The sequence below is a fragment of the Macaca fascicularis genome, chromosome 2 (genome assembly GCF_037993035.2).
Source record: "Macaca fascicularis isolate 582-1 chromosome 2, T2T-MFA8v1.1".
NCBI classification, from domain to species: Eukaryota; Metazoa; Chordata; class Mammalia; order Primates; family Cercopithecidae; genus Macaca; species Macaca fascicularis.
In genome coordinates, this window is record NC_088376.1 from 134642490 (window position 1) to 134930847 (window position 288358).

The 288358-nt window shown below is 41.8% G+C and overlaps 3 protein-coding genes and 1 long non-coding RNA gene across 23 annotated transcripts; 2 read left to right on the top strand and 2 right to left on the bottom strand.

The window, feature by feature from the left end:
* Positions 1–13415: 13415 nt before the first annotated feature.
* EIF4E3 (eukaryotic translation initiation factor 4E family member 3) lies at positions 13416–146796 on the bottom strand. 16 transcript variants are annotated; one of them, XM_074032724.1, is made up of 8 exons: positions 121491–121693; positions 104804–104925; positions 103367–103439; positions 92614–92708; positions 89741–89801; positions 87176–87242; positions 83314–83469; positions 13416–14026 (listed from the first exon to the last, which is right to left on the bottom strand). In XM_074032724.1, exons 4-8 carry the CDS (start codon positions 92637–92639, stop codon positions 13938–13940), a joined length of 399 nt encoding a protein of 132 aa, XP_073888825.1. In that variant the 5' UTR covers positions 92640–92708; positions 103367–103439; positions 104804–104925; positions 121491–121693; the 3' UTR covers positions 13416–13937. The 16 variants fall into 16 exon arrangements, 15 of the variants coding, with proteins under 15 accessions (XP_073888825.1, XP_073888826.1, XP_073888824.1 ...); XM_074032728.1 differs by lacking the exon at positions 13416–14026 and adding an exon at positions 75173–78057; XM_074032725.1 differs by lacking the exons at positions 104804–104925; positions 121491–121693 and adding an exon at positions 146394–146561.
* LOC141409699 (uncharacterized) lies at positions 45883–50066 on the top strand. The gene is made up of 2 exons (XR_012431357.1): positions 45883–46023; positions 48175–50066. It is a non-coding gene; the product is annotated as an uncharacterized lncRNA (long non-coding RNA).
* Positions 146797–146956: 160 nt separating the features above from the next.
* Positions 146957–149434, top strand: GPR27 (G protein-coupled receptor 27). Its single transcript, XM_045384803.3, has one exon. It carries the CDS (start codon positions 146978–146980, stop codon positions 148106–148108), a length of 1131 nt encoding a protein of 376 aa, XP_045240738.1. The 5' UTR covers positions 146957–146977; the 3' UTR covers positions 148109–149434.
* Positions 149435–155340: 5906 nt separating this feature from the next.
* Positions 155341–177802, bottom strand: PROK2 (prokineticin 2). Of its 5 annotated transcripts, none has more exons than XM_005547618.5 (4): positions 177611–177802; positions 174078–174203; positions 167078–167140; positions 164282–165455 (listed from the first exon to the last, which is right to left on the bottom strand). In XM_005547618.5, exons 1-4 carry the CDS (start codon positions 177704–177706, stop codon positions 165351–165353), a joined length of 390 nt encoding a protein of 129 aa, XP_005547675.1. In that variant the 5' UTR covers positions 177707–177802; the 3' UTR covers positions 164282–165350. The 5 variants fall into 5 exon arrangements, with proteins under 5 accessions (XP_073888835.1, XP_005547675.1, XP_073888834.1 ...); XM_074032733.1 differs by having other exon boundaries at positions 164282–166296; XM_074032734.1 differs by lacking the exons at positions 164282–165455; positions 167078–167140 and adding an exon at positions 155341–157910.
* Between the last annotated feature and the right edge of the window lie 110556 nt (positions 177803–288358).

A 288358-nucleotide genomic window follows, 5' to 3' on the forward strand; every position in this document is an offset into this window, starting at 1 on the left:
CCAGAGACACACCATTCCCCTGTCCCTGCATTCTGTAATGATTAATGGAGGCCACGTTGATAGCCACCTCTTAGTCCTCATTCTTCCCTACCATTTTGGCTTAAGTGCATCAGGTTCTGTTGATAGTAGCATCTGAAATGTCTCTTGAGTGCGTTCTCTCCTTGCTAATCCTAACATGACTTCTCCAGTTCTATACTCTAAGAGTTCTGGTTTGGATTATTTTTGTAGCCTCCAAAATGGTTTCCCCAATCTGTTTCAATTCGTCCTTTGAATTTTCACCAGATCTCTACATGACCATCTTTTGCTTAAAACAAAAAGAAATCCTCCAACGATCTGCCATCATCTCCAAGATAAAGTGTAAACTTTACCTCCATTTTTCTCCACATCGATCTTTTTATACCTCCTGAAGTAGGCTGCCCTTTCTCACGTCCCTGCCTTTAATTAAGTTGTTCCCTCCTCTTAGCTTTCCTTTTTCATTTGAAAACATCCTTTGAAGCCTCATCCAAATATTCCTAGGCAGCATTTTTCACACCCCTCAACTCCTCTCCCTTTAGTCCCCTAGCGCTTTTTCCATTCTTCTGGTGGAGAACTCAGCAGGTTTGGGGGCTGCAATGTTCCAGTCCATTTCCCCACAAAATGGTCAGCTGCTCGAGGACAGGGACTGTGTCTCATCTATTTCCAATGCCAAACACAGTGCCTGGCACTGAGTGGGAGTGCTCAGATCACATTTGTTGAAATAAGATTAGAATAACTGCTATCAACTTAATAAAACATCACCTGGACTTTCAATTTTTCACTCCACAGTCCTGGTGTCCTGGAGAAACAGCTTCAGTCATTAGTGCATTTTTACTCATTTGTTAAGAAGTTCTTACTGGTAGTTTACTCTGTGCAGGGCACCAAAGGCTGGGAATGGGAGTGGGGGCGGGTATAGAAGAGTGGGAAAGGACAGATGCATATACACTGAAGGAACCTAATGATGTTCAGACAAGATTAATGCCCCAGATCTGGACTCCTTTTAATATTTATTCTAATACCATTTTTCCTCTTTAATAGAATATGAGAGTCATTCCGATTTCAATAATTCAGAATATATCCCTGACTTGAATATGGGTTAGTCCTCTAACTACATTTACTGTCCTTCTGGAATAATTTCTTGCTTTCTGATTTGGGCCTTCATTAGTTGTCTTTTTTTTTCTTTTTAATCAGTTCTTCTCCTCACCCACAATTTTTCTTTCACTACATTATTATATCTGTCTTCTTTAAAAATATTTTTGGATTTCAAGTATGAGATATAAGGTTTAATCTTGAAAGATTTTGTTTTTAATGCTGTCATTCAACTTTTTAGAAAAATCAAAAAAGAAAGAGTATTATCCCTGAAAGCCTAAATGATAGAATCTACCTATGCTCTCTACACCTGCTGTCAGGGGTTCAAGCAACATATTACTGCAGGGCTTGGCAACTTTATAAGTATTTGGAGATAAAACTGCCTGATCACTTTTGTAAAAGGAGCTTTTAATTTGTAAAAGCAGTAATAAACTCTCATTTTAAGAAAGAGACTATGATCTTAGGCTTTGTTTTAAAAATGTATTATATTGAACGGTGGCCTAAGCTTTTATGATCCTGTACACCTAACAGTAAAATGTTTTGAGCCTGCACAAATAAATGTATTTTTACTCATTTATAAATTATATATGTATATGTAAACAACTATACTAATGTACTGATATGTATATGTATAACTGTGCTGATGTAAGCATTACAATGCATGCATTTAACATTAAATTTTAAAGAATGAGATTAAAGGTCAGGTATAGTGGCTTATGCCTGTAATCCCAACAATTTGGAAGGCCAAGGCGTGAGGATCACTTGAGGCTAGGAGTTCAAGACCAGCCCAGGCAACATAGTGAGACCCCCCCATCTCTATTAAAAAATAAAAACTTAGCCAGACTATTTAGAGGACTATGGTGAGAGGATCACTTGAACCGAGGAGTTGTTTTTTGGAGGGTTTGGTTTTGTTTTCTTTTGAGATGGAGTCTCATTCCGTCACACAGGCTGGAGTGCAATGGTGCCATCTCGGCTCACCATAACCTCTGCCTCCTGGGTTCAAGTGATTCTCCTGCCTCAGTCTCCTGAGTAGATGGGATTGCAGGCTTGTGCCACCATGCCCAGCTAATTTTTGTATTTTTAGTAGAGAAAAGGCTTCACTATGTTGGCCAGGCTGGTCTTGAACTCTTGACCTCAGGTGATCCACCCGCCTCGGCCTCCCAAAGTGCTGGGATTACAGGCGTGAGCCACCGCGTCCAGCCAAGCCCAGGAGTTTGAGGTGACAGTGAAGTATGATAGCACCACTGCACTCCAGCCTAGGCAACAGAGTGAGACTCTGTCTCAATCAATCAATCAGTATTTTTTAAAAAGAATGAAATTAAATATATATGTTAAAGAAGTTCTAATATTCTCTTTCTATATGCCAATAGATTATACCAGATACCCTGTGTGTGTACTCACCATGTTTTGGAGACCATACATACAGAGAATGTATCCTTCAGCCTGTTGCTGGAAGGCTTTGTGGGGTTGTTTTAGGAGGAACATGGACAAATTAGAACAAGTGTGAAGAGAGTGACTGTGATCACAGGAGAAGTAACCAGCTTACAATTCCCCAGTGACCACATCTAGGCCACCTTTTCTTCTATTCTTCTGTTATCCAGGTCTAGCCTCCACACTTCTGTCTAGAGCTGGTCCTGGTCATAACACTTCAAGGTCAAATCGCCTAGTTGTCTACATCTTCCAATAGAAGTTATGCCAGATGCAAATTATCCTTCACTGTCTGATAATGGGCAAGTTGTTGTACTTAAAAATCAAGCATAATTTCTGGCCCAATTTTACCATTGTACCTTTACTTTCCAAGGACTATTTATGAAAAGATCTTTTTACTATCAATCAAATGTCTTTTCTTATCTTTTTCCATTGTGGCAGTGGTTGAAAATGCAAGTGTCCACAGCAACCAGGCCAAGGAGAGCAATGAGAAAATAGGATCATGTTAAAGATGATCAAAGGAACCAATAGAGAAGGGTAAGGACTGTGGTAGGCTGGACAAACCATGACCACATCAAGGAAGAGCTGCCCAGCTCCTTCCCATCATGAGATCCAAGGGCTTAAATACCAGACCTTCCAACTTTCCAGTGGAACTGGAAACACCTTGCTCCTTGTATAAACTATCTTGATTTTTAAATGTTAATATTTAACTTTTTAAATAGCTGAATGTTGTACAAGGTGATCACATACATCTTCAGCCAAGTTTTGCCTATTGGCTGCCACATTGTTTTCTCTGCTTTAGGGCAGGGGCTGGCAAACTACAGTTTCCAGGTCAAATCCAGCCCACTGTCTGTTTTTGTAAATAAAGTTTTACTGGAACACAGCCACCCTCATTCATTTATGTACTGTCTTCTGTTGCTTTCGTGCAACAATAGCACAGTTGAATAACTGTGATAGAGACCATACGGCCCACAAAATCTAAAATATTTGCTGTCTGGTCCTTTACAGAAAAGGTTTGCTGATCCCTTGCTCTGGGGTCTTGAAATGATAAACTCTCCTGGGTTCTCTGTTTTTTCCAGCAGAAACTTTGGCTATAGTTTCCAAATGAGTGAAAAATGAAGAACCTGAAACAACCTTTATTGATCTGCTAGTGGTCATTTGGTACCATATACACACTGCTGAAAAATTTTAAATTGGTTGTTTTGTCATCACAAAATGGAATAATCGATTTGAATACTAAACAAGCCCTGGAATAACAGAATCATGGTTTTGTAAAAAGACTGGGCACCAGAAGCAGACACGCCTTTGTTAGAATCCCACTTCTGCCACCATTAGCTGTGAGGCCTTAGACTAAGTACTTGACAGTTCTGAGTTGCAGTTGTATCATCTGTAAAATGGTAACATTATTAAATGAATAATAATACCTACCTTACAGGCTTGGAGGTGAGGCTCAGAGGTAATATGTCAAGCATCTGGTACTTAGAAGCTCAGTAAAGATGAAGCCCATCTTAAGGGTGGCAGTAGTAACAGTATCATGTAGATTCAAACTTTTCTGCCCAATACACTTTCTTATACCTTCTTTGATAAGAAAAATGAGTCTAGGGCTCTTGATATTTCAAAGGAAGTTTCAGGAGAAACAATGAAAAGTCCTTCCTTTAAGACCCAGTTACAGTGGCTGGAGAGTGAATCTCTCCAGTGTAGGTGCTCAGGAAATATGCAGAATAAGTGTTCAATCAATGTTGGTTGATTTGTTTGGATGAATGGATGTGTGACTGAAAGGATTAAAGACAGTATAAAGTCTAAAAGAGAAAAAGCTAAAGCACAATAGTCTTCCTTTGCACTGTTTCTAAAGAAATTGTCACCAAGTAGAATTACATAAATCCTGACTGTAAGACCATCTACAAAAAGATTAACCCTCTCTCTTCAACAGCCAATGCCATGAAATAAAGCAGCAGGATAGGGTGTGGTGGAGTGGAATGTTCTTGATTAAAAGAGGCTCAGGAGGCCGGGCGCAGTGGCTCACACCTGTAATCCCAGCACTTTGGGAGGCTGAGGTGGGTGGATCACGAGGTCAGGAGTTCAAGACCAGCCTGGCCAAGATGGTGAAACTCCGTCTCTACTAAAAAACACAAAACTTAGCCAGGCGCAGCGGCAAGCGCCTGCAATCCCAGCTACTCGGGAGGCTGAGGCAGGAGAATCGCTTGAATCTGGGGGACAGAGGATGCCGTGAGTCGAGATCACGCCACTGCACTCAAGTCCCTGGGTGACAGAGTGAGACACCGTCTCAAAAAAACAAAACAAAACAAAAGCCTCAGGAGACACCATGACCCTAATGCAATGCACAGTCCTTGACTGGATTCTGACTTGAACAAGTCAGCTATAAAAAAACTTTTGGCGGCATTTAAGAAATTTAAATATGAATTGGGTATTAGATAATATCAGGGAATCAATAGTAATTCTATTAGTCTTGATAATAATATTGTGGTTATGTCATTTTATGGACACATAATCAAGTATTTATGGTTAAGATGTAATAGTGACTACAATTTATCTTAAAACACTTCAACCAAAAATAAACAAAGAAACAATGAGAAAGAAAAAGGAAGTAACAAATATGGGAGAAAGTTAATTGTTAAATCCAGGTGATGAATATTCTAGTCTTTCTACATTTCTGATGAGTATAACTTTGTAATTTTACATGATAAAGTAAAAAAAAATAAAAATTATTTCTTTCTGAAGTTTTTAAGGATGCTGAATTATATTTATTATATGTAAAATCATTTATAATACTAGGTTGCCCTTTCAAGAATACTAAAGTCACCTTTTCCATTGAACTCTAGGCATTTTAGTAATGAATAAGCCGAAAAAGCTGGGCATGGTTGCTCACGCCTGTAATCCCAGCACTTTGGGAGGCCAAGACAGGCAGATCACCTGATGTCAGGAGTTCAAGACCAGCCTGGCCAACGTCGCAAAACCAGGTCTCTACTAAAAATACAAAAATTAGCCAGGCATGGTGGTGTGTGCCTGTAGTCCCAGCTACTCAGGAGGCTGAGGCACGAGAATTGCTTGAACCCGGCAGGCAGAGGTTGTAGTGAGCCAAGATCACGCCACTTCATTCCAGCCTGGGTAAAAGAGTGAGACTGTTTCAAAAAAATAAAATAAAATAAAGCCAAAAAAAGTAATATTACTAATAGTATTAGTTTCAGTGTACTGGTTTGTTATCACAGCTGTAACAAATTACCACAAATTTAAAACAACACAAAATTATTGTCTTATCGTTCTCCAGGTTAGAAGTCCAACGCAGGTTTTACTGGGCCAAAATCATGCTGTTGGCACCTGGAGGCTCTCAGGGAGAACACTTTTCCTTGATTCTAGAGGCTGTCTGCATTATCTGGCTCATGGCCACCTTCCTCAATCTCCAAAACTAACAACCTCGAGTCTATGTCTTCGCATGCTTTTCTCTGTCCTTACATCTTTCTCTGACCACAGCTAGGAACATGTTCCTGGTTCTTGAGGAGCCATGTGATTAGATCAGGCCTGCCTGGATAATCTAGAACACTCTCCCCACCTCAAGGCTCATAGCCTTAATTGCATCTGCAAGGTCCTTCTTGTAGGGTAAAGTAGAATATTCACAGGTTCTGGGGTTAGGGTGTGGGCATTTTGGTCGGGGAGGAGACATTCTGCCTGTAACAGATAGTATTAAATATAGTAACACATGATATCACAAGTAGCAGAATTGTATATTTCTTTTCTTATCTTTTTTTTGAGACAGAGTTTCATTCTTTTTGCCCAGGCTGGAGTGCAATGGCGCGATCTCAGCTCACTGCAACCTCTGCCTCCTGGGTTCAAGCGATTCTCCTGCCTCAGCCTCCCGAGCAGCTGGGATTACAGGCATGTGCCACCACGTCCAGCTAATTTTGTATTTTTAGTAGAGACGGGGTTTCTCCATGTTGGTCAGGCTGGTCTTGAACCCCCGACCTCACGTGATCTGCTCGCCTCGGCCTCCCAAAGTGCTGGGAGTACACGCATGAGCCACCGCACCTGGCCCAGAATTGTATATTTCAAATCACTGTAACAGCAGCAGTAGCAGCAGCAGCAGCTCCCATTCCTTGAGTATCTACAATATGCCAAGCACCTGCTACAGGGTTTCACATGCATGTTCCCATTTAACCCACACACCACCATGAGGTTCATTCTATTATCATCCCTATTCTGCAGATGAGGAAACTATGTTCTGAGAGGCTGTGAGACTGTAAGTAAAGGCCAATCTAATTATGAGGGTCACAAGATGACTTCCATGCCTCCCAACTCTTTTCCTGTTTCTAATTTCCTAAGCACCTTCCTAACCCTATAATATACACGGCACTTAAACTGATGGGTGCTGCTCACTCGCTAACTGGCCAAATTTCAGTTACTCATCTTATTTCATCTCTGTCAATTCTTTTATTTTTTTCTCACTTCTTTTTAAAAGAAAAATCTGTACTTTCTATTATATTTCTTCAGGAGAAAGCGTCCCAAATACTTAAGCAAATGTAGTCACCAGCCTGGACAAGTCGTTTGCTTGTGCAAACTGATCAGGACAGATGTCACTTACAAAAATATTTGACTTGGAACTCATTTGCTTGTTGGCCCAGACACCTTCAAAACTGGGGTTTTATTAGGAAATGCTGGTCAAAAGAACTCATAGAAAGAAAACGTTAAAAAAAAAAAGAAGAAGAAGAAGAGCCAGTGCTGGCCGGGCACAGTGGCTTACGCCTGTAATCCCAGCACTTTGGGAGGCCAAGGCGGGTGGATCACAAGGTCAAGAGATCGAGACCATTCTGGCCAACATGGTGAAACCCTGTCCCTACTAAAACTACAAAAATTAGCTAGGCATGGTGGCATGTGTCTGTAGTCCCAGCTACTCGGGAGACTGATGCAGGAGAATTGCTTAAACATGGGAGGTGGAGGTTGTAGTGAGCTGAGATCATGCCACTGCACTCCAGCCTGGCAACAGAATAAGACTCGGTCTAGGAAAAAAAAAAAAAAAAACCCCAGTGCCTCCTGAAATGGGCTGATGGAGCTTGGTGCCATTATGGTTTGTCAGGGAGGAGAGCAAGAGCATAGGAATCTTAACGTGCTTGGTTGCTCTAGGTAAATGGATAAGTTAGGATTACCGCTCATTCATCTTGAATAATCTTAGCATCTAGGGGCTTTGGTGTCTCTAGGCAAACTCCTTCTTTCCCTCCTCCATGAAGGCGAAGCAAAGTTACTCTAAGATGTCTTTTGACACACCTTCAGTGATTGTACTAGACCCCAAAACCCATAAAACCGTTTCTCACTCATATACCTTGATTTCAAAATGGTTTATAGCAATTATATTCCTTCCAGCGTTCTTCAGATTTTTTATAATTATTTTATCTAACAAGCTCTCCATAGATAAACTTGATTTAGCATACTACTTCTTGTTAGAAAAGCTTACAAAATTTTTTTGAATAGTCACAAAGAGGCTAAAATTCCAACATGCTTCTATTTGTCCATTAAAGAAAACGCCTTTACTTCATATACTCTCTCCAAAGCACATGTAAACAAAATTGCAATATCATTGTCTCTTTTACAGATACAATTCTGTAAAGTCACAGACTGAGAGATGAAGCATTCACAGATCCAGCCCTCTGTATCATCCTATGATTGATTTTCCCCTTCCTCCCTTTTCCAGCCACACACAGACCTTGTCAAACCAAACTCCAGTTAAGTGATACATTAACATTTCATCATCTGGGAAAAACTTCAACGGAACACATAGTTTGGTAATTCAAGCACCCTCCTTCCACATGTACTTTGTGTTCATCTCATAAATGCCTCAACCCTCCAGTTGGCCAATTGGCTCTGAAAAATTACATTTAAATCTCCAACTCCCAAATGCTGCTAAGCACCTCTTAATTTAATTTTTCTCCCTTTATGAAATAGGAATAGTATAAACACAAGATGCGAGCACTTAATGCTTCTTTTAGCATCATCGTTCTGGAGCTGAGAGGACTGCCCAGGGCCCTCACACACCACCGCCTCTTTGGTCTCCAACTCAGTTCCTCTCAAGACATTTTTAGGGCCTCCTCCAGAGGCTCAGGCCCAAACAGATGTCCCTCTCGCCCCCACTTTGAAATGGTGTGGCGTGAGGGAACACAAGAGAGAAGAAGGGGGAAAAAAAGCTTTGGTAACCATGTGTCACAGTAGAGAAAGTGGTTCATACATTAAGGGAAAGTGAAAATGAAAAACCAGAAAATATACAGAGAGTTCATGGGCATTCTGGAAAACAACTTCTAGCAGATCCCCAGCTGAACCAAGCAGGTGCAAGCTTTAGATGATTAAAGTGGTGATAATGTGTCAAACCAGCCGGGGTTTTGATAGGGGAGGTCAAACCTGAACACCCAGAGGCAAGGTTTCTCAGCCTCTGCACTAATGACATTTCGAGCTGGATAATTCTTGGTTTAGGGGGCTGTACCATGCATCCTAGGATACTTGGCCACATCTCTGGCCTCTAACAATTAGACACCAACAGCAGAGTATTTGCAATAATCAAAAAAGTCTCTAGATATTGTCAAGTGTCACCTGGGGGTAAAAGCACTCCCAAGTGAGAACTATAGACCTAAATGCATGAGTTTGGAGTCTATATTATGATCAAGTGATGGTTTCATTAGTTCAAACAAACTGGCTTCTTGGGATCCTGCAAATGGTTTGGCTACATTTTAGAAATTCAGTTTTCAAGAAGCTTACACCTAGAGAGGACCAAGCAGAATTATAGAGTGTAGGCCCATCAATTTTGCAGGTCAGGAAACTGAGGCTCAGGACTGTTTGAGGGACTGCCTAACCAAAGCACTTAATTTAATGATAGCCAAAGAAAGAATGACGTGTGAGGGAAAGAGACAAAAAGGTAGGGACAGAAGAAAAGAGGGAACAAGCGAGTAATTTGTGTTGAGATACGGTTCAGGGGAACAAACACACAAACTCTGAGTTCTTTTCTATTTTTGAGATGGAGTCTCACTCTGTCGCCCAGACTGGAGTGCAGTGGTGCGATCTCAGCTCACTGCAACCTCCGCCTCCCTGGTCCAAACAAGTCTCCTACCTCAGCCTCCCAAGTAGCTGGGATTACAGGCTCCTGCCACCACACCCAGCTAATTTTTATATTTTTAATAGAGATGTTGCCCAGGCTGGTCTCAAACTTCTGACTTCAAGTAATTCACCAGCCTGGGCCTCCCAAAGTGCTGGGATTGCAGGTATGAGCCACTGCGCCTGGCCTGTGTTCTAATGAGAACGGTAGTAGTTCTCAAGCCTACAGAACTAGAACCACTTAAGAAGCTTTTAAAAAGAAAACAAAACTGAAGCCCGGGCTCCACCTAATACTAACAGAATCAGAACCTCTGGAGGGGAGGTCTAGGCTTTGGCACTTAAAACAAACAAACAAACAAAAAACAAAGTCTTGCTCTGTCACCCAGGCTGCAGTGAACCAGTGCGATCAGAGCTCACTGCAGCCTCGAGCTCCTGGGCTCAAGCAATTCTCCCATCTCAGCCTCCCAGAGTAGCTGGGACTACGGGTGCACCACATCCACTACACCTGGCTAATTAAAAACTTTTTATAGAGACAGCCTCCCTATGATGCCCAGGCTGGCCTCAAACTCCTGGGCTCAAGCAATCCTCCTACCTCCTGAGTAGTTTTGGCATTTGACAACAGCAACAACAACCAACTCTCCAGATGTATCTATAAGCAGCCAGAGTTGGCCTAGAGATGGATCTCAAGGAAGGCACTCCAGACTAGAGTGCTCTGAAGACCTGCTGGTGGTTCCAAACCTGTGTGGATGGCTTGTAGAAGTCAACCTTTGGGAACCACTGCTTGCCACGATCCATCTGTGACTAGAGGGCCACTTCCTTTCCCTCAAAGGTAAAAGTGGAGATCATTATCACAAAGCAGGTTCCTGGCTCTCAAAGATACCTTGGATCAAGCAAGGAAGCCTGATCCTTCCCTCATCAACGCACCCTTTAGAAGGACTGGCTGTTACTTGACACCCAAGAACAGCAGACCAGCTAAAATATGGGACTTATTCATAAGTTGGGCAGATGTGTGTTTGCAGCAACTCTATCTGCATGAGAACATTTTGCATGGAAAACTGGGCATGCAAATTTAACCCTGATTTGGCAACTGCAGGCCTAATGCAGCAGAAATGAATACATCAGCTGCTTCCTCTGGCTTTCAGCTCCTAAACCCAGAGAGAAACCAGAACTCCTACTTCCTGCAATACGCTTTGCACTACCCCAGCCCACTCAGCGACCTGCGTTCTCTCTTTCCGAAGACTCCTCTTAGCAACCGCAAAACCCACCGCCCGCATTGCCACTTTACAGAAAGCAGACATTAGGGACCAGGGAGGCCGCCTCTGATCCTTGCGTCTTGGAGAGCTTACCACCATCACCATGCATCCCCAATCGTCCTTCTGCCGTTTTCTCAAAGGTGTTGCAGTGGACATCTGTTGTTTTTGCCCACCAGGCCCACATTCCTCCTCCTTCTGATAACAACACCCTAGTTTTTTGTTTTGTTTTTCTCTCTAAGGAATCACTGCTTGCCACTCTCAATCCTCAAGGCCAGTTGGCGCCCCCCACCCCAACCTCAGGTGTGGAACTGGAGCTCAGGCATAGCTCAGCAGGGCCCGGTATCCTTCTGGTCATGGTGACTGGTTCAAAGATGTATGAATGAGCTAATGAGGGCCAAAGAAGCTGGATTCTGGGGGGATTGGCATATTTGTTGAAAGTGATGGACTCCCACATGGATGTTGCTGAGAGGATGGCACCCAGACTGGGGAACACCTGAGAAAGAAGCCTGCAGAGGGAGGGAGAGGCCCGGAGATGGAAAGAGAAGGACCAAGATCCCACAGCCTGGCTCAACCTTCAAGATCCAGCCCTGTCTTAACCCACCACCCCTACTCAGGACTCTTGACTTATTGTAACCAGCTAATCCCTTTGTACTTAAGCCAACGTGGGGTAAGCTTTTGTCACTGGCAATTGAAGCAGTTCCAAGAAGTATAGGAGATAGGGAACTTCCTCTGATAATCATTTGCAGTGCACCAAATTTGCTGCACATTTCCAGACACCCTTTCCTTTGTATTCCTAAAAATATGGCTGCAGAGTTCCATAGCTTCACACTGCCTATTAAGTTCAATCTCCTTAGACTGGCTTTTTTTTTTTTTTTTTTTTTTTTTTTGAGGCAGGGTCTCACTCTGTCACCCAGGCTGGAGTGCAGTGGCACAATCTTGGCTCACTGCAGCCTCCACCTCCCAGGTTCAGGTGATTCTCCCCCTCAGCCTCCTGAATAGCTGAGACTACAGGTGCACATCATCACACCTGGCTAATTTTTCATAGAGATGGGTTTTCACCACATTGCCTAGGCTGGTCTTGAACTCCTGGTTAGCCTGGCATTTCAAGCTGGCTGCAATCTAACTTGAGTCACCTTGGCCAAACTTTCCCCTAATGCTTCCTTTCTGGTGTCATAATCTCATCTACAAATGCCTCCAAATCCCCTCACCCCTCCCCGCAGTGGCCTTGTCCATCCTCTCCTCCATCCTTGGGCCTCGCCAGCCTTCCATCAAGTCTTCCGTGCTTCCACTGGCTAAAAGCCATGGTTCCCTCATCTGAACTCCCGCAGCTCGTTGCCTAGAGACCTCTCTGCATAGGAAAGCATGACAAACCAGGGAGGCACCCAGCAGGCGTCCAGGAACATATACCTGTTATTACCGGTACAGTGACACATGACTTTGTTGTTTATGCCTGGCTCCGCCTGCTTAGGCCAGCTACTAAACTGTAACTCTCTTGAGGGTCCATGTCCCATTCATCCTTATGTACTAAAAAGATGCATTGTTGAGTGAATAAGTACACATATGGATATTTTGGTATTACCTTGATAATAGGATCCATTTTTATGTTGCCATTAGGAAAGTCATGAGACAGAGGCCCAGTGTCAGTTATAAGGAACCACCTTGCCTGTATCTGAGATTAAATGGGATACCAATATAATGTGGAGATTAGGGCACAGGCTTTGAGGATTACCTGGTCTGGGTTCAGATCCTGTCTTTGCCACTGTTATGTTGATCTTGGGCCAGTTTCTCAGCCTCCCAAATCTTTGTTTCCTCATTGGTGAAATGGGGTTTGCAGAACCCATCCCCCAGGGTGCTCAGGACACATCTGCATCCTAACATAGCGAAGTATTTCACTCATTCCCTGACATGGGGCATGTGTCTGGGAAGCAGTGGCCAAAGGAGAGTCTCTGAGCCCCCACGGCCTGTTTACAATGATTCCTTCTTGCCCGTCCCACTTTCTCGGTCCTCCCAGTCTGGAGGATTATATGACCAGGTGCTTAATTGTTTTTTCCCTTTCCTAGATCCTGCAATTACAGTTTCCCATCTCAGGCGAGCTATATTGTTCCCTTGTTTCTCTCTGAAAATTAATATTGAAAAAACGTCTCTACCATCCTTTTACCTCCTTCTCCCCATAAGGCTCCCCCTAAGCATGCTATCCTGGGGCACCCAACTCTCCTCTTTTTATTATTTCCCTCTTGCCAACCTTGGTCATTTTTTAAATGTATCCGACTCTGCAGGGTTTTGACGAAAGTTCAAGAGGACAATATTTGTGATAACCCTTTCCATGGTGCTTAGAGGGAAGACGATCTCTGTCCTTCCCTCTCCTGCTGTCCATCAGTCAACAAATATTTATCAAGTGTCCTCTAAGTACCAGGGGCCATACTGAGCATGGGGTACCAAAGAGAACCAAAGAGGCACATGTTTCTGTTCTCATCCTCTTCAAGTATGCAAGAGTTCCTCTTGTGCAAATGGAAGGGAAAATAAAGACGAACTTAACTAGCACTCTACTTACTCCGCTGTCTCCTCCTTTATTAAAACTGCAACACAAAGGAAAAAGAAAACAACAACTCTTCCTTCAAGAAAGATCTCTTAATTACCTGCCCCATTCTCTGGGAGGTGAATATGTCCGCTGCTTTTTAATTATATTGGCCTTATTGTTTCATAAGAAAATAAAAAACAGTCTCAACCGGGAGACTGCATGGAGCGGAGGAAGCCAAACATAACTTATGCACCTTATTAAAAACAATTAGGGATTGTTTGATGAGGCAGATTCGGCTCCAGATGGCCAGCCTCCATATAGCCATGGTTCAGATTTCTTCTCACCTTCCCCCAGCTTCTTCCCAAGTTTTGCATCATCAGTTTTCTTAAAATACAAGGATGGGATTGTAAGGGATGCTGTTCCCACGTTTGTTACTTTTCTCTTCTCGGTGGCAACCAAGTCGTTGCTGCACTAACATTTGTTGGCTCTGGGTCCTCAGGGCTTCTCCTCTGTCACCATCTTGATCCCAGCGTCAGGCTGCCAAGCGCCTACACCGGGCTGTGCTGATAGCTCCTCGTGTTGATTGATATTGCAACACTCTGTTCAAGAGTGTTTTTCCCCAAGAGACCACAGGCTCCTGAAGGGCAAGGATTGAACATTATTCATCTCCATATTCCCGACACTTAGCACAGTAAAAGGCACACATTCTGGTGGCACTCAATCCTAGTTATCTCTGAAGTTTATTTAAAATATATCTCCCAGGACCACACCTCCTTGAGAAATGGTTTGGGGTGGGCCCCAAATCTGTATTTTCAAGTAGCTCCTCAAGTGGTGCTGATGTACAGCAAAGGTTGAAACTATTACAGTCATGACTCAGTAAATGTTTGTGAAGCTAGACTCATCCATCCTGGGAAACAAAAGATATTTCTGGATGATCTAGAAAAGGTGCTCACAGATCATTCCTGACTCTAAGGAATCTAGTCATATGAATATATGGGGAGCGATTTCTTTTCCCATGTTGTTTGATTATTCTGTAAAAATGAAAAAAAGAGAACAACTCAAAATCCATATGAAATCACAGAAAGTTGGTAAAGCCTCAATATCCATCAACAGAGAGAGGCTGGTTAAATAATTATAGGAAGTCTATACACTGGACCCTTACACAGTCACTGAAAGGACAGTTCTCTATGTATAAATGTGGACTAGTACCCAAGACATATTGATAGGTGAAAAAATACAAAGCAACGTTTGGTGGCTGTCATGGGTTGAATTGTGTAACACAAAAAGATACATTGGAGTCCTTACCCCGGTACCTTGGAATGTGACCTTATTTGGAAATAACGTCTCCGCAGAAGTAGCCAAGCTATGAGGTCAGGCCCTCATCCACTGACTGGTGTCTTTATAAGATGAGGGCAAGGTGGACACTGACACACAGGGAGAAGGCCACGTCAGGACGGAGGCAGAGATGGAGCCATGCGGCCATAAGCCAAGGCGCTCCAAGGACTGCTGGCAATCCCTGGAAGCTGGAAGAGGAGGGACCAGGTTTCCCCTGAAAGCCTCCAGAAGAAACCAATCCTGCCAACGACTGGATTTTGAATTCTAGCCTCCAGAACTGAGAGAGAACCTGCTTCTGTTATTTTAAAGCCACCCAGTTTGGGGTAATTTGTTTTGACAGCCACAAGAAACTAACAGAGTAGCCTATCCTTCTGTGGAAATATCTATCTTTTAATACAGAGACTCTTCTGAAAGGATATCCAAGAAACTGAGAACAAGCATGGCCCCTGGGAAAAAGAGGGCGCTGGCTGGGAGTGAGGCGAGGAACAGAGATTTATTCTTCACTGCATACTCTTTTGTACTTTTTGACTTTTGTATACATTCGCATACTATCTATTTTAAAAGCCAAACAGTATTGCAATTATGGTGATTTTCTTTCCAGGTGCAGAAATGACCTAAGAGCTTAATCTCTCCGAGCCTCAGACTTCACATCCAGAAAACAGGGGTAACTGACAGTAACTACCTCACACACAGTGCATCATACACCCGGAACAGTACCTGACACAGAAAAGGTCTTGATGAGTGATCACATTGGCTACTGTTTTTATGGCTAATATGAAATGAAGCTGCTTCAACAACAGCCAAAACCCTAACAAGGAGTCATGAGCAGAACCCTGGGGAGACTAGACTGTGGTGGCAGCTAAGAAAGCTTGTGCCTCATCAATTGTATCACGTGCTGCCCAAATTAGGTGCTACACAAGGGAGATATCTGTCAGCAGGGTTTCTGAACAGCAGCAGTGTTGACTGACATTTTGGGCTGGAAAATTCTATGTTGTGGGGGGCGGTCTACTGTACACAGTAGGATGTTTAGCAGCACTCTTGGCCTCTACCTACTAGTTGCCAGTCATACCTATTCTCCAGGTGTGATCATAAAAAAAAGTCTCCAGACATTGCCATATGTCCCCTAGAAGGGCGAAACTGACCCCAACAACCACTGGTCTGCAGGTCAGTGGTTCCTAATGTGTTTTCCCCAGAGCAGCAGCAGCAACATCACCCAGGAGCTTGTTAGAAAGAATCTGTGGCCGGGTGTGGTGGCTTCACACCTGTAATCCCAGCACTTTGAAAGGCCGAGGCGGCAGATCACTTGAGATCAGGAGTTTGCGACCAGCCTGGCCAAATGATGAAACCCCATCTCTACTAAAAATACAAAAATTAGCCAGGTGTGCTGGTGCGTGACTGTAGTCCCAGATACTTGGGAGGCTGAGGCATGAGAATTGCTGACATTCAGGCGGCAGAGGTTGCAGTGAGCTGAGATCGCACCACTGCACTCCACCTTGGGTGACAGAGTGAGACGCCATCTCAATAAAAAAGAAGGAAGGAAGGACGGACGGACAGACGGAAGGAAGGAAAGAAGGAAGGAAGGAAGGAAAGAAGGATCTGATCCCCGCCTCAGACCTACTGAATCAGAGCCTGCACTTTAACAAGATCCGCAAATTATTTGTATGCACGCTAAAATCTGAGAAGTGCTGGTTTGAATCAATGTCTCTTCCCCTCCTCTCCTAAACATAAGAATGCCCAGGGCCAGATGTATTAATCTGTAATCCCTACACTTTGGGAGGCTGAGGCGGGAGGATCACCTGAGATCAGATGTTTGAGACCAGCTTGACCAACATGGAGAAACCCTGACTCTATTAAAAATACAAAATTAGCCGGGCATGGTGGCCTCTGCCTATAATCCCTGCTACTCGGGAGGCTGAGGTAGGAGAATCGCTTGAACCCAGGAGGCAGAGGCTGCAGTGAGTCGAGATGGTGCCATTGCACTCCAGCCTGGGCAACAAGAGCGAAACTCTATCTCAAAAAAAAAAAAAAAAAAAAAGAACACCCAGAGGCGGGTGTGGTGGCTCACGTGTGTAATCCCAGCACTTTAGAAGGCTGAGATGGACAGATCACGTAAGCCCAGAAGTTCAAGACCAGTCTGGGCAACATGCCAAAACCCTGTCTCTACTAAAAATACAAAAATTAGCCTGGCATGGTGGTGCATGCCTGTAGCCTGTAGTCTCAACCACCCAGGAGCCTGAGGTGGGAGGATCGCTTGAGCCCGGGAGGGGGAGGCTGCAGTGAGCCAAGATTGTGCCACTGCACTCTAGCCTGGGCAACAGAGCGAGACCCTGTCTCAAAAAAAGAATGACTAGACATTTGGTTAAAAACACGGAATTCTGGGTCCCACCAAACCTGCTACAGCGATTCTCCAGGAAAGAGAGCTAGAAATTGATATTTGAAAGTGATTCTTATGATCAGGAAGATTTGGGACTCTTTTTAGAGCTTCTTCAGGGGGATAAAATGTAGCAGTTACTTTTTAGCACTGACTGGAGAAAGAATGTCTTGGCTTAAGAACTTGCTTTCTAAACTATTCTACAAATCCTCCTTGAGCAATGACTTAGGAACAAGGGGCCATAGAGACAAATTCCTTACCAGCATAGAGCATCCATCCGTCAATGGACTGAATGGTAGAGAAGCAAAGTCTAGGTGATATTGTTTGAACTCCTGAGTCCAACTTTGCCAGAACCCATTTCTTCCCAGTCAAATGAGTAAATAATTTCTTTCTTTACTTAAATTTCAGTTTGATTTCTAATCATTTATCTCTGAGAGAGTCTCAATTAACACACTACCTTTTAAGGTCACTAGACTGATTTCCTTCCTACGACTATACTTACAAAGCAACTTCTAATCATAATGTGGCTTCCCATGAAGCTCTGTCCCTAGGCAGACAATGTAGAGTCCAGTGAGAATGAGAATATGGTGCCTTTTGTAGCTGCAGATAGCATTATAAATGAATTGCAGTCTGGCTTCATACATCAGTTTCTTGTGAGTTTGGTTCCCATGAGTCAGTGCCCAGATTTTAGTACCTCTGGGTATATTTAGCAACTGAAGTATCCAAACCAGCCCCTAGAAGGAAGTAATGCTACACCCCACACCCCACTGTTTTCAGGCAGGACTTTTTTAATACCAAAATTGTGAAACCCAGCTGGTCTGAAGGTATCCTTCCAACATATGCAATAGAAAACTAGTCCTCTCTTTTTTTCTCTTATTTATAATTTCATTTGTTTATATCAGGCTTACCTTTTCTTGTTCATTTTCCTCTATCTCATATGACCTATAAAATATCTACAATGTTTCATTTTCACAGTCTCTTTCCTAAACCTGTGTTTCTTTGTAAGATTTCACTTTAGGTTTCTTCCACAGGTCCCAAGTGCTCACACAAAAGTATGCTTTGAGTCCCTTATCTTCTCCTCTAGTGCTGTATTAGTTTGTCCTCATGCTGTTAATAAAGACATAGTCAAGACTGAGTAATGTATAAAGGAAAGAGGTTTAATTCACTCACAGTTCCACATGGCCAGGGAGGCCTTACAATCATGGTGGAAGGCAAGGAGGAGTAAAGCCACGTCTTACATGGCAGCAGGCAAGAGAGAATGAGAGCCAAAGAAAGGGGAAACACCTTATAAAATCATCAGATCTCGTGAGACTTATTCACTAACACGAGAACAGTATGAGGGAAACCATACCCAAGATTCAATTATCTCCCACTAGTCCCTCCCACAACACATGGGAATTATGGGAGCTACAATTCAAGATGAGATTTGGGTGGGGACACACCCAAGCCATATCAATTGCGCTTTTTTCTACATACAACTTACTGAACTAATACCATTTCTTTCCAAAATTTTCTGTTTTGCCAAATTAATTGCTGTCATTGACAACCCATAGTCTAAACACACTTATCTTGGTGTTTATTCCTGAATTTATGCACTCAACAGCCTGCTTGCTTCTCTCCAGCTTTGCATTCATTACACAGAACAACAATAGGAGTAGCACTCACATTCCATGATGGCTGGAATGTAAACAGGTTCAAACTTTTTGGAGGAGCAAACACAATGTGTATGAAGAGCCTTAACCCAACAATGTCACATCTGGGGATTTGTCCTAAAAGAGCAGTAAGAAAGGTATGCAAAGCTGTCCAGTCAAAGATGCTTGCAATGTTACGTTGGCGAATTGCAAATAATATCAAGGACCAACTATAGAGGATTAATTTTTAAAATTATAGCACAGTAAATATCTATAATAATGCAAAGTCCTATATAATGCCATTGGTGATTGAACTCCTGTCCACAATCTTCCTTTTTCTTTTTCTTTTTGTTTGTTTGTTGGTTTTTTGTTTTTGTTTTTGTTTTTTCAAGACAGAGTCTCACTCTGTCACCCAGGCTGGAGTGCAATGGCAAGATCTCCACTCATTGTAAGCTCCGCCTCCTGGGTTCACACCATTCTCCTGCCTCAGCCTCCTAAGTAGCTACACGTGCCTGCTACCACACCCAGCTAATTTTTTTTTTTTTTTTTTTGTATTTTTAGTAGAGACGGGGTTTCACCATGTTAGCCAGGAAGGTCTCGATCTCCTGACCTCGTGATCTGCCTGCCTCCCCAGCCTCCCGAAGTGCTGAGATTACAGGCATGAGCCCCCGCGCCTGGCCCATTTTTGTTTTTGAGACAGAGTCTCTCTCTGTCACCCAGGCTTGAGTGCAGTGGGGCAATCTTGGCTCACTGCAACCTCCGCCTCCTGGATTCAGGCTATTCTCCTGCCTCAACCTCCCGAGTAACTAGAATTACAGGCATGCACCACCACACCCAACTAATTTTTTGGATTTTCAGTAGAAACAGGGTTTCACCGTGTTGGCCAGAATGGTCATGAACTCCAGACCTCAGGCGATTTGCCTGCCTTGGCCTTCCAAAGTGCTGGGATTACATGCGTGAGCCACCATGCCCAGCCTCCTGTCCACAATCTAACTGTCAGACAAAGGTGAGCTAAAGTTCTTTCCCTGTATATTGAGGTGGAGGTTGGGGGGAGAAGGAAAGGTGAGGTCAGGTGGCAATATCCAACGATCCTGTTTTGGGAAAGAGGGTGGTGGGTGCCCACGTCATCAGAACTCTCCTGACTCATCTTCCTAGATGGGCTAATTAAATGGATGCCAACTAATTGGAAAACTTCTGGAACTGCCATCCCTGGAAATCCTGGCAAGACACAAGGCCCAGCATCCTCCCCATTAATATTGACACTGTAGTGGCCAGTTACCATTAAGAGGTGCCAGATAGCAACTGGAACTGGCAAGTAGTCAGGTCTTTCAGCGGCACCCCCAGAAATCCTGTCCTACAAATGGTACTTCACTCTAATGCAAACTTTGCTAAATGTTTTAACCTTGTTGTGTAACGTGGGCGTAAAAAGAGTACTGACTTCATAGGGTTAACACATATAATGCATTTAGAAGAGCAATTCGCAGGTGGTTAACATCTGTAGCATTTGCTATTATTATTATTGCTAGTAAAAGTTATCTAGCATCTGTAAACATTTGCTACTACTATTATTGATACTAAAGGTTATCTATGAGCTTTTTTTCTTCTTACTATGCAAAGTTGGGATTCTGAAGTGAACAGCTGCACGGTGTTATCAGCTTTCTACACATTCACACATAACAATCTTAATGATATATCACAATGAATAATTTGATGTTATTTAACTCTCCTTACTCTGAGCCATGGACTGCATGAAACCCAACTCGAATAGCGTTCTTGCTCTTCAAATTTCGGCGGTGAAGCCGTTCATAAATAAAAAACAGCTTCTTGTTTTGTATGAATCAATTCACAAGATAAATATTTAAGTAAAATGTGGTTTCAATTGTGCTCTCTGATGATAATTGCTGGCTCACACTCTGCTTCTATATCAATGTGTTTTCTTTTATTTTTTTTCCCCCAAGCTGACTAATGAACAGAGCTGTCAGAAGCCCATTGCTCATGTTCTAGCGAGCAACACATTAGCAGTTTCACATAAATATAAAAACCACATTCACTGCAGCTAGGGAAATATACACGTAGCACACAAAAACTCCAATATACTCCAGTGCTATCAACAAATAAAGAATCCTGGGTGATAAATACGATTAGCTAAGTAACTGACACTCTCTTAACATAGGAAACAGCCTTGCATCACCCCAGCTGTCAATAAATAAAAGATAATTCAAAGAACAAACTCCTTTGTGTATAGAGCATCCTCTGCTTTGAAGAGCCCACAAAATTCTATATCTGACATTGTAAAGAAAAAAAGGCATACTTATGTAATTTGGGGATATTTACAATCCCTACGCTGCACAAAATCACATGCTCTTAAATTTATACTCTGCTCAAAGTGGGGAGAATCCAGGATGCTCTCTACCTTTAAGACTCAAAATTGTTTTAAATGTCATTTCATTCATATCCTTCATCTCTCCATGGGCTGTTCTGTTCCAATTTTACAGTTTATTCATTTCATAAAAACGTATCGAGTCATTACCATGCGACAGGCACTGCTGGGGAGGATGGAGTCCAGGAAGAAAACTTCCAGGCTCCTACAGTCATCAAAAGAGCCAGAAATGAGAGGTCACTGGCTCCCAAACCGCTGCACTCGCTAGAAGCACTGTAAACTCTCAAACAGCAGTTCTCTAAGATAAATATTTAAATAAAATGTGTTTTCAATTGTACTCTTCGATGATAATTACTGGCTCACCCCCTGTGATTGCATCAATGTGTTTTTATCTCCTTGTCTCGTGCTGATTAAGGAACTTAAGATTCAGAAGATACAAAATTGTGAACCTCAGTGATAAAAGGGGAGATACAACTGTTCAAAGTCATTGATTCTCCATATTTCTCTACCTTCCGATAACTTCTCTCTCAACTCTTCAGCCATGCCGAGCAGGGGACAATAAGCAGAAATGGCAAGGCCTCCTCACATCACGTGATGCTGGCAGAAGGCTCAGTGCTCAAAGCAAATGTCCTCTCAGGGGTGGGTCCCTTGGCAATTTCTGAAGTTCCCTATCTGGATTCTGCTGAAGAGGAAGCAGCCAGCCCCTGTTACTAGTTCTTTCTATTCTGCTGACACCAGTGACCTCAACCAAGTCAACAGCACCCTTGCTAGGGCTTGGAAATTTCAAGAATAGGAAAACAATAATGCAATAACTCAAGAAGGAAGTTAGACAGGGTCTCCCTAATTTCTTTTCTCTCTGAAACCTGGATTCTAATCTACTCCTATGATAGATTAGATTATGGTTTAGATCACTCCCTACTCCCATTACCTCCATGATAGGAATGCACTTTCCCTTCTCTTGACTTTGAGTTTGGCCACATGACTTGCTTTGACCAATGGAATGTTAACCTTTGTTTGGTCTTTGGGATGATAGGACCAAAGGCTGAAAAAGCATTTATGAGATTGGGTGTGCTCTCTTGTGTTTCTGGCACTGACCTGAGAAAAAATTGCCTTGGCTAGCCCACTAGTCCCAGGAGAAGGATGAGGGACAAGTTGGGCAGAGTCACCTGGCCAAACCATCCAAACCAGTCCTGGCCTTGGTCATCTAACCCCTAGCCATCCTGCAGTTGTGTGAGCTAAATAGATGCTTTTAAAATATGCCACTGAAACGCTGTTGCTGGTTGTCCTGTGGCAATGGCTTATGACAACTTATTTTGGACTAACCAATCCTGCTTTTCTTTGCTCCTTTTTTTCTGTTTGTTTGTTTCTTTGATACAGGGTCTTGCTCTGTTGCCTGGGCTAGTGTGCAGTGGTACAATCACGGCTCACTGCAGCCTCTTTTCTGGGCCTAAGCAATCCTAGCTCAGCCTCCCCAGTAGCTGGAACAACAGGTGTGCACCACCATGCCCAGCTAATTTTTAAAAATTTTTTTGTAATTGCGGAGTTTTGCTATGTTGCCCAGACTAGTGTCAAACTCCTAGGCTCAAGCAATCCTCCTGCCTTGGCCTCCCAAAGTGCTGGGATTACAGGCACGAGGCACTTTGCTCCTTTCTTAAAGGAAGATATATTCCTGTTACTTTTCAGGGCATTTTAGGTACTTTGAAACATAGTAAAAAATACTTGCTTACTGGCTGAAGAGAAACCTCTGAACCCAAATTCTTGAATTTTCCCCAGCACTTTGGCCTGTCATTTCCCTCTTGTGATTTGTCGCTCCAAGATTAGCTTCCTCCACTCTCATCTATATCCCTAATCACTTCCCCTCAGCCTCTGGCACAGGCTCTTTGACCTGCCCTTCCTCATCCCTCTTCCCATTAATTCCATAAATACTACCAATTGCTGGAAAGATGAGAGGAAAATTAGAATGTGGCAGGGTCATGGAGAACACATAAAAAGGCTGCTTCAAGACACGAAATGCCCAACTGTGGCACACACTGCCACATGGCTCGGCAAACAAGGACAATCTCATCCAACCCCATGGCTACAGCGCACCTGCATCTGCCGGTGATTGTCAAATACACCTCCTCTCTACTCCTTTGCAGTCACCTCCTCTCTCCTAAGCTCTGTACCCATATTTGCAACTGCCTGTTGGACATCTTCACCTGGATATCCTGCAGGTGAGCCTGCAGGGGATACTCAAGTTCCCCAAGCCTGATTCATTCATCCCCAACCTGCCATCTGGATGCCCCCTTTCTGTGGGCCTTGCTTTGGTTATGGACATGGGCAGTTGCTGCTGGTGGTGTCTTGTCCATATTTCCTTGGGCCTTACCATTATAGCATTCTGCAGACTTCCAGCTGCCTGCAGCCTTACTGTGAGAGTTGAATCCAGCCTACCCCATGGGCCAGAAGCACAGGAGAATTAACTCCCCTCAAGTCACAACCCTTAACCAATGACTATAAAAGATTTGGTAGGCTGGGTGTGGTGGCTCCCACCTATAATCCCAATGCTTTGGGAGGCTGAAGTGGGAAGACTGCTTCAGCCCAGGAGTTCGAGACCAGCCTGGGCCACATGGCAATAACCCATTTCTACAAAAAAATAAATAATCGGCTAGGCATGGTAGTGCATGCCTGTAGTCCCAGCTACTCAGGAGGCTTAGGTGGGAGGATCACTTGAGCCTGGGAGGTTGAGCTGCAGTGAGCCATGGTTGTGCCATTGCACTCCAGCCTGGGCAACAGAGCGAGACTCCATCTGAACAACAACAACAACAAAAAGATTTGGTAGATATGTACTCCAGCTCCCCCGGCCCCCAGGGTACAGGGGAATCACAAGGGTTGGGGGAGTCACTCTGAAGCACACATTCTATTCTGCTTCTCAGGGTTCCTAAGTGGTCTTCCCAGTTGTCCACAAGGTAGCGAGCTTGATAACTCATTGACCTCCTTAGCCTGACTCACTTTTCCACTACCCTACCAGTGTTTCCTGGTGTCACCTCCCAAATGCAGGAATCCTTCTACCAAGGTCTGCTTATGTGGGACAAAATGACGAAATTAGAAATCCCTGACTCACTCTCTTTCACCATCCATGTCTAATTGATCTCACACACACACACACACACACGTACCTTATTCATTCATTCACCAATATTACCAAGAACCTAGATATTTTAGATACAAGGGATGCAGAAGTGAACAAGATAGGCATGGTTGCAACCCTCAAGAAGTTTATACTCTAAAGGGGAAAGGTAGGCAAATACATCAACAGTATCATAACCTGTAGAGATGAATTTTATGAGAGAAATAAACAGGGTGATGAGATAAAGAAATTGAGAAAGGCCATTTTAGGTAAAGTGGTCAGGAAGGGACTCTGAGGAGGTGACATCTGAGCTGGAAACTGGAAAATAAGTCAAACATATGAGGATTTGAGGGTGGAGGAAAAGTGTTCCAGGCAGAGGGAACAGCATAGGCAAAGGCTTGCTTGTACATCCAAGGATGGGAAAGGAGATCAGAGTGGGTGAAGCAGAGAGGACAATGAAGACAGTGGTATAAGATAAAGGAGAAAGATGTGCAAAGGCCAGGCCATGGAAAGCTGTCTAGGCTAGGATCAGGGGCTTGGATTTTATTCTAAGAACCATGAGAAGCCACTGAAAGTATCTAAATAAGGATGTAACATGACATGCTTCGGATTTGTTAAAATCACTCTGACTATGGTATGAAGTCAATTTTGGAGGCTGCAAGAGTAGAAGCCTACAGGTTCCTGTAATCCGTCCCACTGTCCACTCAGTGATGGTTCTGACTCTCATCATGGCCTAACCATACAGGAGGGTATCCAGTTCTGCCTTTGAAGGTATGCACACTGCAGGCATAACACAAGAAATAGAACCTGTGCCCTTACTGAGCTTTTGAACGAATCCCAGATACAGCAGAGTACTGATACTTTAGGTAATGATAAAACGGTGCATTGATGGTGGAGGGTGATAGACGCAGAGTGGAGACATAGGGAACTCAGACTCAGTGAGCCTCAGGGAGGACTCTCTAAGGCAGAAACATCTAAGCTGAGGCCTGAGGCGGGAGGAGGGATTAGCCAGGGTTTTGTTTTTTGAGTTTTGTTTTGTTTTGTTTGAGACAGAGTCTTGTTCCCTCCCCCAGGCTGGAGTGCAGTAGCGCAATCTTGGTTCATTGTAACCTCCTCCATCTCCAGGATTCTCCCACCTCAGCCTCCCAAGTAGCTGGGATCACAGGCGCTCACCACCACGCCCAGCTAATTAGTGTATTTTTAGAAGAGATGAGATTTCGCCATGTTGGACAGGCTGGTCTCAAACTCCTGACCCTCCTCGGCCTCTCAAAGTGTAGGCATTATGGGCATGAGCCACCACGCCAGTCTAGCCAGGTTTATAAGTTCATATGCAAAGCGCATGGTGTGCGTGATGGGGAGGGGGGCGTGGGGACTGAAATGCTGCATCTCTCCAAAGTATAGAGGATGAGAAGGGAGGTGATGACCAATGACCCTGAAGTCATCTATTCATTCTTGGTGAATGGAATAAGTGAGTGGCAAGACACACGAGCTAAGATCAAGAGAATTTCATTCTAACTTTTCTAGTTCTTTAATTGCCATTCAAGAGTTTAAACCATACGGCAGATGACAACCTGATACATGAGTCAAAGTCAGCTCAGGAAACATTTAGCAGGGGTCCTGACATAAAATGCCTAAAATATACAGAATTTTGAAAGTTATGACAACTGAGGCAATAATGAAGTCATGTTAAGGGCTGAGTATATTAATTTTAAATAAGAAAAAAGGGTGTTATGGGCCTGGTCTGGTATGTTAAGTTTGTTGTTGACTTTTCTTTTTTTAAGAATAAGGATCTGGCTTGCTCTGTTGCCCAGGCAGGAGGGCAGTGGCACAGTGATAGCTCACTGCAGTCTCAAATTCCCAGGCTCAAGCAATTGTCTTGCCTCAGCCTCCCAAGTAGTTGAGATTACAGGCATGGGCCATCATGCCCAACTAATTAAAAAAAATTTTTTTTTAGAGACAGGGTCTTGTTATGTTGCCAAGGCTGGACTTGAACTCCTGGACTCAAGTAATCCTCCCGCTCCACCCTCCCAAAGCATTACCATTACAGGCATGAGCCACCATTCCCAGCCTCTTTTTTTTTTTTCTTTTTGGCTTGGTGATGAGACTTTGGTCAATTTATTGAGTACCTACTGCATGCCAAGCATGTATTAATTAAACATCATGGGTGAAGAGATCTGTAGACATAGTTCTTGCCCTGGAGAAATTCACGAAGTTGACTGACATTTGTATGACCAGCAAACACTGTGCTTTCACACTTGAATTACTATGATAAAAAATGAGGTATAAACGAAGTGGATTTGTTTTGTGGATTAAGCATAGGAATCTGTTTTCTGAACATAGTCTCAGTCTCTCTCTCTCTAATATATAAATATATAGATATATGGATGGATCTGGAGTATAGACCTAATTGCTATCTTTCGGCAACAGAAGGAGGGAGATCCTGCACCCTACAGTGAATTTCCACTTTCCACTGCTGATTTATTTATTTATTTTTATTTTTTTGAGACGGAGTCTCGCGCTGTCGCCTGGGCTGGAGTGCAGTGGCCGGATCTCAGCTCATTGCAAGCTCCACCTCCCGGGTTTGCGCCATTCTCCTGCCTCAGCCTCCTGAGTAGCTGGGACTACAGGCGCCCGCCACCTCGCCCGGCTAGTTTTTTGTATTTTTTAGTAGAGACGGGGTTTCACTGTGTTAGCCAAGATGGTCTCGATCTCCTGACCTCATGATCCGCCCGTCTCGGCCTCCCAAAGTGCTGGGATTACAGGCTTGAGCCACCGCGCCCGGCCTTCACTGCTGATTTATATTTTGTATCTGTAACCTCCCTGTCCAAAGTACAGAGATTCTTACTCTCTGTACCTTTGCTGTCAGTACATGAGGCTATGTGGTCACAGAGCCCTTAAAATGTGACTAGTCTGAATTGAGATACACTGTAAGTACAAAATACATACACAGTTTCAAAGACCTAGTATAGAAAAACATTTCATTAATTTTTTTAATATTGATTGCATGTTGAAATGACACCATGTTGAATACATTGGGGTAAATGAAATGTATTATTAAAATTAATTTCATCTGTTTCTTTTTACTTTTTAAAATATGGCTATTAAAAAAATGTAAAATTAATATGGGGTTTCATTGATGGCTTGTATGATACAGTCAGCTCTACTACAATGCTTATTTTGAAAATGGAAATTTGTTCCAACACGACTGACATATTGAGAATATGATTTGAATATAACACAAATACTGTGTTTGCTTACATCTGCAAGAAACGCTAGGTGAACACTTCAGAAAACTACACCCGCCTGAACTGAGCTGTGTGGAAATATACAAAATGCTCACACACCTCGAAATCCAAACCTCAGTTTACTATACATGTTCAATAGCACACCTGCCTACATCTGGGGCTGCAACTTTTCACCCAGTTTAGGACAGCCCTCCTCCCACTGCTTCCCAATCACTAGTAAGCAGCAACCCTTCCAAGGCCACTTCCACAGGCAAAGCCAAGGTCTTTCACAAGGTAAACTGCCATATTTATTGTAGTATTTATGTATTTCTTAGCCATTTAAAATATGTAAAACCAGGCTACTGTTTTTACTAGGTTCCTGTCTTTTTTATTAAGGGTCGCTGACAAAGTTTTTGAATATTATGTCCCTAACCCCACTCCCTTCATAAGCCCTGTAGTTTTGTTGTGAGATTTTGCATATCATGGTATTTTTCCGAAATGCCTCTGGCTGTATTTCTACTAGACAGGGCCGAGCTACAGAACCTCAGTTCCCAAAGCACATTCTGGCATCTCAATAATATTTTTCAGCCACCTGCTTAACAGAAGCCTAGACCTCTCTTTAAAATAATTTTTAAAGCTATATTTCTAAGGAACTGTAGGGCCACATGCCATATAATCTATATTTATATGGCTAATGATGACTTTGATTTAATAACGTTCCTGCTAACATAGCTGTAAACCTGAAAACAACTGTTATGCGTTTATGAGCAATGCTGGGGGGAGTGAAATAAATAAGCGGTCTTGCTGCTTTGAGGAAAACATGCTTCGTTTCTGAATAAGATGGACAGCATGACTATTTAGGAGGGGTCTTCCTTCAAATCCCAGGAGCCACAATTACTATGACATCACTGGAGAAGTACTGGAGCCTGGGATTCCTGCTTCTGAGATGATGATGCTTTATTATTATTATTATTATTTTTCTGAAGCCAGGCTTCATCCCAGCACTGTCAGAGTGGACCCTGGAGGCTTGATTGGAAAACCCATGTAGAATATGGACTCACTTAAACATAGACACTTCCTTAAAAGCTTTCGGTTCGATGTGAATGTAAGTCATTTTGATTACTCAATTTCTATATTTATTAGGAATGATAAACCAAAGTACTTGAAAATAATTTCAGTGGCGATGAACCGTGGCGCTCGATCGATGGGGGACACGGCAGTCAATTACCCTTTCACTTTATTTTGGTCCTCGGCAATCAGCTGGGATCAATACTCTCAATCTCGATTGATAGCAGAGTGCAAATCACAAATAATTTTTGTAAGTGGCCTGTCACAGTGTGTGCAGGCAGCTCCAACAGGTCCTGAGCCGTCCCCTGCACTTGCACGTGGGCAATCAGGACCAGGTATGTGCTGTTGCGGTAAAAGCACCTGTCATTTCAGCTTGAGTGGCTGCTGACGGCCTCTTCAGCCTGAGCGGATGTTTAGCATCATAGCTGCATCTCCCTACAGCCTAGTCTGTCATATTCAAATTTTAGCTGCCTGAAATCATCTCAAGTCGGAAACTTGGTAAAATCAATCAATTGAGCAAAAGGAAGGAACTGGAAGGCAAATCATGCAAAACTCAACAAGGAAAAAGAAGGGAAGAATTATAACCTGGGGATTAATACGCATACATTCTAAATATGCTTTTTTTTTTTTTTTTTTAGACGGAATCTCGCTCTGTCGCCCAGGCTGGAATGCAGTGGCGCAATCACCAAATCCTCTGCCTCCCAGGTTCAAGTGATTCTCCTGCCTCAGCCTCCCGAGTAGCTGGGATTACAGGCACCCGCCAACATGCCTGGCTAATTTTTGTATTTTTAGTAGAGACGGGGTTTCACCATGTTGGCCAGGCTGGTCTTGAACTCTTGAACTCCTGACTTCAAATGATCCGCCCACCTCAGCCTCCCAAACTGCTGGGATTACAGGCGTGAGCCACCGCACCCAGCCCTAAATGTGCTTTAAAAAGGGAAAGGAGGAGCACTTTTCCTAAATGGGCAGCCCCTGGAGGAGGACTTATCTAACTCATCCCCTCACATCTTCTCTGGGGTAGCAGAAAGACCCTTGAGTTGCAGGTAAGATCCCTTCAGCTCTGCCATGCAGAAGCTGAGTGACCCAGGATAAAAACATGCCACCATTTCCCCTCTAGAAGGTAACGTAAACTTTCATGAAATGATCAGGTTGGATTAGGTTGATGGTTTGCAAACTGTGTTCCCTGGGGTACTCTGCACTTTACAGAAAGGAGAAAGAGGGAGAGGAGGGGTAAGAGGGAGAAGGAAGGAAGGAAGGAAGGAAGGAAGGAAGGAAGGAAGGAAGGAAGGAAGGAAGGAAGGAAGGAAGGAAGGAAGGGAGGGAGGGAGGGAGGGAGGGAGGGAGGGAGGGAGGGAAGAGTTGAGAGGAAAGCCAAAATACGCCTCACTCCATATAAACAAGAGCTGCTCTGTTTATTTTTGTTTGGTCATATGGCTTTATGTAAGATTTTGTTAGAAGGGGCAGCCTAATTAGCGTCTAAGATCCTGAAGACTGGAAACAGTTTGCTTGTGTATATATCCTGGCTTCCCCTTTCTAGCTGGGTGACCCTGGACAAGTGACCTAACCTCTCTGTGCCTCAGTTTCCACACATGAGATATTGCCATAACCTATTCTAGTGAGGTGGTTATGACGACTAAATACATTCATATTTGCAGTGTACCTGGAGCAGTGCCTGGAATGCAGCAAGCACTATAGAAAAGTTTATTAAGTAAATAGAGCTGTGTGCTGCCTTTTTAAAAGTTTTATAACTACAGCTCTAAAATAGGAGTCCCTAAACTATTTTGACCTCATATTTTTGTTGGAAAAGAAATTCTGAACATACAATTCCCATGTGTGTACACTTGTATACATACACGTCCTATTGTTCTCCTGTATTGTGCATTTGAAGGCATGCAAACAATTCTGGGGTGGGCATAAGGTGGGGACGTGAATAGAGAGTGAAATTAGACCTATTGCCTTGATTCTCCTGTAGTGTTCTGGGTTCCGAATGCTTTGCACCTGAATCTCGTCTCAGGCCTTCAGAGAAAAGAGTTGTGAGTTCTGATTGAGCATACTTTGCAAAGTCACGGCAAAAAGCCACTTGCTTGTCTTCGTTTCCATTCAAGATGGGATGCTCTGAGCATCACCAAGCATGAAGTGAGCACCTTCTGAGTGCCTTGGAGGCAGAAACACACACACACACACACACACACACACACACACACACACACGCTGAGTTATCTGGTCCTACACAACAGGTGAGCAATGTTATGAACCACAAATACTAAAAAACCTGGCCAGAGACCTTACACTTCAGGATCTCTCACAGAAGGTCCATTCTAGCGTGTAAATGTCACAAGGGAAAGAAAAGACTCTCATGAAGACAGAAATTGTCTTTTACATTGGTATTCTAAGATTCAAAGCAATCTCTGAAATGTCCAGGTTGGGAGTCCAGGTCCTTGTAGTCTGTGTCCAAGAGCATTTCCAAAAAGACCATGCTCAGTTGTAAAGAGCCATGGAGGTGCCATGGGACTCCCATATTTGGACTTTCTTGTTCTGGGCAGGTTTACCACTCAATCCTGTGGCCAGCTTGGGGTGCATGAATTTTCCAGACTTAATGTTTGATCAGAGAAAGCCTATTAGAAGTCTGCCACCTGCTATACGGTAGGAAAGAGAGAATCCAGGAACTATGAAGAAAGCATCACATAGATATGAAACATTTCATTTATACCATGATAAATGTCCAAGTCACTCTCCTCTATGGATGTTCTTAAGAGCTACTGTTTCTCTCCAGAAGTAGCCTCTAGAGCTGAGCATATGTGTGTTACTGCAGTAGAACCATTCGGAGATATCTGCTCAGCTGCCATCAACCTGTAAGTGCCCACCTCATACACAGAGTGGCGGTCGGGCAGCTCTGTTGTTTCCACAGCTCTAACGTGCATACTCATGACCTGGGGATCTTGTGAAAATTGATATTCTGATTCAGTAGCTTGAGGGGCGGCCTGAGAAGTCAGTATTTCCAACAAGCTCCCAGATGAGGTCGCTGTCACTGGTCCAGGGACCAGTTTGAGTGACCCAGTTGTTTGTAACTCTACACCCTGGCCCCAGTTGATTCGACTTGGAATAAATACCTGCAAACTGAGCCAATCAGCCTCACTCCCTGAATTTAGAATTGGGTCAAAGAGGTTCTTTTCCTGCCAGGATGGTCTCCCAAATGTAGAGAGATGTAAAAACTCAGGAGCTGTGGGGGTGACCATGTTCTGCTCTGTGGATTGAGAAAACGGGAAACCAGGAAGCAGAGAGGAAAAGCCGGGAAGGCGTGTGAGATAAATGACACAAGGGAACTGCTTGGGCCCCAGCTTTTAATTCCTGGATCCAGATCTTGCAATTCTGTCCTCTGGGCTCCACAGGACACCATTTCATCATTATAATAATTTTCTCTTTTTTATTTTATTTTATTTTATTTTAGAGACAGTCTCACTTTGTGGCCCAGGCTGAAGTGCAGTCGGGTGATCACTGCTCAGTGCAGTCTTGAACTCCTGGGCTCAAAGGAGATCCTCCTGCCTCAGCTGAGTAGCTGGGAATTAGTGCATGCCGCCATGCCCAGTTAATGTTTTTAAAAATTGCTGTAGAGTTGGGGTCTTGCTATGTTGCCCAGGCTGGTCTTGAACTCCTGGCTTCCAGCCTTCACCCTCCTCGGCTTCCCAAAGTCCTGTGAGAACAGGAATGAGCCACTGTGCCCAGGCTTTTTCTCTTTTTTACTTAAGCTTGTTGTAAACTGCCTTCTGTTACTTGCAACCACAGGGTCTTAACTATACAATTTTATAGACTATAAACTGTTACTGAGGATAAACCCTGATTCTTTTCATCTCAGACTTCAGCAAGAGCACATCAGAGTTGCTTGTTAGATAATTGATGATTGAATGAATGAACGTGATGCCGCAGGCGTGATGTTCTCTACAGCTTCTCTGTGCCCAGATTTAGAGAAACTCTTTTAATTCCTGTCTCACTGTCAATCCTAGAAATCCAATCGTGAACACAACACATTGACTGCTGATTTTTCTATTTATGCCTTCTATCCCCTCGACACTCTAATTTCATTCTTCATATCTGGCAAGGGAAAAAGGGACTTGGGGAAGGTGTATTTCCCCTTTAAATACCATGAAAGTTATGAATATATCTTTCCCAAACTGCCAAAATAATTGTTTCATTTACAGAACTGAAATTCTCCAGGGAGCGTCCCAGCGATGTTCGAAACTGCTAACATCAGATATGCAGAAAACAAATATGGAGTGAACCATATGCTCCCAATCCTGAATTTAGCATCTCAGTGCAACAAAAACTTACATTTCAATCACTTTCCATCAGTTTTGTGTTATGAGTATGCACAGGGTTAAGGCTGGATGGAAGCCACCGGCCTGGAACCTTCTGTAGAGAAGGGCTCTGTCTGCACAGCCTGGGGCTCCAGCACAAGTTGCCATTTGGAGAGTTCACTTTAAATTAACACGTATAGGCTGCAGATCCCCAGTCAAAGGGGAAACCTGAGAAGGCACGGCTATGTGATTGCAGAAGGGGAAGTTGCCAAATTTCTCCCTCTTCTTTTTTATTACTACTCAAAAAGTCCTGTTGCTTGGGGGGGATTGGGGCATGGCCAGGAGTTTCCATTATGAAAACAATATGTAAGAAGGAACCATAGATCCGCAGCTTGGCATGATGATGATGACGATAGCGAATATTTACAGATTCTAGGCACTATTCTCAGCACCTTACATGTGTTAACTCATTTAATCTTCAAAATAATCCTATCATTCATGTATCATTATTATCCCCACTTTACAGATGAGGAAGCTAAGGCTCAGAAAGATGGCGTAACATACTAATTAGGTGTGGTGGAACAGCTATTGCTTTTTCCTGCCAGCAGCCATTGCTCCTCTTCTGCTAATAGTGACTCAATTTTCCTTTGGAGAACCAACCCCACCCTTACCCTTTACACATTGTTCACATTGTATTTTGATTGTTTGTTTTGTTTTTTGAGACACAGTCTCACTGTCGCCCAGGCAGGAGGGCAGTAGTGCTATCTCGGCTCACTGCAACTTCTGCCTCTTGGGTTCAAGCAATTCTCCCGCCTCAGTCTCCCAAGTAGCTGGGATTACAGGCATGCAACACTACGCCCGGCTAATTTTTGTATTTTTAGTAGAGACAGGGGTTTCACCATGTTGGCCAGGCTGGTCTCAAACTCCTGACCTCAAGTGATGTCACCCGCCTTGGCCTCCCAAAGTGCTGGGATTACAGGAGTGAGCCACTGCGCCCAGCCTCTGCACCTTGTTTTGATGAGACAACGGTCCCAATTTATACTCTAGGGCCAAAAGATCCTATCTAATTCAGTCATGGTTGGACTGTTAGGTACCAAGAATAGGCACTGGTCTTTTTCACCTCAGACCCTAGCACAGGGCACAATTTAGGTACCCAGTAAATATCTGAAGGGCAAACAAATGAAGGTACCATACCAGGTGTAATATACTGGTGTGATATTTTCTGCAATGGCTGTGTGCTTGAGGTGTCCTGATTGGTTGATTCTGGGTCACATGTTTACCCTAGACCAATCAGGAGCTGCCCTAGGATGTGACTGGAAATGGCACACGGATAGAAGTTTTCTTGAGCTGATTCATCCTGACCCTTGTGCCCTAGAGGGGTTGTCATATCTATCGTGGACCTCACTCTGGCTGCTGTGCTTTCCGGGCCCAATGTTCGGCTTTTCCTTCTGTTCTCTGAAATATCCCTTAGCTCACACAAAATTCCCTTTTTGCTTAACTAAGTCAGAGTTGGTTTCTATTACTTGCAACTGAATCGCCCTGCATTCTGGCTGGAATATTTGTACCGTTCACGACATGACTAGACCCAGAAAATTTAACTACAGGGGCACATGGCAGGGCTGAAGGCCAAGGCCCAGGACCTAAAATTAGGTAAAGCCACTGGCATAGTTTACTCATTTATTCAACAAACATCATTCACTGAGTGCCTCCATGAGCCTGGAACTGAATTAGGCCTCTTCTCTAGCTTTTGCCTCTCAATCATCACAATACAATGACGTAGATATTACCATGCCCACTTTTCAGTGAGGAAACTGAGGCTTGAACACAAACATAGTGACATAGCCAGGACTGGAATCATGTCTTCTTGAGACCAAAGCAAGTGCTCATACCATGATACTGCACAGTCTTTGAGGGACTGGGAGCTGGGCTCACTGGCAGGGCTGAGAAATCCAGTTCCTAGGTCTTGGGCAAAAGGGCAGAGAAGAAGTGAATGGAGGCTGAATTCTGTGCAGGTTAACCTAGTTCGAAGGATGGGGACCTTAGACCAAGTAAGTTACTATACACTCAATTATTCAATGACATTTCCTTTCCCTCCTTCCTTCCTTCCTTCCCTCCCTCCCTCCCTCCCTTCCTTCCTTCCCTTCTGAGACAAGGTCTCTCTCTGTCACCCAGGCTGGAGTGCAGTGGCACAATCATGGCTCACTGCAGCTTCAACCCCCCAGGCTCAGGTTCCACCTGAGGTTCCCTTCCACCTCAGCCTCCTGGGTAGCTGGGATTACAGGCACGTGCCACCAGGCCAGGCTAATATTTTTGTATTTTTTTGTAGAGATGGGGCTTGGCCATGTTGCCCAGGCAGGTCTCAAACTCCTAGGCTCAAGGGATCTGCCGGCCTTGGCCTCCCGAAGTTTTGGGATTACAAGTGTGAGCCACCATACCCAGCCTCAATGACTTTTTCACTTAAATATAATACTGTCTCATTTAAGTAGAAATCTTGTCGGAGCCAATAAGGGCCCTAGGAATTTGCTAAATGTCCCAAATCTCCCTTACCTCCATGCTCCAAGTACTCCAAATCTCCTACCATCATGGTCTAACATGCATATACAATCTCTTCTGTAAGACTCTGCTCACAATCGACTTAAAACTCATTACAACTCATTAAGCATAGTTGAAAAAATTTAAGCTGAAGAGCAAGAAATGACATCACACAGCCAAGTAGAATCTTATTTCCTTGAAAGAGTGAACAGTGGATGTTTTTGCCCTCACCGCATCCATTTCACCTTCTTTTGATTTCCCTTTGAGTAAACCTGGCATTTGCTCCACAGGGCTTAGTGGGGCTGACCTTAATTCCTCCTCTCTCCTTAGGTGCAGGATGGGCATGTGATTTAGATCTGCCAAACAAATGCCTTCTATGCCCCGAGCTACAACATTTGGTTCATCTGCTGGTCTTATGTGACTCAGTCCTGGAAATTTTGCTGGGCTACTGACAAAAAGAAACTCTCTTTTCCCTGAGATTATCAGTTATAACAGCTATATGGAAGGCACAATCCTAGAGCTGCCCAGGAACAAAGCCAACACAGGAGGTGGCAGAGTTGCTGAGAAGTGGAGAGGAGAATAAAAACTCTTTGCATCTTTTGAGTGACTGAATACGGTCATACCTAAAGTCCATGCCTTGAACATGGTAGTTTCAAAGAAAGCCAGAAGTTTCCTTCTATTCTTATGTAAGCTGAGTTGGGTCTCCGAATCTCATTCTCAAAAGAGCTCATAGTAATACCATAAATTCAACCACATGTTTTGGAATTGCATTGACCTAGCCTGACTTGCTCCTATATTTTCCCAAATCTTACTCAAGTTGCCTAAGATTTACTAATTTGAATGGATAGAACTGGAGATCATTATGTTAAGTGAAATAAGTCAGGCACAGAAAGACAAACATCGCATGTTCTCACTTATTTGTGGGATCTGAAAATGAAAACAATCGAATTCGTGGACACAGAGAATAGAAGTATGGTTACTGGAGGCGGGGAAGGATAGTGGGGCATGGGAGGGTAGGGAAGATAGGGATGGTTAATGGGTACAGAAAAATAGAATGAATAAAACCTACTATTTGACAGCAAAATAGGTGACTATAGTCAAAAATAACTATACATTTAAAAATAAAGGGTGTTATTGAATTGTTTGTAACTCAGAGGATAAATGCTTGAGGTGACAGATATCCCATTCTCCATGATGTGCTTATTTCACATTGCATGCCTATATAAAAACATCTCATTTACCCCATAAATTCTATATATCTACTATGTACCCCCCAAGAAAATTTCAAAAATTAAAAAAATAGGTTGGGCATGGTAGCTCATGTCTATAATCCCAGCACTTTGGAAGGCTGAGGTGGGCAGATCACTTGAGGTCAGGAGTTCGAGACCAGCCTGGACAACATGGTGAAACCCAGTCTCTACTAAAAAATACAAAAATTAGACAGGCACGGTGGTGCACACCTTTAGTCCCAGCTACTTGGGAGGCTGAGGCACAAGAATCACTTGAACCTCAAGTTGCAGGGAGCCAAGATCGCATCACTGTACTTCAGCCTGGGTGACAAAGCAAGACTCCCATTAAAACTAATAATAATAATAATAATTTAAAAAGTAAAAAACCCAAGGTTCACTAATTTGCTAATCTTGCTTGTTTTTACTTCATGTGCTTAACTTCATGTGCCTGGGAGTTAAATGTTTCAACATAAGAAAGGGAAAAACACAATTCATTCCAAATGGGAATTCATTAGATAACTCGATTCTCTGTAGTAAGCCCAATTAATGATGTTTAGAAAAAAATAATTATGTGCCTTGCACATTATGCAATATTTGCTAAAAACCTACTAAGCTCCAGGCTGCTGCAAATAAGGCAGTGAATAAAGCCAGGAAAATAATTCCTGCTGTCATGGAACTCAGATCCTAGTAGAGGAGAAACTGATGATAAACAAACATATAAATAAGCAAAGAAGGGCAAAGTGAGAGAAAATGGTGCAGGAGGTGATGTGATTTTAGACAGATGGCCAGGCTCTCAGATAAGGTGACATTTTTGCAGACACTGACGCGGACTGGAGAAGAGCATCCTAGGCAAAGAGAATAGAAACTTTAGAAGCCAGAGCAGGAGTGTGCTTGGCATGGAGGAGGCCAGTGTGGCTGGAATAAAGGAAGTGAGGAGAACAGTGAGCTCAGCAAGTTAGCCAGGAGCCAGATCATCTGCGGCTTTCTGGTCCTGGAAGGACTTTGGGTTTCATTTTGCTGTGATGGGAAATCATTGGTGGGTGGGGCAGAAGAATGGCCTGTGTTTATATGACAAAAGGATCACTCTAGTACCATGTGGAGAAGGAACCACAGAAGTGCAAGAGTGAAAGCAGAGAGACCAGTTAGGAGGTCTCTGTGGTCCAGGCAAGAGAGAAATGGGCCTGGGAGGTTGAGGTGGAGGTGATGAGAAGGAGCTGGATTGCAAATTTTTTTATTTTTTATTTTTTGAGATGGAGCCTCACTCTGTCGCCTAGGCTGGAGTGCAGTGGCATGATCTCAGATCACTGCAACCTCCGCCTTTCGGGTTCCAGCAATTCTCCTACCTCAGCCTCCTGAGTAGCTGGGATTACAGGCTTGCACTACTACGCCCAGCTAATTTTTGTATTTTTGGTAGAGACAGGGTTTCACTCTGTTGGTCAGGCTGGTCTTGAACTCCTGACCTCAGGTGATCTACCCGCCTTGGCCTCCCAAAGTGCTGGGATTACAAGCATGAGCTACTGCACCTGGCTGTGAATATATTTTGAACGTGGAGCTACCTAGGTTGAGGGATGGATTGGATGTTCCATGTGAGCAAAGACAAGAATCAAGTGTGAGACTCCAAGTTTTTAACATGTGTCTAAAGGTGAATGGAGGTGCCATTTCCTAAGATAAGGAAGATGGCAGGAAGAACCAGTTTGGGGGTGAGACTTAAGAATTTCATTTTGGACATTTTTTTTTTATTGTGGTAAAATGTATACTACATAAAATTACCATATTTACCATCTTCAAGTGGACCGTTCAGTAACATTATATACATTGACAGTGTTGTCACCATGGACCGTTCAGTAGCATTATATACATTGACAGTGTTGGCACCATCGCCATCATCCATCTCCAGAACTCTTTCATCATTCCAAGCAGAAATTCTGTACTTAAACTCTAACTCCCCCTCCTCCACTCCCTGCAGACCCTGGTAACCTCTATTTCACCTCCATCTTTATTGCACGTAGAAGTTCAAGATGCCTGCTGGACATCCAAGTGAAGATGTTGAAAGGCAGTTGGTATACTGATTCCAGGGCTGAAGGGAGAGATGAGAGCTAGAGACATCGATCTGGGAATCATGAGCAGATGGAACAGTGTGCATACAATTCCCATTGATTCCATCGGATGTTTGACTTAGCTCCTCTCACTCCAGTGCAGCCCAGAAAATGAACATGGTGCAAGACACAGTACCCAGCATAGAGTAATGCTTCAGTCAATATTTATTAGGCTGAGCAACGAAACCTTTTGCCCTATAGTTTGTAGGAACCTTCACTCATCGAACACGAATTTTTAAAACTACAAGCCTTTAAAATAAATAATTTTCTTTCTTGAAAATAAAAAGTCTCAATGAATTTTAAATACACTGGCACTTCTTTTGCAATTTTCAGAAATAATGTTTGATTTGTGATCTCTTTGGCTGATGGTTGCGCCAAAATCCAGCACCACCTGATACCATGCTGTGCTACATAAACAGAATGGGAGTGACACGACCAGATGTGTTGTGTCAAGATGAGGACCAATCAGCTTGAGAAACAAGAGAAGAGCTTCTGTCTAAACCCAGGCATACAAAGTGTGTTTCAAAATTGCCAACCTAGATTCAAATTACCCTGGCGGCATTTAAAGAAAAATGTGGTCATGCAAAGAGGTAAAATTATGGCTACCAAGATGAGACTCAGACAGCAATTTATCTTCAGTCGACAAATGTTTTCTACACAGAATAATCTTCAAGTGCCAGATCCTGATCATCTCAGTTACATGCAAGTATTTAGGAACTGCTGAGCCTAAGTGGGCAGCAGCCCTTTGGCATGTCTACGTGTGTAATGCATAACTGGGGTGTGGGAGATATTGGAATTTATCTTTGGGTGATAACACTGGAATCAGCTTCTCCAGCCATGCAGCCACAAGTATGGAAATGCGGGGATATGTACTTGGTATGGGAAGATTTCAAAAGCCTCAGCTGTGTATTGCATTCCCTTGGCATCTGTCTCCTGTCACCTCTATAATTAACCATAGGTTATTAATCCACTAGTGCCATGGCTACAGACTTGAAGTTGAATGGAAACAGTCTCTTCGCCGTAAGTAGAGGCTGTGAAATTCAAAGTCGAGAGGTACAAGATGGGCAAGACTTCATATACTCCAGCTTCGGTGTTTCATTGAAAAGTGAAACCTGTTCACACTAAAATCATTAAATGTTTTCTCTCAGTCCTCATACCTTCTCAATTCACACTGGCTGTGTTGGTGGATGCAAAAGTATCTGAATTTGGCATTAATAATACTTCAAGAAACCAAACGGTTTCTGGAAGGCATATAAGAATCTTCAATTACTTGAGTTGGAATTTGAACTTTGAAAGCTAGGATGTATTTGCCTACTTTGAAAAAAGATAACCTATCAGCTTAAAAGGCTGGTACTCCAACTCAAATTGTGAGGGAAACATTTAATTTCCCTCCTCCCCTAATTGTCATCACTGAGTTTGTTCATTTCTCATTCAGTCAGAGGAGGAAGGAACCAGTATTTCCCCATATTCTTTTTTTTTAACAGTGGAAAAATATATTCAGGATGGATTCCACAAAATACTTCCTTAACCTGGTACTATGCTGACTCACCACCCACCTCCAGATGTGAATTTCCTTGTGGTATGTGGGCCTCCACCTATCTTCAATGATGATAGGAAAAAATTATTTTAATTGCTATTGTATCATGAAAGGACTTACGAACCAAAATAAATGCGAAAATTTCTGCTTCTGAATGTTGGCAAAACACAAACTAGTCAATGAAGGAAACTAGCATGTCCTTAGTGATGCACCAACAGCATTTTCTAACAAATTCCACTGCAAAACTGAAAGCCAGAAATCTTTTCCAACACACAGAATAATTTCAATTGCCCTAGGGTTTTTGAATGAACCATATATTTGATGTAAAACCATAGTTCAGTGATGTGTTCCATTCTTTAAACTATTTTTAAGTTCTCATAGTTCCATTAGACAATGCTGATGACCACTATTAGAAGAAAATTTAACCTTGACTTTCCTGCTACCTTGGCGTGGTATATGTCATAATCCATTATCAGTTGGTGGCTCTCACCTACAGGCTTATTTAGCCAAATGCACAGCTTTTTAGCATTTGCTCAGGAAATAATTAATGCAATAAAAAGGCTTTATATCTATTTAAAGGCCATGAACTCCTCCTCTTCCATTTTATCATTGGGAATGCATTATAAGACACAACATATTCTAGGAAGTCCAAGTGGAGATTTAAAAAATCTACATGGCATAACGCTATCCATAAATTGGTCAAACTACAGCAACCGCATCTTAGCCTCTGAGTATTTAAGCAAGCCTTCAATTCAGTTAAGAAGGAATAACCTTTGGCCGGGTGCGGTGGCTCAAGCCTGTAATCCCAGCACTTTGGGAGGCCGAGACGGGCGGATCACGAGGTCACGAGATCGAGACCATCCTAGCTAACACTGTGAAACCCCGTCTCTACTAAAAAATACAAAAACTAGCCGGGCGAGGTGGCGGGCGCCTGTAGTCCCAGCTACTCCGGAGGCTGAGGCAGGAGAATGGCGTAAACCCGGGAGGCGGAGCTTGCAGTGAGCTGAGATCGCGCCACTGCACTTCAGCCTGGGCAACAGAGCGAGACTCCGTCTCAAAAAAAAAAAAAAAAAGAAGGAATAACCTATTTCCTGCCAGAAGATATGAAGTGGTCTCAACACATAGTCTAGGTTTATTAAACCTATAGTGTACACAAATATTTAAGAATCATGGTGGCTAAGATTGAAAATATGGTAGGTTAAGGTTCTTGATAGCTTTAAAGCTGGGTAAGGAGAATATGGAAGGCAGTGAGAAGTCATGGGACAACCTGGCACCAGCACGGTTGTTGCTGGGTTTTAGAAACTATACGTTCTTGTTGGATAGACTTGAGGGAACAGCAGTGGTAAGAGTGGGGGAGGTGCTGTCAGCAGGGGTGAAAAGGAACCATAAGTGAGATGGACCCTCATGTGCTGAGTCACGAACAACTGGTTTCAATTCACTTATCTGAAAAAGGAGGCTGGGAAAAGGAGCTGGCATTGATTAGAGAAGGGTGTAGCGGGTTGTATTTTGAAGAGCTTTAGTTTGAGGGGCCTGTGGAATATCCGGCTGGAGGCTCGGTCTAGATTGTGAAAGGGCTGCGATAGAGGCGCTAATTAGGCTCTGCGAGAGAATTAAGAAGTTGAGTCTAGAGAAAAAGAAAGCTGGGCTGGGCGCGGTGGCTCACGCCTTTAATCCCAGCACTTTGGGAGGCCGAGGCGGGCGGATCACGAGATCAGGAGATCGAGACCACCCTGGCTAACACAGTGAACCCCCGTCTCTACTAAAAATACAAAAAAATTAGCCGGGCGTGGTGGCGGGCGCCTGTAGTCCCAGCTACTCGGGAGGCTGAGGCAGGAGAATGGCGTGAACCCGGGAGGCAGAGCTTGCAGTGAGCCGAGATCGCCCCACTGCACTCTAGCCTGGGCGGCAGAGTGAGACTCCGTCTCAAAAAAAAAAAAAAAAAAAAAAAAAAAAAGAAAGAAAGCCGAGGCCAGAATCCAGCAGGAGGCAAATGGAGTGGGAAGGGGAAACATGGAGGGACCCCAGCACATGTTGGGGCGTGGACACCAGGGAGGAGGGCATTTCAAAAGCTCCAAATGATTTGGGTTAGTTCATGAAGAAGAACCCGGAAAGGGCGCATAGGATTTGTTAGTTAGGGGATTGGTTTATTCTGTTGAGTCAAATTAAAAGTGAATAAGGAGAGGGGTCAATATCCGGAGGCATGATTAGTTGTGGCTCTTCAGAAAGACGGGCAGGTGAAAGAAAGGAGAAGATAGGAAGACAGCATGAAGGCTTCCTGGGACTGGAGACTTCAACAGCTAAGAAGACCTATTTCTTGCCAGAAGAGGGTCTCACTCTGTTGCCTAAGCTGGAGTACAGTGGCATGATCTCAGCTCACTGCAACCTCTGCCTCTCAAGCAATCCTCTCCACAGTAGCTTGGACCACAGGCAGGCACCACCACACCCAGCTAAGTTTTTTGTATTTTTGGTAAAATACATGTTGCTCAGGCTGGTCTTGAACTCCTGGGCTCAGGCAATCTGCCTGCCTCAGCCTCCCAAGGCGCTGGGATTACAGGCGTGACCCATGGCACCTGGCCTAGTTGCTAACATTTAAAAATTGGGAATACTTCCTGTAAAAGATATTTTTTTTCTGACTTATCTTGATAAATGAAATGACCTGGGGTACTTTCCTCCTTGGCAGCCCTCGTCAGGAGCTGCTGGTGGTGGCACCTGCCTTGGATGGTGCAGGTGCTCTCCTCTGCCCTGGTCCTCACAAGTCCCTGTCGTCTACCCCAACCCACTCCATTCACATGATCTTCTCGGTCCCTTTTAACACATGAGTTTGCAACCCGTGGGCTGGAAGTTCTAGTCAGTGAGAAGAAAAAAGTCAAATGCTAATGAGCCATGGAAGGGGTTACGATTAGACTCAAGTTTAGAGCCAAATCTCAAAGGCTATTTTCAGTAATCCATAGATTTTGAATGTAACTTCTTTATTGCATTTCTTCAAAAATATAAACCTATGTATACAATATAAATACAGATTCACAGTCCCTTATTCACAATTTTGAAATTCACAGGTTCCAAGGCACAAAGTTTTATTTTTAAAAACTAACTCAACGTTGGCAAGACCTGAGCTGATGTGGGGCTCTTTATAGAGTTTAGTTAGCCCACTTAGTGTGAATATTCACACATTTAGCTGCAGAAATATTAACGCATAGGTTATGGCATACATAATACACAGTCTATGCACCAAAGTACCTTTAGAAAATTCTAAATTCTGGCCCCAAGGCTTTCAGGTAAGAGTCTGGGGCTCTTAAACAGCAACTTTCACATACTTATAAACGCAGAGATGACTTTCGCCAATTGAGGGGGGAGAAAAAGGACCCTCTTGGGAAACAAAGGAGAAGTCCAAAACAGTATTTTCAAAACAACATCTATGAAGACAATAAGCAATACTTGGTGGGGGGTGTAATTCAGTATTCTCAAACCACTAGCTGGAGGAACAAAGCATGCATGTGATTTCACAAGGGTTTTTTTTTTTTTTTTTTTTTTCCAACAGAAAGCAGAGAACACAAACAAGTTTATTAAGAAGCAAGTCACTTCTCTTTTCCCTGTCCCCAGACAAACCTCCTCTTAATGTTCCTTACATACCAAGAAACAGACATCTCTACACCACAGTGATCTCACAAGGGGAGGTGAGAAGCTGCAACCATCCTCAAGTCTACTTGCTACAGTAAGACTGTTAAGAGACTCTGGCCTGTGGCTTGCCCAAAACACTAACCAAGCCCGCAAATTGAGGCTTAACCCACTCTGGAGATAACCTGCCTGTGTTTGTGTCAACTAGAAGTCAGGCTCTGCAGGCTTCCAACACCACGTTACCCTTGCATGGGCCTTCCAGACTACCACACCTCCAGGCCCATTTCTGATTGGACTTTGACCAGTATTCTCAGTTGCCTGATGTTCTATTTTCTTTACTATGGTGATGGCGAGAAACATCATCCAGAAAAGGAGGCTGATGTTACTGCAGAAAGGCAGGCTCCCCAGCGTCCTCCTCTTAGCCAAGGGTAGTCATTCCGTTTGCAGGGATGCTAAGCATTTCAGAAAACCATCTCATGGATGTGCCAGCAGCATCCTCTACCTCTCCCCTGAGTGTACGCTACTGAACAGGGCCTGGATACCTGCTTGCTAAGCAGAGAAAAGCATGTATCTGGTTCTATGCCAAGCCCAAGAGAGGACCCACTTGGTATGACAATAACCTAAGATCTCCGAGAAACTGTGATATTTTAAAACGCTTTTCTATAAAGCCAGAGAATATGCTGGCGAGTTAGCTGTTTTCAACTGCACCTGAAGGTATGGAGCCCCTACAAAGGAATTTGGATGACTTTCCTCTTTAATCTCTAAGGAATTGCCACTAAACCAAGGCCACGTCGGCAGAGGCAGCACCAACTGAGACTTTCTCAAAGACGGTGTAGAAACAAACAAACAAAAAATGCCCTGGTGCCTCAATATCCTAGAATACATTTTTCCCCCAATGCCCCTCTGTAAAAGGCAATGCTCACTTTGTGACAAACAAGGAGATAGATGTGCTGGCACTGAAATTCAGACTCCACAGCCAGGCCCTGTGGGGTTGGCCACTTTACTGAGAATATCTACAGCCCCCCTCCTGTAATAACGGGAAAGCAGGGAAGGAGAGGAGAATGGGTCCACAAGGTTTTCATTTTGTCTGTAGTTATTCTACACCTGAAACAGAACCAAGAGTGGCAAACACCTTTCCATGTTTTGCACTTGCGGTTTTGGTCTGATCTCTCTTTCCCTTAGTATTTTTTTAAACCTTTTCTTTCAGGTTAGATTTGAGTTTGTTTTCTCTGAAAATGCAAAAGGGCCTGTCCACATTGAACTCCTGGATCACCTCTCACGCATGAAAGTCCAGTGAGAATGTAACAGGCAAGTAACATGTTTCCTAGTGAATGTATCTCTCTGGGAATCATTCCTGTGTGCTCAGCCTGCAAGCCTGGCAACCTACTGGCAACGTACTGAATCTGTTCAGTCCTTATACTGGATAGCTGACTCTTTCCATAATTTATGTTACAGTGCCATCTTATGGTAGTTTATCACCACCATTTTTTAAAAACTGGGCTGTCTCTTCCGCCTTTTAAAGAAATACATGGGTTTAAAAATCGTCTTTAATTAATCACACCAGATAATGTGTCAATAAGGTGGTCTGTAAATAAGAAGGCTGTTTCCACGTGGGGTCTGCTAAGATGAGATACTACAGAGAGAATTTTGAGCAGCCCTACACACCTTAAAGACAGCTGATTAATTTTTTAAAGACATTTATGTTCTCATTCAGTGACTATTACTGCATAATCCGACATTTCAGAAGCAGTGTTCTTTGTGAATGCCATGACATATTTGGGAAGAATATCAGAGGGAAAGTCTGTTCTAAGTAAATGATGTGTGGTCCAGAATTTTCGGCTCTGCATTCTCATTGTGCATCATCTCTCCCTCCTCACCTCCAAAAAAACCCACAAACCTCTCTGGGCCCATACCGGCGTGACACAAGGAAACCCAACCCCACTTTTAAGCCCAATCATTTGCAAATGTATTTCAGTCCTAGGTTTAATTCTAGGAGAAGATTCCTTGGAGAAGCCTCGTTCCGGAAGTCTGCCTGCCAATTTTTGGAGGCTTTAAGGCTTGTTTCCTCTCTCTCCTCCAGGTTTCTTTCCACCCACAAAGTTAACGTGCATCGTGAATGGGCCTGAATATAATTCCTCCAACAGAACTTGCCAGTTCTGTGGCTGCACTGCCAGTCACTCTCAGGAACACACAAGGAAAAAGATGATTTCAAGTCCAGGTTTGTTTGGGGGGTTCTGGGGAAATCAAATGAGTTTATGAGATAGAGATCTAGGAAGACCTGGGGTGTCAGGGAAGGTTTTTTTATTTTAGTTTTTTATTTTTTTACTGAAGTAAATGCTCTAGCCTCCTCTTCAAAGATGAAACAGTCTAATAGCTAGCAGAGTGATTGACTTCTAACTCCTACACTCAAAAGTCTTCAGTTCACATTCCATCCCCTTTTCCAGATTACCCCATTTAATGTCTCATCACTCCTATAGGATCCAGATGAAAAGTTTGAGCTGAAGGAGCAAGGCAGGGAAGACACCCCTTTCCCTCTTCATAAAGAAGACACAGAACACACAGTGATTCATTAGGAAGGAAGAGAAATTAATATGCATTTAACCAGATGCAAAATAGGAACTTTGGAACAAAGGCGGTTTAAAAAAAGGCATTTGAATGTCAGATATTTCTCAGGTTCTTCCTGCCCTGTCACAATCGAAATGCCTTCCTTTCTAACTGCTCCATTTTCAATAATTGTAGGGATCACAATTTCAAATTAAACACTGCTGATAAGTCATAGTGGGTTTTGTTTACTTGGTTTTGCTTCTTTTATTCTCTCCTGTACTCCCCCCCACCTCCCCGCCCCTTTGTTTTGCTTATAAACTTACCTTTGCTGACCCTTCTTTCCTGTTTTGGGGGGCTATTCTTGCTTCCTTCCCTGCACTTAAAATGTTCTTGTCTCTTCAACTGTCATCCCCAAATCAGCAGGAGCGTGCCTGGTGCTCACATTTCCCCCATCTTTGGTTGAGTGTGTGTTTTTGTGTGTCTGTTATTGTTCCCTCCCCACCCCCCTTTAACTAGAAGAACATTATCAGAGACTCCAACACATTCAGCTGGGTCTGAACTGACTGTACCCATTAGGAATTCTTAAAGTGCAAATCGACTCTCCAAAATGACTCTTTACAGATGCAAAACTGACTTCATGGGTTGCCTCACCCCCACTCCATCTCCCGACGTGTATGGTTTTTCATCGCTGTTCCAATTTAAATTTCTCAGTCTACCACTCAAAAGAGATGATTTTTTTTCTAATATCCATCCTGCAAACTCCATCTGGGATCCCCCAAACAAGCTGTGTTCTTCTGTTTCTCTCACAGGCAGGAATTATAAAAAGTCTGCAATAGGAGCAGGAAGGAGGTCAGACCTTCTTGGTCCTGAACCACAAGCGTTTTAATGCCTGGAAATACACAGGGTAATTGAACAGGGAAGATAAAATAAATGTCCACTTAGAGGCGATTGCCCCACCCCCTCAATCCAGCCTGCGGATCTGGTGCACATCACCTTGGGAAAGCCCTAGTTACAGTCCTCAAAAAACCAGAAGCAAGGAGCATCTACTATAATCACAATTATCCTACGATCTTCATGCCTCGCAGGATTACTATCCTTCCAAGCTTTGGGCCTAGTGTCTTGTGTGAACAGAGAACCAGATGGGAGTTTTGGGGGCTAAAATGGATCCACCAATTATTTATAGATTCGGACTAAAAATCATGTGAACCGCCTTCTGTGGAGTTCCATCTTCCGAGAACAGACTTGAAATAGACATAGTTGTGGAAAGTCTCGGAATCATTTAGAATAATCCTGAACGTGGTATTGCAAGTAGGGAATGGTGGAGTTAAGCCTAAAGAATGTTAGAAGCCCCTTCAAAAAGAAGGGCAGAGTTTTAGAACAATCTTTTGGAGATCTCTAGAATCAGACCATGTGGTTCAATTTTATATCCTGTTGGTTTTAGTAGCATTGACCCTAGACATTTTTTTTCCCCTGCTGAAAAAACCTTTAAAGTTTGACATGACTGCTTTGCATAGCTAAGTGTGACCAGCTTTGGAGAAGAAGAAAATTGTTCTTAGTGCCTTGCATACGATAGAAAACCAACATTTATTGAAAGGATGAAACTAAAAACAGACCTTTTATCGTGCTAAGTATATGACCACGTATTGTATGAGGAAGTTTCCTTAAGCTATTTTATTTTTTTAACTTTGAGATATATATATATAAAATTCTTTTTTTTCTGGAGAGGTGGGAGTGGGGAGGCAACATTTCTTAAATAATTCCTTTGTGCTAGCTACCATACTAAATACTTTTTGTTTTTGTTTTTTGTTTTGTTTTTTTGAGACAGGGTCTCGATCTGTTGCCCAGGATGGAGTGCAGTAGCATGATCACAGCTCACTGCAGCCGCAGCCTCAACCTTCCAGGCTCAAGCAAGCGATCCTCCCAGCTCAGCCCCCCAAGCACCTGGGATTCCAGGCACGCACCAGCAAGCCCGACTAATTTTTGTATTTTTAGTAGAGAAGGGGTTTCACCATATTGCCCAGGCTGGTCTCTTACTCCTTGGCCTCCCAAAGTGCTGGGATTACAGGTGTGAGCCACCACACCCGGCCTAAATATTTTAACCTATGTTGCTTCATTTCAACCTCACGACAACCAAAAATCTTTTACATTTTACTGTGGAATAATCATCTGGTTATTATTGGTTGAAAAAGGTTAACCAGCTTGTCCAGGGTCACCCAGCCAAGTAGAGCCCAAGCCCCAAATGCCCTATAGATGCTGCTGGGTCTGCTGTGATTCCGATTAAGAAATGCTGCCTTCCTTATTACTCATTTATCTCAATACCAAGATGGAGGGAATGTTTTGAGAACGGCTAAGGCCATAAGCATTTTTCAGGGATGGTTACATTTTCATAGCCAAAATACCATTTAAAGGAATCAGAAAAAAAGCTTTTGCCTTCACATTTAAAAATATTTCTTTTCTTTTTTCTTTTTCTTGTTTGAGGCAGAGTCTTGCTCTGTCACCCAGGCTGGAGGGCAGTGGTGCAATCTCAGCTCACTGTAGCCTCGACCTCTCGGGCTCAGGTGATCTTCCCACCTCAGCCTCGTGGGTAGCTGGGACTACCCAGTTATAGGCGCACACCATCACACTTGGCTAATTTTTGTAGTTTTTATAGAGACAAGGTCTCCCCATGTTGCCTAAACTGTTCTTGAACTCCTGGGCTCAAGTCATCCTCCCACCTCGGCCTCCCAAAGTGCTGGGATTATAGGCATGAGCCACTGCACTCAACCTTAAATTTCTTAAATAACTCTCTTCAGTCTCCTGGAAGGCATGGCCAAGGGTCAGATGCTTAGTTCCAAGCTGCTCTCCACAGGCTCTCCTGTTAACAGACTCATTTGGTCTACACGCTACCTAAAATGCTTACAAGGAAAATTTAGAAATGAACTTAGTATTTGGTGACATCCATACCTGAGTTATAATACTAATTTTAAAATAAGCTATTTATACTGATTTACTTTTCATTGATATCCATTTAAATATACATAATATCCCTAAACATACAGGAAATTAGTAACTTTAATTAGCACGTATTCTCTACTTGGAAGAAATCTTCATTCATCAGTGAGTGAGTATTTTGCCACTCTTGAACTTGCTTGGAATCAAAACAAACTTTTGCATTTTCCTGATTACCTTTAATTCTCAGGAAATTCAGACTTTCCCAGCTAAAAGAAAACCCTGGTATTCCAGGGTACTCCCCACCACATACACACACACAGAGGTGTTAACTGGGCCTGGCATAAAGATCTTGAAAACTGATACAATTCCAGGCTCTCTGCTCCATGTGGTTTGAATGTCAGTTGAAAGAAATCAGTTTTCTAAAAGTTACGACAAAGCATGCATTGAGTTATCAATATTCACTTTCTATGGGGTCATTTTCAAGTTAATCACCTAACATTTTTAAAGCCCCCACTTTATGATGCTCAGAAAGCTGCAAAGGTAGAAACATGTCTTTCCCCTTAGTTTCACATCCTTTTGTGCCATTTTTTTCCCCACTGTCATGCCATGGAGTGTCGTGGGAGTGTGAGTGTGTATGTGTGTTCTCCGCTTATTCTTTGTACTTCAATTGAACACCACCTTAGATCATCCTTGACAAGAGAGTAAAGGTTATCATTAGCATGTTGAATAATGGATGGGGTCCATTGTATTTTCTTGTTTAGGAAAATAAATCATCCTGAAAACGTGTATTATGTTCTATGTGAAATGGAAGCACATCAGCACTTGTTATGTTTTCCTCTCCTGAGTCGGTTTGGCAGGGCGCCTGAGGCTGGAAAGAACAGCCAGGGGTTGCCAAGCAAGGGCTGGCTTGATTCCGTGCCCGTTCCTCTAGGGGATGTAAACATCCTGCCCTGGAATACTTCACCAACCTGTAGCTAGAAAACTCCCGTGTACAACGGGGCAGCTGGGAGAACTGGAAACTGTGAGTCACAGCACCCACGAGGCCCTGCTGGGTAACGAGGAGGTCAGGCGTTGAAGCTCCATCCGCCCCACCCCAGCCCCCAGCATGAGGATGGCACTCAACTCAGTGGAGAAACATACAGGCATCAAGTGTAAGGGAAGGGCAGAGGAGTCTAGGATTTCCTGAAGACCTACCGTCCACATGCCGGATACTGTGCTGGGCAGCTTCATGCACACTCACTCGTGTCAAATGGAGCAGGGCTGCCCAGCAGTTAAGGCCACATGTGTCTAGAGTGGGACACACCTGGGCCCCACCACTCACTGATTGGGCCGTGTTGGGCAATTTGCTTAATCTGTCTAATCCTCAATATATGATCAGCCAAATGGAGATGGACCAGTTAAAATACTGAAATCCTTTCACACCACAAGGGCAGGAGCAGTTGCACCGAGTCCTGAGAGCACACACACTCTCAGTGCCCCGGCAGAACCAGCCCGTTCCTGGAAACCCCCCAATCATGCAGGAGAGTAAGGGAGACTCAAGCCCAAAAGAGGCTTGAAGGCCTGTCTAGAGGCAGGGGCTAGTTCGCTGTCATTGACTGGTACCCATGTCATACCAGTCGCTAGCCAGCTTTACAGGGCTGTCACAGTCACAGAGGTGGAGTCTACAAAGACTATCATGTGACAGGCCTGAAATACATGATAATCATAGTCATGCCCATTATATAGACAGAGAAAGCTAGGCTAAACGAGGTTAAACAACAGGGTTAAAACCATGTATGGAATGAAGATATGAATCTAGGTGAGTTGGACTCGCCACCTTGCGCCTCTCAACCCTGATGTATGATTGGAAAATGGTCAGTGCCCATGTAATGACAGCGTAAAAGAGCTTCCCTCCTGGAAAGAGCCATTGCATCAAGTGGATTTCAGAGGTCCATGCTCATCTAAATGTCGCCCTTGAGGATTCGTGTAAAAGGCAAGCATGGACCCATTTGCTAAATGTTTTAATTATGGCATCAGACTTATTACATGGAAACTGCTTTTCTCAAATCTGCATAGAACATACTGGTCTCAGCCATGGCATCAACTGTGACAGGGGCACAGATCGTCTTCTTGACAGGATGTGATTCTTATGTTTGGGCACTCTGAATGGGCCATGAGTTGAGCCTCTGTGGTTCTGCATGAACTCTGAGGATAGGGGTGGAAGAAGAAAGTGTGTCAAGATCTAATTCCATAGTGAGAATAACATATTACTTTAAAACTTTTATCAGGGTAGAATACTGCCAGGATATGTTAAAAACAATAAAGGTTCACCGATTAGAAATGCAGTTCTCACATTGTGGTCACAACACAGTTCCTATACCCACAGTCTTCTGATTCTACATCCTGCTTCTCCGTCAGGTATTAATATTTGAGTACGAAATAGTCACCTGGGGGCAGGAGAATGCTTTCATGAGAACAGAACATAAGGCAGTTAAGTTTTGTTAAGAAAGTGAGAAAGAGGCAAGTATATCATTGGGAGGAGGCCCAAGTGTAGATTATTCTAGAAGTAATCTAGAACTTTGCTATTCAGCCTGTGGTTCACAGACCAACGGCATCGGTGTTGCCTGGGAGCCTGACAGATGTCAGAATCTGAGGCCCACTCCTGGCCTAAGGATCAGAGTCTGTATTTTAATCAAATGCCCAGGTAGTATGTATGCTCACTGCTGCTGGAGAAGCTCTGCTCTAAGGGGCCCAGCCTCTGCTCACACTCAGTGGGTAGGAGTTGGTGGGGGTGGTGTGAGCAGAAAATGAAGCTGTAAGAGATGGGAAGGTACCCAAGTGTTTGCCTAAGAGGTTATCCTGTCTGAATCGGCTGGAGGGGAAAAAAAATCTGTTCTCCAATGATGAGCAGGCTGCGGCTGCAGTTGCACACAGCGTGATGACCATCTGTGTATAAAAAGTGAAGTTGAAAAAAAAAAAGAAAGAAAGAAAGCCAAGAAAAGAAACACTGTGCAGGAGTGCAGAATTGCTACAGAGGCTGAGCGTGGCCAGGTGTTTAAGCGGGAAAGCCAGTCTTGAAGATCAAAGGCAAGTCGATTGTAAAAGAGAACATCTTGCCTACCAAACCTGGGCCCTCTGAATGGAGAGAGGGCGACATCTGAATAGACCAGATGTTAACAGCCGAGGGATCCTTAGAGCCTAGAATAAACTCACCTAAATAGCTCTGTGGCATCAAAACCTCATTATCTGCCAGGCCCACCGCTAAATACAAACACAGGTTCTATCAGCAGATGTGAAAGAAATCCTTCCAGGCACCCAGCTGAGGCAGTAGGAATTTTCAGTCTCTGTGGTAAATGGGCAGTAATTAATTACAGGAGAGACGCTGAAGCCCCAAAAAATAAGTTCTGCTTTGCAGATGACAAGGAGATGTCATTTTTGGAAAGAGCTGTGTGAGCACTTCGTGGTAACCAGTCTGGGGCCATCACAGGTGCTATCTCCTACAGGCCTGACATGGGGCAGGCTGGTTATTTTTGTGAAGGATGAGGGGCTGGGGCTCTGAAGCTTCCATCCCCTCATGCCTGCACTTCAGTTCCAGTACCCCAACACCATCCTTCCACCAGCAGCCCAGCAGAATCGGGGGGCACTGGCAGGGATACGAGTGTTTCATCAACTTGTGAATTTTCCACAAGTACAAGCTGGTCTCCTTTTAATTGCCCCCACAGAGATTCTCATAAATACGTTTAAATATAATAATTATTATTGTTATTTTACTTTGTTCTTCTAGATGGCATTTTTCCTTCAAGCAACTCAAAAGAACGATTCTGAAGTTATCCAATTAATCTTTGCAACATTCCTGTGAGGAAGAGGGTTGGGAGGGCGGCAGTTTCTCTACGTTTCTGGAGGAGAGGGAAGGCACGGCAAGTTAAAGGGACAGAGTGAAATAAAGATGACCCTGAAATGGAAACTGGGAAGCCCCGTGCTCCCAAAGGGTCCTCAATTTCCAAGTTTATCATCATCCAAAGTGTGCAACTGCTTAGGCCAATACCCTAAGTGAAAAGCATTAGTATTCAGATCTTGCTGTCACCTCTCAGGAAGTCATGACTTTGTGCAAGTCATTTAGCCTCCTTGAGCGTCCGTTTCCCATCCGTCAAATAAAGAGGATACCTGAATGGAATGTGGCATAGAAAAGATCCAAGCCCTCTCCTTCAGGGTAGCAAACCCTCTGGAATCCAACTCCAATGGGCTCCTTTGCAGTTTTTTTTTTTTTTTTTTTTTTTTTTTTTGAGACAGAGTCTCGCTCTGCCGCCCAGGCTGGAGTGCAGTGGCGTGATCTTGGCTCACTGCAAGCTCCGCCTCCCGGGTTCACGCCATTCTCCGGCCTCAGCCTCCCGAGTAGCTGGGACTACAGGCGCCCGCCACCTCGCCTGGCTAGTTTTTTTGTATTTTTTAGTAGAGACGGGGTTTCACTGTGTCAGCCAGGATGGTCTCGATCTCCTGACCTCGTGATCCGCCCGTCTCGGCCTCCCAAAGTGCTGGGATTACAGGCTTGAGCCACCGCGCCCGGCAGTGTCCTTTGCAGTTTTATGCATGAGGCTGTTTTAGGCTTCACAGTAGAAATGGCACATTTTGGCAGGACATGGAGCAAGAGAGTCCAAGGACAGGCGTGATAGCCTGATTCAGATCTTAGCTCCAGCACTTTTTAAGTCCTATCACTTTCAACAGGTCACTTAACCACCCTGAGCCTCTGTTTCCTCATCTGTCAAATGGGGGATGGTGAGATAATGCTTAACACGAGTCTGGCAATGAGTAGGTCCTCAGTAAGTATATAGAAAGTGGTTAAGAGGAGGAGCCTGGGGTCAAAGTGTCCGTATTTGAATCCTGGCTCACCACTTTCCAGCTAAGTCACCTTGGACAGTCACTTTGCCTCGGTGGATAACAAAAGTTCCTAGAGGATTAAGCAAGTGAGTACATGTAATTTGTAACAGAGTCTGGCACAGGGTCTATGCTTGATAAATGTTATCATTAATCATATTATAATTATTGCTTAATTTCTTGTTTCCATTTTGTCTTAAGAAACCACAGACACTGGCCTCCACCTCCAAGGAAGGAGATTACTCCATAGTGTAAGGGCAAGGTGGAGGGGCGAGTGTCCCAGTATAGAACCACTTTCCATCAGTAAATTGAAAGAAGCATCTCTTAGCTGGAAGTATTCCCTCTGGAATCACACAGGGCTGTGGTCTGCCACTCACCAGCTAAGCGAGTGCTGGGCAAGTCCCTGCACCTTTCTCTCGGCCAACTCATATGCAAACCAGTGGTAACCAGCTCACTGCCTTGATTTGTTAGAAAGATTACATGAGCTAATGCACACAAACACACTTTGTAAACTCTTAAATGCCTCATATATTCGAAGTGCTATAAATTCTGAAAGACACACTTACACTCGAAAAGCATATAAAGCTCTGAATTTTCATTAGAACGTGGGGAAAACTCAACATGTGTGCTTCTGTGTTGCATTCTCTCGAATTACAAAATGCAATGTTAAAAATCTCTTGTCTCAGGTATGAGAAGAAAGAAGGCACTTTAATTTCCGGTGGTGCCAGCACATGGGGTTTGGGCTTCACCACCAGCTGCTGTAAAACCAAACCAAACAAACAATATATCCACCCACGAAAAGTAACTCAAAGTAACTGGATTTCTCTTTGCTGAGTTTCCTGTGAATACTTCAAAGCCTGGAGACTTTGCAGATGTCTTGGTGGTGATTTCCCTTTAGCAAACACGTGGGAAATACTCCAATAAGAGAGAAGCCAGTTCCATGAAAGAAGACTTGGGGGCAGAAACCGAGGGAAGACGGTTTGCAAGCTGAGCATGATGAGTGCAGTAGCCTGAGCTTCATTTCTCACATGCTTAGCACACATTTGCAGCTGGGGCTAATTCTTCAGCTTACCTCCAGTGTTTACAGCAAGGAAGCATTTCTTGGGTTCTAGCCCGTGAAGAGTCAAAACTGAACTTGATTAGAAAGCATTATATTAAATACTTCACTATTGCCAAGCCTCTCCTTGCAAGCCACCATCCCCATCAGAAGAGAAGAACAGGTGGCCTCCTGCTCCTGCTTGGAGGTGCAGGAGGGGATTGGGACACTGGGCAAAGGATGGGTCTCCTCGCCTGTTGTGTTATTTTCAAATTTGTGTTTCCTTTACATTTTTGATTCTCCTTCCAAAGCAAATTTCCCTAAACATGTAGTTGGGGAAATTTTTTACCTTGAGCATCTCTAAAGCTGTAACACAGAAAGTAAATATTTGCTTTCAGGAAAGTTTGTTTGTGGATTAAAATCTGCTTCTTTGAATCAAGAATCAGCTTATCCTTTCAAAATAAGAATTTATTACAAAACTACAACGCTGTCTACAAACCTACAAAGAGTGGTAACAGTCCATGCCGTCGGCAAAATGACTGCTCCCAGGCCCTAAGGCAGGGCCCTCGGGCTTTTCCCAGGGGTGAAGACGGTGCCCAGCATGGTCTCCACAGGCATCAGCAGGATGCTTTGCAAGGCAGTGGCCTAGATATTGGGGTGAGGACCCCCAGCTGCAGAACAGAGTGAAGTTTCTTCCTCCACTGGATCACCACACTCTCATGGCCAACCAGGCCTTTACCAGGAGACGTCTCGCCTGCCTGACTGTGGTTCACCGCTCATACCTCACTGTTTTATGCAACAAAGGTCCTCGGAACACTTACTAGGAGCCAGCCATGGACGCCACCTGAGTGAACATCATGGTCTCCGCCATCATCTAGTCTAGTGTGAGGGACAGGCAAACAGCGTGCCACCTGCTATACCTGAAGTGGTGCAGGGCTGCAAGTGACAAAGGAGGGGTAGCCCCTGAGGTAGGGAGGGGCTTTCCTGAGGAAGATTGGGCAGGTAACTGGGCAGGGAGAGGAAGAGAGAAGGAGAGTGCTACAGCAGACAGGGCAGCCTGTTTGACAGCACCTGGAAAGGCCCCTCCCCTGCAGGGAGGAGCGGCAGGAGGGGTAATGGGAGTGGATCCAGAAAAGGTTGCCGACTCAGCTCCTTGTGGGCTAATGGAAGATCAGGACTTTAGCTACAGGGCAGTGGGGAGCCACTGCATCACCAAGTCCCAGTCCACTGGCTTCTTGTTTTATGTTAATTACTCAACTTGATAGAGCCTGACTGCATACAAAACTTAGGATACTACACAAAACCAGGGCAGAATCATCATCTTTACTCTCCAGTTAAAAAAAATGGAGGCTTTGGATTTAGGCAGCATGACTAAGGTCACCTAGCTATTGGAACCTGATGCTATAGTGGATTTTTTTGGGTTTTGTCACCCAGAATCAGTGCCCTTTTTTTTTTTTTTTGGTGGTGGGGGAATCATCTTCATGATTTCACCCCAGCTGTAGGGATGGGTGACTTAATCCTGGCCTGGCACAGCATTTCCATCCTTTGGCCACAGTGACTGGCTCAAACAAACAAACTAGAGGTAGAACCAATGGTACACAACCTTGGGGCTTATTGGGACTGTTGAGAGAGAGAGAGAGGCCCACTCTGTCTCTTTTGGAGTTAAAACTGCGGGCTCATGCCTGTAATCCCAGCACTCTGAGAGGCCAAGGCGGATCACTTGAGGTCAGGAGTCCGAGACCAGCCTGGCCAACATGGTGAAATCCCATCTCTATTAAAAATACAAAAAAGTAGCTGGGTGTGGTGGTGCATGCCTGTAATCCCAGCTACTCGGGAGGCTGAGGCACGAGAATTGCTTGAGCCTGGGAGGCAGAGGTTGCAGCGAGCCAAGATCACACCACTGCACTCCAGCCTGGGCGACAGAACGAGACTCCATCTCAAAAAAACAAACAAAAAAAAAAACTAGAGGATGTACATCTATAGCTGGAGCATGAAGATGACACAAAAAAGAACTAAGAGGTTGTCTCCTGGATCAAGCTGTGCCTGAAGCCACTACTCTACAACTTTTCAATTACATCAGACATAATTTTATTTTTCCTTTTAAGAATCTTAGCTGGTTTCTCTCACTTGCAATGAGGGAGCCCTGATGCATGGTGGCCCTGATGCAATGGTGCTCATGGTGACCCTCTCCCACTTTACCTCTCATGTTATAAGCTACTAAAATTGATTTGGCGTTTTGCTATATTCTTATTTTAAAAACTTATCCCAGTGAAAATTCAAACATGGAATAAATTGGGCTCTGAAAATAAAAGCAGAGTACAAAATATAGGAAAGTGTGATTTAAACACTGATAAAATTTTAGCTGTGTAGGAAGAAGGAAAGTGGATGTAGAGTGAGGGGACTGGAGTGCAGCTCTTGCTCTGGGGCTCACCTGCTCTGTGACCTTGTGCAAGGGGCCTTTCCTCTCTAAGCCACAGCACCCTCAACTGTAAAACAAGGGAGTGTCGCTTGATGGGACCCTGACTCAGGCTCCATGACCTTTTTCTAGGCTGCTTTAGAATCAAAAGTTGGCTAATACAGCTGGGCACGGGGTAACAGTCCCAGTTACTTGGGAGGCTGAGGCAGGAGGAATGCTTGGCCCCATGAGTTCAAGGCTGCAGTGACCTATGATTGAGCCACTGTACTCCAGCCTGGGCAAAAGAGCAAGACTCTCTCTCTAAAAACAAACAAACAAATAAAACCCCAATTTTGGCTAATACAGATTTAGAAAGCCCTTTCATATTCAAACATAAATGGGGGTGTATCTCCCGTCTAAGAAAGTCCACACCTAATTGTATGTGGCAGGTGCTGCTGAAAAAGGCTCATCAGTGGGCTTGTGTTCAGTGAAGTGGAATTATGTAACTGACAAACTCCAGAGGACCCAACTTGTACTGGGTCTTGAAATCTCAATGGCAGCCCTGTGAGTGGGTGGCAGAGGGGCCCATGGGTCTCCAGCCTGGCTTGAGCCCTAGTATGCTCAAGCTAACACTTTACGACCAAGTCAACAGAGAGAGAGGACATTCCCCAGGTGCACTCTTTGTTTTTTTTTTTTGTTTGTTTTGTTTTTTTGTTGTTGTTGTTTTGAGATGGAGTCTCGCTCTGTCGCCCAGGCTGGAGAGCAGTGGCCCGATCTCGGCTCACTGTAAGCTCCGCCTTCCCGGTTCACACCATTCTCCTGCCTCAGCCTCCCAAGTAGCTGGGACTACAGGCACCTGCCACCACGCCTGGCTAATTTTGTTTTTGTATTTTTAGTAGAGACGGGGGTGTCTCCATGTTAGCCAGGATGGTCTCGATCTCCTGACCTCATGATCTGCCTGACTCAGCCTCCCAAAGTGCTGGGATTACTGGCGTGAGCCACTGCACCCAGCCCCCCAGGTGCACTCTTAACCACCACAGAACAGCTCTATAGCAAACCTTTAGTACAAGTTTCCAAGGCTCAGCTGGTCTTGGTTTTCTCTTGATGACTCCAGCCAGTGAGCTGGATGGCAGTCCACAGTGATCCCATGAAAGCCACGCTGGTTAGTTTACAAATGTTGACACTGACAGGTTGCAGATGGGTAGTGACTTTAAAAGAATCTAATGGGCTGAGTGCTTTATTTAATTATTCTACTAAAAATTAGAGAATTTCTACAACCAACTTTTAAAAAGAGATACTTTTCCCCTATTTTGAATGTCTTGCAATGAAGACACCTTAAGAATCAGAGACATGAAAGTCTGTCACTGTAACATACTTTCAACGGGAGCTGCCTTCTGGACCAAGCAGACCTAGTAGACAACTACAGAACTCTCCACCCAAAATCAACAGAATATACATTCTTCTCAGCACCACATAACACTTATTCTAAAATTGACCACATAATTGGAAGTAAAACACTCCTCAGCAAATGTAAAGGAACGGAAATCATAACAGTCTCTTGGACCACAGTGCTATCAAATTAGATCTCAGGATTAAGAAACTCACTGAAAACCACACAACTACATGGAAACTGAACAACCTGCTCCTGAATGACTACTGGGTAAACAACGAAATGAAGGCAGAAATAAGTAAGCTCTTTGAAACCAATGAGAACAAAGACACAATGTACCAGAATCTCTGGGACACAGCTAAAGCAGTGTTTAGAGGGAAATTTATAGCACTAAATGCCCACAGGAGAAAGTGGGAAAGATCTAAAATCGACACGCTAACATCACAAAAGAACTAGAGAAGCAAGAGCAAACAAATTCAAAAGCTAGCAGAAGACAAGAAATAACTAATATCAGACCTGAACTGAAGGAGATAGAGACGGGAAAAACGCTTTAAAAAATTCAATGACTCCAGAAGCTGGTTTTTTGAAAAGATTAACAAAATAGATAGTCCACTAGCCAGACTAATAAAGAAGAAAAGAGAGAAGAATCAAATAGACATAATAAAAAATGGTAAAGGGGATATCAGCACTGATCCCACACAAATACAAACTACCATCAGAGAATACTATAAACACCTCTATGCAAATAAACTAGAAAATCTAGAAGAAATGGCTAAAGTCCTGGATACATACACCCTCCCAAGACTAAATCAGGAAGAAGTCAAATATCTGAATACACCAATAATAAGTTCTGAAATCAAGGCAGTAATTAATAGCCTACCACCCAAAAAAAGCCCAGGACCAGACGATTCACAGTCGAATTCTACCAGCTACAAAGAGGAGATGGTACCATTCCTTCTGAATCTATTACAAACAATAGAAAAAGAGGGACTCCTCCCTAACTCATTTTATGAGGCCAGTATCATCCTGATACCAAAACTTGGCAGAGACACAACAAAAAAAGAAAATTTCAGCCCGCATGGTGGCTCACGCCTATAATCCCAGCACTTTGGGAGGCCGAGGTGGGCGGATTGCCTGAGGTCAGAAATTCAACACCAGCCTGGCTAACATGGTGAAACCCTGTCTCTACTAAAAATACAAAAAAATTAGCTGGGCATGGTGGTGCACACCTGTAGTCCCAACTGCTCAGGAGGCTGAGGCAGGAGAACAGCATCAACTTGGGAGGTGGAGGTTGCAGTGAGCCGAGGACACACCACTGCACTCCAGCCTGCATGACAGAGTGAGACTTGGTCTCAAAAAAAAAAAAAGAAAGAAAGAAAGAAAAAGAAAATTTCAGGCCAATATCCCTGATGAACATCAATGTGAAAATCCTCAATAAAATACTGGCAAACCAAATCCAGCAGCACATTTAAAAGCTTACCCAACACAATCAAGTAGGCTTCATTTCTGGGATGCAAGGCTGGTTCAACATACACAAATCAATAAATGTAATCCATCACATAAACAGAACCAATGACAAAAACCACATGATTATCTCAATAGACGCAGAAAAGGCCTTCGATAAAATTCAACGCCCCTTCCTGCTAAAAACACTCAATAAACTAGGTATTGATGGAACATATCTCAAAATAATAAGAGCTATTTATGACAGACCCATAGCCAATATCATACTGAAGGGGCAAAAGCTGGAAGCATTCCCATTAAAAACTGGCACAAGACAAGGATGCCCTCTCTCACCACTCCTATTCAGCACAGTATTGGAAGCTCTGGCCAGGGCAATTAGGCAAGAGAAGGAAATAAAGGTATTTAAACAGGAAAAGAAGAAATCAAATTATCTCTGTTTGCAGATGGCATGATTGTATAGTTAGAAAACCCATCGTCTCAGCCAAAAAAAATCCTTTAGCTGATAAGCAACTTCAGCAAAGTCTCAGGATAGAAAATCAATGTGCAAAAACCACAAGCATTCCTGTACACCAATAATAGACAAACAGAGAGCCAATCCCATTCACAACTGCCACAAAGAGAATAAAATACCTAGAAATCCAACTTACAAGGGATGTGAAGGGCCTCTTCAAGGAGAACTACAAACCACTGCTCAAGGAAATAAGAGAGGACACGAACAAATGGAAAAACATTCCATGCTCATGAATAGGAAGAATCAATATAGTGAAAATGGCTATACTGCCCAATGTAATTTATAGATTCAATGCTATTCCCATCAAGCTACCATTGACTTTCTTCACAGAATTAGAAAAAACTACTTCCTATTTCATATGGAACCAAAAAAGAGCCTGTATAGCCAAGACAATCCTAAACAAAAAGAACAAAGCTGGAGGCATCATGCTACCTGACTTCAAACTATACTACAAGTCTACAGCAACCAAAACAGCATGGTACTAGTACCAAAACAGATATATAGACCAATGGAACAGAACAGAGGCCTCAGAAATAACACCACACATCTACAGCTATCTGATCTTTGACAAACCTGACAAAAACAAGCAATGGGGAAATGATTCTTTACTTAATAAATGGTGTTGCGAAAACTGGCTAGCCATATGCAGAAAACTGAAACTGGACCCCTTCCTTATACCTTATACAGAAATTAACTCAAGATGGATTAAAGATTTACATGTAAGACCTAAAACCACAAAAACCCTAGAAGAAAATCTAGGCAATACCATTCAGGACATAAGCATGGGCAAAGACTTCATGACTAAAACACCAAAAGCAATTGCAATAAAAGCCAAAATGGGATCTAATCAAACTAAAGAGCTTCTGCATAGCAAAAGAAACTATCATCAGAGTGAACAGGCAACCTACAGAATGGGAGGACATTTTAAAATCTATCCATCTGACAAAGGGCTGATATCCAGAATCTAAAAGGAACTTAAACAAATTTACAAGAAAAAAAAAATCTCATCAAAAAATGGGCAAAGGATATGAACAGGCACTTCTCAAAAGAAGACTTTTATGCAGCCAACAAACATATGAAAAAAAGCTCATCATCACCGGTCATTAGAGAAATGCAAATCAAAACCATAATGAGATACCATCTCATGCCAGTTAGAATGGTGATCATTAAAAGGTCAGGAAACAACAGATGCTGGAGAGGGTGTGGAGAAATAGAAATGCTTTTACACTGTTGGTGGGAGTGTAAATTAGTTCAACCATTGTGGAAGACAGTGTGGCGATTCCTCAAGGATCTAGAACTAGAAATACCATTTGACCCAGCAATCCCATTACTGGGTATATACCCAAAGGATTATAAATCACTCTGCTATAAAGACACATGCACATGTATGTTTATTGCAGCACTGTTCACAATAGCAAAGACTTGGTACCAACCCAAATGCCCATCAGTGATAGACTGGATTAAGAAAATGTGGCACATATGCACCATGGAATACTATGCAGCCATAAAAAAAAGAATTAGTTCATGTCCTTTGCAGGGACATGGATGAAGCTGGAAACCATCATTCTCAGCAAACTAACACAGGAACAGAAAACCAAACACCACATGTTCTCACTTATAAGTGGGAGTTGAACAATGAGAACATATGGGCACAGGGAGGGACTATCACACAATGGGGCCTGTTGGGGGCTGGAGGGCAAGGAGAGGGATAGCATTAGGAGAAATACCTAATGTGGATGACGGGTTGATGGGTGTAGCAAACCACCATGGCACATATATACGTATGTAACAAACCTGCATGTTCTGCACATGTATCCCAGAACTTGAAGTATAATATTAATAATAATAAGAGCAGGAGCTGCTTTTAAAACCTGTATTGTTATGGATAAATAAATACATTTTGTCCCCCAACAACTGAATTTTTGAACTAAGTATTTTTGTCTGCAACATATGAGATTTTAAAATTGTGTTTAGAATGAAATATACAAATGGATATGTTAAATGGCTATTGAGATTTGTTAGAAGTGGGGGCATGTTATAATCACAAGTCACTGATGCGTTTTTACGGGCAGAAGTCTTCTTCCCAGCCTCTGGTAACACAAGGGAACACTCTCAACTACTCGACATCCCGATGAAGGCCTAAACATGACTTCAACCTTTGCTGTTTTATTTTGAATGACATTCTAGGGCTGCTCTGTCTGAAGTCTCCACATGGGCAAAGAGACATAGATTATTTAGCAGAACAAAAAAAGGGGAAGATCAAAGTAATCAACTTTCATGTTTGAACTCTTAGAATCTGACACATACATTGTAGCAAAATGTCCAGTAGAAACTATTCATAGTGCACAGCTCCTGTCCTGGAGACTGTAATTCTGCTACATAAACACAAGAGGTATAAACCATCCTTGAGGACAAGACACAACACTGACAAGAACAACTGGATTTAAAACCACAAACCTTCAGTGAAGTTTCTACAGGCCCACCTGTTTCTGCTTTATTGTGTGAAGATAAGGAGTCTATCAGCGTGACTAGTGACTTACTTAACTACCTATAGGTGGGTTTCTAAACTGTAGAACATCAGGGGGCTCTTGAAGATTTTACCTGTCCTCAAACCTCACCTCCTGGTACAGTCTTCCAGGTGTTGGAGATACACGAATGAAACATGGTGGCTACATTTCCTTCAGACAATTTCCTAAACATGGGAAGGAGACAGCTTTTGCAAGTAAGTATCTGTTGTACCACTTGAGGTAAGACAGGTGCCTCTTCACAAGGTTCCCTGCATTTCTTTTGCCCCTCCTTTTCCTATTTAGTATCCTTCCTTCCTAAATCTCGTCCATTGCACCCCCCCCAGCCCCCGTGGCCCCAGCCACGGCCCTGGGCTCAGCCCCAAGCAGCCCAACTTTCTTCCATGTCTTTAGATATCTGTAAGCACTGTATTTCCTGCAAGTATGACTTAGGAACAAAAAAAAAAGTTTTTGGTGGGGAGAGGAAGTTTGCTATTGGTATTGTTTTTGTTAAAATGAGCAGGTATTACTTTTGTCCTTAACAATGGGGGGCTCTGTGGAAATTGAAAGGTTTCCGGATTCTACTGTAGAATGTAATTTTAAAACAACTGGCCATGTATCTGAAGAACAGGCCCACCTTGGTCAGATCACTGTGGTACCATGAAGCATCAATATCAAGATCTACCCATGAGAAACACTGAATAGCATGGAAAGAGGCTTCGCGTGCATTTTCCCATTTAATCTTCACACTCTGTGATGGGAGAATTCATTATTCCTGTGACTCAGATGAAGAAACTGAGACTCAGAAGTCAGGTGGCTCACTTAAGGTCACAAGACTAGCAAGTTGGGGTGTAAGGCCGAGGAAGCCAGTCTTCTTACTTAGCAAAGCAAAACAGCAATCCCCCAAGAGTGGAGAATGGGTTTCCTAAGATGGGATCGTGGATGAGCTGGTGGAGATGTTTCTCCTTCATGTCATCCAACAGCTGAGCCTCTGTGTGCAGAGCTCTGTATGACGTAGAGGTGGGAGAAGGCCTGGGAACCCTCAACCTAGTGTCACACTTACAATGGCCACACACAGTATATGTGGAATGAGTCGAAGGCCACAGAGGAGCCTAAAAGAAAACTCATGTGCCCTCTATGTTGCAGGAAAGGAGGCTCTTCTCTGCTGGAGAGCTGAGAACAGGCTTTGTGGAGGAGCGGGCCTTGGCTCATCCTCAGAGCATCCCTAAGGGGTGAGCAGGAGGGGGCCCAGCAGAGGGCTGCAGAGAGACAAGGGGCTTGGCTGGCCGCGGCTTGGTGCACACGTGTTGGAGAAGAGTGAGACAGCATGGCAGCATCTGGAGCCGCTCGTGGGGGTATTGTGCTCATTGCTGGAATCTAAAATACAGCTTTAAATTATTAAGCGTCCTGGAATGCCACAAACATTTAAAAATCTGCCTGTCAGGATCAGAAAGACACTTGAAGGAAGGATCTTCAAACTGAGTGTCAGAAATGAGAGATGGGCCCGTGTGACCCAACTTCACTCCGCATACTTAACCATCCGTCGCCTCACTCCCTACTCTCCGGGTGGCGGGGTGGCTGCGTGGAAGCAGATCCCACAAACTTACAAAATAAGATCCCACGGTATATAGATTTGTGCATTCTGCCCACATATTAAAGGAAACACTCATCAGGGCCTTCTTTTAAAAATTGTGCTATAAAGGTATAAACCCTCCATTTTTTTTTTGGAAGCCTTTTTGGGAAGGGCATGAAGCACCCCCAGAACAGTCAGGGGACCATATTTTGTGCAACAGTAATTCTTCTAAATATAGACCGTAGAGCAATCACAAGAAGGATGCAAGCGATGTCCTTGGATGCTCCGCAGAACAGGAGGATGACAAAGCTGCTAAGAGGGTTTTGCATTGAAATCCTGCGCTCCCCGATTTAGCAGAAGGCTTATTTCCCTCTCTCACACGAGTGGGCTGCGGGAGTGGCCCCACAGCAGTTGCACTTTGAAGTCATTCCTTTACCTTGTCCTAGTCCTGCCTTAACAGGTACATAAATTCCCTGGACTCGGGGAGTTTCATTTTTAACCCAGCAGAAGTAAATTTACTTAACCAAACGTGGGCTCTCTCTAACATTTGCCAGATATCACCGGGCGATTTCTTTTTTTTAACCTCATCTTCACAGCAGAAACATAAAAGGGGAGATCTATAAACATTTCAGATTCATAATATACTACTTCCTCTAGGTCTTTCTAAGTGGAAACTTTGCTCTCGAGAGAAGGTGAGCATCTACTAAAAAGTAATTTTCTCTTGTCAGGAGGGCTCGCCGTGCACTTGGTTGCAGCTGAAATGTGTTTTAATAAGGCCTTTCTCCTTTACAAGCCCGGCTTGCTTTTAGTTCCATCCCACAGCCTGAGCAGGGAGGAAGATGGCTCTCAGATATCCTTTTGTTACCCTAATCAGAGCCAGAAGGACTGTATTGACTTTCGGGCCTTGGGGAGTTGTAGTTCTTTTGTATCCATTTCATCCAAGAAATCAAGTTTGATTAATTTGTCATCAAGGAAAACGTGTGATCCACTCAGAGCCCGGCCTTTGAAGTGGAAGGATGAACTTGGGCTGCAAAGTCCAGGTCAGCGGGCGAAACAGCAGTGGTGCCGAATCGAACAAGTTCTTCTCCGCAGAGCTGCCTGTTCTCATTTAAAACACTTTTTTTTTTTCTTTTTTTTTTTTTTTAAACCTTTTCCACACATGTCTTCTGGGTTGGACTGCTCCCTGGCTAGGGCCCTCTTTTGTTTACTTTAATTTAAAAAATAGAGTTATCAGGGCTACAAAGCAAGTAAGACCCAGAAAACATTTAGCCACTCCGCGAGGCATGGGGGTGGGAGGATTTGACCTCTCTACAATCTTAAAAGACCACTGTGAGTGAGAGAGCCACGAGGGCTGAACCTGGTGTCAGCACGTGCTTCTGGAATGAATAATCGGAAGGGGTCTCCAGCTGGGTCATGGGACAGATGCTCATTTATGATGCTCTGCGCTTGTTGACCTGCACTTAGTGGAGTTCCCAAACTGCTGAAAATGCATAAGGTAGTGGCCCCAAGATATTATTTAATCCTAGACTTAGTGTCATATTTCTTGTTCAGATGCTATATATGCTTTATAGTTACGGGGCTTTTAAAAATTACAGAGTAAGCAATCTTTATACATTCCACAGTGTAAGGATCCCCATATTTCACATGCTGGTGCATAGGCCTTTTGATGACTGCTACCCCTCAAGTATATACATAAAGACGCAGTGAATTATTGGCCAGAAGTCAAGGGCTTGTTTGGCTTTCAAAGATGTTTAAAAAGCACCAACAAATTATAAACAGCCTCTGTGGTTACTAAATTCAGTGTCTAGGCTATTATTATTAGAGAATTTGAAAACAATAATGAGATTAGCAAAAACACTCAGCTTTAGAAATCTAAGGGGTTTTTGACTTTTAAAAAAACACTGCTTATGACAACATTCAAACATGTCTTCATTCAAACATGCATTGCATTCATACTTATAATGCAGGTATGTGCAACTCAAAAATGTCTAAGATATACTTCCTGCATTTCTTATGGTCTAGTAGTTCAGTTTTAATATTTAGCAATCCACTAAATTGTCAGCTCCATGAAATAGGAATGATGTCATATCTTGTTTTTGTATTCCTAGTGCTTAACACATCAGTTCTTCAAGAAATATTTGCTGAATGAATAAGTCAATATTGTATATGGTCTATATCTCAGCTATACTAAGGCCTATTAACTTTCCTTTAAGGTAGGCAGGATTAAAATAATAATATATAATTATAATACATACATAAAACATAATATACACATCATACAGGGAACTCTCGGGAGCTTCTAATTGTCCCCTCAGTGACAAGTTTGAGTGTCTGCAAGTTTGAGATGGACAATAGATTTATGCTTCAGTGAGAATTTGTTCAGCCTCTAAAACATTTTCATCAACTGCACTTTTTTTTTTTTTTGGAGGCAGGGCCTCACTGTGTCGCCCAGGCTGGAGTGCAGTGGCATAATCCCGACTCACTGCAACCTCTGCCTCCTAGGTTCAAGTGATTCTTATGCCTCAGCCTCCTGAGTAGCTGGAATTACAGGCATGCACCACCATGCCCAACTAATTTTTGTATTTTTAGTATTGATGGGGTTTCACCATGTTGGCCAGGCTGGTCTTGAACTTCTGGCCTCAGGTGATCCACCCACCTCAGCCTCCCAAAGTACTGAGATTATAGGCGTAAGCCACCGTGTCCGATCCTGAACTTCCTTCTTATGTTATGATGGCAATAATGCTCTTAGAAAATAATTGGAAAGTTCATTTAGGTTTTAAGTTGGTTTGTGGCAAATTAACTCAGAAGTCAAGTGCACAGAACTCAAGTAAATGGGGAAGATTTGTTTTTACCCAATATGGTACAATGAGGTAGAAAGATCATAAACAAGCAGTTAGAAGACGAATGGGTTTGGCCATAGTGTTGCCACCAAAGACTTGTAGGACCTCAAACAAGTTAAGCTGGGCCAACACCTGAAGAGGAAAGCGGGAAAGTTTCCTTGAAGCAGTTCATTCCCTTCACTGTATGGATAAATTGATACAGCCAACCAACGGAAATACCATTTACTAACTCTTTACCGCATCCAAAGGGCTGAGCTGGGTGCTTCATATGTTACTGGCTTTGAAGAAGCTCTACCTTGCCCTTCTAAAAAGGAGGAAACTGGGGCTCAGATAAGTTGAGGGACTTACTCAAGGCACAAGTGAATAGAATTTCAACCCAATAAAGCAAATTCCAAACTAAGCTCTTTCCATTGCATTAGTTTGCTTTCTTTCTGATTGTTCATATTTCAAGGCTAAATTGGGCATCCCAGACAAGTTCAAATCCCGAGAGAATCCTACGGTCTCCCTGTTCTCTTAAGTGGCAAAACCACCAAACCTTTTACCAGGACACCTAACATTCTGGTCAAGAAACCAAATTCCATCTTCTCCGCTCTTCTCCTTTCCAATCCCTGGTAGAAGCATTTGCAAACACAAATAGTTAAAGGTCACCAGTAAGAAGTAGAAGAGGGATTTTGCATGATCCATCTGTGCTAGGATAATCCGGAATTGGCCGTGAATATGTTGAAGGGCCTACACACTACATCAGTAATTCTTTTTCACCTGCCATCCACACCAGCAAATGTGTTATTCTTGTACATTCTTTGGAGAAGAGTGTTAGGCATGTGTGTCTGCAGATTGGGCACTCAATAAGTGAGACAGAAAAGCAAGCTTCAGATAGAAATTTTTTAATTCCCAGTTAAAACCTTGAGAAAATAAACAAGTAGATGGTGTGTTCTAGCTACAAACTGGTTTCAAGACAAATCTGCTTACATGGAGTTGATGCAAAGAAGCAGGTTAGAAAACATGCATATTTTTCTGCATAATGTATGGAATGAAGAAAAGATCATTGATTTTAACAGCCAGCAGATGTGGGATACAGCTGCAACTTTGCCACCAACTGCTTGTATGACCTTGAACAAATTCTTTATACTTTCTGGGTCATTTCTTCATCTGTAAAATGAAAAGTCTGAACTAGGCCAATGATTTTTCCATCTTTTTCTTAAAGCCGTAAAGCCTTTTCTTTGTAAATGAACTCTCATAAGGAATCTCAAAATTCTTGCACAACATAGCTTCAACTTCCATCAAGGCAGCCTCATCATAGAACAGGCTGGAGCCACAGTACCTTAGATGTATCGTGGTTCTGCAACCGACTACTGGTATGACCTTCGGCAAGTTATTTCACCTCTCTGAACCTCATGCATATGTTTCCACATACACAAACTGGGGACAACAATGACAGCATCTACGTCATAGGGTGTTGGGGAAAACTAATCTCTATGTTTAGATGACATGGAACTCCATACATGCTATTGTTATTGTGGACATTATAGCTATGGACAGAGTCACACACTACAGCAAAAGCACATTAAATTCTGCCCAGTCACTAACTTACAGGGGTGTCAATTGCTTATAGTGTGTCACTTTGCACTTATCATTTAAAAGACTCACAAATAAGTTTTCTGAACCAACATTCATAGAGAAGATTCTATATGTAAAATGATGTTTATCACCTGTGATAAAACCAGAGAAAAATGCAAGTGCCTCCTGTAGGTCAGGATAATGGTTATTTTAGTGGAGAGGGCAGGGACATATGAAGAGCCCCTGGGGTGACTGGTAAAGTTCTATTTCTTGGCCTGCTGTTATAGGGTGTTCTCCTTGTAACAATTCAGTAAGTTACACATTGGTTTTGTGTGGTTTTCTGTACCTTTCTTTTATTTTACAATAAAAAGGTTTATTAAACCTTTGTTTTGTTTCATAAAACAAAATCAATGAGTACATAAGTTACGCTTACTGGTTTCCAAAATGTTAAAATTTGGCCATGTGATGCATGTCAGTGTTGTGTTATTGCTTTATTACACTTTTAAAAATACTTCTTAAAACATATTTTACAATGAAAACTTTGTTTGCCATATCCGAAAGTGTTTCTGTAGAACCACTCTTCTAGGGAACACTCTTTGAAAGCTGATGGACCTCTGTTAAAATGTGGATTCCAAGATGTTTGTTTAAAAAAAAAAAAAAATTCTGAAAAACAGTTTTGTCCTTTATAACTTGACTATCTTCATGAAACACGAATTATTTTCCCCTTAAAAAGGGGACACGGCTTTAGTATTTAACCTTCACTTCCATCATTCTTTCCCAGTAAGAGTGAAATCACAAAACTCAAATGTTTCCTAAGATCTGAAACCTTTCTCTAGGTCTATACTTTATAGAATCCTCTATGTGCAAAAAACAAATGATTTAAGTTTCCTGAATTAAAGAGGAAGTTGGGCAGTAAGAGCCTGTCCACATCTTTAATGCTTAGAGGAGCACACACATTTAGCCCTGCCATCTGTACAAATGATACCAGAGTTCAAAATGCTTATGATTATAAAGAATTTATGATTTATGCTTGCTAGTTAAATATGCTTATGATTTAAACTTATTTTCTCTGGCAAGAAATAAGTTAGTCAGCACCACAGCCTAGCCAGATGATGGGAAATAGAAACATATTTTAATGACATATATTTTAACTTGCTGGCCCTTGTAAATGCTACTGTTTTTTCTTTTCTTTATATAACAAAAGACCATCGTCCTGTAGGATTCCAGAGATTGTTTTATACATTCATTAATGAAAAGCAGTTAAAAGTTATTTAACAGCAGTTACTGCAGTAAAAGGATCACTGAGGAAGAAAAGGCATGCATGGTCATGGCTTCCAGGAAAACGACGTTAGGTGACAATGCAGAGGAACCTATGCTAATAGAACAACCAAGAACACATTCCAAAAAGTGCATCAATAATGACTAGATGATGAAGTACACACAGAATGCATGGTGGCAGTAATCAGATGCAAATATGAGCGGGAAATATTATGAAATTGTAAAGCCTTCCCAGTGTTATGCCCTGCTCTTCAGCGATTTCATTAAATTCGCTGTGTTAAAATTAACTAGGCATCACACACGAAATCCTGAATTGCTTGTTTCTGCAGGGAGAGATAGGAAAGTCTGCAGATGAAAGGAAGAAGAGTTTGTTGGTACGCGTTGTTTGTTTTTAAAGGAATATATGAGACAGCCAGAAAGGAGGAGTAAACTCACTTTACTTGCCGAAACAGGGGACAACTGAATCTCACGGGCAAATTGCAGCACAAAAGAGCAACGAGTGTAATTGACTTATTCTAAAACAAAACCATTCTTAGTAGAGGGTAAAGAAAAAGAATTAAAATAAGCAGGATGTGTTTTCTGAGAGACCCAGATGAGCCCTATTATCAATGTGTTCAACAAGGAAGTGTAAAAATAAAAATAGTTACTCCCCATCAGAATACCAGATAACCTACTAAGCGCCAGACTCCATGCTAGCAGCATCATACATATCAGAGTTGTTGGACAGAAACTTTTAATATGTGTTGGAATAAACAGGGTTATCCTAATCACCACACACACACACTGGGGATCTAATAATGATTAAGTGATGTGGTGGATTAAACTGCATGAAATTTTTAAACTGGAGGATGAAAATGACATTTCTATACTATAAGAACCTCAATACAGAACAAGAATTAGTAGCAACAGATTACAAAAGATCTCAAAATAAAGTTCTACAGACTAACACTTAAACAAACCCTGTGAACTACTACCTTGAAAAATGAAGCAGCACAAATTCATAGCAATATAGTCCCAAATTAGAAAATTCCAACAGTCTAAACATTTGCACTAAACACATAAATCACTACCTTTTCAAGTAAGAAAAGTATAGTCTAGTCTTACCTTATTGCTGCAAAAGGCTGGAATAAAAAATACTGACTTATAGAAGCAACTTTCACATGTATCTGAATATCAAACACAACACACAATATAAAATCAAAAATAACTAGAACAGAAAAGTTTTCAGTCTGACCTTAAAAATACTGAGCAAATCACTAGATGAAGCCAGATCAAAAGGAAGGGCATTACACCAGCTTGTAGCCAGATGTGAAAGGGTCCCCAACTGCACAGGGCACAGATGGTATAAAATAGGGGGGTGGGGGCACAAGCAGATCCAAAACATAATGAAACAAACCTGGTTCAACTTACACAGGTAAGACTATTCTAAAGAATTAATAACTTTCAATGCAACTGATAAGATTTTAAATTTGGGACAAATAATGTTAGCTGTCTAAAGCTAAAGTATGCTCACTAGTTTAAATTCTGAAATTCTTTTGTATAATCATTGAAATAAATTCTCCATGAGAATATATTCAAAGTCATGGTGACTTGTTTTAAATGAATACTGAAAAGATAATGTTAAAACTTAAAAACAAAAACGATGGTTGTAAGCCACATTATCTGATTCAAGTCTGAGAATTTTGGGGAGAATTTAATGTATACCCACAAAATTAATACCTCTATTTGAAAACAGAAACACTGTAAGTTTATTAAAATGTTCAAAGTCCTTTAATATTCTCCATTCATCATGTAATGCAAAATGCTAAAATTAAAATTTTCACCTCAAGTCTTCATTAAAAGTTGCTTCTTTGTATGTGAAGAGATGAGAGGTAGCATAAATTTTCTATAGAAAACTCAGAAACTCTCAATTTACGTCATGTTCAATTCTATAATGCAAAGTTGACACTTTAATAAATCCGAAATAAACATCTGTTCCAAAATAAAAGTTCAAGAAAAATTATCTGACTTCGATATTAGAAATTGAAATTTTTATAAAGAAATCTTACATTTTACTAAATGAGTTGGTAACTTTTTTCAGGCAGCAACCAAAACAAAAACATTTAACACAGATTCCTTCAATCTCATGATTTCTGAAGGACACAAAAGCATAGAATATCCAAAAGCTATTGTATTGGATATTCTAATAAGGTACACTCAAGACACACATACACAATGGAACTCTAAATTTCAGTAGCAATGATGAACAAAAAAATACTGACTTCGCAATGACTTTTGCTTATCACTCACATCGTTTAGGGAATACTTATTTGATTTTTTTTGACATTTCTATGTATTAACGGATCTCTCCCGTTTAGTAACAGCTTTGCTAAGCTACGTTTTGAAAGTGACAATTAATTTTAGTGGAAATTCATTCCCAGGCTACTTTGATAGTCATTTGAACAGTTTTGCGTTATTTTACATGCAATTTTATAGCTCTATAACGTTCATTTAATCTTGTTCAATGATGCTGAACCCCAGATGCCATAAGACATTATAGAAAAGTAGTTACTGCACATATGGAGTAACTACTTTTCTGAACATTAATTTCTTTTCTCTTAACAGGCTGAAATGGTATTTAGAAAAGAGAAAAACCACCACTCTGTATTAAAGGCTTTATATTATGGACTGCCAGGGATGGGCTCCTATGACTGCTGTGGTCCCAGCCATAAAGTTCTTATTTACGAGCATCATCTACTCAAGTCTCAGTATTAATGGCTTTCTCCAGCCTTCATAAGATTGTTGGTATCATATATTGGAATCAGGCCACCTGACAGAGCTTAGGGTTGGGAGGCTTTCCTCATTTGTCATATGTGGGAGTTGGATAAAATCAGAGGTTCTCCAAGAGTGATCTGAGCACCATCAGCATTAGAATCACTAGGGTACTTGTTAAATATGCAGATATCCTCCCAGATTTCTAGTGCTGGGGTCAAGAATTGTGCACAATAAGTAAGTATCTGAGTGATTTTGCTGAATGCTAAGGGGTGAGAAGCACTGGTAGATGATCTCAAAGGTCCCTTCCACTCTAAAATTCTAAGAGTCCCTGAGTTTTCTTTTAAAAATGGATTCATGTCAGCAACATGAAAGAATTTCTAGAATACAAGACAGTGACTTTTGGTCTCAGTGGGTCAATCTGAATAAGTATTATTAGATTTGGATGTATATGTAAAAATAATAGAAAATAAAATCAGAACAGTATAATCTGACATGAAAGGAATCTATATGGGATTTCTTCTTGGGAGAAGTAGAAGGGCAACCCACTCTAATTGCTATACATGACCACAGGTTCAAAGGGACTTTTCATTGCCCCTCAGTCCCTATTTTTTTTCCACGTCACCCTCTGACTCCTCCCAGCTGTTGAGATCCAGGCTTTTTACAATCCTGAGTCACCAAACTCTTGAGTAATTTTAACTGATCTCAATATATTCTTTTCAGAAATAAACAATTCACAGGCAGTCCTCTACTTTCATTTGTAATGAGTAAAATCTTACAGAAACATACAATGTGGGGAAGGTGAAGGGTAGAATTACATTTTTAAAGGGAACTTCCATGTTCAGAGAGCTAAAAAAAAAAAAAAAAAAAAAATCAACTCCTAATTTTCTCTCTTTGGGCATAATATTTGATGAAATATTTTCCATATCTCCTATATGTAAGTTTATTTTATTCTTTTTCTTCCCAACCACTTATAAGCCCAATGAGAGCCTAGGATTTGAGATATTTTAAGCACATCTGGAGCGATCTAGCTTTGACACATTTTTATTAGGTGCATGAAAGCTAAATGTCTTATTGCCAAGTATCATTTTTACATTTTCTCGTCAAATTTTTATAAAAGCATAGGAGCAAAATGCAGTAGGATCGTAAAAGAATTCCACAAACATAGCTGGATAAATTCTGCAGCTGAGCCAGAACTGTTGGCTGGAAGGCAGCGCCACCATGTGATCGTTCCAAGGGCTGTCAGTTTTGTCTAAAGACACAAGTTGGGATCCTCTAAGAGTTGGGCAACTAACAGCAAAAGCCCACTTCCTGTCATAGGAGGGTTATTTTCAAACTCCAAACCCCAGCACTACTTCTGTCTCTGAGAGGGAGAGGGAGAGGAGGAGGAGCTGTTTACAAAGAAGATGTCTGATTACGGAGTCACATCAGTGGCCAGATTGGATCAGATATTTAGTGCTTGATTAGGGTGGCCAGTGGGCAGGTTAAGGCTGGCAGATCCTGAGTACTCTCCATTTAAGGGTGCTTGCACCAGGATACACTTTGCCGACTTCAATGCCCAGCTCTATGGCTGGCTAGCCCTACGTCTTTAACAGGGGACAAGTTCAGCCAAGGCTCAGTTGGTGGATTGCATGTTATGTCTATAGGACCCAATTATATCTAAAGTTTCTAAGCCATAAAGTCCTGTGCCTGTGTACATGGTGTAGACGTGGGCTAAATTCAAGAAGAGGGGTGAGAGAGAGTCAATCTGTAATTTAAAGTTTATTAGAGTTGTGTTTTCCTTTTCATGTTTTTGCTTCATAAAGTGTACCATGAATCTAACAGCAATATTATATTAAATGTACATGTTTGCAGTAAATTGTACCCTCATTTAAGAAATGTGGAAAAGCTGGGGGGAAAGAGGAAATCTTAAAACTGAGTTAAGTCAGCAGTTCAGCAAGTGCTTACAAAAGACAGTCAAAATACAGGCAAGTTACATTAAATGGGCATTATTTGTTCTTACTTTCCCAGTGTAGGCAAGTGCCTGTGATATAACAATTTAGGCAATAATGGGAGAATAAAAAGCATATTAGTTTCAATCAGATTTCCTGGCATATATCACAGACCCTAAGGAATTACAAAGACAAAAAAGCGAGCTCTTTGGTTTCTGTATGGTTCCTTGCAGAGCACAACGCTGCACCTGCAAGCACTTGGATGAAAAGACCGGGATTCTACTGAAGTTTGCACTTTCTCCACATCGGCCAAGATGGGTAAACTGCCTTAACACAAAAGTCACATGTCCCACAAAATATTTCCTTCTATCTCAAAAGAGTATTAGCTTCTTTAATCTAAGAAGGTAATGAGAGGTTTTTAAACTGATTAAATCAGCTTAGTTCATAAAGTCTATTATGACTAAATATTCAATTAAAACGATTTCCAAACCAAAATCTGACAAAATCCTCCCTGAAAGTAATTTAGATGATAGGTTTTTAACATTAGGCAAATTAAATCCTTCTCACAGTTGGTATTTTCTAAAGGGTCAGAAACAGTTGCAGAAGTTCACTGGGGCAAAAATCTACTTTGTGTGCTAGTCATGTTCCATGATCATAAACAGAAACTAGAAATATTAACGTGAGCCTGACATTCCTATTTATTTTATTTTTACTTCAAAGGCTACATACATGCAAAAGTTGAACATGTCATCACACATGCTTTAAATAAAGTTCAAAAAATAAAAATACTTCAAAATCCATTTACTTATGGAAATATATACGACAATTATAGTGAAGTCAATTATATCCTTTTTTCTAATCTATCAGAAAAATACTTATATTATAAAAAAGAGTTTTAATTCGTGTCCAGAATAATTTTTTAAAATTCTTGAGTCACAATTTTAAAACAAGTTGAATGTTAGTACAATGTCTGGAGAAACAAGTCCCAGGCTTTTGCTAATGGGATCTGATATTCTCATACTTCATTTTGAAATCACTAAGGAAACTCAAGTTTAGGGGAAAAAAAAAAAGCATTTTAAAAAACCTATGATGATAAGTATTACGGCTGAGGTGGTTACTAACCAAGTGAAGGGCACGACTTCTATAAACAGATAATGTTCAAAGTCCTTTAAAATGTTTGAATGGAGATTTTTATCTACAAACACATAGTGGAGGCTTAAAGTAGCCTCGAGTCTCTCTGCTGGTCAACACTGCAAGAGGAATTAAAAATCCCAGGTACAGTGAAGTTCTGAGTATACTGCCCTGTTGAAAAATGTGTGAGCAGACACTACCTCCTGTGACTCCACAAACAAGCCGACTGGGGGAAGTGTCTTTGAATGGCCCTGCCTTTTATCAGGCAAAAGCAGCCCAAGGCTTGGCAAAGTCAGGAGAGGGAAATCGGCATATTCTGAGCACGTCTCCATGGTCCAGAGGATGACCATTTCCTTCTAATAAAACCAATATTTCTTTGGTAGCATAATACAATATATATCAACAATCCCAATAACTAATATGAGCTGAATGCACTCAAAGTTCAACTTTGTAAATGTTCACATGCATCCTGGAAATGAGATGTAACTTCCTGCACCTACATGAGAAAGGGTGGGGACAGCTGCCCAGGCTGGAGGACTACTGATGATGAGAAATGACACACAACGTGAGCAGGGAAAGGGATCATTTAACAAAATGTGTTAGCGTTCACTGGGAAAGCCCTAAGTGGGTAAACACATCCGAACTTTGCAAGGAGCTTAATCCAAACAATTAAAATATCACCTTCTCTTTAAATCAGAAACATCAGGTTTCCTAGTGGGAGAAATCCCTTGCTACCACTCTAAGCCTTTGGTTGAAAAGGCCAAATTAAAATTCGGGTTAGAAATGTTTCTACGAAGGGTCCAAAGACTTAGAGCTTGATTTATATCCTGATACTGAATTGTGATTATAGTTTTCATGTTAGGCAATCCAACTATTATTTTCCTTTTATCACTAAAAAAAAGTTTTAAAAAGGAAAATTAAAGATTTGAGTGCAGTCAGTGCAAAATCAGATTAAGTATGGTTTTTCTTTTCCCTGGGACAGAAAAAAACAATGCCCAGCTCACAGCACATAGGAATGTGTCACAACACATAATCAGAAGACAGGTTTCTCCAAGCTAGTATTCCTCCTTGTACAGTGTGGTATTCAAAAGCAGTATTGTCACGATTATGCATATTCTCATTAACTAGGTACAGCAGAGCTACTTAAAGGGAAACCAATTTCTTGTGCCTCAATGAAAGGGGAGTGTAGAAAACAATAATTAGGCTGAACAAGGAATTTTAAAGGGCACAAAAAAAAAATTCAGAGTGAAAAGAACAGAGAATTTAGAAAGCCAAAAAAAATGGTTTTTTTGTTGTTTTTTTGTTTTTAAAAAAGCAAGTAACGTGACGGTAGAAACCCACACAATCTCCCCCCACCCCACCTGCCACTTTGAGTCCTAATTGCCCATCTGCAAGGACAGAAACCCACTCTAAATTGACCAGCATCGGCTTCGGCAAGTCTTCTCTTCACTCTCCCTCCTGTTAAGACCGTTTCCAAAACCAATCAGCAAAGGACAAAGAATTCTTTACAGAGTGCAATTAGTGTTTTCCACGTCCACCTTCAAAAGCATGATGCTCTTCATGGGCTAAAGGACAGAAAAAAAACAAAAAAGAAAAAAAGGAAAGAAAACTTTAAGCAAAGGATGGGCCAACCCTCCTCTAGGCATCTCATTCAGCTTCCCCAAATGTTGGCAAGAACTCAAACACCTTATTTTTTATTTATTTATTTTTTTGCCAGTAACTGTTAGCTAAGGCGTGCATTTCCTGAGAAACGTAATAATGAAAATTAAAACAAGGAATAAACAAGCAATGGGCATGCAGCCTGTTTCTTCTTGCTGTGCCCGGGAGGATGAGTCATCTCGACAAGCCGATGAAGAGAGTATGTTGGGCTGCAAGCAAATGCCGCAGGGGAAAATGTGCCCCACAAAATGCATTGCGGGGGGTGGCGGGGAGTGCCTGACACAACCTGAGACAGAGCCACTCACAAGCCTATCTTGAACAATAAACTAAAAATAAAACAAAACAAAGAACCACACCAGGGTGACAGCAATTATACCTAGGTGCCCCTGCTCCCTACCTCTCAGCACTCTCCATGGGAAATGAAGTTTCACAAAATTGTTAAGTCTTATTTTTCCAAATCATGTTTCCCCCTGCCAATAGATATTCAGCCCTATCATCTGGTTCGCAAAATTACTAATTTTAAATAGGAACTCTAGAATTTTTTTTTTTTTTTTTTTTTTTTTTTTTTGAGATGGAGTTCTGCTCTGTAGCCCAGGCTGGAATGCAGTGGTGCAATCTCGGCTCACTGCAACCTCCTCTGCCTCCCGGGGTTCAAGCAATTCTCCTGCCTCAGCCTCCCGAGTAGCTGGCATACAGGTGCATGCCACCATGCCCAGCTAATTTTTGTATTTTTTGTAGAAACGGGGTCTCACCATGTTGGACAGGCTGGTCTCGAACTCCTGACCTCAAGTGAACCACCTGCCTCGGCCTCCCAAAGTACTGGGATTACAGGCGTGAGCCACCAGGCCCAGTCGGAATTCAGGAATTGAAAAAAATTATGCTACCAAAAATACTTTCAAACACTTAACGTTGTTTAAAGTAGAAGATGGCACAGGGAAACCTACAAAATACATAACATTTTCTCTAAGGCAAAAGACCGAGTGTAACAATCTACCTCCTGGATCTGGCTAACCATTACCAGGAAGCAAGGTCTGATAAAGGTGGGGTAATTCAGGACTCTGGGTGCTTTGATCCCCAACACGCTACCCACACTAGCAGTGAATGGGGTTCCAGGGAGGCAGATGGGCTGCCCCATTTCACCTTTTAAGCCCCTTCCAATTCTGTTTTTCTTTTTCTTTTCTCTTTTTTTTTTTAAGACAAGGTCTTGCTGCTCTGTCACCCAGGCTGGAGTACAGTAGCATCACGCTACTCGGCTCACTGCAGCCTCGACTTCCCGGGCTCAAGCAATCCTCCCACCTCAGCCTCCTGAGTAGCTGGGATTACAGGTGTATGCCACCATGCCCAGCTAAATTTTGTCTTTTTGACAGAGACGGGGTTTTGCCATGTTGCCCAGGCAGGTCTTGAACTCCTGAGCTCAAGTGATCCACCCACCTTAGCCGCCCAAAGTGCTGGGATTACAGTCATGAACCACTGTACCTGGCCTCTGTGTTTTTCATAAGGACTAAATTCTTCAGACTATTGCTGAAGAGGTGGGTGGAACGGGTCTATTTTCCCTGCAACATCATCTTGGACATTCACCCCAACCTACTCCGCACTTGGAAAAAACTTTGGGAGAGACGCACTTTATACTTCCCAGGTCACCTCAGGTTGGCCATACTCCTAAGGGCAGCCTGAAATCTGAACTAATTTAATAGAACATTTCTCACAGCTTTAACTTTACAAATATTTCACATTGTGTGAGTGTGTTTTCTTTTTAAGAAAGATATTTAAGGAAGACACCAAAGAAAACATGGTTTGATCTGCAAAGAAATTATACTATACTTCAGGGTCAAACAGAGGTACTATAGAACTATAGTGACCTGGTTTCCAAACAATAAATCCAGATATACAGGCTATCCAAAGATCCGTGTTACTTCCAGGTGTGAGGGGCAGTCTGGGGTGGTCATAGTTGCATACTAAAATGTTGATGGGTTACGGAGACAGTAAAACAGAACATTCAGAACTGGGAGTGCCTAGTGAACAGGAGTTCTGTCAGCCTTAGGTTACTTTGGGTAGAAAGGGATTATAGAATTGCTCTAAGCCTGGAGTTGGCAAACTTTTTCAGGAAAAGGAAGAGAATAAATGTTTGTCTTTATGGGCCATACAGTCTCTGTCCCAATTATTATTATTTATTGTTGTTGTTTTTGAGATGGAGTTTCTCTCTTGTCACCCAGGGTAGAGTGCAATGGTGTGATCTTGGTTCACTGTAACCTTCACCTCCTGGGTTCAAGCAATTCTCCTGCCTCAGCCTCCTAAGTAGCTGGGATTACAGGCGCGTACCACCACGCCCGGCTAACTTTTTATATTTTTAGTAGAGATGGGGTTTCGCCATGTTGGCCAGCCTGGTCTTGAACTCCTGACCTCACATGATCTGCCTGCCTTGGCCTCCCAAAGTGCTGCAATTACAGGCGTGAGCCACCAGGTCTGACCTCTGTCTCAATTATTAACTCTGCCACTGTAGCACTAAAGCAGCTATAGGTAACACGGAAACAAATGGGTATTGCTCTATGCTGATAAAACTTTATTTATGAACACTAAAATTTGTATTCATATAATTTTCATGTGTCACAAAATATACTTTTTCTTTTGATTTTTCCCAACCACTGAAGAATGTAAAAAGCATTCTCAGCTACACCTATACAGAAACAGGAGAGGGGAGGGGAAGACGGGGGCAGATTTGGGCTCCAGCTTCCTGCTCTAAACAATTCTCACAGCAGAAAAGACCTTTGTTACTCAGCTGCTCTGAAGAACTTAGCAGAATTGGCCAGGGTGGGGCTAGTCAGGGAGTGGAGTCTGTGCATTGTGAATTTCTCAGTCAAATAATGTGTATCCATATCAAATGTAAGTTATCAATGGCCCAATGCCCATCTACCCACTAGAGGCCATGACTGAATATGCTTGGGTTCTTTCTACATGGAAAATTTACAGTCACCTGGCTTCTGTAAACTTGGGAATACTTACACTAGGATCCTATTAACTAAACCAGAGTAAACGCATAAATTGGCCATTTCTAACTTAGCTCACCCTGCTGTGAAAAAGATTTCAGCCCAAACCTCATTTTTCCAAATCACTTCTGCAGCAAGTGGTATATACCCTGCTGAGTAAAGGACTGCCTGCTTTGTTTACAATAAAGAAAACTGCTTGTTTTTTCAAATTCACACTTTTATTTGAACGATCTTTGAGTTTTTAAATGTTAATTTATGACCTTAAAATATGGATTTCTGCTGAGACCCTTCCTCAGTCGTGTATCACACACTTTGCAATGGCCTCTACCTTTAGGTATCTATTCGATTTAACTGGCCAAGTCGCAGTTTTCTTTCCCCTTGTTTGGCTTTTTTCTTTCCCAGAGCCATCACAACAGCTAACCAGTGAATCATCCTGCCCTTTGTCAATCTTACTTGATTATTGCCATGGCCCTAAAAAGTGACCTGACCACTCTGTGGCCTTATTATCTGACAAAACAGGTATCTTATTATCTGTGTTGAGCCTGCTGCTAACCAATGTGTTACCTGGAAACTTAAATCATAGAACTTTGAAGTAGAAGGAACCTTGGAGATCATCTAAGACCAACCTCCTCGATACTCAGATGAGAAAGTAAAAGAATGAGAAGTTGTGACTTGCTCAAGGTCACACTGGTGAAGCTGGACAAAAATCCAAAGTGCCTGACTTAATGACCCCAAATTGGTGTTCTCCTCTTTAGAGTCAAGTGTGGAGCTGGTTCATGGGAAAAAATGTTTTAGCCCCATACGTAAATGCCAATGAAATACACTTCCATCTACAGAGTTTCTGCTGGTCTTGTGAAATAAAAAAAAAGAAAAAACTCTTGATGACCTTTCAATTAATATCTGGGGTGAAAATACAATTGAAGTATCCTTAAAGAATAAAAATAGCATCGGCAAATTTGCAACTTCTACACTGCACAGCCAATAAGCAACTTCTGCAGTGACATTTTTCTGTCTCTTTTAAACTTCCATTTAAAATTCAGAATATCTGTAGTGCCAGATCAGCCCCACTGCTTAACATCTAAGTCATTTGGCCTGTAATTATATGATTCCTTACAGGGAGGCCTTAGTGTTAATATCCCCAGTTATACTAGGATACTCACAAAACAAAATTTGATTTTTTTATCCTTTTTGGCAAAGAGTTGGAAAAAGTGAAGCACTAATGAACTGTATTTCAGCAATTCTAAGATGCACTCCTCACAACTACCACACATATATTTGAAGACTTCTTGTACCAATAATGTGTTACAGTTTAATTAGGAGCCTTTTATTTTTCTTTTTTAGTAATACTAAAAATAATGGAGCATTTTATCTTCAAGAGCATCTTAGATTCAATGAAATACAGTAGTTAAAAAATGGGTTATTGACTCTAGGAAGAGTTTTGGATATAGGAAATTTATCATACATGTGTAGGGCTGTCGTCCTTTTCTCTCTTTGTTAAATGTGTGACCTGCAGTTTGATCTACCAAACATTGGTTTAATAGCACTAAGATGTTTCATTATGAAAAAGAAGACTTTTTCAAAAGAGCACACAAAAGCAATGAACATGAATCATGATGGAAACAATGGGTCCACACACCTATTCATACCGTTAACATTTCACTACTAGGCGTGAATTCTCTCTCGGTTCTGTGTCACAGTCATTCATAATGAGGAAGTATTAGCATTTCAGTAGAACATTCAATCATGCCTGTGCTCAGAATGCATTTCTTCCACAAATACAGATGTTATACATTATAAATTCCTATTTATGAAGGGATGATTGAATATCTACCTGCCAGTTCATATAATGACATTTTTGTTACTGTTGTTTCCAATAGAATGTAAATTTTTTTCTGAGAATTAAAAATTTGAGTTCAGGTAAAAATTTTTGAAATAACAAACACGGTATTTGTTATTTCCTTTTCTGATCCACACAGTTAGGCAAAAATAAAATATCATTTTAATTTCTGAGACTATGTTTGGTGTTTTTTTTAAACACTTAAATGTATTTTGTTGAATTCTTTTCTGAATTATCAAATTTCAAGTGAGTCTGCCTTCATCGCATTTGCAAAACAGTTTTTATCTTTAAAAGTATGATAGAGTAAGCTACAAAGTAATAACTGGAAATGAGGCACTTACGTTTATAAAATACTGCTTTAAAAGTTATGTGGGGCAGAAGTTCATAGATCTTTTCTAAAACAGTCGCTTCACCCACTAAAGAGGCATTTACATTCCAGACTTGGACGACGTCTTCTCGGTCCCGAACACTGACACTAACTCCTATTACTTCATCATCTGAGGGGAAGACAGGAAAAAAAAAAAAAATGAGTGATACTTTCAAGTCAGTCTGTTTCTAAGAACTTAGTCTTTTTATCTGAAAATTAAGGATAAGATGGAAAAAAGGTGGCACAAGACAACTTGTAAGAAATAATTGTTTCTACGGGGAATCACTGGAGGAAAGCAAGTCAGTGCACAAAAGGTGTAGCAGTCACATCACATTTATCCAGGGACTCAGATAAAGTGTTCCAGCCGAATGCATTTTCCAGATAAGTAATTTACCCTTTTTAACTTTAGGAAAGCTTTGTGACTATTTCTTACTCTGTTTTGATGAGACTTTTTCTAAAATGGGTTGCATAATTCCTTGCCCTCTGAAAGCCAAGTGAACTGAAATGAACTTTTCCTTGATGCCTTGCTGTCTTTGGTAAGGAGAGCAAGAATTTCTCCTGACTTCCTGCCAAGCTTTCAGGCACCTTGGAGTGGTCAGTGCTATCTGCCCCAACACTAACTGGACCCAGATTGTGCATTCGCTGCTGCTCATCTGCTTTCTGCGGTTTGCTTGTCTGCTTCTTTCCTACGAATTCTTCCTGCTTCCTGATGCCTCCCTCTAGAAATCCCTTTTCTGGTTTTGGGCATTATATACTGTGGGCTAGTGAGCCAATGACCATCTGTTAGCCCTGTGTATAGAGTGAGAGTAAATCTTCTGAGTACAGCTCTGCTATTACAGGATTGTCCTTCAATGAATGAACGTTAAGGCATTTATCTACATTGATTAAGGTGGACTTTTTCAAAAAAACAAAATTCCAGATTAGGGCTGTCTTGTACACAGTTGAGAACAGCGGATGGATAGTAGGGGGTTATACTGTTTTATCCTCCCTTGCAGCCACTTTGTTTACACAAATTTGCAGCAAAATGAAAAGAATACAAACTTTTGATTCTTGGTTTTCCTTGTTCATGACACAGAAATGCAATACGGTCAGCTCTCTGCACTTTCATAAACAGCATCAATATGTAATAGGTGAGAGATAAGCATTATCAATATAAGAAAACTTTGCTTTAGTTAGTATGCTTTACCTAATTTGCTGGCCTCTGTAAATCTAAATATTCATGCCATCAGTTTTTCCAATTGTCTTCTGGAAGTTAAAACGTTTTAGTATTAGGATATAATTTAAATAAAAACATATCCAATTTACTAAAAGAAATAATTGGCAGTAAAGTAATTCCTTTCTTTTCTCCATTCTTCCCTTCTCTTTCTCCCCCTCTTCCTTCTTTTCTTTTTTAAAATGAATTTGATCCTGGCTAAATGTGTATGACTTGACACTAAATGAGTCCATTTATATAAATACTCAAAACCAGCGAAAATTGGCCTATGATGTTAGAAGTTAGACTGCAGGTTACCTTTGAAGGAAGGAAAGAGAGCAGAGAGGGATCCTGGAGGGCTGGTAATATCCTGCTTATATATCTGGATGCTAGTTACAGTTATATGCTTACTTTGTGAATATTTATCAAACTGTACACATATGACATGTGCACTCTTCTGTATATATGCCACATTTAAACAAAAGAGTCAAAAAACATAGTACCTTATCATGGCCATTCACAGAAACTTATTATTCCATCAAGAAAATATTCTTAGATACAGATTCTTTACTTTTTAATTTACACTTTAAAAATAGTCTTGCCAGAGCTCAATGTTATATTTTATATGAAAATAAAAATCATCAACTACAAAGGGGAGCTTTGCAGTTTACCAGTTTCAAGAGTGGCCATGAAGTCACAAGGTCACCCTTTTGAGGAAATGTTCATGTTTCCTGTCTTTTGGTGTTGCCAATTTCTACCCTATTGGTCAAAGTGTGACGTAACGGACGGATGCCGAACTGTCAATATTTCAGTTTGGTTTTGCTCTTGGTAACCAGGCATAGTTACTAGCACAGCACTTTCACAAATGGTTTGGTAAAAAAAGGCTGCAACTCTTATCCAAAGGCAGATCCATCAGCAAACATGTAATATTCATAAGTAGAATCAACCAGCAAAACCTTGATTATTTTAGGGTACTGGCAGCATAAGACATTAGAGCTGGGAGGAGCCACTGCTTAAAGATGAGGGGAGTGAGGCCCAGAGAGATTAGTTGACTTGCTAAAAGTGGCATAGCTGGTTAATGGAAGAGCTAATGGTTAATAGCTAATGGTGCTCTCATGTCTCAAGTCAACCACAAAACAATTGGTCTTCTTTATTCAATCCTGGCTATTACTACTTAGACTATTTTTCCCTGGTTCTGGAAACAGGAATAATTCATGCAGAAAACTTCCTCTCCCAGGGATTTATGTGTTTATAATTATACACAGGATACATTTTTGGCTGTATATTATCAAGTTGCTAAATACTCCCTATTAAAACAGAAGGAATCTGTACTTACAGACAATTTTATCTTAACCGGGGTCTCTGTTTTTTCTTTTTTTGAAAGAGGGTCTCACTCTGTTACCCAGGCTGCAGTGCAGTAGTGATCACAGCTCATTGCAGCCTCTACCTCCTGGGCTCAAGTGATCCTCCCACTGCAGCCTCCAAAGATGCTGGGGCTATGGGTGTATGCCACTATGCCCGGCTAATTTTTGCATTTTTTGTAGAAAGGGTCTCTCTATGTTACATAGGGTGGTTTCGAACTTCTGGCCTCGAGTGATCCTTCCATCTTGGCCTCCCAAAGTGCTGGGATTACAGTCATGGGCCACCATGCCCAGCGCAGGTTTTGTCTTACGTGAATAAAAAGTGGTGTAAGAAGTAAGCAAAACAAAAGTGGAATGATAGGAACTGCTCATGAGATGAATCCGAAACATGCCCCGGGACTGGCAAGGCCTACAGGGCTCTCAAACACGGCTCCATCTAAGACATCGGAGCGACAACTCATCATTGTCATTAGCTAAAAAGAAAATCTTAACTGAAAGCTGGGTAGGAAAAATAGTATTCTAAATGTTACTTCAGGAGCATTCAGAAGGAACTACCCCCAAAAGAAAACAAAACTTTAAACAAGCAATTAAATTCTGCTCTCTGAGTGGGTTCATGATAAACACAAAGCAAAACAAAAGCTTTTTGTTTTGCTCTCAGAAATACCCTGAGTATCTGAAAATGGTCTCCAAAGAAAAGCCCCGAAGAACTTCTGTCTTATCCTCCACCGTGTGATCCCGGGACATAACAGTGAGCATGTCCCCACCTACTACTCTAGTCCTCTTTGAGCAGGGGACAGAGAGAACAAGAGGAAGGGGCTAGGGGTTGAGAGGGACAGAGAGGATTGTGCCTGCCCACCTACAAACTTCACTAGACACCGAAAGCACTTTCCCCTTCTGGAAAAACTGGAAGAGATAAAGGGAACCTACTACCAACTGCATTAAGGGCCCAGTTAATGTCAGATTTTTCTTTTCTGCCTATTTATTTTGGACAGATGATTACAGATACTATTAAGTTAAGCTAAGAGGGAAACACATACATGAATATATACATACATATATAAATATAATATGCACATATGTAAATACACGTATGGACATAGACACACATATCTAACACTAAACACCAAAATCACATGAAAAAAAACTGAGTAACTTTGTAGTTCCAAAATAAACAACTTCAAAACATGTAAAAAGTCAAACACGTGATAACAAACTGCTGCAAGAAACAAGCACAAGCCAGGAGCACAAGAGGCAGGGCCGGCCAGAGCCGTGGGCTGCTTTACCTGCTGCAGCACAGTCTGTGAACTGTTCCCCGATGGTTGCTAACAGCAACTCTTTCCAAACTGTGGACTGATATGGGAAAATAATAAAAAACAAAACAAAATACACATATTTTTAGAACATTATCCTCAGGAGCTAAACAAATTATGTTTTCTTCAACTTCACATGTACTTTCTGTGCCCATATTTGGAGTCCACAGACACCTCCAAAGCCTAGGTGCAAACATTTATCACCGTGGCATATTTTTCAGTGGTTTACAAATAACTTTACACAGATACAAGTGAGCCAAAGTCTAGTAAAAGCTAATCTCTAGTGAAACTCCTGGTGAAATTCAGAAGAACTTCTAGGCAAAACGCATTCAAACGACTAAAAAATTTCCAATTTCTTTACCTCTCACTGATTCAAAACACAGAAGCTAATTATATGTGGATGCTATTAGTAAAATCTTTCTCTTCAAAATCCTTTCTCTGTTTTTCTTACTACTTATAAGGTACTTCAAAGGTTACACAAGTAAAGAACACTTAAGGACATTTCTTGTTTATTTAATACTAGAGTCTTGGGAAATTCCATTCACTTGAGGCAGACTGTTTATGGCAGGCGATAGAACTTTATGTAAGAATGTATGTAATTTCCCTGGAAGATTCAGTGCCTGCTGTGGTCTGCCTCCTACCAATGAGAAACACTGGAGTTTCTTTCTCCTCATAATCTACTAGTGGCATCCAATAGACAGCCAGATTATTTCCACTCACATTACTTCCTTTGAAAAGTTCTTGGTCCTATTTATCCTCCTTCCTGTGATTCACAGGCTCCAAATTGCCCCCAAACTAGGTTTGAATCCTGAGAGGCTGCTTGCTATCTGCAAACCAGGTGGGTTAACAACCTCTCTGATCATCAGTTTCTTTAGGTGAACAAGGAAATAATAATAGGTCTGACCTTCCAGGGCTGTTGTGGGTATGAAATTAGTCAACAAATGTGCTCAGAGGGCTTAGTACAATGACTGCAATAAAAGGGCTTAACATTTAAGATCCATGCCATAAACAGCTGTGTGTTTGCTATATTCCAAGTGCTCAATGCATATTAACTATAATAATAGTGTTTATTATTATGTCCTCACAAGCTTAAAGCAGTCTCGCTGAATCTTTAACCAAGGCCATGGCAGTTAGCCAGGGAACTGAGAAGTGACCTTTCATCCTTTTCTTTTGTCTTTCCTAGCCAGTCCCTTCTGGTCTATGAGTCTCCCACCTAGGAATCATTGCTTCCATTTTCTCTGTCCAGCTACAGTCCTTCAAGCTGTTAGTGATGAAGTTGAGAGCTGGGAGATGCCATTAGGGGAAGGGAGACTTCACCCTTCTGCTTTGAATTCAGACAAGGTTGGCCCACAAGACTCCCACTGGCTGATGACGAAAAGTAGGCTAAACTGCCTGGGATGAAGGCATTTGCACGGATATGAAAGAGTTATTATTTGTAACCCAACGCAGCCAAGTGAGCTAACAAGGAGAGGACAAAACTGCCTTTCAGCTGCTTTTCAAGGAATGTTGACATCATGATTACTTCTACTAGAGTTCAAAGTCTAGTGCGAGTAAATAACACGGAAAGGCAAAAAGTGTTCATAATGAAATTTTAAAAACACCTTATATTCCCTCATTCTCTTATATTCTCTGCTCCCCTGATAGTTTTCATTATGTACACCAAATAACAGGAAAACGCTGGAGCTTCACATCTTGACGAATAGTTTGCACCTTTGACAAATAAATCTGGTCATATCTTTGGGTATGTGCTTATAGGAAAATGACTCCAGCTCAAGCATATGGGTCCCTGGAGACATTTCAGTTCTTTGAGCTTATCCACATGAAAGAAATCATGAAAAGGTGAAACTGGGTAGCATTTCCCCTTTTGTCCATTTTCAAAGAAGTTTTTGGTTTCCCAGGGCTTAAGATAACCGATTTTAATGTTCACGTTCATTTCCAGTCAATATGATTAATTAGAGCTCGCTCTGGGAAATCTGGGTTTCTGAGACTTGATCACTGCAAACCAGCATCCCACTAGGTCGTCACATCATCCAGGTTCTCATCAGCCCCAGAGGGGGATGGAGCATACTCTCTCATGAAACCCCAAAGGATGGTGAAATGCCAAGCCTCCCTATTCTCTGTGCCATGGACATTCTCAGAACTGCTTTTGTTCCCCCTGTAGAGGAGGGATGAGCCTTTGGAAACAAAGATCCTACTTCCAACTTTGTAAAACCATATGCCACATGTTAGTCATGGCTGTCAAAGGAATGACTACCATAAAGACATTCACCCAGCTTTTCTGTGAAGTTCACAGGCATTTACTCCTGCAGACTGCATCATACAGTCACATATTACACCATGTCTATGGAGAAGCACAATTATACACTTTCAAGGTGACAGTGTAAGGCAGAAAATCAAGGTCAGAACAGAATTTCGCACCCCTAGCCTGTTTGGGGACTGCCAGGTAAACAGGCTGTCTGCAAAGCACAACATGTTGATGACAGGCAGTCAACAACCCCAAGCCTTGTCGGTTCTAGAAGAGGATCAGAAGGAACCTACCGTGCTGTCCTTGGGGACTTTCATCTTCCATACGCCGCCCTTTGCATTACTCTCCTCTTCCCTGGGCCAAAGACCAACGTTTAAAGTTACACTCAGGACTAAGTGATTCTACATACATTTAGATTAAATATCTCTACATACATTTAGTTTAACAATAGACGACCTTAAAAACAAAATAGTTGGGCATTTTTCTTGTTTTTGTTTTTTATTTTTTATTATGGATACATAATAGTTGCACCTATTTATGGGGTATATCTGAATTTTTTTTTTTAAAGACTAGGTCTCACTCTGTCACCCAGGCTGGAGTGCAGTGGCATGATCATAGTTCACTGTAGCCTTGAACTCCTGGGCTCAAGCAATCCTCCCCACTCAGCCTCCCAAGCAACTGGGATTACAGGCATGTGCCATCACACCTGGCTAATTTTTAAATTTTTTTTTAGAGACAGGGTCTCCCTCACTTTGCTGCTCAGGCTCGTCTTGAACTCCTGGCCTCAAGCAATCCTCCCACCTTTGTCTCCCAAAGTGCTGGGATTACAGGCATGAGCCACCACATCTGGCCTACATGTGATATTTGGATACATGCATACAAGGTATAATGACTGAATCAGGGTATTTAGGATATCTATCCAACACCTCAAGTCTTTATCATTTCCTTGTGTTAGGAACATTCCAATTCCACTCTTAGTTATTTTGAAATACATAACAAATTATTGTTAACTATAGTTACCCTGTTGTGCTCCAAGACCTCATTTATTCTAACTGTATTTTTGTACCCATTAACGATCCTCTCTTTATCACCCCCGCAACTTCCCAGCCTCTGGTAACCATCATTCTACTCTCTTTCTCCATCAGTTCAGCTGTTTTTTTTTGTTTTGTTTTGTTTTGTTCTTTTAGCTCCGACATATGAATGAGAGCATGAGATATTTGTCTTTCCATGCCTGGTTTATCTCACTTAATATAATGTTCTCCAATTCCATCCATGTTGTTGCAAATGGCGGAATTTCATTTTTTTGATGGTTGAATACTGTTCCATGGTATACATGTACCATATTTTCTTTAGTCATTCATCTGTTGATGGACACTTGGGCTGATTCCATATCTTGGCTCTTGTGAATGGCACTGCAATAAACATGGAAGTGTAGATATCTCTTCGACATACTGATTTCCTTTCTTTGGGGTATATATCTGGCAGTGGGACTGCTGGATCATGTGACAATTCTACGTTTAGTCTTTTGAGGAACCTCCATACTGTTCTCCATAGTTGACTGTGCTAATCAACAGTGTACGAGGGCTCCCCTTTCTCCACATCCTCACCAGCATTGCTGTCTTTTGGATAAAAGCCATTTTAACAGGGGTAAGATTGGGCATTTTTCAATAAACTCTTCCTCAGTCCTTTTGTTGGAAACAGAAGCAGATGAATGCAAAAGGAAGGAGCTAGGGATGGAGAGGCAAGAAAGTGGCATTCAGTGGCTCCATGGGCAGGGAAGGTGATAGGACTTGAGATCCTCATCCTCAAAGGGCTGGTGCAGACAGGCCTGCTTGACTCTGGGGATGGACAACGAATACAACCGCTTCATACAAGGGAAGGCCCTGACACTTCAAAGTCATAGTCATGACATTGTCTCATGTGATTCTCCTATCAACCATGTATCAAGGCCTCATAGGTATCCCTGTAAAGGACACCTGCTGTGTGTCACTGTTTAGTATCTGCTCCCTTTCTGGTAAGAGCATCCCAGTTTCCCCCTAAAGAGCCACCTGCCCCCTACTCTTCTGTGAGATCCACTCAGGCAGGGTTGACTCCACGTCCTAGCTTCAAAGATGGGCTTCTGACTCAGGCTAGCCTATGAGAGTACTGCCTCTTCCTAGTCTTTGTGATTGGCCAGAAATTGAAAGGGGAATCCAAAGTGAGACAATGAGAGCCAGCCCTGAGATTTTATCTGGGCTGCTGAGTACTGACATTAGTAAACTTGCAGGGTGTAAGACCACAGCATACGAAGGCCACTTTGCCACCTCAGATGGGAGAAAATAAAACCGAAAATTAAACCAATGTAGAATAAAGCAGAATAATTCTGGTGGGGACCATCAGATTCCTGATAACACTGGAGCCGGATCTGCCAGAAATTACCCCTACCAGTGAACTTCCTAGTCACAGGTTAAAAACATATTCAATTTTTTTTTGCTCAAATTAGGTTTCTGGTGGCTGGGCCTGGCGGCTCATGCCTGTAATCCCAGCACTTTGGAAAGCTGAGACGCACAGATCGCTTGAGCCCAGGAGTTCAAGACCAGCCTGGGCAACAAGGTGAAACCCCATCTCGACCCAAAATAAAAAATTAGTTGGGGGTGGTGGCATGCACCTGTAGTCTCAGCTACTTGGGAGGCTGAGGCGGGAGGTTCACCTGAGCCTGGGAGGTCAAGGCTGTGGTGAGCTGTGATGGTGCCACTGTGCTCCAGCCTGGGTGATAGAGTAAAACCCGGTCTCAAAAAAAAAAAAAAAAAAGAAACCAACCGAACAACAACAGTAACAAAAAACCCACACAAAAAAATTAGGTTTCTGTCATTTGCCACTACTCAAGATGAGACACATTTACATTTTATTAATGAGTAAATAATGCAGAAAGACTGAATGACAGGACATAAGGATTTATTACTAATTGGGACTCCAGCTTGGGCAAACTAACTTACTGTCCATCTTCATCACTACATCAAGCTATTAAAGAAGGAGGACACTTAGCCCCAGACCCTGGGTCATGATTGGTATCATAGACTTTCTATGTTGTCCATGTGAGACACACATCTCAGGTGATATGATATTTTATGAGGTTCACAAACATTTCCCTCCCACCTTGACCTTAAATTACACGTTAGACACTTACCAAAGTGGTCGCCTCTCTCCTCTCATTAAATGATAACTGCATCTCAAAGGCAGGCTAGTCACAGGAGGGATATTATTGTATACACTCCAGAATATCTTTAAAAGAAAAACAAACACTTTGTTTAATATACCCAGTATCGATTTATTATGCTGCTAGATTATCAAATTAGTGCATTAAAGAAAAATTTTGATTCTCATTGTTTTATCCATTCAGAATAGGTTTTTCTCAGTATCCCTTCTAATTCTCTGCTAGAAAATGTAATATAACATTAAAGAATGCTAGGTTTGGTGGCTCACACTTGTAATCCCAGCACTTTGGGAGGCCGAGGCAGGTGGATCACTTGAGCCCAGGAGTTCGAGACCAGCCTGGGCAATGTGGCGAGATCCCATCTCTACAAAAAATACAAAAAATTAGCTTGGCATGGTGGCACACGCCTGTAGTCCCAGCTACCCAGGAGGTTGAGGTGGGAGGATAGCTTGAGCCTGGGAAGTCAAGGCTGCAGGTGAGCTAAGATGGCACCACTGCATTCCAACTTGGGCAACAGGAGTGAGACTCTGCCTCAAAAAAACAAAAACAAAAACACAACAAGAAGCAGAAAAGATGTTCCTTGCTGATGCTGTGCCAAGTTCTATGTTTCAAGAAGCTATGGTTATTAAGCAAACATTCCTAAGCAACATGTCTACACATAAAACTGGAAAGCACTTTGCTAATGATTTTTCTGACAGCTAGGTAGTATCTACTAAAGTCTTTAGTACTGAATATATGTACTGAACATATTTGTAACTATCTTGTTAACAGACCCTGTCTTCAACATGGTGAAACCCCATCTCTACTAAAAATACAAAAAAGTAGCCAGGCGTGGTGGCAGACGCCTGTAATCCCAGCTACTCGGGAGGCTGAGGCAGGAGAATCACTTGAACCCGGGACGCGGAGGTTGCAGTGAGCCGAGGTCACACTATTGTACTCCAGCCTGGCCAACAGGGCAAGACTCCGTTTTAAAAAAAAAAAAAGACCCTGTCTTCTCTCTAAGTCTGTGATGCTACGGCTTGGGAGTTGAGGGATAAAGGAGATGGCAAAGAGAAACCACCTTAGACACTCTGTTTGCCCCTTATCTCTCCCCTGCTAAAGGAACAGGGAACAGCTCAGATGCTGAAGCAACAAGCTGCGCAAGATACACAGTGTTATGGACTGCACGTCTGTGTCTTCCCCAAATTCATATGCTGAAACTCTAACTACCAATAGGATGGTGTTAGCAGATGGAGCCTCTGGGAGGTAATCAGGTCATGAGGGTATAGCCACCATGACAGGCTTGGGTTCCCTGTGAGAAGATGAAGAGAGCCGGCCCTCCCTCTGCCGTGTGAAGACACAAGGAAAGGATGGCCATGCACAAACCAGGAAGAGGGCCCTCACCTTGGTGTGCCCATGCTCACACCCTAATTTCAGACTTCCAGACTCTAGAACTGTGAGAAAAAAGGGTTTGTTGTATAAATTTAAAAAACTGCCCAGTCTATGGTATTTGGTTATAGTAGCCTGAACTAAGACACAGGGCAACTGGTAAACAGAAATAGATTATACAAAAATAATAAAGTAATAGAAAAACAGGAAGTCTTGGCAAAGACTGGAGCTGTTCTCTGTGCCAGGCTTTGTTCTATGAACATTTACATGTTTATGCAATTTATCCTAATGACAGTCTTAGGAGGAGGTATGATTATTATCCTTTTTTTTAAAGATAAGGACATCAGGCAGAGATGAACCTGCCCAAGAGTCACTGTTTGGTATGACCATTAGGATTAGGACAAGGATTGAGGCTATGAAGAAGAAAATGCTTCCCCATTTGTTTGGAGTAGGTCATAGAATTACTATGCTATGAATGCTATGCACCGAATTACTGTGCAAATAAGAAATATTGTTCTGTGTGGTGAGGTAAGCATAGGGTGATCATCTGGGTCTCCCAGTAGGTCTGAGGAAAGCAGCACAAGTAAAAGAGCAATTAGAAAAATCAATCCTAGGGCTCATGAATTGAGTCACATGGGTGGAATGGAATTTTATCTATGTTGAATGATAATCCTGCTGGGTTGTTCAAGCCTGTTTTGCGTTAAAAAAATAATAACACTGAATTAACTGCAAAGGTGGCAATGATGAACTCTAAGATCAAACTGAAGACAAAAAACTACAGGATGATAGATGTATTAACTGAGAATCCACCTTGGCTCCCTCCTACTAAAACGGTGCTAGTGTAGGGAGGAGCTAAAAGCTACTGTAATAACAGTAGCTCCTCAAACACACATCTCTCTTTATGGAGGTACCTATCCCATAAATGCTTTGCTATTTGTACAAATAAGACTATTCCAATATTTCAGACTGTCTGCGGTATGAGGGTGGGTAGGTAGGGCTGGAATCTGAATCCAGACAATTTGATTCCCAAACCTCTGTTCCTAACTACTCAGCTATTTTCTTTTAAGATATTACTATATGTTTTTGACACATCTTTCTCCAATCTTAGCAGCCAGGAATGAGGTCATGAAGCCACAGAAAGAGGGACACATGTTGAAGATGTTTTCCCATCAGTAAGATGCCCATAATTCCCAAGAGGCTGGTGGTTGTCAACTCCAGCCTGAGAACCCAGTTATGATGTGGCAATGTCCTCTGTAGAATTTATGCACAAAATAACATTAAGATGAAAACTCCTGCCTAAGGTAAAAACCAAGAGGACTTTGGTGCTGGCAAACTTCAAGTCTCCTCAAAGGCATCACAAACCAAAGTTCCTGCCGTCAAGCCCCTGTCAAAAGTTGTCAAAGCTTGACTTTTTAACCTAGTACTTGAAGCGCATTGAAAAAATACAACAAAACACCTCTTCCATTTCAAAGATCAGAAAAACACTAAAGATCGTGCTAAGGATTGGAGCTTTAGAAGCTTCTCTTGAAAATAAAAACAGACAACTGATTCTGCTCGGCTTGGCAAATTTGACAGGAAGAGATTACAGCCCAAGAAGATCAGTGATAGACTTAACATATTCATTAAAGCACGTATTTGTACATTTGTGCTGAGCGTAAAATAGGAGCAAAATATCCGGTCACACCATAAAAAAAAAAAAAAAAAAAAAAAAGCCCTTTTTAAAAAACATGTGTCATTGAACTGGTCTGTTTCCCTGTTGCAAACCTCATCCGATGTGTAGAATATTTGTGAAGTATGTCTGCTGGTGAAATACCTACAGGAAGGAATCTACCATTATTCAGCTGCTGAAAATCTCTTCCACCCTTGCAGAAGTGAAAGGTCTGCTACAGTGGAAGCCTGGTAATTCGAGATTATACTCTCTGTAACACATCTTGAAAATGGAAACACTTAAATTTGACTATACATAAAATCTTGCAAATAGATTTCAAAAGCCATTAGGCTTATAATTAATTTTGTTGGACTTCCAAATCGAAGATTGCAGTAAAAGTAAAACTAAGCACAATGTTTATTAATGATGGTTAAATGCTTTTTTTCCCCAAAAGCCTTGAGAATCACCCTAGGACTAGGAGAGGTATAAAAGTTGAACATCTTTCATTCAGTCAACATCTGTGACCATCAGTTGTGAACAGGGCACAGTGAAGAGTCCTTGGGGAACTGAGCTGAATGCAGGAGGGTCAGCTTTTGACCACAGCAATCCACTCCTTGGGAGGTATGTTCTAGAACACCAATCTGGCACCTCTCCTTGAGAAACTGAGGCAAGGAAGACACCTGTCCAATGGAGTCTAATACCTGGATTTAAGACCTAGGTTCTCAGGATAACCTTCACAGGTCATGTAGCCCTTGAAACCCAAGTTGCCTCCTCTGTATAAGGATACAGCTACTTCATTGGAAAACGTAATGACGAAATACAAAGTGAAAGCACCTTGCAAGGCCTAAGGAAGGAAGCAAAGTATGGTTAGACCCATTAATATGCTGACCACTTGATAAATCCCCAATCTATTAGTACTGGATTGGAGCAACTATGTCCCACCTGACAGTCTTCTGCCAAATAGATAATCATTCATTACCAAGAAAACTGGCGAATTTCCTCCTCAATTTCCTACTGGAATGTTCTGAAGAAAAATAATGCACTTGGAAATTCCTCAGAAGAAAAAATGTCATGTGTTGACAGACAACAAAGTGGTATGTCTGTTTTGTAAAACAAACCAGAAACAAAACCACCCAGCCAACACACCTCAAAAAAAAAAAAAAAAAAAAAAAAAAAAATACAGGATTTATTCCAGGTTGTGGCATGTGTAGCAGGAGAGTATTTTCAAAAAAATAAAACAAATATTTTTGCTCATTAGGTATTACTAGTTGCCTGGGGTTTCCCACCAACTGAATCAGTGGTATTTATGGGCAGGGCCAATAGGCATCTGAACCAAATAGGCAACTGAAGAGTTTAATGAATATTTTTAACTCACAGCAGACACAAAGGCTCAAAGCAGAGTGCTTCTGATTTACAAGAGCTAGGTACCTGAGAGAGAAATGGGTTTTCCTTTGAATTCCAAAAAGGACTTGATTTAAAGAGATAGCCCAAGTGTGGAGTTGTGATCATAGAGTAAACGAGAAGTGATAGGATGTGAGGGTAATTTCCCACCACATAGAAAGTCAGTTAGTAAAAAACCAACTCTGAGTTGGGGAGTTAAAAGCTTGGAGTGAGAGGAGAGTGAGGTTAAAACCCTGAAAGGATGGGAGAGAGCCCCACGCAAAGTTTGGGGATGCCTAGAGCAGAGCAGTGTGGAACCCGCTTTCTGGTACAGCCCAAGAGGCTCCAAGACTCCCAGAAAAGGCCCTCATTCCTACAGTGCTGAGCAACATGGCGGTCAGGTCTGAGAACAGCTGTGAAGGCAGGAGGGGTTATTTTTGCCGGGAGGGCCTGCCACAACCTTATAGGTTCCCCTCATTCTGGTGGGGTAGGGGGAAGGCAGACAACATTTCCTAAATCTCCAATCTGGAGCTTGAAATTGCTACAAAGCCTACAGACAGCAGGGCCTGGGGTCTGGACGTGCGTGTACATAGCAGGGGTCTTCATGACATGAGGTTACAGCAGGGCCAGAGGCGGTGGGCATGGCCCAAGGTCAGGAGGGGTCAGGGATATTTCTGCCTATGCCTGTTCATTTGGAGAAGGAGAAGAGGGTGGTCATTTTCCCCAAAAGAGACTTAAATTGGAAGAGACCCAGTTTCACAGTTGAAGTGACTAAATTACTTTTAATTAACAAGGTCAAATCTCGCCCCACCCCAATACACAGACACAATGGCCTCCACTGAGAATGTGGAGGAACACGAGCAATTTAACTTCAGTTATATTTCTTCATAACTGGATTGTAGCTATAGATGTTGATCCTATTATGCATATAATGAATAAACTAAATGATGGATAAAGAATCTTGTTATACTTGATTCGAAGTCTGCGCTAGACAGAACTATGAAGTGGACCTGGCTGCAGGTCCTTCTCTTTCTCTCTTTTCAGTGTTGGCTTTCTTCCTCTCTCCCCTCAGGCCCCTCCCTTCTCCCAAGGGGTTCACTCCAGGTCAATTCTATTGCAAGACACCACCCACCATGGGCTGTCCTGCTGTGTCCAGGGCAGTAAGTACTGGGAATCAATCTTTCCATCATCCTCCATGATCAATACTGACCTAGAAAACCTCTTCTTCTGAACGAAGAGCCCTCATTTCCCAAGGGTTTGGAAAGCAAGCTGCAGCCCTAACTTAATGATCCATAACTGCACAACTCCACAGTCAGGAGGCTTGAAATGAAACGAAGTCTTGATATTATCGACAGTACACAGGATAAGTTTGGCACATGCAGGGGAAACATTTTCTTAATTTCAATAGGTTATATATACCCTTTATGAAGACTTTGTTGATGATAAACGATGCTGAATTTCCACTTATAGAGGAAATATGGTTTCTGTTTTATGCAAATTTAAATGAGAAGTCAATTTATAAGAAATACCGGGTAGAATATACAAGTGAGATTAAGTGTGGCAAAATCTTGAAGGTGATAACTTCAGATAACTGAGGTTCGAGACAGAGTGCTGTACAGGAATGAGTTTTCAGGGCTGGGATTTTTAGTCTTATAGCAGGTAAGGCCGAAATAAACTGGACACGGGAGACTTCTCTTGCAAATCACACCTGGCAGGTAGCTCTTCATTCTCCAACAGGTAAAATAAGGCTTGTTCAAAAGCCGTGTTCTATTCTTTTTTCCCTCTAGAGGTGTGGGTCTTGTCATGTTGCCCAGGCTGAACTCGAACTCCTAGGCTCACGCAATCCTCCCACCTCAGCTTCCTGAGTAGCTGGGATCACAGGCATGAGCCAATGCACCTGGCTAAAAGCCATTTTCTATTCTGCACTGCAACCCCTGAGGATGCAAAACCACATGAGAACTGTGGAAAATTTGGACAGGTTCACAAAAGAGTAAGAGAATCAATAAGCATCTGGAAAACATGCCTAGATGTAAAATGGAATTTTCCAAGAAAGGCAGGAAAGTAGAAATGAATTTAACTCCAGGCAGAATTATTGTTGGGTATGATCAAAGTGTCCTCAGCAGGGGTTCCCAGGTCCTTTGGAGGCTGAGCCTCCCCGACTCCTCAATCAGGGGGAGTAAAAGAAAGAGAACTGAACTGGAAGTGGAGGGAGTTCCAGTCCTAGAGACATGGCATGATTGGCTCTTTCCACTGAATATTTGGGCCACTTATCTCCAGCCTCAGGCTCCTCAGCTAATAGATGGGGTGACAATTCCTCTCCCAAACCCATCTACTTTGATTTGCTAAAGGGCCTCAAAGTGTAAAAAGACACATATGTCTTTAATAAGGCAATCATTAATATCACATGATTTTTACCATCTAAACACATGTGGGAGGAAAATATAGACATAATTGGAGAAGCGGTTTTTTTAGTGCTAATGGAGTGAGAATAATCTCAGCACTTTGAGAGGTCAAGGAAGGAACACAGCTTGAGGTCAGAAATTCGAGACTAGACTGAGCAACATAGCAAGACCCCATCTCTACAAAAAAATAACATAATTTAGCTGGGTGTGGTAGCACATGGCTGTAGTCCTAGATACTTGGGAGGAAGATGGGGTGGGAGGATCTCTTGAGAGCAGGAGTTTGAGGCTGCAGTGAGCTATGATTGCACCACTGCACTCCTGCCTGGGTGACAGAGTGAGACTCTGCTTCTGAAGAAAAAATAATTAATATACAATCCTAGAATAAATTAAAAAAACAGTGGGACAAAAGCATATCCTCAAATGACTTGCAAGATAATATCCTGGCCAGCTCTTAAATACTAAGGACAATTGATTAGATGTTAAGGACACTCGCAGGCTGAAATCTCAAAAGTTATTGATAAGTTAAGTATCTTCACATACACCTGTTAGTGGTGGTGCAATCCAGAGTATAATCACTTGAAATAAATAATCTAGAAGCAGTGGTGTATAGTTTTCTGATATAAAATATGACTGAAGAAAGCATAAAAAGATATCTCAGTAGAAGTAGACAAATTATGGCAGATGATTGGGTACTTAACTATGGCTTTTTACGTCATTGTGTCATTTAAGTCTCATGACAGCATGATAAAATTACCATCACAATTATTCCCATCTTACAGATGAGTAAAATGAGATTCAGACAGGTTATATAACTTGTCCAAGCTAGAAAGTGTCACATATGAGATATCAACCAAGGCACTGTGACTACCCTAACCAGATAACTGATAGAGCTGAGGGACAGAATCCAGTAACACTTAAGTAAAAGCCGGCCACATCTGAGGACTAAGTGCCAAGCATCACTAAGAACTATATACCTATCTTATCTAACTTTCACTCAACCTTAGGGAGTAGGCACTAACATTACCTCAGTTTTACAGATGAGAAACCGAGGGAGCACAGACAGCTGAGAGAGAAAGGACTTTCCTGATCCTTAAGGCAGTGTTTATCAGCCATTTTTTCACTGTTGCTCCCTTAGGCCCTAAAAGAGCCCTTTATCCTAATCACCTATGACAAAATTTTAATATCACAGAGATACCATATATGTTTATGGACTGCACGGACATCTATGCTTTGCACATAAAAAGAGCGAGATTTGTTCACTGATGTACTTCCTCTGCAAGAATCAACTTTGGCCCCCGCTGAGAATGTGCAGCCTACAGAATCCTTACAGGAAAGTGGTTCATTTATTAACTTCTAATTCATTCTTTTTTTTTTTTTTTGAGAGTGTGTACATGTAAGAGACAGAGTCTCACTCTGTCACCCAGGCTGGAGGGCAGCACAATCTCAGCTCACTGCAACCTCCACCTCCCGGGTTAAAGCGATTCTCCTGTCTCGGCCTCCCCAGTAGCTGGGACTACGGGCGTGTGTCACCACTCCAGGCTAATTTTTGTATTTTTAGTAGAGACAGGGTTTCACCATGTTGCTCAGGCTGGTCTTGAACTCCTGAACTCAAGTGATCCGCCCGCCTCGGCCTCCCAAAGTGTGGGGATTACAGGCGTAAGCCACCATGCTCAGCCTCATTCATTCATTCAATTCTTCAATATTCATTGAGTGCAAAGGACCAGACACAATAATATGGTACTGCATGATTCCATTCACATAAAGTTCAATAACAGAATGAATGTAATGTGGTAGAAATGAGAACAGTGGTTGCTTTGGGGGATGGAGGCTGGAAAGGGCACAAAGAGACTTTCTGGTGTATGGGAAAGATTTTTTTTTGTCTTGATCTGCATGATGGTTGTACATACGTACCCTTGTCAAAAGTTATACTTAAGAAATCTACATTTACTGTATACAAATTATATCCCAATAAAGTAGTTTTAAAGAAAGTATTTCCTAGTATGTGCCTGCCCGGGTGCTTTAAATTGCTCCCTGAAGACCCTAAAATGCTGTGGATTCAAGGGCTCTACCAAATACTCTGGGTTATCTCGCAGGGTCAGGAAAACCAAGCCAATCCCCTCATCTGACTAGTGTCAGCCCTGGAATCTCTTACATAGCCCTGATGATCTAATGTCATGTGGATTGGGAAAAGTCTAATGAGACTCTGAGAGCCTTTACATGAGGACAGGCCTTCAAATCAAGCGCTCTGAGGATTATAAAATAGCTGCTGGGAAAAGGTCACAGAAGTCCCTAAATCCACAGAAGAGGAGACGTGCAGGGAGGCCTCCCAGATTCTGAACACGTTGATGTCTCTGGACAGTGGTCCTCGCGCTGCCTTGCGGTGCCGTCTGTACTTGGCACTGCACAGCAGCACTGCTGCTCTGCTTCCCACACGTTTATGTCACTTCCCCAACTACACCAGAAATGGCCCACAGTCAGGACAGTGTCTTCACACCCGGCTCACTGCCCTTGGTAGCCACACACAGCACCTTACAATCAGATTTCTGGGACTTCGTAATTATGCATGCCAACTTTTTTGAACCAGTTTGAACCAGATACTGGGACCACAGCCTGAAAAAAAATGGATCTCTGTGCTACTTCTGCATGTAAGAGGCTGCCTAAGAGACACAATTTAGATGCTGATCTATTGGAATTTCTAAGACATTAAAAGATTTAGGGATACAACAGGAAAGCTATTTAAAATCTGTCCCTTCTAGAAAATTCATGGACATACGGTCAATGCAACTCTGAAGCAGCCTCAAAAGCCTTATTCTACCTGCACCAACCCATTAAACTAGAAGATAGGAGAAACTGGATAGAATCTGCTATTGAAGAAAATAGAAATGGGATCAATTAAATCAATCAGGTTTTGTCTTTTTTGAGACAAGGTCTTGCTCTGTTGCCCAGGCTGGAGTGCAGTGGTGTGAATATAGCTCACTGCAGTGTTGAAATCCTGGGCTCAAGTGATCACTGTGCCTCAGCCTCCCAAGCAGCTGGGACCACAGGTGTGTGCCACCACGCCCAGTTAATTCTGAAGGAAATTATTTGTAGAGATGGGGGTCTATGTTGCCCAGGCTGCTCTGGAACTCCTAGGCTCAAGCAATCCTCCCACCTCAGCCTCCCAAACTCCTGGGATTTCAGGCGTGAGCCACTGTGCCTGGCCAGTTGTGTTTTTTCAGTTGTGTTTTTCCAACTCCACCATCAGAGTTAGATAGAGAAAGAACTAATAGAACTAAGAGCTTGCACTCATTAAGAATCTGCTACGTATTAGGTATTCCACTAAGCATGGCATAAACATAATCTTATTCAATCTTCACAGTAACCCATGGAGGTAGGTGCTACCATTAGACCAATTTTACAGAGATGAAAGGGGTTGATCCATGCCTAATTTAGGATGATGGAACTGTGAAGTGAAGTAGGAAACCAAGCAGAGACTCTCCATCTTCATGCTCCACACTATCCTGCTCTCCCTATGTGACCTCTAAACCTTTAATAGCCCTGCAGGGAAGGCGCCACTGCCTCTCACTGATGGGGAACAGAGGCACAGCAAGGCAGTGGCAGAACTGGAGTTTGAACAGGAACACAGATAAAGATCTTAAAAACCTTTCCTCTTAACCACACTGCAGTCTGCCTTTTGTGTGGGTCTATGAAAGGTTTAGGTAGTAAAGGTTCAGCAGGTGGCCAAGAGAAGAGCAGGCCACCTGACTGTGTGCTCAGCTGGCCCTGGGGTGGACTTGGTCAAGGGCAGTTGTGCCAACCTGGACCCGAGAGTCAACTCCAGAGCAGAACCCTGGACAGGGGCTGCCAGCACAGCAACAGATTTCAAGGTGGGTGATTAGGTGTCCGATGTGTGCCGTGTTAATCCAGTTAGTCCCTCTCTTGCTCTTACCTGTACTGTCTGTACTGTGTAGATTTTCTTCAGATTTGATGCGCACTCAGCTGCTGTGGCACCAGGGAGGGATCTAGGCAAGCAGGAGCAGGACAAAGACAAAACAAGCAGTCAGTGCTCACAAAACAGCCCACAGTAGAATCTTTCAGGTCTTCCTAAAAATCAGGTCTCAAACCACAGGACTGGACATTTTGGGGATGCTAGTTAGAATTTAAAATGTGAAATCCCTACTTTGTGAAGTCATGTGTTTGCTTCTCCTAAAAATCAGCAGATTTATTCTTGGAAATTTAATAGAAAAAAAGGATAAGTATGTATTAATAAGAAAGGGAATGGACATCTTAAAATCACATTTTAAAACATACCAAAATAACCTACTGATAACCAAGCATTTTCTCCAGGACTTTAGAAGAGAAACTGTATATTGTACAGATGACAATGAAAATGCAGTGTCCTGGCCTGGTGATATGTTTGAAAACTTGTTAGTAACTGGGTGGTATGCAAGCACTCTTGAGAAACAGAGTGACCATTTGCCTACTTTAAGAAAAGTCAACTCTGGTTTCATATGAATTTGCATGTTACCAAAACACTTGCCTTTAGAAAATACTTTCAGTTCTTTTCTCTGGCTGATTTAATTAGCTCAGGGGAACTTTATGGTCAGACTGCATTAATCTTTAGTTTGCTGTATGTTCCACTAGATGGCAACATACTACAGGTTTAGTCACCAGAAACACTGCAATTTAACTGGTTTTATCAAGCACCGTTGCCTGGGATGGTAAAATGACCGGTCCCATCAAACCTTAGGAGTTCAAGACTCTCAATTCTTGCCACCTTTTCTTTCTCTCTACATTGAATTAGCAGTTCAGGCTAAAAAATGTTGGGGTACAATTATATCAGCCTAAGATTATGTTTCATCACACAAATAATGCATGAAAGCCCACATCTGGTTGTTGGTGAGAAGTAAGAAGCTTGCTGAGAGGATAAAGTACCTCAAAATCACAGCTGACCCACTGGGATCTGGAATCTATAAAAGCAATGCTCTTTACCAGACATTGACCCCAGAGACACTGTCCCCAAGGACCCTCAGTATGTTGTACTTCCTGGACAGTTGCTAAACCGCTGCACACTAGAGACAAAACTCACATGTGCTCAGAGGTGGAGGCAAAGCCAAAGGCCCATGCCTGGGTTGGGATAAGCACAGCAAGGACTACAGTCCTTGAACTATGAACCAGTGAATGCTCCCTAAGAGTCGAACCTCAATATCAAAAATGCATTTATGGCCAGCCGCAGTGGCTCATGACTATAATCCAAGTACTTTCGGAGGCTGAGGCAGGTAAATCACTTGAGGACAGGAGTTGAGACCAGCAAGGCCAACATGGTAAAAGTCCACCTCTACTAACAATATTAATACAAAAATTAGCCGGGAGTGGTGATGCTCACCTGCAGTCCCAGCTACTTGGGAGGCTGAGACACGAGAATCGCTTGAACCCAGGAGGTGGAGGTCGCAGTGCACCGAGGTTGGGCCACTGCACTCCAGCCTGGGTGACAGAGTGAGGCTCTGTCTGAAAAAAACAAAAAATGCAATTCTGAATACCGCTTCCTTATCAGAAGGTCACTAAGGACGCACAATCACGGACTAGTTTAGGGGAAAACAAGGGACTTCCACCAAAAACAAAAAATGCAATTCTGAATACCGCTTCCTTATCAGAAGGTCACTAAGGACGCACAATCACGGACTAGTTTAGGGGAAAACAAGGGACTTCCACTGTGCAGGTGTGGTCCCATAAAGAAATCTACCGTAAAGCACTGAATTTACAACTCAATTTGTTGGACATTGTTTTAGAAAAGCAAATCCACATTAAACACCATGACTGCATTTTGTTGTTGTCAGACTTTAAGCCTAAAATAACTATGTCTAAGAGTGTGGCAAAGAATGAAGTACTCAATCAATACCTTGCTAATGACAGTTCATGCCTGGGACCCTGATGAAATACATCAGTCCACATGGATTGACTGGGCTGTAGTTACTGAAGTATCAACTTGGATAGATATTAAGTTGGCTATTTAACATAGATTTTATGTCTTTTTCAGCTTTATTTTTTAAATGAGGGGAAAAAATTTTTAAACTCTTAACTTTTTCTGAATAGACTGTTAGCATGAAAAATCTATCATTTTAACATTAAAATACAACTTTTCTTCCTTTAACTGACTGCTCTGCTACATATGCTCAGTAAACACATTCCTGGATCCCCCAAAGCACACAGGAGAGTATACACAAGGCTTCTTCCCTGTGTGTGTGTTGGGGGGTGGGATTCTAGCGCCCAAAGGGAGGAAATATACTTTGTATTTTTTTTTTCATTCAAAAAACTGTATATTCAAAAAAAAAATTTTTTAACTAATTTTTAAAGTTCACTTCAATTTGAAACGGTTTAGAATGAGTATAATTTGAATGTTGCTTCATATAGTATGATGTCAATTTTAACCAAATAAAATGTGAGGATAATACCATTTAACCTAGACAAAAAAATAAAAATCACAGATGAAAATTTACTATATATGGTTCTTTTTAAATGCCTCTGTCTCCACAGTCTGGTCTTTTACTCGTATTCCAGTGCAGGAGATAATTGTAACAAGTTACATAGGTCCCCTCAGTTTCATTATCCAGGTTTTTTGAAGAAATCATGTTTCCAGAGGCCCTAAAAGGACTCTAGAATAAAATAACAACTAGGAAGTGCTTCTTAGTGTAACACAACAGTGTCAATGACTAACATGTAAGTGCCGAATTTTTGCTAGTGTGCTGAGCCTCTGACCTCCGTTGAAGCACTGAATCCCTGCAATCCTATTTATGAAGCTGTCGATATTATTCATCACCATTACAGGTGAGCAGGCTGGTGCTTAGAGAGGTTTGGGAATTTGTCTGTGGCCACTAACATGTGATTTGAAGACAGGTGCCCCATCTGTGATTTCCTGCTCTTCACCCATCACTGCTGAGCTGCCCATTCAAGCCATATATACACTTGCCTTTTTAAATGGAGTTTTACAGTTGACTCTTTTGGTATGTTTTCATCAAGGCCATCATTTTTGCTGAATCCCCCTTTTTTTTTTTTTTTTTTTGTTTATGGGACAAGGTCTCACTCTGTTGCCCAAGCTGGAGTGCAGTGGCACAATCATAGTTCACTGCATTCTTGACCTCCTGGGCTCAAGCGATCCTTCTGCCTCAGCCTCTCAAGTAGCTGGGACTACAGGTGCATGTCACCTGTGGTCAGCTAATTTTTGTATTTTTTTTGTAGAGGGAGGGTCTCACTATGTTGCCCAGGCTGGTCTCAAACTCTTGGCCTTAAGTGATCCCACTGCTTTAGCCTCCCAAAGTACTGGGATTACAGGAGTGACCCATCACCTCTAGGCCTGAACACCATTTTTAATACAAGATTGTATCCAGGTAATATTCTGAGAAGAAACAATATTAAAATAGTCTTTCCAATGGAGCAGGGTAGGGAAGATCTTCACAAAAACCAAAAGGATTATACTCAACAAAAGCTCTATTTTAACAGACTAACACCTGATGATACTGATGTACTGGGATTTGAAAGGAGATATGGGCTGGGCGCAGTGGTTCATGCCTGTAATCCCCACACTCTGGGAGGTTGAGGCAGTTGGATCACTTGAGGTCAGGAATTTGAGATCAGCTTGGCCAACACGATGAAACGCCATCTCTACCAAAAATACAAAAAATAGCTGGACGTGGTGGTGCACGCCTGTAATCCCAGCTACTCAGGAGTCTGAGGCAGGAGAATCATTTGAACCTGGGAGGTGGAGGTTGCAGTGAGCCAAGATTGTGCCACTGAACTCCAGCCTTGGCAACAAGAGCAAAACTCCATCTCAAAAAAAAAAAAAGAAAGGAGATATATTAGGCTCCAAAGAAACTCAGTTTCTTAATTTCTTCATGGGGGAGGGTGATTCTGTGATCTTAAAGATTCTTTCCAGCTGCTGGGCACCTTTCTGAATATTCAGGCTTCAAAGTAATAAAACAGTATTGTCGAAAGTACTAATGGGAGTAAGTACTTGGCTGGCCAGCAGAAGGCAAGGCGTCCTATTGTGAGTCAAATGTGATTCCAACAGTCACCGAAAAACACCAATGTGCCTAAACCTCATGCCTGAACTTCATACTTGTTTAACAAGCAAAATTGGGCCATATCCACAGAATCAATTTCAGAAGAGCAAATAACCCGAGATTTTTAAACGATCTGCCCTGTAAACAGGTCAGTCTGTACTGGACTTGCTGATTCAAAATTGAACTGCAGCTGTATCATCTACGGTTACTGTTTCTTTTTTTTTTTTTTTTTTTTTTGAGATGGAGTCTCGCTCTGTCGCCCAGGCTGGAGTGCAGTGGCACTCGGCTCACTGCAAGCTCCGCCTCCCGGGTTCATGCCATTCTCCTGCCTCAGTCTCCCGAGTAGCTGGGACTACAGGCTCCCGCCACTACGCCTGGCTATTTTTTTTTTGTATTTTTAGTAGAGACGGGGTTTCACCATATCGACCAGGATGGTCTCGGTCTCCTGACCTCCTGATCCACCCGTCTCAGCCTCCCAAAGTGCTAGGATTACAGGCGTGAGCCACTGCACCAGGCCTACGGTTACTGTTTCTTAAAGTAGCAGTGCAAGCTGTTCATGGCAACGCTGCAGCCTGGGCAGCCAGCAGCCACACCTCTCTTCCCTGTCACCTGAGTAGACACTTGTAGCAGCTGAAGGTAAATGTTTGTAATGGATATCAAGGAAGGAAACATTTTTACTGGTATCACATATACAGTATATTCTCATAGATTTAAAAATCTTTTTCTTTCATTCATGTTATAAACCTTCCCTTCCCAATAGACTCCTGGTCCAAACCCTGTCTCCACAGACCAGGGGTGCTCATCTGAGGGGGATGTTGCACCCCAGAAGAGATTTGGCAATATCTGAAGACATTTTTGGTTGTCACAACTGAGGATGTGCTACTGGCATGTGGTGGGTAGAAGCCAACGCTGCTGCTGAACATCCTACAGTGCACGGGACAGCCCTCACAAGAGAGAATCGCCCTGGCCAGAAAGTCCATGGTGCCCACGTAAAGAAACTCTCCTGGCAATGTATAACAAATAGTCTCTGGAGCTTTAACATTTATTTAATCAACAAAAATGTTTTGCACACCTTTTATGGCCGCTGGGGATACAATGGTGAATATTGTAGAAAAAGGCCTTTTCCCATAGAGTTTATGTTTTAGAACCAACACCCCTCCTCTCGGAATTCCCCAGGCTCCCAAAGGCAAAGAAACAATGTTCAAATGTTTTTATTCTCCTGGGAGGGAGGAGGTGGGAAAGAAAGCTGAGAGAGGAATATACATGCTGATAATGACCATTCCTAGTAGAAGATATAGGCAGAGCTGTGGAAAATCACAGAACCCAGGAATCAGGACCCTGGCTCGGAATTTTCTGAATCATACGCTGCCCTCCCATGGTATACAGCTAGAGCTGAGAACACAGCAATGGAACAATAAATGCCCCTTGATGGATCAGGTTAAAGAATTTGAATAGTTCCACCAGGGGTTTCCTGTTTATTTAATAATATTAATGTAATAATGGCTCCCTTTTATTAAGCATGTATTATATGAATGGGTTTTGCAGATATTATCTCTAATTCTTACAGCAATCCTGTCAGGTTGGTTTCATTATCCCCACTTCACAGATTAGGAAACTGAGGCTCAGTAAACTTGTTTTTAAGTAGCAGGACTAGGTTCTTCTCCTGGTCTATCTGGCTCTGAGGCCCATGACCTTCTCCTTAAACTAGGCTGACTCCCAATAATAACTGAGCAGTCATTGTCAGCATAGGTGTCCCATAGCACATCTTATGTCATATCCCTCCTTAGGCCCACCAACTGTTCCTGCCTGTCATTCTCGCCTGCCCACCATACATCTAGCCACACTGCTGGCAAAGCACAGAGGCAGAGGTGCAGGAGAGGGCTAGATGCCACTAGAATCCCTGGCAATAAAAATATCCCCAAATGTAACATAAATAACACAATTCAGGAAGAAGTGAAGTGCTTGAAAGCATTTTATCCTTTTTCTTATTCCAGAAATGCTGGGCCGCCAATAACTGAAAGACCACATATCATGCTGTACATGCATACCTGATCTCCTTTTATCCTCATTAAAACACCTTAGGTAAATAATAGTTGCAACGCCACTTTAAAGCTAAGCAAACTAAGTCTGAAGGTGGTAAGGTAACTTGCCCAAATATACACCATTGGTTAGTGGCAGATCTGGGACTTGCACCAAAGGTTACCTGACAACCATGCCCTTAGTCATTAGCCTAAACTAAAAAGCTCCTACATGACCAATATTCAGCCTGGCACCCTCATAAACACACTGCACCAAGCATGGCCCCCGCTGTCTGCAGCTTACAATCCTCCATTCAGACTTCCCAAATATGCCTTCCCCATTAAACTCCACTTTTAAAGATATAATTGCTGCAGCCTAAGCTCATTAAGAAAGTTCATGGGGACAGATGCCTCTGTAAATACCTAAGGAAATTATCTTAATCATTACCTGGCTATCTTTTATCAGGCCATAGCACCACTTGCAATCCATATGTATATCCAGAGATGCTTCTTAAAAAGCAAAGAAGCTAAAAAGGTTTCTTCGAACCCTGCCTGCATCTTTGCCACTCAAAGTGCAACCAGGCAATGGGTAGCATCACCTGGGAGCTTATTAGAATGGCAGTCTTCAGGTCCCCATGAGACCTGCTAAATCCTAGGTGATCTGTATGTACATTAGAGTTTGAGACATGCTGGCCTATGTCATCTAAATCAAGTTACCATAAGAAATGCTAACTTGGAAAGTAAAATCTAAAGAACTACAGCATCACAAGACAAACGTAAAATCACTATTGTCACAAACGCATTTGTCATCACCCAAAGACATCAAGAAGAAGTTATCCTTAAATGTGAAGGACAGTTCTGTAAAAGCACTTAAATACGGGTTTTCAGGCAAGGGCTCTCTTCTTTTCTCAGCAAATTCTGAAGCAGGGAGTCCTTGGCTGAATCATCTCCCATGAAACGGGCTCTTGGTTTCCTTATTTGTAAAATTAAGAGGTAGAGCCAGATAACCTCTTAAGTCCTGTCCAGCTCCCATATTTTAGGATATGAGAGAATTGTGTCCCATCTGCGTTCACGTTCACAAGAAAGCAGTGTGCAGTGGGGTTAGGGACACCAGGGCTTGGAGTCATACAGCCCTAATTCAAATCCTGTTTCTGTTCTATATTGCTGTGTGACCTCAGGCAAGTTACTTCTCTGGGTCTCATTTTTCTCACCTGTAAAATGTTGCTGATATATCCTACTTCAATAATGTGAACATTTTGTGGATAATTATGTACAGTATCCAGTCCAGTGCTTAACACAAATGAGTAAACTGTAGTTCATATTAACAAGTTAAAGTGGGAAAAAATGTCTGAAACAGTATGTGGTACAGTATATCCAATTACTGGATACACATGCCCAATACACAGGCACACAACAAATGTTTGCTGAAAAAACCAATGATGACCATATTTCATCTCACGTGAGAGATAATTTCGTTTCAGCCAAGAGAACCCACCTTAAAGGGGAAGACTTTAAAGGCAGAGCTATAACTTCTAAATGCTAGTCTTCCTGTTGGATTTACAATATCGGGCTCAGCTGTCAGAGGGAAAATTTGCACAGCCCAGTTACATGATTAAGTATGCCCCTCGTATGCCATTCACTCCATTAAAGATGATTTCATTTTAATCACTTTTAGATAGATCTGTGGCTTGTGGCTACACCAGCTTCCTGTCTGATCAAGAGTCGCATACAAAAATGGCCCAAGCCCTATTACTGATAGTTAATAATGCATTTACTGAAAATATCTACATCATTTAAAGGTTTTATTTCTCTACGTTTATTTGATTTTGATTTCTCCCTGCTTTCCTATCGTCATTCCTAGTCTATCTTACAGCTCTCTGACAGTAGCAACTGGGGCTCTTTTCTTGAGATATATTAATCCTTTAGTACACAGAGGATGGTTGGAGAAGTACAACAGTGTTAGAGTTTACAACAAAATTCAGAAAGACCAAGCTGTGAACCATTCCCATGACAGATCACTAAATGGTTGCCACGTGCCCTGGGTTTGGAAGTAAGTTAATGGTCTCTGTAATATTAAAAGCAGAAATGTTTTTGAGCAGCTAGTGCCAGGTAAGGACCAGAAATTTTTCTGAGTGTCGATGTGAAAGGTCCTCACACCTTTCTGCAAGAAGCAACCACTGACCTGAGGTGAAAATGCTGGAAGTACTCTTACGTCAGCGCCTTGCCCTGCCAGATTTCTCAGAGGACCTTTACTCCTCACAAAAAATAAAATCTTGGGCCATTTAGAGCCTACAGGTTCAGGAGGGCAAGAGTGGGAAAAAGACAAGAAGAGTTCAGATGCCAGCCACTCTCCACCTGTCAGTCATGGCCCTTCCATCCAGTCTCCTCCCCAACCTAGTCCCAGGAGGCAACTCAATGAATAAGGATGACTTTGGGGTCCCTTTTGTCAAGCTAGGCCCTACCTTCCCATATCATTTGTTATTATGGACCACACCACTGAAATGTATTTTGAAGTACTGCACCCTTTGGTCCCTCTAGAACTCAACACCTCTCAGAATTCTTCATTGATACTACTGAAACATTCAGCATGTGAGATATCCCTCCTGCGATGACAAGGCCCAAGGTGTAGTCATGTTTGCAATCTTATAACCTGGAATGGTGACTGGTAAATAATACACTCAATTGATATGATCAATACATAGAGCGGTAACTCTCAAGTTTGGATATCTATATAGCATTTGTTACAAATCTACCTTTCACCACTGAGGTCTGAATAAGTAGGTCTGGGGGAGGGTGGGAAGCCTGTACTGTAACAAGCACAGCCAGGTGATTCTGATGGGTGGATAAGGGAATATACTTTGAGAAACACAGACTTGGTGGAGCTAAACCATGATCGGGTGGAGTTGGTGCCAGTTGTATATGATGGTTCACCTTTCTAATGAGAAAAAAAAAAAAAAAGTCTGCAAATACTCACTCAGCACCTACTGTGTACCAGGCACCGTAATGTGCACTCCCCAGAGTCACAGACATGAGGCAGTTAGATACATCCAAGGAAAGGGCCAGTAGTCTGATGTGACCAGGAAAAGTGAACAGACTGAGTGGTACTGCAGAGCTGAAGAGTGGTAGGTGATACGGTTAAAGAAGAGGTGGGTTTGGGCAGGACGCCTCTAATCCCAGCACTTTGGGAGGCTGAGGTGGGATAATTATGTGAGCCCAAGAGTTTGAGACCAGTCTGGGCAACATAGTGAGATCCTGTCTCTACAAAAAATACAAAAATTAGCTGGGTGTAGTGGCACATGCCTGTTGTCCCAGCTACTTGGGAGGCTGAGGTGGAGCGATTGCTTGAGCCCGGGAGATAGAAGCTACAGTGAGCCATACTTGCACCACTGCACTCCAGCCTCGGGAACAGAGAAAGCCTATCTCAAAAAAAAAAAAAAAAAAAAAAATATATATATATATATACATACACACACACATTTTTATATATACATATTTATATATATTTATACATATATTAATATATTTTAAGAGGTGGGTTCCACTTTTAAAAAGCAATATATGAATGTATACCATAATCTGTAAGTCCACAGTTTTCCTTAAAAAAAAAAAGGCAGGGAATCTTTTACTGAAACTAAAGGGGTCTTTTTATATATATATGTATGTATATATGTATGTATTTGTAAAGGCCAGGTCTCACTCTGTCAACTAGGCTGGAGTGTAGTGATGTGACCATAGTTCACCAAATCCTCGAATTCAGGCTCAAGCAAATGCCTAGGCTCAAAGGATCCTCCAGCCTCAGCCTCCCAAGTAGCTGGGACTACAGGTTCTTGCCACCAAGCCTGGCTAAATTTTTTTTAAATAGAGACAAGGTATTGCTTGTCTCTATTGTTGCCTAGGCTGGTCTCAAACTCTGTGTTGCCCAGGCTGGTCTCAAACTCCTGGCCTCAGGAGATCCTCCCTCCTCAGCCTCCTACAGTGCTGCAATTGCACGGATGAACTACCACATCCAGCCTAAAGGGGCCCACTTCTAAAACAAACCAACCACCACTTCACCACCTCTCACAGCTGCTCTGGTAGAAGTGGTGGTGGAGATCCAGAATCCCTATTGTCTGGATCACATAACCTCACAACAGAGGCCCTCTTAGGTGGTAAGAGACATAAAGTAAAAATCCGCTGCTATGGCAGAGGCACGGGGCAAAGGAGTTTTGGAATAAGACAAGGTGTATGTTTAGAAGGCTAACCATGCCAGCCCAAGTGGGGGATGCCTGGAGAGGGGCAGAGCTTGGGAGCAGGCAGGAAGCTAAGAGCCGGCTAGGAGGTAACTGGAACTAGACACAACCAGAACCTGCAGAGAGAGGGCACGGAGAGGGGAAAATGGCTCACACTTGGAGCAAGTTTTCCCAGGGGAATTAACAGTATGCGATACACAACTGGGTGGAGTAGGGTGCTTGAGAGAAAGAAGATTCAAGGATCAAATGGAAATTCCAGTTCTGAAAAACTGAATGGTGGGATGGTTAACCAACACGCGGTCAGCAGAAGAGAAAGAGAATGGAGAGAAATCGGCTCAGTCACTGAAGAATCAGTACTGCATTTAAAGTGCCTGTGGACTTCCTGAGCTTTCAGATATGTGTCCAGAACTCAGAAGAGAGCTGAAGGCTGGAGATGGAGACTTGCAAATGATTAGCAGAGTAATGGAGCCACCACAGGAAGTCACTGCGGGTAGAATTCAACAGCACCCTGTTCATGGTATTCAGTGCAGGCTGACTTGTGCTAGGCTCCAACCCAGGAGCTAAGGATAAGGCATCTAGGACGAAAACTCTACCCTCATGAAGTTTACATTCTAGTGGGAGAAGATAAGCCAATGGTGGTAATGCTATGGAGAAAATAAAACAGGGTCAGGGGCTCGGGGTGTGTGAGTCAGGTCGCTTGTGCCATTTCATAACAGTGGTCAGGGAACATAAGATGGTTTGGCTGTGTCTCCACCCAAAATCTCATCTTGAATTGTGATCTCCATAATCCCCATATATGTCAAGGGCAGGACCAGGTGGAGGTAACTGGATCATAGGGGTGGCTTCCCCCACACTGTTTTCATAATAGTGAGTGAGTCTCATGAGATCTGATGACTTTATAAGCTTCTGGCATATCCCCTGCTTGCACTCACTTGGTCCTGCTGCCCTGTGAAGAAGGTGCCTGCTTCTCCTTTGGCTTCTACTATGATTGTAAGTTTCCTGAGGCCTCCACTGCAATGTGGAACTGTGAGTCAACTAAACCTCTTTCCTTTATAAGTTACCAAGTCTTGGGTAACTCTTCGTAGCAGTGTGAGAACGGACTAATATGGAAGGTCTGAGAATGTGACATGTGAGCAGAGGCCTGAAGGACAGCAAAGAGCAGGGCAAGCACTGATGGAGGCGAGAGCACTCCATGCAGTAGGGGGCGTCAGTGGCTAAGGTCCCTGCTTGGGATGATGGCGAAAGAGCAAGGGGACTGATGAGCAGAAAGGGCATGGTAGGAGGGAGAGTAACAAGGGAGAAAAGGATCCTGGGTGGGGCAGGAAGAGCTGCAAAGCTTTATGGGTTACTTGTAAGCCCTCTGGCTTTTGCTCTGGGGACGGGGGTGGGAGGTGGTTACAGATGACTCCAAGATTTTTGGGCCGGGCAACTGGAAGGATAGACTTGCTCTTAACTGCTCTTATCTGAGACACAGATAGAAGGAAGCAAGTTTGGGAAGGCAGTTGAGGAGGTAGTTCAGTACACGTTGAGTCTGGTTGTGTATTACACTGGACATCCATGGAGACAAAGGGGAAGGAGCACTGGATCTAAGAATGTAAGATTTTGGGAGCCACCAAAATTCAGGTGGACGTGAAACCACTGTGACTGGATGAGACCCCTGGTGTAAATGGAGCAAAGAAGAGGCCTGAGGCCTGAGTCTTGTGGGAAAAAAACTCAGAGGGAAGGGGGTCACCATAAGATCAAAAGGAAGCAGTTAGAGACATATAACCCAGAGTGGCTTCCAAGAATCAAGACAGGATAGTTTTAAATATCCAGAAAAGGGGAGAAAAACTCTTCAGCCTGTACCCCCAATCTAAAATTACCTCCCTCAAATGCTGAAATCCTTAGCCATACAGTCTAATTTTTTAACCAAATAAGGACTTATTGGAGTTAACTATTAAAAATACTAATAACTTTACTGAGTAGTTCTCCAACTCATCCAGTGGGGGGAATGAATTTAGGTTTCTGGCTTCCCAACATGGAATTCAGACAAGCTGCTCCAGAGACTGTTTGTTGGGGTGTGGGAATGGGGAGGGGTTGGTAGCTGGGGAGCATGGTAATGACAGTATTAGTAGTTTACACTTAGGAAGCTCCTTATACCAGCTGGCACCTGTTAGGTGTTGCACATCATGTCTCTCATTTAATCCTCAGAACCACCCCGTGAGATATAGCCTATGACTATCCCATTTTACAACGAAAGTGAGGCTTGGCGCAGCTAGGTGACTTGCTCATCAGCACACAGTAGGCTGGAAGGTAGGACAGGCCAGGAGGTAGGACGCCAAAGGAGAGTTTTAAGTAGCAGGAGGCCTTTGCATGCTATGGAACTCAAAAACGGATGTCATCTTGCCAGGTGGACACTGGCTATGCTGCAGGGAAGGCTGCGTTGGAGGGCTCTCCTGACAACCTCACCAGTCTCTAGAATGTTGCTTACCTGGGGGGAAAAGTTACTAATGAACTTCTAGAACACAATGTGTTCATAACCTCAAGGGAGAGAGGGGCACCTTACATAAAGGTAATGGATTCCCAGAGAAGTAGAAAAAGTTCAATAAAAATTATGAGATGATTGATCGGGCAAAATGAATTCATATGTACAATATTGGAACTCATTATAATTTCTAAATTAACAGCCATTTCTATTAAAGATCTGGACACTGTGGCAATAATGTGTTTCATTTGATGATCGACCTTCAGAGAACAAAAATGTGTAAATCAATAGTAAGATATAGTTTGTGTCTTCATTAAAGTTACTATAATCTTAAGCTACTAGTCTTAAAAGACTGCGTTATCTGTAGTATTGACATTTTAGACGAGTCCTTAAAAGTGTTGTTCCTAAATGTAAACTAATTTTAGACCTGTTAAAAAGAAACTGTCTTGATACTGTTTCCACCAGTCTGCAGTATTCACAATTTAGACCACAGGTCCAGGTTTAACACCTTGAAAACAGATACCAGGTAACAATAGCACAGTTGCAGCACACCTATGAAAACAGACACATGATTTCATTCTGCTAAGGTCTGCCAAAAGCACTCTTGTTATGACAGTATAACGCTCTCTTCACATCCCATAATGAAAGTGAAAATGTTTTGAAAGACTCACTCCATCTCCCCCACCCCCAACTTTTTTGGGTCTCCGGCAAAGAAAATGGCAGCAAGTGACAATTCTTATAGACGGGTGCTATAAGAACCCAAAAGGAAAAAAGAAACGAGATTGTCTTCACCAAAAAAAGATACCACTTTTTAAAAAAAATCTTGCAATCATTTTACGCAAACCCTTTTCAAACCAGGTTTGTGTGTACCAAGCAAACTTCTCAGAACAGTCACACATTTCTTCCTAACACTTAGCCAGAGCAGACACGGTTTCATCAAAATTTCCAAATGCTCTTGGGACAACCTTGAGGTGTCATCATTGGGCACCCACTGCAGGGCAGACACTAAGAAGGGGCTTTGCATTCATTCGTGTATTCATTCATCAACAATTTCTGGTATTCTTACCAGAGACCAGGCACAGTTCTAGGTCCAAAATGTCCAAACACAAAAAACCACTGCTCTTTTATCCTTAACTGAGGGAAGTGTTGAGGAGCTGGGGAGACAGACGGAAAGTAAACAAATTCATATATAATAGAATCCGGCTGCATTAAGCATTAGGAAGAAAAAGAAGGAAGGACAAGAGAATACAAAACGATGGAGCAAGGTTTCTATCTTAGATACGGTAGTCAGGGGGCCTTTCTGAAAAGATGGCACCTGGGTTGTACCCTGGGAAAGCCATAATTCACCCCCTTCCTGACAAGGTGAGCTGCTGTTCATTACTGAATCTCCACCGCATAGCAGGTGTGTGGCTCCACCGTACGTGTTCAGGAAATACCTGCCCAGTGGATGAGGAATAACTGGAAGAGGAGTCCACGGCAGAAGCGGCCGGACACGGGGTGGGGGCGCCCGACGTGCAGTAATCATTGCACCACCGCACACCTCCCAAGGGATGGGCAACTTTTCCGAGCGCTGTCACAGCTGAGGTCGTGTCCTGAGCTCCCAGGCGCCCCGCGGGGTAAGCAGGACAGCCCTCTCCCTGCAGTGGGGACGCGGCCACCCCCACCCAGCTCGCCCACCCTCTCCCACGACCCGGCCAGCACGCCGCGTTCCGCTCGGAAGGCAACAAGAGGTAGAAAGTGTTGCCGAAACTTTTCGGGCTGCGCGGTCCTCCCCCGGCCCGGAGGCGAGGCCGCCCAACAGCCGCCCGGCGCGGCCCGAAGCTGGCTTCCGACCCGGCGGGGCGAGTCCCGGGACGCGCAGGCGGACGCGCGGCGGGGCCGGAGTCTGCGCCGCAGCGGAGCGGGGCCGGGGCGAAGGGCCGCGCCGAGACAAAGCGGCGGTGGCAGCAGGACGCGGGTCGGGGCCGTGCGCAGCAAGCCCCGCGCCCCCTCACCTGTCGAGCCAGAAGGTCCAGGGCGAGTGCAGCGGGACCGCGCCCGGCTCGGGGTGCAGCGCCGACAGCTGCTGCAAGCCGAGCGGCGGCTCGGGGGCGGCGGCGGCGGCGGCTGCGCGGGACCCCGGCGGCTCCCGGGCCCCGGCGGGGGGCGCGGCGGCCGGGGGCAGCGCCATTTTCTCCGCCCCGCCTGCCAGGCCGGCGGACGCGCGGACCGCGGGGCGAGCGCGGCTGAGTCACCCCCGGCCCCCTCCCCGCCCCTCCCCTCCCCGCCCCGCCCCGCGCGCCCCGCCCCGCCCCGCCCCGCCCCGGGCCCGCTGCCTGCTGCCAGCCGCTCGCAGTCTTCAGGGCCTGGGAGCCGCGCGTAGGGGCCGTGGGAGGCACCACCGGGCCGGGTCCGCCGAACAAAGACAGGCCCACGAAGGGATGGAGGGCCGATCCCGTACAGGCGCGGGACCCGCGTGGGGGGACCGACGGCCCGGCCTGGAGTGGAGGCCGGGGACGGACTAGAGGGCCCACGGGGGTGAGAGGGACCTGGGAACGGTCTGCAGGCGGGCTCTGCAGCCATGCAGAAGGGCAGCGGGATGGAGCGGCAGGCTAGGGACAGATGGAGGGATGGATGGGCCAGGGGATGGAGCCCCAGACCCACGTGGTGCAAGGGAAGGAGGGATGGACAGACATACCAGCAGTCAAAAGGATGGAGGGAAGGCTGGCAGATGGCGGGAGGAGGGAAGGAGGGATGGAGGGCAGATGGAAGCACAGTTGGGTGTGACAGATAGATGGAGAGGGGAACCGATGGCCAAATGGATAAAGAGCCTCCAGTGCCCGCGAGTACAGAACAAAGGGCGAGACAGAAGAATGAACAGGAGAACCACTGACTGGGGCATGAGGCTGGAGCAGGTGGGCTTTGCATTCCTTTTAGTGAGAGCATACTTCCGAACTCCGCTGATTTGAAGGGGCCAGAGCCCCCATCCCAACCTCTGGAGCTACCATGTGACCACAGTGAGGGCCTCAAGCCGGCTTAACGTGTGGCTAACTTCAGAGAACATTTCCCAAAATCAGCCGAAGTATCCAGATCTGCCCTAAAGCACCTGCGAGTAGGAAGGAGGGAAGTGGGCAGCTCTGAACACAGCGCTCTGCTTCCTGTACCTCTGAGCACTCAGGAAGTCCCTTAGGCGGTGAGATTCCTGAGCCCAAAGTAGGAGGGACCCTCCTAACACTGCTTCTCCCCAGGTCTCTGTCACTTTCTTTTTCAAAAGAAAAGCAAAGGCATGAGGCATGTGAACACACATGTCGCAACCAACATGGACATCCTCTTTACACTTGAATTTCTAGATAGTTCCTCTCTGGCCTTGAGCAGTGAAGGGCATGGGGTTCCATCTCCTCACTGATTTTCTACCTGGCCTAGCATGTGTTCTGTTCATGCCTTGAGCATTCGCTGGGATGGAAGAGCTACAAAACAAGACGAGTTCAGGGACTTCAGAGCATCATCATAGACTGTCATGAATCCCAGAGTAGATGCCCTCCCTAAAAGGTAATCAAGGTCACATAAAGTGACAATAAAAAAAATAAGACTGCTACTTTGTGACCCCTGCTTTAAATTTAGCTTCTATATAACATACAATGTTGGAAGCAATGACAGATTTTATAAAATCTGTCCAACACTAAAACGGAGGAGAGTGCTTTTGGTTAGATGCATTTATCTTGTTGCTTAATATCTCCTTTCATTTTTCCAAGAAGGGTGGTATATGGCATTGTTTAAACTGCTCTGAGCACTTTACCCTTAATAACTCATTTAATCCTTACAATAAGCCAATGAGGAAGATACTATTAACCCATTTTACAGATGAGGAACAGAGATAAGATTAAGATAACCCCAAGGTCACAGAGCTAGTAAGTGGGAGAGCTGGGATTTGAACATAGGTATTCCCACTCCAGAGTCTAGACTTTCAACTGCCAGACTCTCCTGCCTCTCTACATGGAACACTAACAAGTCCAAATAGTAAAAACAAGCTGTGACTGGTAGGTCTCCTTCCCTCCCGAGACTATCAATCTTCATTCCCAGAGGAAACCACTGGCAACAGTTTCCTTCCAGAAAAATGCAAGTATGCACATGCAAGCATATATCTAGATTAATTAAGTTATAAATCTGTATTTTTTTATAACTGAAATAGAAGCATTCAATACCAATACTGCACCTTATTTTACTTAACATTATATCCTTGAAGATTTTTCCATATCAAAACATATAGATCTACTTTATCTTAAGGGCTGCAAAGTAATTCATTGTAAAGAAGTAATATAATTTAATTCACTAGCCTCCAACATTTATGTGGTTTCTAGACATTTTCTTATATAAATAATCCTACCATAAGTATTTTTATATTTATGTCTTTCTTCATCTGCACAAGCTAATCTCAGAATAAGTTTGGAGAAGAATTGTTGGCTGCATTTAAAAATTTGATACACATTGCCAAATTGCTTTGCAAAGTGGTTACATGAATTTATATATAGCTGATTTATAAATAATGGTTGATTCTGAAAATTTATATTTACGAAGTGACACATATCTATATAAAATTCCAAGGCATGGGTAGAGAGGAAGTTTTGCTTTCTAATGATTAAAACTAGTCAAACTGTCAAGTTTAGCTCCTTCCTTATGTCCTTTAACAATATCCTCAGCAAAAAAAGGGCTAGTCAAGAATTTTTATCTGCAGTTTCTGTAAAAGGAATGTGTACCACATGAAAAAAATCCCTCCAGAATTTACAACTAGGAACAGTCTGGCAGTTTTTCTTTACTGAATAGCAATTATATACCTTTCTCTCTTTTTGCTTTGGCTTCCAGGCCGCTCATAATTACATTTGGTGCTCAATCACACCACCAATATTAGCCAATGAAGAAGCATCACTATTTTTATATTTATTCCTACTTCTATTTTAAAGACCTAATAGCATATATGCACCTTACACTGAATCCCTCAAATTTCTTTTGGAAGTAAGTGGTATATATGAATAGATAAAATTTAAATGACCTTAAGATTAATAAAAGAGATAATACAAAATGGCTAAGGAGGGAACAATGGGCACAATTTTCATTCCTTTCCTATTTGAAATATGTAAGAGACTTAATTATTTTTATTGCTCTTCAGAGTCATTCTTAGAAGATAATAAATTAGGGAAATTTCCCTCATCTGGGAACTGGACGGCAGGAACTAGAATTTCAAGGTAGAAAGGGGATTCAGCAATCATCTAAGCAAACACATCACTTTACAAATGAGGAAACTGAGGCCCAGAGAGGTGAGGTGACTTACCCGAGGCCACAGCTCTAGGAAATGACAGAGGCGGGACTAGAACGTGGGTAGCTTGAGGTCCGGACCAACGTGCTCTCCCACTGCATGACACGCAACACAGACGACTTGGGGTGGCAGAAGAGAGGAAGAGAAGGTGACCCCACAGCCTCTAGCAATGAAAACAACAAGAAGGACTTGAGGCACTCATAAATAATTAAGCAATTAGCTGCAGCAGCTACTCCCCTCCCCTCCAGCATCCAGTCACCAAGGCAACTTGGGCAGGGTGCCTGCTGGTTGCCTAGTAACAGTGTGGTCTGCTCCCCTGACATGCTCCCTAGGCATCAAAGGATTTGAGAGTGGGGAAGAACCTTAGACAGGGATCACTGTTCCAACACCTTCATTTTCCAAATGAGAAAAGAAAGGCCCAGAGAAGCTGGGTAACCTGCCCAAGGTCACACAGCTATTCAGACACACAGACAGGCTCCATTCCCAGTTGCTTTCCATTGCACTAAGGCTGCCTCAGGGAGGCTGCAGATGGAGGAGAGGGGGAAATCTCTCTACAGTTCCTAGAAGAATGAGAAAGTCAGAGCAAGGAAGCAGGCAAGAAAGAGACAGAAACCTGAGCGCTCATATGCAATTAGCAGGAGCTGGTAATCCCATCAGCCCAACTTTCATCATCACCATGGCAACATGGGTGAGGTGGGTGCTGGTTGCCTAGCAACAAGTGGTCCTCTCTCTTCTACTCACATCCGCTCCCTGGGAGTCACAGGAACAGCAGAATGATGACGCTGGAAGGGAAGGCAGGGGTCCTAACTCAGTCTCCTCCTTTACTCAACAAGGAATCTGGGGTTCAGGGACACTGGAAGTCACACAGCCAGAGTTAGCTAGTGCCATTCTCTCCATTGATGGCCTCTGTCTCAACACTTTGGGAAGGGAGCCTTCCATTCAATAAAGGCAGAACATGGGAGGGAACTGGCCAGTGGTTCCCTCGAAAGGAGGGAACACACGGTCTCTAATGTCAGAAAACCTGGATCAAAGCTAGTTCTCCCTAAAGCTGGCAAGCTTCCTATTCTCTCTGTGCCTCAGTCTCCACATCTGAGGACTGGACATGCTAATGGTCTCTATCTCTTGAGTTATCATTAGGACTAAATGAGAAAATGTACATGTCAAGTGTCTGGTATATAGTAAAGATATACTAAATGTCAGACATTCATTCATTCCACACTCAATAAATATTTGTTGCATGTCTGCTATGCAAATGCCACTGCTCTAAGCTCTCCAGGTTCATTAGCAATACAGACAAAAGAAATTCCCGTCTCAGGGAGCCTACATTCCAATAGAATGTGTGTGTGTGTATTTAAGTGTTTGTTGAATGGATGGGGGAACTCATTGGCAATATGCTGTTTATGTTGCTGGGCTCCTTCTCTAAGACTGAGAAGTTTCCTGTTTACAGGGTGTGATTCTATAAATATGCAGGCCTGTCTTTTATGTGGGAACTCCGTTTTCCTTTCTTTTAACAGCAAAAGAAAAAAGAAGGCAATGGCCACTAGATGGCAGTCTTCAGTTCCCGTAGGTACAGGGCACAGGAAGGGTCTGGCCTGGGGCACAGGCCCTGACTGAAGCTTCCAACAAAGGTGTGTTGCAGCTGGTCAATCCTAGAGCAATGGCTTCGAGAGGTAGGGGAGACTTGAAACTATTCTGGGATACTCACGGGTCAGGGGAGGCTGCGGTGTGGTTCAAGATGATTGCTTCTGAGTGAGACTGATCCCTGCTCTAACCAAGATCCTGCCATGGGTAAACCCTGTGACTCTGGGAAGTTATTAACCTTGCTGAGCTCCAGATTCCTCATCTGGGGTACAAAGATAACAAGAGCGCCCTCAAGGGACTGCTCTAAGCCATGTATAAGAAAACATTGTCTATAAAGCACCTTGCAAGTTGCACATAGAAAAAGCTCAACTAGTGTTATTAATCTCTAGATTCCAAAAGACCTCTGAAGGTCTTTTAGGGGCCAGGCCAGGCCTCTCTTGTTCAGAGCTGCTAATGGAAGAGAAAGGAGTAAAGGAAATGGCATGTGCTAAGCATTTGCAGTGAGGACACTGAGGTCCATGTGGTCGCTAAGCCTGGAAAATGTGGCCTTGAGGTTTGGTTGTCCCACTCTCCACATCCATCCACCTATCAGACATTGAGTTCTCTCGTCCTGATCTGCCTGCACTCCGCGTGTTGGTCTTCCTTCTTCTTGTCCTCTATTATCATTATTGCTATTTTTTTGAGACAGAATCTTGCTCTGTTGCCCAGGCTGGAGTGGAGTAGCACAATCTTGGCTCACTGCAGCCTCGACCTCCCAGGCTCAAGCGATCCTCCCATCTCGGCTTCCCCAGTAGCTACAGGCACATGCCACCATGCCCTGCTAATTTTAAAATTTTTTGTAGAGACAGAGTTTCGCCATGTTGCTCAGGCTGGTCTTGAACTCCTGGCCTCAAGTGATCCTCCCGCATCAGCCTCCCGAAGTGCTGGAATTACAGACGTGAGCCACCATGCCCAGCCTGCTCTTCCTTCTTTATTCCCACTGGTGCCAGCCACTCCCAGTCCTTACTCCTGAGTCAGCCAAGCATGGTCTGGAGGACTGCAACAACCTCCTAACAGGTCTCCCTGCTTCTAACACCTGACCCTCTCATCTCCTGCCAGACAGCAGCCTGACCAACAGCCCTCAAACACTGGTTTGCTTCTGCCTGCTCTCAGAAAAAAACCCAGACTTTCTGGTGACCAACAGTACTCGGCATCTTCTGGACCCTTCCTGCCTTTCCAAACCCGTGGCTGAGCTCTCCCCCTGCCTCAAAGCTTCTCTGTGGCCACAGGGCATCTGCACATGCTGTTCTTTCTCCTGAACTGCTAGTCCCTCTGCTTGGCATGGCTGACTCCTTCTCCTGCCTTAGGCCTCCACTCTAAAGCAGGTCTTCTCCCCTTTCTCATTATTTTTTTCAGGGCATGTGTCAGCTGCACACATCTACTGCCGATCTTCCGAACCAGAATATCCAGTCCAAGTGGAGACGGCCAGGCCTCTCTTGTCCACGTTTGTCCACCCAGTGCCTAGTGCAGGGACTGTCCAAGGCTGGCACACCAGCAACATCTATTAAGGAAACAAACTGGGTATACAGCAGATATTGGTTGAAAGGAAGAGTCTGTGGCTTTGTCTCCTAATTTCTTGTCTTTCTCCTCTGCCAGTGTATCTTTCTTATGGACAGCATGTTGGTCTTCCTAAAAAGCACTTTTGTCCTATTACTTCTTTGTTCAAAAGCCATAAAGCGCTGCCTGTTTCTCATAGGCTGAGGTCTGAAATCTGGAATCTAGCCTTTGAAATCGTCTACACCTTGACCCCCTTTTCCAAATGCATTTGCAAGTATATTTCCAAATATATTTAGAGAGATATAATTATACACTCTATTTACATATACTTGGAATATATATGTTAAATCTATATATTTGGAGATATAGCTATACATGGAAATACATATATTCCAAACAGATTTGTCCCTATCTCTTGGTGCATTTTCAGCTCTGCCACAACATGAGCTCCCGAAGACAGGCCTGGGCCCACCCCCTCCACCGCTGTCTTCTGGGTTCCTAGCACAGTGTCTGGCACATGGGAGATCCAGCTTTACTGAATCAATGACGGTCTTACTTCCCACTTGGTAAACACACCGTATATACTCATATCTTCACACTTTTGCCTTAGACCTTTCTTCTCTCCTCTGACCATCTAAATTGTCTAACCATCCTTCAAGGGCCAGGCCAAGTTCCCTCACAGGAAGTAAGTCACCAAACACACTCCAGATAGGGACATTCACAGAGTCCCAGAGATACAGCTGGGCGGTGCCCAAACTACTTTACCAGGAGGAAATCCCTTATCCTGGCAAAAAGAGCACTGGGAAGTAACCAAGCTCTTCCGTGATTTAAAAAAAGTCTCAATGATTTCAAATATATAGGATTTGTGGCCAGTCTAAGAGCTCTGATTAAAGGACCTTTGTTGTAGTCACACAGAATTCTGCTGATTGGAGGAGTAATGATTCGTATAACCAACTCCTCCTGTTGGGCACTTAGATTATTACCAATGATTGTGGCTATCATGTGCAACCCTGTAATAAACACTGTCAATCACTGGCTTCTTATCAAAGAGTTGTTCTGAATATTACTGGCCAGCCAATCAATCAGAGATACAAAGATGGCTTACATCAGAAACTGTACTGAAGGGGTGAACTGGCAGGCCTCAAATTTGTCTTCAGCAATTTTTAAGAGAGGAAACAATGAGCAGTAGAGAGGCGAGTGATCAGAGGAAAGTCCAAAAACATATGCTTGAATGTGCGCGTGGTAGATACGCAAGGAGCAGGTCCTGCAGCACTGCCTGTTCCACAGGATTTCAGCAACCATCCTGGAGGCCTGTAATCCCCACTGTGGGCTGATAACAGCTAGCCTAGTGGGACAAATCAACAGCAAGCAAGTCATTTCTTTACGTCTAAGAAGCTGCTTTAAGGATAAAATATTGTTTGGGGCTTTCAGTTATGGTTCATAGATCATTTAGGGGAACATTTTGTAAGCCAGTTCTCTGAGGAAGTGTATTGTGCTTTCCAAAGCTTTATTTTAAGCTGAAATAATCATATTTATGACATAAGAAATCCTGATACAGAAAATATAAGCTGACTTGGCAAAATATTAGGACGTGATAATTCAGGCTGCAAAAAGACCACCTGTACCATCTTTCCCTGTACCATATTTAACCCAAGCTTCCTGAGGGGTCGGGAGCTCACCTTTGAGGTCCTCAGAGACTGTTATAAAGTACTGCTCATGTGCTGGAAACTCAATAAATATCTGAATAATGAATCCTTCTGTGATTTAAAAACATTCATTAAAGTATAGCCTGAAATATTTTATAAGTCATTTACTTCTTAAGAGCTAAGTACACTAAAGTTTGAGAAGCCATTATCAACTGATGAACAATTAGTAAAGGAAAATAAAGCAATTTTTGAAATGAAGCTGCATTATTTGTTTTCTAAAAAAAATCATAATTGCATGACATTTTTAGAACTGTAACTACTGTGCAAAATGATCCATTAGGAAACATGAGGACACGTGCAGTGTTTAGGCCAATGAGATCCCTTCAGTTACCGAATCTCTTTTCTTTTACCATCAGCAGGAATTGCATACTTACAATACAGAAAGATCCTGTTAATTTTTCAGTCTTTTCCTGTTCTTTCTTATTAGTTACATATTATCTACATAATGGCATGTTGCACCTTATGGTATTTGCTTTAAAATTTTCTTAGTGTTTGTGGTAAGATAGTATCTTATTCCCAGAGGCTAAAAATATTCACACATTGATCATACTACATCATCATTACAAAAGACGAGCTCTCATGAAGGCTATGATGAACATGGTACCCCTCAGATGACTTTATGCAAGTATTTGATGTCACAAATATATACTGTGGTTGACAATTATCTTGGAGATAGCTGAGTCACTTTTGTCCTTTCAAAACCTACCAGGTCACTCAAAAATACACTGTGAATTATCCTAAATTTGGGATGAGTCCCTATCATTCCTAAAGTGCCTAAGGGTCATGTCTGCTTGCCTTATTGGACTAAAATATTTTATAACATATGAAACATAAGTTTGTCAATTAAACATAGTATCGTGTTTTTCATAGTTTGCAAAAGCACAGTTAATGATGCAAATAATTTCCTATTTTTCATTCTGAGGGAAAATCATTAATAAAACCATACTCCTTATTAGAATTGAAATTCAGCAGTAAGAGGGCACAAGCCACCCATAATGGCAAGATATAAATTAGCAGTGAAAAAAACAAGCCAACTGATTATAACGTCCGGATGGAAATGAGTAACTGAATCATTCTTTGTCAAATCAAATAGCATCTTCATAAGTTGTTGCATCATCTCTGTTGATTCAATTTAACTGGAAGATATCAGAACATGACTATGACCTGCACAAGTATCTTCATTTCTCGTGCTCATTAGTATTCGGCCTATGAGTCCTCTCCTTTTATTTTGAAGATGAATTCACCTCTAAAATCGTTTTTGGTTTCTAATCCTCAACATCAACCCATGTTAAAAAGAAAACTGGCCCCAGGCTGGAATGAAATTATTGGAATTAAGAAACTGGGGCCCCAGTGTTTGGTCGAATCTTTTATCAAAGGAAGAATTCAAGCACTTCTTTTACCAGGCAAGCTGGTAAGTACAAGTTGTCATGGAAACAGGATGTATTCAAATTATATGAGGAATGATGTTCCTCATCTAACTAGGTGTTCATCTCATCTAAATGGGGAGAAATTGGTGTAGCTGAAATCCATTATATTTCTTTCAAATCTGCATTAAAAACAATCATTTCCTTTATTTTATATAGGAGTACACCGGCACAGAGCCTCACTCTCATAAAATGAAGAATTAAAATTACTTGCAAAAGAATTGGTGCGTAAATAAAAAGACATAAAATGAAAATGAATCCCATGATATAAATCTATTGACGCACAGTGAAGGGTGGGAGAATGGAAATCAGATAATATAATACCTCCATCTATCATGGGACATATTTTTCTTCAATAGCATTAGTAACTAGTTTTTCTACAGAATGATCCAGGCCAGAGCAGTTCTCTGCAAGTTGAGGAGACTTGCTAATAGGTGTAATGTCACCACCCTGATAACAGCAGAGCACCCTGTGAATCCACAGATTCCTAACAAAGAAAGGCAATACTGTGCTAAGCAGGTACTTCCCACTCCTCAGTAAGGCAACCATTGAAAAGCACATGGCACAAACTAATTTTGTGGGGAGGCTATTACAGCATGGAGGGCCCATGAAGTCACAGCTCTACTTAAGAGGCAGCCTAAAGTTCTTTCTGGATCAAAGTAACCTAGGAGAACATCTTTTCATTTTTATTTTTTCAAGTGAAGATCATTTCTCCACCTCCCTCCAAAAAATGAGAAGAAAACATTTTCATGTTTTGCTGGTTAAAATGCTGAGGTTTCAATGAAACTCTTGTCCAAGCACTTAAGATAATAATAATTCAAATAAAAATACCAATAGCTCCAAAATCTACAAAGAAATTTTTAAATTCAACAATAAGAAAATGAACACCGTGATTTTAAAATTGGACAAAAGACCTGAGCAAACATCTTGCTGATGATATACAGATGGCAAATAAGCACCACGAAAAGATGATTAATATCATATGTCACCAGAGACTGCAAATTAAAACAATGAGATGCCACTATACACCTATTAGAATGTCTGAATCCTAAAACGTTGGCAACATCAAATGCTGGTGAGGATGTGGAGCAACAGGAACTCTCATTCATTGCTAATAAAAATGCAAAATGGTACAGCCACTTTGAAAGACAGTTTGGCAGTTTATTACAAAACTAAACATACTTTTACCATACAATCCAGCAATTATACTCCTTGATATTTACCCAATTGAGTTGAAAACTTATGTCCACAAAAAAAAAAATCCACCGAGATGGTTATGGCAGCTCCATTCATAAATGCCATAACTTGAAAGGAGACCAGATGTCCTTTAGCAGTGAGTAGATCAGTAAACCATGGTACCTCCAGACAATGGAATATTATTCACTGCTAAAAAGCAATGAGCTATTATGCCACGAAAAGACATCGGGGAAACTTTAATGCATATTACTATGTGAAAGAAGCCAATCTGAAAAGCTACATACTGTACGATTCCAACTAATACAACATTCTAGAAAAAGGCAAAACTATGGAGTCAGTTAAAGGATCAGTGGTTGTCAGGGGTTCAGGTGTAGAAGAGGAAGGAATGAATAGGCAGAGCAAAGATTTTTATGAAAATAAAACTATTCTGAATGATACTCTAATGGCAGATACATGTCACTGGACACCCGTCAAAACCCATAGAATGTACAAATCCAAGAGTGAGCCCTAATGTAAACTACGGACTTTGGTTGATAACGATGTGTCAATGTAGGCTCCTTGATTATAAAAAATGCACCCATCTGGTGTGGGATGTTGATAATGGAGAAGGCTATGCATACGTGAGGATGGGATACATGGAAAACTCCTTGTACCCTCCACTCAATTTTGCTGTGAACTTGAAACTGCTCTACAAAAGAAAGTCTATTAAAGAAAAATATCAACAGCAACAACAGCTACCATTCTGTGAATCCTTAACTATTCTCATCTAATCCACATATCAACCTGATGAGGTATTAATAAGTATGATTATCATCTCCCACTTTACACACTGGAGGCTCAAAATGGTTAAATAACATTCCCATCATCACCCAGCAAGAGGTATGGAGTTCAAACCCTAAGTCTGCCTGTGCTCCTAATAGTTGCAACTTCAGGAAACTTTAGGAAATGTTTCACTTCTCTGAAGTCATCTCTATCATCTGGAAAATGAGGTGAGTCTCTGACTTATGAAAATATTCAAGTTATGCCCTAAATGTTCAAAACAGAGCACTGTGGCAGAAGGTGCTTGAATATCTGGTGTACAAAACATATGACCACCTACTAAATAAACAATTTAGAACGTGGAAAATATCATAGTTCAACTACAAATTAATAGCTCTCTAATTTTTACCATAAAGTTGGTTGAGTCACCTGCTTTTGGAGAGTGGCTGTTCAAGAGGAATACACCCTTGGATTCAAGAATCTCAATGAACTCTAATCACAAAAAACATGAAGAAAATCACACCAAGGCAAGGCATAATCAAACTGCTACAGTGCAGAAAAAAAGATACATTATATACAGAGGAACAAAGTAAGAATTAGGCTGGGTGTGGCGGCTCACATCTATAAACCCAGCACTTTGGGAGGCTAAGGCAGGGGGATTGCTTGAGGCCAGGAGTTCAAGACCAGCCTGAGTAGCATAACGATAACTCTCATCTCTACCAAAACACACACACACACACACACACACACACACACACACACACACACACACAAAACAGAGATATTTTTTCATAGGAAATGATACAACCAAGATGATAACAGAACAAACTCTTTAAAGTACTGAAAGAAGAAAACCTGTCAACCTAGAATTCTATACTCAGTGAAATATCTATTCAAAAATGATGGAGAAGATTCTCTGCCAGGAAGATGGAATAAGACATGCTTTCTCAATTCCTCCCACAAAGTATAGTGAAAAACCCTGAACATTATGTAAAACAAACGTAAGAAGACTCTGAAAGAGGCCAAAAGGCGGCATAGCAGTTAGGTTAAGGAACAACACAGCAGTAAGTTCCCTGGGTTTTCTTTTTGTCTCATATATCTTAGACTCAGAGATGGAGAAGCTGGCAACCTGAAAATGCTAACAAGCATAGACAAGAAAAGTCTGGTTTCTCTAGCCAAAAGAGCAGCCTTGCAAGACAGAAAACTCTTAGACATAACTATGCCAGCCAAATGCAACAGAAAAAACTGTGATCCTTCCCCTACCTAAGCCAGCAAGGCCAAGTGAGAAGCTTAGACTTTTACCTTCACCAGGTAGAGTGGATTAAACAACAAGCAAATACACAACAGCAAAAAAAACCATGATGCAACAAAACGCTATTTATAAAAACTCACTTCAAATACAACAATGTGGGTAAGTTGAAAGGGAAAAAAATGAAAAAAGAGATATAACGTAACAATAACCCAACAAAGTTAAGAGTAGCTATATTAATATCAAATAAAGCAGATTTTAGAGTAAATCAGAGACAGAAAAGGACATTACATAATTACAAAAGAACCCTCCAGGAAGACATAATGATCCTACATATGTGTGCACCAAACAACAGAGCCTCAAAATACACGAAGCAAAACTTCACAGACTTGAAAGGAGATAGGCAATAGAAAATTATAGCTGGGAACTTCAACAGCCCACTCTCAACAATGGATAGAACTGCTAGATAAAACATCAGCAAGGGTACACAAGAAATGAACAACAAAATCAGACTACAGGATCTATTTGTCATATATAGCACTTTAGCAGAGCACAATTTTTTTTCAGGAGTTCATGGAATATTCACCATTCTGAACCATAAAACAAAACTTAACAAATGTAAAATAAATCAATACCAGAAAAAGAACCAGAAAATTTCCAAATGCCTGAAAATTAAACAGTATATATATGAGTTAAAAAGGAAGTCTCAAAGAAAATTCAAAGATACATAGACCTGGAATGAAAAGTAAAATACAACATATTAAAGCATGTCAGATGCAGCTAAAGCACTACTGAGAGGGAAACTTACAGCACTAAATGCTTACATTAGAAAAGTGGAAATCAACAGCCGAAATTCCTACATTAAGGAACTAGGAAAAGAAATGCAAAGTAAACCCAAAGCAAGCATAAGGAAGAGAAAAATAAAGAGCAGAAATCAATAAAATCAAAACAGAAAAATAATAGAGAAAATCAATGAAACAAACAAACAAAAAACAGAAATATAGATGTTTTCAGATATGCAAGAGCTGAAAGTATCCACTACCAGGAAATCAACACTATAAGAAATGTCACAGGCTGGGAGTAGTTGCTTATGCCTGTAATCCCAGTACTTTGGGATGCCAAGGCCAGAGGATCGCCTAAGGCCATGAGCCCCAGACCAGTATCGGCAACATGGTGAAACCCTGTCTCTACCAAAAAATTAAAAAATTAGCCAGGTATGGTGGCGCATGGCTGTAGTCCCAGCTACTCAAGAGGCTGAGGTGGAAGGATCACCTGAGCCTGGGAGGCTGAGGCTGCAGTGAGCCATGATGGCACCACTACACTCTAGCCTGGGTGACAGAGTGAGACCCTGTCTGAAAAAAAAAAAAGAAATGTCACGGGAATTCCTTCAAGAAGAAGGAACATGATGCCAGAAGGGAACGTAGATTTACAGAAAGAAAGAAAGGGCACTGGACATGATAACCACATGGGTAAAACATAAGATAATTTTAGTATTTTTAAAATGTCTTTAAAAAATAATGGACTGTTTAAATAAAAATAACAATGTACTATGGACTTTATAACATGAATAAAAGAAAAATCTATGACAATACTAGCACAGAAGTTGGGAGGGAGAAGTGAGAATATGCCACTGTAAATTGTTAGACTGTATATGAAGAGGTATAATATCACTTGAAGGTAGACTGTGATAAGTTAAAAATGTACACTGCAAATCCTAAATAAAGCACTAAAATAACAAAGCAAAGAATTATAGCTAATAATCCAACAAAAGAGATAAAAAGAAATCATAAGTAATATTTAATTAATCTAAAAGAAAGCATAAAAATAGGAAAAAGGAAGCAAAGAGCAGTTAAGACAAATAGAAAACAAATAGCAAGATGACAGATTTAAATCTTACCATATTAATATTCACATTAAATGTACAGTTTAAATATTCCCAATTGAATTTCAGCCATTATTTGGTTGAATATAAAAGCAAGAATCAACAATAATGCTGCCTACAAGAAATGCACTTTAAATATAAAGGCAACAACAGATTAAAGGACAGAGTGTGCATTTTTCTTTCTGCATGTAGTAGACACAAACATTCCATTTAACAGATATTGGCCAGTCATGGTGGCTCCCGCCTGCAATCCTAGCACTTTGGGAGGCCAAGGCAGGTGGATCGCTTGAGTCCAGGAGTTTGCGATCAGCCTGGGCAACATGGCAAAACACCGTCTCCACAAAAAATACAAAAATTAGCCGGGCATGGTGGTGCGCACCTGTAGCCACAGCTACTTGGGAAGCTAAGGTGGGAGGATCACCTGAGCCCAGGAGGCGGAGGTTACAATGAGCTGAGATCGTGCCACTGCACTCCAGCCTGGATGATAGAGCAAGACACTGTCTCAAAAAACAACAAAACAAAACAACCAAATATTTACTGAGCACCTACTATTATCCAGGAATATACGAGAAAACTTGTTAAAGGAACAAAAGAATTGTGAAAATTCATTAAAAACCACACATCCCTGCCAGACGCGGTGGCTCACGCCTGTAATCCCAGCACTATGGGAGACTGAGCTGGGCGGATCATGAGGTCAGGAGATCAAGACCATCCTGGCTAACATGGTGAAACCCCATCTCTACTAAAAATATAAAAAATTAGCCGGGTGTGGTGGCATTCACCTGTAGTCCCAGCTACTTGGGAGGCTGAGGCAGGAGAATGGCTTGAAACCAGGAGGCGGAAGTTGCAGTGGGTATGATTGTGCCACTGCACTCAAGCCTGGGTGAGACTCTATCTCAAATAAAATAAAATAAAAACAAAAAAACACATCCATGCACATGCACATGCACATGTGCGTGCACGCGCGCGCACACACACACACACACACATCCTAGAATCCCAGGCACAGATTGTAAGCAAAATTAGAAGTTACATGGATCCTTAGCTTGATATTATGAGCATATCCTACAATGAAATAATTTTTAAAGTAAAAAAAGAAGGTACATTTTGCTAATTCTAATCAAAAGAAAGCTGGAGAGGCTATATTAATATCACACTAAGTAAATTCCAGAGCAAAGAATATTATTTGGAATGAAGAAGGTCCATTAGTAATATAAATGAGTCAATTCATCAAGAGGATATAATCATTCTAAATATTTTTTTACTCCTGATAACAGAGCCTCAAGATACATGAAACAAAAACTGTTAGAAGGGCAAGGAGAAATACAAATCCAGAATTTTAGTCAAGAGATTTCAACACTCATCTCTCAATAATTGCTAAAACAAGCAGACAGAAATTTAGTAAGAATATAAAAGATTTCAACAACACTATCAACCATCTTGACCCAACTGACATTTATAAAACATTTCACCCAACAACCATACAAAACACATTCTTTTCAAGGGTACACGGAATGTTTACCGAGATAGACCATATTCTGGGTCAAAAAGTCTTAATAAACATAACAGAATTCAAGTCATACCAGTATGTTCTCTGATACAGTGGAATTTAATTAGAAATTAATAATAGCAAGATCTCTGGGAATCCCCCAAATACTTATAAACTAAATAACACACTTCTCTATAACTCATGGATCAAAAAAGAAATCAAAAGGAACATTAGGAAGTATTCTGAAATGAATGAATATAAAAAAACATCTATCAAATTCATGGAATTTTACCAAAACAGTTCTTAGGAGAAAATTTCTAACACAAATGCCCAAATAAAGATCTCAAATAGATGGACTCAGCTTCTGTGTTAAGAAACTAGAAAAAAAAAAGCAAATAGGATGCAAATTAAATAGATCAAAGGAGATAATAAATATCGGAGCAGAAACCAATGAAATAGAAAACAGAAAAACAGTAGAGAACATCAATGAAAGTAAAAATCTGGTTATTTGAGACTGAAAAAAAATGATAAACTTCTGGCACGACTATTCAGGGAAAAATGTACCAATATCAGAAATGACACAGAAGATATCAATACTGATTTTATATTATAGCTATGTAGAAGATAACAAGGGAATGCTATTAACAACTTATGCCAATGAACTTGTAACACAGATGAGATGGACAAATTCCTTTAAAGACATAAACCACCAAAATGTACTTGGTAAAATATATAACTTGAACAGCCATATATCTATAAAAGAAATGAAATATATAGTTAAAAACCTTCCCCCAAAGAAAACTCCATGCTCAAATAGTTTTACTAGTAAATTCCACCAAACATTAAAGAAAAAAATTCTACATAAACTTTTAAAAAACAATTGAAAAGGAGAGAATACATTCCAAGTCATTCTTTTAGATCACCTTCGTCCTGAAGTAAAAACCAGACAAAGCCAGTACAAGAAAAAAAGAAGAACAGCTAGAGATCAATAACCCTCATGAATATAGATGTAAAAATTCAAAACAAAATTTTAGCAAGTATAATACAAGAATATACAAAAAGGATAGTAGTTCATGACCAAGTCATATTTATCTAAGGAATGCAAGGTTGGCTTAATACGTGAAAGTCAATCAATATAATTTTCTATTTAACAAACTAAAAATGTAAATCAGTGTGGTTATCTTATCAATAGATGCATGGAAAGCATTTGTCAAAATCCAACATTCACTGCTGATTTTAAAACAAGCAAACAAACAAAAACCTCTCGGTAAAACAGGAATGGAAGGGAACTTCCTCATCTATGGGCACCTATAAAAATCCACAGCTAACATCACGCTTCATGGTGAAAAACTGAATAAAAACTGAATGCTTTCCTTTTAATATGAGAGAAGAGACCGATAAGGTTAGCTCTTGTCACTTCTATTTAACATTGTATTAAAGGTTCTAGCCAGTGCAACAAGGCAAGAAAAAGAAATAAAAAAGCATCTAGACTGAAAAAAAGGTAACATTGTCTATTCTAGACAAGATGCACATCTATGTAGAAAACCTGATGGAATTTACCCCCAAAAAACTGAAATAAGTGAGTTTAGCAAAGTTTCAAAATATGAGGTCAATACAAAAATCAATTATATTCTTTTTATGGTCGTAGTGAACAATTAAAAATTTTAAAAATACCATTCATAAAAGTATCAAAAATAAAAAATATTGACAGATAATTCTGACACCAGATATACAAGAACTATACACTGGGAAGTACAAAAGACTGCTGAGGGAAATAAAAGAAGAGCTAAAGAAATGAAGAGATACACCTTGTTTTTGTATAGGAAGATGCAGTATTGTTAAGACGTCAATTCTCCCCAAACTGATCTAGACACAACCCCAATTAATATCCCAGTAGGCCTTATTGTAGAATTAGATAACTTGATTCTAAAACACATATCTATATGCTCATGACTGAGACCAGCCAAAACAACTAGAAAAAGAAGAATAATTTGGAAGAATAATGCTCCCTGATTTTAAGGCTTATTATAAAGCCACAATAATGAATACAGTGTAACATCAAGATAGACAAACACATAAATTCAACAGAATAAAGAGTCCATGAAGAGACCCACACGTATGTGGACAATTCGTTTTTGACAAAGGTGCAATAAGTTTTTCAACAAGGGGTGCAGGAATAGTTGAATATCCATATATTAAAAAAATGAATTTCAATCCATTGAAATTCAATCCACCTCATACCATTTACAGTATTAATATGGAACATAAAACTAACTATAAAAACCTAAAATCATAAAACTTCTAGAAGAAAACATAGGAGAAAATTTTCATGACCATGGTTTAGGCAAGAATTTCTTAGATATGACCTAAAAGCATTATTCATAAAATAATTCAAATTGATAAACTGAACTTCATCAAAATTAAAATCTCTGCTCTTCAAAAGACACTATTAAAAGAATAAAAAGACAAACCACAAACCAGGGGCAAATGGGATTCCCAAATCTTATATCTGAAAAAGAACTTCTTTCCAGGATGCATAAAGAACTCCCAAAAGTCAGTAATAAGAAAAATAAATGATTTATTGAAAAAATATGGCAGGTTCATCAGCAAAGAAGATAGGTGGATGGCAAATAAGCACATGAAAAAATGTCCAATATCATTGGTCATAATTGCCAAATCAGTAGAATTCTATTCCCAGCCAAACTATCAAGTACGAAGAAGGTAAAGTAAGAGCATTTTCAGATATGTAAAAAGTCTTAAAATACTCATCTCTGACTGGGCACGGTGGCTCATGCTTGTAATTCCAGCCCTTTGGGAGGCCAAGGCGGGTGGATCACGAGGTCAGGAGTTTGAGGCCAGCCTGACAAACATGGTGAAACCCCATCTGTACTAAAAGTAGAAAAATTAGTTGGTCATGGTGTCACGCACCTGTAGTCCCAGCTACTCAGTAGGCTGAGGCAGGAGAATTGCTTGAACCTGAGAGGCGGAGGTTGCAGTGAGCCGAGATTGTGCCACTGCACTCCAGTCTGGGTGACAGAGCGAGACTCCATCTCAAAAAATATATATATAAATAAAAATAAAAAATTTATGTCCAAAGCAGCTTTCTCAGGAAGCTACTGATGTATGTACACCACTTGAAATGAAACAAAAGAATAAAACGAGAAAGAGAAAGATGTGGGTTCATTCCAGGAAACAGGAAGTCTCATAGGGAGAGAAGAGAAGAGCATGCTTTGGAAGCTGTGCAGGGAGCTGTCCAGACCAGATGAAGTAAGAGAATGAAGGAAGGGTGGTGGCAGGGGTTTTTCTGAGAAATGCAGCTGTTTATCCCAAATGTTTGAGATATGGAAATCAGACCTCTGCAAGTTCACATGGGAGTCTAAGGAGAATCGAGTCCAAGTCTTACTTTTTATATGATTTGTTTTATCATAAAAATCTGTCTGCCTTATCTCTAAGATTTATTTTTACAGATGCTCTCCTCAACAACTGTTACAATTCTGCAAATGAAAGAGTATCTACCTCATCTAAATAAAAACCCAATGCAAAGCTTGGTGCTGGTGGCATAGGAAGAATTTATATGCGTGTGAGAGGTGGGAGGTGTTTGTATATAGAGGGTGAGCGTTTAAAAGAGCCAAACATTCATATTTTATTACAAGGAAGTCATTGCATAATAGGTAAACTAGCAATTCAAGAAACAGTAGGTACATCCTTAAAGATGTGTCTTACAGGCCCCTGTTTCATAGTTCAGAACATTTTATATGGACATACCCCCAAAATCTCCACCTTATAAAGTATATTCACTGTAATTCTCTAGAGTAGAAAGTATCAATAATCGATGCACTATTTGATTTTCGATCAAATAAGAGAGAAAGGAGATGAAGGTAAGGATTATAGCAGTAGTAGCTTTGATATACAATATTTATACCATGATTCCATGCACATGAAAAGAATGCTTAAGGAATAGGTTTGATCCTGTTATCTTTGGTACTCCCAGTAGCACCCTAGTCCTGGTGGCTGCATTGAGTCTGTCAATGCAAAATTTAGGATCACAACATGACTTAACCACTAGAGGGAGTTTAAACAGCTAGTAAATATAATGCAAAAGAGAGGGGCCCACATTTTTTAAAAAGGCCTTTTCTCACTTGGAGCCGTTGCTATGACTTGCTTAGAAAACCATTATAGAAATATCAACAATGGCATTTTAAATAGTGATAACATATTAGTGTAGACTCCTTGTTTCTTTTCAATATCGAAAGTGTTTATTTTCAGGTGGTTAAAATACTGCCACCTATGCCGTTAGCATAATGGTTTTCCTCAATTCTGTACTAGCAGATACAATCCCACTTTAATACTTCTATCATCCCGATAGGTTTTCCTTCAATTATATATTAGTTGACAAAGCCCTCTGTACATATTTATTAAGAATTCAGCCAGGCGCGGTGGCTCAAGCCTGTAATCCCAGCACTTTGGGAGGCCAAGGTGGGCGGATCACAAGGTCAGGAGATCGAGACCATCCTGGCTAACATGGTGAAACCCCGTCTCTACTAAAAAATACAAAATATTAGCCGGGCGTAGTGGCGGGTGCCTGTAGTCCCAGCTACTTGGGAGGCTGAGGCAGGAGAATGGTGTGAACCCAGAAGGCGGAGCTTGCAGCGAGCTGAGATCTGGCCACTGCACTCCAGCCTGGGCGACAGAGCGAGACTCCGTCTCAAAGAAAAAAAAAAGAATTCAGGCTTTCGGTCCAGACAGACTGGAATTTTATCTTGCTCTTCTACTTTGTGCCGTGTGACCACAGACTATGGTTAACTGCTTTAAAACTCAAGGCTCCTCATCTATAAAACTAGGGTAAGGGATTTTGTAGGAGTAAATCAGTAATCATATATGCAAAATAGCTTAGTGCATTTTTTGATCTAAAAAATGACAGCTTTTCCAGAGGCTATGCTGCAATATAAAGCTATTGATTAAATAAAACTTTCTTAGTCTCTCTTCCCAGGTTTACCTAAACACCAAAGCCCCAAAGCACATAAATGCTAAGGCCCACCAAAGGGGGCAATCCTTGTGCACATGATCATATGGCAAGGCATGACTTATTTCTGTGGCCAGCCTCAGGTAAGAGCACAAGAAATCACACCTTAAGAATCTGCACTTACTCAGAAAGCTAGTTCATGTTACTTGCTAGGAGTTCATAACTAGGAGTTCATGTTACTTGCCAGGTTCCTATCCATCTTTTAATAAAGACACCTCCAGAGGTCACAGAGGTGACCTCACTTTCATATGAATTTCTTTTTATAATTCTGTTTTCTTAGGATATCCAGAGTTGTGGAACTATCACTATTACCTAAATTTAGAACATTTTCATCACCCCAAAAAAACTCTGGACCCATTAGCGGACACTCTCCAATCCTTCCCCCCAGTTCCCAGCAACTACTAACCAACTTTCTATCACTATGGATTTACCTGTTCTGGGCATTTCACATAAATGGATTTGTACAATACGTAGTCTTTTGTATTTGGCTTCTTTCATTGAGTACGGTGTTTTCAAGGTTCATCCGTGTTGGAGCATCACGTACCAGTACTTGTTATTATGAGTGAATAGCATTCCACTGTAGGGATATGTGACTTTTATTTATCCATCCATTCATTCATGGACCTTTGTGTTGCTTTCTCCTTTTGGTTATTAGGAATGATGCTGTTATGAACATTTACATATGGGTTTTCATGTGGACATGTTTTCATTTCTCTTGGGTAAATGCCTAGGTGTGAAATGGCTAGGTCATAAGGTAACTCTATGTTTAACTTTTTGAGGAGTTGCCAAATGATTTTCCAAAGCAGCTGTATCACTTCCCATTCCCAACAGCATCATCTGAGGGTTCCAATTCCTCCATGTCATCACCAACACTTGTTACCGTCTACATTTTTGTAATAGCCACCACAGTAGATATGAAGTGGTATCTCAGATGGTTGGAATTGCATTATCCTATTGACTAATGATGCAAAGTATCTTTCCATGTGCTTATTGGCCATTTACATATCTTTTTAGAGAAATGTGTATTTAAAGTCTTTGCCCGTTTTTAAAATTAGGTTGTCTCTTTTGAGTTATGAGTTCTTTATATATTCTGGATACAAGCCCCCCATCAGACACATTATCTGAAGACATTTTCTCCCATTCTGAGGGCGAGCCTTTCATTTTCTTGATGGTGTCTATTGAAGCACAAACTTTAAAAATTTTAATGAAATCTAATTTATGTATTTTTTTTTCTTTTGTCACCTGTCCTTTTGGGAACATATCCAAGAAACTACTTCCTAATGTAAAGTCATGAAAATTTACTCCTATATTTTCTTCTAAGAGTTGTTACAGTTTTAGCCCTGACTCTTAGGTCTATCATCCATTTTGAATTTTTTTAAATATATGGTGTAGGGTTGGGGCGCAACTTCCTTCTCTTGCACGTGGAGAAAGAAAACCAACTGTTAAAAGAGTTTTCACTAAACATATTTTGCTTAAATGAAGTGTGACAATATGCTATACATATACACATAAAGATATTCAGTTATTCATTCAACAAATACAGATAGCAAGCACAATATTTTGAGATATGCAGTGATAATTTTTCTTCCTCTATTTTTCCCTTTCCTTCTCAACATTCAAGTGGATAGCAGGCTCCGAGCTTCCTTGACTAGGAGAGGTTTATGGCAAGGTGGCTTCCTGGCTTTTGTTTTTTCCAAACACCTGAATTTGGGGAACACAGCTTCCCAGGGAAATTGATTCCAGTTGACCCTTGAACAACATGGGTTTGAACTGCATGGGTTGGTTTACATGTGATTTTTTTTTCAATCAAAATAGGATGGAAAATACAGTATTTGAGAGATGTGAAACCTGCACATATGAAGAGCTGACTTCTCATATATGTAGGTTCTGTAGGGCTGGCTATAGGACTTGAGTATACATGGATTCAGGTGCACACAGAGGCCCTGGAACGAATTCCCTGTTTATACTGAGGGATGACTGTAATTACATGGTCCAGAAGAACAAGAAAGAACTAGGTTTTCACCTTCTTCCAGAATAGATAGGGAGTCCTTGGAGATGAAGGTAGAAGAAGACAAGAAAAGGGTACTCAGAGAGAGGGGAGCTGCACCCAGTTTCTCAGACATACTGCTGAGAATTCCTGTGGATGCATCTAATATCAAATGCATCCTCAGCCCAGATTCTCACACCACAAGTATGGCACAAGGCAGCTAAGAGTCACCAAACCACAATGGCTTGGAAGAACAGGAACAATATGCCAACAACTGATGAAATATCAGAAGGGATACCCACCACACACATGCACGCACTATCCTGAATGACCATATACTAGGCAATTTAGGCACTTGCCTGAAACTACAGTATATTCCAAGAAAGCAAGGACCCATGACGAAACCCAAGATGCACTAAGGCTACCTTTTTTTTCCCCACCAGCAAGACAAAATGGCAACACAGAGTCCGAAATTAGGTTTCTAGAAAGCAGCTGCACTTTTTGCACTCTTTATTATGCAGACTGACACTCATACGTGCCACATACATATTGAGAGCCTACTGTGTACAGGGCATCCTGCTAGGTTAAGCTGAGGTGGGAAACATAAAAGTCAATTAAATCATGGTTAGCCAAGACATTTATATAGTTAGGTAAGCACAAATATGCATAAGTGTAGTTAACCATTTATTGCACACGACCTGTGTGCACACCTTGTGCTACACTCTTTGTAAATGAATCTCATTTAATTGAGTCTTCCCACAATGAGCTTTTGATATTCAGATGTACAGAGTAGGCAAGAGACTTGCCCAATGAGCCGAAGTCTAGGCTCTTTATAGTTAGGTACAATCTGATTCATGTACCACTACCACCAATGCACAGCTAGTCATTGGTGGAACTTTGACATGAACCAGAGTGGTCCTCACCACAAGGCCCATTTTCATCATCATAGTTATGACTTTGTCCCATGAAGAGGTCAACTTGAGTGCTGCCCTTTGATAATCCAACAACCACTAGGCCTAGACTTTGGCTCATTTTTTCTAAGAGTTGGGATGGAGTTAAGTCACACCAACCTTCTCTAACTTGGTGTTTAATGTACCTATTGGCAGGTGACTGGCCAGAAGCCTGAGGTTAAACAGGATACACTGACCAGACTGGACCTCATGATTGGGGAACCCAAGACCTTGACTGTATCTACCAAAGGGTGCCAACCAGTTTCTCTGAACAGTCAGGATTTCTAGTACCAATCACACCATCTATATGTACATCAAAGAAGGGACATAAATGGTTTGGAGAGTGGGGGTGGGAAATACTTATGTTTCTATCTATGTCCAAAAGGAATAATTTGATTATATAAGAATAATGGAAATTTTCTTACAGGAAAAAATCTCGTAGAGCTGTTTTGCTTTGAGATGAAGGCATGCAATTTGGTGCCTAAGAAGGTATTTAAAATTCTTGCCTGCAGCTTCCTAGAAACAGTAAAAGGAAAATACATTGATCCTGGCCAATGAAATGTTACTAGTTTTTCCTTAAGTATTAATCTACTGAACAAATGTTGATAATCAAAGAAGTAGGCATATAAATGCTGCGAGAGAACCATGATTTATATATTTTCTACTGTTGCTTCTGCCATTCGAGCCTGGGAAAATGACTAAATCAAATCTGAAGAGCAGCATTTTCAACTGTAGATAGAAACAGAAAACACAGAAAATTTTAAATTATAATGAACTAATACTGTCTCTTCTTTTGTGTCCTTTTCTGAAAAATAAATCTCTCCCCATTTGGGAGACATAATCACTTAACTTCCATTTCCTTATACCAAAACTCAACTTCAGAGCCCAGGACTCTCAGAAATCATTTGGTCCAATGTCCCATTTCGTATATGGGTACAATTGAGATTCCAAGAGGTTAAGTGACTTGTCGAACATCATGTGCTCATTAGAACAAAAAATATGAAGATTTTAAGTGGAAGGTAGTGACCTAGGAGTGGGAGGACCTGGGTTCTCCCTCCCACTCAGCTATTCATGAGCCTCTCTGTTAGTAAAATTCAAGAGTTAGGATTAGATGGTTTTGAAAAATCCTTCCCTCTTGAAAGGGGTTATAATTCTGTGCACGGGAGCATCAGTATTTTGTGTATGTTAGTTTACTGCTTTTATAAACTCAAAAGCCTTCTTCACAGTTATAACAAAGAGGTAGTGTTTGTGGAGATCACGAGGGTGGATTCTAAACACAGAGTTCCTCAGCTGGGTGTGGTAGCTCACGCCTGTAATGCCAGCACTTTGGGAGGCTGAGGTGGGAGGATCACTTGAGCCCAGGAGTTCTAGACCAGCCTGGGCAACATAAGGAGACCCCATCTCTACAAATTTTTTTTTCTTTTTTTTTTTTTTTTTGAGACAGAGTCTCGCTCTGTCACTCAAGCTGGAGTGCAGTGGCATGATCTCGGCTCACTGCAAGCTCCGTGTCCCGGGTTCATGCCATTCTCCTGCCTCAGCCTCCCAAGTAGCTGGGACTAGAGGCGCCTGCCACCATGCCCGGCTAATTTTTTGTTTTTTAATAGAGACGGGGTTTCACTGTGTTAGCCAGGATAGTCTTGATCTCCTGACCTCGTGATCCGCCCGCCTTGGCCTCCCAAAGTGCTGGGATTACAGGCGTGAGCCACCGGCCCAGCCTCTACAAATAATTTTTTAAAAATTAGCGGGGCATGGAGGTATAAGCCTGTGGTCCCAGCTACTCAGGAGTCTGAGGTAGGAGGACTGCCTGAGCCTGGGAGGTTGAGGCTGCAGTGAGCCATGATGATGCCACTGACTCCAGTCTAGGTGACAGAGTGAGACCCTGTCTCAAAATAAAAAAATAAATAAAATTAAGTCAGACTTCCAGCTCTTACACTTACTTTCAAGTAAGTGTAAAGTAAGTGTAAGTGGTGAAAGCCCAAACAAATTAACTCCTCTGTGCCTCCTCTGCAAAATGAAGATAGTAACAGTACATACTACATCTGGCCATTACACTGATTACATTAAATAACACATGTCGAGAATTTAGCACAATGCTTGGCACATAGCAAATGCTCAGTAAAAGGTGGCTGCCATCATTACCATAAAGCAACCAGAGTTGGTGAATTTGTGTGGGTGATTAAGAAGGCATTCCCTCCTCTAGGCAGAGGCAGCCCAAGCGCTAAGGGCCACAGCAAGGCAGGATCCAATTCTCTACAGCTGTGGGTCTAACTTTAAAGAAATAAGAAACCATTTCCTACCCTCCCTTGCTCAAGTGCTCACTCTCAAATGATAGCCAATGATATGTTTAAGTGTTTGTTTATAATGTAGGGCTTCTAGAAAGCTCTTCTTTGGAGAGGCCTACTTAGATGGCTGGAATATTTCTGCTCTTTCCCTTCTCTTCTTTCTGCCTGGAATGAAGAAATGATGGTTGGGGTGTCAGCAGCCTACTGTGATCACGAGGGAAGGGCTAAAAGACTTTCAGAGATTCAGTCCTTGAGCCAATAAATCAGTATCAGCAACCACTGACCTCCAGACTTCTTCTTTCATGAGGAAAATAAACTCATGTACACGTTTTTTGCTACTAATATCAAACTGCAATTCCTAACCCATACACCCTCCAAAATCTATTTTCTATCAATATACATTTACAGATGTGCCTGGTCAGCCACTTGCTGCTGGCTACTTAGGAGTCCCAAGTCAGGTGCTCAATAGCTGATTTTCTTGAAAAATCACTTACATTTTTTAAAAAAATTTCCAAACTGTCCCCAAGGCTTTACTATTCAAAGCAAGGTCAGCAGACCAACAGCATTAGTCTCACCCAGGAGCTTGTTAGAAATGCAGAACCTCTGGCCTCATTCCAGAACTACTAAATCAGAATCTTCATTTTAACAGGGTCCCCAGTGATTTCTGCACATAGTAAAGTTTGAGGCTCTGTATTAGGTTTACCGGCTCTGCTCTGTCATCCCTCCTAAACACTGCTGCCAGAATAATGTTCCTGGAGCACACCTAGTCATATCGCTCCCCTTCTCAAAAGCTTTCAAGGGCTCCTGACTGCCTGCAGACTAAAGTTTTGACTCCTCAGCCTGATCATTAAGGCCCTCTATGATCTTGCACTACCCTGAAAATGCCCATCAAGGTGCCTGCCTTGCATGTAATCAGTAGGCAATAAATAATTTTCCACACAGAAGAAAAAAAATATGAGTGTGGGTGAGAAACAACACGTTGCCTAATTCTGGCTTTACCATGCTAAGCACTGGGGACACAGTGGTACCAAAAACGAGGCATGATCCCTTGCCTTCAAAGAGCTTAGAGACTAGTTAGAAGGGCATGATTTTTAAAAAGAAATGAAAGTATATAATGACAAATTATAAGTGCTAAGAAGGAAATGACTAGAGGGCAGCGATACAGAATAAGACAGACTGGTCAGAAGGAGGCCCTAAGGAGAGGAAGCCTGTTGTGGGGTTGGTCCAGGCAGAGGCACAAGCATGTGCAAGGTCCTGCGAGACAAATGCAGTGTGTCTGAGAATCACAACAGGGGCTGCCCTTTCAGGCTTACCCAGAAAATAGATATCCTGGGAGGAAGGTGGTATACGGTTCACCTTCCAAAACACTTAAAGATGAAATGCTACATTTCTTTTCCCTGATATAGGTCCTTCACCGGGATCACTGATGAGTTAGCGAGTAGGGGATGCTGCAGAGTCGCTGTGAGTCCAGCACTGGAAATCAGACCAAGCGAAATTTGAATCCCAGCTCTGCCACTTCCCGGCTCTCAACTCCCTTGACCTCCAAGCCTCTGCTTCCTGAGGTACAAAGTGGGGTTAAGGATGGAACCAACTTCGTTATTACTGTTGAGGGAGATAATGCTTGCCAAGCTCCCCAGCACACTGCCACCCAGATCAGTGCGCACCTGAGTATCAGCGGTTTTAGGACTACGATGACTATTACTATCGTAAATTACTCCTAGCCTTCGGGCAGAAGGCTCATTCCAGATATTCCTGTCCCCTCTGAGGCCTCCCGACCCTGCCAGCCCAGGCAACCTCCCCCGCGCACGGCCGCCGTGACCCCAGCGCGGGCGCCGCCGCCGGACCCCCGTTACCTGGGGCCAAACGCGACTTGTCGCCACCTTGCGTCCTGGGCCCTGCCTCCCTCCCGGCCGCCTCCCGACCCCGCGGCTGCTGCGGCGACGCCCCCAGCCCAGCCGGGCCCAGGCGGTGCGGGATGCCTCGGCGGGGCTGGCGGCGGCGGCCGCGCTGCGCGCTCCGGCGGAGGGGAGGGGGCTCCGCGGCGGCGGCGGCGGCGGCGGCGGCGGCGGCTGCGGCGGGCCCGGCGGGGGGCAGAGCCAAGAGGCGCGGCGGCGGCAGCGGAGAAGTAGGAGGAGACGGAGGAGGATGCGGGGGGCTGCGGGCGGCGGCGCGGCCCTGTCCGCAGTGAAGCCCGCGGCGCCCAGGGCGCAGGGAGTGGCCGCCTCCTCCTGCGCGCACCATTCCTGAGATGGCGGCGGCGGCGGCGCAGCGGAGGCTCGGGGAGCCCAGGAGGGGCCGGCCGGGAGCGGGCTGAGCCCCGCAGGACGGGGAGCTCGCCCAGGGCCGGCGGGGCGGCGGAGCGCCGGCCGGGCGGCCTGCGGGAGCGGCGAGGCCGGGGACGGCCCCGGGGCAGAGCGCACGGCCTGGTGAGGCCGCGATGGCGAACGCGAGCGAGCCGGGTGGCGGCGGCGGCGGCGAGGCGGCCGCCCTGGGCCTCAAGCTGGCCACGCTCAGCCTGCTGCTGTGCGTGAGCCTAGCGGGCAACGTGCTGTTTGCGCTGCTGATCGTGCGGGAGCGCAGCCTACACCGCGCCCCGTACTACCTGCTGCTCGACCTGTGCCTGGCCGACGGGCTGCGCGCGCTCGCCTGCCTCCCGGCCGTCATGCTGGCTGCGCGGCGTGCGGCGGCCGCGGCGGGGGCGCCGCCGGGCGCGCTGGGCTGCAAGCTGCTCGCCTTCCTGGCCGCGCTCTTCTGTTTCCACGCCGCCTTCCTGCTGCTGGGCGTGGGCGTCACCCGCTACCTGGCCATCGCGCACCACCGTTTCTACGCCGAGCGCCTGGCCGGCTGGCCGTGCGCCGCCATGCTGGTGTGTGCCGCCTGGGCGCTGGCGCTGGCAGCGGCCTTCCCGCCCGTGCTGGACGGCGGCGGCGGCGACGACGAGGACGCGCCGTGCGCCCTGGAGCAGCGGCCCGACGGCGCCCCCGGCGCGCTGGGCTTCCTGCTGCTGCTGGCTGTGGTGGTGGGCGCCACGCACCTCGTCTACCTCCGCCTGCTCTTCTTCATCCACGACCGCCGCAAGATGCGGCCCGCGCGCCTGGTGCCCGCCGTCAGCCACGACTGGACCTTCCACGGCCCGGGCGCCACCGGCCAGGCGGCCGCCAACTGGACGGCGGGCTTCGGCCGCGGGCCCACGCCGCCCGCGCTTGTGGGCATCCGGCCTGCAGGGCCGGGCCGTGGCGCGCGCCGCCTCCTCGTGCTGGAAGAATTCAAGACAGAGAAGAGGCTGTGCAAGATGTTCTACGCCGTCACGCTGCTCTTTCTGCTCCTCTGGGGGCCCTACGTCGTGGCCAGCTACCTGCGGGTCCTGGTGCGGCCCGGCGCCGTCCCCCAGGCCTACCTGACGGCTTCCGTGTGGCTGACCTTCGCGCAGGCCGGCATCAACCCCGTCGTGTGCTTCCTCTTCAACAGGGAGCTGAGGGACTGCTTCAGGGCCCAGTTCCCCTGCTGCCAGAGCCCCCGGACCACCCAGGCGACCCATCCCTGCGACCTGAAAGGCATTGGTTTATGAGGGAGGCCCCGCCACATAGACCCCCAACCCAGCCTTTCCCTTTGGCTTGGACGGTGACGTCGTTTCTTTTCCTTCTGGCCCCTGTTTAATTTTCTAAGCTGCCTTCAAAATGACTCGAAGTGGACAGACACTTGGATTGTACTGACTCCTTTTGGGGGTTTGGGGGTGGGGTGGGTGGGGTGGGTGAGGAGTGGAATGCTCAGCCCACTCCAGCTCCGCACATTCGTCCTCCTAACTCGACTTTCTTCCTGACAATAGGCCCTGCAGTCTTTTTGTACCGGTACTGACGTCTTTTATTCCATGCGTGGTTCCTTTTTTTTTTTCTTTTTCTATAAAGGCTATACTAATTTTCTTCATGCAACGTTTCCTAAAGACCATGGCCAGTTTTCTACAGAAGCTATTTTTGACAACCTCAAGTGGCATTACATTTTGCAGTGAAGTAGAGGAACCTAGGGGGACTTCTTCACAAGTTAGATTTCTTGAGGATCTTCTGTTGGAAGCAGGAGAAAGTGGGGGGAAAGTTGTCTGAAATGCCCTCTGAATTGCCGGCTGCAGGGTCCTTGTGCTGCGCCGATTCTTTGAAAGTGTCAGTGTTGATATTGAACTTAAAGAGCAGAGATGGAGGTCAGTAGCAAGGCAGTCATTTTTTAAAAGCAGTAAGTAACAAGATTTGATTCCCAGTTTCTACTGCTGAAAACCAAGTCAGTGACAACTGCTCTCTGTATTATAGCAATCTTGAATGGAAACATTTCTGTCAAGTTGTAAGTTTTAAAAGAGTAAAGTGTTTTGGTTAGTAATGATGTGGAGAAAAATACAGTATTGCATGTGTTCGTGTGTACAGATTGTGGTTCGAGGATTGGGAGGGCTCTGAGAAGCAGAGTACTACATCAAAATTGTTTTAAGTATTTTTTGCCAATAAAAAATTAATTTTATGGAAATGGCTTGTGCTTTGAGAAGCCCAGTTTTATTCTGTCTTATGAAACTAATTTCCACTTTGAAAATTGTTCTTCTGTTGTTCATGGTATAAATGAATGGAATATAATGATACCCTCCTTCTAGGAAACAAAGCATTTCCTTAAAACGTTTGCTAGGTTAAGCTGTGCTGTTCTACTGATGGTTGTTTTAAATTAATAATGAGAACTATAATTTAAATAATATTTCTTTGTTAGACATTATAATGCTAAACTGAAAGACTAAATTCTGCAAGTACTATATAATATTTTTGGCTTATAATGCTACATTTTTATTAATGTACCTTCCGTTTTGAGGATTTATATCTGTATTTCTCTTTGCATTATACAAATATACCAGTATTTTCATTCTGGAGTGGTTGTTTTGTTGTGGTGGTGGTGGTGTTTGAGGCTGTAATGATACATGCGTCGAAGTATGTTACATGCCTCTTAAGTATGCTACCTTAGGATAACATGCTCTATGATCCTTTTGGCACGTGTTCTTTAGTTACAGGTTTCATAGTTTGACCATCAGCATATCCAAGACTTGTGGAGGCTTAATTTAAAATGCAAGATAAAATCTGCTAATCTTTTCTTACAGGGGAGAAGCAGTAGACATATATACTGCTTTAAAACTGTTTTTTTATTTGGATGGCAGAACATTTTAATGACTATTCGTTAAATGACATAAAAAAAGCTTTTAAATAAACATATCAAATTCGAGTACAAGAAATCATTTTGATAAAAGCACTAAGTAAAAGTGGGGGTGGTAGATATATTGAAACTATTAAATGTTCAGTCAAGTGGGGGTGGTAGATACTGAAATTTAACTGAGCATAATATAAACTATTAAATGTTCAGTCCAATGGGGATAAGTTATAAAAAGAGTGTGGCCAATTTAATTGATCTCTGGTAAATAGGCTGCATGATTTCATTTTGTTGTGGAAGTTAGTCTGTGAAGACAGTCTGATACTTGGAAAATATGAGACAGTTACCCTATTTCTCCCCACATCATGAGTCCAGGTTGGCCTCAATCATCCAAGGGCCACTGATCAGAAACCTCAGCCAACCCAAAGACAGAGGAGCCCAGAAGTACCTCTCTCCTCATCTAATCCTCCACCTGCCCAAGTGATCTCAGTTCAAAAAACAGAAGTTGGACCAGACCATGATGGCTCATGCCTGTAACCCCAGAACTTTGGGAGGCCGAGGCAGGAGAATTGCTTGAGACCAGGAGTTTGAGGCCAGCCTAAGCTGAGTTTGAGGCCAGCCTAAGAAATAACAGCCAGCTAAAGGAAACGAGAACCAAAAGGGCCAGAGAAAATAATCTATGTAGGAGAAAGTGGGGAGGTGCAAAGGGCCACCCCAACAGCTTTTAGGATCGGTGAATCTATTAATATGTACTTTGATTGTTAATTACATTAATCAAAAATTATCAAAAAAAAAAAAAAAGGTTAGTTGTGTCCAGAGTACTCTACTTACTGTACCAGTACAGGCACCATGTATTTAGGGAAGATTTCATTAAAATTGCTCATTTTATTTATTTGGGAAATTAATTTAGCACAACTTCCCCACCCTCCCACGCAGTTGTCACTATACTTGAAGCAACAGAAAATAGACTTCCTGTACATACGTCTTTGTATGTTCTAGCATGGAATTATTAGGTCAAAAAAAGCATTTTTGATATCTTGTCAAATAGTTTTGTAGAAGGACCATATATCTATATATCTGTTTAAATGTACACCTGACATACTCTTTTTTTTTCTTTTGAGACAGAGTCTCACTCTGTCGCCCAGCCTGGATTGCAGTGGCGTGATCTCAGCTCACTGCAACCTCCACCTTTGGGTTCAAGTAGCTGGGATTACAGCTCAGCCTCCCAAGTAGCTGGGGTTACAGGCACCTGCCACCAGGCCCAACTAATTTTTGTATTTTTAGCAGAGTCAAGGTTTCTCTATGTTGGCCAGACTGGTCTCTAACTCTTGGTCTCAAGTGGTTTACCAGCCTTGGCATCCCAAAGTGCTGAGATTACAGGTGTGACGTATTCATTTCTTAAATGAAGTATTTTAAGCAAAGTGGGGAAGCATGTAACAAATCAGTAACAACAATAATAATCTCTGTGTCCACTATTAAGCCTTACCAAATGCCATATTGGTTTCTACTGTTCCTGTTCTGTTTTCCCTTCCTTCTTCCCTCCTTCCCTCCCTCTCTTTCTTCTCTTTCTTTTTTAAAAAGAAATAAAACGGCACAATTATTTCTCTCGAGTCTTTGGTCTCACCATCAGCCCTCTATATTCTCAAATGCCCTGCCCCCTAACAGGTGACAGGGTCCCAGGGCCTAGGGCTGACTCAGGGTTATCCTTTTACAGATGGATCACTGGGTCGATGGGCTACAGGATGGAGGAGAAACCTCTGTCTGCCACAGACCTTTCACAGTCAGGCCCTTTACCACCCTGGCCTCATCCTTCCCTTGGATTCTCATCTCTCCCTTCTTGGATTACTTATACCAGCTCTCCACTCTTCCTGGAAAGCCCATTCCCACTTTTCTGCCTGACAATTCGTCACCAACTCCTCTAGAGCAGGGGGGTAAATTCACAATATTTAACAACTGGAATGGCACAGGCATAACTAATCTGTACCACTGTACCTCCAGGTCCTGGCTGAACGTCGGATCTTGGATCCAGGTCCAAGGCTTTTGGAAGCCCTTCTTGGCTCAGTCACACCTCCTCTGGGCTCCCAGAGTGCATGCTTTACCTCCCTGCAGTCTGCACTCCTGCGTCTGGGTGCACCCCATCAGCTGCTGCTCCTTCTCCAGTCTCACTTCTTCCCACTCTCTCCTCAGGCCCTGCGACATGCTTTAGTCACTCCTAGTTGCCAGCAGTGCCTAAACAGACCACGCCGTGTCACACCACCACTCCTTTGCATACAGTGTTCCTCAGGGCCAAAGCCATTGTTCCTTGTCCCCTCTCAACTGCCTCTTAAACTTTCAGACATAAAGAGATAACTAGACATAAAGAATGAATTCCTAGCCTCTACAGAAAGAGGGTGATGGGCCTGGTGCAGGCCCTGCAAGATTTTCAAGGCTCCAAACTAAGTCATTAGATCCAAGCACACGGCTAGCTAAGTGGCAGACTTATTGTCTTACTGGTATTTTAGGTTTGCTGTGTGCACCGAGATGGCTGGGGTTATAAAATGCAGCTGACCCAAGGTACTGTTCTTCAGATGTGCACCCTGTGTGGGCTGCCAAGACCACTGAACTTCAGGACCCTCTCTCCCTGAGGGGCAAGGAAGGCGATGGGAAACCACCTCCACCCACCCACATCTGAGTCCCGTTAGCTGCTTCAGGAGTAAATATAAGTAAAAGCAAACTTCATCCGACGCCAGGGGGTTCCTTATGCTTTTCCCCCAACTTGGACAAGACTTTTCAGGCCTAACTCAGCCCATGAAGAGAACTCTTTTCCCTTCCCTCTTTATTCCTTTTGGGGTGTTAGGATGTGATGCTTGGAGCCACAACAGCCATCCTTCAACCATGAGGGGAGACACTGTCAAGACAATGAAGATAGCAGAACAGAAAGATAAAAAGTGCAAGCACCCATTTTAACATTCTTGAGTTGCTTAATTAGATTAGCAACCTCCTATCTCTAGACTTCTGGTTTTGAAATTAAAACTACTATTGTTTTAGCCATTAATAGTCAGGAAGCTTGTTAGTTGGAGTGACAAGAAACTGCAACAATACTTGAAACTACTGCATCCCCTTCGCGCCTTTGCTAGGTATGCCTGATATTCTAGAGCTGGATCCACAAATTTTTAAAAAATTAGGCTTATTAATATTTTTCAACTATCTGATTGTTCTGCCTGCTGCTGTTAAATTAACCTGGTTCTAGAAAAATGGGATATATTTGACATGATTTCTTAAACTGAAATAAATCCAGAAGATTAAAAAGATACCTATTACTAGGCCAGTTCTGTTTAATTGCACTTTATGATCTTTTTTTTTGTTTTTTTTGAGATGAAGTTTCACTCTTGTCGCCCAGGCAATGGCAATCGCAATGGTGCGATTTTGGCTCACTGCAAACTTCGCCTCCCAGGTTCAAGTGATTCTCCCGCCTCAGCCTCCCAAGTAGCTGGGATTATAGGCATCCGCAATGACACCCAGCTAATTTTTATATTTTTAGTAGAGACGGGGTTTCACCATGTTGGCTAGGCTGGTCTCCAACTCCTGACCTCAGGTGATCCCGCCTCAGTCTCCCAAAGTGCTGGGATTACAGGTGTGAGCCACTGTGCCAGGCCTTTTTTTTTTTTTTTTTTTTTTCTGGGACAGACTCTTGCTCTGTCGCCCAGGCTAGAGTACAGCGGCATGATCTTGGCTCACTGCAACCTCCACCTCCTGGGCTTAATTGATCCTCCCACCTCAGCTTCCCAAGTAGCTGGGACTACAAGCGTGTGCCACCACACCCAGCTAATTTTTGTATTTTTAGTAGAGACAGGGTTTCGCCATGTTGGCCAGGCTGGTCTTAAATTCCTGGCCTCAAGTGATCTGCCTGCCTCAGCTTCCCAAAGTGCTGGGATTACAGGCATGAGCCACCATGCCTGGTCTATGATACCTTTTTGATCCATGCACGTTTATTTGTTTATTTATTTATTTGAGACCAGATCTCACTCTGTCTCTGAGGCTGGAATGCAGTGGCACCATCGTAGCTCAATGCAGCCTCCAATTCCTGGACTCAAGTGATCCTCCTGCTTCAGCCTCCTGAGTAGCTGGGCCCACAGGCATGTGCTACCACACCTGGATAATTAAAAACTTTTTTTTTTGTAGAGATGGTGTATATGTTTCCCAGACTGGGCTCTAACTTCTGGCGTTAAGTGATCTTCCTGCTTTGATCTCCCAACGTGCTAGGATTATAGGTGTGAGCCATCACACGTAGCCCAAACTTTTTTGATATCATAAATCTAATTACAGGAATCTAGAAAACCATCTGAATTAATCCATCTAACCAATAGATATTGAAAGCTAATAAGAAGCCAGTTTCTGTGTTGGACAGTGGAGGACACAGGGATAAGGAAGGGGACGCACTCTTGCTAAAGAGAGAGCAGGTGCGTTGGCTCACGCCTGTAATCCCAGCACTTTGGGAGGCCGAGGCAGGCAGATCACTTGAGGCCAGGAGTTTGAGACCAACCTGGCCAACATGGCGAAACCCCATCTCTACTAGAAATACAAAAATTAGTTGGGCATGATGGTGCATGCCTGTAGTCCCAGCTACTCAGGAGGCTGATGTGGGAGGATCAATTAAGCCCAGGAGGTGGAGGTTGTAGTGAGCTGAGATCATACCACTGTACTCTAGCCTGGGTGACAGAGTGAGACTCCATTTCAAACCAACAACAACAAAAAAAGAGTTAGCAGGCTAATTGGGAAAACTTGGCAGATATACCCAAAACCATAAAGCAAGGCAGAACATAGTAGATGCCAAAAGAGGGATCTAGATGAAGAGCTCGGGAATACTGAAGAGATCAGACATCATCATCGATTGTCCAGAAAGAGCCCTAGGCATTCTATCTCTGGTTACTCAATGGAGGGAAAAAGAAACACCCGAAGACTGAAACAGAAATTGTACAGGTTCCATCTCTCCCTCCTCCCGGGTTCTTACATTTCTTTCCGACTCCTTCTGTACTCTCCACATTCTGGAATCCATTTTCCAAAATACATTTCTCTAAGCAAAATGAAAACACATAATTCCCTCTTCAAAGGTTTTTCTTCCAATTCTATCGAAATGTTTAAGTGCTGGTAAGGAATGTGGCCATTTTATTGGAGGAAGTTTGTTACATAAAATCATGCTGTGAGGAGAGCCAGCAAAGATGCCATTGACCAGAAATGTCAGAAGTGAGTAAAAATCAAACAGGTAGCCCTGAAAAGTGCCACTCCAACCCCTTCCCAAAGGAGGGGTGGGGGAAATGGCAGGTTTACACTACAGGGAAGGGTATTTTGTGCTTTGGTTTAGGAGAAAAGAGGGCAGGGAAAAGGCTCAGTAGGTACCCAACCAACTCTGTATCCTAGTCGGAGAATATAAGATAAATAAACAGCTCAAATTTTATATCTGAAAGCCTGAAGTTTTGATGTCATTTCAAATTACATAGAGAAATCATGCAAAAACATTTTAACTTGCAACGTCAAGGCATAAATGCAATATTTGTATTTCTCAGTTACATTGAGGAGACAGATAAATTAAAGCTATCACTACTTGGCTTCTAGGAGAAATAATTTAGTCATTTATAAATTAAGTTTTAAGTGGCCAGCCCACTCTATGTGGAAAGCATGTAAACTGTTGGAAAAGTGTATATTTAAACATTTCCCTGATAAATGTATATTATCTAAACTATGCCAATCTGCCTAGCTTTGTGGGATGGAAATCTTATTTTCTGCCAGAAAATGATATCTGAGAAGCATACATTGTTTTTTGCTTTGAACCTGAAGGGAACAGTAAAGGGTTTCGTTTTCTTGAAGATACAGAAGTGCTATAATTTTGAAGGACTTTGAAAAAGCATTTACATTTCAATGCCACCTAATACATGTCTTATTTAAAAATTATATCGGAATCATTAAGCTTAAAATGCATGAGATGAAACTTTTTCTTGTCTTTTCATTTAACAGATTTATTTTCCCTTTTATTCCTTGTAAATTCTCCATATATATCCTTAATATTGACCAATAAGCATGGCAATGTCCTACACAGAAGAGAAAGAGAAGAGACAGGAAAAAACCTGTCACAGGAACTCATTCTGCAAAGTGACAGAAGGAGTGTAAATGTACAGTGTGTAATTCTTTTAACCCACAGTCACGATCAGTTTAATTTGCATATCTGTGTTGAGGAATTATGGGATACCCAGAGCTATTTCTAGAACTTAATTTGCATAATTGCTCTAATCCTTTATGAGTATAGTGACACGTGGTCTAACAAAGGATTTTTTTCTTACTCTATAAGTTACCTCATAAGTTTTATAAATATATTAGAATTTAATACCTTTGGATACACATTTAATGACCTGCCTGTATTGAAAGAAACACAATTATATAAAGACATAATTAGTTTTCTGTTAATTGTATATTAATTTGCTTTTGCTAGTTTGAAAAGCAGCTTTGTTCACTCTAAATTTGTCATTTAAAGTTTGGTCTTTTTCTTTCTTTCTTTCCTGGTATCTTTTGGCCAGATTAAAATTCATTTCAGCATCATAAGAAAATTTACAGTTGTGATGGGCCTCAGTGACTTTCCCTGTCTCTGAAATGTCTTAATCCATGGACAGGCGACAGCTTTCAGAGTTTAAAACATCGGCTGCAAGAAGATGGATTCACACATTTTCTTAGGGTTTGGAATATGAAGCTCTCGTTACTTTTTAAGTAAGTTTAACCATTTCTCATTTGAAGATTCTCTATTTGGTTAGCAAGTTCTCATTAAGATATCAGGACCATAGTTAAGAAGAAAATTCATTTTGACATTGGAACACTGACAGCTCTCAAACCCCATAATTCTCTCTCTCTTTCTCTCTCTCTCCTTTGCCCTACACCTGAGCTAGCCCACCCTGCTAACAACCCTCAGCTCAGCTCTGCTTCCTAGTCACAATAAAACTGAAAATCAACCTCAGTGCCTTGCCATTGCCACCTGGGCCAACCTGTGCTTGCCCTGTTCTCACCAGAACATTCCATTATGTGAGTAATAAGTGTTGTCACATCCTCCTGTCATCAGTCCCAACATCCAAACCGGTTTTGGATGGGTGAGTGTGCCGGCTGATCCCACTCTTTGCATGGCAACCACTGAACGGGAACACAAAAACGATGTTTAAAACATAACAAAGGCCAGGGGTGGTGGCTCACACCTGTAATCCCAGCACTTTGGGATGCCAAGGCGGGCAGATCACGAGGTCAGATCGAGACCACCCTGGCTAACACAGTGAAACTCCGTCTCGACTAAAAACACAAAAAATTAGCCGGGCATGGTGGCGGGCGCCTGTATTCCCAGCTACTCGGGAGGCTGAGGCAGGAGAATGGGGTGAACCTGGGAGGCGGAGCTTGCAGTGAGCCGAGATCGCGCCACTGCACTCCAGCCTGGGCGACAGAGCGAGACTCCGTCTCAAAATAATAGTAATAATAATAATAATAATAATAATAAAATGGGCTGGGAGCGGTGGGTCACACGCCTGTAATCTCAGAACTTTGGGAGGCTGAGGAGGGCGGATCATGAGGTCAAGAGATCGAGACCATCCTAGCTAACAGGGTGAAACATCATCTCTATTAAAAATACAAAAATTAGCTGGGCACCGCAGTGTGTGCCTGTAGTCCCAGCTACTCGGGAGGCTGAGGCAGGAGAATCACTTGAACCCAGGGGGCAGAGGTTGCAGTGAGCCTAGATTGCACCACTGCACTCCAGCCTGGCAACAGAGCAAGACTCAATCTCAAAAAAAATAAATAAAAAATAACAAAATGAAGTATAAAGTATAACAACATGATGCACTTTTGAAGAGAATGATCCCACTTATTGGTTACAGTAAAGGTGGGAGTGCTTTAACAAAGCCACAACGGTGACATAATTGTCTCTCTCTGATATGGGGTGACTGCCGTTTGGTTATCCAGGGACCCACGTTGGTGGGTCAGCTCTACTATCTTCCCCAATTGCCTTTATACTCTGCAAAGCAGACAGAATCATTATTGCATCTCCTCATTGGAGAGGAAGTGGAGTTTCCTTTTAAGAAAATGTGGCAGATCACTTCTGTTCACGTTTCATCACTAAGAATTTACGTACATGGCCACACTTGGGCAGCTGGTAAATGCAGTCTTCAGTCTCTAGATGTCTAGATGGGTGGTCATGTACCCTGCCAAAACAGAGAGAGAGAGAGAGAGAGAGAGAGAGAGAGAGAGAGAGAGAGAGAGACAGACAGAGACAGAGAATATGAGAAGTAATTAATAAATGTGAGAATAAATGAACTGTGGAAGACATTAAAAGTCTACTACTTTTATTAAATATCTTCCATGTAGAAATTTTTCCTCTTCTAACCACATTCAAAGAAATTAATACAGAATATTCACATTTGATGTTTAAAGGACTAATAATTTCAGACACCATTCAGCTCCTATAAACCAATCACAGCACCACAGTTAGACATACACTTCTCTAGGTCTCTTATTTTTTGAGTCACAAAATATTTTCTTCTAAATTTCTACACAGGAGCAAACGTTCATTCACATACACATTCTGGGCCTGAAATATTTTGCTCCTGCATTGCAAACACCTACTTTGGATCTCAAAAATATACCTCGAACAAATATTTAAGAGTACTGGCTGAAGATGTTATTGATAACACACAGAATGTGACTGGCTGTCTTTTCCATATGAAATAGTGACCAGTGGATCTTGTCAAGAAAGGACAAAACTGATTTGCTTCAACACAAGAGGTGGAGGTAGGTGGGGCAGTAGAGGTAGAAGAAGCTTAGCATCAAGATGATAAATGCTGATGAGACACTGGATGATGGATATATGAGACTTCTTTACACTTCCTTTAATGTTTAAAATTTTCAATAATACAAAGTTTTTGTTGGTTTGCTTGTTTGTTTTTAAGAATGAACCAAATGCATTCCTGCCAGCCTCAATCTTGTTTGTAGGGAAACTCTATTTGTGAACTTCTCAGAGTTATTCAACTGTTTAACTTAATAAAGCACAATTTCCCCCAATTTTTCTTGTAAAGCTTATACATTTCTGCAAAAAAATTTTCCATTAGTTATATCACATTTTAATCAAGATGATTAAAATTTAGATTTAAACAATGTGGAAATGTGTTAGAAGTGTACTCTGAAGATGTGAAGTTGGCCGGGTGTGGTGGCTCACATCTGTAATCTCAGGACTTTGGGAGGCCAAGGTGGGAGGATCACTTGAGCCGAGAAGTTCAAGACAAGGCTGGGTGACACTGAGACACATTTCCTTAAAAAAAAAAAAAAAAAAAAAAAAAAAGATGAAGGTCTCAGGTTTTTTTTTTTTTTTTTTTTTTTTTTTTTTTTTTTGAGACGGAGTCTCGCTCTGTCGCCCAGGCTGGAGTGCAGTGGCCAGATCTCAGCTCACTGCAAGCTCTGCCTCCCGGGTTCCCGCCATTCTCCTGCCTCAGCCTCCCGAGTAGCTGGGACCACAGGCGCCGCCACCTCGCCCGGCTAATTTTTTGTGTTTTTAGTAGAGACGGGGTTTCGCCGTGTTAGCCAGGATGGTCTCGATCTCCTGACCTTGTGATCCGCCCGTGCCTCCCAAAGTGCTGGGATTACAGGCTTGAGCCACCGCGCCCGGCCATTTTTTTTTTTTTTTTTTTTTTGAGACGGAGTCTCGCTCTGTCGCCCAGGCTGGAGTGCAGTGGCTGGATCTCAGCTCACTGCAAGCCCCGCCTCCCCCATTCTCCTGCCTCAGCCTCCCGAGTAGCTAGGACTACAGGCGCCCGCCACCTCGCCCGGCTAGTTTTTTTTTTTTTGTATTTTTAGTAGAGACGGGGTTTCACCGTGTTAGCCAGGATGGTCTCGATCTCCTGACCTTGTGATCCACCCGTCTCGGCCTCCCAAAGTGCTGGGATTACAGGCTTGAGCCACCGCGCCCGGCCGAAGGTCTCAGGTTAATTCAATCATAGAAAAATTAGATGAATATTAGATGAATTATATAGCATCTTTTTTTTTGTTTTTTTTTTTTTTTTTGAGACAGAGTCTCACCCTGTCACCCAGGCTGGAGTGCAGTGGTGCGATCTTGGCTCACTGCAACCTCTGCCTCCTGGATTCAAGCAGTTCTCCTGCCTCAGCCTCCCGAGTAGCTGGGATTACAGGTGCCCGCCACCAAGCCCGGCTAATTTTTGTATTTAGTATTTTTGTATTTAGTAGAGATGGGGTTTCCACTATCTTGGCCAGGCTGGTCTTGAACTGCTGACCTTGTGATCCACCCACCTTGGCCTTCCAAAGAACCCTTCATCTTAAACTTTAAAGAGTGGTTCTAAAAATTTCTTCCTTGAAACACAGTAAACTATAGAGCTGACAGATAACTGATTTTTTATTGAATATGTAAATTATATCAAATGTTTACCATTCCACTACTTTTTTTTTGTTTTTTTTGAGACACAGTCTTGCTGTCACCCAAACTGGAGTGCAGTGGCTTGATCTTGGCTCAAGGCAACCTCCACCTCCTGGCTTTAAGCAAATCTTGTGCCTCAGCCTCCTGAGTAGCTGGGATTATAGGCATGCACCAGTACACCTGTAATCCCAGCTACCTGTTTTGCCATGTTGGCCAGGCTGGTCTTGAACTCCTGGCCTCAAGTGATGAGCCTCCCAAAGTGCTGGGATTACAGGTGTAAGCCACTGGCATGCCCGGCCCCATTCCACTATTTTGGATACAAAATATTTTGTTTGTTTTTTAGGATACTTATTTTGTAATGTCACATTTGGAGGTTTAACTTTTCAAATACCGTCTTTTCAACTTTTTATACTGAAATAAAAACATATTATTATTAAGTGAAGTCAAGCAGACACAAAATAGCTTCAGACTAAAGCAGTAGTTTTCAAAGGGGACAATTTATCCCCACCTGCAACCGCAGAGGACACTTGGCAATGTCTAGAGACATTTTTGGTTGTCAAAACTTGGAGAGTGTTACTGGAACTAGTAGCCAGGGATGCTACTAAACATCCTACAATGCACAGGACAGTCCTCCACAACAATAAATGATGTGGACCAGGGCCAGGAGCAGTGGCTCATGCCTGTAATCCCAGCACATTGGGAGGCTGAGGTGGGCAGATCCTTTGAGGCCAGGAGTTCAAGACCAACCATGGCCAATATGGTGAAACACTGTCTCCACTAAAAACACAAAAATTAGCCGGGCGTGGTGGCAGGCGCCTGTAGTCCCAGCTACTCGGGAGACTGAGGCAGGCGAACCGCTTGAACTCAGGAGGCAGAGGTTGCAGTGAGCAGAGATCGTGCCACTGCATTCCAGCCTAGGTGACAGAGCAAAATTCTGTCTCAAAAAAAAAAAAAAAAAAAAGTGGCTCAGAAAGTCACTAGTGTTGAGATGGAGAAACTCTGAAGTAACATGAGAGTGCCTGGAACTATTCACTATGGTTGTCACTCCATGGAGAAGGCCATCGTTTTGCCCAGCTGGCACAACTGCATGAGTCGGTGTTCCAGGCTTTATGATGAGGGAATCCCCACAGGGGCACAAGAATGCATACCCTGTAAGCACGTAATATGCATTAGCCTCTGCATGTTGTTGCCAGCAATCGTGTCGCCTATAGCACAATTTTCTACTCTTTTGCTTTTAATCTTTTGTGACAAATATGTATTTTATTGAAATGCTTACCATTCTGATTTATTCAGTTACAGTGCAGTACAATATTGGGCTCTCTAAAGCAGTTAGATGATTTATGGACCCAGTAAAATAGAATGAAATAGTGAGATGTATGGGGAAGGGGCTGGGAAAGGGGTGTGCCTGCTGGGGAGTTTTGAAGCTGGGTCACCCGGGAGGATGCACTAAAGGATGTGAGAGGGTGCACTAAAGGATGTGAGAGCTTATGAAACCCAGGGAGCTGTGAGGCTAGCCAGGTTGGACTGGGGCCTGCTTCCCTGGGGAACTTCACGTGAATTCTTCAAATGGGCTAATTGCTGCTGGGAATTCTCCAGTGGGACCCCTCTGTGTGTTTCCCTCTAGAATGAAAGGGAACTGGTGCTGAGGACCACAGGAACTTTCGAGGGTGGTAAGAAAATCAAAGCCACCCAGCTACTATCCTCATTTCTAATTCAACTAGAAAGGTGTCTCATCAAATAGTGTCACTGGGTACCAGTAACCTTTCTATAGGAGTACAGTCCTCTACTGGTTCTCAGCGGCACTCAACTATGGATGCACCTTGAAATTAATTAGGGAGCTTTAAAAAAAATCCCAACACTTAGGCCTCATCCTATAAAAATCAAATCAAAATTTTTCAGAGTGGTGGGTGATGGAAAAAATGGGAACCGTACTTCAAGAACAGCATCATAATTGCATCTCTAATTTTGGGAAATGTGTACTCTGAAAGTACACTAAAAATATATATACATATGCATATATATATATATATATATAGTGGGGGATAATAAAGTTTATTTAAAGATCATGTTGTTACAGACTGTCATCTTTGAAATACATTAAAAAATCCTGGAACGAAGATCCATCATACAACACAGTGACTGTAGTTAATATTGTATACTTGAAAATCACTAAGAGAGATATTAACTGTTCTCAACGCAAAAAAAAAAAAAAAAAAAAAGATGTGTGAGGTAGTCCATACATTAATTAGCTCAATTTAGCATTCCACAATGCATCCATATTTCAAAACATCATGTTGTATACCACAAATAAATACAATTTTTGTCAATTAAAATTTGTGAAAATGCTGGAAGAAACTGAGTTCTCTTTAACACAAAAGGAAGTACTGAGAATTGACAACTTTGGGGAAGATATCAGAAGATGAAATACTAATTCCGAGGATATTATCAGAAAGACATAGCAACACGGAGATGGAAACACCATAAAAGGTTGTCGGTGAATTGCACAGGGACCCTTACTGAATACCAGAAGTGTCCGGCTTTTAAAATTAAAATGGCCCCCACCTTTAACCTTCTAAAAATGAAGCTAGAAAAGGGTGATGAGATTTCTAATATTGAAACCAATGAAGAGGAAAACCAGGTTATGTGTTTGATCTATCACTGAACTGACTTCATAAAAGGCTCTAACAAAAGAACTACATGGAAATACTGAGAAGAATGAAGGTTCTCAGCGAGATAGGAGGGTTTACAGGAAATAGTTTTGGCATAAGCTTTTCTATGGTTAAAAAAAATGTTGCTTTTGATAAAAGGCAGAATAAAGTCAGAAATGATAGTTTTCACGAAAGTCAATGTTCGCAAAGAAATCCGAAGGTCCAATAGGGTTTGGGCATCATATTCTAGCACAAGATTTCTGTCTACCTTAGAATGAAGGGAATTCATATTTTCAAAGTAGACGGCTGATTTAGGTTTTCTCGTGTAAATTTTCATCTTGCCTTACTTTGTGGAAATTCTGGTCTATGAAGTCCCAGCAAGTGTGTGAGATGATCCTAGGAACTGGAAGAAACAACATTATAGCCTTTTTTTTTTTTTTTTTTTTTTTAATACAGGGTCTTGCTCTGCTACCCAGGCTGGAGTGCAGTAACACAATATCACGGTTCACTGCAGCCTTGATCTCCCAGGCTCAGGTGATCCTCCCACCTCAGCCTCCGGGGTAGCTGGGACTAATGGTGCATGCCACTGTGCCCAGCCAATTTTTCTTTTTTTCTTTTTTTTTTGTAGAGATGGGGTTTCTCCATGTTGCCCAAGCTGGTTTCAAACTCCTGAGTTCAAACGATCCTCTCGCCTTGGCCTCCCAAAGTGCTGGGATTACAGGTGTGAGCCACTGCACCTGGCCAATGTAGCCTCGAAAGTCTTGAATATTATATGAAAACAAAGAACAAAATTGCCAGAGTGCGTTTCTTTACTCATAATTCCCCTTGTTGAAGTTGAATTTTCTTCAGCAAACTTGCAGAGGAATGTTTCTTGAACACAAACTAAACAACCAAAAATAATACTTTTCTGATCAAGTTTGGTAATTAGCACAGCAAAATCCCATACATTTATGGGACACATTAGCTCAAGGGGTAAAATTACATACAATGTGCAATCATAAGCCCTGGCTGAGTCAATAACTACAAAACGGACAGTTTCTGTGTTTGGAAATGGTTGGTGGGTTGGCATGGGCAAGTTTAGTCAGTTGAACACATTTCATAAACTGTTTACTTGCAACGTTGAAACCATTTACAATACTTGGTGGGTTTTCAAGGCCAGCCTACATTGGCATCACCATGTGGTAGCACCTAGCACCCTGCCTAACCACCCGAGACACACACTCCCATCACTCTTTGCCAAGTCAATACACTTAAGTCCCATGAGTCCATTCCTGATTACCATCAGTTTTGCATGGCATCCTTTTCCTTCACGCTTCAAAACCCCACTGATTTACACATTGTTTATTTTTTGAACTACCTTAAAATCCATGCAAACAGAATTCTGCTGTATGTAAGATGAAAATGCACATATCTCTGGGGCTATTTTACCAACCTTGGGGTCTTTCTCCATGTTGGGACATAGCCTATTTAGAAATCTGCTTATAATAAAAACTGACAACACTCGTGACAAAAATAAGGATATACTATTAAAATAAAATGATATACAGTACTGTCATTATTCTGATACAGAATTTTCACACAGCAATATTGATACAGGTACAAACGGCAATCCATTACAATCGACCTTTCGGTTACAAACAACGTTTAAATTACAACTTAATACCGATTTAAAAATGGTAATCAGTGTTGTGCCAGATTAAAATAAATACTTCCTCTTCAAGTGACATTTTCTAGAATATCTCTAAGTAGGAGACTAAGAAAAAAAACTTTATAAAAAGAAAAAGAAGTAAACGTAATCTTTCATTTTTAGAAAAACCCAAACCTAGAAATCTGGACTAAATTAATTTAGCTTTCCATTCCTTCTGTCCACACACCAGCCCAACAGCAGAGCCGAAGTCCTCTTGAGTGACAGGTTTAGGAAGGGTCCGGCAGCACTCCCAGCGTCCACGCCATGAGAGGAGTTTGGAGTGTCAAGTTCACATATAAACTCTTTTCACTATTTAAATAGCCGGTAAAAAGCTGGATTCCCATCAGCGATTCTGCCATCAAACTCAAAGAGATAAACCTACCACTTTAAAATGCAAGAGCAGGGAAGAGAAATGGAGAAAAATAAAGTAAGGTAAGGGCCTTGAAATTCTTTGAGGTGGAAGAGGCAAGGGACCAAAAGTTGTATGTATGTATGTATGTATGTATGTATGTGTGGCGGGGCACAAATGGGGCTTGGGATGGTGAGGAAAAAAAAAGTTTCTCTAACAAAATATCAAATTCCTATTTTCCTCATTTTTGTGAAAATGGGTATGTTTTTGACATTTAAGAAAAAAGCCAAACCAAACCAAAACACAAACAGGGAAATGAGAACCAGTTCCACAATGCCTTACACTTTATATTTCTATCCAAAAGTAAAATTCCCGATTAAAAAAAAAATCATTTAAAACTCAAAGATAAAAAAGTTACTTGGAAAGTTGAGGAAGCAAAAGCATTTCTTTCTGGCACATTTTTTGTTTGGCACAATCACAAGTAAGACTTTACAGATAAGATGTGGCTATTCACATTTGGTTTCTACTTTAAAGCGATTACTTTCGGGCTAAACAAATAAATCGGTTAAATGAAGTCCGTAAACAGGCCAAGCCTGGCAGACATGGGCAAGTGTGATGCATCCTCCGCCCAACAAATGGAACCTAAATAAAAAAGAAAATGGAGTCAGAGCTGGAAAGGTTTCAAAAACAAACACACCAAACCATTCTTGAGATAGCTATTTAAATAACAACTAGTGTTTACTGAGCGTTAACTACCCATTAGGCAATACGCTCAGTACTTTTTATTTATTTATTATTTATTACTTTTGAGACAGAGTCTTGCTCTGTCACCCAGGCTGGAGGGCAGTGGCACAATTTTGGCTCACTGCAACCTCTGCCTCCCGTGCTCAAGTGATTCTTCTGCCTCAGGCTCCCGAGTAGCTGGGACTACAGGTGCATGCCACCACGGCCAGCTAATTTTTGTAGTCTTTAGTAGAAACAGGGTTTCACCATGTTGGCCAGGCGGGTCTCGAACTACCAACTTCAAGTGAGCTGCCTGCCTCAGCCTCTCAAACTGCTGGGATTACAGGTGTGAGTTACCACACCCGGCCTGCTCAGTCTTTTTATATGTTATCCTTTCCCATTCTTACAATCACCTTGTAAAGATGGCAAGCACTTTAATTGTACCCATTTTACAGATGAGAGAATGAGGCAAAGAGAGACTGGTATATTGGCCAAAGGCACTTATCTAAAACTTGAAGCTTGGCCAGCAGTGAGTGGGCCCAAGAGACCAAGCTTTTAGTCCTCAAGCTGTACTGCCTTTCACTTTTTCTCATTTATTTCTTTTTACGGTATCCTATCACTGAAGCTCCTTAAGCTTGAAGCTGGTATCATGGGCATGACCATGTCTATGCAATAAGCAAATATAAACTCACCATCAATGAGCAATATATAAATTCATACATGTGCACACAGATGCCAGGAGTCAAAATGCTGGGAAAATCTTTAAAAGGAACAGAGGAAAATCAGGGAAGAAGGCAAGCTCAATTTGCATAAATGGAACAAACCACGTAGCAGTGAAAGGTCTGCTTCATTTGAGAGTTACTCTAAGAACCCAGCCCATGTCACCAGCCAAGCTGGGTTGAGGAGGGTCAACCGACAGCGAGCATGGTGGTTGTCTGTGTCAGTGGCAAATGGTGTACACTCCAAATATGTATGCTTTCTAGAATAAAGACAGCAAATGTCATTTTCCCTCCCCTAAGGAATAGCACCTTCCTGAGAATCTGCCTGTCTTACAAGTTATATGGAGAAAGTTTAATCCCAGGCCTGGAGCGTCTGTGAAATCAGATGGCAAGTGACTCTGATTCAGGCTAAAGTGAGAGAGACGAGTGACTACAGACTCATATCTCAGAGATGTTTCCATAGTTTAAACATGGCAGAGGATGTGTTCTTCCTGCTTCCAAACTCAAATGCTTTATTCAACATCATTCTAGTGTATTTCTCATTCTGTTCCACCAAAACGGGCCACCCCACATCAATGATCTGTCCTTATGAGAAAAGCTGAAATGCATTGTTTAGATGCCTTCCAGATAGATTTCTTTGTATATATCATATAGATATCGACATAGATTACCAAAGCTGTCTACAGACAGTGGCAGAACCATTCCAACCTTATATCGGCGCTGAACTGATAGGACAGACCCAACTCTATGGTAGTGCAACAATATAAAGGCTAATTCTTCTGGGCATGTCTTTCGGTGGTACCACACTCGCATTCTTCTTACCTCCTTTTTCCTTTTTCTTCTCTTCCTCTTTCTTCTTTCCTGCCTTCCATTTCCAAAATTGTTCTGGAAGGGCCAGGGAGATGATTGAGATCAATAAATACAAAGGGAAGAAAAAGAGGCAATGGGAGGGCAGGGTATGTATGTAGTGAACTGGTGGAGCAAGATACAGCCAAGCCATCCCAGTTCCTCTGTCCTTCTGCTGTGTCATGACTTTCCAGGTTCTAATGACAGCATCTACATGCAGACATGTTCGCCACTGGATTAATATAGACTTGTGCTCAGAATGGTTCTGTCACTGTGTGTCAAAGGGAACACTGAGGGCTGGCTCTTTTGCTGCCACCAAGAACACATCAGAGGAGGTGAGTACAGCTGGACTGGCTTAGACAATTACAAGTGGATAGCATGAGAAGTGATCATCAATTACCTTTATAGCCCATTCTGACGCTGAGACCTTAAGTTTCCTTTCTGCCAAGCCTAAAACTGGTACATGGGCCAGTGATTCTCAACTAGGGATGACTGTGTCCCCAGGGGACATTTGGCAATGTCTGCAAATGTCTTCATTTGTCACAACTAAGGGCAGGGAGGGGGATGCTCTAGGCATCTAGTGGGTAGAGGCCAAGGATGTTGCTAAACATTTTACAATGCACAGGACAACCCCTATAACAAAGAATTATCTGGCACAAGATGTCAATAGTGCTGAGGCTGAGAAAAACAGACAGAGAGAGCAATATCCAAGTAAAAGGAGCCTGAAGTGTGTCAGTGAAATACACCTATAATGAGCATGTTAAACTGTTATAAATGGAGATCACCAAGTATGTTTCTTTCATTTACCCATTCGACAGATACTGAGCGCCACCTTCATACCAGGCCCTATCTTAAGTGCTGAGCATACAACGATGAGCAAAACAGGTGAGGGTGCACATCATCGTGGCGCTTCCCTCTTAATGATACAAGACAGAACACCAGTAAAATTGTTTCAGCTGCTTACGGGTGCTCACAGCCTTCTGCTTTCTGCATCGTGACACTATGATCACTCTCTGGACTGTCACATGGGGTGGGCAGTACCTTGGGCCTGGTAGAAAAGAAAAATCACGTGGATTGTGTGCCATGGGTCAGTTCTCAGAAGGCATCATTTATGAATGTCATCCCAAACCTCAGCACCAGATTTTTGCTTTGTCTGAGACAGAGGTAAGTGACTTCCTTTTGAGGTGAAGCAAAGGTCCTGGACTGAGATTACTCAGCTAGGAGGGAATAATGCTCATAGTCAAACACAGTCCTGCTTTCTTCCAGATATTGCTCTCTTCTCAAATACCACCAAGCCCAGACACCAGACTCTCTAAAGAGGGGACCATATCCGTTTTACTCATGAGCATATAGCTCTTAGTCTTGTACACAGAAAACACTCAGGAAATACTTGCTATGTGCCAATCACATGCCCTGCAATGCCCCACAGAGACTAGAAGCTCCCCAAAGGGCAGAAGTGAGATGACCGTCTCAGATCCCGAGGCTCCCCTCACTACCCTGCCCAGCTCCGAGCAGGCAAAACGTAACTCACACCACCAAACTCAGAGATGGACTCACCATGAAGCCCAAGAGGCCAAAGCCCCTCTCTAGTCCAGGACCTAGAGGAGCGACCCTGGTAGTGTGTTCACGAGGTCATCTGTTTTTGTGAAACTTTCAAAAAATACTTTGTAATCTTTAAATCAAGGACACCGAGACCGTATGAACATCAATCTGGATCTGCCTGAACTGCAGGGTCCTTGATACTGAGGTGCTTTTTTCTCATTCAAACCCAGTTCACTCAGATCTGTGAGCTCCTAATGACAAAAACCATGATTCCTTTTCTCTTTTCTTTTCTCTCTTCTCTTCTTTTCTTCTTTCTTTCTTTCTTTTTTTTTTTTTTTTTTTTTTGTGAGTCAGAGTCTTGCTCTGTTGTTGCACCTAGACTGGAGTGCAATGGCGTGATCTCAGCTCACTGTAGCCTCCGCCTCCCAGGTTCCAGAGATTCTCCCACCTCAGCCTTCCGAGTAGCTGGGACTACAGGAACGTGCACCCACGCCCAGCTAATTTTTGTATTTTTAGTCGAGAACGGGTTTTGCCATGTTGCCCAGGTTGGTCTTGAACTCCTGGCCTCGAGTGATCCGCCCATCTCGGCCTCCCAAAGTCTGCGGGTTACAGGCATAAGCCACTGTGCCTGGCCAAAAGCCATGATTTCTGATATTATACACTCAGTAGATGCTTGTCAATTTCTTGACTGGCCCATTCACTTCTAGATTTACAGACACTGAGTGACAAAGCTAACAGGCGTGTCTCATAATCACAAATGCATGAGAAAGTGCTTACGGAAGATGCACACCGGAACCCCTTAGTCCAAACTTCATGGTTTACTTTAGAATCAACCAACACTCAATGCAAAGTTTCCAATAGCCTAGAATTCCAAACAGCAAATTCTAGAAGTTACCGAGGCAGAACATCCAGCACTTTGAGAAAGCATGATTTTTACTCTTTTACAGCACTTTTAAAGAGAAATTAGCACTTATAAAAGGGCAACATGAGGGATCGTTATGGCGTGGAAATGTTTTGTGCCTTAACTGTATCAATGTCAATATCCTGCTTGTAATATTGTACTATAGTTTTGCAAGATGTCACCACTGGGAGAAACTGGGCAAAGAGTATGTAGTACCAAAGTTGAGAAAAACCTGTATTAGACTAAAGCCTATTTCTGTCTTGTAAGCTCTTTTGCTGAATTGAACCTATAAAACACAGCTATGATGCTATCCCAAGAAATAATAATAGACAGTAGCTCTTGACATCATGATAGGAAAGATGAGAAAATTAGCATATTATGCTTTCTTCCCCATCTGTTGCAAATTTTTAGTTGCATTAGTTATATTTTCATGTTTTAAATTTTTTTACTTAAAAATATATTAAAATTTTAATAACTTCATATTCTGAAATTATAATTATGTTTACAATGTTTTGTTATAGGCTGGTTCTAAAATAGAAACCACTAATAATTTTTAAAATATTAAGTTAAAAAAACAAAAGTACCAGATTTTTATTTGAATTTTCTTCCTTCAGAAAAGGAAAATATATTGGTCAACTTTTAAAGTGAAGTTTTTAAAAAATCCTGGTGCTAAAAATGTTCACATAAAAAGTGCAGCAAAATTTAAAACAAGATTGTTTGAAGGAAACATAGTTGTTTAAACTGAACAAATTCAGAAAACAACATGCAGTAAAAATTAAAGTATTAGTCACATAATTATTGAACACTAAAAAGTGTTTAAAGCTTTCAAACCTAAACATTAGTCAAAATGGGAAGGAAATGGCTAATCTTCTATGTAAACTTTGGAAAGTAGAGGCATTAATAGAAACGTTGTTGTTTTGTTTTGTTTTTTAAACAGAAAGTTTCTTCTATAGGCATGATTCAGTAAGTCATTCTTAACTGTTAAAAATGCACCTGTAATCCCAGCACTTTGGGAGGCCGAGGCGAGTGGATCACAAGGTCAGGAGATCGAAACCATCCTGGCTAATACAGTGAAACCCTGTCTCTACTAAAAATACAAAAAAAAAAAAAAAAAAAAAAAATTAGCAGGGCATGGTGGCAGGCACCTGTAGTCCCAGGTACTCGGGAGGCTGAGGTGAGAGAATGGTGTGAACCCGGGAGGCAAAGCTTGCAGTGAGCTGAGATCACGCCACTGTACTCCAGCGTAGGTGACAGAGTGAGACTCCATCTCAAAAAAAAAAAAAATTGAGAAAAATGAACACCTGTTAAAGCTATTATTTGCTTTAAAATGTGTTTAGAAAATATGCATACTGTGTTTCCTGGGTGAACTCATATATTTTATTCTATCTTAAAATTATCAAATATAAAGTTCAAAACTATACAATTATAAAACAATAGCCTGTCAGGGACTGTAAACTCTACAAGTTAACTGGTACATCTTAAATAAAACAGTAAACTGACCTCGGTAGCTATCAACTCCTACCTATGGTTCTCAGTTTCATTCATCAAATACTGTTCACTTGACCCAAATAAACAGATTTTTGGTGGCTAATGACTAAGCTGAAACAAAATGAAAAAAAAAATCTATATAGTGTCTGCATTTTTACTGTCTACTAATGAGCCATTAAACTTGAGAGCATAATTGAATACTGTATATAATGTTCATCAGAATGTACTGAGGAAAGACTTTTTCTTTCTTGAGTTGTTTTGAAAAGACTACACAGCTGAGAGATATTCTGGAAGAAACTAGATTTTTTTTCTACAATAGGTAAATTTCATCTGGAACAAGTAGCAACTCTGGGACCTACTCTTAAAATAGGTCATCAAAATAACCTTTGAAAATGTATTTGAAGACAAAAAAGCAACCAATATGAAAAGTTAGAAAATAAAATTCCAGAAATACATTTCAAGTGAGCATCTGAAAACCATACTCTGTTATTTAAAGATTTCATTATTGGATCCCTGATAAAAACAAAATCAAAGAGATGTAGCCAGGCTTATGAAAGAAGACTGCATTTGTTTACTTTCCAAATTAATCTTGGACTAAACCTGAAATTGAAGTTATCTAGGAACTGGGGAAAAAGAATTCGGTTCTCTTTTAAATATTGCAGAGGACTGGAACACTCAAAACTATCGGATGGCACAAACTCCCAGTCTGAACTGTTATCACTCATTCCAGTGATCATTTTGTCCCTATTATCCAAACAAACCAGTTTTGGTTAATTGGACTAAAAAGTGTTCAAATGAAACCCAACAACTACTTTCATGGAGGTAGAGGCGTGTAATGATTAAGACCACATAAACAATAGAGTGTCACAAAGAATAAAGTTGAGTATCTCTTGTTTACTCACGGCCTGTGTTGCTGAACCCCTCTGAGGCTTAATGTTGTGTATAGGCTTGTTGTATTAAATAAGAAGTATATATACAACATTTAATATAGAGGATCCGGTATGTCACAGTATTTAACAAGGTGCAATTATGATTGCTATTAACACAAACATAGTTCCACGGGAAGTGTCACTTTTCCCTTGTTTTAGTAAACAGGCTACGTGATTCTAACATCTAGGGCATGTGAAACTATACTAATACTGTATAAAAACAACACAATTTTTCTTTTTCCAGACAGAGTCTTGCTGGAGTGTAGTGATACAATTATGCTCACTGCAGCCTGAAAATCCTGGACTCAACTGATCCCCCCCGGCCCGCCATCTCAGCCTTCCTGGTAACTAGGACTACAGCTATGTGCCACCATGCCCAGCTAATTTTAAAAAATGTTTCTATAGAGACAGGGTCTCACTATGTTGCCCAGGCTGGTCTCAAATTCCTGGGCTCAAGCAAACTGCCTGCCTCAGACTCCCAAATTGCTGGGATTACAGTGTGAGCCACTATGCAAGCCAAAAACAACGTAATTCTTAAAGGAGAAAGTTAAGACAAAGCGAGACTCCGTCTCAAAAAAAAAAAAAAAAAGAGTAAGTGTTTCAGAGACAATGACTTAAGTGTACAAAAGATAACTCATAATTCAATAAGGGTGTTGAAAATAACAAGATCAATACTAAAGGCAGCTGGGCCAGTGGCCCCTCTTCTAGGGAAGTTTGGCATTGAGACACACAACTAACACTTTAAACCTCTTCTGTCCAAGAATAAACAATGCATGTCATGTTTTTTAATGACAGTGCAGTCTTGCATGGTAAAACCACAGGAGGGATGGTTTAAACGTAACAGGAAGCATTTCACAAGGCAACCACAGGAAAGCCAAAAGCAAATTCAGTCTTTAGATAGGCCCAAACTACTGGAATCCACATTACGGCTTGCAGAGCTAGACCTGGGTCAAGGGGCCACAATTTCTTTCATTCTGTTCACTCCGAGGAGGTCAAAATATTAACTATTCTCTGGGACTGTCGAGTACAGGAAAGATGTTTGGCTGTATTACATTTTAAAACCCTAAATCACATGTGAAAAAATAAGACAGAAAACGGAATTTGGTTTGCTTTGAAAACATTCTACTTGTTTTTAAAAGAAAGTATACAATGTGTAGAAAGAACACTCTGAAGAGACTGAGCTCAACCTCTTGCAAACCACCTGGCCTAGGACTTGCAATGCCTCTGGAGGCACTTTACTGATGGGAAAAATGCGGAGGTGGAACCAGAGGAAGGCAACGCAACCTGGCATTGCTGGGGGGCTCTGTTGAGGCCTCACAGTGTTTCAAAGGTTTTTAATCAGAAGGCCAAGAACTCTCCAGTTCCACATGCCTTCTGCCTCCCACCCACCCGCTTCCTCATATAATGTAAACCTTCCCGACCCCTGTAGACAGGTGGGTCTGCAACCCTTGGGGACACAACCTCTCAAGCCCTGTCCAATCCTGCCATCCTATGATCATGCCATTACTGTTAATAACTTTTCAAAAGTGTTGTTTAGGTCACTGTGATACTGAGTTGACAGATAATACAGCAAGTTGGAAAATTAAATATCATCAATCTCTAAAATTGTGAACAATGTATCCTGTAGGTAGAGTCAAAATATAGAATGTTTAAACTAACATACAAGAGTGACTGTATAATCGATTTTCTTAAAAAAACCCAAAACGCAGAGCTTATGCCTTATCAGTAGATCTAATATTAAAAGCAGTCTTTTCAAGAACTTCTATACTCCGATTTCTGCAAAGATGCATACTAAAGTATAATATATATTTTTGTTCTAAATAAATTTTAAGCAAATTCATGTGTTGGAAATTATATTGGTAAAATGCTTCTAACACTATGAGAGTAATAACATGAAAATTATCACTGGAATAAGAAAGACAGAGGATACAATTCTTTGAAATGAAAGGGGAGAGGAGAGGGGGTAGTTTTCCACTGTTATCCTTGCTAACGTCCAATATTCATTTGTTTGCCGAGCACATTACCCGGTCCTTCATGTCATACAGACCTTGCTCGCAGTTATCACAGTAGAACCACCATGAATACAAATATATATATATATATATATTATACTAACTTTACGAGTCAGTGGATGGCAGCTGTCTCCCAGTTTGCCCATAGGTGTGCAAATCCTTATGCTCTTAACCCAGATACTGACAGCACAGCACATGCCTCCACCACATTGGGAGTCCTTGTCACAAGCCTGAAATGTAATAAACAAACAGATAAATATAGATAACAGGAAAGACTCAGGCTAAGGAAATATATAATTGGCAGTGAAAATTCCCTTTAAATATCTAAACACTTCAACTTTAATAATCACATATATTTTTAAAAATGATAACCTTCATTTACTTGTGTATATCTACAATACAATCTGATCAGAATAGCTATTTCTTATTTTTTGAAATTGGGCTAAATTCTAGCCCCTGGATTATGAAAATCTTAAATAAACATAAGATTTTTTTAAAAAATGAAATCAGCTCTCTTTTTCCAGCGCTTTAGGGCTGAATTGGCTTTGAACTTGAAGAACAAGACTATATTAGTCTTACACTACACATGGCCATTAGGAACTACATAAATCCAATCACAAGATTTTATGACTATTAACTGCAGAATACACTGGGGCCAATTTTAAAAAAGAGATTTAAATAGTCTCTAAATCTGGCATGAAACACTCCAGACCCATAAAGGCACTGAGGTAAATTTTAGAAGTGCTCATTTTGCCTTTCAAATATTTGCATTTTGGTTCATGAGACTTGACGTTTCTCACACCACTGACTTGCTTTTTCATCATTTTCTCTTTAAAGAAGTCTCATAGGTTGAGAATGGACAGACCAAGATGCTTGCCTTATGTTACTCTTCCTTCAGGTGAATAAGCTGCAAAGAGCAAATTACTGGCTTAGGATAAACATATATGCACATTACAAAACCAGCTAACAATCCTGTAAGATCCATCAGTTTAAGAAATGCAAGTGACAGGTGCAATTGTCAATAGTAATTACTCAAGGCACCTGCTTTCAATATAAAAGTTGTAAATACATACAATGAAACAATCGAGGAAACAATGGAATGAAACAACTATGGAGGAATTTCCATACTCTACTAAATAGAAATAAATAATGAAGCCTAAATTTATTTGCATGAAAATGGATCTGAAGAACTATTATTCTTTCCTAGAACCAACAAAAAATAGAATGCTTTGTTTGAACCGTGGGCAGTAATCTGTTTTGCTAGTGATAAGATAAAAACATCCTGTACTATATATGTAAGAAACTAAAACCTCTATCATTTAGGCACAAATTTAAATGTATAATTAGTGGAAACAACTAAAACAGTCCTTCAAAATTCTTAGTTTTGAGGACAGTCATAATTTCTCAAGACATAAAAATATGGGCACATTCTTCACATTATTTCTCATTAAAAGTAACCAACCATTTTACTTTAAAGTTCATTTACTTCCCTCATTGGAATATATCTCTCAGTCTATCTAAAACAAGTATCTGGATAAAAGGTAAAAATTTCACCTTGAGTTTTTGCATTCATCTTGAGGTGTTTGGATTTTACAGGACAATATATAAATGTTTCAACTTTCCAATTTTTATCTGCATGCCAGAAATCATGTAAATGTAGCCATTGCATCCCATAAATAAGATGTCTAGTCAATGATCTTTTACAATATAGTTTTAACAAATCTATGTGGGCATACAAATCAATTTCAAAATACCTACATACACTACCCAAAAAACTGTAGATGTAAGATGGAAGTTTTAGCCAGTATTTTATTTCAACAGATGCTCAATACCCTGAATTTTGAGGCCCCATGAGTTTTTTTAATGAGACAATCAAACATCTAGCCAAAATCCTTTAAAATTCAATCACCTGGATGTTTAACATGCTATATACAATATATCTTGATAAGTTACTGAATTTTTCATTTGAATCCAGATGATTTCTGTCATAGAGACATAACTGCAGTTTATTGCACTGTTGCTTTAGAGACATTTAAAAAAATTCTCTTTTTGTAACACTGAGTTACAATAACAATAACAAAAACAGCACACATAACTATGTAATAAGCCCAGTCTAAGCCTCTCTAACAGATAGACAGCCAATGTGATAAAATTTTATTTTGTAACAAAAGCTTCAGTTCTTGGAAAATTTACAAAGAGTTGCACAGGTTTATATATTTTTAATTAGACAGCTGTTTCCTAATGCCCTTCATCTTTAACCCATTGCAAATCTATTCAGATAGTGTTGTCCTGTGAATGGAACAAAAAGATACTTATATTGCAAAGGGATCTTGGGCTCAGAGGATTAGGAGAAACTTTAAATGAGCCAGCAGGAGAAGAGGGAGAAAAAAATCCAATCATGTTTCAATTCTCATGTATTAGAAAGACCTGCAAAAACTTTTTTTCAACCACATGGACTGGCAAAGCTATGCAAGTAATTGTTTTAAAAACCTCTTTTCTAATAAATATCACAGAGCTTACAGTTAAAAATCTGTTGGATATATACAAATGCTGTCATAGCATAAGGACTTCCAAAATTCTATAAACCTAATAACTAATATAGAGAAAATAGGACTTGATTTTCTCAAGACAATGACATTTCCTTTAAAGTCAAATGTTATTTTATTATCTAGGTATCAACATTTCAAACATAGACATTTTATGTAAATCCTATTATGTGCACTTAAATATTTTAAGTAATTTAATGAAGGTGTGAAATAATTCCTCGCTTAAAAAAAAAAACAGTAAAGAAGTTGAACAACCAGGAAATGATAGCAGTTTCGCCTTGTTAATGTAAACCAGACTATTTACTATTGTACTGCAAACCCAATTCTTCAGATCCACACAAAATTGTTGGGAGTGGGAGAGAACCGAACTAATTCCTGCTTACAAAAAAGACGAAGACATCTTTAAGTTTAAACATCTACACAGCAACCTACTCCATCATTATGCTGGAGCACTGGAGGTGCTTTGCCAGGAATTAGAAATTTAAAACTTTTATGGGGAGACCTCAAGACCCTGGCGGGGAAAAGCCCCGGAACCCAGAAGGAAGCGCCCACAATTGCCTTTCAAAGCGCTCACATGGCCCTGGACCAAGCGATTTCAAAGGGTTTCTGCGGAGGACGCATCGGGAGCAAACTCTTTGATTGTAGGATTAAGACTCTGGGCACTTGGGGAATTCGTCTTGGTCCTTTGCATTTCAGGAAGGGGCCGTCAAATTTTAAGGTTCGACGCTGGAGCGCCTCCAAAAGTACTTGAGAAGACTCAGAGAGAAACTTCTTTCAGCCTAACAGAAGAAAAATGCGAGGAGTGAGGCTGTGGGTGATGAGGGAGAAGTAAGTGGGAGAAGGTGGTAATAAAGGTGGTGGGCGACATCCTTGTCACTTTTTCTTCCAGGACGCGCCCAGTGTCCCCAGCCGTCTGCTGCTTTTGGATCTGGGCATTTTCCCAAGCGCACCAAGGGGCGAATGGGGCAGGTGTCCCCACCCAGGGCGACCCTCCCTTTGCCTCTAGCCTGCCCTTCAGGGTCCCGTCCCAAGACCCCTGGGCACATCGCAGGCGCGCATCAGGGGCGGACAGGTGCGCCAGGGCCGCTTACCCCGGTGATCACGGCGGCGTCCCCGACGCGGGGCGTGAGCAGCAGCGGCGGCAGCAGCAGGAGGAGCAGGAGTGGGGCGCAGCGCGGGCTTCTCATGGCGCCCTCGGGACTGGGCGGCCGCCGGAGGCGGTTGGGGGCTCGGGGCCGGGGCGCGCTGGGTGGAGCGCGGAGCGGCAGGCGGACGGGCGCGGCGGCTCCCGCGAGCCTCGGGGCCGTTATAAAGGCTAGCCCCGCCGTGACTCACGCCGGCGCCCGCCCGGCAGCACACGCGGGGGGCACGGCGCGAGCACACGCCCCACGCCCCACGCGCACACGCGCGCCCGCCTGGGCCCGGCCGGTTCCCAGACGAGCACGTGCTGCGCGCGGCCCCCCGCGCCCCCGCCTCGGGCGCCACGCAGGCAGCGCTCCTCGCGGGGCGCCCCGCTCCGCGCCGTTCCCTCCGCCGTCGCCCGGCCGCCGCCTTTCGCACGCGCCGGAATCGCTTTTGTGGTCTCCGAGTCACTCATTTGCTGTCCTGGTTTCCAAAACTCCACGTGCTCTGCGCCGAAAACTTGCAAATCATTTGCTGTACAGATGTTTAGGGGGCGCCTACTACGTGCCTGGCGCTGCAGACACATAGGAGGCGGGGGGTGGGTGAGGGAGACACAGCAGCCCCTGAATCCATTCGTTTGCTCAGCAGGTCTGTACTGGGCGCCCGCTGTGTGCCAGCTACTGCCACCGGCTCTGTCCTCACGGTGGAATAACTTAACAGAGAAGACAGACATCAATCACATACCCTGGAAACGTGGAAGGCAGAGGAAAAGAACAAAGGGAGAGCAAAATCGCCCCAATCCCACATCCCCGACGACGTGGAAGGATTTGTCCTTCCAACTGCAGAACTCCTATTTGTTTCTTTCGTGTCAGATGGCTTCCCTTTATGCCCACATCTGTTCCCGACCCTCTCCTCTGATTTTCCTCACATGTATTTCCTCCCCTCTTCAGCCCCGCGCCAGCTCCAGGCACAGCCGTTCAGGATGATGCCAAAGGGAAATGAGAACGCCTGGTTTCGAGTGCCAGCCTGAGGCCCCTTAAGCCCTAGGTACGCAGCTCTCTCTTCTTTCTTTAACTTTCCAGCCCAGGAAAATCACCCTTCGGTTTTACAGATGCGATAGGGCATTATTGTGATTCGTTCATTCATGTAAACATGAATTGAGTGTCTAGTGGGTTCCAGGCACACCAGGAAAGAACAAGTGGCAGATTTACCCTCCATCTCTGACCCTAGCCTGGCTCCAAGAATTGCAGCCTGTTTCCCTCAACAAAAATGATGTCAAGAATACCTAGATGTGACCACACCAAATTTGCTTGCCCGTTTTGGGAAACCCAACTTTCTTCGTGAACAGTCAGAACCTCTGGCTTTCCTGGTCTCTTAAGAACCACAAACTATTGAAAAGCAGATGCGTCTTTCAGCCTCTAATAAATGCAGTAAGGAGAGTTGGGACAGAGTTACTTTCAGACTGTGGGGCTCCCCTATGCCAAAGCATGCAGACGAAATGTGGGGACTAGCGGGGGGGGGGAAGGCAGGCAATTATCTGAATGTTAAACAGCTGAATATTTGGAAACCCCACTCTTTGGCTGCTTTTAAAAAATCTTTTTCACACGTGTTCTCATGTTTAAAAAACGCCACGAACAGAAAACACAATAGGAGTTAAACGCTTTTTTTCAACTTAAAAAAAAAATGTTAAAATTGGACTCACAGTGGACTAAGTAGAAACAGTAGCAAGTGACAGACTTGTGGAAAGTTTCCTTTTCCAGTCTCCATGCCAACGCTAGCTCGGGAATGCTGCCGGGTAAATGTAAAAACCAGTCAACATGGATTTTAACATTCCTATGACTTTCTTTTAATGGTCTATTTCATATTCGCTACTATTGAATGCCAGCTTGGGTATTCCCTGCTTCTTCAAGCATAGAAAATATGATATGTCTACATAGGAAAAATCAGATTTCAAAAGTGGCTGGCTTCTTACACAGCTGTTTGGGAAACAATCCTCATAAGGCTGTTTTGAAACAAGTTTAAAAAAAAAAAAGAAACAAGTTTGGAAACACTTAAAAATAGGGTTGGTTTAGTTTCATGTTGTTTCTTTTGGAAATTTTAATTGTTTTAATGCTTTAGCAGAGAAATGAAGGCTCTTGATATGACACATTTGTCTCTGAGGCCAAGTTTGAAAACTGAAGTCTGACTTCAATTGTTATAAAGGGAAAAATGAAAAAAAAAAAAAAAAAAGAAGAATTTGGATTAGTTTGTTAAAAAAGGCAGGAGGGACAACTTAGCAACAATGAAATAGAAATGAAACAGTAGTTTATTGTTTCTGTTCTATTACTGTAACTGTTGATATTGCCACATGATCAATTCTGCCCAGGCATAACTGTATCAGGTGAAATGAGCCTTGTGTGTGTAAAGTATAGCCTACCATATTCCAGCAGACCATCAAGGCTCAGCTTGAATGAAAATGCAATCTAGGAGCGTCTGTAGAACCCCATGTTTGTGAGACAGGCTGATCAGGATCGGAATCCTGTGTGACCACTGGGCAAGTTACACAAGCTTTTGAAGCCTCTATTTCCTCTCCTATAAAATGGGTATAAAATACCAACCTCATGGGGAACAACCCCTATGGAATTTAATACCTGCAAAACGCTTATCACAGTGCCTGGAACAGACTGGGAGCTCTGTCAGGGTTACCTCTTATTAAGTCTCATTATTTGGTCTCCCCTGACAATTTCAGCCAGCACTGATATAGATCTTTTCTGTCCTGCCCACTATATTAGATTGTATACTTTTTGGGGTTAGGATCCTTGTGTCTAATTTTCTATGCATCTCTCTTGGCACACAGCACAATAATAGGCATATGGCAGGCATTCAGTAAGTGACCAGCAACAGGAATATGTCCCATGAAGGACAGTCCAGAGATAGTTACAAGAAGATCATATACAGTACAGACTCATGTCATGTATATGAGTCCATTAAAGGTAGTCATCAAAAAGCAAGAGAGATGGAAGCTTTACCTGGTGCAGATGATTCAGCCTATCCCTTTACTTGGGAGCCACGTGACTGAAATGAGGTGAGCTGGGAGACACAGGCCTGTCTCACAGTAGTCAGTTTGGGACTTGGGCTGACTAATAAGGCTCCATTTCAACATGTGCTTCATGATTTCCAGTGTAGTGGCCTATACTGTGTCCCCTAGAAAGCTATTTTCAAGGCCTAAGCCCTGGTACCTGTGGATATGACCTTATTTGGAAGTAGGGTCTTTGCAGATGTAATCAACTTAAGATGAGGTCATGCTATATTAGGGTGGGTTGTAAATTCAATGGCTGGTGTCTGCATAAGAGAAAAGGGAGGGAGAGCTGGATACAGAGACACCGGAGAGACTCCCCCACACCCGAACCCCCCCCCCACACACACACAGAACACCAAGTGAAGATGGGGGCAGAAATTGGAGCAATGCTTCTACAAGGCAAGGAACACCAAGGATTGCCAGCAGCCATCAAGAACTGAAAGAGCAAGGAAGGATTCTTCCCCAGATCCTTCACAGGGAGCACGGCGTTGTCGACCCCTTGATTTTGGACTTTTAGCCTCCAGAACCACGAGAGAATAAGTTTCTATTGTTTTAAACCACCCAGTTGTGGTAATTTTATTATGGCAGACACAGGAAACTGACATAGTAGGGTGCAGCCAGAGGGTTGTACATCAGCTTTCTCTGCCTGGAATTGATGCCTGTCACTTTTGCTCACTTTTTAGTGACCAAAACAAGCCACATGACAGTCTGTCTTCAAGGGGACAGACAGTGCAAGTCTGTCACTGGTTTCTGAAGACAAGGTATCAGGTGAGCAGTGCTATATTCTACAGGAAATGAATCATTCATGGCTTGGACTCCTTAATGAGCATAATGAACTTTGAATTACATTAGTAATTGCTATTATAAATAATGATGTGTAATTTCCTTTATGTTTTTTCTAGTACAGCATTCTTTATACCAGAATTATACAAAGACTCTGAAAGTGAGTAAATGTGTAAGCTAATATTTTCTTTTAGGTAGGTAGTAAACCAAAATTTATTCATTCAACAGGTATTAACTGAGACTTACTACATTCCAGATATTGTGTGCAGCACGGGGGGTACAAGGGTGAGCAAAACAGACACGAACCCAGCCCCCTGGGTCTCATGGGAAGATGCACATGAATCAAATAATTATAAAAATTTATAACTATAGAAGATAAATTTAGGGTCACTATGAGAGAGCATATGAGGAAACCCAAATACTGGAATCTGGGATGAGAGGTGAAGGTTATGCAAAATTTAATTGAAGAATGAAACAGGGCTGGGTGCAGTGGCTCATGCCTGTAATCCCAACACTTTGGAAGGCTAGAGAGGAGGATTGCTTGAGCCCAGGAGTTCCAGACCAGCCTGGACAAACAGGGAGACCCCGTCTCTACAAAAAAAATTATTAAAAATTAGCCAGGAGTGGTGACAAGTGACTGTAATCCCAGCTACCTGAAGAATCAAGGTGGGAGGATCACTTGAGCCTTGGAGGTCAAGGCTTCAGTGAGCTGTTATTGTACCACTGCACTCCAGCCTGGGTGACAGTGAGATCCTCGAAAAAAAAAAAAAGAAAGAAAGAAAGAAAAGAATAAAACAGCAGATGTGGAGGATGGCTGGGCATTCCAGACAGTGCAGACAAAAGGGTAGCCATGTGGCCCAAGGAATGTGCCTAAAGCAAAGTCTGGAACAAATACGGATCCCGAGGGATGGCAGGGACCCTTTGCGGCATCTTATATAGGCAACACTAAAGATTTTGGTCTTCATGGTTGGTTGGGGAAGGAGAAAAACCGTAAGAATGGGGCAAGTGTGACATGAGCAGCTTTCATAAGGAAGACCTCACTGCAGTGTGACTCAACCTGTCCACATCCCAACACCTTCTGGCAACCCCCGAACCCCTTTTGTTGAAGGCAACTCTATCCTTCCAAAGATGGCCCCGGAGTCATCTTTGACCCTTCTCATTCTCTCACATCTAAGGCCCATCTGTCTGAAAATCTTGTTGCCTTTTGAAGGCAAATCTACTTTGCCTTCGAAATTTATACATGATATTGTAGATTATTGTTATATTAGTGATAATACAATATTTTATATTATAGTAAAATATAAATAAATACAAAATAAAATAAAACAATATATTTTAATAAAATATATTCAGCTAGTTTGCCCTCTGTCATGCTACCCCTTTTGTTCTGAGCCCCTGTCACCTCTAGCCTAGAGTACTGTCACCATCATTGCCTCAAGACTGGCCTCCCAGATTCACCCTTGCCCTCTACATTCTATCATCAACACCTTTTTTTCTTTTGTTAAAGTAGGTCAGACTCTTTTCTCTAAACCCTGCAGTGGTTTCTCATTTCTCTCACAGAGACCTTCAGATCTTTGACTTTGTTTACTACTCCTACCTCTTGTCTTCCTGCCAGCTCCGCTCCTGCCACACTGCCCCCTGTAGGTTTCTAGAACACACAGGGCATGCTCCCACCTTGGGAACTTTGTCCTGGATCTTCTCCTTTTCAGATTGCTCTTTCCCCAAATAGACAGCAACATGGCAGACTCTTGTCACTTTCAAATGTTTGTTCAAATCTCACCTTCGCAAGGAGGCCTATCCTAACCATCCTTATTTACATTTGCACCTGCCCCAGCACTCCAGATGCCTTTTAGTCCTTTTGTATTTCACTTTTCCCGAGCACTAAGACCTTCTAGCATATTCTATTACATATCATGTTTTCTTTTGGTTGCCTTACTGCCCCCACCTCCCCACACATACACCAGAATCTAAGCTCCACAGGATGAGGGATGTTCAAAAATTTTGTTCTGTTCACTAATTTATCTCCAGTACCTAGAAAGATGCCTGGCACATAGTAGGCACTTGATAAATATTTATTGAACAAATTACAAAAAATATAGAGAAGAGATTGGAGAGTGTCTGAGAGCAGGCCTGATGGGAGGCCACGTCAGCAGTCCAGGTGGCTTCTGCTACCAGTGTTGGCAGCAAAGAAGGAGAGAGGTGAACTGACTCACTTAAAAAGTAGAACAGGTAGAGACCTGGGTGTGGTGGTTCACACCTGTAATCTCAGCACTTTGGGAGACCAAGGTGGGCAGATCACTTGAGATCAGGAGTTCGAGACAAGCCTGGCAAACATGGTGAAACCCCGCCTGTACTAAAATACAAAAATTAGCTGGTCGTGGTAGCTCATGTCTGTAATCCCATCTACTCAGGAGGCTGAGGCAGGAGAATCACTTGAACATGGGAGGTTGCAGTAGGCTGAAATAGAGCCACTGCACTCCATCCTGGGTGACAGAGCAAGACTCTTAAAAAAAAAAAAAAAAAAAAAAAAAACCTAGCAAAAAAACCAAAGTAGAGCAAGTAGAGTTTACCATTGGTTAAGATAAAGGCTGGACAAGGAAACGTCAGGATTCACCTTGTATAACTGATTGACAGTGCAGATGGATGCTCGGGTGTTGGCAACCTCTGGGTGTGGGGAAAGGCAATCAGACAGACCTGGGGTACAGAGAAGATGGTGACTAGAGCTAAAACTCAGGCAATTTCCCCTTAAAATTTTTAGATTTCATGTAATGTAGCCACAGTGGTAAGAATTTAGATCAGGCGCTGGCAGACTGAGACTTACTGCCTGTTCCTGTAAAGAAAGTTTGAGTGGGACCCAGCGAGACTTGCCAATGTTTTGTCTAAGGCTGCCTTCACACCATGAGGGCTGAGTGGAGTATTTGCAAGACAGACTATATGACCTGCAAAGTTGAAAATATTTACTCTCTGGCCCTTTACAGAAAGTTTGCCGACTCATGTATTAGATCATAAAGAGCCTGGAGTTTCATTATTGCCCCTCGAGTAAATTGTTTCCCACTTCCTTTTCCTAGGTCTGTTCTGGGCTGTCCTTTTGAGGCTCTCTCTGTTTACCGGTGGAATTCATCTGCTTTCTGAGTTGTGGGAATTGCCCAAAGTTCTGGCTCACTGGTGGACCCCTTGCATGTTCACCTTATTATATGTGCTTTCATCTCAATGGCCAGTTATATAGTAGGTGCTCAATAAATCTGTTGGTGGAATTGGGGAAAGGTAGCAAATGAGTCTTCCATCTGCCATCTTGCAGTGAAAGCCTGACACAATCTCAGCTATATAAAGGAAGAGAACTTCTGTTACTCTTTTACATGAAGCTCTAGCTTTATTTTTTATTTATTTATTTTTAAATTTATGTATTTATTTTGAGACAAGGTCTTTCTCTGTCACCCAGGCTGGAGTGCAGTGGCACGACCATGGCTCACTGCAGCTTCTTCCTCCCAGGCTCAAGCAATCCGCTCACCTCAGCCTCCCGAGTAGCTGGGACTACAGGTGTGCTTACCACCACATCTGGCTAATTTAAAAAAATTTTTTAATAGAGATGGGTCTGTTCCCCAGGCTGGTCTCGAATTCCCGGGTTCAAGCAATCCTCCTGCCTTGGCCTCCCAAAGTGCTGGGATTACAAGTGTGAGCCACTGTGCCTGGCCTGCTCTGGTTTTAAAAATGATTCCAGCTTGTCTGAGGGCTTACTTTGTATGTGTCTTCTTCATGTGACTTCTAATTATTTTCACATAATAGGTGGGCCTGGTAATTTCCAAGCTAGGTCGCGTTTGTCTTTGTGTAAATGATTTTTCATTTAGAAGGGTTCCAAAAACGTAAAATAGATATTCTCCTTATTTTTTTCACCCTTCATCTTTTATCACTGTACTATTACATGGTGGCTTTTCTTGTTAACAAACCCACAATATCAGTCTGAAATATCTTTTAAATATAATAACCACGCCTTAAATGTGATGTGAAAAATGAATTGCTTTTATAATTCTAAATAAGACATCTATTTTAATCTGATGATTTCTCTTTATATTTAAAAATAAATCATCAGGATTCAATTTGAAAGCCAATTGTCTATGGAGGCACTAAAAATTATTTGGTCTATTCAAGTGATAATGTATAATAAAGTTTACCTATTTTAAAATAGTTGAAATATTAATTCAAGAGAAAGACTTTTTAAAAAAAATAATTAGTACAAAATGTGTTTGAAATAATATGAGGGATCAGGATGAACATTTGGTTCTAAAAGATTTAGGTTTTATTCATTACAGTGTTGACTGCATTTAATATTTATTTTTAGCATTGAAGATGAGCCTTAAGGCTATGTATCATGTACTTCATTAAAAGGAAGAGATTGTTATGCAAATCTGTAGCATATTTGTTAACTTTCCAGACAGAAAGTCTCATACAGAAAATAACTTTCTCGGCTGGGTGCAGTGGCTCACGCCTATAATCCCAGCACTTTGGGAGGCTGAGATGGGTGGACCTCCTAAGGTTAGGAGTTTGAAACTAGCTTGGCCAACATGGTGAAACCCCGTCTCTACTAAAAATACAAGAAAAAATTTAGCCGAGCGTGGTGGCAGGCGCCTGTAATCCCCTCTACTTGGGAGGCTGAGGCAGGAAAATCGCTTGAACCCAGGAGACAAATGTTGCAGTGAGCTGAGATTGTGCCACTGCACTCCAGCCTGGGTGACAGGGTAAGACTCTGTCCAAAAATAAAAGAAAGAAAATAATTTTCTTAAGAGGAAAAACCAGGGCTAGGTAATTACTTCTTTATTAGTTTAGGTCAACATTTATTAGTTAGTCCACACAAATTTTATTGACTAATTTTTTTCTCCCCTAAATTTGAATTGTGTGTGTGTATGTATATATGTATATCTATCTATATATATCTATCAATATATCTATATTTTTTTTTTCCTGAGGGAAAGGACTTGGAAGAAATAATAAGACATCTGGGTATAGGAATTTATAGGCACAAACCAATTACAAAATCTCCATTTCTAAATGTAAAGGCTGCCTCGTTCTGTGCATTGCATATGGTAAGTACTCAGTAAATCTCAATACATCTTATATAATACCTCCAGTTACCCTATGAGGTAGCTACTACCACAATTCCTATTTTACAAAGGAGGGAAGTAAGATTCACAGAGATTAACTGTGTCATACAGAATCACAGTAACTTCTAAGTAGTAGAGCTGGGTTTACACCCAGTTGGGTCTTATGCCAAATACTTAACTATTACAGCTTCTCCTTGAATTTATATGCTTTATTTAAATATTGTCATAAAAAATTTAGATAGCCAATAACCAAAAGGAAGAAACAATGACTATGATGTGAATTTTCCCCAAACTTATCTTAAAACCTGCCTCTCTCCCTCCCTCTCACCTCTTTCTCCCTGTTGCTTTCTCTCTTTCTTTGTTCTCTCTCTGTCTCTTTACAACTCAGAGATCAAGACTTAAAAACAAAATGGCAGAGAACAGGTACAATTCTACACATGTGACTTTTTGTTTGGAGGTATGTTTACCCGCAGAGGAATCCCCCTAAGAACAAGTTCAGAAGAGATGCTATTTTTGTGACTGGTAAGAAAGTGGGCCATCCGTGTTTCTGCTCTGCAGGTTCATTTGTCAGAGTTCTAAGTGGGGACTGGGTGTCTTTGCTCTCATAAGGTGAATTGTCTATCAAAGGCATCCTGCCTGCTTTTTTTCGGTGGCAGGATCAATTAGAGTGAGCCTAACGCTGGAGGTTGAGGACTCTAGTATAGCATCTGCCAGGGAGTGTTTCATCTTAGAAAAATTGTGATTTTTTGTGATCAGATAGAGACCTCTTAGGAGCCATAATTTGTATTAACACATTAAAGACTCCAAGAGGTCCTGCAAAAAGAAACTAGTTGTACCCACTTGGTACAACTCAGCATTTCCAAAATATTTGATTACAGAGCACTTTTTGCATGTGCCAGGGATAAAATGCTAGGCAAATCTCAATCCCTTATCTTGACCACATCCAAGCCTTAATGAAAAAAACCCCACTAAATGTAGAGAAATTTAGAGGAATTGGGTACATTTTGAATATGTAGCCAATCTCAAATAAACTCATTAATCAAATACAGAAAATGCTGGGATAATCTAATTCATCTAACTCGCTTTACAGATGAGGAAACTGATAATCCAAAAGATTTCATCTCATAGGAACCAGGAGACAGAGCAGGAAATAGGTCACTGGTCTCCTGCCTCGAAGTTCTAGATTTTTCCAACCATACTGGCTCCTCTTTGAGGTGTGGGGACCCCTCTACAAAACAGTTAGAAATACACTTTCCAATACACAGGAGACTACTTTTAGGAAGGTCTCTGCCATATATATCAAGTCATTGTGATCACTTGTTCCACTGTCCTCACAGTTAGAAATGGCCATGGAGTGTGTGGTTGCATCCTGGATCTCTATCCACTGAAGTCATTTATTTTTTTCACACAGTTTGGCAGAATTTGGGTTTGCTAAATGTATACGTAAGTATTATCAACCTTTGGCTCACTAATTAGCAAAAAAGATAGTGTAGGTTTGAGCAGGAGGGGGCTGAAAAATTAATTTTGGTAAGATAAGCTTTCACCTAGAGAATCCTAAGTGGCAGATTGCTAACTCTTTTCATTTGTTTACTTCCAAAATGTTTTCAAGCTGATGGATGCAGTTCGCCATAATGCAAGTATTTCCAAGCCCTAGCCAATGATCCGTGGTAATTGTGCTTTTATGATCTTATTACAGCATTCTCCCTTCCATTTTCTAGTGTGTTTGTCTGTTTAATAGGCCCCCATCATAATAGCTGGAGGTGGACGAGTAGAGAGAGGGAAAGTGGTCAGGAGATGAGTTTACTGGGGTGCTCAAATAGAACTTTTTTCCTTGCTGAGAGAATTAGGTTCCAGAACTCAGCCTTGACTGTAAGTTATGATCTTCCTAAAGGCTGATGTAAACCCCCAAATCCTATCTCAGCATCAACCGATTCCAGTTAATCAGTTATTTTAAAATAGATCAATTGTTAGCCTGATTAGTAATTGATCTCTTTTACATCTAGTTTGTGTAAGCCAGTAGATTTCAAACTTTTTATTTTTGTGGTGGAACATCCAAGTTTTGATAAGATTCCTGTCCAATAAAATGCTCCCTGGCCAGGCACAGTGGCTCACCTCTGTAATCCCAGCACTTCGGGGAGCCAAGGTGGGCAGATCACTTGAGGCCAGGAGTTCAAGACCAGCCTGGCCAACATGGTGAAACCCCGTCTCTACAAAAAATATGAAAATTAACCAGGCATGGTGGTGGGTGCCTGTAATCCCAGCTACTCTGGGGGCTGAGGCAGGAGAATCACTTGAACCTGGGAAGGGTATGTTGCAGTGAGCTGAGATGGTGCCACTGCACTCTAGCATGGGCGACAGAGCAAGACTCTGTCTCAAAAAACAAAACAAAACAACAACAACAAAAACACAACTCTCTCTGATTTCCTTTCATTTGTGGTTCTTTCACATGTAGGAGAAGAGGAGCTGTGAAGGAAGAACACAGGCAATGTAACTGACCAGAGATATACCACCTATCGCTGCTATGTGCCTGCAGGCACTGTGCAATAGGTGCTGTGAGAATAGTGCAATAGCTGTACCGTACGATGCAAGTTGCTACCAGATGGTTCTTTTTAGAGCAACAGTTTCACCATTACCACGTTCAGAGTCTAAACCTGATTTCCTAAACTGGCAGCTCAGTTCTTTAAGTCGACACCCCTCCTGAAGAGTATTCATGGTTCTCTGTGACTGTTGATTAGTGAAAGTTTACTCTAATTATAATAAGCCATGACATCAAGTGAGCTCTTGAAGTAGAAAATGTACAACCACCCTGCAGTACTCTTTATATTTTGAGCACTATTTTTATCTTTCTCAAGCATTAAGATAAATTTAATAAGCATTTGAGCAGATTTTGGCTTTAGCAATGCATCATCAGAATTTGGGGGTTATAGCCCATTATTCCCCCTTCCCTTTACCAGGGAAAGTGCAGGTTTAACACACACTAAATCATCCCGGAGACATAGGCCGCAAATGCAAACAGGCAGAAAAGCGTTTTGGTCTGGCGTTTGAGGTCTGCTTGTTAAAGCCTTTCCCATCCATTCATATTTAGAGAGTGCTATTCTGGAGTCGGGTTTGGTAGGGTCCAATCTCAACTCTGCCATCTATGGTCTGTCTAGCCTTAGGAAAGATATTTAATTTCTCAGAGCTTCAGCCTTCTTCTCAATAAAATGGAGTGAATAATAATAATAATACCTACAGTGTAGGATTGTTGTGAGAATGAAACAAAAATATGTCTGACACAGTGTAAGAACCCATTCACATATTTGCCGTTATCAAAGGAAAAGGGTATCGTGCCAACGTCAATGTCCTGGTTTTGACGGTGTACTCTAGTTATGTAAGATGCTATTGTGGTGGACACTGGGAGAAAGGTACTCAGGAACTCTTTGTATAATTTTTGCAATGTCTTGTGAGTCTAAAATTATTTTAAAATTGAAAAAAGGGTGTAGGGAAGAAAGAAAAAAGGGAAGTCCCAGGAGTACAACTTGGCAATGCTAACCACCATCAGGCCAGTGGAACTCCAGCCCAGGATGTGCCTGTCTGGCTCCAGGGACAGGCAGGTCCCTCTTGATGCTGGGGAATAGCACATTCAGAACACACAGACCACTGCCATTGGCCTGGTTCCGACTCACTGCAGCCCTTTGATTATACATGGACTTCTAGTGGCCTTGCCAGTGGGGAGAAGTCACGGGAGCCAGTGTCCTGAATGCCAGTCCCTGGGCAGTGAAAGTAGTAAGGGTTTTCATGGTAAATCAACATATTGACATTCTGATTCATGACCCAAATGGAGGAGACCTATGGTGCTGACGAGTCAGGCTCTGAGTCTGCAAGGCTGAGAGAGACCCTGGATCATCATCACTGGGTCAAGGTGAAGCCATCTTGTGAGGCCTCTAGGAAGACAGCCAGGAAGCCTTGCCCCGAGATGCCTCTCCTCTCCACCCCCCACATGAAGGTCTCTGTGCTTTTTTGGTTCTCGTTTTAATTACTCCCCAGTATAGCATAGTACAGCCCAATAGAACTTTCTGCAATGATGGAAATACTCCATATCCATGCAGTCCCTAACAGTACGACTAGTCACAAGTGGCTGTGGAGCACTTGCAATGTGGCTAGTACAACTAAGGAATGAAATTTTCACTTTAATTAATTTAAATTTAAATAGCCCCATGTAGCTAATGACTACTATACTGTACAGTACAGGTATAAATTACAATTTTGCTGCACTACTGTGAAGATTCTTGAAATATAAGGCTGGTTAAGAGCTTGAATGGTAGGAGGAAAAAGCTTAACCCACAAAGAAATGTCATGGATGTCCTGCTTTTATGGAAGGTATGTTGGCCAAGAAAACACATTAACCAGTTCGGATAAAAAAATGATAATATTAATAGCAAACATTAAAATAAGCATTTCATGGATGACAGAAATTTGGCTAAGTGTTTAATATGCATTATCTTATGTAATCCTCCCAACTTCCCCAAACAGTTATGATTATAACAACATCAAACATCTACGGAGCACTTGCCGTGTGTCCGGCATGGTTTGGCATCCTTTCATGCTTTGCCTCATTTAATCTTCAAAACCTGGTGAGATGAATACTAACACTGGCTCATTTATAAGCTCTGTGATTTTGTGCAAGTTTCTTAACCTCAGAGATATTGAAATATTTAATATTAAGATAAAATATAAGATGTATATGTACATACAAAAATAACAATAGGCTAGGTATGGTAGCTCATGCCTATAATCTTAGAACTTTGGGAGGCTAAGATAGGAGGATCACTTGAGGCTGGGAGTTTGAGACAAGCCTGGTCAACATAGTGAGACTTGTCACCACAAAAATAAAAAACATTAGCCAGGGGTGGTGGTACACAATTGTCCTAGCTACTCAGAAGGCTAAAATGGGAAGATCATTTGAGAACAGGCATTTGACATTACAGCAAATTAACAGTGCTTCTGCACCCCAGCCTGGGAAACTGAGGGAGACCCTACCTCTAAAAATAAAAATAATAAGTGCCTTGTGACCAATACCCAGCTTTGGCATTTGAACACTACCAGGGCTTTGGAAGCCCGTGTGTGCCCCTCCCCACATATGCATTTTTCCTTCACCCTAGAGCTAAGCACTTTTCTGAGTGCTTTTGTGTGTTAACCATTTCCTAATTTGTTCCTCATAGTTTTGCAGGCTATGTACAGATCCCTGAAAAACAAACATGGATTTTTCTTTACTTCATTGCACAAACATCTCTAGGCTATGAACAATTCTCTAGGTTCTTGCAGAACTTGACTTTTTTGACTTCCTCAGGAGTCTTTCAATTTCAAGCAATGAAACCCAACTCAAACTGGCTTAAGCAAAGGGAAAGAATTTACATCCTCTAGAATCCCAAAGGACCAGGGGTAGTTTCAAGCTGGTCTTCCCTCATGGTTTTTGTTGGCTTGGGTTGGTCTCTGTTTCATCCTCCTATGAGGTAGTCCCAAGAGCTCAGGCGGACACCCTCTCTCTTCCTCATTTATTGGAAGGAGGGCTCTAACTCGTCTCCTCTTCTTCCAATCAGTTCAGCAGAAATCCCAGGATTGAGTCTCTGTGGACCATTTTGGGTTAGGTGTTCATTTTTGAATGAATCACTCTCGCCACAGGGATGGAATATGCTGATTGGATGGGTTTGCAATGTGGAGGTGTCTGCCGATGCTACACATATGGGGGTAGCTCCACTTTGACCACCTGAATTGAGGGTAAGTGGAGGTGGTTCTCCTAAGGAAAACAAAAGTTAACAAAGGAAGAGGGGATGGATGTTGCAGAGGCAAAGGCAAGAGCCGTGTATCCCACTTTTGAGCAAAGCAGGGTTACTCTGTACACACCCATCAGCTACCAGTGCACCCTTTATATCTCTCCAGGACTCAAGAAGCAACATAACTGCCCATAAGAGGGACTTCTCAACCTCTTAGGAAAACATGTAGTGTCTTAAACATGAACTATTCCCTTTCCCAGGGAAAACATTACTGAGGACTTTATCTTTGGGTTTTCATTTTGTATACTATGCTCTCTGACTCTATAAATGTACTTTATATGTTGAAATTGGATAGTTATGTATCTAACTTCCTACTTGATGACTACATATATTCTCTATATACCAGAAGGAGAGAAAAAAGAAATTAGTAGGTGCTATTTCAGAGACGTGTGGCACAGAGATCAGCAGAAAAAAAGCCAGAAACAAACAAAAAGCAACCCGTGATTACTCATAATAAAGATCACCACTGAACAATGAGATTTTATGGAACTAAAATTATGATATATTTATAGATCAGTTTATTTTGTTTGCCACAGCAAACTAGTTTTTATTTTTCACATTTCTGTCTATGCTTCTATTAGAAGCCATGGAAACAACACTCTCCTTTTTTTTTTCTTATGCAAATTGATTCACCTCAGCATTTACTGACCTTTTCTTGGCATATTCTCTTTGACTCTGGTCATGTCAGTTGTAAAAGGATGCAAAGAAGCTGATAATGAATGCTTTCAGAAGATAACAATGTAAAAACCTGACCTTGAATCAATGATATAACAATTACCTAGTAGAATTTTTTAATCAATGATGATTTTCCTACCTTAAAATAATTACATTCTTCAACAGAACCTCTGGAAGAAAAAAACATAGTATGCCTCATTCTTTTTTTTTGTTTTTTTTTTTGTTTTTTTTTTTTTAATGGAGTCTCACTCTGTTGCCCAGGCTGGAGTGCAGTGGTGTGATCTCAGCTCACTGCAGCCTCCACTTCCCAGGTTCAAGCGCTTCTCTTGCCTCAGCCTCCCAAGTAGCTGGGACTTCAGGCACCTGCCACCACACCCTGCTAATTTTTTTTGTATTATTAGTAGAGACGGGGTTTCACCATGTTAGTCAGCCTGGTCTCAAACTTTTGACCTAAAGTAATCCATCTGCCTCGACCTCCCAAAGTGCTGGGATTACAGCCGTAAGCCACCACTCCTGGCCAGTATGGCTCTTTCTATAGACCTATTTTCCCCACATTTGCATGTAAATCACTTTTTTTTTTTTTGTAAATGGAATCATAATTTAAGGTCCAGCATAACTCAAAAATTGTGCGGTGAAACATGGAATGACTTAATTTTAAAGGAGAAAGAAACTTCTGGGCTTTCTTGTATAAGTGTCTCCATTTATAGATGTGGAAATTGTGGATGTATAGTGGGAAATGACTTAGCTAAGGTGCACTTATAGTGAATTTGTTCTGTGGTTGATATTACTATATATTTTTTCTAGTTGCCAATTTTTGTTTTCAATGTTTAATTAAAGGAAGGTGGTAGACCTATAGAACCAAAAGAAGATTATTTTTCAACTTCCTTACAGTTTGGATATAATTTGTCAATAATTATAAAGTTTGTAGATAATTAAAATAATACTTGTTGAGGTGTTTTTTCCTTGATTGCTTGGTACAATGTGTTTTTTAAAAAATAACTAAACCACAAATATAGGAGTAATATAGCTTGCTGTCAATTTCATGTCAATTAAAAATTATTTATTTAAATTGACAAGTAAAAATTGTATATTTCATATACAGCATGTTGTTTTGAAATATGTATACATGTGGAATGGCTAAACTGAGTGAATTATCATATGCATTAACTCACATATTTTTGTTTGTTTTTTTGAGATGGAGTTTTGCTCTGTTACCCAGGCTGGAATGCAGTGGTGCAATCTCAGTTCACCATACCCTCTGCCTCCTGGGTTCAAGTGATTCTCCCGCCTCAGCCTCCTGAGTAGCTGGGATCACAGACATGTACCACCACGCCCAGCTAATTTTTTTTTTTTTTTTTTTTGGTAGAGACAGGGTTTCACCATGTTGACCAGGCTGGTCTAAAACTCTTGACCTCAGGTGATCCGCCCACTTCGGTCTCCCAGCATGGTGGGATTACAGACGTGAGCCTATTTAACTGAAATTTTGTGTCCTTTAACCAACATCTCCCTCACTCTCTCATTCCTTCCTCCCACCAAAAAACCCCAAAACAGAAAAACCAAAAAACACTTCTAGGTTTTAAATATCTTTTTGAGAGAAAAAGTTCACAGACTGCACCAGTGGTTTGCAACTGGGGGGTGATGTTGTCTCCCAGGGGACATTTGGCAATGTCTGGATATGTTTTTGTCACATCTGGGGGAAGGTGCTACTGTGGGTAGAGGCCAAGATGCTACTAAACACCCCACACTACATAGGACAGCCCCCTGCAGCAAAGGATTAACCACCCCAAACGTCCATAGTGCCGAGGTTCAAAAGCCCTGGGTTAAATGAACCAGCTTTCTGCAGGTGAAGACTCCCACAGACATCATAAGCCATGCCCTTTCACTTACTGTGTTGAGTGCTTCTTTATTACAGTGTCATAATAATCTCTACCTCTATTAAAAAGCTAGTGTGAGAAGCCTCTTTCCTACTTTTGCATTTACCCTCTGCTTCTTCTTCCTGTGAAATTAAACAAGTGCTCTCACCTCTCTAAGGCGAACCCTTCCTCCAAGGCTTGGAGGCCAGCTAGGATTAAGTTCAGCTGTGTGAAACAGAAAAATCTAACATCCTCTGGCTTTTTACCATGGGTATTGTTTTCCTCACATAAAAGCAATCTGGAGGCAGCAGTCCAGGGCTAGTGCCCTCGCTCCACGATGCCGTCGGAGGCTGGGGCTTCTTCCACCTTCCCACCCAGCCATTCTTGGAACGTTGGTGCTCACACATAACTCCTTGGGGGAGCACCATGGCTGCTCCATCACCAGCACGGGGCCTATGACTAGTTGGGGAGTAAGGGGAAGGGGAAAGGTCAAAGAGTGCGTGCAGGTTCAGAATGTCTGCCTCTTCCCAAATAGGTACTTACAAAATTGCACTTTGCTTATTTCCTGTGCTGCATTTATTACATTTGATAATGGCAGATATAATGGTTAATTTTATGTGTCAACCTGACTGGGAGAAGGGATGCCCAGATAGCTGGTATAACATTATTATTTTTATTATTATTATTAGTAGTAGTATTATTTAAAGGCAGAGTCTCCCTCTATCACCCAGGCTGGAGTGCAGTGGTGCGATCTAAGCTCACTGCAACCTCTACCTCCTAGGTTCAAGTGATTCTCATCCCTCAGCCACCTAAGTAGCTGGGATAACAGGCATCAGCCACCATACCCGGCTACTTTTTTTGTATTTTTAGTAGAGATGGGGTTTCACCACGTTGGCCAGGCTGGTCTCGAACTCCTGACCCCAAGTGATCCACCTGCCTCAGCCTCCCAAAGTGCTGGGATTACAGGCGTGAGCGCCCGGCCCCTGCCTATTACCGTCTTTTAGGGACCTTGTAGCAGCCACTGCTGATGCTCAGCTCAGAAGCCCTCACATTCCTTTACCATTTCCGTGCTCTCCTTCTTTGGCTGCATTGTTCTTTTGCTATATCAGTGGGACCTGCAACAGAACGGCTCTCAGGCTCCCAGAGAGGCTCTGCTCTCCTTGTGCAGAGGGCCAGAAATGCCTGAGTGCTTTTATCCCCTTGGGGTAGCCTATAACCAAGGACCTGCTAACAGAGCAGAATGAAAGCCCAGCTCCTTTATCCTGAGTCAGGAAAAACCCTGAGATGCAGTTGACTCTGCAGAGCTCCCTGCAGGATCAGGTGGAGTCTGGCCTTTGGTTTGAGATCACCACTCTGGTGGGCTTCCTCCTCTTGCTTTGCCCTGTTCCCCTAGTCTTCCTTTGCCCAGTGTTCCCAGGAGACACTGCCTTCATAAATCATTTTCACAAAAATCTGTATCTCTGAGTCTGCTTCCGGGTACCAGACTATGCCTTTTTAATTCACCCAGTGCCTAGCATAGCACCTGACACATAGTGGGTGCTTGAAAACTTCTTCAAGACTGGTTGAAAAATACATATTAAACCCAATTAAACAAACAGTCCTATTGGAAAGACACTTTTGAAGCCAGTCAAATTCAGATGATTCTATAACAATTAGTAACGTAGGTTTGATTCTTTTTTTTTTTTTTTTTTTTTAAGACAGAGTCTCCCCCTGTCACTCAGGCTGGGGTGCAGTGGCGTGATCTTGGCTGATTGCAATCTCCACCTCCTGGGTTCAAGCAATTCTCCTACCTCAGCCTCCTGAGTAGCTGGGATTACAGGCGTGCACCACCACGCCTGGCTAATTTTTTAAAAATATTTTTAGTAGAGATGGGGTTTCACCATGTTGGTCAGGCTCGTCTTGAACTCCTGACCTCAATGATCCACCTGTCTCGGCCTCCCAAACTGCTGGGATTTACAGGCATGAGCCACTGCACCCAGCATTACATAGGTTTGATTCTATCTAGCAGAACTCAAATTCAAAATAACCTGGTGAAAGTTGAATACTTAAATTTAAGGTCACGGATTATTACAATATGACAGGGACCAGGCATTTTTAATACGTGCAATTCTTCGATCAGTTTAGGTTCCTGCTCAGAAGTCTGAAAGTCTCACCCCACTACATGCCACAAACCCTTCTTTTGTTCTTTGTCTTTTTCTTTCTTTCTTTCTTTCTTTCTTTTTTTTTTTGAAGACGGAGTTTCACTCTTGTTGCCCAGGCTAGAATGCAATGGCATGGTCTCGGCTCACTGCAACCTCCGTCTCCCAGTTTCAAGTGATTCTCCTGCCTCAGCCTCCCAAGTAGCTGGGATTACAGGTGTGCACCACCACACCTGGCTAATTATTGTATTTTTGGTAGAGATGGGGTTTCACCATGTTGGCCAGGCTGGTCTCGAACTCCTTACCTCAGGTGATTCACCTGCCTTGGCCTCCCAAAGTGTTGGGATCACAGGTGTGAGCCACCATGCCCAGCCAAACCCTTATTTCCTGTAAGGAGGTTGTGCACACTGGTTTCCCAGAAGCAAAGTAACAGGTAATGTTAACTTCAGTTACTGCAAATGATTGCTGGAGGTGTGGGGAGAGGGACTGATCATACTGGGCACCTGCATCTCCTGTGCAAATCTCTCCTGGGGCCTCAGTGCTTATGCAGGTTACTCCGTACACCCTTGGTTTGAGTGGACCCTCCCCTGGCTTGCAGGCTGCCCTTCATCGTTCTGGGTGCTCTCAAGCAGGGATTCCACTGTGGGGCATGGTGCCTGACCCTGGAGCAATGCCTCCTCCGGGCCCCAGAGAGCTCTCCCCTGAAAAGTCGAGGCTTGAAAGAAGATAGCCTGCCATTGGCTGAGAACTGGAATGATTACAATCCCCAATGCTGGAGGTGGGACCTGTGGGAGGTGATTGGATCATGAGGGCAGGTTTCTCATGAATAGTTTAGTACCATCCCCCACTTGGTACAGTATAGTGAGTGAGTTCTTGCAAGATCTGGTTGTTTAAAACTGTGTGGCACCTCCCCCATTTCTCTCTTCCTCCTGCGGTGGCCATGTAAGATGTGCATGCTTCCCCTTCACATTCTGCCATGATTGTACATTTCCTGAGGCCACCCCAAAAGCAGAAGCCAGTATTCTTCCTGTAAAGCCTGAGGAATCATGAGCCAATTAAACCTCTTTTCTTTATAAATTGCCCAGTCTCAGGTATTTCTTTATAGTAGTGCAAGAACAGACTAATACACCCACTGTTAGCTTTGGAGTTAGATTAGACTTCTCAGGTTCAAATCTCGAGTCTGCCACTTTCAAGCTCTGTAAATTTCAGCAACTCACTCAATCCCTCTCAGCCACACTTTCCTATTTCTTGAATGTAGTTTCCATGAGGGGATGGGTCTTGGTCTTTTCCTGCTGTTGCTATATTCCCAGTGATAAGACAGTGTCTGAAGTATGGTAGGGGCTTCATAAGTATTTTCTGATGAAATAAATGAGGGTATTTTTGAAGGCTGATGGAAATGGTGGGTAGTATCTGGCACAAAGCTATCACTCAATAGTATCTGAGTGATTATCTGGCACAAAGTCAGATCTGGCCCAAAGCAATCAGTCAATAAATGCTAGCTATAAATATACAAAATATATGTATTTTGTATAGTATAGTATCTGGCACAAAGCAATCACTCAATAAATGCTATCTATAAATATGCAAAATATATGTATTTTGTACAGTATAGTATCTGGCACAAAGTAATCACTCAATAAATGCTATCTATAAATATGCAAAATATATGTATTTTGTATAGTATAGTATCTGGCACAAAGCAATCACTCAATAAATGCTAGCTATAAATATATAAAATATACATATGAAGATGTAATTTTATTTTATTTCTTACATCTGGTAATGTAGTTTCTAACGACAATGTAATGTGCTAGAATTAATCCTCTTTCACGCCTGTAATCCCAGCACTTTGTGAGGCTGAGGCAGAAGGATTGTTTGAGCCCAGAAATTGGAGGCTGCAGTAAGCTATCATCATGCCACAGCACTCTTGCCTGGGCAACACAGTGGGATCCTTTTTCTAAAAACAAACAAAACAAAATAATTATTTCCAAAAATTTAAAACTTAAAAAAATTAAAAATTGAGAAGTTTTTTAAAATATGAAAAAAGAGGCATCTCCATATTTTCTGAGAGCAATAGTACCTGGGGCGAACACTACTGATTGTTCCATCTCCATTCACTTGTGTCTTTCTTCCTAACACAACTCCGATTCTGACCAAGTATTAATTGTCCCAAGACTTAGAGGAATGCGACCAAGGCTCTAGGAGTAAATCTTTTTTTTTTTTCTTTCTTTCTTTTTAAATTGAGACAGAGTCTCACTCTGTTGCCAGGCTGGAGTACAGTGGCACGATCTCAGCTTACAGGAACCTCCGCCTCCCTGGTTCAAGCAATTCTCCTGCCTCAGCCTCCCGAGTAGCTGGGACTATAGGCACCGGCTACCATACAAAAAATGCTCGGCTAATTTTTGTATTTTTAGTGAGACGGGGTTTCACCATGTTGGCCAGGATGGTCTCGATGTCCTGACCTTGTGATCTGCCCACCTCGGCATCCCAAAGTGCTGGGATTACAGGTGTGAGCCACCACACCCAGCAGGAGTGAATCTTGAGGAGGCTATCAGCAGGTGCCATTCCCCCGTCACCTGCCTCCATCATACATTGGTCCTGTGATTAGGAGTGGTTCAGTCAAAATTAAGGAAACATTTATATTACACACTTAGAGGTATGGTTTTTCCATTTTTCACCAGGTAGTTGAGAACAAAGAAGTATGTAGCTCCAGTTGCCACTGACAACCGTCTTGTTATTATGAGGCACTTGGAAACTAGGCTTACACCATCGTGAGAAAGATGGAGTGGAGAGATGGAGAGAGCTAAGTATCTGATGACATCTTTCAGCTACTGATGGTGCCACTCCTTCCAGTTAGGTAAGAATACATCTCCTTACTGTCTTATTTTTTATTTTATTTATTTATTTATTTATTTTTGAGACAAGGTCTTGCTCTGTTGCCTAGGCTGGAGTGCAGTGGTGTGATCTGGGATCACTATAGCCTTGACCTCCCAGGATCAAGTGATCCTCCCACCTTAGCCTCTTGAGTAGCTGGGACTACAGACATGTGCCACCACATCTGGCTAATTTTTAAGGTGTTTTGTAGAGATGGGGTTTCACCATGTTGGCCATGCTGGTCTTGAACTCCTGGCCTCAAGCAACCCTCCTTTCTAGGCCTCCCAAAGTGCTGGGATTATAGGCATGAGCCACTGAGCCTGGCCATTTCATTATTATTATTATTATTATTATTATTATTATTATTAAGACAGGGTCTCATTTTGTTGCCTAGGCTAGAGTGCAGTGGCACCAAGAGGGCTCACGGAAGCCTTGACGTCCCAGACTCAATGAGCTTCCTGCCTCAGCCCCCCATACTTCATACTTCTATGAAGATTCATAGTGAGAAAGAAAAAAAAATGGAATGTAATATGCTTCAGTTTTTTAAAAAGTATACTAAAGCTTTCATAGACAAAAATTGAACACTTGCATAATTTTCTTGCTTGTGTACCTTTTCCAGGGAATTTGTCTCCTTTTGAAAACATGTATTCATTTATCCAATCATTCATCAAATATTTATTGGACACTACGTGTCAGGCATTGAAGCAGGCGCTAGAGTACATAGTGAATAACTTCCTGCCAGGTGGAGAAGACAAAGAAGTAAACAAGAGGGATGAGCCCTTTCCCAGGAAGGCACAGTGTGCCATGGGCATCTAAACATGGTACATGAACCAGTCCAATGCAACAGTCGTGTAAAAAAATGCTTCCCAGGTGAGACCTAAGATTTCCCCAGCAGAGCGGCGAGAGGTCATATCCAAAGGCCTGGAAGAGGAAAGAAAGTATGTGGCACATCCGTGACACTGCAGGGGGTGGTAGCTAGGAAAGGGTTCAGTACATAGAAAAAGAGATGAAGTCAGTGATGTAGGCAGTGACCGAGAAGTTCGGCTCTTGTTTAAGCCCAGGTCCTCCAGAAAGTGGAACCTGAGTCAAAAACTAAAGTGCTGACATTTCGGGAGGTGCAAGTCCAAGGTTTAAAAGGTAAGTTAAAAAGGGAAGTATGGCAAATAAAGAAGTCAGGCATGGTGAGGAAACTGTCACACACCACTGTGTGGCCACCAGGTTACAAGGAGCCGAAAAGAGGCATAGCAGGTGGCTCAGCAGGTGAGTCTGCCTGGTACGTGGGATTGCTCTGGAAAGGCTGTGGGAAGAAACTCTGTCTTGTAGTAGGCCATGAAAACAGAGAGAAGGAGGAATTAATCTGCCCAGCTACACTCTACCTCCTGTTTTCCCTTATTCAGGGAGCATCCATGGGGAGTTAATTTCCCCATACTTCTGGGTTGCAGCATCTGGTGCTTGGAGGCTGCTTAGGAAGCCAGATGTCATGCGCCATCATGCGACATTTCATCCCATTCTGGAAGTGGAGGGATGACTCAAAGCAGAGGTTGGTGTGTAGACTTGACAGGCCCACGGCTTCAACTTGGGCCCCAACCAGCTTGGGGTGTTCATGCATGGCCAAACTGAGCTTCTTCAGAAATGAAGAAATTGAAAGAATCTGCAATGGTGCATAGGTTAATGTCCGATAGTCTTTTTCCCTGAGAGAAGCTATAAAGAACTTCAAGCCTAGGACAGCCCCAATCAGAGGAAGAGCTCAGATGGTTCATCCTGGCTGCAGGGTAGGGGGTGGAATGAAATTAGCAAATCTGAGAGTGTGTCTGTCACCCTGTGGCCTGGTCTAAGGGAATAAGAATGAGGATGAAGCCAGGTGGATGGATCTGAGCAATATATAAGTCAGTTTCACTGTATTTTGTAATTAAGAAGATGAGAAGGGTGAGGGAGAGGATGGCACCTGCTTTCTGGCTTAGGCAGCTGAGGAGTAGATGGTGGTGCCACTTTCTGTGATGGGGAATTGTTGGGTGGGTGCGTGGAGACAAATGGGATGCTGAGCTCAGTGTTGAACTAATTGAATGTCAGAAGCCCAAGGCACATCCAAGGAGAAGTGTCCTAAGGCAGTTGGTGGCACTAGTCTGGAGTTTGGGAGCAATGCCTCAGCTGGAGACACGAGTTTCTGAGTCATTGGAGTATATGTGGGTAATGAAGCAGTCATGAGGGATGCATAAGATGCCTGAAGGCAAATATTTTTAAAAAAGGAGAAAAGGGTGGAGGACCCGGCCCTTCCAGGCTCCTCAATGTTTCCAGATTCCAGAGGATACAGAGAAAGCATGGCCAGAGGTGATCCCAGGACAGGAGCAATTTTTTGGCGAGTGAGCAACATTGAGAGATGCACAAAGGAGTCAACTTAGGAAAAGCGTGAGAGATGTTCAATGAACTTAGAGATGAGGAGGTCTTTGGTTTCCTCAGGAAGGGCAGCATCAGAGGCGTGGTGGAATTTGGGGTGGGTGGAAGCAAAATGTACATAAACCATTAATCTTTTGTGCAGGGATTACTTATAATTCAAAGCAGTTACTGTAATTCAGAATGATGCAAAGGTAAACAAATTAAAGAGAATTGAGCATTCCAGTAGGTTTTGACCCCTTATCCTGCTTTACATTTCTGCATAGCATATTTGACAACTTGAAGTGATTGTATTTGTGCCAATGGTTGCTGTCTGCCTCCCCTAGAGAAGGAAGAACCAATCTCAGTACTTTGGGAGGCTGAGGCAGGCGGATCATGAGGTCAGGAGATCAAGACCATCCTGGCCAACATGGTGAAACCCTGTCTCTACTGAAAATACAAAAATTACCTGGGCGTAGTGGTGCGGGCCTGTAGTCCCAGCTACTTGGGAGGTTGAGGCAGAAGAATGGCTTGAACCTGGGAGGCGGAGGTTGCAGTGAGCCGAGATCACACCACTGTACTCTAGCCTGGCAACAGAGCAAGACTCCACCTGGAAAAAAAAAAAAAAAGAAGGAAGAACCATGAAGGCTGTTGCAGCTGTGTCTTGTTCACTCCTGCAGCCACCGTGCTTGGCCCAAAGTGGCCATTCAATAAATGTTGGTTGAATAAGTGATAGAGAGAATCTGAAGAAAATACATAAATAAAAAAAGAAATCATAATTTGAGCTATATAAATATATTTACAGGCTATTTACAAAAATAATTGTAGATAAATGTTCAAATAAAAAAGAGGAAGCTGTGAAGATGACTATAGGACATCTCTCGTTGTCAGCCTCCCAGACTTTCTGGTAAGTTAAGTGGAAATTGATAATACTAAAAGATTGTCATGAATTTCAAAAAGGCTTTTCTAATCTACAACCCCCCTGTAGACTTTCATAAAGAGATTTTTGTTACCAATTAGATGCTAGACTGGAAAGTAATCAACTTAGGGGAAAATATATTAATATAAATGTATATGTGTGTATTTCTTTTTTCATGATTTTAATCAACTAAGAGAGAGAAGTAGAGTTTTTACACTAATTTTGAAGGTTGCATATTTAGAATCTTGCATTTTATTAAAGGCAGTATCATAATACTTAACATCTATGCCAGAGACCTGCTTGGTTATATTATATGAAGAAAGGCATGCTTTTTATGGAATCATTTCTAGGGAAGTGAACATTGAAATGACAATCCCAAGAAAAATGCTTTCCTTTGCTTAATTTGTTTTTACCCCTTCTTTACAGGTTTTTTATGTTACCATGCTTTAGCAGAAATCAATTCACCATATATTTTAAATAAAATGTTTCATAATTTACCAAGACCAATTTTGTCAGTAGCACAGTATGGTAGATGTGTATTCATTTTAGATGATGAATACTGATCTGTAAACCCTGTGGTTTCAGTGATAAGGATGGAATGTGCAAACATGGAACAGAGAATATCTTCTTAAAAAGTTAAGGAACAGTCTTCTTCATGATTTCAGCAGAAGTTAAGAAGGAAAGGGTACCACTTAAAGTATCTTAACAGTGGAAGAAGAAAAGCAAAATTCACAGCATCAGAAACATTCAGGGAAATTCATTTGTCCTTGAATAAGGTTTCACAAACATAGATGTGAAACGGTTAAGAAGCAACATTCCAGTTTTGGGTAAGTTAGGCTGCAGAAACAAATATAACCCCAAGTCTTAATGGCTTTCAACGACAAAAGTTTATTTTTTGTTATTATATGCCTGAACTGGCTTTAGAATTTCACGTCAGTATGACAGAGTAGATTTCTAAGAGCCTGGACCGTTTGCAGGCAACAGCTCTGAACTCCAAACAAAATACTCTGGAGAGCGAGCAAAACCAGGCAGATTTTAGGAGGGAGTCAAAATATGAAAGAGGGATTATCAGAGGATTACCCATTTTCATGACTTCAGTCTGAGATTGGGTTGCAGACAGCATGAATGGGCAAAACCCACTAGAACATCTGCTCCTTCTGGCCTGAAGAACCAAAGGTTCTGGGGCAACCACTGCTGCTGGAAAGTGACGAGAGAATCCCAGAAATGACAGCCAGGGCAGAGGAGCCTCAAAAGCCTTCTGTGCGTAAATACTGCCCCAGTTCCTGACACCTGAATGATCTGTGCATGGGGCAGACTCAAAGCAGCTTGTAGGTCAGGCTTAGAGAACAGAATTGAGATCTGAGCTGCAGCCCGCCAAACGCAAGACAGAATTCCTAGTTTGAGTCTGTTTAAGTTAATTGCCTGCTAAAACAAAACCATCAACATTCTTTGTAAGAATATAACAGATTCACGAGTTTCTACAACATAACCACAAAGAAGGCAGGGGAGGAAAAACAGGAACAAAAGATGGCAGGGTGGAGGGGCAGGGAGAGAAATAATATGAAATAATATCACTAACTGACATCACATGGATATTTACCTCAAATATTAACATTGCTTCTATCACAGCAGAGGGAGAAGAGCAGCAAGGAAAGAGGATGATGGCCCTTAAGGCGTCTGCTGATAAGTAACAGCAATTTCACTAGCCTTTCCTCAAGTCCCAGGTCCAGGCCTGACTTGCAGTCATGGGGCAGGAAATGATAATTGATTCACAGGGATAATATATTCATAGTGAAACTGCCATCATCTGGTAGATTGTATTGTTTATTCAAAAATTATTTATTTTTGAATAATAAATAATTATTATTTATTTTTTATTTTTGAATAAATAATACAATCTATTTACAATAAAAAATAAGTATTTTTTGAATTAATAATACAATCTGCCAGATGATGGCAGTTTCACTATTAGGAAAGAGTAAGTACTCATAGAGTCAATGACTTCTGTATAATGAGAAAATTTTTAGAGAGTATTTGCTCTCCCAAAAAAATCCAGCGTTATCTATGTAACCACAGCCAGCTCAGTAGCCAGTTGCCTGCCTGATCCATACCCCTTCTCAGAGATTCTGTCTCTTACTAAGCGGATGGCACAAAACCACTTCTGTGGCCACAGCTAATTGGACCATGGGGTGGATGCCTGACGAACGTTGGGCCATTGAGATTTCCAAATCCCATCAATCCTGTTGGTGCCTGCACTGAGAGGCCAAGCAAAGCCAAGGTTGAGATGGAAGTGTCTGGCCTTATAAAGGTGAAGAGAGAAAGCCAACTTTGGAGAAAACCTCCTGTGTTCTTGAGATAACCCTATAAGCTTTTGTTAATTTAATAGGTGAAATTAATTTCAGAGGATTTGCAGCACTCCAGAGGGCACCATTCACATGGTAGTCTATAAAAATGACACTAGGAATTCACATAAACTACAGTGTGAATATTGCCTCTGGAGTTGTGCAATGCTGTGGTGCTGGGTTTCTGCTGCCAGAATAGAAGTCTTCCCTTCTGCTATTTCAGATAGAGAGCTCATGGAAGACACAGCGGAGAAAGAGACAGAAACATCATTCTTGGGGTAATAGTCACTGACAGTACTGATTCTGCTGAGCACATTGAAAGAGAACAAACTTCTAAATTGCTTCTTGGATCTGTGTAACACCAAATTTGGAATAGGAATAGCTAGAATTATGGAAATACAATAGACAGAGACAAAACAAATTGTGAACTTTGACTAATCACAGACAGCATTTTTTTTGCAACAGGTATAAGCATCCCTTGCTATAAGAGTTGATTCTGATGCAGTAATATACCATTTATAGTTATTTGATAACGCCTTTCTACTTTCAAACATGAGAGTACAATCCAGTACGTATTTTATGTATACGTGTACTTTTCATTGACTAATTTGTTTTCATGACTTATTCCTGAATGAGAATTCCACACCAAATAGCTTTACTTTGATTTACCTTCTAAAATTGCACAAACACATCCCTTCTATTAATTTCACTTTGCGAACTTGTCTCCTTATATAGTGAAAATATCTAAATATAAGTTTTACAACCTCATATATTTCAGAGTTGTTGCCTTCCTTTGTCACATAATGTTAAAATATGCCATATAATCCTAATCCACACAGTGCAAAACAGTAGTACAAAATGTATAGACAAATGCTCTCCTGCTGTTTTAAACACCATTTAGCAAGTTTTATAGCTGAAGGGTTTGCCGACATAATTATTACTTTCCTATTATGGTGAGTATATGAATATTTTTTATAGAAAGATGCTTCTATAGCCAGGCACAGCATGGACCATTCAAAAGCCAAGGCCAAGCCCTTTGCTTGCTCTTAACCCCTTTGTAGTATTTTTTGAAGCATGGTATTTGATAGTATAGCAAACTCTCAATTTCCTAGACTCGCAGACAGAGATAAACAGCAAAGAAAGTTCTCCAGTCATTTGCCAATCATTGGTTTTCATATTTATACTTAGAATGTGCATGTGAATTAAAGTTTTTACGACAACATTAAGCGTTCTCTACGCATTTACTATCAAGTATATATTTTACGTCTGTGATGACTAAATAAGTTATCTCAGATAACAAAAGTATCTTTAGATCATGTCATCATCACCTAAATTCAGCTTAAGAAAAAAAGACGTTGACAGCACTCCTTAGCCCATCTTTCTTCATATTTTAGCCTGTTGTCTTAGACTAATAGTTGAAAATTATAGCATAATACAACAAAGTAGATGAGTTGATAAATGAACTTGACCATTCTTTGCAAAATTAAAAGCACCATATCAATTTAAAGTGTTATTATTGCTGATAATTAAGGAGACAAATATCACCAGTTGAGGCTAAATTCAATCTGTTACCCAGTGGCACAGATTATAAAAATATTCCTTCAAAGCTCTTTTGAACTCTTAAATTTTAGAAACAGCTTTGCACATAAAAGGAAATTGTGAATGCTAGCTTATGTGGGTTTGCCCGATGGTTCTCGGACTGGTTTAAATGTGCTTGGCAAACCCTCAGATAAGCTTCATTCAACAGTCACAGTTATTTACTGGAAGAAGTCTGATTGGATTTGCTAATTTCATAATATGCACAGTGATAGGAAGGAGAGGTCTTGAAAGTCCATTGGTAAACAGCTGTTTCTCTCAACTAACTCAAAAGAGATTTTATTTCCCTCAAAAACCACAGTTGGTCATGATACCTTGGCTAATTTCACTCCAAGATGTTAAAATTGCTCCCTTCTGCCAGGTAGCCCTTGTAGCAGAGGATTGGGTCATCTCCATGTTCTTTGCTGTCTACTTAGCTTCTGTCTGATGTATTGCAAATAGCTTTGCTGAAACAGTTCAACAGTTCAGCCCAGGCAAGAATTACAATTAGAAGTGGTCAGCTGGGTGTGGTAGCTCATGCCTGTAATCCTAGCATTTTGGAAGGCCGAGGTGGAAGGATTGCTTGAGCCTCGGAGTTCGAGATCAGCCTGGGCAACATAGTGAGGCAACATGAGTGTCTGCTTAAATAAACAAACTGCCAGGTGTGGTTCCGTGCTTGTAGTCCTAGCTATTCAGGGGGCTGATGCCAAGGAAGTTGAGGCTGCAGTGAGCAATGATCATGCCACTGCCCTCCAGCCTGGGTGACAGAGAGATTCTATCTCAAAAAAACAAAAAAAGAAAGAGGAAAAAAAAGGCAGGCAAAATTTGTTTGGCAATTAGTATCTCTCAATAGCCTGAAAGCGTTTTTAAAATAGCCACATAAATATTTCTACATCACCTGGCATTGTGGGCATACTGAAGACAGATCACTCCATTCAAAACCTTTGAATGAATACTCAAACAATGACAGCATTTACTTGTATTGGAGAAGTGAGGGAGGCACTTGAGTAATCCTGCCTCTGCCACATACTAGCTGAATGATCTGGGGCAAAGTCGCCGGCTTCTCTTAGACTCGGTTTCTTTTTTGTAAAATGGTGGTTGGTAATAGGGATTTTCTGAAGAATAAGTAAGATCATATCTGAAGTGTTAAACAGTATGTAGAATGGACTCAATAAATGCTAGCTGCCATTATCCCACAGTGTATTAGTCAGGCTTCTCCAGGGAAACGGAGCCAGTAGGATGTGTATACATATATACCCGCGCGCCCGCGTGTGTGTGTGTGTGTGTGTGTGTGTTCATTTAAGAGAGATGTATTACTCTGTATCAGTAAGAAACTCTTAGCTTTAAGTGACTCTTACTTATGGATGAATGCAGAGTTACATATCTCTCTTATATGAGTATACACACATATATACGCACATAGATGTGTATGACAGAGAGAAATAAAAAAGTGAGAGAGATTGAGATTTTAAAGCATTGGCTCATGAGATAGTGGAGGCTGGTAAATCCAAAATCTGCAGGGTGGCCCAGCAGGCTGGAGACCTTAGGGAAGAGTTGGTATTGCAGTTCAACCTCGAAGACAGTCTGCTGGCAGAATCCCCTCCTCCGTGGGGGAGGTCAGTCCTTTCTCTCAAGGCCTTCAACTTATTGGGTGAGGCCACATTATTATTATTGGGTGAGGCCACACAACTTACTGGGTGAGGCCACTCACATTATTGAGGGTAATCTGCTTGACTCAAAGACTACTGATTTAAATGTGAATCTTGTTTAAAAATACCTTCACAGAAATACCTAGAATAAGGGTGGAGCAAATATCTGGGTACCGTGGCCTAGTGAAGCAGACACATGACATTAATCATCACACAAAGTGATGAGGATCTAGTGCTTCGTTCACCTTCTTTGACAATGAGAAACAAAAACAACAACGAAACAGAGAATATAGTGCTTTGTGGATGCCAGGCACTGTGCGAGACACTTTCTATATATTAATTCACCATCTCCTTCACCACAACCGTTTGAGGTAGGTGCTGTTATTATGCCCATTGCAAAAATGAGAAAACTTAGCACCGAGAGGGTGAATCACCTGCTCAAGGTCATACTGCCAGGGATTTGTGCTCCCTACTGCCACAATAAACTGTCAGCTCCATCAGGACAGAGCCCAGACGTGTGGTACCTGCTGTGCCTAGCACAATGGATATCCTAACAACTAATTCATTCAACCTCTTGGATTCCTTCAGACAATGAGATATTTTTTTTCTGAATCAATTAGCTGTTTTGGTTTTGGTTTTGTCTCGTAGATGAAGTCTCAAGGTAAGATATACTTTGTGTGTCTGAAATACTCCCAGGCAATTAGTGACAATGTGCTGTGGGAATGAATTTGGATGGCGTAGGGAATGAAGTTATGCATACTTCATTTAAGTGTGGATACAGGTTTTAAGGAGATAATATAAGTTTCCAAGTTGACTTTCTCATGTCATGGAAATGGCCCAGGCAGGGAGAAAACCTGGAGTTATTATAAAATATGTATTAAGTGCAAACATTCCATCAGTATAAAATTTTTGATCATGCATTCCCAATATTTGTATATGTATTTATAAATTACATAATGGGCCGGGTGCGATGGCTCACACTTGTAATCCCAGCACTTTGGGAAGCTGAGGCGGGTGGATCACCTGAGGTTAAGAGTTTGAGACCAACCTGGCCAACATGACAAAACCCCATCTCCACTAAAAATACAAAAATTGGCCGGGCATGGTAGAGCACGCCTGTAGTCCCAGCTACCCAGGAGGCTGAGGTGGGAGGAATGCTTGAACCCAGGAGTCAGAGGTTGCAGTGAGCTGAGATCATGCCACTGCACTCCAGCCTGGGTGACACAGGAAGACCCTGTCTCAAATAAAAAATATAAAGATAAATTACATAATGTACAATTGCAATGATGCATAAATGCTTTATAACATATATACAAAGAATGGATTTTGAAAAGGATGAGATATGAAATAAATGTTAATTGAAATTCTACATTCTTTTTGATTTTCACACTTTAGTAGTTCTTCTTGTGCCCTCCCCACTTTAGTTTTAATTGACTTAGAATCTTGGGTAATTGAAAGCTTTTCCCGCCATACAACTTACTGAGAAATGAATTGGCTTGCGCCATTGACATCATGTATTCAGTGAGATAATGAAGCTCAGCAGAAGAGCACAGTGAGAATTCAATGAGATAATATGTGCGGTACTTGTTGTTACCACAAGAGATGCATTATTGCAGAGTTGTCAAAGAGCACAGACTCCAGAAGCTGACGCCTGGGTGCCAATCCCAGCCTCACCATGTACTAGCTGTAATCTATTAAATGAGGTTGTTGTGGGGTTAAACGAATTAAAAACAATAAACAAGTAACATTCTTACAACACCTGGCATGTACTAAGCACTATGTAAACGTTATTGGGTGCACCACAAGCACCCATAAATGTTAACTGTTCTTAATTGTAAAAACCAAAAGTGTAAAGACATACACTGAGGTCATTTAACCTTCATCCTTTTCACTTTTTTCACCCCAGGGCTATACAATAAAAATGTTCAGAATGATGACTCTGAAGTACTGCCACAGGATTCCATTCACTTGGATACCAGTCACAATTTTTGCTACATCTGAGTACCACCCGTACCATCACTAATATTTGTCTTTAAATCAAGTTGAGCTTAGCACCAAGATCTATTTCATTATTTCCAAGAGCAGTTATATTGGTGAAATCATGTATTTGATGTGCTAGTAACATTTATTTTCCTAAAAATATATGGCAATAAACATATAACCACTAAAATATTTCCCAAAGGAAATCCACCATTATACAATCCTTAAGTCGTGAATGTTTCAATTATATTTATTCTACTTAATGAGATAGAAGGATATAAGAACATGTTTTATATTTAACCAGGTTTACTTCAGGACACCCTAGTTCCCTAGCAGTTTAACAAATTAGGATTCGAATGTTTTAATTTTTGATACTTGATTTTATTTTATTATTATCATTATTATTATATTTGAGATGGAGAGTCTCACTCTGTCGCCCAGGCTGGAGTGCAGTGGCACGATCTCGGCTCACTGCAACCTCTGCCTCCAGGGTTCAAGTGATTCTCCTGCCTCAGCCTCCCAAATAGCTGGGCTTACAGGCACGTGCCACCACTCCCAGCTAATTTTTGTATTTTTAGTAGAGACAGGGTAGAGACAGGGTTTCACCATATTGGCCAGGCTGGTCTCGAACTCCTGACCTTGTGATCCGCCCACCTCGGTCTCCCAAAGTGCTGGGATTACAGGGGTGAGCCACTGCACCCCGCCGATACTTGATCATTATTTTCTTTTGGATGAAAAGAATTTCAGTGTCTTTTATTTTTCCTCACTGGGCTATTTCATAATAATTAGATTTTATTTAAATAAAGCCTAGATACAAAGTTTGATCATTGTTATCATAGGGGAACTACAAGTGTCAGGTTAAATTATATCAAATTAACCAGTTTCCCCATGCATGCATATGATAAGACAGATTAGAGAAAAAGCTAGCCTACGTCTGGAATGCCAAAAGAGAAATTCTACCATATTCGAATTAAACTGATTCCTATCAAAAGTGTGCAATTTCTACCTTGAAACAGACTGTAAATAATGTTCCAAGCAATTCTGAGGTAAAGTGAATCAGATTTTTTTTAAGAGACTTGGTCTCAGTCTGTCACCCAGACTGGAGTGCAGTGGTAAGATCATAGCTCACTGTAACCTTGAACTCTTAGGCTTGAGCTGGGACTCATGAATAGCAGGGACAATAGGCACATGCCACCAGGCCAGGCTATTTTTAAAGAAAATTGCAATTAGTTCAGCCACTGTGAAGAGTAGTTTGGAGACTTCTCAAAGAACTAAAAAGAGAACTACCATTCGACCCAGCAATCCCATTACTGGGTATATGCCCAAAGGAAAACAAATTGTTCTACCAAAGACACCTGTACTTGTATGTTTGTTGCAGCGATATTCACAATAGCAAATACATGGAATGAACCTAGCTGTCCATCAATGGTAGATTGAATTTTAAAAATGTAGTACATATACACTAATGGAGTACTACATAGTCATAGAAAAGAACAAAATCACATCCTTTGCAGTAATGTGGATGCAACTGGAGGTCATTATCCTAAGTGAATTAATGCAGAAACAGAAAACCAAATATTGCATCTTCTCACTTATAAATGGGAGCTAATCCTTGAGTACACATAGACATAAAAATGGGAACAGTGGATGCTGGGGACTCCAAAAGGAGGGAGGGAGTAGGGAGTGAGGGGACAAAGGCTGAAAAACTTCCTACTGGGTACTATGCTGGGTGATGGGACCAATTGAAGCCCAAATCTCAGCATCACCCAATATACCCTTGCCAAGTTTAGCGGGGGAAAGTTGATTTCTTTATGGGAGATAAAGAAAAACCTGCACATGTTCCCCCAATCTAAAATAAAAATCGAAGTGTGGTTTGTTTGTTTGTTTTGTAAAGACAAGGTCTTACTATTTTGCCCAGGCTAGTCTGAAGCTCCTGGCCTCAAGCAATCCTCCCACCTCTGCCTCCCAAAATGCTGGGATTATAAGCCTGTGCCACCATGCCCAGGCTGAATCAGACCTTTTGATCTTCCCATTGTTTGCCTGCATTCTTGACTCTGGCCATAGACCTGCTGGCTACTGACTCTTCTTGTCTAAATTGGAGTCCCGAACAGATTTATTTTAAATATGTTCAACCAATATGCTAACATGTTGAAAAGTATTAGGTAATCAGATGCTTTTTTTTTTTTTTTTTTGAGATGGAGTCTCGCTCTGTCGCCCAGGCTGGAGTGCAGTGGCCGGGTCTCAGCTCACTGCAAGCTCCGCCTCCCGGGTTCACGCCATTCTCCTGCCTCAGCCTCCGGAGTAGCTGGGACCACAGGCTCCCGCCACCTCGCCCGGCTAGTTTTTTGTATTTTTAGTAGAGACGGGGCCAGGATGGTCTCGATCTCCTGACCTTGTGATCCGCCCGTCTCGGCCTCCCAAAGTGCTGGGATTACAGGCTTGAGCCACCGCGCCCGGCCAATCAGATGCTTTTAATTTCAAATGGGAAAGGTATCTCCTGGAAGATAATGTAAATGATTGAACAAACTTAAGTCATCTATATTATCATGAAACTCTATCATCTTTATTGCAGATGCTGAAGTCATTATTACTATAACGATTTGGGGGAAAAAAATCATCTGAGCCAGATCCATTCCTTCCCTTGGTCTCGCTCTAAGCCTACGTGACAGGATGGAGAGTGATCTCATTTTAGAAGACGTTGAATGAAATGGAGCATTCTTTAAATGAGACACATACACACAGCTCAGGGTTTCTCAGTCTCAGCACTATTCACATTTTGGCTGAATAATTCTTTGTTGTGGGTGTCTGTTCTGTGCATTGCAGGATGTTTAGCAGCATCCCTGGCCTCCACCCACCAGATGCAAGTAGCAGTGTCCTTCCCTCTCCCACTAGCTGTGACAACCAAAAATGTATCCAGACATTGCCAAAATCCTCCTCACCCCCACTGACAACCATTGACACAAATCAAGAAGAAAGTTTTGCCATTGTATTTTCTGAATGTCATTGCTGAGTTTAGCGGGGGAAAGTTGATTTCTTTATGGGAGATTTTTTGTGTGTGGCTGTTTTACAAAATCCAAATTATAAATAACAGATGTAAGTGAGAAAAGATTGAATGTTTATTACCCAAAGCCATATAAATTCAATAATAAATAATGGCTTTCTCTAAAAATATGAGGAGTCTTTTCAAAGCCATTAGTTCTAATCATAAATGAATTTAGCAGCATTTCTTTAAATTTTGCCCTTTTGTAATGAACTCTGATACATTCATGGAACTGGTTGTTAAATAAAGAGATAGAAAGGTCTAATTTGCTGGTTCATTAAGCTAGCTTATTTCAAGACACTGTGCATATTGCTTTGAATTTCATATTTCTGAGCAGTGGAGACAATAGTTGTATCCATCTCTAATGTAGTGTGGCAGACAATTAGGAGCTCAAATGTATTAAATCTCATTTCATCAGAGATATACACAGTGATTATTATTTTATTGCCAAATACTGTCAGCATTACATTTCTTCAACAGCTATTGTGATACCTGATTCACATGCTTAAATTTGCATTAAACACTGTGCTAACAACAATAATAATTTGGGCTGTGTTTTCTTATGTGACATTATTCTGCTCTTTTCTGTGTGTGTTCACCCAATGCTAGTTTCAAGGGTGCGAAGTTTTACACAGACTTGATACAGAAGACACAGCTGTAGCACTAAGGAAAGGCCATGGTTTTGGGGTCAAAAACAAGCACTAATGCTGCCCCTTTCAATTAAGGTAATCTTGGGAGGTTACTTCACTTAATAATAGAACTACAAGAAAGAATCTTATTTTATTGTTTTACATAGTCTTTGTCAGATTTTTTAAATTGCAAAAACATTACTTTTTGAAACAAATGAAATTATACAACAAAAAAGCTAATTATTCACTCTTCCATCTCCTTTGACCATCCCTATAGCCTATTTCTCTTCAAGTAGGTAATACTAATGATTTAGTATATATCTATCTTTCACTAATCTTCCATGAACCCCTACAAGTAATTTTACCTAAATACAATCTTTCCTTTTTTAAGTAAAAAATTGAATTGTATGATATATCTTTTTCTCTAACTTGCTTTTCTGAGTTTAGATCTAAGCCATTATTTTAAATAGCAGCATAGTATTTCATAGTATGAGTATATAATTTGTTCAACCATTTCCCTCCTGATTGACCCCATGTTCTTTCCAGTCCCTTGGCACACCACAAATAATGAATGTAATCAATGTCATCAGGCATACAGTGCCAGGGCTAGATACTTTCCTGCAATTGGAAATGGGAAACTGGGACATTTCACCCAGTTTAACACCTCTGAGGCTCACTTTCTGCATTTGCATTGTGAGAATCACAACGTCTGTCCTACTTCCTTCACACATTGATATATGGATGGTTGGAGCCAGTAGATTAAAATGATGCGATAGTTTGAGGATCAGAAGGGCCCTCCATAAAAACCCCACTCCAGCCAAGCTGCAGCCTTGGAAAACTACCTGCTTTACTCTGCTTTCACAATCTCAAATAATATTTGTATACTTGCTGTATGCTCTTCGGCTCTGGAACATTTTTTCAGCAGTTAAAACCACTTTTTCAGTGGATAATTCACTCTTTCAGTGATCGGTATTTAGTTTACAAAGAGTCACGTCAGGTAATACTCCAAGGCAGTGCCTGACTTCGGAAAGCCAGAGTAGATGAAGCCTGTGCATGTGAGTGAGTGAGTGTGTGTGTGTGCATGAGACGATGAGTGTGTGTAAGGGGGATAGAGAGGGAGTGCACTCAGTAAATTCACTCAGTGTGAAAGTCATCCAGTAACACAGTCACAAGCAAGAGTGAGCTTTGGAAACTCCCCATATGTTAAAGGGATATATAAATATTTAATAGATTTAATATTTTACCTGGTACCATAGTCATTTTAACTTATTCTACTAATATTATCTCCTAATACGTGGTGTACCATTTCTCTCCAAGAAATTAAAGTTCTGAAAAAGTACATCCATACTTACATCTTATCGCTTCTTCAAACCACACTTGCGTTCATGAAGCAGGAAAGGGTCAACGTGCAATGACTCATTATTTCACATTTACCTGACAGGCTACAAAAGTGCACATGATATTCTAGTTCAAGGGCATTTAGGTCAGAGGGTATGCTGAGGGCTATGACCCACTGGGTTATGAAATGAACTGAAATATCAAGACTGACATTTCTTAAGTGAAATGGAATAGAATGGAAAATGTCAGAGTAAAACACTCCAAAATATGATAGTTGTTGCTTCATGAATCTTCTGTTTCAGAAACATAAATATGTGTAGGTATGTCATGTGTACTAGATCTCAATGTTATTAAAACTATTAAACACATTATAAGGTACCTATTCTAGGCTGGGTGCAGTGGCTCATGCCTGTAATCCCAGCACTTTGGGAGACCTAGGTGGGCAGATCACTTGAGGTCAAGAGTTCGAGACCACCCTAGCCAGCCTGGAAAATCCTGTCTCTACTTAAAAAAAAAAAAAAAAAATCAGTGGGGTGTGGTGGTGCACACCTGTAGTCTCAGCTACTCAGGAGGCTGAAACAGGAGAATTGCTAGAACCTTGGAAACGGAGCTTGCAGTGAGCCAAGATCGGGCCACTGTACTCCGGCCTGGGTGACAGAGTGAGACTCTCTCTAAAAAGAAGAAAGTCCCCATTCTAGTGACACTTTGCTCATGAGATCCAAGACAGTTAACCACTTTGCTATCTAGTACAGCTGCCTCTCTGTGTGCTATAAAGATGTTGCCAGATAAACCTTCCTTCCTTCTTCCAATTTGTCTTTTCCCCCATTATTTCTTTCTGGAAAGTGGTCTTTGATGCAATGGAGTGTGGAAACAGGAGGTTAACAGCATAGTCGCACATTGATGTTAAACCTCAAGAGGTGGTCAGTGCTGGTGAGACAAAGATCTGTTTGCTTTGGGGAAACTTTGCTCTGAAGAATTGGGTGAGGCCTGGAAGACCGAATCCCTTCACCCAAGATACAGCAGGAACCCTGGAGGGAGGGAGCGGGTAGAGAAAATCAGGTGGTAGGCAGATGGTGAGAGTAGGAAGAAAAGGGAGCCCAAAGAAGAGGAAGCACTCCCAATGCCCACTAGGAGGTGATTTAAGAGATAAAATAATATTTTGTTGCATCTTGCGAGTTTGCTGTAAATCTTTCTGTTACTCCATCGACTCAATAAATCTTTATTGAGCATTTTCTGTCTGTCAGGTTATACTCCCTGGACGTACCAGGAATGACCAGAACAGACAGATGTCCCTACATTATAGGACTTACAATCTAGGAGGGTGGGGGAGGAGAGACAGATATTAAACAAGTGACTGAAGCATGCCGAATAGATGATGGGGAAAAAAGAAAGTCAAGCTGGGAGGGGGATAGGCATGTGTTGCATGGGGGCTGGGGGTGAGGGTTTGCAATTTTATATAGAGTCGTCGTGGTCAGTAAAGAGAAGGTTAACTGTGGAGCTGAGACTTGGAGAAAGCATGGAAGCCCAGATATCAGGGGAAGAACACTTCATGCAGGAGTGTCCCTGGGTGACCCAGCAGAGATGCAGGGGACAGTAAAGGAAGCTGGGGTCACGGGACATTGTGGGTGGTGGTGGGGTCCCATACTGCACAAAGCCTTGAAGGTCATTGTGAAGACTTTGCATTTTGCTCCAGATGAAATGAGATGCCATAGGAGGTTTGGAGCCAGGGGTGACATGCTCTGACTTACATTTTAAAAAGACTACTTTGGGTGCTGCGTGGGGGACAGTACCTGCATGCTCTCTCAGACGTGACAGATGTGACTAAGGCAAAACAGAGAGCAACACAGATGTGAAGCACGAATTCAAGCAGTGAGGGAAACGTCAAAGTAGGTTACAAGTCAACATCCACTGCTCCCATCCTGTCATCATCAACTCAGTGATGAACAGGAAGTGGTAGCTTCTCCATAACCAGCGGCAGGAGCCTAATCTACAAGGGCCAATAGAGGACCAGGCCATCTCTTCCTTCACACTCTGGAATTGGAGTCTCCCCTTCCATGAGCTCTGGCTGACATGGACAGCCCCGCTCCCTCACACTCGTGCTCTCTGCCATTGCTGCATTCTTTGCTTCCTTGGCCTGTTTCTGAGGCCAGGCCTCAAGTCATGTAACACCAAGGAATACAACGTCCCTGCAGCTGGGCTGTTGTCATGGTCAACCCAAAAAGCAACTCTGTGCTTTTCTGCTGCCAACTTACCCCGATGGCCATGGCTATGCCATTGCATGTTTCCTGCTGCTGCTCACTTCTAGGAGTGGTAGGAGTCCTTTACTCTGTCAATTCCCTGGGCAGAAAAGGAAAGAGAAACTGCCCCAGAGCACTCAGCTCCATTCTCCTGAGCAATCTTTGCAGGCTGACACAAGGCCATGAGTCTTTCTCTTTCTCTACTGTAGGCCTCTCCCTACCTTGCCCTTTTAGATAGGTGGGTGGATGGGCGGGGGCAACAGAAATGAGTACCCTAAATGTAGTTCCCCTTTCTCTGTCTAGTTAATGGAGGAGGAAGGGCACAATTAACCCCAAAGGCAATCACTATGCTGGCCTTTCTTTAACTCTGGAATACATGCTCCCAATATTCAGTCCTTTCAGCAGTAGGCAGACCATCCTCTCTTCCATCCTGATTGTGCCCAGTACTTGTTCTCAGCCTCCCACAATATATGTGTGTTGTCAGAGAACAGAACGTTAGCTCCAGCTGTCTCAGGTCCAGACCAGTAGGTTATACAGAAATTATCATAAAATAGGGATTTAAAACCTAGATGACCGGTTGATGGGTGCAGCAAACCACCATGGCACATGTTTACCTATGTAACAAACCTGCATGTTCTGTACATGTGTCCCAGTACTTAAAGTATAATAATTAAGAAAAAGAAATTGTAAAATAAGTGAATCAGTTGCTCACAGAAAGGAATGTATGTTGACCATACAGATTGGTACCTATAAATCCTAAATTACCTTCCTTAACATAAAAATTGTCTCCTGCTCAGAAAGGACTTTATAAAAGCCCACTAATCTGCTGCTTTCAGATACTTGGACCACTCAGGTAAGCGGATGATCAGTTTTCCAGGAAGTGGCTAGCATGGAATCCTGGTTCCGTTGAATGAGATCTTTTAGGTGTGATGGTAAAGGAAAAAAAAAGTAAGCTCTTTTGGCATTCATAAAATCTGCAGTGTAGACATTCACATACCTTCTTCTGTTGAATTACATTGCTACAACACAACTCTACCTTGCAGTGTATCACAAGAAAGATAGGAGGACTTTCCTATCTTTGCCTTTCTTCCCCTAGTGCTTGCAGACAGAATGCCATCTCCTCTCTAGCAGCAGCCAAGGGATGTTGGGGCAAACAGTCCCTCATTAATTAATTGAGCAACTGATTGTCGATTTGTATCTTTTTGTGTTTAATGTTTGACTTTTAAAAAAATTCTAACATACAAGAAAGTGTCTACCTCCCTCCTAGACCTAATTAACTCTGAACATTTTGCTAGCTGGGCGTGGTGGCACATGCCTGTAGTCCTAGCTACTTGAGAGGCTGAAGCAAGAGGATTGCTTGAGCCCAGGAGTTCTGGGCTGTAGTGTGCTATGACAATTGGGTGTCCCACCCTAAGTTTGACATCGGTACGGTGACCTCTTGAAAGCAGGCAACACAAGGTTACCTAAGGAGGGTAAACTGGCCCAGCTCAGAAACAAAGCAGGTCAAAACTCTCAGGATGATCAGCAGCACAACAGCATCTGTGAATAGGCACTGCACTCCAGCCTGGGCGATATCGTGAAACCCCATCTCAAAGCAAAATTTTGTCATATTTGCTTCAGGTGAAGTTTTTTTCCCAAAGAAACAAAGCATTGATTCAGTGGAAGCTTCTTTTATACCCTTCTCCCTTCTTCAGAGGTACATTGAAGCAGATATTCTTCTAATTTTATGTTTTTGTGTTTTATTACATATTTGTGTAAGATGAAGCAATATATGATGTATTTTTTGAATTTTATTATGAAAAAATTAAACATAAACAAAATTACAGGGAATAATATATAAATTTTGGGAATTTTTAACATCTGAGTAAATGATACCAAATTCCATGTATCTTCCTGTAGTTTGACTTTATATACCTTATCATGTTTCTGAGGTGGATCTATATTGATACATTAGATTCATTTCATTCACTTTAACTTCTCTGGAGTATTTCATTATAGGAATGGTTATAACTTACTTTTACTTTGTTTTATTGAGACAGAGTCTCACTCTGTGGCCCAGGCTGGAGTGCAGTGTTTCAATCTTGGCTCACTGTAACCTCTGTGTCCCAGGTTTAACCAATTGTCCTGTCTCAGCCTCCCGAGTAGCTAGGATTATAGGCACCCGCCACCACGCCGGACTAATTTTTGTATTTTTAGTAGAGATGGGGTTTCACCACGTTGGCCAGACTGGTCTCAAACTCCTGACCTCAAGTGATCCACCCACCTAGGCCTCCCAAAGTGCTGGGATTACAGGCGTGAGCCACTGTGTCCGGCCCTAGATCCTTTTGATTGAAAATGATAGAAACTCAATTTGACTTAGCTTAATCAAAAAGAAAATGTACTGGCTCATATCAACTGAAAGTGTAGCTGTGGCTGAATCCAGGCTTTCACAGAATCCTCTGGATTCTCTCTCTCCATGCATCTCTCATCTCCACTTCTCTTTGTGTGTTGGACTGATTCTATGTAGACAACCTTTCTAAGTGGGAGTGTTAGGGGGTTGGGGATGGGAGAGTGGGAAAGGACCTCTGACATTACAAGAACTAATTGCTTGCAATTTATTGAGAGAGCGAGAGTGAGAGAGAGAGAGAAAGACTGAATCCTGGTAAGACACACTTTTATCCCAGTTTGGAAAATTCTTAGAAACGATGCCAACTGGAACTGGAACAACCACGGGGATGATGAGTGGTCCAATCCAGTGATGGTACAGTCCAGCACATGGGAGAACAGGAATATGGGTGTGTGTGGGGGGGGGGGTGGTTAGGTACTGTAGTTGACAACCCCACCAGAACTACTTGGAATAGGAAAGAGTTTCTCATCAAAATAACATTACACAAAAGTGAGAGCTGTACACAACAGAGCGACCTCAGAGAAAGCCACTGAGAGGGTGGCTGTAGTTTTGGCCCAATCTGTAACCCACTGAGATACAGATGCAAGAACACTGGATTTGAATCTGGAAGTCCATGGTGTTGATACCAACACTGACACAAGCTGTGTTATCTTGGACACATTACCAAACCACACTGAGCCTTTTTCTTCATCTTTAAAATGAAGATGGTTATATCTTTTCTAGGGCTATGGTGATGATAAAATGGTATAACCATCTATAAGCTTTCGCTAACTTCAGATTTTGCTATTCAAGTTGTTCAAAATAGATGGGGCATTGGCAGCTGACTTCACTTCATTGTACAGAGATCTTGGTTGCACTGAAGTTGTAAAGCTTTATTCTTCTGCAATAAATATTTAATCACTTGGGCTAAGAATGATACTGAACAAAAATACTCTTAAAATATAATGTATACTTAATTGTTATTTCATTTTTGATACATTTCCATCAATGCCTTTTTGTAGTAGCAGTCAATCTTTTTAATAAATATTCATCTTCATTTGAGAGCAAGAGTGGATTCATTGGTTTCCAATATTACATGTTTTAAAAGGGCATATTTTTAAGCACCAGTGATTTTTTTAAAGTCTCTTTTGAACTCATGAAACATTGTTATTTTCAACTGGAATTAAAGAACATTTCTGACATATTTCAAACCCTCTCTCTGAACGAGGATGCAAACAAATACATTACATTAAGGAAACATACAAATGGGAAAGTGCTTTTTTGAAAAACAGGTAATGATATTTCAAGGACGACACAGAACTATTCATTTCCGATATTTTCATTACCATTCCTAGCAACAGGCATATACGTCTCTCAATTCCTGTGTAGTTCTGCTAATCTCTCTACACAATATTCAATTTTCTTACAATGTTTCAGCTGATTTATTTCCCTCTTGCGTTTGAACTGCTAAAGGTGCAATGTAACCCCATAAATTTGTTTCAGGCTCTCAGCTTCGATACCCAAGGTCGTTAATACCCCCCAAATATTCAGTGCTTACATCATTCCTTTAAATGTGCTCTTTCTTGCCCAATGAGTTGTTACATAATTACATGGTGCCAGTAACAATATCATCTTGTTTTTATAGTTTTATGATTAAGGGTATAAAAATCAACTGAATTGAAGTACATGTTAAAAGATATTTGCAAACTATAAGAGATTGCTACCATAGTTTATCACATGTAAATGATAGAGTATATATATATTTAAAATTGAATTTTCTTACTATATGGTTTAAAAATCTGTTAGAGTAAAATATTAATGTGTTACCTGATGATTCTATACACACAGATTATGTCTTCTATGGTGGAAGTTAAAAACAATTGTGGAAGATTTATTTTTGCTACCCATTCCCTTATGAGAACCAAAACGTTTCTATCGAATATTTGCATTTAAAGTTATAGCACTCAAGAAAGGAGAAAATTTTTTAAATGGGACTAGTTCTTACACCACACAATTCTCAGCCTTTTTACAGCTTAAAGCATATCAAAGAGCAATGAGGGTGACCAACTGTTTCAGTTTGCCAGAGACAGAGGGGGTTCCTGGGATGTGAGACTTCAGTTCTAAAACCAGGGAGAACTACAGACAAACTTGGACGAGTTGGTTCCCTCGTGGATAGTTTGGCCTCAATTAATCCCTCATGCCCTGCATCCATATCTTTGCAATGGCTTCACTATGGGCAAAGTGTACCTGCATGCCCCTTGTCTTTGGGCTTGGCCATGTGACTTGTCTTGGCAAAAATATATGGGTAGAAGTGATGGTGCGCCTCTTTCAAGGTTTAAGACATCTCGTATGTTTCTGATTTCTCTTATATCTCTGCTACGGAAATGCTCTGCACTGGGGCCTGCCACCTCACTGCACCAAGGAGAATGGGACCCATTGGGAGTGGAGCCGCCTCAGCTGACACACAGATCTGCAGTGAGAAGCAGAGTTGCCCAGATGGGCCCAGCCTAGGTCAGCAGAACCCCAGGCAACTTGCTGCTGTGTATAGAAAATGCTGTTACAAAGCCACTGAGATTTTGTCGTTACTGGTTACACAGCATCATTGCAACAAAAACTAACTGAAATAGGTGTTAACGAATACTCTTCCAATAACTGTTTATTGAGGTCCTACTGTGTGCTAGCTAGCCACTGGGGATGCAATGATGAGCAAGATGGATACAATTTTATTCTCATGGAACTTACAGTTAATTGTTGTGGTCCCTGAGGCCCTTTTGGGAAGGGCTGCAATGTCGAAATCATTTTCTTTCTTTTTCTTTTTCTTTTTTTTTTCTTTTTGAGACCGAGTCTTGCTCTGTGCCCCAGGCTGGAGTGCAGCGGCGCGATCTCGGCTCACTGCAAGCTCCGCCCCCCGGGGATCATGCCATTCTCCTGCCTCAGCCTCCCGAGTAGCTGGGACTACAGGCGCCCGCCACCACACCCAGCTAATTTTCTTGTATTTTTTTTAGTAGAGACGGGGTTTCACCGTGTTAGCCAGGATGGTCTCGATCTCCTGACCTCGTGATCCGCCCGCCTTGGCCTCCCAAAGTGCTGAGATTACAGGCGTGAGCCACCGCGCCTGGCCCGAAATCATTTTCAAAATAATACTAAAACATTATTTGTCTTTTTCTCTTTTTTTCACTGTGTTGACATTCCCACCAGTGATACAAAGGTAACTGTGCTCTTAACTGCTGAAATTTTGATACAAATCATGGTGAGGGTACCAAACTATAGGAGTAGTCATTGTATTTACTATCATCGTGTACTTACAGTTTGAAAAATACCAGTTTCACTGATGAATGTCCTCAGTGAAGTGGTAAAAATGATTGATTTAATTAAATCTCCACCCTGAGATTAATATCTTTATAATAATCTGTATGCCACAATATGAAGTACCCATCAAGCTCTTCTGCTGCCCACCGAAATATGATGGAGCAGTCGACAGATGATTGAAACTGGTTACCCATTTCGATGGAAAAGTCCAATTCCTACCTTACAACATAACTAAAAACGATACTCCAATCATATTACAGATTTAAATACAAATGAAAACAAAAAACAAATGGAAGAAAATATAGAAATATTTTTTAAATAATTGTGACTTGGACACTTTTTTCCAAACATGCACAAAGGCCAAAAAACACTGGGGCCTTCTGTTTTTCCTTTATGCACTTCAGAATTATTCTAATTTCTATGAGAATTTTTCATAATAAAACTAACCCCATTAAGTAAACAAGTCTATGCCAGCATTCTTAACAAATTGCAACACAGATTTCATTGATGTCATATGAACAATGAGCACGTTTTAAGCACAATGATTGTGCAATTGATCACAGTTGAATGGTAAATCTTATCAGAAAACAAGTATGGACGACCCCAGACTCTCCCCACCATTTGTCATCCACAGTCAGCATTTCATCCCCTTTAGAGTAATAGCCTATTATCAAAATTATACCATTTCCCTAGATATTCCAGAGGGCTAGGATTTTTAAATGCCTATGACACAATCAGAGGGGGTAAGCACAATCCTAAGATGTTCTGCTTGCCACAGTCAATTGTTAACAGCTACTCTTAATAATTTTCAGGCCTAAAGCATATTCTTCCTGGAAGATGGAGCCAAACCCCATGGTTTCAAATTAATTCTTATTGAAGAACCATACAAAGATTGCTTTTTGAGCTACAGCCCACAAACATGAGAAGAATATGAGTCAGGTTCTTAGATTTTCACAGGGTCTCTTCTAGCACAGACCACGCCCTTTTAGGAATGGGAAAAAGACACCCCTCCCAGTGGAAAAATTAGAAAAAGGTGACTCTTTGGGGTAGAAGAATTAGAAAAAGTCAGTCCTTCCTCTGGGTGGGTGCATCAGAACATTAGCTAGATTTCCATTTCCCTTAGCTCCTATAGCGGAAAACCTTCTTGGGAGAACACAGCTTGGCCATCCTGCATTTTTACAACATAAACTCTGCTTTTTGCTGCCTGGTCAAAGAGTGAGACTTGCACGAAGCAGTAATAGAGAATATGCATACAGGTTGTATAATTCCTCCTTGAATGAGTTGTGAAACAAGGCTCATTGGACAACTAGTATTTGAGACAGAAGGATGAAGGGATATAATCTCACAGCTCTACCTTTTATTCTCTTAGAATGGGGGTCAGCAAACAAGGGCCCACAAGCCAGATCTAGCCTGCCGCCAGTTTTTTGTAAATAAAGTTTTATTGGAACACAGCCATACTAATTCATGTACATACTGTTTATAGCTGCTTTTGCGCTATGACAGCAGAGCTGAGCAGTTGCAAGGGACCATACAGCTCACAAAGCTTAAAATATTTACTCCCTGGCTCTTTAGAGGAAAAGTCTGTCAACTCCTGTATAAAATCACCCAGTGGTACTATCTTGGTCATACTGTGTCAGTCTTTTGCTTATATATCCTTAATGAATTGCAATGTAATGTTAATCCCTCAGCATGTAGAGATCATATAACAAATATCCATGTGTGTCAACTTTCCACATATGCAAAATATATCTCTCTTAAAATGATAATTTACAACCTGAACTGCAGTTTAGCCTCAACTAGAATTAATTTCTGTGTAATGAAGTTTATTTCTATAAAACCACATTTTATGTATGGCAATATCTAGATTTGATTGCCTAGCACCTGTTAATCAAGAACCTAGGTCACAAATTCCTCTATCAAACCATGGAAGGCAAAAAGTTGTGTATGCAAATGAGCGTACTCATTGGCTTTTTTAAGATAAAAAAATAAATATGTAATCCAATTTGCTGTTCCTTTTTCACTTGGCTGCTAGGACACTCAGCTAAGTTTATGACTCAACTAATGTAATTTCTCACTCCAATGTAACATCAACTCTCTTAAACTATCTTTTATTGTCTTCCTTTTTAATTGTCTTGTTTTTACATTATGTTATATAGCCTCTAATCCTCTGTTGAAAGGTAGAAGTTTATAGATTTTATATTATTAAATCTTCTCCAGTGCACCTTCTGCTAGCAACAGGGAAAGTACATGGATTTGGTGTCAGCCAGACCAGGGTTCAAATCATAGCTCTGCCCCTTACTTAGCACCATGCCTTTGGGCAATTTATTCACAATCTCTGAGCCTCAATTTCCTCATCTGTAAAGTGAAACAATAATAGTTACCTTGCCAGGTTGCTGGGGAAATTAGAATGAATATATATAAAGTATCCTTTAGATACTATTAAACAATATGTTTTTTAAAATTTATTTTTGTAAACAATGTCTTACTCTGTTGCCCAGGCTGGAGTGCAGTGGTAAGATCATGGTTCACTGCAACTTCAACCTCTCAGGCTCCAGCCATCCTCCTGCCTCAGCCTCCTGAGTAGCTGGGACTACAGGAGCATGCCACCATGCCTGGCTAATTTTATATTTTTTTGTAGAGATGGGGTCTAACTATCTTGCTCAGGTTGGTCTTGAACTCCTAGGCCAAGTGATGCTTCTGCCTCAGCCTCCCAAAGTGTTGGGATTACAGGCATGAGCCTCTGTACCTCGCCCTACATTTTTAAATATTTCTTGATTGGAGAGTGGGGTGGTAAGGCCACCCCACTTCTGCCCTATTTTTATTTAATATATTTATAATACTAAACATTTACTGGTCGGGCGTGGTGGCTCACATGTGTAATCCCAGCATTTTGGGAGGCTGAGGCAGGCGGATCACTTGAGGTAAGGAGTTCAAGACCAACATGGCCAACATGGTAAAACCCCATCTGTACTAAAAATACAAAAATTGGCCAGGCGTGGTGGTGTGAACCTGTAATCTCAGCTACTTGGGAGGCTGAGGCAGGAGAATAGTTTGAACCTGGGAGGTAGAGGTTGCAGTGAGCCGAGATCATACCACTGTACTCCTGTCTAGGTGACAGAGTGAGACTCCATATCAATATAAGAAAAATAAAGTTTATTAATTTTTATTTAAAACATTTAAATAGAACTTGAGGTAGCTTTGAAATGAAATCTTATAATCATTTCATTACTTTAGCATATTGTTTATGAGAAGTTTTTACATAGCTTCTTTGGCAATAAAATGACATCACTTTGCCCTACTCAAATTTTATAGAAAATAAAATTATCCCTGTTTAATAACCAATAATATTTGTAATTTTCTTAAACTCACTATGCTCACGCAGTGACTGTGTTATCTGTCAGAAAATCAACATCACTGAGAGGCGTTCTTGAAATTCTTCCCTTTGCATAATCGTGTTTATGACCCTCAATTGGTATTTGGCAAACGGAATAAACTGACGATTCACTCAAAATGTTTTTCCATATAACATTTAATAACTCATCTTCGAAATGGCATTTTTAATAATATTATAGCCTCAATTTACAACCTAATGCTCAAATTATATGGATGCCAAAGTCAAATGGCTCAGGTACAAATCGTGACAAAAGTAACAGCTATTATTTTGACAAGGGTGTAGGAAGGACTTACCTGAAAAATGAACAGACAACACTCTCATGAGCAGCATGGTGCTTATTACTTCTTATCCTCAAAATAATAGAGAATTCAAATCAAAGACTCATGTAGACAGGAAAAGCAGAAACAACATAAAAGAAAAACAGAGCATGCTTAGCCAATTCACACATCAGTTGTATTTGATTGCAAAGAGCTTTGAAATAAAATAAGCCAGGCCCGGCGCGGTGGCTCACGCCTGTAATCCCAGCACTTTGGGAGGCTGAGGCGGGTGGATTATCTGAGATCAGGAGTTCAAGACCAGCCTGACTGACATGGAGAAACCCTGTCTCTACTAAAAATACAAAAATTAGCCGGGTATGGTGGCGCATCCCTGTAATCCCAGCTACTTGGGAGGCTGAGGCAGGAGAATCCTTGAACCAAGGAGATGGAGGTTGAAATGAGCTGAGATCGTGCCATTGCACTCCAGCCTGGGCAGCAAGAGCGAAACTCCGTCTCAAAAGAAGGAAAACAAAGAAAGAACGAAATAAAATAACCCAATTATCAAGTCACATACCTGAAAGGAGCATGTCCTTTTTAGGTGGTCATACAATGGTCGCAACGAAGAGTAGGTTGTGTTGGACTATTTGCTGTTCATCATTACATTTCCAAGTGTATGAAACATGAACACACAGACAGTTGGCTTCTTCTAGCTAGACCTGTGATTGGGACTAAATCAGGGTATTTCTTCAGATGAGGAAACAGTCCTGCTCTGGTGGTACCTTGCAGAGGGATTCAGGATCCCACTTGACCAGCTCCTACTCATTGACTTGAGACAGCCAAGTTCTGTCCCCATTTCAAGAATATCAGGGGCCTCTCCCTTTTTCTTTCACTTCTTAGCTCAGGTAGGCCTCTGGAGGAAACAAAACCCAGAGTATCTTCCTGAAGATGTAGAAGCAGCCTCTAGGCCAGGCCCAGACTAAGGTAGGGTTGCCAGGTCACCCAGTTACATTCGAATTGTAGATCAACGATGAATGAGTTTTAGTATAAGTATGTAGCATGAAAGTATTTGGGACATACTTAGTCTAAAACAAATCATTCATTGTTGATCTGAAATTCAAATGTCACTGGGGATCTTGTACTTTTTACTTGCTAAACCTGGACACTCTTGCTGCAGGAGACACTTTTAAGTGATGGCATTATTATTTTGGCAGTTGTTGAAGAACCAAAAATTAGGCCGAAAGCAAAATCCAATGGCTGAAAATAACATGAACTAGAACTTCCAGAGTAGTAAGAAATTTCTTTGAGTTTCAATGTGAATATCCAACAAAGGTTGGGTTGAGGTCCTTTATAATAAAAATGACCAAAACTAGGCCCCCTTGGTTATTTGGGGAGGGGAGCTTAAGAAAAATTCATACTGATCTATTTATTCAGTTTTTGAAAATGTAAAACCCTTATGTGCTTATTGCAATAGGCAAAGCTAATTAACTCTAATTTATCTCATTGACTTTATCCACTGTTTGTTACTTTCCTACCATCTTCACTGATTGCCAAGGAGGATTTGTTGTATTTGTATATTAACATACTTCCTTTTTCCTAATCCTGTGAGATGAGTTGCCCACAGGCTTTCTGCTGGTTGAATGGCTAAAATGACTTGATGAGACATAATATTTTCAACTCTGGTTTTGTAAAATGCTTTACGTAGACAATTCTATGAGGTTAGTATTAACATTTTCATCTCACAAGTGAGAAAACTAAGACCCAGAGAAGAGTGGTTTAGCTGTGGTGGGTGGTATTGTCAGAGGTGTGTAAACCAGAGCAACTCCATCTTGAGTAGGGGCTGAGTAAAATGAAGCTGAGACCTACTGGGCTACATTCCCAGGAGGTTAGGCATTCTAAGTCACAGGATGAGATAGGAGGTCGGCACAAGATACAGGTCATAAAGATCTTGCTGATAAAACAGGTTGCAGTAAGGAAGCCGGCTAAATCCCCCCAACACCAAGATGGTGCCAAGAGTGGCCTCTGGTCGTCCTCACTCCTACACTCTCACAAATGCCATGACAGTTTACAAACGCCATGACTATATCAGGAAGTTACCCTATACTGTCTAAAAAGAGGAGGGATGAATAATCACCTCTCATTTAGCATATAATCAAGAAATAACCATAAATGTGGGCAACCAGCAACACTCGGGGCTGTTCTGTCTATGGAGTAACCATTCTTTTATTCCTTTACTTTCTTAATAAACTTGCTTTTGTTTTGCACGGTGGACTTGCCCTGAGTTCTTTGTTGCGTAAGATCCAAGAACCCTCTCTTGGAGTCTGGATCAGGATCCCTTTCCAGTAACACTATGGCTGTGAAGAACAAAGCTGGTCTTTCAATCCCAGTGAAGAATTCTTAGTTGGATGGTCCTCCATGCTACCTCTTTCTTTCTTCTCTGAGCCGTGCAGAGGGACCTGAATGTGTACAATCAAACTCTGCACATTTGTAGATGGCAGTGAGATGAAAGTGAGCCCTCTAAGGAGACTGAAAATTCAGGGGAAGAACAGTTGGGACTTGTGTGTGTCCTGCTATCTTCGTTCCCATTCTTAGTTCATTCATCCATTAGTCATCATTTATTGAATGCTTTAATGCCACACCCGATCAGATTTTGTTTTCTCCAGAGTTATTTGTGCATCCTTTGGAAAATTTTGTGTTTGTTTATTTAAAGGGTGCCTCCCTACAAATGCAAAAAATAATCTCGAATATATGATTCATTGAAAATTGCTCACTACTGTCTTGGAATGCTTTCCTGGACCTAGCATTTGATCTTGTTTAATACCATATTCAAAAGCCATTTAGGAGGGGGTCTACTCATTCTAACTGTAAACAGTTAATCTAGTCTCATTGTTTGAATATTCTTTTTGATTGCTTCACTTTGTCTTATTGTATTAAATTTATTTAAGTGCTTCTAGTTTATAATTTTGTGGGATTTGGGAGTAATTCACTCAAAGGTATATACCCTATAAATCAATTACTTTACCTTTTCTGTTAATGTTTAACTGGTTCTATTGAAAAAAAAAAAAAAAAAAAAAAAAACAGCAAAAGAAAGCCCAAGATACAGCTTTTGTTAAAGTGAGGTGAAAAAGTATGCCAATTCCATTTAGAAAAGACCTTTAAAAACCCACAGTGATTATACAAAAGGGAGCAAAAGCATTTTAGGGAGAAATGAAATAAATGGTAAATAGTCATACCTCCAACATAGAGAATGCGTCATTTCTTCATTTAAAAGAAGATGCTGGAAGTCAGAAAAGCTGATGTTCTTTGTAAGAAAGAGAGCAGAGGTTGGGCTTTTCTTTTTTTTTTTTTTCCCAGCATTTTGTAGCACTCATAGAGGCCATCCTGTTAATTAGTTATACTCTTATAAATTACCCTATGAATCAGCTTTTCAAATTCTGAAAACTAAGTAAAAAGAGAAAAGGCTCAGGTCTGTGTAATTTGCACTTTAAGTAACTGGGCCTGAAATTTTGTTTATCTAGATAATATTTATACACTTCTGTGAAAGGAAAATATATCTTGAGATCCCAAAATCACTAAGCCAAAGAGAAAAGTCAAGCTGGGAACTGCATAGGACAAACCTGCCTCCCATTCTATTCCCAAATAAGATAGCTACAAAGATTTAAACAAACAAACAACGACAACGACATAACTGCCTCACAGTTTGCCCACAAGGAAATTCCTTATGGACAAAGGAAAGACGGAACTCAAAGTCATCGCTCTGCTCACATGAGACAAATGCACATCTGATTGCTTCCTCTGACTTACTGTTTCATTAAGCCAGACTAAGGCATAAGTGACTATTCCTGTAAATTGCGTATTCAATGAAAAGGCTAATCAGTAACTCAAAAGAATGCAACCATTTGTCACTGACCTATCTATGACCTGGAAGCCCCCTCCCACTTCTAGTTGTCCTGCCTTTCTGGACTGAACCAATGTACAATGTACATCTTACATCTATTGATTGATGTCTCACGTCTTCTTGAAATGTATAAAACCAAGCTGTGTCCTGACCACCTTAGGCACATATCAGGACCTCCTGAGGCTGTTTCACAGGTGTGTCCTTAACGTTGGCAAAATAAACTTTCTAAATTGACTGAGACCTGACTCAGATATTTGGGGTTCACACTTCCAGCACCTAAGTATAAGGGCATTTTTCATGCTGCTTTTATTTAGAAAGTTGTTTTCAATTGTAAATATCCATGTGGAAAAAGATTGCAACCGATACTTTTCGTAAACCATGTTCCCATGGATGTCCATGCATCCATTACTCAGGCATGCTGTCATGGCAAAGGGTAGAAACGACATTGGGTGAAATTACATAGAAACATCTCACAGTACCACATTTATAAGAATTAATAAGCAAGATAAATGCAATTGGGAGAATTACTATGCTTCTTCTGGGGAGTGAGCTTTTCCTAACAGAGAAGAAACAAAGAAGAAATTGTGATCCATGGTTTTTTAGCAATGAGGTCTCTTTTGGTTGACTCATCTAAAGTGAAAATGAAATGAAACATCATCTATTATGTCGTCAAGAAGATAATTAATGAGGCACTCATTTTTAAACGAAGGCCTAAGGGAATAAAGCAACCGGCCTCAGATTTATAAAGGGAAAAGTGGTTACATGTTTCAAAGAATACTAAGTCAAAATCACACCATTAATGTTTGAATTTGAGTTCTTACTTGGTTTAAAATGAGCTGTAACCCATGCTGAGTGTCTCTGTGGGTGCTACACATCAGCTGTAATTACTATCTTCAGTAAGGTAAGGGGAAAAAGGAAGATTTTTCCTTTCAGCCTCTTTGCTATAAGATTTCTTTTGGACAAAGTCAGACAGATTATAAATGTAGAAGCCCCTCAAATGCATGCCCTAACTTCAAGGTGAATCTTTAGGCCATTGTTCTCCCCTAAATTTCAGATAAACAAATAGCTGCCTGAACTGAGGAAGAGATTTAGAACAGAGTGGGATCTCAAGTTTTGGATTCCTTGCCTATCAATTTCAGGCCTTGGCTTGGATGATCTTTAATAATAATAATAGTTAGCATTATTGAGTGCCAACTGCATGCTAAGTACTTTACTTGCATTGTCTTCTTTAATCCTTGTCACAAACTTTGTGGTAGGAACAATTATTACTCCCATTTTAAAGATAGAGAAACTGAGGCTTAGAGAGTAAAAATACCTTGCTGGAGATCTTACGCTTACAGCTGATATGGGCAGAATTTGAATACGTGTCTGATTATTTAAGGGCCCAAGTTTAAACTCTGCTTCTATCCAATTGCATGTGCCAATCTGGGGTTGGAGGGATCTGAGGGTCACCACCTGGGGTGCGGGGCAAGGTGTTGAGTACTGCACAACAGAGTGAAGGGCTGCTTCTTCACTCTCCAGAGTGGAGAATACTCAAGGATCAAAGAGGTTAACATTACCTTTCTAGAAAGGGGGAAGTTCACTTTTCAGTTCTGAAAGACCCACAAATGTACATGCTTATATCCTCTTTGTAATGGGTTGAATTGTGTCCCCTGTTAAAGAAAATCAGGGCCGGACAGAAGTTAAAGCAGTGAAAGTAAATTGTATTCAAAAAGGAACTATTACAATAGGGGAGAAGAGACCTCAGTATAGAACTTGGAATGCAGCAATTTTGAACACAGCATGACGAAGTGGGAATTTATGGCCAAGGAGCAGGGTGGAGGTCAATGGATGGAAAATTACTAAGAGGAAACATTAGGAGTAAGAGGGGGCTCTGGCTAAACTGACTTGATAGGACTCTTGCTGAAGGGAGGCCAAGGTGATCAGATACCAAAAGTGGGGGATGAGGCATTGGATCTGAGGAGGAAGGTGAACAGATGCCAAGGTTGAGGATTCTTGCTAAACTGACTTACCAGGATTTTTGCTAAAACTGGATTTTAACAGAAGAATACAAAGGTTTAGGTCTAGTTTTTTTGTTTGTTTGTTTTTGTTTTTTAAACAGCTCAGAGGAGCCTGGCCTAAGGTTATTTAGAAAGAGTTTTTGTCAACCCCCAAAATCCACATGTTGAAGCCCTAATGTCAAGTACTTCAGAATATTCCTGTATTTGGAAATAGACCCTTTAAAGAATTAACTAAGGTTAAATGAGGACATATGGGTGGGCCTGAATACATTTGGAGATAGGCCCTTCAAAGTAGGGCAGGCCTAATCCAATCTGACTAGTGTCCTTTTATAAGAAAAGGAAATTTGGACACAAAAAGAGACACTGGGTGTGCACGTGTACAGAGGGAAGACCATGTGAGGACGCAGTGTTAAAGGAAAAACTTCGTCCGAATGAAATTTAAAGACGTTTAATTGAGCAATGAATGATTGGTAAATCGACCAGCCCCTAGAATCACAGCAGATTCAGAGACTTCAGGGGTACCTCATGGTCAGAACAAATTTATGGATGAAGAAAGAAAAGTGACATACAGAAATCGGAAGTGAGGTACAGAAACAGCTGAATTGGTTACATCTCAGTGTTTGCCTTATTTGAGCACAGTTTGAACACTCGGCAGTGTATGAGTAGTTGAAGTATGGCTGCTGGGATTGGCCAAGACTCAGCGATTGTTACAGGCGCATACTCCTAAGTTAGGGTTTCAATCTTGTCTACCTATTAAGTTAGGCTTCAGTTCGCCCACAAGGACTCAAATATAGAAGTACGGAGTCTTCTCAGGCCATATTTAGTTAGCTTTAACAGCAGTAAGAAGGTGGCCATCTGCAAGCCAAAGGGAGAGGCCTCAGAAGGAAACCAGACCTGCGGGCACCTTGATCTTGGACAGCTTTCAGAACCATGAGAAACTTCTGTTGTTTAAGCCACACGGTCTGTGGTATTTTCTTATAGCAGCCCTACCAAATTAATACACTCTCTGAAGATCAATTTATTTTTTTTTTTAACGTGGGGTCTCACTATGTTGCCCAGGCTGATCTTGAACTCCTAATCTCAGTCTATCCTCCTGCCCCAGCCTCCCAAGTAGCTGGAACTACAGGTGCCTGCCAGCATCCCTAGTGTGATGATCAATGTTAATGAGCATCTTTAAGTAGAAGAGAGAAGTAATTGCTTAAGAGAGAAAAGGAAAAAATTGAAAAATATTCAATTTATTAATTTAGGTAATAGAGACATTTAAAAATATCAAGTGAACTCTGTTGGACCAAATTTCTTTAGAAGTATGTCCCCAGCTATACTCACTGATCCTGTGGGGTTTTTTTGTGGGTTAGTGGGGTAAGCCCTTTATCTTAAAAGATCTTTTCTTACTGAAGTCCTTTTCTTAAGGGACCACAAGAAAAGACAAATCTTGATTATAAACCCATTGAACTACATAATCTAAATAGCTCCCAGGGGAGAAAAAAACCTTCTTAGAACACATGCCCTTTCATTTCAAAATGACAGCTCCAGGAGCATTTCCTTCATAAACCATGAAATGTCCAATGACAGAACAAACCTATTAAATTAGACTCATTTCTAATTAAATTCAAACCAGAGATATGCTAGAAGTGAAGCAGTCTTCACAGTTGTCTCAGGTTTATCATCAACCGTGGAAGTAACTAGTAACTAGGTGAGTCACTTTTCCTCTCTGTGTCAATTTCCTCATCTTGAGAATGAGAATCAGAACGCATTTCCTCACCAATATTTGGTAAGGATTAAAGCGATGTAAATTGTTGTGAAATATTTAGGATAACAATGGACTAGATAAGGGTAAGGCAGTGTACATTCAACATTTTAAAAATTGGTTTTGTGTAGGCTGGGCATAGTGGCTCATGCCTATAATTCCAGCACTTTGAGAGGCTGAGGCGGGTGGATCACTTGAGGCCAGGAGTCGCCTGGCCAAATGGCAAAACCCCATTTCGACTACAAATACAAAAATTAGTCTGGTGTGGTGGTGCATGCCTGTAATCCCAGCTACTTGGAAGGCTGAGGCAGGAGAATCACTTGAGTCCAGGGGGCAGAAGTTGCAGGGAGCCAAGGTCGATCATGCCACTGCACTCCAGCCTGGGCAACAGGTTTCATGAAGTTCTAAAAAAAACCTTTGGAAATATAGCAGAAAAAAGAAAAGGCTTATTGAAGTTCTAAAAAAAAAAAAAACCTTTGGAAATATACTAGAACGATCCTTAAGTGGATCCCATAAGGCACATACTAATTAGCTTTCTTTTGTCGCTGTTGTTTTGCGACAGGGTCTCACTCCATTGTCCAGGCTTAAGTGCAGTGGCACCATCTTGGGTCGCTGCAGCCTCAACTTCCCAGGCTCGGGTGATCCTCCCCCTTCAGCCTCTCAAGTAGCTGGGACTACAGGTGCGTTCTCCCACACCTGTCTAATTTTTAAATCTTTTGTAGACACAGAGTCTCGAGATGTTAGCCAGGCTGGTCTCGAACTTGAATGCTCGAGCAATCTGCCTGCTTCAGTCTTCTAAAGTGTTGAGATTACAGACATAAGCCACCATGCCCAGCCGGTTTTCGTAAATAAATTGCTTAACCTCTTACTGAAGTAACAATATTACTACACAAAATAATGACAAGAAAATTACATAAACACAGAAGTTTTTCATATATCACGTGCGCTGTTCTTCCACAATTTTCTCAAAGGCATAGATTCACCTCCAAATTTCTGAGCAACTGTTTTGAAAGCTTTCTGCAATGAAGCCTCCAAAACCAAACCCCTTTGTCGCTCTCATTCATAACAACATCCCCTACACCACCTTCCTGATTCTTCAGCATTGTCTGAGCCTCTCTTCTCTCTTTCAGAAACTCAGCCTCTGTGGGATTCAATGATCATGTGCACAGAAATGGTAGCCAAAGCTATATCCCAACTGTTGTCTGTGTTGAAGCTGCCAAACTTAAAATGTGTGTATGTGTGCTTGTGTGTGTGTTTTCCATCTTCTCCTCTCTACTCGCCCTGTCTCAGTGTCTTAGTCAGGCATGGTAGCTCTCACTGGTGGCCCCAGCTACTTGGGAGGCTGAGGTGCGAGGATCACTTGAGCCTGGGAGGTTGAGGCTGCAGTGAACCATGATCGTGCCACTGTACTCCAGCCTGGGTGACAGAGTGAGACCTCATTTCAAACAAAGCAAAACAAAAACAAAAAGAAGAAGAAATGTAAAAACAGAGACTCAATCCCACTGAGGACCTCTGGGAGATGCTACAGAGCACACCTTATGAAGATGAGGGGTATTTTCCATCAACTCCTATCAGGGATTGGTGAATCAATGCCATCAGCATTAAGTTCATATTCTTCGCTTTAGTTTCAATTCCTCTCTCTCCTTCCCTCCTTTCATCTGTTCTCTCACAAAGCCAGTGGATTCTCATCCCTCTAATGAATGTGTCTCAGCTGCACATTTCCTTTTTTCCTTCCACGTCTACTCATAAGCCCCTTGAACAGAGTTCTGCAGATCCTCTGAGCTGGGAGCTCTGTCTCCAGTGTCACTCCTGCTCCCAGCCTGGCTAATACTCTGGTTTCTCTTCAGATTGCGTATTTTTTTCCCCTTTTACCAACTTAGCTGTGCTCTGTTGCGCAAATACCATTGACAAAAAGTTTTTTCTCCTACTCAAATGGGGGCACTGTTTATTATATTAAAGCCTAACTATTTGGCCCAATCTTTCCTTTTTTCTCAAACTTAACCCCAGAAAATGAAAATTACTTAGTGTCTTTTGGGTGATCTGTATCCTCTCCTTGGCCTCTGCTTCTTTTGTGGCCATATCCTACCATTCTCTCATTCAGTCTCTGCATTTCAACCATCCTTGCTTTCTTTCAATTCCTAGAACTGCCATGCTCCCTCCCACCCCAGGGCCTTAGTACATGCTGTTCCCTCCTTGTCTGTAATACTCTCTGCTCTTCATCTACTAACTCTTTCTCCTCCTTCTCTTTGCTTAGTTAAGCCTTTCCTAACGGATCCCCTGCCCACCATTCAGCCCTCATTTTCTGTCCCCAACAGGTTAGATTGCCTTGTTTCATACTCTTATCATGTGTGTATTTCATATCACTTCTCATGATTGAAGTTAATTAATTAATTGCATGGTTACTTCAAATATCTGGTGCTCCTAGCAGTCTGAAAATTATGTGAGTGCCTGTGTTGTTCACTGATGTGTCTCTAACACCTAGCATGATGCTTGGTATATTGCAAGTTCTTGTTGTGTATAGAAGAATGAATATGTGCAATGTACACTATCTAGCTCTGAAGGCTTTGCCTTTCTCCTACTGTGATGCCCACCACCTTCCTCACTTAGATGAAACACTTTGTAGATAACTATGCTCAATAAACGTGATTGATGTTTATTGATGGATCCCTGGGCCAGCAGTTTGAGAGACCACTTATAAATACAAAGTGCACAAAATCATTCTTGTTCTTTGTCTATGACCAAAAAATCATATTGTGTATCAATTTCAAATTAACTATAATGAAACAATAATATTCTCAGGGACTTGATAACAACGTTGACAGTTGGAGACTCTTGAAAAAAAAAATAAGATGGCTTTGGGAACTTGTTAAAGCTTGTGTTTACTCTCAAATTTAAGGGAGAATGCATATGGCACTAATAGAAGTTAGACAATAGAGTGATGACTTAATGCTTTGGAAATTTAGGGGACAGGTGTGACAGCCTATTGTGTCTCAGAATAAGCAATTTGAACAAAGACATAAAGTATACAAATGGAAAGAGAATTTGATTTCACTTAATTTTATTTGATAGAACTTAACACTTGAACAACTGCTGTTTGCTATACTTTAAGAGTTTTAAAATTCCCCTTTCTCCCTAATGGATCCCAAAGAGAAATGTATCCATTTGTTTCATGGCAAATGTTCAATTGCAGATTTGAGGGATAATAAAAGCTCTTACCTTACTATTTAATTATTCAGTTGACTGCTAGAAAGATTAAGCTACCTAAATGGGTTTGTAACTCAGAAATGACAATATATGTTTATTTTAAAAGATAGCCATGTAATTCCAAGACAAACTAGTGGCAATCTAGATTTTTATTATGACAGTAGCAATTTGGAAATTATGCAAAAAGTTCAAAAAAATTGGCAGTCATAAGTTTGCTTTTTTACTTGATAGTCTTGAATATGCTTTCTGTGACAAGCATTATATTCCTGGAACTTCTACACTGAACACCCCAGAGTGAATAATTGCATAAAAGGTAACAATGAGATATTTATAAATATAATATTTTTCTATTCAATGATTACATTTTTCTATAAGAAGAGTTTGATGTATATTTAATGCTAGACTTACTTTAAAATATGTACACATTACTAAAGGGAAAATGCATTAAAAGAAACCACTGTATTATCAATTTCTGGTAAAACTTTAAAATGTTGTCATTAATTATAGATGGAGCACTTTTCCTGTGATATATTCCTATTTGTTTGACACCTGGCAGGGCCTGCACCAATTTATTCACTTTCTCTGTTACACAGCATTCAATCCCTGGGGCCATTATTTCTGAGGGAAACCAAGTAACATAACTAGAAGCCTCCATGAATGATTCATACTAGAACACTCTAGAACATGCTGTCCAATGGGATATGCTGACTAATCCAAATTGACGGCTGGAGCTTCTGTGGTGTCACAAGGAAGTGATCCACTTACCAGATCTTCGAGATTAGCTAAACGCTTTCAGCAGCTGCTGAGCCTCATAGGTCTCCCCTTGTCCTCACGTAGTATCTGCAATGTTATCGGGATAGACCATTTCCTAAACAAACACACGCGCATAAACACTGTAATTTTTAGCTGCTTGTCTCTGGCACCTCCAAGACACTTAGTAGCGTCTTTATCTCTTTAATATTGAATAACTTCTTCACTATTATAGAAGCAGTGCATTTATATTTATAGAAAACTAGGAAATACAAACAAAAACTTCACCTTCCCATCACCCAGAATCACCATATGTTAGACCTTTGTCCATATGCTTCCAAATCTTTACGTATTTGTACATATATTTGTATTTATCTACACACATATTTATATGGATTTTGCTTTACCAGTGTGAGATGACACTCCATTCACTGTCTTAAAACTTGCCTTTTCAGCCAATGATCTTTACCTTTCCACTTCAGTACTTTTTTTTTGAGAGAGGGTCTCGCTCTGCCGCCCAGGCTGGAGTGCAGTAGTGCAAACACTGCTCACGGCAGCCTCTACCTCTTGGGCTCAGGTGATCCTCCCACCTCAGTGTCTTGGGTAACTAGGTCTACAACTACTGCCACACTGGGCTAATTTTGTTGTTCTTGCTGTATTTTTTGTAGATACAGGGCATCGCTATGTTGCCCAGGCTGGTCTTGAATTCCTGGGCTCAAGTGATCTGTCCACCTCAGCCAAGCCACTGTGTCTGACCCACTCAGTACATTTTTTTTTTTTTTTTTTTTTGAGACGGAGTCTCGCTCTGTGCCCCTGGCTGGAGTGCAGTGGTGCGATCTCAGCTCACTGCAAGCTCCGCCTCCCGGGTTCCTGCCATTCTCCTGTCTCAGCCTCCCAAGTAGCTGGGACTACAGGCGCCTGCCACCGCGCCCAGCTAATTTTTTGTATTTTTAGTAGAGATGGGGTTTCACTGTGGTCTCGAACTCCTGACCTTGTGATCCGCCCGCCTCGGCCTCCCAAAGCGCTGGGATTACAGGCATGAGCCACCGCGCCAGGCCCACTCAGTACATTTTTATGTCATTGAATAGCTAAACCATATTCAAATGTCCCCAATTAAGCTAAAAAGATCTTTATAACTGGCTTCTCCTCTCTAGGAATCCTATCAAGAATCAGATCTGGCTGATACATTCCTTATTTCACCCAGTCTATCCTGATTTCCTTTTTGATGACATTGACTTGTTAAGGACACTGGACTGGATTTCCTGTGGAATATCTCACCTTCTAGATATGTCTGATTGCTTCCTTGTTGTGCCATGTAGCTGATTCCTGTACCCTCTATCTCCGCAAATGATAGGTTAGATCTAAAGGACTGATAGATTCATGACAAGCATTTTTTGCTAGAATATACCATAGGAGATTCTGTATCTAGAACTGCACTACTCAGTGTGGTAGCTACCAGCCACATGTACCTATTTAAATTTAAGCTTAAATAAAATTCAATTCCTCAGTTGCATTAGCCACATTTCAAGTGCTCAATAGTCCCATGTGGCTAGTGGCTACCATTTAGACAAGGCAGATATGAAATATATCTTTCATTGAAGAAAATTCTACTAGACATACTAACTAGAGAATTAGTCCATTTCTCCATCTCTTGAATCTGGGCATCGCTATGCAACTTTCTTCGGGCCAATAGGATACTAATAAACATCATGCAATCAGAGGCTCGGAAAATGCTTGTGTACCAGGGCTTTCCCTCTTTTGCTATTGAAACCTTAAGAACACCATGTGAAGGAGCTCAGGTTAGCCTACTGGGGGATGAGACACCACATGGAGCATGGCCCCAGCTAGTCCAGATGAGTTCCCAGAGATGTGAGTCAAGCCATCCTAAATCATCTCAACAGACCATGTGAAGGGAGGCCTTAGCCATCCAGCCATCTCTACCAGCTGCCAGACATTTGTGTGAGGTCATCTGGGATCCATCAGCCCTAGGTGGGTCACCAGCTGTCCTCAGAGACCAATAAAGCTGGCCCAGACAGAAGAACCAACCAGCTGACCCATAGAGTAATAAAGAATCAGAAATGATTATTGTTTTTAGTCACTAGATTCTTTGAATGATTTGTTACTCAGCAATAAATAACTGATACATGATCAGAAAGGAATTTATATAATGTTACTTTGGTCTTATGTCTTGTTCTGTATCCCACTCACTTAATATGTAAATCTTGACTAAATCAATAATTTCACTAGGTTTTGCAAGATGAGGTTTTCAACCTTTATCATTTCTTCTACATTTATTAACCGGCATTCTTTTGTAAAGTAGAGCTTCTCTTCATCAGGTGGGCTAGTTGGCTATCCTGTCTTATAGTTCCTATTGGAAAAGGCAAAATGTTTAATTTTTTTCCTTTAATGACCAACTAAAAAATAAGGAGTGGTTTAATGGCCATCTCATATGATGTCGTTTCAGGCTTTCTCTTTTTTTAGTATCTTTATGAAGTCACACATTTAATTTATTAAATATATTTTATCTATAACCATTATTTCATTAAATTTTATTGTGGTAAGAAAACAACATGAGATTTCTCATTTACAAATTTAAAAATTTGTAAGAAACACAAATTTTTAAGTGTTCAATACATTATTGTTGACTGGGGGCACCATGTTGCACAGTAGACCTCTAGAGCTTATTCATCTTGCTTGACTGGAACTTTATGCCTGTTGTTGCCTCTGTCCCAGAGTTCCAGCTCCTGTCAACCACCATTCTGCTTTTTTAAATTTTAGTACTTTGAGATGGGAGTCCCACTGTGTTGCCCAGGCTGGTCTTGAACTTCTGGGCTCAAGCGATCTTCCTGGCTCAGACTCCTGTATAGCTGGGATTACAGGCATGAGCCAGTGTGTGATTCCATAAATTTGACTGCTTTAGGTACTTCATATATGTGGAATCATGCAATATCTTGCTTTCTGTGACTGCTTTACTTAGCATAATATTCTCATAAAGTTCATCTATGTTGTCACATATAAAGTTCCTTCTTTCTTAACTTTGAATAATATTCCACTGTGTGGATATACCACATTTTCTTTACTATTAATTTTCTCATGAACATTTAGTTTATTTCCATATCTTGGCTATTATGAATAACCATTGTGTATGGTATAAAATAAGGATCCAATTTCATTCTTTGGCAGATGGATATCCAGTTTCCCAACATCATTTATTAGAGACTGTCCTTTCCCCATTGTATATCTTGATACCCTTATTGAAGACCAGTTGACCATATATTATGCATGGATTTATTTCTGGGCTATTTGTTCTATTGGTCCACATGTCTGTCTTTATGCCAGTTTAGACATGTATACTATACTGTTTTCATTACTGTAGCTTTGCAATATATTTTGAAATCAGGAAGTATTATGCTTCCAGCTTTGGTCTTCTTTCCCAAGACTGATTTTGGTTATTCCTGCCTGTGGTCTTTTGTGGTTCCATATGAATTATAGAATTCTGTTTTTGTAAAAAATGTCATTAGGATTTTGATATTGTATTGAATCTGTAGATCACTTTGGAAAGTATGAACATTTTAACAATACAGTAGCTCCCCCAACACTTGTCTGCAGGTTTGCTTCCTGTGGTTTCAGTTATCCATGGTCAACCACAGTCTGAAAATATTAAACAAAAAATTACAGAAATAATTCATTAGTTTTCAATTCTGTGCCATTCTGAGTAGCGTGATGAAATCTCATGTTATGTTGCTCTGTCCTACCTGAGACATGAATCATCCCTTTGTCCAGCATATCTATCTTATATATGCCACCCACCCATTAGTCACTTAGCAGTCATCTCACTTATAAGATTAAAAAAACATAGTATATTTAGGTGTCAGTATTATCTGTGGTATCAGGCATCCACCAGGGGCCTTGGAATGTATCCACCATGGATAAAGGGGGACTTTTGTATTAAGTCTTCTAAACGATGAACATGGATGTCTTTCCATTTGTTTGTGTCTTGTTTAACTTCTTTCATCAATGTTTTGTAGTTTTCAGTATTCAAGTCTTTCACCTCCTTAGTTTATTCCAGTATTTTACTTTTTTGGTGCCATTTTAAGTATGATTATTTTCCTAATTTCCTTTCTAGGTAGTTCATTGTTAGTGTATAGATATGCAACTGATTTCGATATGTTGGTTTTGTATCCTGCAACTTTACTGAATTTGTTTATTATTAATAGTTCTAAAGGATTTTCTAATGGAGTCTTTAAGGTTTTCTACATATAACTTCATGTCATCTGCAAACAGGGACAATTTTACTTCTTTCTTTCCAATTCAGATGCCTTTTGTTTCTTTTTCTTCTTAATCATTATTCTTTTTGATGCTCAGTTGACCCAGCTGTAACCAGTAGAAGCCCCTTCATACTGCCTTCTATGTTATTTTGACACAAATCTACTAATCTTGGAAATTTCCTTGCTCTCTGGTAGAACAAGTTATCTCCAGCTCACCAAGTATCTTCTTTGCTTCAGACCCACCATTTCTCTAAGGAGTGCCAGGTCCTTTAAGTAGGATTTTCTGTAGTGTTCATTTCTACTGAGATGACATGACTTGCAGGCCATTCCGTTTATAGAAATATAATTTGGTATAAGGACTTCCTTTCCCAGACTCCTCATTTTGCTTCATTCTCAAATTAGCTCACAGCAGTTCTCACTCAAGGTGCAACCCTCTCCTGTGTTTGGTCATTAGGAGATTTGCAGTTTGTAGGAAATTTCAGCATTCTGCTTTCCTTCCTTCCTGTTGCACCATGGTTGATTTCATGCCAGTTCTGCTACCTTGGGGTTTGAGGTTTTCTAAAATCTCTTAGTTTTGCCAAAAATGTTGATGTTGTCCATGAGTTTTGTCTTTTCTTATTCATGATGTTCTGTGTGCTTTTCAGAAATTGAGGTAGAACAATTGAAAACTGAGTGCTCTAGTCCCTATACTCAATCCTCAATGGGTGGGCAAGTGACCCAGGCCAGGTTCATCAGAATGGTTCATCCTTCCGGTCAAGGTTATTGGGCAGAAAAAGGCACTATTTAATCAAAAGCCATGTGGACCTTTTGCTGGAACTATTAGGCTAGAGGAACCTAATGGATGAAAGCCTGGAATTGCTGATAGCTAATGGAGAGACCCTGACTGACTGAGCCTGAAGCCAACATAGATAAGAGAATGGAAAGGTGAAAAGAGATACACTGCTGAGGACTTCATTTGAGCATCTGGGTCTGGCATTCCCTGGAGCCAGACCAAACCTAGGTTTTTCACTTATGTAATTTTAAAAATTCCTTTTGGTTAACGAAAATAATTAGGATGAAGTGCTGATCCCAGCAAGCGGCACACAGTAAGCCCCCAATATATGTTATCACTGTTATTTTTGAAACCAATTTGAGTTGGGTTTCTATCATTTGCAACTACAATAATAATGACAACTAAGAAAATAATACCAAAGATTTTTGAGAACTGTGCTAGGTGCTTTACATGTAACTTCACTAAATCCTCACTTCAAGCCATGAGGTAAGTATTCTTATTCGCATTTTATAGAGTTAAAAAGGAACTAAAGCTTCAAGAAGCTTAAGTACTTTGGTCACAGAGCTAGTAAGCTGGGATTTCAACCTTAGCATTTAGTGCCTCAAATCACTTAAAAATTATTTGTGATTTTAAAAATAATTAAAAAAATAGACACTTAATTGAAATCAGCCAGAAAATCACCTATAACATTATGCTTTGTCAAGAAATATGTCTGTGTGTTTAGAGTCTACACTTTGTTAATGGCTCATGAAGTTGGAAGCTGCGCTGATTCTCCCAATAGTGCACTGTAATGGATTTACACCAGATTTTATAACCAAATGCCCAATTTTGCTTTGCAGAGCTCTTCATGTTGATTTCTTTGAAAACTGCCAATTGCAACAATTAGTAGAGTAGCTGAACAACTGAACATAGTGGGATAAAGAAGACCAGATTTCTAGGACAATGCCTTATTTATGAGAGGAAATTCTATTCAGCAGTCTCTCGCTTCCAAAGCAATGAAATTTCTTCTCCTAGACAAATATGAACAGCATGTTTCAAAATATGCACTCTTTACCATTTAATGGAAATGATTTCATGAAAGTGTTACCAATGGAATTAAATTACTACCCATTTTTCGTTTTAAATATGTTCAGTAATAAATAAGTTTAACCAAAGTGGTGTTATCATTATACATTCATTTTAACCCCATTTCTTTACAGCACCTTTGTAATAATCATTCCATTAATAAGCTCTAATGCTTTTCTACTTCCTTCAATGGGAAAAAAAACAGTAAAAGGAAAAAGAATGAAAATACTCTGTCCCATCAACATCTAATTGGAACTTCTCTCGGGAAAGGTTTATTTTTTAGGTAAGATTATATTGCTTTTAATGTCTAAGATAATTCTCTTAAGTTTACAGCCAGCCTGTGTCTGGAAAATTAATTAAAATAATACTATGAGATAGGTACTATTGTTGTCCCCATTTTACAAATAAGAAATCACAGGCTCAGAGAGGTTAAATGAGCTGAGAAGCAGCACACAGCTAGTCAGTGAAAGGATATAAACCCAGATGATTAAACATTTATGCTTGCCGTTTCTACTTCTCTTTTTTTTTTTTTTTTGAGACGGAGTCTCGCTCTGTTGCCCAGGCTGGAGTGCAGTGGCCGGATCTCAGCTCACTGCAAGCTCCGCCTCCCGGGTTCATGCCATTCTCCTGCCTCAGCCTCCCAAGCAGCTGGGACTACAGGCGCCCGCCACCTCGCCTGGCTAGTTTTTTTTTTTTTTGTATTTTTTAGTAGAGATGGGGTTTCACCAGGTTAGCCAGGATGGTCTCGATCTCCTGACCTCGTGATCCGCCCGCCTCGGCCTCCCAAAGTGCTGGGATTACAGGCTTGAGCCACCGCACCCGGCCTCTACTTCTCTTCTAATGAGTTTATTGAAGACTTGGGAATTGCAAAGGATAACTCACATTTGCTCCAGGAATTGCCACTTCCAGAGCCTACTGTCCTGAGCTTATCCTCGGGGACTTACCTGCTTCCCAAGAGACTTCCACAAGCCAGGGATACAGCTAAGCCACCCACTGAGAGATCAAGGTCTCCCATATGGAGGAGAAAAGTTTTCCCTAGCTTCATATCATTCCCAGGTTGACTTCTCAGTCCCTAGAATGACGGACAGTGCTAACATCCAATTCCAAAGAGGGAGGCCCACCACCATACCACCTGGTCTGCTCTCAGAACCCTGTTCCATATGGAACGCAGCAGGTGGGATGCTTGGCACCAGGCATGGTAAAATGGAAAAATGCTGAAGGCTGTGTCTGTTGGGCATGTGCCATCTTATAGAAATGGAAAGTGGATTCCAAACATTCAGTAATTTCATGTTACGGTTCAGGAGTACCATAGGATCAACTGAATTTTCACTTTTCATCTATTGTAGAGGATAGGTGTTAGAAGGATCCACGTGGATGGTTTCCACCTTCCAGCAGTGGTCAGCAGTCCCATAACTGGAATCGGTCCCTATTGATCTTCTATGGTATTTTGTCCAAGGTCGCTGCCCACCTCCAATCTGATCTTTATTTTGGAGGCAGCGCAGCACAAAGAACTAGGCACTGGTGTCTCAGAGATTGGGAATGGAATCCTCATTCTGTTTCTCACTAGCTGTACGGTCTTGAGCAAGTAGTTTTCACGTTCAGATCTTCAGCTGCCTCATCTAGTATCCATACTTCATACCATATTTAATAGTGGTGGTGAAGAATAAAGGAGACAATATATGAAGATTATTTAGCACATGGCTGGCCCACAGTGGGTATCTTAGAAAGAGTAGCTTTTGTGTCTTCAACTCAGCTTTTAGAGAGCATTCATGTTTTACTGATCCATTTCCTACTGCCCTCCTCAATAGCCATGAACCTAGCATGTGCTTTAATATGTGTTCAGTAAATATTTGCTGAATGATGAATATGTGAATAAACGAATGAATGTGAAAACTGCCTATGATGTCTAGAGGGACATTTGAGACAATAATCTCATTTTTGTGGTCGTGGAAAGCAGTAACTGCTGTTTGGCAGATAGCATTATCAGGAATTATCAGAAAGCATGCAGAGTTGGTGAAATGTCAATGCACCTGTCCTTTGAAGAGTCGGCACTTCTGCCAAAGCTACACAGAGCAGAAAGCTAGCTGGAATTGAACAACAGCCCTCTCCATCACACTTCAACCCCAGGAGAGCAACGAAGGCTGCCTTGGGAGCAAGTACTCCATCACTGAACGACTAGCCGGCCAGCAGCACCCAGGAGGGCCCATGGACTGCTGGGCATTGGGTTGAGGACTGGGAAACAGAGCTGAAAGACAAAACTCCTGGTTTTGAAAACTCACAGCTGCTGAAGAAGACAACTAAGAAGAATCCAGGTTGTGGGGTGAGCAGGGTGGATCCAGGATGTGATTTGAGAGGTGGCAAGACCCCTCTTGCCTAATAGTCTCTCCTTATGTGGTACCAGGCCTGGAATCCCCCATTCTGCAGACTCTGGGGCTAGATCAAGCTGTGTCTGAATTCTTCTCTGTATCCATCCTTGGCCCCTTACAGCCCAAGTTCCTTGATCCTTTGCTGAGAATGGTCACTTTTCATATAACTTTCAGGTTCAGTCTGAACAAAAGGCAGGACTCACTCAAGCCAACACCTGTGGTTCAACAGTCATTCCTCCATTTATTGAAATGGTTGCTGAGGATCTTTTATATGCCAGACACTGAGAAGAGCCTGGAGTCATGGGGGACACAGGCCACACATTTATGGGGCCCAGCCTGGCAGGGAAGACAGACGATTGAACAAGCGACTATAGAAGAGTGTGCTGACAGCTAGCAGGAGGAAAGAACAGCAGGCCCCGGGAAGTGCACAGCAGCGGGGAACCAACGTCGATTTAAGGGTAGATCTGAGTGAGACCCAAAGGATAAATAAGGGTGTTCAGGCAAGATGGAGGCCTCGTGTCATAACGGCTAGAAGGGTGCAGTCTAGGGTCTGATGGCCAAGGTTCAAATTCTGGACAAGTCAATGTACCCATCTCAGCCTCAATTTCCACGTTTAAAAAATGGAAAATAATAATTCTGACCTCATAGGTTATTGTCCTCATGGATAAAGATTAAAATATATAATATTAAAATATATTTATATTATGACACAACTTTAAATATATTTATAAATAATGTTTATTGTCAGAGTATCTGACACGTAAGGATAATTTATAAGGGAAATAATTATTAAGGATGGGGGTAGGAAAAAGTTCTCACTATTGAAAGGATAGCAAGCGTCCCCAGATATAAGAAAGAGAACAAAAAATGAGGCTGAGGAATTTGTGAAGAAGTTTGTTATGGCTAGATTCTGCATGAGAAGTAGGGAGTGTCTAGAACTTGGTTTGGAAAAGCAGGCAACAGAGAGGATCACCTATGCTGCTAGGCTAGTCCTGAGGTGGGCTTCTCTTTTGATGTCTAGACATCTGGCTCATTCAAAACTGTCCAATCCTGCAACTGGCCCCAAAGACAGACATCCCCCTCAGTCACTGTTCACTGGTTTGGACTGCAGTGATCTCTTAGTACCTAATTCTGTCTCAGGTCTGTTGTGTCTTAGTCCAAAGACTGTCATCAGTTGCAAATGGCAAAACTGACTCATACAAAAACAATAATAATTTTTAAAAGGGCTCACATAACCAAGAGATCTATGCACAGTTATGGCTGGATCTGGTATTCAAACAAGATCAAAAGCAATCTCTTTCCATTCTCATGCTTCTGCTTTTCTTTATGCTGGCTTCATTCTTTTTTTTTTGAAATGGATTCTTTCTCTGTCACCTAGGCTAGAGTGCAGTGGCGCGATCTCAGCTCACGGCAACCTCCGCCTCCCAGTTTCAAGTGATTCTCCTGCCTTAGCCTCCCAAGTAGCTGGGATTATAAGTACCCGCCATCATCCCTGGCTAATTTTTGTATTTTTGTAGAGATGGGGTTTCACCATGTTGGGCAGGCTGGTCTTGAACTCCTGACCTCAGGTGATTGGCCCACCTCAGCCTCCCAAAGTGCTGGGATTACAGGCATGAACCACCGCGCCTGGCCTTAAGCTGACTTCATTCTAAGCCTTGTTTTTCTCTATGGCAGTAAGTTGGCCATTAGTGACTGGTTTATATTCTGGAAGCCCAGCTACCCCAGAAGAAAGAAGCTTCCTCTCTGCTCTTCCCAATAGTCACAGCAAACGTTCCGGGGTTCACTCTACGAGAACTGACTTGAGCCACATTATCATTACTGAAGCAATCACGATAGCCAGCAGAGTAGAATACACGGATTGGCCAGACCAAGGTCACAGGCCCACCCCTGGAGCCAAAGGTCAAGGTCAGCGCCATCAGAGTCATGGGAGCTGGGTAGTGGGGGAACAGACGGGTCCTGGGCCCTTCATATGCCCTTTTGCAGAACTATATCTCCTTAATGCCTTTGCCTCTGGCTCCCAGGTAGACTCAATTCTAGACACTGATGGAAGGACAAGAGGAACGAGAAGCCAATAAACTGATCCTTCTCTCTGCTTCAGGTGGTGTCACAGACAACGGCTGTGTCTCCTCTGGGACCCTACCTTCATGGTCCCAGCTTCTGCTGATCAGACTCACCATAGTTCTGGCGTCTACTAGTTCCCCTGGGCTCTGGTGGCATTGCCTCCTCCCCTGGTCCCCAGCCCTAGGTGCAGAAGAGAGTCACTAACCACTGGGCAAACTTGCCATCTATCATTTGGCTTCTCAACCCTTCCATCATCTGCATAATCAGCTCCCAATATACATTTCACTCCATTTGAAATACCCGGAGTGGTTCCATTGTGATAACTAAATCCTGAATCTTACAGCTCCCCGAAGGAAAGTGCAGGAATGAGAATGAATGGTAGGCAGACAACAATTAATAGATGCTCACTGTGGATTAAATCCTGGTTTGTTCTTGTGAGTTTCTCTCCCAGGAACTGAAGTTTTGCCCTTCATTCCAGCCTGTCCCTGCTTTATTGTTACTTTTGACCATAACTCTTTTATGCTGTCTTCCAGGAGGCCCAAAATAACAGCAGCAGCAGCAGCAGCAGCAAGCACTTACATGCCACACACTGTCAAGAAGTGATTACATGCGTTGCATGTGTTAACTGGGTTCTCATAATGACACTATGAAGCAGGACCACCATATCTCTGCTTTACAGATGAGCAAACCAAGGCACAAAGAAGTAACTTCCGCAAAGTCAAAGAGCTGGCAAGAGGTTAAGCTAACACTTAAATCTGGCATTGTAGCTTCAGAGCCTACTTCTTCATTTTTTTTTTTTTTTTTTTTGAGACGGAGTCTGGCTCTGTTGCCCAGGCTGGAGTGCAGTGGCCGGATCTCAGCTCACTGCAGGCTCCGCCTCCCGGGTTTAAGCCATTCTCCTGCCTCAGCCTCCGGAGTAGCTGGGACTACAGGCGCCCGCCACCTCGCCCAGCTAGTTTTTTGTACTTTTTAGTAGAGACGGGGTTTCACCGTGTTAGCCAGATGGTCTCGATCTCCTGACCTCGTGATCCACTCGTCTTGGCCTCCCAAAGTGCTGGGATTACAGGCTTGAGCCACCGCGCCTGGCCTACTTCTTTTTTTTTTTGAGACAGGGTATCACTCTGTTGCCCAGGCTGGAGTGCAGGGGGCGCCATGTTGGCTCGCTGCAGCCTCTGCCTCCTGGGTTCAAGCAATTCTCCTGCCTTAGCCTCCTGAGTAGCTAGGATTACAGGTGTGTGCCCCCACACCTGGCTAATTTTTGCATTTTTAGTAAAGACGGGGTTTTGCCATGGTGGCCGGGCTGGTCTTGAACCCCTGACCTCAAGTGATCCACCTGCCTTGGCCTCCCAAAGTGCCAGGATTACAGGCGTGAGCCACTATGCCTGGCCTGGAGCTTAGTTCTTAACCAGTAGGCTTGATTGTCTCTAGGAAAAGGAGGGGTCAGCTAAGGTCTGCAAAGATCCACTTTCCACAGCATCATTTGGATAAAGGTGAAAATTCCTCTGTGCAGAAGTGACAGGCACACCCCACCCAAAATAGACAATTCCCACCACAGGTGCCCACCACCTGGAGGGCCCAGAGGAGGCAGAGATGCCCTGCAATTTTGTTTTGGGTTTTCCTCTCAGCAGCACTTGCCAACTATGGAGCATAGCCTGATGACCCCTAATAAACTCTGAGTTATAAAAGGGGATTAAAGCTCTATCTGCAAAAATCATTTGTGGTTCAAAACAATCACCATGCTTGCAAGAAATGTGGTGGCGAATTCTGTGAAAATTGCATGAAAACCGTGCCAAACCCTCGCTCAGCATTCCTGTTAGTAGAATCCGAATGAAAGGAGGAAATAATCACGGGGCTAAGATGATGCCTAATTAAAGCTAAATTTAGCCAACTCTGGTTTTTCAGAGTTGTCATGAAATCCATTTCAACTCAGACAATAATAATGGCAAACCAAGACAATGAGGAAAGGGATTTAATTTGAAAGGTGGAATGCCATCAATATAATAATTAATATTAAACACACACACACACAAGGGCCAAATGACATGGGCAGTTTTTGGTTGACGTTGTCAGTGATTTCACTGTGGCTTCATGGCTTTTTTACTTAAAAAAAAAAAAAAAAGCAAGCAAGAAGAATATTAGGCAATATGGTGATTTTCTTGCCATTTTCAGTAGCTCTCTGTGACCTAGTGGGTGTCTCATTGCAACACAGAACAGGAGACGGTGGAGGACCAGACTCTAATTACAAGGCAGGGCAGATTCCGGCTCTGCCCTTCCTGACAACTCCATCGCAGGCCTGGGAGTGATACCACAGGTCTGGCTCTAAATTAGATTGGGAGGAAAGGAGAGACAGTCTGCTCAGGGCGCTGGCAGGCCACACCAAATGAGTGCTTTAGCCCTGGGCTGCCTTCCCTGTGAGGCTTTGATTCCGCCTCACTTAATATACGACCCTGAGAAATAATCAGGAAACGTCTCTGAAGCTTCCAGTCTCATGAAACAGGAGGAGAAGAGGAGAGCGAGATGAGAGGTGAGGAAGTGGTTGATCCAGGAAGTATCCTCCACAGCCGGGATTCCGACACCCGCTGCCACACACGAGTATAACAAGAAGGCCTTCGGCTTCAGCTGATTTTCTGCCTTTCCTCAGCCCTTGGAGGCAGGAAAGGGACATAAAAATCTGAACAGTGTTTATGTGGATACTGACCTGCCCTCTGTCTCCAGTGAGAACTGAGTGAGCACAGACTTGAATTTCTCTTAGAATTCCACAATATTCAGTTATCATTTCCTAGCTACCAACCACTTTAATTGTCTTATTTAGTGTGTAGTGCAATACTAAAAAGTAAGTGTCATTACCCCCATTTTACAGATCAAGAAACCAGGACTGCAGGAAGTTGAGTAACTTCCCCAAAACCCACAGAACAGTAAGTGGTGGTACATTTGGGATTCAAGCCAAAGACTGCCAGGCTATAGTACAATACTGCCTCCTAGCTACCTCATTCAGCCAGGTGTCAAAATGTCACCGTGTGTATACCCTGATTATGAGATGTCAGTTTTGAAGATGTTTTTAATATGGTTTTTAAAATGCAAACTATCAACTTTCCGCTTAAAAAAATCCAAGTAATGAACAAAGGAGACATTCTCAAACAGCCCTGAGCCTCATCACAATTACTCAAAAGGGAGAATAAATTAGAATGTTCAAAAGAATAATGCCACACATGAAATGAATCTAAGATTTTTCAATACTCCCAAGAATAAGATCCAATGAGAAAAGAAAGGAACTTAGCATGTATATGAATATGTGCATTTATAATCAACTTTAATATTAAGGTAAGAATATTCATAACCAGGCACGGTGGCACATGTCTGTGGTCCCAGCTACTCAGTAGTCTGAGGTGGGAGGATCGTTTGAACCTGGGAAGTGGAGTTTGCAGTGAGCCAAGATCGTGCCACTGCACTCCCGCTGGGGTGACAGAGTGAGACCCTGTTCCAAAAAAAAAAAAAAAAAAAAAAAAAGATAAGAATATTCACAGTCTTTGCTCTTCCCTGACCTCTAAATAGAATCCACTGTGCTAATCTGACACCTGCCTCTCCCACTGTGCCAAGCCCTGTGGCATTGGTTCTAAAAGGGTGTTCCAGGGAGAAAGGCTGTGTGGGCAGAGCGGGGGTGCAAACAAATCAACTAATAAATCCCTCTCTTCATCTTTTTATGAGAGAGGGTAGTTTAAGTAATTTAAAATAGTATCGATCAAAAATAAAGTGACCCAGGAAAGATATTATTAGATACCAGATGCTCATCACAATTTGATCACTTCAATACTAAGGATGGTACTTTCCAAAACTGGTTGCAATAACATCTCCCTTTCTATATCCCCTTCTTGTAGCATAACTTTGATACTCCTCTCATTGAGAGGTGGGTCTCATTCTCTTCCTCTGAGTTTTGGCAGGCTTGTGATCATGGTGGAGGTGACACTGTGTGACTTCCAAGACTTGTCCATAAAAGCAACACAGCTTCTACCAAGTTGTCTTTGGACACCAGCTCTTGGAATTGGCCACCATGTTGAGAGGAAGCCCAAGCAGCTTCATGGAGAGGCCAAGTGTAGATGTTTCAGTCAGCAGCCCCAGCTGGATTCCTCACAAGCATCAGCGTCAACTGCCAGACAAGCGAGTAAGGGAGCCTTCCTATGATTCCACACACAAGCCCCTGAGTCAACCCTAGCCTTCATAGTGAGGTTCTAGACATTATGGTGGAGACAAACTGAGCCTCTGGACCTCCTTTCATGACCCACAGAATCATGAGTATAATAAAATGGTTGCTGTTCTATGCCATAAGTTTGGGGTGGTTTGTTAGGCTGTAATAGCAAAGAGAATAAGGTTCCTTCCTCTCATCCTTGTGACACAGACATGAGACAGGGAAATACTGGATAGAAGAGGGCAGTTCCCCGGCAAAGGCCCCACCCTCAATCTGGAAACCCATGGCCCTAAATAAGAACAGTTATTCCTGTTTTCATGCCCAAAAGTTGCTTTTGGCCTGCCACGTTCCCCTATTCTGTACCTATATAAACCCTACACCCCCAGCTCCATGAGGGAACAAACAGAAGAACAGAAGAATGGCAGAATGGCATAGCAGAGAGAAGAGAATGAGTGTCTGAATGCTGAGAGGATTTCAGCTGGGGATGGTCAGAGAGGAGATTGGCCGCTGGACAGCCAAACTCCAGGGGAAGATCATTTTCCCACTCCATCCCCCTTCAGGCTCATCCATCCTGCTGAGAGCCACCTCCACCACTCAATAAAACTCCCACGTTCATCCTTCAGGTCCATGTGCAACCTGATTCTTTCTGGATGTGGGACAAGGACCTAGGTACCAAGAGGGCACTAAGCTGGTTAACACTTAAGCTGTCCACAGACAGCAAGGCTAAAAGAGCACAATGTAACACGCACCCACTTGGGCTTTGAGAGTTGCAGACATCTACCCCTGGATGCTGCTGTGGGGCAGAGCCCAGGGGCACTCGCCCCAGCTCCTGCACCTGCCCATCCGTGTGCTCCCCCTCCCATAAGGGGTTTGAGCATGAGTGGTGGCCGGACAAATGAGCCACACTCCTGTTGCACATCCTGCAAGCGGGTTCAGGGAACTCTCCCTTTTTCACTTCTTACCTTTTAAGATGCAAACACTGCCTTCTTTGTCATTCTACCTGTGCTCTAATGTAGTTTATATCCACTTTTATTAAAGCAAGTCTCATTTTATTCCACCAGTAATTACAGTTGTTTCTACCCGACATCAGCTTCTGAGTTTTGCAAGGATAAGGACTTTTGCTTATCGATTTCTGTTCCCCCAAAGTATTTGTTATATGAATGAATAAATGAGTGATTGAAATAGGCTGAAAATATCACCACTTTTGACCTCAATCTCATCTTTTCAAATGTGGAGAAAGCCTGGTAAGTTTTAAAGCTACTGTGTTTCTGAAGAGTCATTATTTATGAATCAACATACATGCAATCAATACACCTTCTTAGCCACTATATGAAAAGAGGCTAAGCCAGAAGCCTGGGAATTGAAACAAGAACACTTGCAGTTTCTGGTGGAGGTGCTGCCTGGGCCCCTCCAATATCCATTTTTTATTCTTAGGGTCCCCCAAGCCCATGCCTACCATGTCCTGCTGCATATACTTGCAACCCTTCACCTAAAGGCTTGTTCTGGGCTCCTGAGCAGGGCAGGCTAAAGTGCTAGGGGAGTTAAAGTTCTGGGAACAGCCCTGAGCCAATGATGGATGTGAGCTGGAAGATGAATAACCCTCATTCCCTCACTCCTGGAGGGGATAATTCTGGAGCTCATTCTATATTGTCTCCAAGAGTTTCCCAGCTGGAATGGGCCCCGTGGCCCACTGTAGTAACCTTCTCAATAACTCATCTTTCTTTTTCCACTTCTATTCCCCCAATTCCCTACTGATGCTCTTGGGATCACCTCTGAAATAAACTATGGACACTCAAACCTCTCCTCGGGGTCTGCTTCTGGGAAAAACTCACACAAGGTAGCACAGAAGTCTCATTGACAAAAACAACAAGAAGAGGAAGATATAGAGAGATAAAATTCATCCAGTAAGTTACAATTCCTCCCAATAGATTTTGACAAGGGATGCCAATACAAATCTCCATGTGTTGTTGATTAAAGATAATCAACTCAAGATTCAGGCCACAATAAAGTATAATAGACAAAGAGTTCCTTTGTGCATTAGTCAGGATATTTTTGGCTACAAGTAACAGAAAACAAATATAGACTGATTCAAGCAAAAGAGAAATTTATCAATTTGTGCAACTAAAGTGCCAAAGGAAAAGGAAAGACTTCAGGCATTGGCAGACCCATATCCATATTATCAAGAAATCTGTTTATTTCCATTGTTCAGCTTTGCTTTTCTCTCGATTGTTTTTACCAATGGGTAAGCTCTTCAAAAGCAATGGGAAGATGCAGCTTCAGATTTACATTCTACTCAGTAACACCAGCAGAAATAGAGAGGCTCTTTCCAATAGCTCTGTGTGACGTCTGGGGCTTGGCTCTCATTCCCAAACTGAGGACAACAGCAGGGCATTGCAATATGCTGATAGAACAGTCTAGTGTGTGACCCATCTGCAGTGGGGAACAATGGTGGAGGTAACTCCCACCTAAATCATACAGCCTGGCAGTGATCAGGAATGGTTCCTTGAAGGATGCAAAGTTGAAGAGGAAGGAATAATATCAGGGAAGCACAACAGACACCCACTACAACATTAAAATAGACTTTCACTTTTTAGAAAATGAGAAAGTAAAGATAAGTAAAACCAAACATACAAACAAATAAACTGAATTTTCAGATACTCAAGGCAATACAAATTTCTTCTTCCAGGTAAGTCTCTTAGTCCATTTGTGCTGCTATAATAAAATATCATCAACTGGGTAACTTCTAAACAACGGCAATTTATTTCTCATAGTTCTGGAGGCTGGGAAGTCCAAAATCAAGGCACCAAAAGATTGGGTGTCTGGTGGGAATTAATAGATGGTGACTTCCTGCTGTGTTCTCACATGGCAGAAGGGTCAAAGTAGGTCTTTGGGCACTAATCCCATTCATAAGAACTCCACTCTCACGACCTAATCATCTCCCAAAGGCCCCACCTCTGATGCTATCACCTTGGGGGGGTTACGATTTTAACATATGAATTTTGGAGGGACCCCAACATTTAGACCATAGCAATAAGCCAGTTTCTCTGATTTGTAATTGATAAAGTCCTGGCTGATAAACTTATGTTATTAAAAAAAGAGGGTTCCAGGTGAGATCAAGTAAGCACATTCCACCCTGTCTTTCTGTTTTAAAATGTAGCTTTCATTATTATTCAGGCACTGTGGGGCCAACAGATTAGGAGAGGACTGCCACAGAGATGAGAGTTACTCACAGTTCCCCAAGAGGAGGTGATGCCCCGCCCCACAGGGAGCCACACAGGGAAGCACCAGGGTCATCAGAAGGCAGAGGGAAGAGCCTTCATGGTGGTTTTCATGGAAAAGAATGAGCAAGGCAGGGTAAGGAGGCATAGGATTGACTTGTTCAACAACAACAGCAGGCTGGGGGTAGAGGGGCTGTCCTGAGTTGTCTGGTATCTGGCCCTGGGGTGATGAGAACAGGTGGATAATGGCCCGGAGTGTAAGGGCCCAATATAAGGGATGGTTGGTGGGTGTGAGCTTTGGATTAGTTGGTTTACATATGAAAGGTGTGCTCCCAGGGGAGTTGTTTGCTGCCTTAGGAATTAGCTACCTTAGAGAGGGGTAGTCCTTCCCCCGCAAATCATCAAGGCCCCAGATGCCAAAGTATCAAGAATACAGAAAATAAGAAAATATAATTAATATATTCTGCCACTGAAAGCAGCTACACCACCTGGAGAGATTTCAGGGATCAGCTATTTGAGGACTCTGAAAGTAAATAATAGCAGATGCTGAGGGAAGAAGAGCTGAATTTGAAGCACCATCAAACCAGCTGTGAATTTACCCTTCTTCCCTCTCTGGTATCTATTGGCCTGAACTCAGTGCATTCTGAAACCTGGTACAGGCATCAATATGGACAGAGAAAGTTCCAGGAGAAGCCTCTAGTTCTGGCTTCAGGAGAGGGAGAGGGGCCTCCAAATATTGAGAGAGGGTGGGGAAATATGATTCTCTCTTTTTACTCTTTCTTATCTTTTTTCTGTTCTTTTGCTCCTCGATCCACAGGCCGTCTTGAGATGCTAAGGGCAGGGGTTTCAGAGGTAGACACGGAGGCTCCCAGACATGGAGGCTCCTCATTGATGGAACTGTGGTTCCCAGAGAGGGAGGCAAACTTCTGTTGTTTCTTTACTGTCTCTGTCCCCAAAGTGGTCCCAGCCATCAGCATAGCTGTGGAATGTATGGCAGAGGGCAGATAAATAAAGCCCCAGTTTTCTGTCTAAATGAGCAAATAGGGGAGCTCAGGGAGTGGAAAAGTGTTGAAGACATTCAGGAGAGAAGGGAGAAGATTATTTACAAACTCCGGGACTCACCCCTGGGCTACTCACACCTGGATGTGACCCTACACAACATATACAGACCTCAGCACTGAGCTAGGAATAGAAAATCACCCAGGCTCTCGGCTGGGCCCCAGGTGGTGAACACAGGGGATAGATCTGAGCAGCACTGCACTGCCAAGGAGTCAAAAACCAAGCTTACCCTAAGACCACAACCCCCAGAGAGCTGGTTAGAAATTGACGTGTGAAACTGACTGGGTTGATTACCTGGTAAAATAAAAACGTCAACACTTCCATGGGATTTAAGCAAAACCCAGAGTTTCATAACATAATACTTAACATGTCCAGAATACAAGCCAAAATTACTCAGCATACAAAAAACAGGGAATTCTTGATGCACTCGGGAAAAGATGCCACAGCTGAGCTAACACAGGTATTAGAATTATTTGACAAAAACTTTAAAGCAGCTATTCAAGAAATGCTTCAGCAAGAAATCCTAAACACTCTTGAAATACATGGAGAAATGGAAATTCTAAGGAAAGGAATGGAAAATGTAAGGAATGAAATAAATATTTTAAAATGGAAAACACAATAACGGAAGTAAAGCTCACTTAATGGGCTCATCAGCTGAAGGAAGATGTAGCAGAAAAAGTCTGTAACCTTGAAGATAGATTAGCAGAATGTATACAGTCTGAACAACAGAGGAGGAAAAAGATTTTAAAAAAACAAACAGAACTTGAGCGATAATACCGAAACGTTTATCATTCCTCTCATTGAAGTCTGAGAAGAAGATAAAGAATGAAGCATGCAAAATACTTTTGAAGAAATAATGACTTTAAAACTTCCCAAATTTGGCAAAAGGAATAAACCTGCTGAATCAGGAGGCTCAGCAAACTTCAAACAATATAAACCTGTAGGAAACCCAAGCCTAGGCATATCATAATAAAACTGAAAACCAAAGAAAAAGAAAAAAATATTGAAAGCAATGAGAGAACAATGGACACATTACTTACAGGAGAACAACAATTGAAGTGACTGCAGATTGCTCATGAGAAATCACAGAGTTCATATTTCTGCACAATATATATTTAAGGTGCTGAAAGAAAACAAATGTCAAGCCATAATTCTATTCCAGTAAGAATGTCCTTCAGGAATGAGTTGAAATAAGGACATTCTCAGGTGAATGAAAACTAAGAGAATTCATTGCCAACAGCTGAAGGAATTTCCAAAGAAATTCTTCAGGCAAAAGGAAATGATACCAGAAGGAAACCTGGAACATCAGGAATGAAGAAAGAGAAAAGAAAACGGTAAACTTATCAGAATTGTAAATTTCTGGATAAATATAGCAGATTACTCTTCTCCTATTGAGTTAAAAAATATTATTGATGGTTGAAAGCCAAAATTATAACACTGTCTAATGGGGTTTTCACTGTATGTAAATGTGGTAAATAAAATAACTACAGCAAAAAGCCTATATATGCTAAAGGTTTCTGTATTCAACTTGAGATGCTAAACTGTTTGCAAGTGAAAAATGAGAAGTAGTAGGCAAAGGACATGAACAGACATTTTTCAAAAGAAGACCTACAAGCAGCCAACAAGCATATGAAAAAATGCTTAATATCACTAATCATTAGACAAATGCAAATTAAAACCACAGTGAGATACAATCTCACACCAGTCAGAATGGCTATTTATTAAAAAGTCAAAAAATAACAGATGCTGGTGAGGTTGTAGAGAAAAGGGAATGCTTATACACTGCCAGTGGGAATGTAAATTAGTTTAACCATTGTGGAAAGCAGTGTGACTACTCCTCAAAGAACTAAAAATAGAACTACCATTCAATCCAGCAATCTCACTACTGGGTCCATACCCCCCAAAATATAAATTATGCTACCATAAAGACACATGCACGTGTATACTCATTGCAGCACTATTCACAATAGCAAAGACATGGAATCAACCTAAATGCCCATCAATGGTAGACTGAATAAAGAAAATGTTGTACATGTTTACCATGAAATACTATGTGGCCATAAAAAAGAACGAGATCATATCCTTTGCAGGAACATGGACGGAACTGAAGGTCATTGTCCTTAGCAAACTAACGCAGAAACAGAAAACCAAATACCACATGTTCTCACTTACAAGTGGGAGCTAAATTATGAGAACAGCTGGACAACACACACTGAAGCCTATTGGAGGGTGGAGGGTGGGAGAAGGGAGAGGTTCAGAAAAAAACCCCAAAACTCTTGGGTACTATGCTTAGCACCCAGGTAATGAAATAATCTATACACCAAACATCCAAGTCATGAGTTTACCTATATAATGAATCTGCATATGTATCCCTGAACCTAAAATAAAAGTTAAAATATTTTAATAAATAAATAAATTGAAAAAAGAAAAGTGAAATATTCTGTATATTGTATAATCCCTAAAAGTATTTTTAAGTACTATTGCAAAATACTATTTAAAGAAATATAGTCATAAAAGAGGATACATACATACAAACTATGTTCTCAGATCATAATGAAATTAAATTAGAAATCAGTAACAGTAAGGTAGTTGGAAAATCTCAAAATACTGGGGAGAAACAGAACAGACAAATGAAATGGAATACCAAAAACATGCTCGAATAACCAATAAAAAGGGCAGGAATGGGGAAACAAGAACAGAAAACCCAGGGAACAAATAGAAAACAAATAATAAAATGGTTGACTTAAATCCAAACATATTAATATCTACACTAAAATATAAATGATCTGAATTAAAAGATGGAGATTGTCAGAATGAATTCAAAAAATGACCCAACTATATATTGCTTATATAAAACTCATCTCAAATGTAATGATAAAAATAGGCTAAAAGTAAAAGGAGGAAAAGGATGTACTATGTAAAAACTAATAAAACATAAGCTAGAATGGCTATATCAATGCCATGTAAAGTAAATATCAGAGCAAAAAAAAATTAATATGAATGAAGAGGGAGACTACATAATAAGAGGAAAAGACAGCAAGAAGAAATAACAATTCCAAATATTTGTACATCTAATGACAGAGCTTTAAAACACACAAAGCAAAAGCTAAGAGAACTAAAAGTAAAAGTAGATAAATCCACAATTATAATTGGAAAATTCAACATTCTTTTCTCAGTAATTGACAGAACAAATAGATAGAAAATCAGCAAGGATACAAAAGAATTGAACAACACCATTAAACAATTGGGTCTAATTGATCTGTCTACAACATTCCACCCAGCAACAGCAAAACATACATTCTTTTCAAGTACATGTGAAACATTCACCAAGATGGGCAATATGCTGGATAATAAAACAAACCTTAACAAATTTTAGAGAATCAAAATTATATAAAGTATATTATCTAACTATAATGGAATTAGATTTGAAATTGAGAGAAGGTTAACAGGAAAAATCTTCAGATACTTGACAATTATTAGTACACTGCTAAATAATTTATGGGTCAAAGAAGAAGTTTCAAAAAAATTAGAAAATATTGTGCAATGAATGAAAATGAAGAAAAATATATCAAAATTTGTGGGCTACAGCTAAAGCTGTGGTTACAGGAAAATTCTTAGCATTAAATGCTTATATTAGAAAAGAAAGTCTTAATTATAATCCATGCTTCCACTTTAACAAACTGAAAAAGTAAAGTAAAAAACCCAAATCAATTAAAAGAAAGGAAATAATGAAGATGAGAACAGAAATCAATTAAGTTGAAAATAGAAAGATAATAAAATCAATGAACTAAAAGAGTTGGTTCTTTGAAAAAATCAGTAAAATTTATAAATGCCTAAAAAGACTGCAGGTAGGAGGTTCCAAGATGGCCGAATAGGAACAGCTCCAGTCTGCAGCTCCCAGCATGAGTGACTCAGAATGCGGATGATTTCTGCATTTCCAACTGAGGTACCGGGTTCATCTCACTGGAGCTTGTCAGACAGTGGGTGCAGCCCACAGAGCAGGGTAGGGCATCGCCTCACCCGGGAAGTGCAAGGGGTCAGGGAATTCCTTTTCCTAGCAAAGGGAAGCTGTGACAGACGGTACCTGGAAATTCGGGACACTCCCACCCTAATACTGTGCTTTTCCAATGGCCTTAGCAAATGACACACCAGGAGATTATATCTGCGCCTGGCTCAGAGGGTCCCATGCCCATGGAGCCTCACTCACTGCTAGCACAGCAGTCTGAGACCGAACTGCAAGGCGGCAGCGAGGCTGGGGAAGGGGCATCCCCCATTGCTGAGGCTTGAGTAAGTAAACAAAGTGGCTGGGAAGCTCGAACTGAATGGAGCCCACCTCAGCACAAGGAGGCCTTTCTGCCTCTGTAGAGTCCACTTCTGGGGGCAGGGCATAGCTGAACAAAAGGCAGCAGAAACTTCTGCAGACTTAAATGTCCCTGTCAGATAGCTTTGAAGAGAGTAGTTGTTCTTCCAGAACGGAGTTTGAGATCTGAGAACGGACAGACTGCCTCCTCAAGTGGGTCCCTGATCCCTGAGTAGCCTAACTGGACTCCTAGTAGGAGCCGACTGACACCTCATACAGCCAGGTGCCCCTCTGAGATGAAGCTTCCCGAGGAAGAATCAGGCAGCAACATCTGCCGTTCTGCCATATTTGCTGTTCTGCAGCCTTCACTGGTGATATGCAGGCAAACAGGGTCTGGAGTGGACCTCCAGCAAACTCCAACAGACCTGCAGCTGAGGGCCCTGACTGTTAGAAGGAAAACTAACAGACAGAAAGGACATCCACACCAAAACCCCATCTGTACATCACCATCATCAAAGACCAAAGGTAGATAAAACCACAAAGATGGGGAGAAACCAGTGCAGAGAAGCTGAAAATTCTAAACATCAGAGCACCTCTTCTCCTCCAAAAGAATGCAGCTCCTTGCCAGCCATGGAACAAAGCTGGACAGAGAATGACTTTGACGAGTTGAGAGAAGGCGGCTTCAGATGATCAGTAATAACAAACTTCTCTGAGCTAAAGGAGGATGTTCGAACCCATTGCAAAGAAGTTAAAAACCTTAAAAAAAAATTAGATGAATGGCTAACTAGAATAAACAGTTAGAGAAGTCCTTAAATGACCTGATGGAGCTGAAAACCATGGCACGAGAACTACGTGACGCATGCACAAGCTTCAGTAGCTGATTTGATCAAGTGGAAGAAAGGGTATCACTGATTGAAGATCAAATGAATGAAATGAAGTGAGAAGAGAAGTTTAGAGAAAAAAGAGTAAAAAGAAACTAACAAAGCCTCCAAGAAATATGGGACTATGTGAAAAGGTCAAATCTACATCTGATTGGTATACCTGAAAGTGACAGGGAGAATGGAACCAAGTTGGAAAACACTCCTCAGGATATTATCCAGGAGAACTTCCCCAACCTAGTGAGGCCGGCCAACATTCAAATTCAGGAAATACAGAGAACACCACAAAGATACTCCTCGAGAAGAGCAACTCCAAGACACATAATTGTCAGATTTACCAAAGTTGAAATGAAGGAAAAAATGTTAAAGGCAGCCAGAGAGAAAGGTCGGGTTACCCACAAAGGGAAGCCCATCAGACTAATAGCAGATCTCTTGGCAGAAACTCTACAAACCAGAGGAGAGTGGGGGCCAATATTCAACATTCCTAAAGAAAAGAATTTTCAACTCAGAATTTCATATCCAGCCAAACTAAGCTTTGTAAGTGAAAGAGAAATAAAATCCTTTACAGACAAACAAATGCTGAGAGATTTTGTCACCACCAGGCCTGCCTTACAAGAGTTCCTGAAGGAAGCACTAAACATGGAAAGGAACAACCAGTACCAGCCACTGCAAAACATACCAATTATAAAGACCATCAATGCTAGAAAGAAACTGCAAACGAGCAAAATAACCAGCTAACATCATAATGACAGGATCAAATTCACACATAACAATATTAACCTTAAATGTAAATGGGCTAAATGCTCCAATTAAAAGACACAGACTGGCAAACTGGATAAAGAGTCAAGACCCATCTGTGTGCTATATTCAGGAGACACATCTCACGTGCAGAGACACACATAGGCTCAAAATAAAGGGATGGAGGAAGATCTACCAAGCAAATGGAAAACAAAACAAAACAAAAAGCAGTGGTTGCAATCCTAGCCTCTGATAAAACAGACTTTAAACCAACAAAGATCAAAAGAGACAAAGAAGGCCATTACATAATGGTAAAGGGATCAATTCAACAAGAAGAGCTAACTATCCTAAATATATATGCACCCAATACAAGAACACCCAGATTCATAAAGCAAGTCCTTAGAGACCTACAAAGAGACTTAGACTCCCACAAAATAATAATGGGAAACTTTAACACCCCACTGTCAACATTAGACAGATTAACAAGACAGAAAGTTAACAAGGATACCCAGGAATTGAACTCAGCTCTGCACCAAGCAGACCTAATAGACATCTACAGAACTCTCCACCCCAAATCAACAGAATATACATTCTTCTCAGCACCACATCACACTTACTCCAAAATTGACCACATAATTGGAAGTAAAGCACTCCTCAGCAAATGTAAAAGAACAGAAATTACAACAAACTGTCTCTCAGACCACAGTGCAACCAAACTAGAACTCAGGATTAAGAAACTCACTCACAACTGCTCAACTACATGGAAACTGAACAACCTGCTCCTGAATGACTTCTGGGTACATAACGAAATGAAGGTGGAAATAAAGATGTTCTTTGAAACCAATGAGAACAAAGACACAACATACAACAATCTCTGGGATACATTTAAAGCAGTGTGTAGACGGAAATTTATAGCACTAAATGCCCACAAGAGAAAGAAGAGAGTATCTAAAATTGACACCCAATATCACAATTAAAGAACTAGAGAAGCAAGAGCAAACACATTTAAAAGCTAGCAGAAGGCAAGAAATAACTAAGATCAGAGCAGAACTGAAGGAGATAGAGACACAAAAAACCCTTCAAAAAAATCAATGAATCCAGGAGCTGGTTTTTTGAAAAGATCAACAAAATTGATAGACTGCCAGCAAGACTAATAAAGAAGAAAAGAGAGAAGAATCAAATAGATGCAATAAAAAATGACAAAGGGGATATCATCACCAATCCCACGGAAATACAAACTACCATCAGAGAATACTATAAACACCTCTATGCAAATAAACTAGAAAATCCAGAAGAAATGGATAAATTCCTGGACACATACACCCTCCCAAGACTAAACCAGGAAGAAGTTGAATCCCTGAATAGACCAATAACAGGTTCTGAAATTGAGGCAATAATTAATAGCCTACCAACCAAAAGAAGTCCAGGACCAGACGGATTCACAGCCGAATTCTACCAGAGGTACAGAAAGGAGCTGGTACCATTCCTTCTGAAACTATTCCAATCAATAGAAAAAGAGGGAATCCTCCCTAACTCATTTTATGAGGCCAACATCATCCTGATACCAAAGCCTGGCAGAGACACAACAAAAAAAGAGAATTTTAGACTAATATCCCTGATGAACATCAGTGTAAAAATCCTCAATAAAATGTTGGCAAACCGAATCCAGCAGCACATCAAAAAGCTTATCCACCATGATTAAGTGGGCTTCATCCCTGGGATGCAAGGCTGGTTCAACATGTGCAAATCAATAAACGTAATCCAGCATATAAACAGAACCAAAGACAAAAACCACATTATTATCTCAATAGATGCAGAAAAGGCCTTTGACAAAATTCAACAGCCCTTCATGTTAAAAACTCTCAATAAATTCGGTATTGATGGAACATATCTCAAAATAATAGGAGCTATTTATGACAAACCCACAGACAATATCATACTGAATGGGCAAAAATTGGAAGCATTCCCTTTGAAAACTGGCACAAGTCAGGGATGCCCTCTCTCACCACTCCTATTCAACATAGTATTGGATGTTCTGGCCAGGGCAGTCAGGCAAGAGAAAGAAAGAAAGGGTATTAAATTAGGAAAAGAGGAAGTCAAATTGTTCCTGTTTGCAGATGACATGATTGTATATTTAGAAAACCCCATCACCTCAGCCCAAAATCTCCTTAAGCTTAACCAAAACACCATGGTACTGGTACCAAAACAGAGATATAGACTAATGGAACAGAACAGAGCCCTTGGAAATAATACCACAGATCTACAACCATCTGATCTTTGACAAACCTGACAAAAACAAGAAATGGGGAAAGGAATCCCTATTTAATAAATGGTGCTGGGAAAACTGGCTAGCCATATGTAGAAAGCTGAAACTGGATCCCTTCCTTACACCTCATATAAAAATTAATTCAAGATGGATTAAAGACTTAATTGTTAGACCTAAAACCATAAAAACCTAGAAGAAAACTTAGGCAATACCATTCAGGCCATAGGCATGGGCAAGAACTTTATGACTAAAACACCAAAAGCAATGGCAACAAAAGCCAAAATTGACAAATGGGATCTAATTAAACTAAAGAGCTTCTGCACAGCAAAAGAAACTACCATCAGAGTGAACAGGCAATGTACAGCATGGGAGAAAATTTTTACAATCTACCCATCTGACAAAGGGCTAATATCCAGAATCTACAAAGAACTTAAATAAATTTACAAGAAAAAATCAAACAACCCTATCAAAAAGTGGGCAAAGAATATGAACAGACACTTATCAAAAGAAGACATTTATGCAGCCAACAGACACATGAAAAAATGCTCATCATCACTGGCCATCAGAGAAATGTAAGTCAAAACCACAATGAGATGCCATCTCACACCAGTTAGAATGGCGATCATTAAAAAGTCAGGAAAAAACAGGTGCTGGAGAGGATGTGGAGAAACAGGAACGCTTTTACACTGTTGGTGGCACTGTAAAGTAGTTCAACCATTGTGGAAGACAGTGTGGTGATTCCTCAAGGATCTAGAACTAGAAGTACCATTTGACCCAGCCATCTCATTAATGGGCATATACCCAAAGGATTATAAATCATGCTACTATAAAGACACATGCACACATATGTTTATTGCAGCACTATTCACAATAGCAAAGACTTGGAACCAATCCAAATGTCCATCAGGACATTCTTAATGTCCATCAGACTGCATTAAGAAAATGTGGCACATACATACCATGGAATACTATGCAGCCATAAAAAAGGATGAGTTCATGTCCTTTGTAGGGACATGGATGAAGCTAGAAACCATCATTCTGAGCCAAACTATTGCAAGGACAGAAAACCAAACACCGCATGTTCTCACTCATAGGTGGGAATTGTACAATGAGAACACTTGGACACAGGGTGGGGAACATCATTCACCGGGGCCTGTCGTGCGGTGGGGGGAGTGGGGAGGGATAGCATTGGGAGATATACCTAATGTAAATGATGAGTTAACAGGTACAGCACACCAACATGGCACATGTATACATATGCAACAAATGTGCACATTGTGCACCTGTACCCTAGAACTTAAAGTATAATTTTAAAAAAAAGTCTAAAAAGACTGATAAAGAAAAAAAAAAGAATGAATATCAGGAATATCAGGAATGAAACAGGACATGTCACTTCAGGGCCCAGAGAGTATTCATAATTTAAGCTTTCCATGAAAAAACAATAAATCTACAGTTCCAGATAGTTTCACAGAAAAATTCTAGCAAATATTTAATGATTAAATAATGACAATTCTATGCAATCTTTTCCAGAAGACAGAAGAGGAGGGCATACTTCCCAACTAATTTATCCTGATAGTGAAACCAAAGGCAGTACAAGATAAAAACACTGCAAACTAATATTCCTCATGAACATATGGTTTGGCTGTGTCCCCACCCACATCTCATCTTGAATTGTAGTTCCCATAATCCTCATGTGTCCTGGGAGGGACCCTGTGGGAGATAATTGAATCATGGGGGTGGTTACCCCCATGCTGCTGTTCTCATGATAGTAAGTAAGTTCTCATGAGATCTGATGGTTTGATGAGTGGCTTTCCCCCATTTTGCTTGGTACTTCTTCCTGCCATCATGTGTTTGCTTCCCCTTCCACCATGATTATAAGTTTCCTGAGGCCTCCCCAGCCATGCAGAACTGTGAGTTAATTAAACCTCTTTCCTTTATAAACTCTCATTCTTGGGCAGTCCTTTATAGCCATGTGAGAATGGACTAAAATAATATAGATGCAAAAATCCTTAACAAAATTTTAGCCATTTGAAGTTAGCAATGTATAAAAAGAAAAATAAATTACAAACAAGTGGAGTTTCTCCTGGGCTATGCCAGGTTAGTTCAGTATTTGAAAAATCAATCATTGTAATAGGAATAGTCAAAAGGAAAAAAGTCATATGATCATATCAATTAATACAGTAAAAACATTTCACAAAATTCAATATCAATTCATGATTTAACAAAATTATGAAAAACTCTTAGCAAACTACAAAAAGAAATTTTTGTCAACCTAATAAAGAACATCATTAAAAAACCAACAAAAATCACACCTAATGGTGAAAGGTTGAATGCTTTCCTCCTATAAATGAGAACAAGGCAGACTTCCTCTACCTCCATTCCTATTTGACGTCATACTGTAATTCCTAGCCGGTGTAATCAGGGAAGAAAAAGAAAGGAATCCAGATTGGAAGAGAATAAATAAAACTATCCCTGTTTACAGATGAAATTATTGTTTACATGTGTCCAAAAAACAGACACACTAGACACACACACACACCCCTTCTAAAACTAATGAGTTTAGCAATGTTGCAGAGTACAAGTAAAAAAAAAAGTTGATCGTATTTCTGTATACTTATTGCTAATAAGGAACTGGAAACCAGGTATTTTTCAAATGCTGTTTAAAATAACTCCAAACATTGAAATACTTATGTATAAATTTAATACAATATGTAAAGGGTCAATAAAATGCAGATGAAATAAATTAAAGAAGACCTAAATAAATGAGAAGACATACTGCACTCAAAAATTGGAAAATTATAATGTAAAGATGTTAGTCCCCCCCTCAAACTCATCTTTAGATTTAACACAAACCCAATCAAAATCCCACCAAGATTTTTTGTAGACAGAAATAAGTTGATTCTAAATGTGTACGGAAAGGCAAAGAAAGAATAGCTAGCATGATTTTAAAAAGAATAGTTGGAGAAATCATACTTTTCCATTTTAAGGCTTCTGTAAAGCTGCAGTAATTGAGATCAAGATAGCATGGTATTGGCAGAAAGATAAACATGTAGATCAACGGAACAGAATAGACTTCCAGAAATAGACCTACATAAAGATGGCCGACCGATGTTATTTTAATTGAAGTATAATTCACATACAGTAAAATGCGGTGACTTGAAGTGTGTAAATTGATGCGTTTTGACTAGGGCATATACCCATGTAAGCCACACCCTGTAAAGTATATACCCATTTCCATTATTTCAGAAAGTTCCCCCGTGTTGCCTACCCCCATGGGCGACTACTGTTTTACCAGTTGAGTGTTTGATCAGTGTGCAGAGGCAATTAAAAAGGGAAAGGATAGTCTCTCAATAAGTGATGTTTAAAGCATTTGGGCATCCAAATGCAACAAAATGAACCTTGACCTAACTCTCATACCTTATACCAAAATTAACTCAAATTAAGTTATACATTTAAATGTAAAATACAAAATTATAAAATGTTTAGAATTAAACATAGGGAAAAATCATGACCCATAACAGAAAAAAAAAATTATAAATTGGACTTCATCAGAATTAAAAGCTTTTTCTGGGAAAGACACGGTAAAAGAATGAAAAGACAAACTACAGACAGAGAAAATATTTACTGATCACATATCCAGCAAAAGATTTGCATTCAGAATCTATTAAGAACTCTCAAAACTCAACATTAAGAGAACAAACAGTCCAATTTTTAAAATGAGCAAGAGACTTGAACAGGCACTTCACTAAAGGGATGGCAAATAAGCTTATGAAAAGATGTTCAACATCATTAGCCATCAAGGAAAGGCAAATTAAAACTATGATGAGATACCTTCCACACCTATTAGAACGGCTGAAAATGTAAACATACTCTGGCAAACACTGTGACAGTTTCTCATAAAGTTACAGGCACATCTACCAGTTGACTCAGCATCCCCACTCCTAGGAATTACCTAAGTATTACAACATGGAAACTTATCTTCACTCCCAAACCTGTACAGGAATGATTATAGCAGCTCTATTTGTAAGACATACTGCATTCATAAATGGGAAGATAACAATGTAAAGATGTAAATTCTCCCCCAAATTCATCTATAGATTTAACACAAACCCAGCTCGATTTATACTGATTACAGTAGCCAAAAACTGGAAACAGCCAAATACCCTACAATGGGTGAAAAAAGTGTTATGTCCACACAATGGAATTCTGCTCAGTAATAATAATTTTAAAAAGGACTATGGATACATGCAACAGCTTGGATGACTCTCAAATATATTATGTTGAGTGGAAGAAGCCAGTCTCAAAAGGTTATATATTGTAATATTCCATTTATGTGACCTTGTGGAAGAGACACTTTGGTGATGGGTAATGGCAGTGCTTGCTAAGGATCCGGGTTGCAGGGTTGGGGTGGGGGGTCTGACAACAAAAGGATGGCATGAGGGAGTTTTCTGGGTGATGGCATTGTTTTGTATTCTGATTGTGGGAGTGGTTACTTGAGTGTGTACACGTGTTAAAATTCATAGAACTGTGCTCACATACAAAGTCAATTTTACTGTATGTTCATTTAAAAAGTAAAGTTTTAAGAATTTTTTTTAAAAAGAGTCAAAATGTTTTCAATGAGACAGTCAAACACAACGGGAAGAAAATAGTTGTCCAGAATGTGTTATTTATGTATTTTCAGTGCTCAAACATTCAGGAAAAACGTAATGTGTGATTTTGTAGGTAAAACTGAAAAGGAAAAAGAAAAAAATTAAAAAGGGAAAAGTTAAGTATTGCTTTAAGCAGGGGTTCCCAAACTTCAGTTTCTGCAAGAATCATCTGGAGAATTTTTTAACTTTTTTTTTCTTTCTTTTTTTTTTTTTTTGCTAGACTTCACCCATCCTCACTCTTTAAGAAATTACTTGGCCGGAACAGAAAAGGTTTTCTCAGCTGCATAGGTAGAGACACATGTTCTATAATGCTAGATTAAGACCATACTGGGCTTGTTCCAGTAAATCAAAGAGAGATGGAGAGATGCTTCTGGATTCATTTAAGTCATTAGAACAAAAATCTTCCTTCAGAGAGTTTACATTTGCAGTGCTTAGGCTTGTAAAATGAGACACATAAATAAACCCTCCTCCGACCAGCAAAACAAAAGTATTTTTTTCCTCTTCACAGATTGAAGCAGTCCAAGTGAGAGTCTCTCAGTTTTCCTAGGCAATCACCGAAGAACATTAGCCTTAGAAAATAAGCTGATGATTAAATGGCTTGCTCCAAGTTATTGGTGGAATATAAAGTTTTTTTGTTTGATTGGTTTTTGTTTCTCGAGGGAGGCAGGGAGAGGAGAGGCCATTGTGTAGAAGCAACCAAACATGGCATTTTGGATTCTGGAAAATAATGTCAAAAGCACAACTAAGAAAGTCCTTTCTTTCCTATAGCTTCAGTTTGATATTAGCCTAACTTTAAAATTATGTTTTTAAAGTAACGTTGAAGGGGTCATATCTGATTTTTCATAGAGAGAGAAAAGTAAAATAAACTCCTAGCATGCTTATAGTTCCATTAGCTCCCTAATTACCCTAAGTTTTGGAATATCCCTAAATTTTAACATTCTAATTAAATTTTGGAATGATGCAAATTAAACTGTTACCTAACTTGTTGACCTTGTAGAGAGTGGAAAGGGAGCAAGGGCTGGATATTTTGACTCCAGAGGCACTGCTTTCATCTTGGTTTTGGACAGGACCCAAAAGTACCACACATCAAAACAGTAGCTGTTTTCTTCAACCCACATGGGCACACTCAGGTCAAGTCTTCTGAACCAAAGGCACAGGTTGACTCTTGAGAGCCATGGGCCGGTCAACAGCCTAAGGGGATGACTTGGGAATTTCAAACATCTGGGGTTGCCACAGCATCATACCTCATTTAAAGTGTGTTCCTCTTTGCAAGATGAAAAGAAAAGCTCTTTTGTTGTACCTTTCACCAGAGGAAGTGGATTTGGCTCAGCAAAAGGGCAGACTGCAGATGGGACCAGAGGACTCACAGGCCTAACCTCTACTTCGAGAATGGGAAAACCCTGGCCAGCAGGCCTGATCTAAGAGCTACGTTCAGCAGCACAACACGAGTACAGCCACTTTGGAAAATCATCTGGCAGTTTCTTACAAAACTTACCATGCAATCCAGCAATTCGGTTCTTAAGTATTTACCCAGTGAGCTGAAAACTTATGTCTACACAAAAACATGCACACAGATGTTTATCAAAACTTTACTCATAATTGCCAAACTTAGAAGCAACCAAATGTGGCCGGGCGCAGTGGCTCATGCCTGTAATCCCAACACATTGGGAGGCTGAGATGGGTGGATCACTTGAGATCAGGAGTTCAAGACCAGCGTGGCTAAGGTGGCGAAACCCTGTCTCTACTAAAAATTCAAAAATTAGCCAGGCTTGGTGGCAAGCATCTGTAATCCCAGCTACTCAGGGGGCTGAGGCAGGAAAATCGCTTGAACTTGGGAGGTGGAGATTGCAGTGAGCTGAGATCACGCCACTTCACTCCAGTCTCAATAAGAGTGGGACTCCATCTCCAAAAAAAAAGCAGCAGCAACCAAGATGTCCTTCAATTGATGAATGGATAAACAAACTGTGGCACATCCATTCTATGGGATATTATTCAGTGATAAAAAGAAATGAGCTATTAAGCCGTGGAAAGATATGGAAAAACCTTAAATGCATATTACTACATTAAAGAAGCCAATCTGAAAAGGCTGTATACTGTATGATTCTAACTATATAACATTCTAGAAAAGGCAAAACTATAGAAATAGTAAAAAGATCAGAGGCGGCCAGGGGCTGGAGGAGAGGGAAGGATACATGGGTGGAGCACGGACTGGGTGTGGTCGCTCACACCTGTAATCCCAACAGTTTAGGAGGCTGAGGTGGGCAGATCACCTGAGGTCAGGAGTTCGAGACCAGCCTGGCCAACGTGGTGAAACCCCATCTCTACTAAAAATACAAAAAATTAGCCGGGCATGGTGGCAGGTACCTGTAATTCCAGCTACTTGGGAGGCTAAGGCAGGAGAATTGCTTGAACCCAGGAAGTGGAGGTTGCAGTGAGCCGAGATCGTGCCATTGCCCTCCAGCCTAGGTGACAAGAGCAAAAATCCTGTCTGAAAAAATAAATAAATAAAATAAGTGGAGCACAGGGGATTTTTAAGGAATGGAGCTATTCTGTATGATTCTGTAATGGTGGATATATGACATCATGCATTTTTCAAAACTCAGAATGTTCATCACCGAGTGAACCCTAATGAACCCTAATATAATCTATAAACTGTAGTTAAAAATCATGTTATCAATATTGGCTCAATTGTAGCAAATGTGCCATGCTAATGCAAGATGTTAGTAATAGGGAAAATGGCTATGTGTGCATATGTGGGTAGGCGTGAGAGCATATATGGGAACTCCCTGTACTTTCCACTCAATTGTTCTGTAAATTTAAAACTGTTAAAAAAAATTAAGTTTCCTAATTAAAAAAACACACACAAAACACATGTGAAGGGCCTCTTGCCCTGGCCAGGGCCCCGGGCCCCATTGCAACATTTTGTGGATTTGGCTTAGTTTCCCTGATGGTTTGCACCCTGGGTTTTCTGAACTTCAAAGGACCCTGACTACCTGAGACGTTCATTCCTACCGGTTGCTCGTCTTGGCCACCTTCAAAATCACCTGCAGTGCTAGACAAGCTCTGCCCATGCCAGGAATGTTTCAGCTTCCTCCACAGGTTTACCCATAGTACCTTGTGTCTCTGTGTCTCCGAGTGACAATTTCCTCATCCATAAAATGGACATAACGACACAATCTGTCTTTACATTTGTTCTCATGCAACCCACCTGTACCAAGTTGCTTCCTTGTGCCAGGCACTGTTGCAGGCACTAGGGCTGCTACTGTGAAGAAGAGAGACAAAACTCCCTGTCCATGTGGGCTTCCATTCTAGCAAATGAATGAGTAGGAAAACTCATGGAATTTCTAAAATAGTGTTTGGCTCATAGTAGGTGCTTGACAAATACCAATAACTGTAGCGGTGAGCCCACTGCCTCTACTGGGGCAAGAGCTATCATTGGGGGCTTGGCAGGAAACACCTGTGCAAACCCTATAAATGCCATCCCCAGGCAGGCTGTAGTAACTTTATGCCCCAGCAGATGGCAGCAGCTGCAGACACATCCCATGGTGGCCCTGAGCGCCTGCTAAGGGGAGGGAGGAGGGATGGGCTGATGAATGAGAGGCTCAGACTGTTATCCTCTGGATCACAACAAAATCCTGTTCTTTTCTCCTGAAAACAGAGCTCCTTATCTTATCGAGTCATCTCTAGCTTTGTCCTTTCAAAAGCAGCCACTTAACCCCCTGCAGCAGGGAGACAAATCCTTCCCAGCCCTGCAAGTCAGACCTGAGGTTTCAACTGCTGAATTTTAGAGCGGAAACAACCTGAAAATTTAGTGGGTTCAGAGGGTCACAAAGTCAAAGGCCTCTAGGGGCCAGGTGGGGAATGATTGCATGAGCAGGAGGAAAGAGGAGAATTGGCTGAAAAGCTAAAGATGCCTGGCAAAGCTCTTCCTGGCTCCACTAGATCAGGCAGTGCAGATCACCCCAAACACTGGGACAAGCCAGTTATCTGGACTGTGATGTGATGTTACCTCATTTTCTTTTTTTTTTTTTCTTGAGACAGGGTCTTACTCTGTTGCCCAGGCTGGAGTGCAGTGGCACGATCATGACGTGATCCTCCCACCTCAGCCTCCAGAGTAGCTGAGACTATAGGCACATGCCACCGTGCCTGGCTAATTTTTGCACTTTTGCAATTTTGTATTTTTCTTTTTTGTTGTTTTTGTAGAGATGAGGGTTCGCCATGTTGCCCAAGCTGATCTTAAACTCATGACTCAAGCAATCCACACTTTGGTCTCCCAAAGTGTTGGGATTACAGGCGTGAACCATGGCCCCTGACCTGTTGCCCCATTTTCAGAGCACAGTATTGGCCCAAGAACTTCTCCGCCAACTGGATTTGGCCTGAGCTCTCTAAGCTGTGACCCCTGACACTTCAGTTGAGCCATTTCCAGATAAATTACACGTCCTGATAGAAGCCCAGAGAGGAGTGGTAATTTGCTGAAGGCCACCCTGTGAGTTGGGCACAGGCCAGAGTTGAACTGAGTTCCCTTTGCTGGTTCTGCTTGTAAAGCTGCATCCCTCTGCCATTAAGTGGCATGTGTGTGTGTGCGTGCGTGCATGCGTGCGTGTGTGTGTCTGAGAAGAAGAGCAAAGTGGTAAAAATATGGAATGTAGCCTGAGATAACTGCAACTAGTATTATTACTTATCAACTATAGATAATAACACCAGTAAGAATGTTGAACAATTGATTGAGCATACGTGCCAGGCACTGGGCTGAGCACTTTCCATGAATTAACTCATTGCATCCTCACGCCCAGCCTGGGAAAGCATTGTCATTACCCCATGTCATACAGGTGGGAAGGAGGGCATGGGGTGATCTGAGAATTGCAGAGCTGGAAGTGGTAGGATCTTAATCCTTTTGCTTTGACAAGGGAGTGATCAAAGGAGGGCTTTCTTCTTGGCCTCTTGGCCCAGGGGCCACCCCAGGGAGGAGGCAGGAGGGCTGGTCCCCTGAGATGGGGGTGTTATAGGAAAGGGCTCCTGCTCCAGACCCCAAGAGAGGGTTCTTGGATCTTGCCCAAGAAAGAATTCAGGGTGAGTCCGTAAAGTGAAAGCAAGCTTATTAGGAAAGTAAAGGAACAAAAGAATGGCTACTCCATAGACAGAGCAGCCCATTTTTATGGTTATTTCTTGATGATATGCTAAACAAGGGGTGGATTCTTCGTGCCTCCCCTTTTTAGACCATATAGGGTAACTTCCTGGTGTTGCCATGGCATTTATAAACCGTCATAGCGCTGGTGGAAATGTAGCAGTGAGGATGACCAGAGGTCACTGTCATTACCATGTTGGTTTTGGTGGGCTTGGGCCGGCTTCTTTACTGCAAACTGTTTTATCAGCAAGATCTTTATGACCTGTATTTTGTGCCCACCTCCTATCTCATCCTGAGACTTAGAATGCCTTAACCGCCTGGGAATGCAGCCCAGTAGGTTTCAGGCTCATTTTACCCAGCTCCTACTCAAGATGGAGTTGTTCTGGTTCACATGCCTCTGACAGGGAGAGCCAGGACCCAGGCTTGCTGCGAAGGGATTTGGAGAGTTTCCTCCCCATCTGGCCTGCAGGCATCACAGCTGACAACTTTCTACCTGTCTGCATCCTCAGATAACCTTCCTGGGGAAGGTGACAAATGACACAGGAAAGAGAAATAGGCCTAGACCAGGAAAACTGAGAAGCAGAGTCAGAAATTGGCTCTGGTTTCCTGGCAGAGACTGACCCCAAATGGGCCCTGGGGACTCCAGGGAGGCAATGGGGTCCTCTGGGGAGCTGCAGAACCTGCTAGAAGTGAGTGGATGCCTGCTGGTTCTGCCAGGACACTGATGATACAGCGTGTGGACTAAGAGCAGGAGGGGAAGGGCAGCCAGCACCAAGTCTCTTCCCGCCCCTCTCTGCTCAAGATTCTTCCAACATCCTCTTACAATAACTTGCTCCTTCTCCTATCTCACTCTCAGACATACACTCAATAGTCAGTGCTTTTCTAGTATTTTCTAGCTTGCCAGAACTCTCAGAGTTGTAATGCTGTATCTGGACTCTCCCTTCTCAGTATTTACTAGTTTATTGCTTAGGTAAGTCTCTTAACATCCCCGAGCTCAGTTTTCTCATCTGTAAAATGGGATAACAATACTTACTTTACAGGGTATGGTTCTTGTGAACTTTAGGGATAACATAGTACGGTGTCTGATGTGGTGTGGAAACTCAATACATTGTATTAGTTACTGTTACGCTTCCTCAGGACAGGGTCTTATGCCTTGACCTTCCCATTTACAACAACAGCAACAAATGCTCTGGTGCTGCACTCTGGGTGGGCTTTGTCAAGGAATCCAAAGCCAATCAAGAAAACTACTTCATGAAAAAAGTGCAAATGGAAAATAGTGGTTTGATGTGTTTTCCCTCCGGGGTAAGATTTGCACTTTAACGTAATTTTTCAATGCCTTAAGTTGAATGAGTGGTGAATAGAGGAGGCGGCACACGTGCAGCTTGGAGGTGCTGTGGTGCTGACGCCGAGGAAAACTAGGACACAGAACACGAGACACTGTCATTTGGAATCACTTCTTCTCTCCGTTACCTTCTATACACCCCCCCCCACAAACCATTAGAGTTAGAGATGCCTTGAGTCAAGACTGTACTTTTCCTCTCTATATTTCCCAACATGTAAAATGAAATCGTAACAACCATCATACCCACATCCTAGGGTTGTGATTGTGAGGATTCCATGAGTTAATGCACATAAAACCCTCCCTGCAATGCCTAACACCTAGGAAGCCTTATGTATGGGTTACTTGCATAATTACTGGGTTGGCCTTAAGTCTCAGTTCCCACAAATGTGAGCTATTAGTGAATGTTATTCCTTCTGTTCAAACTTGCGTTTGAAGATATATGTGTGTCACATTTCCTGAAATCTTGAAGGCCTCTCAAACACCATTTACATTTGGATTCAGAGGGAACTACACTTAATCTATACTCTATTGTTAGCATAAAGCAGCTTGCTGCATTGGGAAAAGACACAGGGGCAGATGATTCAGAGCTTGCTGACCTTGGAGCTGTGTGACCTTGGACAAGGTGAAAAACAGGAATAATTCGTGGAGTCTTTTAAGGGTCAAATGTCATCAAGGATGTGAAAGGTAAAAACCTTAAGAAAAACGTATAAAGCTGTTATTACTAACACTGCCAAGTGGATTCCTAGGAATTGGGACCATGGGATTCTCCCTGCTTCTGCTCCCTAAACTCAGCATCTCATACATCAGTAGATGGGGTGGGGTGACTGGCCCAGGATAGCACACACGGCTGCTTAAAGCTGGCCCATGGAGATGTTTTGGCTTAAGAGTCAGAGCATGGAAGGGAACACACACAGCCAATTTTCTTGCTGAGAAAGGAAGATGATAAGCCTTATTCTTGTTCTACCACATCCAGCCACAGTATGGAGCAGTGGGACGCCAGGAGATTTTAATAGGAGCAGGGTATCTCTTAGCAACCCATGTCTTTGCTTCATTCTGTGGAATTCCTGAGCCTCTCCACACTGCAGTTTTCTCATCTGTACAATGCGGCTACCCCACATATCACAGGGTGTTGGAAACATTAAATGCAATGATGCTTGTAATCGATTAGCAGAGCACCTTCAATAGCATGTGGGAGCAAATGGCAGCTATGAGTCTGGGACAGTGTTGAGCGCAGAAGGAACGAGAAACTTTTTGTTATAGTACCAAGGCTCAGAAGAGCTTAGTTTGTATTTGGATCTGATTCTTGGGCAAGACGCTTACTTAGCATCTCAGTTTCCACAACTACGAAATAACCAAATCAGAATCTCCTAAAGTGTGTCTGCAAAATATCTAATATTTTGCAAAATATCTAAAAATAAGGGATGGCCCTTTAGATGTCCCATAAAGAGGATGCTGTGGCCATGAAGTCTGAGGAAAAGCTCCATCATCTCTTGTTCAGAGATTCCCAGCAGGGGTGGGCATTACCAGGTCCAGCACGGCTAGCTTGTGCCAGCTCACAAGATTATTACAGTTTCAGAAATTTTGTGAGCCAGTTTTTAAACACAGCCATCATTAAAAATTAAGTTATACAAATGGACAAATTGTATTAAACAAAAACATAGTAAAGACTCAAAGCTTTTCACTTCCTAATTGTGTTACTACATATCACTATAATCTATGCTTTTGAGGACATGATGTTTATTGTATCTGTAGAATGGAAATACTACAGAATGGAGTGCTACTGTACATCTCTTATCCAATGTGCATTCAGTGACATCACATCGGTAGTTTGAAATCAGTCATGGCAGGAGTATTATACTCCAGAAGCTAATAAATGCTACAAATCATGGTGATTTTGAGAGAGAAGGTTGTTAATCATTTACCAGCACACTATTGTCCCGTGATTAGCTTATTAAAGACCCCAAGAAGTTCAGCAATACACTCAGTTAACTAGGTGTTTTTCAAACCTTTTGGACCAGACAACTACCTCATAGACAGCTTTTAGAAAATATTTGGTAATGTCTGAGGCCAGACGCAGAGGCTCAGGCCTGTAATCCCAGTACTTTGGGAGACGAGGTGGGTAGATCACCTGAAGTCAGAAGTTGGAGACCAGCCTGGCCAACATGATGAAACCCTGTCTCTACTAAAAATACAAAAATTAGCCAGGCATGGCAACCTCTCCTGCCCACCTGGGGGGCTGAGGCAGGAGAATTGCTCAACCCGGGAGGTGGAGGTTGCTGTAAGCTGAGATCGCACCACTGCACTCTAGCCTGGATGACAAGAGCGAAACTCCGTCTCAAAATAAAATAAAAATGAAATAGAAAACATTTGATAATGTTCGAAATGCAGCACTGGCTGATCCTGTCACCCTTTTCTGCCATTTTCCTGAGAGGGTGAAATTGCTGAGTTACCATGTTGCAATGTGCACCTGGTTAATTGAAGGCTCCGTTCAATGATCACTTCACCCACTTACTGAGAAAGGAGCTCCCTGTCACAATTCCATAAGATTTACAGACTTCTCCCTTTGCCAATGAAAGTTTTTTGCATTCTTCACATTTGTGAAATGTACCACCTGCCACGTGTCTTTACATGTGTCGTTCTGCTGCCTGAACGCTACCCCCTCCTTGTCCCTCTTGAGATCTTAACTCCGACATAGGTTTTAAGGGGCGATCTGAGCTTCTGGTCAAGTTAGATTCCTCTGGGCCCTGATATTTTTTCCACTCCTGACCTTCCCATAGAACCCTGCTCCTCATCTTCAGGGTGACTTCCCTTAGTTGGTAATTATACATTTGCACCCAGGGTGTGGTGGGTAAAGAGCATAAACTCTTTGTAGCTCTTAATTTCCCCATTCCTTGAATGACTGGGGCTGGCCTTGTAACACGCTCTGACCCATGGAATGTGGAGGCCCCACACCTCTTGGCACGCTGCGCTGTGACCTCCATGCTGGTCAGCCCAGAAGCAGTGGAGAGAAAAGGATAGAAAAGGACAGAGAAGAACTGAGGTCGTGCTGAGGTGTCTCACATGAAAAATCAGCTCATGGAGAAATAGCCTTGCGAGCCAGACCATCCTTGTGAGCGGAGGCTTCCAGATTATTTTGTTCCCATTCATTACATCAGCACCTGATCCAGATTTTAGATTTTTCTCATGCCAGCTCTGTGTATGGTGAGATGTACGGGAAGTTTAAATAGCTCCACACAGACAGTGTGGTATTTTGTATGTATCAGCTTGAGCTGCGTGCTAGGGGCAGACTGCTCCCAAAATGAGGAATTTATACACCAGGGTGACCAGCTTGGTTTTAATCAGAAAGGATTTCAGAAACATTGACTCTAAAAGCATTACTAGTCCTTACTTGAAATCCAGAGTCTTTGGTCATTCACAAAATGAACATTAGAAATATGTTCTGTTAAAATTAGAGGTTTTAAATTAACATATTAGATGCTGTCAGTGGATTCTCCTTGGGTAATTGAGTGGTAGTCAGGATGCATGGCTTGGCCAGAGCATTGTGGGGCCAGTCCTCTGCCCTTATAAGAGGGTAGAAAGTCCAGGGAGGCTTGCGGTGGGTACTCTTAGGGACGACACTGGCGACTTTGTCTCCTGGTCTCCTGATGCTGCCTCGAGGTTAGTGTCATGCCTGCTGCATGTGAACCTTTTAGGAAAGGTGAGGTTAAAAGGGCAAAGACCTGGGACTTCATCCAGCTTGCAAAAACATTTTCTATAAGCCATTTTATGCCTTGTATTTAATAAGTATGTTTAAATAATATATCTGTAATATATGGGCCACAACTTGGAGACTCGCTTACATAACTTGGCCTTCATGTGCAAAAAGAGAACACCTTTTTTTTTTTTTCCCCCAGATCATGGCACATGGAAGGAAAACTGAAACAGAGAATGGCAGTCTTACTGAAGAGATGTGATGAGACTGGAGTTAGGTCTGAGAACATGGCTGGAATTTATAAGGCAGAGTTCTAGAGAAGTAGCAGTCATACAGAGAAGAAGCTTCTGAAATCTGCTCAGAAAAAAAAAAAAAAAAGCTTCAGGAATCCTAGACTCTTTGACTGGGTACCAAGTGACATGTATGCAAGACAAGAATCCAGGTGGCTAGGCGAAGAACAAAGCTATGAGCTAAATTGAGATTTAGAGCTTGTATGGAACTGAGATTTTTTTTTTTGTTTGACAGGGTTTCACTCTTTTGCCCAGGCTAGAATGCAGTAGTGTGATCTCAGCTCACTGCAGCCTTGATCTCCTGGACTCAAGTGATCCTCCCACCTCAGCCTACCAAGTAGCTGGGACTACAGATGCTTGCCACTACACACAGCAAATTTTTGTACTTTTTGAAGAGACAGGGTTTTGCTATATTTCTCGGCTGGTCTCAACTTGTGGGCTCAAGCAATCTATCTGACTCAGCCTTCCAAGAGATATTGGCTTAAGTGTACATAGTGTACACAATCTCATATAGAAGAGAAGTGTATTGTTGTAAGTGTAAATGGATAGGCTGCTTTGAAAATTCTGGGTACTTAGTTGACCCTCAAGAAAGGCCATGTGTTAGGAGAAGGTTACTACTGTCCTGGAGTTAAAGATATATTAGCCCCTCCCTAACAAACATTAAAAACAAACCTCAAAGGATCAAGCTGATCCATAAGGAAATTAACTCTCCGCCAGACAAAATCTGATATTATTTAAAGGAAGACAACAAAATCCAGACATTCAAAAACACATCACCCAAAATGTCCAGCACACAAAATATGCAGACACCTGAAGCAGGAAAATGTGAAGGACAGAAAATCAGTCAATAATTGAAACAGACCAGAGGAGACAAGATGAAGGAATTAGAAGAAAAGGCTTTTAAACAGCTACTATATACACAGTCAAGGACATTAAAGGAAAACAAAAATGTTTTGAGTAAATAGATGGCAAATCTCAACAGAGAAACGGAAACTATATAAAAGAACCAAATTAAAATCTAAAAACTGAAAAATACAAGATTTGACATAAAAATTCACTGGATGGGGTTAATAGAGACGCTACAGAAGAAAATATTAGTGAACTCAAAGACAGGGCAATAGTGAACTAGTCAAATTGAAGCATGCACAGAACAAAAGACGAAAAAAAGCTGAATAGAGTTTGAGTGACCTACGGGATCATATCAAGTGGTCTAACCTACTTTTTAGAGTCCTTGAAGGAGAGAAGAGTGAGAGAAGGACAGACAAAAATATTTGTCCCAGCACTTTGGGAGGCTGAGGCAAGTAAATCACCTGAGGTCAGGAGTTTGAGACCAGCCTGGCCAACATGGCAAAACCCTGTCTCTACTAAAAATACAAAAATTAGCCAGGCATGGTGGCATGCGCCTGTAATCCCAACTACTCAGGAGGCTGAGGCAGGAGAATTGCTTGAACCCGGGAACCAGAGGTTGCAGTGAGTTGAGATCGTACTATTGTACTCCAGCCTGGGTGACAGAGCAAGATCCTGCCTCAAAAAAAAAAAAAAAAAAAAAAAAAAGGGAAATGTTAGCCAAAATATTTCCAAATTGATGAAAACTTTAAACCCATAGATTCAAGAAGCTCAGCAAATCTCAGATGGGGTAAACACACACAAAAACTCCACACTAAGGCATATCATGAAAAAAATTGCTGACAACTAAAAATAAGATTATTAGAAGGTTACAGAAAAAAAGACATTACACACAGATGGACAACTATACAAATGATGACTTCTCATAAAAAACAACATGAGCCAAAGACAGTGGGATGACATCTCGGAAGTACTGAAAGAAAAAAACTGCCTGTCTAGAATTCTATGCCCAGTGAAAATACTGTTCCAAAACTCATTTCCAGGTGAAGAAAAACTAAAAATTTATCACCGGCAGACGAAATACTACTGGAAGTTCTTTAGGAGAAGGAAAATGATAACGAAAATCTAAATCTACTCCCCAAAATGAACACTTTAAATGGTAAGTACCATGAAATGTAAAAGGTCCTTCCCCGATTTATAACTTCTATAAAAGATGATTTACTGTTTAAGGCAAAAAGTAACATCAACCTATTGTGAATGTTATAATATGTGTATAAATAAAATGTATGTTAACTATAGCTGAAAGTAAGCTGGGCATAGTGGCTCATGCCTATAACCCCAGCATTTTGGGAGGCTGAGGCGGGAGGATCGTTTGAGCCCAGGGGTTTGAAACCAGCCTGGGCAACACAGTGAGATCCTAGCTCTACAAAAAGTACAAAAAAGTAATTAGCCAGATGTGTTGGTATGCACCTGTAGTCCCAGGTACTCGGGAATCTGAGAGGAGAGGATTGCTTGAGCCCAGGAGCCAGAGTCTGCAGTGAACTATGATTGCCACTGCACTCCACCCTGGGTGATAGAGCGACTTTGTCAAAAACAAAGAAGGCAAACAATAAGCCCCACAACAACAAAACTAATAGCACAAAGGATAGAAGAAACAGAAGTATATTGTTTTAAAGTTTTCATACATATTTGTGAAATGGCATAATGTTATTTGAAGGCAGACTGTAATAAGTTAGCAATGCATATTTTAAACCCTAAAGCTACCACTAAATCAAACTATTTGTTAAATGAAAGATTTATTCTGGATATTAAAAACTTACCTTTTATGGAACTGCCGATTAAATTAGATGTGACATTTGTCTTCTCCTGTGCACTCTTATTCAGTGGGATAAGACAGTGGGCAATTTTCACAAGGGCAAAGAAAGGATGAATGGGGAGCAGGATAGGGTGAATTTTCTGCTTCACTGTGCCTAATACAATGCTCCAATTGTTAGAATGTCAAACCAGATTCAACCAGACAGTACTGTAAATTCCCAGGGAAACATATTCCAGGAAAGTCTTCCAGCCAGGACCTTAGTTGGCCTCCTGTGGTGACATTCCATTAAGAAACATTCCAACTTACATTTAGGAAAGGATTAGAACTGACAAAGTGTCTTGGCTGCTAATGTAAATACTTGAAAGAAAATTTCCAAATTTTTAGAATATGACTTTTCCTTCACTTTTAATGTCTGTTTGAGGGTCCACTTCTTGTATTTTGTCTTCGGACTTAGGTCTTGATGTTTACTCTGCATGTTTTGTAGTGCTGTGCAGTGGATTAGAAGGAATTACATTTTGGGTGCTGGGTATGGATATTCCTGTGTGAATGGAAACCAAGCTTTCTTGGTTGTGCATAGGATAGAGTCTGTAACTAGGAGAAGTTTCTATTCATGGTGTAGCCCCCAAAGGGTATATAATCAAAACTGATGTTTTTCCACTCCTCCTCTTCACGGGAGGATAGATTAGCTGGGTCACAGAGAGGACCAGGAATGGGGGTGGATCCCCATTAGAATGATGTTGAAAGGCATGGGGTGAGTACACCCTCCCTTCTTCCTTGAAGCTTCTCCTCCCTTTCTCTAGTCTTCTCAATAGAACCCCACGGTGAGCTGTTTGGAATCAGTATAATAGCGTATGTAATTATAATAATCATTTTGCATGCACGTAGCTCTTTTCTTCAAAAAAAACCTCAAAGGCAACATTAAAAGAAAAACATAACTCTCAGAACCTAGGTCAGCTTGTACATCAGGATTCCTTAACATGGGGTTTGAGGCCAAGCATGGCTTTCAGGGTACTGGGGAATTATTTGAAATGGTTTGCAGAACAAATGGTCATGCATTTTTCCCAAGAAGAGTCCTTAGATGTACTGCGGGTTTGGGGGAGCCCCCCAAAAAGTAAAATCTATTATTATAAAACATGAATTCCTCTTACAAAAATTAAGAAGACCAAAATATTTAAGTATTTAATCGAATCACTGAGTTACTGAAGCCAAGAGTGAGAAGAACTAATGCATTGAGAGTACATTGTCCTGGTCTCATGATTTACGGGGTCAATGTTGTGTACCTATTTTACAGAAATAATTGAAACTTTTCCTGCAGATCATATGGGGCAAAAAAGAAAAAAGTAATACTTAGAAATTGAAGAATCTGCCCTTTTCTGAAAGCAAATAGTGTTAAAAGTTCTAAAGAGAATTCAAACCAAAATATTTCAGTCAAAGTCCTAATTTTTTCCACTCCTTTTTCCCGCTGTCAAAGACGACAGTCCATACTCTAATAGAAAGCCAGTTCCTCCATCCGCACATTGGACTCCTCCTCCACTCACCTACCCAGTTGCATTGTTCCAGCCGTCTTCCCACTTAACCGCATTGTTCCAGCCATCTTCCCCCTCAACCGCATTGCTCCAGCCATCTTCCCGCTCACCTACCCAGCCGCACTGTTCCAGCCGTCTTCCCGCTCACCTACTCAACTGCATTGTTTCAGCCATCTTCCCACCAGAAACTGGTGAACTGTGGTCTGTAGGCCAAACTAGCTGGCCCATTTTCCTATGGCCCACAAACTCAAAATAATTTTTACACTTTTAAATGGTTGGGGAAAATGTTTTGGAAAAGAAGAATATTTGGTAATACCTGAATATGATATAAAACTCAAATTTCACTGCCCATGAATAGTTTTATTGGTACCCAACATGCTCATTCATTTATATATTGTCTATATTTACTTTCACACTATATCAGCAGAGTCGAGAAGTTACAACTTCATAAAAACCGTATGACCCACAGAGCCTAAAATATTTGCAGCCAGGCGCGGTGGCTCATGCCTGTATTCGAGGCAGGTGGATCACTTGAGGCCAGGAGTTTGAGACCAGCCTGGCCAACATGGCAAAACCCCATCTCTACTAAAAATACAAAAATGAGCTGGGTGTGGTGGTGCATGCCTGTGATCCCAGCTACTTGGGAGGCTGGGGCAGGAGAATCACTTGAACCCAGGAGGTAGAGGTTGTAGTGAGCCAAGACTGCACTCTAGCCTGGACAATAGAGTGAGTCTGTTTAAAAAAAAAAAAAATTGCTACTTTCGTTTTTACAGAAAAATTCTGCCAACCCTTACCCTACACTATCATTTAATTTTTGCCCCTAGCCATAGTGGGCTGTAAGATGGTCCCCAAAGATATGCCATGTCCCGATCATGGAATCTGTAAATGTAAATGTGACCTTAAATGGAAAAAGGATCTTTGCAGATTCAGTGAAGGATTTTGAGGAAATCATCCTGGACTGTCTGGGTGAGCTCTAATTGGTATCACAAGTGTCCTTACGAGAGAGAGGCGGAGGGAGACTGGACAGACACACACCACGGAGAAGATGATGTGCAAATGGAAGCAGAGATTGGAGAGATGTGGCTGCAAGTCCAGGAATGCTGGCAGCCACCAGCAGCTAGAAGAGGCAAAGAATGGATTCTCCCCCAGCGAGAGGAGAGCCCTGCCAACACCTTGATTTCAGCTGAGTGGAATTGATGTTAAACTTCCGGGCTTCAGAAGTGTGAAAGAAAAAAAAAATGTTTACTTAAGCCACCAACTTTGTAGTAATTTCTTACAACAACCTCAGGAAACTAATACACTACTGGATTGTTTCTACCCCATCAGGGTAGAAACATGCTGTTATTTCTCCCGCTAAGGAAGTTCTCTGATTCCACTTCTCCTGCTGGCTACTGTCCCATTTCTTTGATCCTGTTACGGTAAAACTTCTTAGGTGAGTTGCCAATGTGTATTCTCTCCAATTCCTCTTCTCCCATTCCCTCAACCCCATGCCAGTGAAGCATTGTCCCCCACCCCCAACTCTACCCAAACTGCCTTCATCAAATTGCCAATGACAGCCACATCGCAAATTTAATGGTCAATATGCAGGTCTCATCCTGATCGATCCACCCGGGAGCACTGGACACAGCTGACCCTCCCTCCACCATGACACAATTTCCTCTTTTGACTTCCAGGACTTCAACCCACATTCTTGGTTTTCTCCTGCCTCACCAGCTGCTGCTTCTAAGTCTCCTTTGCTGCTCCTCCTCTTCTCAACATTGTAACTTCTACCCTCTCTATCCAAGCTTCCTCTGCCAGAGATCTTAGCCTTACAGCTTTAAGTACCGTCTATGGGTCATGGACTCCCAAATGAATATTCCCTGCTGTCCAGACCTCTCTGTTGATCTCCAGACTCATCTATCTACTGCCTGGATGAGATCTCCACTTAAAACAGTGGAGAGACATCTCAAATGCGGCACGTGTGATCTACCCAACCTCAGAGCAGCCTTAGTCACAGCCTCCCCCATCTCTGTTGATGTCTTCTGCATCCTTCCAGTTTCTCAGGCCAAAAATCTTGGAGTGATCTTTGACACCTGTCTCTCACGTCACACATCCAACTCATAAGGAGATCTTGCTGACTCTCATCTGGATCAAAATCTTAACCCCACTCAGCTCCACCACTGCCACCCTGGTCCATGCTACTGTCATGACTTGTTTGGATGATTGCAATACCTTTTGATAGGTATCCTCATTCCACCTTTGCTCCCTTCTGTCTCTTCTCACTATTGCACCAGAGTAATCCTTTTCACTTGAAATGACATAACGCAGCTCTTTGTTTAAAACCAGGCAGTAGCACCCTGTTTTTTCAGCACTGAAGCTGAAGTGCTGAGCTTTCTCAGATCCTGGACAAGAGGGACCCTTGTTCTGAGTCCCACACACTTGAGAGTGGTGCTTCTTAAACCGTCTGTGTTAGTGGACTTGGGCTTTTTAAAATATTATTTTCAATCCATGTGGATAGGTATATAGTCTCACTCCACAGAACTGGGATACAGCTGTGTTGCATGAAACTCAAGTTCATCAATGCCAGGCAAGTTCAACAATACCTGATTGGTCCATGGCTCAGGACCAGTCTTGGCCACAAGCTTGGATGAAGATCTTCCAATTCTGAAACTGCTATGTGAGGATCTCAATGTTTACTCTCAATGTCTTTTCATCTCCTGTCACAGATGGGAAACAGACTGCTCTTGGACTGCCAGTGGTTTTTGGGCTGCACTGGGGAGCACTGCTGGAGGGAACCCTGGTCTTGTCTTCTCTGGCCCCTTACTGTGGGGTGAGGCTTCTGTATCACAAGGAATGGTGCCCACTTGGAGCCCATGACCACCTGGAGATCACATTCTGAGTATCCTGGGTCTTGGAGTCGCCTGCTTGCTGACTCCAAGTCCATATCCAGGGCCCACACAGGTCCATCTACCTCACTTCCAGATCCGAG

What these genes read in the sequence shown, in the direction of transcription:
- EIF4E3 (XM_065539498.2), bottom strand. Translation starts at nt 118,355, where the DNA reads ATGGCGCTGCCCCCGGCCGCCGCGCCCCCCGCCGGGGCCCGGGAGCCG. An exon ending in GGAGAGAGGCGACCACTTTG is followed by an intron (nt 89,802 to 92,613) that starts GTAAGTGTCTAA and finishes TCTTTGGCCCAG; the next exon opens with GGAAGAGGAGAGTAATGCAA. An exon ending in CACAGACTGTGCTGCAGCAG is followed by an intron (nt 83,470 to 87,175) that starts GTAAAGCAGCCC and finishes TCTTCCCCTCAG; the next exon opens with ATGATGAAGTAATAGGAGTT.
- GPR27 (XM_045384803.3), top strand. Translation starts at nt 146,978, where the DNA reads ATGGCGAACGCGAGCGAGCCGGGTGGCGGCGGCGGCGGCGAGGCGGCC.
- PROK2 (XM_045385880.3), bottom strand. Translation starts at nt 177,706, where the DNA reads ATGAGAAGCCCGCGCTGCGCCCCACTCCTGCTCCTCCTGCTGCTGCCG. An exon ending in ACGCCGCCGTGATCACCGGG is followed by an intron (nt 174,204 to 177,610) that starts GTAAGCGGCCCT and finishes ATTACATTTCAG; the next exon opens with GCTTGTGACAAGGACTCCCA. An exon ending in GCCATCCACTGACTCGTAAA is followed by an intron (nt 167,141 to 174,077) that starts GTTAGTATAATA and finishes TGGCCCTTCCAG; the next exon opens with AACAATTTTGGAAATGGAAG.